The 239,516-nt window shown below is 39.3% G+C and overlaps 7 protein-coding genes and 1 non-coding gene across 11 annotated transcripts; 2 read left to right on the top strand and 6 right to left on the bottom strand.

The window, feature by feature from the left end:
* The first annotated feature begins 310 nt into the window (after nt 1-310).
* loxl2a (lysyl oxidase-like 2a) lies at nt 311-81,217 on the top strand. 2 transcript variants are annotated; one of them, XM_057846525.1, is made up of 15 exons: nt 311-460; nt 8,361-8,650; nt 16,174-16,349; nt 60,604-60,812; nt 63,584-63,800; nt 63,895-64,078; nt 68,925-69,076; nt 69,156-69,323; nt 70,217-70,270; nt 73,140-73,305; nt 74,201-74,441; nt 74,517-74,632; nt 77,901-78,037; nt 78,188-78,299; nt 80,283-81,217. In XM_057846525.1, exons 2-15 carry the CDS (start codon nt 8,368-8,370, stop codon nt 80,351-80,353), a joined length of 2,286 nt encoding a protein of 761 aa, XP_057702508.1. In that variant the 5' UTR covers nt 311-460; nt 8,361-8,367; the 3' UTR covers nt 80,354-81,217. The 2 variants fall into 2 exon arrangements, with proteins under 2 accessions (XP_057702508.1, XP_057702509.1); XM_057846526.1 differs by lacking the exon at nt 70,217-70,270.
* Nucleotides 79,432-91,875, bottom strand: r3hcc1 (R3H domain and coiled-coil containing 1; the record flags this gene model as incomplete). Its single annotated transcript, XM_057846527.1, has 7 exons — nt 79,432-82,145; nt 82,265-82,360; nt 85,902-85,972; nt 86,061-86,236; nt 86,303-86,762; nt 91,222-91,359; nt 91,544-91,875. Coding segments are annotated over 7 exons (1,428 nt in total), but the record flags the coding sequence as incomplete, so codon positions are not given.
* Nucleotides 91,876-95,681: 3,806 nt separating this feature from the next.
* Nucleotides 95,682-103,730, bottom strand: LOC130921810 (golgin subfamily A member 7-like). Its single transcript, XM_057846105.1, has 6 exons — nt 103,578-103,730; nt 103,079-103,201; nt 102,854-103,006; nt 100,350-100,451; nt 100,101-100,155; nt 95,682-96,477 (listed from the first exon to the last, which is right to left on the bottom strand). Exons 1-5 carry the CDS (start codon nt 103,584-103,586, stop codon nt 100,108-100,110), a joined length of 435 nt encoding a protein of 144 aa, XP_057702088.1. The 5' UTR covers nt 103,587-103,730; the 3' UTR covers nt 95,682-96,477; nt 100,101-100,107.
* A 3,290-nt stretch (nt 103,731-107,020) lies between these two features.
* rplp0 (ribosomal protein, large, P0) lies at nt 107,021-113,323 on the bottom strand. The gene is made up of 8 exons (XM_057847189.1): nt 113,273-113,323; nt 108,834-108,942; nt 108,568-108,743; nt 108,218-108,305; nt 107,760-107,906; nt 107,503-107,688; nt 107,297-107,437; nt 107,021-107,229 (listed from the first exon to the last, which is right to left on the bottom strand). The coding sequence occupies exons 2-8, from the start codon at nt 108,885-108,887 to the stop codon at nt 107,074-107,076; spliced, it is 948 nt and encodes a 315-aa protein (XP_057703172.1). The 5' UTR covers nt 108,888-108,942; nt 113,273-113,323; the 3' UTR covers nt 107,021-107,073.
* Nucleotides 107,984-108,113, bottom strand: LOC130922465 (small nucleolar RNA SNORA63). The gene has a single exon (XR_009064512.1). It is a non-coding gene; the product is annotated as a small nucleolar RNA SNORA63 (small nucleolar RNA).
* A 315-nt stretch (nt 113,324-113,638) lies between the features above and the next one.
* LOC130922047 (uncharacterized) lies at nt 113,639-115,384 on the top strand. The gene is made up of 2 exons (XM_057846538.1): nt 113,639-115,093; nt 115,172-115,384. Exon 1 carries the CDS (start codon nt 113,763-113,765, stop codon nt 115,056-115,058), a length of 1,296 nt encoding a protein of 431 aa, XP_057702521.1. The 5' UTR covers nt 113,639-113,762; the 3' UTR covers nt 115,059-115,093; nt 115,172-115,384.
* Nucleotides 115,385-117,565: 2,181 nt separating this feature from the next.
* LOC130921440 (paxillin-like) lies at nt 117,566-215,296 on the bottom strand. Of its 3 annotated transcripts, XM_057845328.1 has the most exons (11): nt 215,086-215,286; nt 143,816-143,997; nt 143,667-143,722; nt 143,376-143,512; nt 143,115-143,304; nt 142,906-143,041; nt 132,770-132,928; nt 129,970-130,143; nt 125,248-125,329; nt 125,001-125,149; nt 117,566-122,878 (listed from the first exon to the last, which is right to left on the bottom strand). In XM_057845328.1, the coding sequence occupies exons 1-11, from the start codon at nt 215,096-215,098 to the stop codon at nt 122,612-122,614; spliced, it is 1,545 nt and encodes a 514-aa protein (XP_057701311.1). In that variant the 5' UTR covers nt 215,099-215,286; the 3' UTR covers nt 117,566-122,611. The 3 variants fall into 3 exon arrangements, 2 of the variants coding, with proteins under 2 accessions (XP_057701311.1, XP_057701310.1); XR_009064353.1 differs by lacking the exons at nt 117,566-122,878; nt 125,001-125,149; nt 125,248-125,329; nt 129,970-130,143; nt 132,770-132,928 and adding exons at nt 132,936-136,800; nt 137,028-140,881 and having other exon boundaries at nt 215,086-215,296; XM_057845327.1 differs by lacking the exons at nt 117,566-122,878; nt 125,001-125,149; nt 125,248-125,329; nt 129,970-130,143; nt 132,770-132,928 and adding an exon at nt 132,936-140,881 and having other exon boundaries at nt 215,086-215,296.
* A 2,638-nt stretch (nt 215,297-217,934) lies between these two features.
* Nucleotides 217,935-227,699, bottom strand: myl2a (myosin, light chain 2a, regulatory, cardiac, slow). The gene is made up of 7 exons (XM_057845863.1): nt 227,402-227,699; nt 226,906-226,998; nt 226,228-226,303; nt 221,586-221,690; nt 221,431-221,509; nt 218,590-218,638; nt 217,935-218,525 (listed from the first exon to the last, which is right to left on the bottom strand). The coding sequence occupies exons 1-7, from the start codon at nt 227,402-227,404 to the stop codon at nt 218,421-218,423; spliced, it is 510 nt and encodes a 169-aa protein (XP_057701846.1). The 5' UTR covers nt 227,405-227,699; the 3' UTR covers nt 217,935-218,420.
* Between the last annotated feature and the right edge of the window lie 11,817 nt (nt 227,700-239,516).

Here is a 239,516-nt window from a genome sequence, read left to right as displayed (position 1 = left end):
TTTTGGGATGTGGTCTGCTTGTGGCTACTCCAACTTCCACAAATTTTCAAACCCACAGACTCCATACTTTAGAAAAATAAATGAAACAGAACATTAAATTTAGCAAATCAGAAACACTAAAACATGAGCCATACATTTACATGAAGAATGGAATGTTAAGTACATGATAGGTTTCCTATAATGGATCCAGGTCCATGTTATGCTGTGTTTGTATAACCCGGGTGCTTGTGTCGGAGGTGGGGGCGAGGGGCGGGGTCAGGATGCTGAGGCCACCACTGATTCGCCACTGTGAGCGTGAGGAGTGGGACGGGAGCTAGCTGCCAGCTGTGAGGGGAGCTGCGAGAAGGGCCAGCTAAAGTACAAAAAGGAACAAAGAAGCAACACCTAACAACTCAAACTCTTACACAGGTTGAACCCATCAAGTCTACCTTTTGCAAAGGACTCTTCGTCATCTGAAAAGGTATGATCTATCGTTATTTTCAAATTCTAGGCTTGAGGTGAAATTGTATGTCTCATGTGTCACTCGAAAATTTCGATTACACAAGATTTTTTTTCCCAGTTTCAGTGCTCAGCTGATTTTTATCTTACCTCGTCAATCAATGCATTTATTTGACATAACTATATACTCTATAATGCAAGTTGAGGCCAATAAGACCCACTTCATTGTATTACTAGGTGAAAGTGGACTTATTTTTGTGAAGATAGATTACTTATTGATTGGCATTGCATGGACAGCACTGTTAACTTTCCAAATTTACTTAGAGGCTAAAAAGACATCAACAAATAGGCCTAAATTCAATGCATAATACAATTATACAAGTTTGTTGTTGTCACAAAGTGTGATTATTTCAGCAGTGGAGTTGAGCATTTCTTAGAGATGCAATTTGAATACCCCAAGTACATACTCCAATGAGATTTAATACAAAGTTGTATCACAAAAGGTCATAGTTTTTGTCGGCAGGTACACATTTTAATGTTTATTATTGAAAGTGTAGTATACGGTGGTGCATCAGAAATTGATCATTTACGTTTGTTTTTGTCGGGAGGTACACATTTGAATGTTTATTATTGAAGGTGTAGTATACGGTGGTGTATCAGAAACTGATAATTTACTATTGTGTCACCTGCATGTAGATAAAATAGCAATACTTTTAAAAAAGTAAGGTTCTAGAGCTCTGTAAACAATTTACATACAACAACAAAAAGTCTGTTAAGACAAGGCATGTGTAGGTATGAGATTCTGACGATATGGTAACTTTAAGCCAAAATATTAAGGTTTCATGGTATTGCAATTACACCTCTAAAATGTGTGAGAGAAATCAGGGTTTAAAAAACACAAAAACTTTTTTCCATTTACCAGGATTTTTATTTTTCAAAACATATTAGAAAATTAGACAATAAGTATCATGTTAAGTTAGAATAAATACAAAAAAACCCCCCAAAAAACTGAAAAGTTCAGAATGAAAATAAATGCAGTCCTCTAGGTGAGCCTAAACCCACAGCCACAGCTCAACATTATTACCATCAGAACAAAAATAAATGAATTATTTTTTTAATAAAAAGCACGTGTGTATGACTCGTATCATGTTTGTAATACACACACTCTCTTTCTCAACACAGACAGCTGCCAGAGAGAAAAAAAAACACATGTTGTACCACTGCTAGACACACTAAACATGCTGGAGTTAACTCTTGTAGTTGGTGGGAAACATTCATGAAAGTGCTTACTAAAGGTGGGAATCTTGGGTTACCTAACGATTTGATTACGATAACCATTCAGAGGACCCCTCTCGAGGTATTAGCGGCTTTTAATGTTTCGTACATTAGTTACAAAAATCCTCTAAGGCTTAAATAAACTACTATTTCAGTATCAAGTTAACAGTTCAACACAGTAAATAAAACACTCAAGTCCCCATTCTGTATCAGTAGCTTTAAACTACAATCGATTCATTTAATGTTGTGAATCAACCGTTGAAGTTGTTAAAATTGCTCCCGTTATTTCATAATTTCCCTTCTAATTTCGACGTGAAAGTTTTAAAACTTTCATCATTTAAAGATAGATGCACGTCAAGATTTTGACGATTTAGGAGTGTTTTAGATAAAAAGTTTATTAGGTTCGCTAGGAAGGTTCGCTACAACAGCCTTCCAGAGAAGTCTACTGCTTTAAGATGGCGGCTGTTTACTAACGCCGGCGAGTCTGTCATTTCGCATCTAGTTTTTGATATATGTGCTAACGCTGCCGAGTCTGTCATTTCGCATCTAGTTCTTTATTCATATGATATCTACCGTAGCATCATTTGGGCGTAGTTTGTAGCGACTGTCAGCCGCATTCAGGTATTATTGTTTTTTTATCTAGCGGCATGAGTTAAGCCAGAGCCGTGAGTTAAGCATGATGTTTACTCTCAGTCCGTTCCTCATTGCGTCCCGAAGACCGCGCTGACTGTTTTAGTTCTGCTTTACTTGGCATATTTCAATAATCAGAATTTGGATGTTTGAGAATCGTTCTCAAATCTTCCACGGCCGAATCGCGAATAATCCAAGAATCGGTAATTTCGCACACCTCTAGTGCTTACTAACCTTTAATTTTGTATAAATGCGAAATCATATTGGAGGTACTACCTCCTCGGCAGCCACCCTCCGCAAACATGTTTTACATGTCAGTTAGCCCTTCTCCTCTAAGTCACGGCTATCTGTAACTGTTCTGTAGGCGAAGTATTCCCATACCAGCGATTTCATTTTCTTCGATGGGGGAAAAAGTTGAGGAGTTTCACCTCCTCCAGCCATCGTGCAGCACAGCTGACTCACTGACACTGAGCAACAACCGGTGGGGGAGGGTTGAGCCTTGCTGCTGCAAGCGAGGGATTTCTCCCAACATATTTGGGACATAAAAATAGCTAATACCGTAGGAACTGTATGAATGGAAAATTTTTGCAGTTTTGAAACTGACATTTTCATATCACGGGATACCTTGAAACCAGTAATCGGCACATGTCTAGTTGAGACAATATTTGATTATCCTCTTTCTTAAAGTCGAATTTTCTATTCAGCTCTTCCTATCATCATAAATCATCTTTGGGTCTTACACTAAATTATTAGTGAGGAACAGCTTTCCCATTAAGGGCCATTTTAACGTTTAACCTACAAGAAAAAAATCATGAAATATGATGAATTGCTTACGAAGTCGATATATGGCAGAAAGAAGTATCAGTATTAGAGCAGATGGTGAAACCTCAGGAAGTAGAGCTCTTCCACAGGTTTATGATTTACTTGACGGCTCTTCCTGCTTACTCTCTCATGCGTGCTCCTGCTGCAGTTTGTTTGCCAGTTGCTATGATGTCAGCCCTAAAACTATCTCCTCCCCATTGGTCATCGTCTTCCTCTGCGCCTCCTACTTTCACTGTCTCCGTTCCTTCTATCGAGTCCTGAAACATTCCTCCCAAAGGGCATCTGGTTCCCTCGGCCAACAATCCCATGGTTGGTCGTGAAATATCGAAGTGAAGTAGAATTTCCCTGAACTTCAGCAGTAGTACCTCCGGGCGTAGTTGAGATAAACGACAGGGGAGGCACTTTTCATGCCGGAGCTAACATTTGCTCTTCATTAGGCTGTCACAGAGAGTGAGAGGGAGAAAGTGGTCTCAAATTATAACTTTCTGTCTCAGCTAAGACTAAATTCTGTATATCACTGTTTGGCAGTCACATTCGTTTTTTAAATGTAATCTGATCAAATCTGCTAGTGATTCCTGAAGTGCTGCTGAGGCCAGAAGAGGAGGCAACTCACGACCAAACACAACTGTTGCAAAACTGTTCTCTCCCTTCAAAGTAAAGTAACACACACCACAAATTGCTCATCTCATCATCCCTGTCCGCGAATCTGTTCCAGACTTCACTATAACTCTTCGGCGATATGGAAAAGCATTAATATTCAAACATCCCAAAACACCAACCAACCACTGAAGTCATACAAAGTTTGAACTACTAGCAACCAGAATCAGATTCAGTGGAGTGATGTAAACTGAAAGTCACGTCAGTGCACATCAAAGTTTGAGCATGATGGTTTGCTATTTCTCTTGCTTTTGTGCATCTTTTTTCTTCATAAAAAACAGATTAGCTTTAAAGAGCATACGACAGGAGAAAAAAAGTCTTAAATAGCATTATTATGTGAATTAGAATCATATTTTGAGACGATTCGACTATATACAACAATTTAGCAAAGCGCAGATGACGAGAAATTAGCTTTTTAATCTGCCGGTTAGCCACGCCTACCATTATAGGGCTCTAGCGTCCCCAACAGGTGGATGACGTCAGCGGGAGACTGGGCTCATCGATTTTACTATTCAGCCCATTGAGGGGGAATTATTCAGAACGAGGAAAACGCGACGAAGAGAGTCGCAAAATGTCATTGTTTCAGTCTCTCTACTCCAATATTTTTACAGGATATTCTTTTTATCCAAGTATTTTTCCCCAATAGCTAAATAAATGGCTTGAGAAGGACCAGTCAGCCCGTCGAGGGGGAACTATTCACAACGAGGAAAACGCGACGAAGAGAGCTGCAAAATGTCATTGTTTCTGTCTCTTTACTTCAATATTTTTACAGGATATTCTTTTTATCCAAGTATTTTCCCCAATTGCTAAATAAATGGCATGGTCATGACAAATAACAGTCTTGTGCTAAATGTAATATGAAATAATAAAAATGCACTTATTCACGACGACATGGCAAAATTACTCCATAATGGTCAAAACTGTCGACTTCACCTTTATTGTCGCACCTCCCGAACGATATTTTATGACACCTAAATTGGACATGTTATTTCCCTTCCCCGACTTCGGAGAATGTAAACAAACCAAGAGGCGTGACAGCTAGCCGACATGCTAACCCGAACCGAGTGATGTTTCAAAGTCTTCGAAGCGGAAAATCACACATAACTAGCCCGGATTATTTGACATGACAACTGGGTTGTCAATTGTCGTTGCGGATCGGCAAACCGCCCGGCGGAGAGCAATTTACAGTTCGTTCCCCGGAGGAGGGCGGCTGCAGTTGTTGTGCAGCTAACGTGCAGCTAATTTGCATGAGGAGAGCTTTTTATATGCCTATCGGTGATCAAACGTAAGTAGTCCTTTATTTAAATAAAGTTTGTAGTAAGTAAGTCCAATGGTCTCACAGTAGTAGGGCTTGTTTTGGCCAATATCCACGGTGAATGGGAACCTTTTGAAACTCCAAAAAGGCGCACATGCCTCTCCCTCATGAAGCAAGATTTTTCTGCAGCCGTTTGGCTGGCGTGATGCGAAAAATCAACGTATTAATCCGCAAAATCAGCTGAAGCCTTAGTCCTCACACACAACAGTACGGCTGTTTAGTGAAGAGGACGCCTTCACCCGTACATGTCACAGCGCCCTCCTCCTCAATGCAAGACCAAAGCCGGAAGTCACTGATTTTCATGGCGCGGGATTCAAAAAACTAAATAAATATAGCGATCGCTTCTACACACATCCAAGCAGTCCATATCATTTAGGAGCATAAATATCGCGAGTATTATGAAATAAACATGCTTTTTCGTGTCACATGCACTTTAAGAGGAGGTGGGAGAGCAACAGAAAAGGGAAAACAATGAGAAAAGAAAACAGAGGAGGTCCTCATATTACAAAATGTAAACTAAAACAAAGTATCTAAAAATAATTTGTGCAGTGGCGCAAAACTTAGTTACCCCAGTACCCGTTTTCCATTTGATTGTTTTATATTTATAGCCCATAAAGGCTATTTATCCAAAAGTGCTGTGTATACTGTAGCGATAGAACAATTATCTGCGCCTATTTTTGGAAATTTGACGTACATTGATCGCTCGTTTTTCGCGGTTAATGGGGACCAGAACCCGCTGCGATAAGTAAAAACTTTTGTTTTACTTCATAAAAGCAGCATGTGTGCAGATTCTGGATCCCATTTATATACAGCAAGCTGGATTAAACAGCATTACATAAATTAGGGATGTCCACCATCCGATCCCGTGATCGGAAATGGGGCCGATCGCGCCATTTTTCAGAGAAGAAAAATAAAGTAGAAAAATGCTTGTTTTTATTAAATGCTTCATTGAGTGAGTCCGCTCAGGCTGCTCAATCCTACACAATGAGTTGCCACAGCAACTGCTTAACAAGTTAAACGATGATTGACGCATGCAGCGCTTTGAAATTTCGGCTTCCAAGCGTCTCTAGCTAGATCAAACCTTAATGTCTGTCAATCATCGTGAACTTTAATAAGTGAGTAGTACCATGGGATCACTGTGTAGAGCAGGGGTGGGCAAACTATTCCACAAAGGGCCGCAGTGTGTGCGGGTTTCTATTCCAACTCATCAAGAGGAAAACTTTTCACCAATCTGGTGTCTTGTAAGCGCAATCAGTTGATCATAGTCAGGTGTTTCTTGTTCAGGCAGAAACCTCATTGGTTAAACTGTCTGTGGTGGATCAATTGGAACGAAGACCAGGACCCACTACGGCCCTTGAGGACCGATTTGCCCACCCCTGGTATAGTGGTATTGCCCTTTTTTTTTTTTTTTTTTTTTTAAATCCGACCTGCCAATATGAAAAAAAATCAATTTATTTCGTCTCAGATGCAGCCACGCCTCTTTCTCCTGCCTGCTGTCTCCTTCACTACTATTTACCCCGTCCTCTGAATAGTTAAATGGTAATGGTAAATTGAGTTACACTTGTATTGCGCCTTTCCATCTTTTTAAGGCCCTCAAAGCGCTTCACACTGTATCCTCATCTACTCATCTACCCACTGATGACATGGGGTTTAGTATCTTGCGCAAGGATACTTAGACGGGGTCATCAAGGCTTTCTTTTCCGTAGAAAAAATTCAGAGAGCTATTTATTTAACCTTTTATTCAACATTATAAGAGATTTTTTTGAGTCTAGGAAATTCAAGCTCTTCTGGAGCTATTATTTTCTATTTGTGTGATTCAATAAGCATGCTTTAGGCATTTGAATGAAGTTCAATGTTTGCATTACTAAAAAATTTTACGCCAATTTTTACAACAAATGAATATAGGCTCCACAAATCGGTTATCAGCCCTTCTAACTAAGGTATGAGGTTTGAAGTATCGGGCCTAAAAAACCCATATCGGTCGATCTTTAGCAGAGGTGGGTAGAATAGCCAAAAATTTTACTCAAGTAAGAGCAGCTTTACTTAGAAATATTATTATTCAGGTAAAAGTAGTCATTCAAAAAATGTACTCAAGTACAAGTAAAAAAATATTTGGTGAAAAGAATACTCAAGTAATGAGTAACATTGTGAGTAACTGCTTAAGATGTTTAATTTTTTTAATGCTATTTTTTTTTCTCAGCACAAAGTTATCAATATGAACAGTTATTATTATACTGAACTATAACATATTACATAAGCACATTAAGACAAAGAAATACAACAACAACAAAAACATGGAAATCCCAGCGAGAGAAAAAAAATCTACAGAAATTAAGCATTATTCGTCCAAAGAACACGAGTGCTCTCTAGTGGGGAAAACATATTTCCTATTATGTTACTAAAAGGATCATATATCTGGTTTTCCATGGTCAGTCGGTGCCAAATAAAAACTAGGAGAGCGATGAAAAATCTGCGCTTTCGAGTCATGTTGACAGGGGCGCTCAGTGTCAAATACTTAATTTTTTACGGCGCTTTAAAGACGCCACGTGATTAAAAAGGCCGGCGTGATCGTAGAACGGCAAGCTTGAGTCTGATTGGTGTAATGGAGTCATGTGCTTATTATTGTGACATCTCATTGGTGAAACTGGTTGAGCCAATTTTAGCGACTCTGGCAAAAAAAAGGAGTAAAATCTAATATTTAGAATAAAGAGGAAAAATGTTGCGACTAGTGTAGCCCATAGTAGCGGAGTAAGAGTAGCGGTAATTCTTCACAAATCTACTCGAGTAAAAGTAAAAAGTATTGCCTAGTAAAACTACTTTTAGAAGTACATTTTTCTCAAAAAGTTGCTCAAGTAAATATAACGGAGTAAATGTAACGCGTTACTACCCACCTCTGATCTCTAGTATACTGTAGTTAAGACATTTGTAATTACACAACAGTACAAATTACTGACAGACCGGTGCAATCCAACATGATGTATTTGACTGTAGGTTACATCACCAGAACACATTCCGTGTACAAAGGAAGCTGACTATAATTCATAGCAGTGAGCTATATGCCAATCAATTCCGTCAGGGGTGGAGTGAATAGAGAAAGAATTAAACATTCGCTGTGGAAAGATGAGCGGAAATCCAAACAGAACTCCTCTATGACAATTCAATATGAATCTGAATAGTTGTTTCAAATCTCCTTGCTAATGTTCATTTTTTTTGCTTCCATCAGCTGCATCATGTTGCGCCTAACAATGACTCAATGCCTTATAAGCACCATGCTCTACACGTGGCTGCTGTGCAATGCCCAAGGCGAGTCCGGCATTCCGGCAATCCAGCTACGTCTGGTTGGAGAAAAGCGAAAGAAACATGAGGGCCGAGTGGAAGTTCTCTACAAAGGCGAGTGGGGGACAGTCTGCGATGATGACTTTTCCATCTACGCCGCCCAGGTGGTTTGCAGGGAGCTCGGCTTTGTGGATGCTGTGTCATGGTCGCCCTCGGCCAAGTACGGCAGGGGACATGGTAAGAAAAATGACTGTGACTCATTTCACAAGATTTTCATTGAATGTTACCCAATCAAAAGGATGGAGGAGGATACTTAAAAACCAAGAGCCAGCATGTCGTAAGCTCCGGGGTTGCATATTTTGTCTGATATTCTTATGTCCAATCAGTGCAGTCAAGGTCTGATTTATTGTACCGTTTTTAATATTAGAGAGGCCAAGGGAAACATGGCAATCAGCAATGATTATTGTGAGTTTCTGTGCACGTGTTTGAGGCCTTGGGGGAATTCCTGTATTTGCGTAAAAAACACTGATCACATTGCCACCTCGAGACCAGCTGCTGCTGAATGCCTCAAAGCAGCCATGATCAAATGTTTAAATTAACATTCTGGAAGTCAAACACTCAATAGATGTTATGCTACATGATAAATACTTTACATACTGTAAGCTAAACAAGAAGAGGCCTCATTATAAACAATGGAATCTCTATGACGTACTTGCTTACACGTTGGGTAATTGATTGTAATATATCAACGAAAGACTTGTGTATTAGATGGAAGTAACAAACCAAATTTTTAAAAGGACAGGTTGTTAATTGGGATGTTTGCATTTTTCAATCTTCACATTTTCAGTCATTAAATTAGTCAAATGGTACATGAAGCAGATACCGTATTGCTCAACAAAAAGGCCACCAGTAGTTCTTATAATGCCCTTCCAAGCAGTCATTCTGAAGGTAACATCATAAGCGGATTCTAAGGGGGGGGGGGGGGCAGGGCCCCCCAGGTGGCCGAAAGTGTCATTGCATGAAATTGACTTTCCTATATATAAGTTTTAAAGCAATAAAACAGCACAAAAAAAAAAAGAAAAAATATATATATATAATGGGTCAAAATTATTTTTCGAACAGATTATGTGACTAGCACCTTCCGGTCATTTGCTTTGCATATAATTTTCCCCAGAAAAAATAAAAAATAAAAAAATTAGGGGAGGGCAATTTTATTTTTCAAATATTTGTTTTTCTTTGATTAAAAATATTTTTTGATTATCAAAGCAACTTTTTTGGGAATTGAATGATTTAGACACAAATGTCCTACCCATAATATGGCCCGACACAAAAAGGATTGCTTCAATCAAAGAAAACGTTTTCAATGAAAAATTAAGTGTTCAAATGGAAATTTTTCAATCTCAAATACTTTTTCGCATTCAAAAACGTTTTCTATGATTAAAGTTTTTCTTTTTTTGATTGAAGTGATTTTTCTTTTTGAAAATATATATTTTTTGAAGCAACTTATTTTTTGATTGAATAGTAAAGACAAAAACGTCCTAGCCAAAATGTGGCCCAAACACAAATCAAAATTACTTAAATCAAAAAAGTTGCTTCAATCCCCCCCAAAAATTCAAAGAAAAATAGCTTTCACATGCATTTTTTTTTTTTTGTTTAAAATTTATTTTTGCATTCAAACACATTTTTTTTTCATTGGATAATAAAGACACAAATCTAACTCCATATGGCTCCGCCCACGGGATACAATTTTTGACTGGGGTAACTATATTGGCACGACACCGGCGGGCATACTATATCTAATGGTTGACGATCTTAGCAAAAAGTATTGCCTAAGCAGCCTGATTTAGAATTCCCCCTCAAGAATGATGGGAAACAAAAAACGCTCATTGTCAACTTACTATTATAAATATTCTTGTAAGTTAATTTTATAGCTGACACTGCGTTTCGGGATCATCAACATGTTGTGCCCCCCTGCCCCAAAAGTCAAACTCTGCCTATGGGTAAAATGGTAACTAGTTGGACAGCAATAATATTACACTGAGTTCTGCTCCATTCAAATATAAAAGAGGCAAATGCTTGTTTTCGTCAGATAAGTAAAAAAAAAATATGCCAGTCAACTAAAGGCCTTGTAATAATAAAAAAAACATAGTTCTTGTAAATATAATACACCAAGGTGTTGTTAACATAAACTCTGCATAATTAAATATAATAATGCAAGTGCATAAAAAGCTTCAAAAATAATGAAAAGTCAAGCCCTTTTTTCCCATTCTAAAATGACGCGCTGAAACTATGTTGTTTTCTTCAACAATGAGGACAACGAAAATATTTTGCCAACGAACACTTTTTTTCATGATGATGACAAAATGACAGAGTTTAAAAAAGTGTTTTGGGAGACTAAAAGATAACGAGATGAATGCCAGTTTTCGTCTGACGAGAACGAGACGAAAATGTGCCATAGTTTCTGTCACATGTTCACAATGTGTGACATTTTATGTGTAGTTAGCATGCGTCCTAGCAGTGTCTGTGTCATTTGTGACGTACTGCACCCCCAACCACCTTTCCAGACTCACCAGTGTGTTGTCTCCATGCAGGCTTGCACACATGGTAAGATTTGTTTTTCTTGGCCAGAGATAATATGCAACGTTGCTTTAGCCTTTAAAGGCCTGTGCTGAGAGATCATCACACAACTCGCAGCAATAGTATAGCATTTGCGCGGTGAGCGTCCTCAAACTCTCTGACAACCTTTTTTACTTACAGTTCTGGGCATCTACTGTAGGTGGGTATAATTCATTGAAAAAATGTGCTGTTTTCCTGCTGAGTGTGTATTATCACCAAGTTGGCATTACAGACGAAAACATTTTTAGAAAACGTCGGCTAAAATTAAACAAAATTTGTCTACAGTTTTTGTCAAGAAAAACTAGACGACAAACACATTTTTAGATAAACACATTTTTGGATGACTAAAATATGACTATGACTAATAAGTATTGTTGTCCAAAAGATTAAGACTGAGAGGAAAATTAAAAAGGCTGCTAAAAATAACACTGCACTGACAACACTCCACTCAACAATTAAGTGTCAATCACAAACCATCAATAATAACGATAGCAGCGCATGCATGTACAAATACAGTGCCCTCCATAATTATTGGCACCGCTGAAAAAGATGTGTTTTTTAGCTTCTAATATTTTTTTAAAATTCAAATTATATGGGACCTTAATGGAAAAAAAGAGAAAAATCCAACCTTCAATACAAGTGCATTCATTCAGTGGGGACAAAATCCCACATAAAGAAAAAAATATTTGACATCAAATAAGGTGTGTCACAATTATTAGCACCCCTGGTGTTTATACTTTGTACAACCCCCTTTTGCCAACAAAACAAGGTCTGGGACTGAGATGGCCATGGGAGGAGCTTGATTTTGTGTCTGGTGAACCATTTCTGTGTAGATTTGGCCATATGTTTAGGGTCATTGTCTTGCTGAAAGACCCAGTGACGATCTTCCCATCTTCAGCTTTCGGGCAGAGGGCAACAGATTTTGATTTAAAATGTCCTGGTATTTCAAAGCATTTATGATGCAATGCACCCTGACAAGGTTCCCAGGGCCTTTGGAAGCAAAACAGCCCCACAGCATCACTGACCCACCCCCATACTTCACAGTGGGTATAAGGTGCTTTTCAGCATGAGCATCTTTCGTGGCACGCCAGACCCACTTAGAGTGTTTGTTGCCAAAAAGCTCAATCTTGGTCTCACACAAAAATACACACGGTCCCAGGCTTCAACTGGGACTGTGTGCTTTGGTCAGATGAGATTATTTATGTTGCCTTCCACCCTGCAGATCTCTCGCACACCCCCATAGCGGATGTAACCCCAGATCATGATTTTGCCACCACCAAATTCACTGTTTTGTGGAAAAAGGTGGATTTTCGGATGAATCTCCCATTGAATTACACCACAGTCGCCGCAAATATTGCAGGAGACCTACTGGAGCCCGCATGGATCCGAGATTCACTCAAAAAAACAGTGGAAGTGGGTGGGTTTAAGGCAACATAAATAGTCTGAAGTTTTTATACAGAGCAGTAAGGGATAATTCACACCTGTGGACAGGTTAGAGCCTTCAATTCATCTAACATGTTTTTGTAATTTGATATTATCACAAAAATCACATCATGAAGATCTCAAGTGATAATTCTAACCACTAATCCAACATGATGGCCTCATTACATACTAGATTGTGTCGTAATAACTCATCTCACACTACATTCCGAGTTCAGTTTCAAAAGGAAACGAGAGGGAAGCTCTTACCATCTGAGCCAAACAATTTTTAATCACTGCCAAGTTATAAAACAATACATCATAAGGTTTGCGAGTAGGCTAATTGGAACAAGAAAAATAATATCAATAAAAACATTGGAGGTACATTCTGTCCCTCGTTGCCTGCTTGAGTTAACTACAAATATTAATTAATTGCCTCCTGTCAATTTTTTTAGTTAGTGTTTGTAAGTGTCAGATGCAGTAAAGGTAATCCTAGAATTTTGGAGGGATTCAGGAAGACTACAAATACTGGGTATCAAAATGTCAATCAACCCCATTCCAACTGCCTTCCAAATTTCGTCTTAAATAAACATGGAAGGGTGTTACAAATTAAGGTGTGTAGACGAGTATACTGTATGTGTGCATGAAAACCACCACACAAGCTGTTTGCATGGAAACAATTCGTCTGTTTTTTTTTTTGTTTTTCTTGGTGTAGACACAAGGTCATAAAAGTAATTAAGGGGATTTTCCATATCCTCTCAGTATAAATAATGCATCAGGGAACTAAGGAGAAGGAACAAGATGCTTTAAAGTAAATGAAGTATAAACGTAGACAATTGGTAATCCTGACTATGTGTTATTCGTATCCCATTTAGAAATGTTTACAAGCATCTTAGCTGCCAACATTAGATTTGCAGCCCTAACATGATAAACGAATGGACATGTCTTTGGTAAAGCCATTTAAGGTCCCGACTTACTAAACTCCTACTGCACAATTTCAAATTCATATATTTCTGGGAACACTTAGAATAGCAATAAAAGCTCACTGCTCCCTGAATTCAATCCCCATAAGTCTAGCAAATACAATTTAACAGAGTAATATAGTTTTATCACAACTGGCAGTGCCGTTATTGATTGAAAAGTTACACTGGGTCCAGACTGGGAAAACGACATATTTTGAGACACAATGAAAGATGTTCCAGACAGCTCAGTGACAGATCGGTTTAAGTTCAGTTGTGTTTTTCGCATGTTCAGGATGCTCTTTGCAATCATATTGGCTCAAAATGACCAGCAGCTGGTGATTTGCTTGGTTACAATTGTGTGGTTCATTCAGCTGAATACAAATGATGCATTTGACCACTTTAATTAACTGGGTTTGCTCTGCAAGTATAGTCAGGTGACCAAACATCCTGCGTCAATTGCTATTCCTGTCAATTTAAAGTGGTATGAAAAGTATCTGAACCTTTTGGAATTTCTCACATTTCTGCATAAAATCACCATCAAATGTGATCTGATCTTTGTCACAATCACACAGATGAAAAAACAGTGTTTGCTTTAACTAAAACCACCCAAACATTTATAGGTTTTCATATTTTAATGAGGATAGTATGCAAACAATGACAGAAGGGGGAAAAATAAGTCAGTGAACCATCACATTTCAATATTTTGTGGCCCCTTTTGGAAGTATTAACTTCAACCAGACGTTTCCTGTAGCTGCAGATCAGTCTGGCACATCGATCGGGACTAATCTTGGCCCATTCCTCTCTACAAAACTACTGTAGTTCAGTCTGAATCCTGTGATGTCTGGCATGAATCGCTGTTGCCACTCCAGAACGTGTATTTGGTTCTTCTGAAACAACTCTGAAGTTGATTTACTTCTGTATTTTGGATTATTGTCTTGTTGCGGCATCCATCCTCTTTTTAGCTTCAACTGTCTGACAGACGGCCTCAGGTTTTTCTTCCAAACGTCCTGATAAACTTTTGAATTCTTTCTTCTATTAATGATTGCAAGTTGTCCAGGCCCTGAGGTAGCAAAACAACCCCAAATCATGATGCTCTCTTCACCCTGCTTCACGGTGGGGATGAGGTGTTGATGTTGGTAAGATGTTCAATTTTTCCTCCACACCTGACGTTGTGTGTTACTCTCAAACAATTCAATTTTGGTTTCATCAGTTTACAAAATATTTTGCCAAAATGTCTGTGGAGTGTTCAAGTGCCTTTTTGCGAACATTAAACGAGCAACAAAGTTTTTTTTTTAGACAGCAGTGGCTTCCTCCGTGGAGTCCTCCCATGAACACCATTCTTGGCCATAGTTTTACATATTGTTGATGTGTGTACAGAGATACTGGACTGTGCCAGTGATTTCTGTAAGTCTTTGGCAGACACTCTAGGGTTCTTTTTTACCTCTCTGAGTATTCCGCGCTGAACTCTTGGCATCATCTTTGGTGGACGGCCACTCCTTGGGAGAGAAGCAACGGTGCCAAACTTTCTCCATTTGTAGACAACTTTTCTGACTGTCGTTTGATGAACATCCACACTTTTAGAGATGTTTTTGTATTCTTTCCCAGCTTTATACAAATCAACAATCCTTGATCACAGGTCTTCAGACAGCTCTTTTGACCGAGCCATGATGCACATAAGACAATGCTTCTCATCAAGACATTTCTTACTAGGTGTGTGTTGCATAGTGGGCAGGGCAGCTTTAAACCACTCATCAGTGATTGGGCACACACCTGACTTAGGGGCCGTTTACACGGTGACTCTACAAGAATACGAAAAATTTCAAATTTGCATTTGCGTCTCCATTTGAACAATGTCGCAATTCTGCATGAAAACGACATAGTATTCATGCCACGCCCTAGGGGGCAGTGCAGGTTTACAGAGAATGATGCACTGTGACCCCACCAAGCTCCCTCAGCCCAGAAAAAAATATGCCCGCCCACTCGAAGCCATGTCATTTTTCTTTTGTTCAAAAAAGCACAAAAAATGAAACATTCAACATAGTTAAAAATATAATTAAAACAGTAAATTCAAGCCGACATTCCGCCATTTGCTGTTTTGAATGTTTAGTAGAACCACTACGCACGCCCAATGTCACGTGTACGAGTGCTGACGTTAATGGCGCGGTCTCGCGCTGCAGGAGCCTTTGATATGCATGCCGAGGAAGCCCCCCTCTACCCCCCGCATTCGGATTCTTCCACTTTGGAGGCAGGATTCAGACTTTTTCGTCTTCGCCGACACCATATGCACGCGAGGCGACTCTGCAAACTCAGTCATTGCGTCTTTGTGTCGCAGAGTCGCCATGTAAACTGCCCCTTAAAATGTTTGGTAAAAATTGGTTTCAATTGGTCTTTAAGTCTCCATAGGCAGAGGAGTCACTTAACCCCCCCCCCGTCCTTTTTTGCATACTATGCTCATTAAAATATGAAAACCTATAGTTGTTAGGGGTGGTTTTAGTTAAAGCAGACACTTTTTTCCATCTGTGTGATTTTGACAAAGATACGATCACATTTGATGGTGATTTTATGCAGAAATGTGAGAAATTCCAAAAGGTTCAGAAACTTTTTCATACCACTGTAGATAAGAAAATGACCTTTTTTTTAACCAGATGATTGAGTTATGCAACTTTTAAACAATTTGATTCAAGTGCCAAAAAATGAAGGATGGATGGTTACTTATTTTCATATACTATATCTACATAATTTCTTTGCTTTCTTCTACTGTAGGCCGCATCTGGCTAGACAATGTGGATTGTAACGGGAGAGAGAAGAGCCTCGCCGAGTGTCGGTCCAACGGCTTCGGAGTGACCGATTGCAAACATTCAGAAGACGTTGGAGTGGTGTGCTCCCAACAACGCATTCCAGGCTTCAAGTTTATGCGGACTCCGGCCAACGGCGAGGAGGTAAGATCCCGCGGAGAACCGCATACCAAAAATGCAGAAAAAACATCAACTACCCAGAAACAAATAAATGATGGTCCTTATACAGTAAAATAACATACTGTGAATGTAAACAACAGTATGAGATCATTTGACTACAGAACAAAATTTAAGTTGCAGCCAAGAATAGCTGCAAATGCCGACGTGCTGGATATACAGAGGGGGAAAAAAACACACATACTTATAGTGTAATCCCTTCAAAACTAGAAACTGCAATTTCTGAAGAAATTGCGATGGGGCTTTGCTGTGGTAGATACAGATCTAAGACCCGCCCAGTTGATTTGGGGACATTTTAGGGACACGTCCTGTTGACATCAGGTCACTTGCTGTTGATTTGGGAACATTTTGGGGACACGTCCTGTTGATATTAGGTCATTTCTTGTTTATTTGGGGACGTTACGGGGACACATCATGTTGATATCAGATCATCTCCTGTTCATTTGGGGACATTTCGGGGACACATCCTGTTGCATGACTGTCAGTTGCATCAACTTACTGTATTGGCCGAATATACGACGGTGTTTTTTGCATTGAAATAAGACTGAAAAAGTGGGAGTCGTCTTATATTCGCGGTCTAGACATTATACCCATTCACGACTCTAGATGGCGCCAGATATCATTGAAGCAATGTTCTGTCATGACAGATCTCAGCTACTCTCAAGTTTAACCAGTTTGCATTATTTTATTGCAGTGTTTTTCCTTATTTAGATTTGTTTCAAGACTACAGTTACAGTTAGACTTCACTTTGATGGTTAATGCAGTTATTGCAATTTTGTTATTTTATCACAATAGATTACTTTATTTACATTTCAAAAACCAGAAGCCATTAATTTATGAATGTGATTGCACTTTAGTTTACATATTTAAATGTTCAGATATTAACATTTGAATGAGGCAAAATAACATGCTTTTTCTCTCAAATATATTGTTATAATCATTTGCTTCAGATGTACTGTAATTATTTTCTGTATATAAAAATTAATTCGGTTTTCAAAAAGTCTTTTTTCAAACTTGAGTTTTAATAAAGAGGGGGTCGTCTTATAATCAAGGCCGTCTTATATTCGGCCTAATATGGTACTTGGGCGCCAGTTGAATGTCAATGGGCTGTAATGGTAGTTTTTTGGTAAAAAAATGACAACCACACAGGTTTTTCTGCCATTGAAAGTGAATGGTAAATTTGGACGTACATGGTTTGCCAATGGCATCCCATTGAAAATGAGTGGGACAGTTTTTGGTGAATTTTTTGGGTAAGTTTTTTCAACTTTTATGCCCCTTACCATCCTGGAATTTCTTATGTGTCAATTATGCAATTTGGTCAAAATTGTAGGACTAGATATATTTAGTTTTTTCTTTTTCAAAAAAACCCACATTTACGGGCGAACGGAAAATTTGGGGGGGGGGGGGGGGCATTCGAAAAATTCACTGTTCACTGTGTCACGCGAAAATTTTGGTCATTTTGACATTGAACAGTAATGGTCGGTCAAACGGTTTGGGCTGTGTGGCGCGCCGAAAAAACGCCATTCAAAAAAACAACAACAAAAAAAAAGGAATTTTACTATCTGGGCCTTTGCCTTGCAAAGCCCCATCTAATGAATCTGACAAACGTCAAAAGATATACTGTTTAAAGTGATCCTTCGTATGTTAATTCAAGACATTTAAAGTTAACAGTTTCTGTTATCGATATACTTTGAGCTCTTCTGCGCTTTTAAAAAGAGGCTAAGGATACTGTACGCATCATACAACCAGTTGTTTTTTTCAGATATAGTAACCAAATATACAAATAAAACCGTATGAAAACCTTGAGACATCTTGCACGTGCCGGTCAGACATTTTGCACAAGTGAAGTAATGACTTTGTCAGGCTTTTTGTCTGCTCAGCACTCATCTCCTCTCACCCCCCTTGGACATTTTGGAAAGGTTTACCCCCCCTAACCCCCATGAGCAAGGGAAGATGAACATGTCCAGCTGCAGTCAACACCTCCAGAACAGATGGAAATTCAATGTAGGTGTGATACAAGACAGAGTAAATGTCTGAAAACCCCACTGACGCAGGGGGTTCCCATTTCAACCAGACTAATGGGGATGAAGCAAGACTTGTTTTAGTGGGAGATATTCAGTGATCTAACAGGCATTCATACCAGAGTAGACGTCATTGAGGAGAATGAAACGCCTGTCTAGAAATACAATTTTTCAGTTAAAAGAAGCAATTCTGTGTGCATTCTGTCAGAAGGGACATATTTAAAGGCTTACTAATGCTACCAGTGCCTCTAATTACCTAATTCTTTACAGGAGGTGTATTTATGCAGCACCCTCAGTTCGTTATTTGTTGTGTGTTTACAGTTCCAGGGGAGTTGCTGCTGTTTAGTCCCCCACCCTGTAAATATTTCCTCAGTCTGGGTAAGGCCTTTCAAGTGGAAGGAGAAAGGAATGGGCCAAGTGTAGCTGGTACAGCTGTACCTCTTTGACCCTGATGGAGCAAAGGCCTGCAACAGGCCATGGTCCATCAGCATGTTTATTCACGGAATGAATTGCCGCTTTGTGCTTAGTCCGGGAAGTGGACACAACGTGTACATTAAAGTTAAAGGGAAAACGGAGGTCACTCCACCAGGTGCATATGCTCTATAAACTATCTAAAGTGGCCTAGTACAAAAGATAATCAATTGCCCAATTCTTGTCAGAGCATGCTGCTTTTTGCATAAATTGATACTTTTTTGAAAACAGCAACAATACAAGTTTTGAGTGGTACAGTGAATAATTTTTACTTTATTCATCATTAGGCATGTGCCGGTATGAGATTCTGACGGTATGATAACCTTAACCCAAAATATCAGTTTCATGGTATCACAGTATTCCAATTACAGCTCCAAAATGTGTTACTTTGAGATTTGAGAGCATAAGTATAATGTTAAGTTAAAATAAATTTTAAAAATAACAACAAATAACTGAAAAAAAATAAAAAAAATAAATGCAGTCCTTTACGTGAGCCTAAACCCACAGCCACAGCTCAACATTATTACCATCAGAACAAAAATAATTGAATTACTTTCAATAAAAAGCACGTGTGTATGACTTGTATAATTTTTACTTTATACACACAATCTTTCTTACGGAGCTCCCCGGGTGCCAGGGTAGAAAAAAAAAAAAAAATCATAGCTTATCTGTACCCACAGTTTATCATACGGGGGGTACAGTTTACTAATCTGTACCCACAGTTTACTAATCTGTGGGTACAGTTTAGTTTAGTAATCTGTACCCACAGATTACTAAACTGTGCCCACAGTTTAGCAAATTGTACACACAGATTACTAAACTGTACACACAGTTTAGCAATCTTTGGGTAAATTTTAGTAATTTGTACCCACAGTTTACTAATCTGTACCCACAGATTACTAAACTGTACCCACAGTTTACTAATCTGTACCCACAGTTTAGCAATGACCCGGAAACAGTAGTCACTAATGTTTGCCGGGGACTTTCTCAACACAGACAGTTGCCAGAGAAAAAAAAACACATTTTACCATCGCTAGACACTCTAAACACGCTGGAGTTAACTCTCGTAGCTGGTGGGAAGCGTACTCGACAGTGTTTTACTAACCTTTAATTTTGTATAAATGCGAAATCATATTGGAGGTAGGGCTGCAGCTATGGATAATTTTAGTAGTAGATTAATCGATGAACTAGTTAGTTCTAATAATCGAGTAATCGGATAAGGAACATGAAAAAATTAAAATACCTGAGCTGAACCTCAAACAATATAAAAAAATAAATAAATGAGGATGTATGTACAACAAAAGAACAATTGACTAATTTACATAGCAAGTCTGCTAGCTTAAGTGCTATAAAATGCTAACTTTTTTTTTTACGTTAACAAATGGTTCAGACACATATTCCCACAAAAAAACGGCTAAATATATCTATAAACTAATTTACGAATTTATTAAAAAACATGAGCGCAAAAAAAAACTTTTCTTACGTTGGTCTTAACATGGAGAAGTTCGATTCAGCCATGTGAAATGAGGCGGACCAGAGGGCAGTGTATCCACCTTAATCAATAAAACGAAATGCAAACACTTTCAAAATAAACCATTACAACGCCACTTTAATTAAACGAATATTCGAAGCAACAAAATTTAATTCGAATATTTTTTTCTAATCGAATACTCGAGTTAATCGACTAATCATTGCAGCACTAATTGGAGATATTGCCTCCTCTGCAGCCACCCTCCGCAAACATGTTTTACATGTTGGTTGGCGCTTCTCCTCTAAGCCGCGGCCATCTGTAACGTTTCTGTAGCCAGTATATTCCCATACCAACAAATTTTTTTTTTTTTTTTGATGGGGGAAAAAAGTTGAGTTTCACCTTCTCCAGCCATTGTGTAGCACAGCTGACTCACTAACACCGAGCAACAACCGGTGGAGGAGGGTTGAGCCTTGCAGCTGCAAGCAAGGGATTTCTCCCTGCATTTTTGGGACATAAAGCTAATGCCTTAAGGACGGTAGGATGGATTTTTTTTGCGGTTTTGAAACCGTGACATTTTCATACCACGGTACACCTTGAATACGGTAATCGGCACACGTTTATTCAACACAAAGTCTGGATTTGTGATAGTTTTTGCCATGTGGTTTATTACATTTCGCGGAAAAGTTGTCACTGTTTGCACTTTGCCGCTATGGCAATCCGCTGAAACATCCAGTAAAGTGGCTTTTTAATGTATGCTGTTCATGTGTGGTGGGTTTCATCGGTTTATCTAATAGCACGAATATATTTCCAGAAAGCTCTACGTGCCGATTTAGTATTAGATCATATTTTGAGAGTACCACATGAGCATTATAATTCATTAGAATATGAGAGACTGACTGGTGAAAGAAGCCTTACCCACAAATAAGACACTTCATTGGTTGGTTTCCATTAATGGAAACAGATTTGTTACTAAAACAACATTTCAACCCTGACTTTTCAGGCAGGCAATTCTCAGAAACATAACGTTACCAAGAAAAAGAATCACAGCCAACGATTTTGAGATGAAAAGGACAATGTACAATGCTAGTTTTTAAACACATTGGTTTCCAGATGTTGGATTTTAGAACAGACGAAGTCTTTCAGTCAAACTCTGAGAATGGTTAAGCAAACTAATGTTTGCTTGTCCAAGTGGTGCTAATGGCACAGCTCAAAAATCAATCACACTATTGTGACTATTACATTTCCAGGGATGTCATTTGAGGAAAGTTATTTCCAGATTGACGTTCCGATGAGCTCATCTTTAGATAAGATGAAGTCTGGTTTAGAGAAATAAACATCCAAAGTGATTTGCAATTTCCCACGACATCACTCAGTACATATACCCCTACTAAACAGACACCCACAGCGAACATAAACACATTTGAAGCCCCGTGAAAATAATAGAAAGTGAGGAAAAAGCCTTGCGTTAAAGAGGTTAAAGGTTGTATGCCCCTATCAGCTGCAATGGTGTCAGCTTACAAGAATTCCCAATCCTTGCATTCTCTACCATTCAAAAAACAAAGATGAAATCTGAGTCAAAGCTTAACTTGCCTTCAACAAGTCCGATAGATGTATGCGCCAGGATTGTAAGGAGGAGCATAACCGAAGGGAGAAAAGGTTGTTTCTTGTCAACTTTCTTATGGATTGAAAAACAGAAGGAACAAGCACATGTTCAACAGATGTTTCCCCATCATGGCCGAAACTATGAGACAAGCCAGAGTCCGGTTTCTTGCCATGCATAGTGCATACCTGCACTTTATGATTTGTTGAAACATTAAGAGCCTTATAGACAAATGTAATCATGCAGTGAACAGTCAAGTCAGAATAGTGCAGTAGTCATAATGGTTGTAAATGTTGTAGAATTGGATTTGAATTGGGATACAAACAAATGTTTCTATTTGAAAACAATATTACTACTATAAACAATACTGTTCATATTTATTTAGGAGTTATTATATGACTTAAAGAATACGTAAGACTTTGGCCTAATCTTTTAAAGTACAACATTTTGGCCATTTAAGTTTCATGATCTGTTTCGTTTACACTAGGGGTATCAAGTAGTTAGTTCAAATAATCGAGTACTCGGATTAGGGACATTTAATGCGTTGCAGAATATGTTTAAGGAGATGTAAAACAAAGGCTTGCGAAAAACAACTTTCAAAAGAGCATGAAATGTGAATACAAAATAAAATTCCACAGAGTTTCTTCAAACTATGTAGAATTGCACCTTCATTTAAAAATAAATTTAAAAACCTTTGTTTAGCCTCAAATGGTATAAAAAAAAATAATAAATGAGTATCTAAGCACAGTACAGCAAAAGAACAACTGGCTAACTTGCATAGCAAAACTTCGCAAGCTTAAATGCTATAAAATGCTAACGATTTTTTACAATGCTCTTAACAAATTGTTCAAACAGATTTTCCCACAAAAAAATGGCAAAATATACCTAATAAACTAAATTACGAATGTATCAAAAAACATATTTGCTCAAACAAAAACTTTGATTATGTTGGTCTTAACAGGGAGCAGCTGGATTCAGCCATGTTAACTCATTCACTCCCAGCCATTTTCACCGGAGCAACCCCCTTCGCTCCTGGCCGTTTTACTGGATTTTGACTGATTTTGCAAGGCCCACAGAAAATTCTGTTCTATTGCTATATAAACATGGAACCCACCAAAACAAAGGTCGACTCTCTTCTGTCAGCAGGAAAAAAATTTAGTTCACATCTTTTTCCATTCTTTAGAAATCAGCATTAGACAATAACTTAGTTTGAGCAATTTTCGAATTTCTGATGAAAAAACAGAGAAATTGAGCTTTTTGTAAAAGCATACATTTCAAACATTAACACAGCTAATTGACACAGCTATTTTTTGCTTTTGTGACATCCCAAACATCTGAATAATGTTTTCATTCTACAAAATAACATAAACAACAAGACAAATAGAGCTTTTGATAGCAAGGTAGCAATTTATCTACGCATAACTAAACTATTTAACTGAGAGATGACGCTGTTGTGGCTGCGACAGCTGGGGTAAACTTTTTTCCTCATCATCGCCTGTCTCATCAAGATAGATTTTTTAAAATCTTTCTTTTGTAGTGACCACTTCATGATAACATCATGAAGCAAACTTGTGTGGGGCATGTGCCTTGGTTTTTACATCGTTCTCCACATTTTTCTCACGCTTCTTACTTCTTCCAACTTCCGTTTCCTGACTATTTCTCTTCATTCATTTCCTATCATGGTCCGATATGAGTTCTTACCAAATGCGCTACTGCCCTCCAGTGGCCAGTTTTATTGCTTTAAAATGGATTTTGTGTGTTGTGCTTTGGAGCAAAGTTGCATCAGAACCTAGAGATGTCTCTTATGAAAAAAAAAAAAGTAAAACAAACTGAAACAATTAAAAATAGAAAGTATTTATACGTTTTTGGGAGCAAATGAGTTAAATGGGACATGTCATATTCACTGTTACCACGAGAGTGCAGTGTATCCACTCAAATCAATTAAACAACATGCAAACACTTTCAAAACAAACCATCACAACGCAACTCTTAATTATACGAATACTCAAAGCAGCAAAATTTGATTCGAAGCTTTTTTTCTAATCGAATTACTCGAGTTAATCGATTAATCGTTGCAGCACTAGTTTACACGACGGTTATGCAAGTGATATGGTGGAATACATGGACACATTTTTGCTACACGCACAGATGCAAACATACAGTATGTACACTTGTCCAAGCAAGCCTCAGCCCAGAGAGGCAGTACAGATGTGAAAGTCTTCTCAAAGAGCTTTTCAGCAGCACAGTAGCATATGATAATGATTCATTCACCATGTTTAAGTAAGGTGGGCTAGTGGCTAAGTCAGGGGCGAGACAGGCGGGTGGAGTAGGTGTTTGTGTGTGTTGGAGGCTGGGGGGTTCTCACGTGCAGATAAACGTGAGGTTTGGTCTTGTGGCTGAATAAAGCGAAAGAAATGCACAGTAGTGGAAGTATTGGTGAAATGCTGGCGAGACCACTGTCTCACATTCGCACATCGACTTGCTGGGCACCTTGTGGGGGGTCAAGTGTGAAACGTGTGGAAGCAGTTAAAAAAACAAGTCTGCTCTACAGTTTGAGTACATTTCAGTAATGGTTGCATCCAGCAGCGCTGGCTGGCACTAGTATAAGCACGTGTCCAAACTGGCAGTGTGTTGAAGGGAAAATGGATATTTTTGGAATGAATGGTCCATAAACACAGTCAGCAAGCTACAAATACTATATGACTTGATACGGATGATAACATCACATCACATTGGTAATTTTTGCACTGATTGTTTCTATTAGCCAACGTTAAATAGTTCCACAATGATGTCATGAGATTATTTTTCTTTGAAGAATGACTTGCCGGTACTGGTACTCCTACTAGTCCCAAACAATGGCCGATATGGCCTCCCCCCCGGAAAACCCAGACGTGGTAAAAATGACCCAAGTGCTTTTGAATTGGCAAGTCGTTGTCGGACAGACAACAGCCGTTCCCATGGAAATGCAACCACTAGACATACATTAACTTCAGACACAATGACCACAATCCATACTCCATGCCCCTGATTCAGTCCTTCCTTCTAAACCAGGGGTGGGCAAACTATTCCACGAAGGGCCGCTGTGGGTGCGGGTTTTTGCTGCAACCCATCAAGAGGACACCTTTTTACCAATCTGGTATGTTATAAGTGCAATCAGCTGATTGGAGTCAGGTGCTTCTTGTTAGGGCCCGAGCACTCTCAGCGTGCGAGGCCCTATTGTTCTTCGAAGGATTATTATTAGGGCCCGAGCACTAGGCGTGCGAAGGCCCTATTGTAATGCAAAGGATTATTATTATTATTAGGGCCCGAGCACTAGGCGTGCGAAGGCCCTATTGTAATGCAAAGGATTATTATTATTATTCTTCTTTTTTCATGGCAAATGAAAATGGCCAATTTGGAGGCCTGAACATGCACGAAAAGTCACCAAAATTTGCACATACGTGCAGATTCGCGTAAATTTCGATAATCTTGCGTCGTTTTGAAAAAATGTCAAAAAATGGCTCAGTGGCGCCCCCTTGACCCTTAAAATTTTCAAAAAGGCCTCTCCTCTCAGGTTTTCAACGTAGAGCAATGAAATTTGGGGAGTAGATACCTTATGCCTAACTGCTCAAAAAAGCCTCTTGCACCCATATTCCAAATCCAACAGGAAATCGGTTATTTTGGATCGAATCTGAAATTTTTTCGGCTCACAGTTTGAGTTCACATTTGGAGGCTTGAACATGCACGAAAACTCACCAAATTGTGCACATATGTTCAACTTTGCGTAAATTTTGATAATCTTTGAAAAAAATTAACAAAAAGGCTCAGTGGCGCCCCCTTGAAATTTTCAAAAAGGCCTGTCCTATTAGGTTTTTTCAACGTAGAATGATGAAATTTGGTGAGTCGATACATTGTGTAAAACTGCTCCAAAAAGTCTCTTGCACCTACATTCCAAATCCAACAGGAAGTCGGAAATTTTGGATCAAATGCGAAATTTTATCGATTTACATTTGAGACCTTGTCGCTGAAGAAAATAGTTGGATCGTCTTCAAAATTGGTCAGACTATTCAGGAGACATATGAGATCTTAAGTTTTCAAAATGGTGAGTTTTCATCCAAGGGTCTGGCCTGGGCGTAGTCCCAAAGTTGGCCATTTTTAGGCAAAATACCAAATTCAGAAAATGATTAAAAACTCCGTGATACAACGTTCAATCTTTTTCATTTCTAGCATGTATATGAGATATCCCAGCCTGAACACGACTGCATTGAAATATTACTCATTAGGCCTGGCGCCCCCTAGTGGGAACAGGAAATGGCATTCTTTACGAGAGAGGATCCTCCTCCAAGGGAAAAAAATCTATTGACCTCAAACCTGTTTCAGGGGAGCCTCAAGACATGTGTTCAGGTCCCTGATGAAAAATATTGAGGTTTCGTTGAAGCGGAGAGGTCCAAACTGGAAGTGAAAATGACCGTCAACAATTTGTCTCGCCAAAAATTTTGAACAGTCATAACTCGGCAGATATGCAACATATCTGCGCCAAACTTTCCGTGTTTGTTGAGAGTCATACCCTGAAGGTTCTTGTAGGGGTCATTTGCATCAACTCTACAGTGCCAACTAGTGGCGACAGAAAGAAGTTTTAAAAAAGGCCTTTCCTATTGGGTTTTTTCAACATAGAGCAAGGAAATTTGGGGAGTAGATACCTTATGCAAAACTGCTCCAAAAAGTCTCTTGCACCCATATTCCAAATCCAACAGGAAATCGGGTATTTTGGATCGAATGTGAAATTTTCATGGGTTCACAGTAAGAGTTTACATTTGGAGGCTTGAATATGCATAAAAACTCACCAAAATTTGCACATACATGCGGCTTTGGATAACGTTCGATAATCTTGCAACGTTACGAAACAATTTAACAAAATGGCTCAGTGGCGCCCCCTTGAAATTTTCAAAAAGGCCTCTCCATTTAGGTTTTTCTAACATAGAGTGATGAAATTTGGAGAGTCAAAACTTTGTGCAAAACTGCTCCAAAAAGTCTCTTGCACACACATTCCAAATCCTACAGGAAATCGGGTATTTTGGATTGAATGTGAACTTTTTATCGATTTACAGTGTGCACATTTTACACCTTGGCACCTAGGGAATTAGTTTGATCATTCTCAAAATTGGTGAGACTGTTCATGAGGCATATGAAATCTTAAGTTATAAAAATGGTGGGTTTTCATTCACGGGCCTGACCTGGGCGGGGCGCCAAATTCTTCCATTTTTTCGCCAAAACACCGAATTCGGAAAATGACTGATAACACCCTCATACAACGTTCAATCTATTTTAAATCTGGCATGTGTGTGAGGTATACCAGCCTGAGCAGGACTGGATTGAAAATTTACCATTTGTGCCTGGCGCCTCCTAGTGGGAACAGGAAATGCCCTTTTTTACGGGACACACTCCTCCTCTAAAGGGAAAAAAATCAATCTACCTCAAACATGCTTAAGGGAAGCCTTAAGACCTGTCTTCAGGTGCCTGATGAAAAATATTGAAGTTTCGTTGAAGCGGAGGGGTCCAAACAGGAAAGTGAAAATGACTGTCAACAATTTTTCTCTCCAAAAACTTTGAACAGTCATAACTCGGCAGATATACAAGATATCTGCGCCAAACTTCCCGTGCTTGTTGAGAGTCATACCCTGAAGGTTCTTGTAGGGGTCATTTGCATCAACCCTACAGCGCCAACTAGTGGCAATAGAAAGTCACTCGTTTTTCCAACACATGTCCAGTTCTTTTCAGGTTGGTCATTGTAGTTTCAAGACCTATTAAAATACTTATTTACGGCCCATGTCCACGTGTCTCTGTCTGTTGCCGTGACGACCCTTTATTCGCCATTGAAAGGAAATATTTTTTTTCAGAGACTCAGGCAGCTTATAGAGCCACAATATTTGGCACACTTGGTCGAATTGGCCCAGTTAGAAGATTAATTTTGGTTTTTAATAAGGGCTTGGCTGCACAGCTCAGTAGTACCTCCTTTTTTGTAGTACTCTCTCCAATCGGTTTTTTTTTACCTGTTAGGTGTGTGAATGTAAAGAGGCGACTTTCGAGCTTGTTAGGTTCTAATGAGATGATTAGAGAGGAGGATCTGCCACCACCCTGACCTGCACACAGTCCGAGTTGCGTGACGTCCGAGTTGCGCTAGATTGCGAGGGCCCGTTCAGTCCTGCTTGCAGGCCTAGTTATTATTAGGGCCCGAGCACTAGGCGTGCGAAGGCCCTATTGTAATGCAAAGGATTATTATTATTATTATTATTATTATTCTTCTTTCTTCATGGCAAATGAAAATGGCCAATTTGGAGGCCTGAACATGCACGAAAAGTCACCAAAATTTGCACATACGTGCAGATTCGCGTAAATTTCGATAATCTTGCGTCGTTTTGAAAAAATGTCAAAAAATGGCTCAGTGGCGCCCCCTTGACCCTTAAAATTTTCAAAAAGGCCTCTCCTCTCAGGTTTTCAACGTAGAGCAATGAAATTTGGGGAGTAGATACCTTATGCCTAACTGCTCAAAAAAGCCTCTTGCACCCATATTCCAAATCCAACAGGAAATCGGTTATTTTGGATCGAATCTGAAATTTTTTCGGTTCACAGTTGGAGTTCACATTTGGAGGCCTGAACATGCACGAAAACTCACCAAAATGTGCACATATGTTCAACTTTGCGTAAATTTTGATAATCTTTGAAAAAAATTAACAAAAAGGCTCAGTGGCGCCCCCTTGAAATTTTCAAAAAGGCCTGTCCTATTAGGTTTTTTCAACGTAGAATGATGAAATTTGGTGAGTCGATACATTGTGTAAAACTGCTCCAAAAAGTCTCTTGCACCTATATTCCAAATCCAACAGGAAGTCGGAAATTTTGGATCAAATGCGAAATTTTATTGATTTACATTTGAGACCTTGTCGCTGAAGAAAATAGTTGGATCGTCTTCAAAATTGGTCAGACTATTCAGGAGACATATGAGATCTTAAGTTTTCAAAATGGTGAGTTTTCATCCAAGGGTCTGGCCTGGGCGTAGTCCCAAAGTTGGCCATTTTTAGGCAAAATACCAAATTCAGAAAATGATTAAAAACTCCGTGATACAACGTTCAATCTTTTTCATTTCTAGCATGTATATGAGATATCCCAGCCTGAACACGACTGCATTGAAATATTACTCATTAGGCCTGGCGCCCCCTAGTGGGAACAGGAAATGGCATTCTTTACGAGAGAGGATCCTCCTCCAAGGGAAAAAAATCTATTGACCTCAAACCTGTTTCAGGGGAGCCTCAAGACATGTGTTCAGGTGCCTGATGAAAAATATTTAGGTTTCGTTGAAGCGGAGAGGTCCAAACTGGAAGTGAAAATGACCGTCAACAATTTGTCTCGCCAAAAACTTTGAACAGTCATAACTCGGCAGATATGCAACATATCTGCGCCAAACTTTCCGTGTTTGTTGAGAGTCATACCCTGAAGGTTCTTGTAGGGGTCATTTGCATCAACTCTACAGTGCCAACTAGTGGCGACAGAAAGAAGTTTTAAAAAAGGCCTTTCCTATTGGGTTTTTTCAACATAGAGCGAGGAAATTTGGGGAGTAGATACCTTATGCAAAACTGCTCCAAAAAGTCTCTTGCACCCGTATTCCAAATCCAACAGGAAATCGGGTATTTTGGATCAAATGTGAAATTTTTATCGGTTCACAGTAGGAGTTTACATTTGGAGGCTTGAACATGCACGAAAACTCACAAAAATTTCGACATACATGCGGCTTTGCATAACGTTCAATAATCTTGCAACGTTACGAAAACATGTAACAAAATGGCTCACTGGCGCCCCCTTGAAATTTTCAAAAAGGCCTCTCCATTTAGGTTTTTCTAACATAGAGTGATGAAATTTGGAGAGTCAAAACTTTGTGCAAAACTGCTCCAAAAAGTCTCTTGCACACACATTCCAAATCCTACAGGAAATCGGGTATTTTGGATTGAATGTGAACTTTTTATCGATTTACAGTGTGCACATTTTACACCTTGGCACCTAGGGAATTAGTTTGATCATTCTCAAAATTGGTGAGACTGTTCATGAGGCATATGAAATCTTAAGTTATAAAAATGGTGTGTTTTCATTCACGGGCCTGACCTGGGCGGGCGGCCAAAGTCGGCCATTTTTTCGCCAAAACACCGAATTCGGAAAATGACTGATAACTCCCTCATACAACGTTCAATCTATTTTAAATCTGGCATGTGTGTGAGGTATACCAGCCTGAGCAGGACTGGATTGAAAATTTACCATTTGTGCCTGGCGCCTCCTAGTGGGAACAGGAAATGCCCTTTTTTACGGGACACACTCCTCCTCTAAAGGGAAAAAATCAATCTACCTCAAACCTGCATAAGGGAAAACTTAAGACCTGTCTTCAGGTGCCTGATGAAAAATATTGAAGTTTCGTTGAAGCGGAGGGGTCCAAACAGGAAAGTGAAAATGACTGTCAACAATTTTTCTCTCCAAAAACTTTGAACAGTCATAACTCGGCAGATATACAAGATATCTGCGCCAAACTTCCCGTGCTTGTTGAGAGTCATACCCTGAAGGGCCTTGTAGGGGTCATTTGCATCAACCCTACAGCGCCAACTAGTGGCGATAGAAAGTCACTCGTTTTTCCAAAACATGTCCAGTTCTTTTCATGTTGGTCATTGTAGTTTCAAGACCTATTAAAATACTTTTTTACGGCCCATGTCCACGTGTCTCTGTCTGTTGCCGTGACGACCCTTTGTTCGCCATTTAAAGGAAATATTTTTTTTCAGAGACTCAGGGAGGTTATAGAGCCACAATAGTTGGCACACTTGGTCGAATTGGCCCAGTTAGAAGATTAATTTTGGTTTTGAATAAGGGCTTGGCTGCACAGCTCAGTAGTGGCTCCTTTTTTGTAGTACTCTCTCCAATAGGGGTTTTTATCTCTTGGGTGTGGGAATGTAAATAGGCGACTTTCGAGCATGTTAGGTTCTAATGAGATGATTAGAGAGGAGGATCTCCCACCACCCTGACCTGCACACAGTCCGAGTTGCGTGACGTCCGAGTTGCGCTAGATTGCGAGGGCCCGTTCAGTCCTGCTTGCAGGCCTAGTTATTATTCTTCTTTCTTCATGGCAAATGAAAATGGCCAATTTGGAGGCCTGAACATGCACGAAAAGTCACCAAAATTTGCACATACGTGCAGATTCGCGTAAAATTTGATAATCTTGCGTCGTTTTGAAAAAATTTCAAAAAATGGCTCAGTGGCGCCCCCTTGACCCTTAAAATTTTCAAAAAGGCCTCTCCTCTCAGGTTTTCAACGTAGAGCGATGAAATTTGGGGAGTAGATACCTTATGCCTAACTGTTCAAAAAAGCCTCTTGCACCCATATTCCAAATCCGACAGGAAATCGGATATTTTGGATCAAATGTGAAATTTTTTCGGTTCACAGTTGGAGTTTACGTTTGGAGGCCTGAACATGCACGAAAACTCACCAAAATTTGCACATACATGCAACTTTGCGTAAATTTTGATAATCTACAAAAAAATTTAACAAAATCGCTCAGTGGCGCCCCCTTGAAATTTTCAAAAAGGCCTTTCCTATTAGGTTTTTTCAACGTAGAATGATGAAATTTGGTGAGTCGATACATTGCGTAAAACTGCTCCAAAAAGTCTCTTGCACCTATATTCCAAATCCAACAGGAAGTCGGAAATTTTGGATCAAATGCGAAATTTTATCGATTTACATTTGAGACCTTGTCGCTGAAGAAAATAGTTGGATCGTCTTCAAAATTGGTCAGACTATACAGGAGACATATGAGATCTTAAGTTTTCAAAATGGTGAGTTTTCATCCAAGGGTCTGGCCTGGGCGTAGTCCCAAAGTTGGCCATTTTTGGGCAAAACACCAAATTCAGAAAATGATTAAAAACTCCGTGATACAACGTTCAATCTTTTTCATTTCTAGCAAGTATATGAGATATCCCAGCCTGAACACGACTGCATTTAAATTTTACCCATTAGGCTTGGCGCCCCCTAGTGGGAACAGGAAATGGCCTTCTTTACGAGACAGGCTCCTCCTCCAAGGGAAAAAAATCTATTGACCTCAAACCTGTTTCAGGGGAGCCTCAAGACATGTGTTCAGGTGCCTAATGAAAAATATTGAGGTTTTGTAGAAGCGGAGAGGTACAAACTGGAAGTGAAAATAACCGTCAACAATTTGTCTCGCCAAAAACTTTGAACAGTCATAACTCGGCAGATATACAACATATCTGCGCCAAACTTCCCGTGTTTGTTGAGAGTCATACCCTGAAGGTTCGTGTAGGGGTCATTTGCATCAACTCTACAGTGCCAACTAGTGGCGACAGAAAGAAGTTTTAAAAAAGGCCTTTCCTATTGGGTTTTTTCAACATAGAGCAAGGAAATTTGGGGAGTAGATACCTTATGCAAAACTGCTCCAAAAAGTCTCTTGCACCCATATTCCAAATCCAACAGGAAATCGGGTATTTTGGATCGAATGTGAAATTTTCATGGGTTCACAGTAAGAGTTTACATTTGGAGGCTTGAATATGCATAAAAACTCACCAAAATTTGCACATACATGCGGCTTTGGATAACGTTCGATAATCTTGCAACGTTACGAAACAATTTAACAAAATGGCTCAGTGGCGCCCCCTTGAATTTTTCAAAAAGGCCTCTCCATTTAGGTTTTTCTCACATAGAGTGATGAAATTTGGAGAGTCAAAACTTTGTGCAAAACTGCTCCAAAAAGTCTCTTGCACACACATTCCAAATCCTACAGGAAATCGGGTATTTTGGATTGAATGTGAACTTTTTATCGATTTACAGTGTGCACATTTTACACCTTGGCACCTAGGGAATTAGTTTGATCATTCTCAAAATTGGTGAGACTGTTCATGAGGCATATGAAATCTTAAGTTATAAAAATGGTGTGTTTTCATTCACGGGCCTGACCTGGGCGGGGCGCCAAATTCTTCCATTTTTTCGCCAAAACACCGAATTCGGAAAATGACTGATAACTCCCTCATACAACGTTCAATCTATTTTAAATCTGGCATGTGTGTGAGGTATACCAGCCTGAGCAGGACTGGATTGAAAATTTACCATTTGTGCCTGGCGCCTCCTAGTGGGAACAGGAAATGCCCTTTTTTACGGGACACACTCCTCCTCTAAAGGAAAAAATCAATCTACCTCAAACCTGCATAAGGGAAACCTTAAGACCTGTCTTCAGGTGCCTGATGAAAAATATTGAAGTTTCGTTGAAGCGGAGGGGTCCAAACAGGAAAGTGAAAATGACTGTCAACAATTTTTCTCTCCAAAAACTTTGAACAGTCATAACTCGGCAGATATACAAGATATCTGCGCCAAACTTCCCGTGCTTGTTGAGAGTCATACCCTGAAGGGCCTTGTAGGGGTCATTTGCATCAACCCTACAGCGCCAACTAGTGGCGATAGAAAGTCACTCGTTTTTCCAAAACATGTCCAGTTCTTTTCATGTTGGTCATTGTAGTTTCAAGACCTATTAAAATACTTTTTTACGGCCCATGTCCACGTGTCTCTGTCTGTTGCCGTGACGACCCTTTGTTCGCCATTTCAAGGAAATATTTTTTTTCAGAGATTCAGGGAGCTTATAGAGCCACAATAGTTGGCACACTTGGTCGAATTGGCCCAGTTAGAAGATTAATTTTGGTTTTGAATAAGGGCTTGGCTGCACAGCTCAGTAGTGGCTCCTTTTTTGTAGTACTCTCTCCAATAGGGGTTTTTATCTCTTGGGTGTGGGAATGTAAATAGGCGACTTTCGAGCATGTTAGGTTCTAATGAGATGATTAGAGAGGAGGATCTGCCACCACCCTGACCTGCACACAGTCCGAGTTGCGTGACGTCCGAGTTGCGCTAGATTGCGAGGGCCCGTTCAGTCCTGCTTGCAGGCCTAGTTATTATTATTATTATTATTAGGGCCCGAGCACTAGGCGTGCGAAGGCCCTATTGTAATGCAAAGGATTATTATTATTATTATTATTATTATTATTCTTCTTTCTTCATGGCAAATGAAAATGGCCAATTTGGAGGCCTGAACATGCACGAAAAGTCACCAAAATTTGCACATACGTGCAGATTCGCGTAAATTTCAATAATCTTGCGTCGTTTTGAAAAAATGTCAAAAAATGGCTCAGTGGCGCCCCCTTGACCCTTAAAATTTTCAAAAAGGCCTCTCCTCTCAGGTTTTCAACGTAGAGCAATGAAATTTGGGGAGTAGATACCTTATGCCTAACTGCTCAAAAAAGCCTCTTGCACCCATATTCCAAATCCAACAGGAAATCGGTTATTTTGGATCGAATCTGAAATTTTTTCGGTTCACAGTTGGAGTTCACATTTGGAGGCTTGAACATGCACGAAAACTCACCAAAATGTGCACATATGTTCAACTTTGCGTAAATTTTGATAATCTTTGAAAAAAATTAACAAAAAGGCTCAGTGGCGCCCCCTTGAAATTTTCAAAAAGGCCTGTCCTATTAGGTTTTTTCAACGTAGAATGATGAAATTTGGTGAGTCGATACATTGTGTAAAACTGCTCCAAAAAGTCTCTTGCACCTATATTCCAAATCCAACAGGAAGTCGGAAATTTTGGATCAAATGCGAAATTTTATCGATTTACATTTGAGACCTTGTCGCTGAAGAAAATAGTTGGATCGTCTTCAAAATTGGTCAGACTATTCAGGAGACATATGAGATCTTAAGTTTTCAAAATGGTGAGTTTTCATCCAAGGGTCTGACCTGGGCGTGGTCCCAAAGTCGGCCATTTTTGGGCAAAATACCAAATTCAGAAAATGATTAAAAACTCCGTGATACAACGTTCAATCTTTTTCATTTCTAGCATGTATATGAGATATCCCAGCCTGAACACGACTGCATTGAAATATTACTCATTAGGCCTGGCGCCCCCTAGTGGGAACAGGAAATGGCCTTCTTTACGAGACAGGCTCCTCCTCCAAGGGAAAAAAATCTATTGACTTCAAACCTGTTTCAGGGGAGCCTCAAGACATGTGTTCAGGTGCCTGATGAAAAATATTGAGGTTTCGTTGAAGCGGAGAGGTCCAAACTGGAAGTGAAAATGACCGTCAACAATTTGTCTCGCCAAAAACTTTGAACAGTCATAACTCGGCAGATATGCAACATATCTGCGCCAAACTTTCCGTGTTTGTTGAGAGTCATACCCTGAAGGTTCTTGTAGGGGTCATTTGCATCAACTCTACAGTGCCAACTAGTGGCGACAGAAAGAAGTTTTAAAAAAGGCCTTTCCTATTGGGTTTTTTCAACATAGAGCGAGGAAATTTGGGGAGTAGATACCTTATGCAAAACTGCTCCAAAAAGTCTCTTGCACCCGTATTCCAAATCCAACAGGAAATCGGGTATTTTGGATCAAATGTGAAATTTTTATCGGTTCACAGTAGGAGTTTACATTTGGAGGCTTGAACATGCACGAAAACTCACAAAAATTTCGACATACATGCGGCTTTGCATAACGTTCAATAATCTTGCAACGTTACGAAAACATGTAAAAAAATGGCTCACTGGCGCCCCCTTGAAATTTTCAAAAAGGCCTCTCCATTTAGGTTTTTCTAACATAGAGTGATGAAATTTGGAGAGTCAAAACTTTGTGCAAAACTGCTCCAAAAAGTCTCTTGCACACACATTCCAAATCCTACAGGAAATCGGGTATTTTGGATTGAATGTGAACTTTTTATCGATTTACAGTGTGCACATTTTACACCTTGGCACCTAGGGAATTAGTTTGATCATTCTCAAAATTAGTGAGACTGTTCATGAGGCATATGAAATCTTAAGTTATAAAAATGGTGTGTTTTCATTCATGGGCCTGACCTGGGCGGGGCGCCAAATTCTTCCATTTTTTCGCCAAAAACCGAATTCGGAAAATGACTGATAACTCCCTCATACAACGTTCAATCTATTTTAAATCTGGCATGTGTGTGAGGTATACCAGCCTGAGCAGGACTGGATTGAAAATTTACCATTTGTGCCTGGCGCCTCCTAGTGGGAACAGGAAATGCCCTTTTTTACGGGACACACTCCTCCTCTAAAGGGAAAAAAATCAATCTACCTCAAACCTGCATAAGGGAAACCTTAAGACCTGTCTTCAGGTGCCTGATGAAAAATATTGAAGTTTCGTTGAAGCGGAGGGGTCCAAACAGGAAAGTGAAAATGACTGTCAACAATTTTTCTCTCCAAAAACTTTGAACAGTCATAACTCGGCAGATATACAAGATATCTGCGCCAAACTTCCCGTGCTTGTTGAGAGTCATACCCTGAAGGGCCTTGTAGGGGTCATTTGCATCAACCCTACAGCGCCAACTAGTGGCGATAGAAAGTCACTCGTTTTTCCAAAACATGTCCAGTTCTTTTCATGTTGGTCATTGTAGTTTCAAGACCTATTAAAATACTTTTTTACGGCCCATGTCCACGTGTCTCTGTCTGTTGCCGTGACGACCCTTTGTTCGCCATTTAAAGGAAATATTTTTTTTCAGAGACTCAGGGAGCTTATAGAGCCACAATAGTTGGCACACTTGGTCGAATTGGCCGAGTTAGAAGATTAATTTTGGTTTTGAATAAGGGCTTGGCTGCACAGCTCAGTAGTGGCTCCTTTTTTGTAGTACTCTCTCCAATAGGGGTTTTTATCTCTTGGGTGTGGGAATGTAAATAGGCGACTTTCGAGCATGTTAGGTTCTAATGAGATGATTAAAGAGGAGGATCTGCCACCACCCTGACCTGCACACAGTCCGAGTTGCGTGACGTCCGAGTTGCGCTAGATTGCGAGGGCCCGTTCAGTCCTGCTTGCAGGCCTAGTTATTATTATTATTATTATTATTATTATTATTATTATTCTTTTTTCAGGGCAAATGAAAATGGCCAATTTGGAGGCCTGAACATGCACGAAAAGTCACCAAAATTTGCACAAACGTGCGGCTTTGCGTAAATTTCGATAATCTTGTGTCGTTTTGAAAAAATGTCAAAAAATGGCTCAGTGGCGCCCCCTTGACCCTTAAAATTTTCAAAAAGGCCTCTCCTCTCAGGTTTTCAACGTAGAGCAATGAAATTTGGGGAGTAGATACCTTATGCCTAACTGTTCAAAAAAGCCTCTTGCACCCATATTCCAAATCCAACAGGAAATCGGATATTTTGGATCAAATGTGAAATTTTTATCGGTTCACAGTTTGAGTTTACATTTGGAGGCCTGAACATGCACGAAAACTCACCAAAATTTGCACATACATGCAACTTTGCGTAAATTTTGATAATCTACAAAAAAATTTAACAAAATGGCTCAGTGGCGCCCCCTTGAAATTTTCAAAAAGGCCTTTCCTATTGGGTTTTTTCAACGTAGAACGATGAAATTTGGCAAGTCGATACATTGTGCAAAACTGCTCCAAAAAGTCTCTTGCACCCATATTCCAAACCCAACAGGAAGCCGGAAATTTTGGATCAAATGTGAAATTTTATCGATTTACATTTGAGACCTTGTCGCTGAAGAAAATAGTTGGATAGTCTTCAAAATTGGTCAGACTATTCAGGAGACATATGAGATCTTAAGTTTTCAAAATGGGGAGTTTTCACTCAAGGGTCTGACCTGGGCGTGGTCCCAAAGTCGGCCATTTTTGGGCAAAATACCAAATTCAGAAAATGATTAAAAACTCCGTGATACAACGTTCAATCTTTTTCATTTCTAGCATGTATATGAGATATCCCAGCCTGAACACGACTGCATTGAAATATTACCCATTAGGCCTGGCGCCCCCTAGTGGGAACAGGAAATGGCCTTCTTTACGAGACAGGCTCCTCCTCCAAGGGAAAAAAATCTATTGACCTCAAACCTGTTTCAGGGGAGCCTCAAGACATGTGTTCAGGTCCCTGATGAAAAATATTGAGGTTTCGTTGAAGCGGAGAGGTCCAAACTGGAAGTGAAAATGACCGTCAACAATTTGTCTCGCCAAAAATTTTGAACAGTCATAACTCGGCAGATATGCAACATATCTGCGCCAAACTTTCCGTGTTTGTTGAGAGTCATACCCTGAAGGTTCTTGTAGGGGTCATTTGCATCAACTCTACAGTGCCAACTAGTGGCGACAGAAAGAAGTTTTAAAAAAGGCCTTTCCTATTGGGTTTTTTCAACATAGAGCAAGGAAATTTGGGGAGTAGATACCTTATGCAAAACTGCTCCAAAAAGTCTCTTGCACCCATATTCCAAATCCAACAGGAAATCGGGTATTTTGGATCGAATGTGAAATTTTCATGGGTTCACAGTAAGAGTTTACATTTGGAGGCTTGAATATGCATAAAAACTCACCAAAATTTGCACATACATGCGGCTTTGGATAACGTTCGATAATCTTGCAACGTTACGAAACAATTTAAGAAAATGGCTCAGTGGCGCCCCCTTGAAATTTTCAAAAAGGCCTCTCCATTTAGGTTTTTCTAACATAGAGTGATGAAATTTGGAGAGTCAAAACTTTGTGCAAAACTGCTCCAAAAAGTCTCTTGCACACACATTCCAAATCCTACAGGAAATCGGGTATTTTGGATTGAATGTGAACTTTTTATCGATTTACAGTGTGCACATTTTACACCTTGGCACCTAGGGAATTAGTTTGATCATTCTCAAAATTGGCGAGACTGTTCATGAGGCATATGAAATCTTAAGTTATAAAAATGGTGTGTTTTCATTCACGGGCCTGACCTGGGCGGGGCGCCAAATTCTTCCATTTTTTCGCCAAAACACCAAATTCGGAAAATGACTGATAACACCCTCATACAATGTTAAATCTATTTTAAATCTGGCATGTGTGTGAGGTATACCAGCCTGAGCAGGACTGGATTGAAAATTTACCATTTGTGCCTGGCGCCTCCTAGTGGAAACAGGAAATGCCCTTTTTTACGGGACACACTCCTCCTCTAAAGGGAAAAAACCAATCTACCTCAAACCTGCATAAGGGAAGCCTTAAGACCTGTCTTCAGGTGCCTGATGAAAAATATTGAAGTTTCGTTGAAGCGGAGGGGTCCAAACAGGAAAGTGAAAATGACTGTCAACAATTTTTCTCTCCAAAAACTTTGAACAATCATAACTCGGCAGATATAGAACATATCTGCGCCAAACTTCCCGTGCTTGTTGAGAGTCATACCCTGAAGGAACTTGTAGGGGTCATTTGCATCAACCCTACAGCGCCAACTAGTGGCGATAGGAAGTCACTCGTTTTTCCAAAACATGTCCAGTTCTTTTCATGTTGGTCATTGTAGTTTCAAGACCTATTAAAATACTTTTTTACGGCCCATGTCCACGTGTCTCTGTCTGTTGCCATGACGACCCTTTGTTCGCCATTTAAAGGAAATATTTTTTTTCAGAGACTCAGGCAGCTTATAGAGCCACAATATTTGGCACACTTGGTCGAATTGGCCAAGTTAGAAGATTAATTTTGGTTTTGAATAAGGGCTTGGCTGCACAGCTCAGTAGTGGCTCCTTTTTTGTAGTACTCTCTCCAATAGGGGTTTTTATCTCTTGGGTGTGGGAATGTAATTAGGCGACTTTCGAGCATGTTAGGTTCTAATGAGATGATTAGAGAGGAGGATCTGCCACCACCCTGACCTGCACACAGTCCGAGTTGCGTGACGTCCGAGTTGCGCTAGATTGCGAGGGCCCGTTCAGTCCTGCTTGCAGGCCTAGTTATTATTATTCTTTTTTCAGGGCAAATGAAAATGGCCAATTTGGAGGCCTGAACATGCACGAAAAGTCACCAAAATTTGCACATACGTGCCGCTTCGCGTAAATTTCGATAATCTTGTGTCGTTTTGAAAAAATGTCAAAAAATGGCTCAGTGGCGCCCCCTTTACCCTTAAAATTTTCAAAAAGGCCTCTCCTCTCAGGTTTTCAACGTAGAGCAATGAAATTTGGGGAGTAGATACCTTATGCCTAACTGTTCAAAAAAGCCTCTTGCACCCATATTCCAAATCCAACAGGAAATCGGATATTTTGGATCAAATGTGAAATTTTTATCGGTTCACAGTTGGGGTTTACATTTGGAGGCCTGAACATGCACGAAAACTCACCAAAATTTGCACATACATGCAACTTTGCGTAAATTTTGATAATCTACAAAAAAATTTAACAAAATCGCTCAGTGGCGCCCCCTTGAAATTTTCAAAAAGGCCTTTCCTATTAGGTTTTTTCAACGTAGAACGATGAAATTTGGCGAGTCGATACATTGTGCAAACCTGCTCCAAAAAGTCTCTTGCACCCATATTCCAAATCCAACAGGAAGTCGGAAATTTTGGATCAAATGTGAAATTTTATCGATTTACATTTGAGACCTTGTCGCTGAAGAAAATAGTTGGATCGTCTTCAAAATTGGTCAGAGTATTCAGGAGACATATGAGATCTTAAGTTTTCAAAATGGTGTGTTTTCACTCAAGGGTCGGGCCTGGGCGTGGTCCCAAAGTCGACCATTTTTGGGCAAAATACCAAATTCAGAAAATGATTAAAAACTCCGTGATACAACGTTCAATCTTTTTCATTTCTAGCATGTATATGAGATATCCCAGCCTGAACACGACTGCATTGAAATATTACCCATTAGGCCTGGCGCCCCCTAGTGGAAACAGGAAATGGCCTTCTTTACGAGACAGGCTCCTCCTCCAAGGGAAAAAAATCTATTGACCTCAAACCTGTTTCAGGGGAGCCTCAAGACATGTGTTCAGGTCCCTGATAAAAAATATTGAGGTTTCGTTGAAGCGGAGAGGTCCAAACTGGAAGTGAAAATGACCGTCAACAATTTGTCTCGCCAAAAATTTTGAACAGTCATAACTCGGCAGATATGCAACATATCTGCGCCAAACTTTCCGTGTTTGTTGAGAGTCATACCCTGAAGGTTCTTGTAGGGGTCATTTGCATCAACTCTACAGTGCCAACTAGTGGCGAAAGAAAGAAGTTTTAAAAAAGGCCTTTCCTATTGGGTTTTTTCAACATAGAGCAAGGAAATTTGGGGAGTAGATACCTTATGCAAAACTGCTCCAAAAAGTCTCTTGCACCCATATTCCAAATCCAACAGGAAATTGGGTATTTTGGATCGAATGTGAAATTTTCATGGGTTCACAGTAAGAGTTTACATTTGGAGGCTTGAATATGCATAAAAACTCACCAAAATTTGCACATACATGCGGCTTTGGATAACGTTCGATAATCTTGCAACGTTACGAAAAAATTTAACAAAATGGCTCAGTGGCGCCCCCTTGAAATTTTCAAAAAGGCCTCTCCATTTAGGTTTTTCTAACATAGAGTGATGAAATTTGGAGAGTCAAAACTTTGTGCAAAACTGCTCCAAAAAGTCTCTTGCACACACATTCCAAATCCTACAGGAAATCGGGTATTTTGGATTGAATGTGAAATTTTTATCGATTTACAGTGTGCACATTTTACACCTTGGCACCTAGGGAATTAGTTTGATCATTCTCAAAATTGGCGAGCCTGTTCATGAGGCATATGAAATCTTAAGTTATAAAAATGGTGTGTTTTCATTCACGGGCCTGACCTGGGCGGGGTGCCAAAGTCGGCCATTTTTTCGCCAAAACACCGAATTCGGAAAATGACTGATAACTCCCTCATACAACGTTCAATCTATTTTAAATCTGGCATGTGTGTGAGGTATACTAGCCTGAGCAGGACTGGATTGAAAATTTACCATTTGTGCCTGGCGCCTCCTAGTGGGAACAGGAAATGCCCTTTTTTACGGGACACACTCCTCCTCTAAAGGGAAAAAATCAATCTACCTCAAACCTGCAAAAGGGAAGCCTTAAGACCTGTGTTCAGGTGCCTGATGAAAAATATTGAAGTTTCGTTGAAGCGGAGGGGTCCAAACAGGAAAGTGAAAATGACTGTCAACAATTTTTCTCTCCAAAAACTTTGAACAGTCATAACTCGGCAGATATACAACATATCTGCGCCAAACTTCCCGTGCTTGTTGAGAGTCATACCCTGAAGGGCCTTGTAGGGGTCATTTGCATCAACCCTACAGCGCCAACTAGTGGCAATAGAAAGTCACTCGTTTTTCCAATACATGTCCAGTTCTTTTCAGGTTGGTCATTGTAGTTTCAAGACCTATTAAAATACTTATTTACGGCCCATGTCCACGTGTCTCTGTCTGTTGCCGTGACGACCCTTTGTTCGCCATTTAAAGGAAATATTTTTTTTCAGAGACTCAGGCAGCTTATAGAGCCACAATAGTTGGCACACTTGGTCGAATTGGCCCAGTTAGAAGATTAATTTTAGTTTTGAATAAGGGCTTGGCTGCACAGCTCAGTAGTGGCTCCTTTTTTGTAGTACTTTCTCCAATAGGGGTTTTTATCTCTTGGGTGTGGGAATGTAAATAGGCGACTTTCGAGCATGTTAGGTTCTAATGAGATGATTAGAGAGGAGGATCTGCCACCGCCCTGACCTGCACACAGTCCGAGTTGCGTGACGTCCGAGTTGCGCTAGTTATTATTATTCTTCTTTTTTCAGGGCAAATGAAAATGGCCAATTTGGAGGCCTGAACATGCACGAAAAGTCACCAAAATTTGCACATACGTGCAGATTCGCGTAAAATTTGATAATCTTGCGTCGTTTTGAAAAAATTTCAAAAAATGGCTCAGTGGCGCCCCCTTGACCCTTAAAATTTTCAAAAAGGCCTCTCCTCTCAGGTTTTCAACGTAGAGCGATGAAATTTGGGGAGTAGATACCTTATGCCTAACTGTTCAAAAAAGCCTCTTGCACCCATATTCCAAATCTGACAGGAAATCGGATATTTTGGATCAAATGTGAAATTTTTTCGGTTCACAGTTGGAGTTTACGTTTGGAGGCCTGAACATGCACGAAAACTCACCAAAATTTGCACATACATGCAACTTTGCGTAAATTTTGATAATCTACAAAAAAATGTAACAAAATCGCTCAGTGGCGCCCCCTTGAAATTTTCAAAAAGGCCTTTCCTATTAGGTTTTTTCAACGTAGAACGATGAAATTTGGTGAGTCGATACATTGCGTAAAACTGCTCCAAAAAGTCTCTTGCACCTATATTCCAAATCCAACAGGAAGTCGGAAATTTTGGATCAAATGTGAAATTTTATCGATTTACATTTGAGACCTTGTCGCTGAAGAAAATAGTTGGATCGTCTTCAAAATTGGTCAGACTATACAGGAGACATATGAGATCTTAAGTTTTCAAAATGGTGAGTTTTCATCCAAGGGTCTGGCCTGGGCGTAGTCCCAAAGTTGGCCATTTTTGGGCAAAACACCAAATTCAGAAAATGATTAAAAACTCCGTGATCCAACGTTCAATCTTTTTCATTTTTACCATGTTTATGAGATATCCCAGCCTGAACATGACTGCATTGAAATATTACCCATTAGGCCTAGCGCCCCTAGTGGAAACAGGAAATGGCCTTCTTTACGAGACAGGCTCCTCCTCCAAGGGAAAAAAATCTATTGACCTCAAACCTGTTTCAGGGGAGCCTCAAGACATGTGTTCAGGTGCCTGATGAAAAATATTGAGGTTTCGTTGAAGCGGAGAGGTCCAAACTGGAAGTGAAAATGACCGTCAACAATTTGTCTCGCCAAAAACTTTGAACAGTCATAACTCGGCAGATATGCAACATATCTGCGCCAAACTTTCCGTGTTTGTTGAGAGTCATACCCTGAAGGTTCTTGTAGGGGTCATTTGCATCAACTCTACAGTGCCAACTAGTGGCGACAGAAAGAAGTTTTAAAAAAGGCCTTTCCTACTGGGTTTTTTCAACATAGAGCGAGGAAATTTGGGGAGTAGATACCTTATGCAAAACTGCTCCAAAAAGTCTCTTGCACCCATATTCCAAATCCAACAGGAAATCGGGTATTTTGGATCGAATGTGAAATTTTCATGGGTTCACAGTAAGAGTTTACATTTTGAGGCTTGAATATGCATAAAAACTCACCAAAATTTGCACATACATGCGGCTTTGCATAACGTTCAATAATCTTGCAACGTTACGAACACATGTAACAAAATGGCTCAGTGGCGCCCCCTTGAAATTTTCAAAAAGGCCTCTCCTTTTAGGTTTTTTCAACGTAGAGGGATGAAATTCGGAGAGTCGATACCTTGTACAAAACTGCTCCAAAAAGTCTCTTGCATTTATATTCCAAACCCAACAGGAAATCGGGTATTTTGGATTGAATGTGAAATTTTTATCGATTTACAGTGTGCACATTTTACACCTTGGCACCTAGGGAATTAGTTTGATCATTCTCAAAATTGGCGAGCCTGTTCATGAGGCATATGAAATCTTAAGTTATCAAAATGGTGTGTTTTCATTCACGGGCCTGACCTGGGCGGGGTGCCAAAGTCGGCCATTTTTTCGCCAAAACACCAAATTCGGAAAATGACTGATAACTCCCTCATACAACGTTCAATCTATTTTAAATCTGGCATGTGTGTGAGGTATACCAGCCTGAGCAGGACTGGATTGAACATTTACCATTTGTGCCTGGCGCCTCCTAGTGGGAACAGGAAATGCCCTTTTTTACGGGACACACTCCTCCTCTAAAAGAAAAAATCAATCTACCTCAAACCTGCATAAGGGAAGCCTTAAGACCTGTCTTCAGCTGCCTGATGAAAAATATTGAAGTTTCGTTGAAGCGGAAGGGTCCAAACAGGAAAGTGAAAATGACTGTTAACAATTTTTCTCTCCAAAAACTTTGAACAGTCATAACTCGGCAGATATACAAGATATCTGCGCCAAACTTCCCGTGCTTGTTGAGAGTCATACCCTGAAGGGCCTTGTAGGGGTCATTTGCATCAACCCTACAGCGCCAACTAGTGGCGATAGAAAGTCACTCGTTTTTCCAAAACATGTCCAGTTCTTTTCAGGTTGGTCATTGTAGTTTCAAGACCTATTAAAATACTTATTTACGGCCAATGTCCACGTGTCTTTGTCTGTTGCCGTGACGACCCTTTGTTCGCCATTTAAAGGAAATCTTTTTTTTCAGAGACTCAGGCAGCTTATAGAGCCACAATATTTGGCACACTTGGTCGAATTGGCCCAGTTAGAAGATTAATTTTGGTTTTGAATAAGGGCTTGGCTGCACAGCTCAGTAGTGGCTCCTTTTTTGTAGTACTCTCTCCAATAGGAGTTTTTATCTCTTGGGTGTGGGAATGTAAATAGGCGATTTTCGAGCATGTTAGGTTCTAATGAGATGATTAGAGAGGAGGATCTGCCACCACCCTGACCTGCACACAGTCCGAGTTGCGTGACGTCCGAGTTGCGCTAGATTGCGAGGGCCCGTTCAGTCCTGCTTGTTATTATTATTCTTTCTTCATGGCAAATGAAAATGGCCAATTTGGAGGCCTGAACATGCACGAAAAGTCACCAAAATTTGCACATACGTGCAGATTCGCGTAAATTTCGATAATCTTGCGTCGTTTTGAAAAAATGTCAAAAAATGGCTCAGTGGCGCCCCCTTGACCCTTAAAATTTTCAAAAAGGCCTCTCCTCTCAGGTTTTCAACGTAGAGCAATGAAATTTGGGGAGTAGATACCTTATGCCTAACTGTTCAAAAAAGCCTCTTGCACCCATATTCCAAATCCAACAGGAAATCGGGTATTTTGGATCGAATGTGAAATTTTTTCGGTTCACAGTTGGAGTTTACGTTTGGAGGCTTGAACATGCACGAAAACTCACCAAAATTTGCACATACATTCAACTTTGCGTAAATTTTGATAATCTACAAAAAAATTTAACAAAATGGCTCAGTGGCGCCCCCTTGAAATTTTCAAAAAGGCCTCTCCTATTAGGTTTTTTCAACGTAGAACAATGAAATTTAGTGAGTCGATACATTGTACAAAACTGCTCCAAAAAGTCTCTTGCACCCATATTCCAAACCCAACAGGAAGCTGGAAATTTTGGGTCAAATGCGAAATTTTATCGATTTACATTTGAGACCTTGTCGCTGAAGGATAAAGTTGGATCGTCTTCAAAATTGGTCAGACTATTCAGGAGACCTATGAGATCTTAAGTTTTCAAAATGGTGTGTTTTCATTCAAGGGTCTGGCCTGGGCGTGGTCCCAAAGTCGGCCATTTTTAGGCAAAATACCAAATTCAGAAAATGATTAAAAACTCCGTGATCCAACGTTCAATCTTTTTCATTTTTAGCATGTTTATGAGATATCCCAGCCTGAACACGACTGCATTGAAATATTACCCATTAGGCCTGGCGCCCCTAGTGGAAACAGGAAATGGCCTTCTTTACGAGACAGGCTCCTCCTCCAAGGGAAAAAAATCTATTGACCTCAAACCTGTTTCAGGGGAGCCTCAAGACATGTGTTCAGGTGCCTGATGAAAAATATTGAGGTTTCGTTGAAGCGGAGAGGTCCAAACTGGAAGTGAAAATGACCGTCAACAATTTGTCTCGCCAAAAACTTTGAACAGTCATAACTCGGCAGATATGCAACATATCTGCGCCAAACTTTCCGTGTTTGTTGAGAGTCATACCCTGAAGGTTCTTGTAGGGGTCATTTGCATCAACTCTACAGTGCCAACTAGTGGCGACAGAAAGAAGTTTTAAAAAAGGCCTTTCCTGTTGGGTTTTTTCAACGTAGAGCAATGAAATTTGGGAAGTAGATACCTTATGCCTAACTGCTCAAAAAAGCCTCTTGCACCCATATTCCAAATCCAACAGAAAATCGGGTATTTTGGATCAAATGTGAAATTTCTGTCCATTTCTAGTACAGTTTACATTTGGAGGCCTGGACATGCACGAAAACTCACCAAATTTTGCACATACATGCGGCTTTGTGTGGATTTCGATAATCTTGCAACGTTACAAAAAAATGTAACAAAATGGCTCAGTGGCGCCCCCTTGAATTTTTCAAAAAGGCGTTTCCTATTAGGTTTTTTTAACGTAGAGCAATGAAATTTGGGGAGTCGATACCTTGTGCAAAACTGCTCCAAAAAGTCTCTTGCACCCATATTCCAAACCCAACAGGAAATCGGGTATTTTGGATCGAATGTGAAATTTTTATCAATTAACAGGGTGCACATTTGAGACCTTGTCACAGAGGGAATCAATTGGATCATCTTCAAAATTGGTTAGACAATTCAGGAGACCTATGAAATCTAAACTTTTCAAAATGGTGTGTTTTCATTCATGGGTCTGACCTGGGCGTGGTGCCAAAGTCGGCCATTTTTTCGGCAAAATGACAAATTCAGTAAAGGACTAATAGCTCCTTGAAACAACGTTCAATCTTTTTCATATCTGGCATGTATGTGCGGGATCCCACCCTGAACACGAGTGCATTGAAATATTACTCATTAGGCCTAGCGCCCCCTAGTGGGAACAGGAAATGCCTTTTTTACGAAACAGGCTCCTCCTCCAAGGAAAAAAAAATCTATTCACCTCAAACCTGCATCAGGGGAGCCTGAAGACATGTGTTCAGGTGCCTGATGAAAAATACTGAGGTTTGGTTGAAGCAGAAGGGTCCAACAGGAGAAGTAAAAATGACTGAAGCCATTTCGTCTCACCACAAGTTTTGAACAGTCATAACTTCTACAACATATCTGCGCCAAACATATCGTGCTTGTTGAGTCATAGTCTGAAGGGTCCTGTAGGGGTCATTTGCATCAACCCTACAGCGCCAACTAGTGGCAATAGAAAGTCACTCATTTTTTTAAATATATGTCCAGTTCTTTTCAGGTTGGTCATTGTAGTTTCAAGACCTTTTAAAATACTTATTTTACGGCCCATGTCCACATGTCTCTGTCTGTTGCTGTGATGACCCTTTATTCGCTCCTTTTTTGTAGTCCTCTGTCCAATAGGGGTTTTTATCTCTTAGGTGTGTGAATGTAAAGAGGCAACTTTCGCGCATGTTAGGTTCTAATGAGATGATTAGAGAGGACGATCTGCCACCACCCTGACCTGCACACTGTCCGAGTTGCATGACGTCCGAGTTGCGCTAGATTGCGAGGGCCCGTTCAGTCCTGCTTGCAGGCCTAGTTATTATTATTATTATTATTATTATTATTATTTTTTCATGGCAAATGAAAATGGCCAATTTGAAGGCCTGAACATGCTCAAAAACTCACCAAAATTTGCATATACATCCGGCTTCGCGAAAATTTCGAAAATTTAGCAACGTTTTTTAAAAAAATCAAAAAATGGCTCAGTGGCGCCCCCTTGAAATTTTACAAATGCCCTTTGCTTTGATGTTTTTCAACGTAGAGCGATGAAATTTGGGGAGTGGATACGTTGTCCAGAGACGCTTCAAAAAGTCTGCAGCACCCATATTCCAAACCCAACAGGAAATCGGATATTTTGGATTGAATGTTGAAAAACATAGCATTTTGGGCGAAAACCAGCATGCACGTTTCAGACCATTGCGCCGAGCCAGTACGTTGGATCTTCCTCAAAATTGGTGTACGTCTTCATGAGACATATGAGATATTAAGTTGTGAAAATGGTGAGTTTTCGTCCACGGGCCTAACCTGGGCGGGGTACCAAAGTCGGGTGTTTTTTTGGCAACGCGCCAATTTCAGTAAATGATTAATAACTTCCTGATACAAGGTCCAATCTTTTTCATATTTGGCATGCGTGTAAGGTGTCTTAACCTGAACACGACTGCATTGAAATATTTTCCATTAGGCCTGGCGCCCCCTTGTGGGAAGAGGAAACACCCATTTTTACGAGAAAGGCTCCTCCTCCTGGTGAAAAACATCAATTGACCTCAAACCTGCATCAGGGGAGCCTTAAGACATGTCTTTAGGTATATGATGAAAAATATTGAGTTTTCGTTGATGTAGCAGTACCCAAACAGGAAAGTGAAAAGACCCTCGGCATTTTGTCACAAAATGGCCAATTTCGAGGTCTGAACATGCTCGAAAACTCACCTACATTTGCACATACATGCGGCTTCATGTAAATTTCATGAATTTAGCAACATTGCCAAAAGATGTAATAAAATGGCTCAGTGGCGCCCCCTTCAATTTTTAAAAAAGGCCTGTCCTATTAGTTTTTTTCGACGTAGAGTGATGAAATTTGGGGAGTGGATACGTTGTGCAAAACTGCTCCAAAAAGTCTCTTGCACCCATATTCCAAACCCAACAGGAAATCGGGTATTAGGGATTGAATCTTGCACAACATGGCATTTTTGTCTAAAACCAGCATGCACGTTTGACACCATTACGCCGAGGCAGTAAGTTGAATGCTCCTCAAAATTGGTCAGACTATTCATGACACATATGAGATGTTAGGTTATCAAAATGGTGACATTTCATTCACGGCCCTTTCCTGGCCAGGGGAGCAAATGTGTCTTATTTTTGACAATACAATTCAGTCAATGACTATAAGTCGCGTTTTTTTTCATATTTTGCTTTGGGGTGCGACTTATACTCAGCAGCGACTTATGTGTGAAATTATTAACACATTATGATAAAATTTCCCATTTTATTTTGGTGTTTTGGACTAATGGTTTTGTGAACTTGTTAGCATGCTATAGTTATCTGAATAACTCTTAATAGCTATGGCCACGTTCGCGTTCTGCCTTTGGCAATGTATGTTCAAATGTATAATTGACTTTTTTTATATTGAAATGGATGCATTTAGTTTGTGGCGCTTTCACGCCCACCTGGGAGCGCACTCGCACTTGTTTACGTGAAGAAGAGCGCTCGCACACCAGAAGAAGACAGACAGCTACGTAGCTCTGAGTGAGTGAGTGAGTGAGTGAGTGAGTGAGTGAGTGAGTGAGTGAGTGAGTGAGTGAGTGAGTGAGTGAGTGAGTGAGTGAGTGAGTGGGCGAGTTAGCGAGAGGGAAAGACGGCTGCGAACCTACGTTCATTGTTTATGCTTTTAAAATATCTCTACAGAGGCAACGCCTGCGTGTATCATCTTTTCTGTTGTTGTTGTGTGTTTTCCACCCGCGAGCGGACACTTACAGCCAGTTGTGTGGTTGTTTGAATGGTGTGCTAATGCTAGCGAACGCATGCTAATCTGTCACGTTATTGCTGCAATAGTACCTAATTATCATTTATTTACGTTGATGTGAACCTGTTTGCTATCGAGGACCAAATTGATTCAACAAATTATGCGGACGTCCAGCATTGTCTTTTTGGAGTTCGCTGTATATAGCCAGGACCGAGCGGTAGCGTCCTGGTGAGGACAGTATATTCGCATTTCGTTGTTTATGCACTGTACACTGTACATTTATTCAGCATGTTGTTCTCTATTGTATTTTTATATTAAACTGCCTTTCAAGATGACATATCTGTTCTATGTGTTGGATTTTATCAAGTAAATTTTCCCCAAAATTGCGACTTATACTCCGGTAAGACTTATATATGTTTTTTTTCTCTTTGTTGGGCATTTTCTGGCTTGTGCGACTTATACTCAGGTGCGACTTGTAGTCCGAAAAATACGGTAATAACTTCCTGATTGAAGGTGCAATCTTTTTCATATTTGGCATGAATGTGAAGTATTTCAGCCTGCACATGACTTTATTGAAATATTACTCATTACGCCTGGCGCCCCCTAGTGGGAACAGGAAACACACTTTTAGTTAAAGAGAAAGGCTCCTGCTTCTCAGGGACAAAAATCAATTGACCTCAAACCTGAATCAGGGGAGCCTTAAGACATGTGTTCAGGTGCCTGATCAACAATTTTGTTTCGTTAAAGCAGAGGGGTCCAAAAGGAAAGTCATAATGACCGTGTTCAGGTGCCTAATAAACAATTTTGTTTTGTTAAAGCAGAGGGGTCCCATAGGAAAGTCATAATGACCGTCGCCATTTTCTCTCCCCACTAATTCTGAACATTCAGACATGCAATATATCTGCCTGGATATCTGTCTGTTGTCGACTGCCACTGCCCCGACCTGCCTGCCCTTCGACTTTGTTTGACGTCCGAGTTGCGCCATACGCGAGGGCCCGTTCAGTCCTGCTTGCAGGGCTAGTTTCCATTGAAACCTCATTGGTTAAAAGCTCTGTGCTGGATCAGTTGGACCAAAGACCCACTGCGGCCCTCGAGGACCGGTTTGCCCGCCCCTGTTCTAAACGATACACACAATTCCTGCTTTACACTCAAATTGCAGTTCTAAAACGCTTTTTTTCAGCTTCAAAACAATGTACACATTTGGGCCATTCTTTCTGTCCCTTATGTGTGGAGTATAGGAGAAGTGAATTAAAAAATGCGTAAAAAGTGTCAAACTTCATAAATAAATGTAATTAAATAAATGTAGCTTGATTTGAACTGACACAAACCATCACGAGTCACGGAGGAGAGGCCAAATCGGCCATTACTAGGGAATATTAGGAGTGTTTGTCTCAGGAAAGGCCTAGTCGGCCTCTGCTGGGTTTTCTAGTGTTAAGGGAACACTCAGCATGAACATCAGCTTGATTGGGTGCTGAGTCAGCAATAAAATGTTCCACAAGAACATGCACAAGATTACATCCTTGCTTGTGCGTGTAAAATTTTTGAGCAAATCACTAACTTGTGGAAAATGTGCTATCATTAGAATCTATGTTTTGGTCTATTTGTTTTTGGCGGAGCAACAATTTTACAATATTCGGTGATTATTCTGGAAAAAAATAAAAGTAAGAAAACAAGGCATTGTTTATGACAAAGCAGTCACCAGAAAGCAGAGGAATACAACTCATAGGGGTCATGAGTAGTATAAATATGGCATTTTTTCTGGGGGTGTTGAGAATGAGTGGTGTCATTGCTGCATCACTGCTATCCATGAATTCATTTTTGAGTGAAAAGTGACAAATATATAAGTACCGTATTGGCCCGAATATAAGACGGCCCTGATTATAAGACGACCCCATCTTTTTCAAGACTCAAGTTTGAAAAAAAAAGACTTTTTGAACACCAAATTAATTTTTATACAGAAAATAATTACAGTACATCCGAAACAAATGATTATAACAATATATCAGAGAAAAAACATGTTATTTTGCCTCATTCAAATCTTAATATCTGAACATTTAAATATGTAAACTAAAGTGCAATCACATTCGTAAATGAATGGCTTCTGGTTTTTGAAATGTAAATAAACCAATCTATTGTGATAAAACAACAAAATTGCAATAACTGCATTCCATCAGTACACCATCAAAGTGAAGTCTAACTGTAACTGTAGTCTTGAAACAAATCTGAATAAGGAAAAAAATTGCAATAAAATAATGCAAACTGGTTAAACTTAAGAGTAGCTGAGATCTGTCATGACAGAACATCGCTTCAATGATATCTGGTGCCATCTAGCGTCGTGAATGGGGAGAGTAGCTGAGATCTGTCATGACAGAACATCGCTTCAATGATATCTGGCACCATGAATGGGTATAATGTCTAGAACGCGAATATAAGACGACACCCTGTTTTTCAGTGTTATTTCAATCCAAAAAACATTGTCTTATATTTGGGCCAATTTGGTAATAGATTCTGGCTTCCCAATAGCATTAGTATGAAGGCTGGTCTCTCAGCATTCATGCAGTGAACACTGAAAATGAGCCGTGTGAAGATTTGGGCATCTTCCAAACAGGATTACGCTGAGTTTATGTCTGCTGTTCTAGACTTTTTTTTTTGAGAGGGGCACTGAACTGAATCCAGCTGCGGCTATCTGTTCCCCATTCTTCCTCTCTCCACATTCATGCTTCAAACAACCAGTTTCCCCTTCTCCTGAGCCAAAACTAACACTGGAAGCAGCCGTCTCTGAGAACCTCATACTTGCACATTTTGGACAGGACTTAAGCCCTCACACCTAGATCCCGTGCACAATAAAACAGCTTTGATGCGTATGCAGAAGGATTTTCATGATGTTGCAACAAACAAATTTGCTATCCCTATCAATCATTGGAAATATGTCAAACGTGACGTAAATGGCTGAAACCAAAAGACGAATTAGTAGAACTTTTAATGATTCCCTTGGTACTAAATGCAAATGACAGGGTTTGTTGGCTTTTTCAATAAAAAATGTCTGTTCAGTCTGTGTCTGAGAGCTAATATACTTCACATTCATGTGAACCAGCCAACTTCATTCTGGTTAAGTAATAAGTATTAAGTAGTATTGTTACAGTACTGTATGTAAAAGCAACCTTGTGCACGGCAAAAAATTCTTCTTAAATTCAGAAGATAAGTTATATAAGGGCTGTTCGGTCCCTGTACGACAGGTGTCAAAGTTTGGTCCGAGTTGCCGGTCGTAAGTTGGATTCGTTCCCAGTGAGGGTTGGACTCCGCCAATGTTGCCCTTTATCACCGATTCTGTTTATAACTTTTATGGACAGAATTTCTAGGCACAGCCGAAGCGTTGAGTGTGTCCGGTTTGGTGGCCTCAGCATTGCATCGCTGCTTTTTGCAGATGATGTGGTGCTGCTGGCTTCATCAAGCCATGACCGCCAACTCTCACTGGAACGGTTTGCAGAAGAGTGTGAAGCGGTTGGGATGAGGATCAGCACTTCCAAATCCAAGACCACCGTCGTCAGTCAGAAAAGGGTGGCGTGCCCTCTCCAGGTCGGGGATGAGATCCTGCCCCAAGTGGAGGAGTTCAAGTATCTTGGGGTCTTGTTCGCGAGTTATGGTGGGAGGGAGCAAGAAATCGACAGGCGGATCGGTGCAGCGTCTGCAGTGATGCGGACTCTGCACCGGTCCGTAGTGGTGAAGAAGGAACTGAGCCAAAAGGCGAAGCTCTCGATTTAACAGTCGATTTATGTCCCTACCCTCACCAATGGTCACGAGCTGTGGGTCGTGACCGAAAGAACAAGATCGCAGATACAAGCAGGCGAAATGAGTTTCCTCCACAGGGTGTCCAGGCTCTCCCTTAGAGATAAAGTGAGAAGCTTGGTCATCCAGGAGGGACTTGGTGTCGAGCCGTTACTCCTCCGCGTTGAGAAGAGGCAGTTGAGGTGGCTCGGGCATCTGGTTCGAATGCCTCCTAGACGCCTCCCTGGAGAGGTGTTCCGGGCATGTCCCACTGGCTGGAGGCCCCGCGGACGACCAAGGACACGCTGGAGAGACTATGTCTCTCGGCCTTGCATGGGGACACCTTGGGATCCCGCTGGAGGAGCTGGTTGAAACGGCTGTGGAGAGGGAAGTCTGGGCTTCCCTGCTAAAGCTGCTGCCCCCAACGACCCGACCCCTGATTAAACGGTAGATGATGGATGGAAGATAAGTTATGGTAGAAAACTTTACATCCATTTCTTTACCAATTATTCTTATTCACAGGGAGCCTATTACAGTTGATTTTGAACCGAGACGTGGTACACTCTGTACTGGTTCTTAGTCGGTCCCATGAAAACAAACAGTCATTACACTCACATTCATTTTCTTGGACAATTACACATCCAACCCTGTTTTGAAAATGTCAAAGGAAGCCACAGCACCCAGACAAATGTAAGTACTATATATGTGGAGAACATGCAAACAGCCTGTGTTTAGATTCAAACCTAGGGCCTCTTGACTTTGAAGATAGGCTTTCTAATTTGCTACCATGCAAAAAGCTAGGCAGTCAGAATTAGATGTGCCAATTAGGAGTGTCAATCACCAATTTGATGATGATACAATATCCATTCTTTGGACAATACATTTGTCATCATTACAGTCTGCCATGATTTGATTAAATCAAGGGATTTTGATGGTTTTATTATATTTATGCACAATCAATGACATTTCAACTGAAGAAATAAAAACAGTCTGACAATTTAGTTGCTGAAACATTTCAGACATTTGAATGAGAACTTTTTAACGTTTCGACCCAATTGTTGCTTAACCAGTCGATATAAGATCCAGATCAGATTACACTTTTAGTGCCAATGAAGTAGACGTGAACTTTGTTTTTACTACACATTTGTTGATCCATCAAGGGCAGCATGCTTTGTGATCAGTAAATAATGTTGATTTCTAATAAAAACAACAAGAGTGATGATTTATAATGATAAAGTCCTATCTGAGATCATGTCTTTACCTTTTCGTCCAGACATGGGATGGAAAATCTTACATCATGCTATGGCCAGCAGGAAACCCCTCATGAATGAACGGTTTCTCCCACTCAAACCACAGCAGTCAGGAGGGTCGAAGTCACAGTCTGACTTAATTGGCCCCTCCTCATCCCCACTCACTGGGGGTTTGCAGAACATTCCCGGAGGCTGACGCTATCCCAGGAAACCACCCTGCGGGCAAAACTTCTGGGAGACATGCCTAAAGACATGCTGAAGGGTTGCGAAAGCTCAACTGGCTCATATTTGAATAAGATCAGTTGTCAGATTGGCAAAACAATCTGCAGCCCCTATTTAGCGCCTATAGGTCAAACTAGTGCACGTGCCCCACTGCTAGCGCTTGCTCAAGAAAGGAAATGAACAATGGCAGTGTGATTAGGCTGTTGCCTTTTTCCCAATAGGCTTAGAGGTCAAAGGTTATAGCTTGAGTTAGAAGGGTTTAAGACACTTGGGACTCATCTTAGCAACTGGCGCTGCAGCTTTTTCACGACTCAAAGACCACACACAGATAGTCTCTTAACCTGAAATCTGACAGCAGTTACTTCTTCTCCCAGTCCATCTGGATGAACTACAACCACTTCATGGAGCATTTATTTTAACACGCTGGGTGAAGCATGTTTGAATTACTCGAGGGAAGATTATGTCTTTTTAAAAAAGCCTGTGGTAAATGTTGAACTAGTAGCAGGTCGAATGGGTTAATCAATCATTTGATCATTAAAAATGTATCATCTGTGAAATTAATTGATTAATCCTGACATGAATCAACTGAGGCAAAATAGATTTGATGAACTGGTTGGAATCACTTTTGCAACATAAAGAACAGCAAAAACTTGACATTAGCAATGAGAAGTTGATCAATATCTCCACAGACCTCTGCAGTGGCTCTCAAATCATTGTTCCCCTTTATCTTTACATTTGTGCTATGATAGAGATGGAAGAAATTTACAGACATTCCTGGAGTAGTTATGGTGACATAAATTTAAACAATGATTTTATCTTCATAGTTTTCGACTTTGTGATATAGTGAGGTGCAAAGGGTTAGAGTGAACACTCACAGTGGCATCCCTGGAATTGCATTCTTTCTCTACTTTATCATTTAGGAAGTTCAGTACTGTATTTGAAGGACTGCAAGATTAGGGCCAGAGCACCAAAATTCTGGTAAAATCTGCCAGTTAAATTGAGTTTTTTATTTAAGTATAAACATTTCCTTTGTTAAATGTAAAGGCCCAAGTACACCGCATGCGTGATCGTTGCGTTTCCGGTCCGACTCCGGTAAAAAATAGCGCCGGAGTCGATCCGTTCCCATTATATCCTATTGTTCAACGTATACCAGCCGCGTCAGTGCTCCGGCTTGACTGCGAACCACCTCCGGTGTGCCGCATGCCCGCCGGATGGTATAGGCTATTTTCTATTTTTGCCGGACACGCATCCGGCAAAATGGGCGGAGCTGGGCCTGGACGTAACAAACCAGGTGCCTAATCACGCTTTAAACACGAGCGAAGATGGATGATGAGCGCTTCATCATGGAGGTGGAAACCCACAAAATCATTTATGATGCAGCAGATCGTTACTATAAGGACACCATTAAAAGCGAAACTGCAAAGTGTCCTATTATGTGTGTTTTTCTGGCAATGATATCAAACACGACGTGCTAAGCAAAAAAAAAAAAAAAAAAAAAAAAAGAGCGTATCTGGAAGTGGTTCCACTGCAGAAATTCTTGTGCCCCCGCGCACAAACAATCTCGGTTTGTATACAGAGTCGAGGGGGAAAAGTACGAAAGAGAAAAAAGAGACGAAAGAAAAAAGAGACACCCACAAGTTTCGACCTGGTGGTCTATTCAAGACATTTCTCTTTCTTTCCTACATTTCACTTGACTCTTCATAGAAAAAACAACAGTTTGCGCTGGCTACATGAATCTGCAGTGTTGAGACACCAATTCCAAGTACGCTGTTTTTTAGTTCGTGTCGAATATAATTCGCTATCCATTTTATAAATATGACAGATTATTTATCAGTTGTTTATAACAGCTCTATGAGATGTTATGTGCCATAAATTTTAAATGTGCACAAAGATATAAACGCACCGACACAACCAAGGGCATAATAGCCTAATATTGTAGCGTTGCCGGGGCTGTCATCGGTGGGTTAATTTATTTACCAAAGCGGGGCTGTCATTGGTGTGCTGGTGCACCAGCGCGACGCTCCGATTGGTGGACTAGATAGCGTCAGTGTAAATACAGAGGGGAGAACAAGTATTTGATACACTGACAATGGGAAAACCCATTGGCAGTGTATCAAATACTTGTTCTCCCCACTGTAGTTGTTGTTTTTGCATTGGTGAGGTGGCGGGAAGTTAATAAAGAAAAAGAGGAAAAAGGCGTTGAAGCTCGTGTGTTGTTTTCGCGGCCAAACTTCCGCTTAGCAAACGTTACATTATCAATATGCAAGGAAAAAAATGTGCTCTCTCTCTGCTTCTCTGATGAGTACATACTACAGACTCCGTGTGTTTGTCGTTGATTTAAATGGCAGTTTATCGCGCGCGATCACGCGAGAGCTCACGAGGGGACGGAGTTGGCGGACCGCAGCCGTGCAGCAGCCGGTATGATTTGCCTGTTTTTGACGGACTGCGTGACACGCAGGCAACACTGAACCGGACCGGAACCGCAACGATCACGCATGCAGTGTACTTGGGCCTTTATACTTTGAAAAGTAATGATGTTGCATATTTACAGTTAGGAGCAGAAGTATTTGCACTCCTTGCAAGTTCACTCACTTAGAAAATAGGTAGAGGTCTGAAATTTCAATCATAGATGCATTTCCACTTACCGTATTTTTCAGACTAAGTCGCACCAGCCATCAAATGCCCAACGAAGAGGAAAAAAAGATATATAAGTCGCACCGGAGTATAAGTCGCATTTTTGGGGGAAATTTAATTGATAAAATCCATCACATATAACAGATATTTCATCTTGAAAGGCAATTTAAAATAAAAATACAATAGAGAACAACATGCTGAATAAGTGTACAGTATGATAATGTTACATGATGCATGAACAACAAAATGCGAATGTGGCCGGTATGTTAATGTAACATAGCTATTAATACTTATTCAGATAACTAGCATAAAGAACATGCTAACAAGTTTACCAAACTATCAGTGTCACTCCAAAACACCAAAATAACATCTGAATTTATATAACAACGTGTTAATAATTTCACACATAAGTCGCTCCAGAGTATAAGTCGCACCCCCAACCAAACTATGGAAAAAAAACTGCGACTTATAGTCCGAAAAATACAGTATAAAGACATAATTTAAAAAAAAAAATTAAAAAAAATCCAGAACTCACATTGTATGATTTAAAAAAAAAAAAAAAATTCATTTGTAATTTACTGTGGTTCATAAGTATTTGTACCCCCTGAGAAATTCAGTGCTAATAGCAGAAGCCTTTATTTGCAATTACAGAGGTCAGATGCTTTCTGTAGTTCTTCACCAGGTTTTCACATATGGAAACAGGCATTATGGCCCATTCCTCCATACAAATCTTCTCTAGATCTGCCAGGTTGTTGCTGAGAACCACGAAGTTTCAGCTCCATCCAATGATTTTCTATTGAATTGAAGTCTGGAGACTGGCAAGGCCACTCTAGAACCTTGATATGCTTTTTACGGAGCCACTCACTCCTTGGTGAGCTTGGCTGTGTGCTTCGGATCATTGTCATGTTGGAAGATCCAGCCTCAACTCATCTTCAAGTCTCTGACTGAGGGAAGGAGGTTGTGGCTCAAAAAATGACGATACATTTCACCATTCGTCCTCTGCTTTATACAGTACAGTCGTCCTATCCCCGTTGACAAAAAACAGCCCCAAAGCATGAGGTTTCCACCGCCGTACCTCCCAGTGGGGATGATGTTCTTGGGATTGTACTCATCCTTCTTTTTCCTCCACACACGACAAGTGAAGTTTGCACCAAAAAGTTCTACTTTGGTCTCATCTGACCACATGACTTTCTCCCATGACCCCTCTGCATCATTCAGATGGTCCCTGACAAACTTCAGACGGGCCTTCACATGTACTGGCTTCAACAGGGGAACCTTCTGAGCAAGGCATGATTTTAAACCATTGACCCGTAGTGTTCTACTGACAGTAGCCTTTAAAACTGTGCATCCAGCTCTCTTCAGGTCACTGACCTGCTCCAGCCGTGTAGTTCTAGGCTGAGCCCTCACTTTTCTCATCATGAGTGATGCCCCACGAGGAGAGATTTAAATGGAGCCCCAGTGCGAGGTAGATTTTCAGTCATGTTTAGCCTTTTGCATTTTCTAACAATTGCTTCAACTGTTGGTTTAGGGGCAGTTTACATGGCGACTCTGCGACACAAAGACGCAATGACTGAGTAGCGGACTCGCCTCGCGTGCATATGGTGTCGGCAAAGACGGAAGGCAAAAAATTCTGAATCCTGCCTCCAAAGTGGAAGAATCCGATTGCGGGGGGTTGAGGGGGGCTTCCTCGGCATGCATATCAAAGGCTCCTGCAGCGCGAGACCGCGCCGTTAACGTCAGCACTCGTACAAGTCACATTGGGCGTGCGCAGCGGTGCAACTAAACATTAAAAACAGCAAATATGGCGGCATGTCGGCTTTATTTTACTGTTTTAATAATATTTTTAAATCAAATATGTTGAATGTTTCAGTTTTTGTGCCTTTTTGAACAAAACAAAAATGGCATTGCTTCGAGTGGGCGGGCATATTTTTTTGAGGGAGCTTGGTGGGGTCAAAGTGCATCATTCTCCGTCGCCCTGTAAATCTGCACTGCTCCCTAGGGCCTGGCATTAATACTACATCGTTTTCATGCTGAATTGCGACATTGTTCAAATGGAGACGCAAATGCAAATGTAAATTTGAAAATTTTCCTATTCTCGGACAGTCACCATTTTAAACGGTTATTCTCACCAGGCTGCTTTTGAAAGGTCCCATAGCCTTTTCCAGCTTTGTGGGGCTCTACAATTTTTTTCTCTGGTGTCTTTCGAAATCTCTGTGGTCTTGCCTATGGTAACAGTAGGATTATGACTGACTGTGGGGTCCACTGGTGACAATAATGAGCTCAAATGGGGGGATTACCCATGGAGTAAAGGTGGACTTCTTTTAAGGTAGACTGACAAATCTTTGAGTGTCATAATTATTACTGATTCACAGAGGTACAACACTTATGAACAGTAAATGACAATTAAAAAAAAAAAAATCATACAATGTGACTTCTGCATTTTTTTAGATTATGTCTCTATAAGTGGAAACGCATCTATGATTGAAATTTCAGACCTTTACCTATTTTCTAAGTAGGTGAACTTGCAAAATCACAATGGGTGCAAATACTTCTGCTCTTCACTGTAATTTGCCACAAAAGCCTTTTCGCAATACTTTATTGTTTCACTTCATTTAAATTGGAAAGCAAGAACAGCTTAATGTCAGGGACAGCATGAGCACACCTGGGTAGAGCCTTACCTGACTCAAACGAATCATCAGAATCTTGATACCAGTGTGTTTCCAACAATTTTCCAACATATCAATATTTCCTTTGACTAACATAAACATCTCTTTGGCTTATCAGGGTTTGCCAGTTAATGTGGAGGATGTTCGGATAAGGGCCACATATTCTCACAGAAAAAGAGTACCCATCACCGAGGGATTTTTGGAAGTGAAAGACAATGGCAAGTGGAGACAGATTTGCAACACAGCCTGGACGGAAATGAACAGTAGAGTCATCTGTGGCATGTACGGCTTTCCTGCGGACAAGCGCTTCAACAACAAGCCCTACAAGTGAGTCTTCGTGAGCCAATATAACTGAATTTAGAACGTTATCTTTAGGGGCTTCAAATGTTACCACATAGACAGATTTAAGTCTGTGTTGCATAACCACTTTATTTCCTGCTCGTCATCATTTAACCCTTTAACTGCTTTCCTCAGTGAGATAAAGCAGACTTAAGTCTGAAGATTTTTGATACAAAGCCAAAAACAATTTCTAACGGATGGAAGCTTGTCTGGGTGGGAAACGTTTGCGCAACTCTGTGAAAGAGCAGTGGAGCGACTTTTTTTTTACTGCCTTTGAGCATGAGAGTGACCATGCTGGCAGTCTGAAATACCACCACAATCACAGGCCGTACTCCGCACTGACTCACAAACAACTTATTTCCTGCCAGATGTGTTTAATCATTTGAAATGTTCCGAAAAAAAGTTAAAATTGCTATGACAGTTCCTGTTTATACACATAGAAATTTAAAAGGGTATTAGAGTATTCAATAGTGTTCCTCTATACATTTACCAATGTGTTACATTGTAGGTTAACAATATTTTGTTTGCAATTTATAATAATATATATTGGCCCAAAAATATATGGCGGAAAACACTCAGGTGACTCAAGTTCCACTCTGAGACCCCCATTTTGGCCAAATTTCAAAATCGTCCAATTTCCATGTGTGATACATCATTGGAGAGCTTAAAATCTCAATTTTCTGGGGGAAGAAAAATATTGAACCGGAGGGCACTTAAAAAAAAAAAAAAAAAAGTATATTATACAGCAAAACCCTATCTGGAGGTGAGAGCACGCTAGAGCAGAATTACAGACGCCATTTCTTTAACGAGATATTATCGCGTACTTACCATGTTTGGATCCAAAAACTCCATGTAGCATGTATCGCAAGTGTCAAGACACAGCTGTGAATGGCCACAGCTGGATTTTTGGGGGATTTTATGGGTGAAACATGGTAATATAACAAAGGTCGCAATGCAAAACCGCAGACATCAAGGAGTGGTTAAGATTTCCTTTTTCATATATTTACCCTTTTAAACGTTTCTTTTCAATTTTTCTTTGTTTGGATCAATTATTTATCATCTAACATATGGGAGAAAATGCGACAGTAACAAAAAAAAAATACAATTAAGGGATAGTTATGAGGTAGATATCCGTGACTTTTTTTTACAGACACCATTTTTTTCATTGTGACGTAATTTGTTTAAAAGTTTAAAATATGTGAGTGGATAATTATTTAAAGTTTTTTTTTTTTTAAACGAAATATTAGACACCAATTAATTATTCTAAGCTAAAAATAACTATAAATAATAAATAAAATTAATTACCTTCGTTTTATGGGTGGGTTGAAACAAAAGCAGTTGCGCGACCTCTGTAAAAGGGGGTTTTCAGGGTAAAACGGACAAATTAAAAATAGTTCGGAGGCTTAATGCGCCATGAATGGGCTATGGCAGCATATAGACAACAGTTGTTCTGGCTTAAAATACAGCAGTTTCTTTTAAAGAGTGCAAAAGCAGAAACTGCTTTTTCAGTCTTGTGTTTTCCGCCATATGTATGTATAATTAAATTTGAGAGAAGCCAATGTCAAACTTCCAAATATTTTTGTCAGAAATTCATTTATTTTTCAAGGAAAAAAACAAAGCATCAATGCTCAATGTTTTTGTTACTTCAAACAATGTATGTAGCAATTGTGGGTGGCTTTTGGACATAAAATGGGTGACAAAAAACATATTTTCCAAATATCACACATAGACTGAAAAGACATTCTGTAAACATTTTGCAACAAGTTAAAATTAAACTTCGAGGTATACCACAGTTGGTTTTCTTCGAATCGAGTCTGTTTTCTTACTTTTGGCCAAGGTGTAATGGGAATGTTCAGATGTTTTCAACAAAACTGTTTTATTGTGCACCCCAGTCTGAGGACACCGCTGTTGCCAGACATGTCTTCTTCTGAATCAGAAAGAATAGCATATTAACTAGCCAATTATAATACAATGCAAAAAGGCACTAGTCACTAAAACAACATGATGACAGCGATCCCCTAATTTTAACAGATTCCATTAATTATCCGTTTTTCCCACCCAATAGCGGTTTTTGTGCTCAGGCTATAAACTGCGCCAAATTAATTATGCGACTTACTTTATTTACTAGCAAAATGGCATTTCTCTTAAAACCTTGTCTAATATTAAAGAATTTCTTTGGCACCATCTTGTGGTATCTTGGTGCCGAAGAACTATGTTAACATAAGAGAGAATATTTCTGATGTCGTTGTTAATGCAGTGTGCATGCAGTCTCTGATGTAATTGTTAGTATAGTGTGCGCAGTCTTATCCATAGTAGAGTGCTGTAGATTGACATCAAATCTAAACATAAACATGTTTTTTACAAATGTTAATTATCTTACAGGGACTGTAAAGGGACTATAAAATACTGCATTGATTTTTTATTTCCTCTTTTGATTGGAAAAAAAAAAATCACGATGGACTTAGAGCGCAAAGTTTGAAGCGCAAAGTAGCGAGGGATCACTGTACTGCATTGTTGCTTTTTCTGGTGCTCTTTGAGTGCCAGTCTTCCAAGAATACTACATCACACCAAAAGATGTGTTCCATAGTTATGTTTACAGTTATGTTTAGTTATGTTTACAGGTTGTTACATGAATTGAGACAAGAAACATTGTGACAAAAATGTGTCTAAAAATGCTTTAGAATAAATTGCTTCATGAATATTTTCTATCCATGCGCCCAACTCCAAGAAAAATTATTTATCACTCTTGTTCCTCTCAGATTGCTAGCAAAGCGACGCAAGAAGAACTACTGGGGTTTCTCCGTGAATTGCACTGGCAATGAGGCCGACTTGTCTGATTGCAAACTGGGTGGGGAGATCGAGTTGCAGGGTAATGACACGTGTGAGCAAGGCATGCCCGTTGTGGTCAGCTGTGTTCCTGGACGTACCTTCGCTCCCAGCCTCAGCACAGGCTTCAGCAAGGCATACAGAATGGAGGTATGTGACAGTATTGTCAAGTGGTCTGAATTTCCAGAACTCAGGCTCTGAGCCGAAATTCCAATTTTTCTATTTTCTTGATATACCTCCATAGCAACCCCTCGTGCGATTAAGAGGTGGAGCCATGACAGGAGAGGGCCGTGTGGAAGTGTTGAGAAACGGCGAGTGGGGCACAGTGTGTGACGACAACTGGAACATTCAAGCTGCCACCGTGGTTTGTCGAGAACTGGGCTTCGGCAGCGCCAAAGAGGCCTTGACCAGTGCCAGTATGGGACAAGGTACACACAAACGCACAGCGGCAATGCGACTGAGTGGATGATTCTTTGTCCTTTAACATGACTGATGAGGAACATGAAAACATTTTCCACCTGACCAAAAGCTTACCAAAATCACGTCTGAATGGATGATGAAAGATTTTAACTGGTCATGGTCTTACAAAGCTAGTGGAAATATGTAAAAGTGTAAATCAAATGAATCTTTTATCTCTGCCTTAAACAGACAAAACAAGAAAAAAAATCAAATATTACATGCGGCCACTATTGGTAATCTATAGAAAGTTAGATTTTATTATTATTATTATTATAATCAATATGTTTTTAGACTTGGGGTTGAGATAAACAGTTTTTTTTTTTTTTTTCTTTTTAGAAAATCAACATTTTCAAAGCAACATGCTTCAAATTTTCTCCTATATCATACTGATTCCAACTAGCATGCCTTGACATATCAGGTCTGATGCAGGACATGATTGAGTTTCACGTACAGTAATTGGTCAGAAAATTATGGGGCTGCAGCTCTCGATTATTTAAATAATCGATTAATCTATCCATTAGTTAGCTTGAATAATCGAGTAACTTGAATGGGAACATTTAATGCATTGCAAAATAAATTTAAGAGATGTAAAACATGCTAAGATTCCACTTTGAAAAAATTCATTAAATCCAAATACAAAATAAAATTCCCAAGTGTTTTTTCAAACTATGTAGAATTGCACTTTCATTTCACAAGATCAATTAATGCATTTAACAAATGACGAACTTGCATAGCAAACGTACGCTAGCTTAAATGCTATAAAATGCTAATGTTTTTTTTTTTCAATGCTTTTAATAAATCGTCCACATATTCCTACAAAAGAAACTGCTAAATATACCTCTAAACTAAATTACAAATGGATAAACAATCAAATTAGCTCAAGATAAAACTTGCTAACAACCTTAAACTAACAACCTTAAATTAGTCTTAACAGGGAGCAGCTGCATCCAGCCATGTTAGATGAGTTATGTCACATTCACCATTGCCACTTGAGGGTAGTGTATCCACCCAAATCAATGAAACTAAATGCAAACACTTTCAAAACAAACCATTGCTACTCCACCCTAATTAAACGAATCCTCGAAGCAGCAAAATTTGACTCAATGTTTTTTGTAATTGAATTACTCGAGTTAATCGATTAATTGTTGCAGCACTAAAAAATGATATATTTACTCTTGGTATATGTCAGTCGTGTACAGTCAAAATAACAATTAAATGCTTTTCCACCAGTTGGCAGAGACTAAATAAAATGTGCATCCACTTTTTATATTAAAAAAAATGGTGGCGTGATTTAAGAACCTCATTTGATTATGTAAAATATGTGCTTTGGCTCAAGCACATTTTGAAGAACCTGATTTGACAAAATGTGACAATAACCACAAACGTTTGGCTGAACCTTATTCCAGTTCTTAAAATTGAAACATCTGGACAAAAAAATACCTCCACCTGCTGTTTTCATCAAATTTCAGTCAGTCTAGACCTGAAGTCAGCATAACTTGCCAACACACGGTTGTATGGACAATGCATGATTGTGCTTCCGAATCTGATTCTGAGAAATGCAATATACTGTAAAGTACATCACGTTTGATGAAGCAGTTAGTCATCCACATGTTCTCAGGTTAAACGGGGAGATGAGTGTACAAAATGTTCCTACAAAGAAAACCAGCTGTTATGCGTTCCAGAGAAGGAATTCTATCTGGACAGTGCAGAACATTTTTTTTCACAAGTTAGCCACACATAGACTCAAAATATGCAATGATATTTGTTTTTGTGAATCAGTAGGTAAAAAAACAACCAGATTATATTTGCAGATCTTTCAAACAAAAACAACCGTAACATTAGGAAAAAAATACTTTTATAAATTATACAGTATGTCCATAAATCATAGATATTAGTTTCTTGGTGGGTACTATTTTGCCATCAAGCACTAACATGTTTAACCTTTACAATAACATCTTCAGCTGATACTTTCAATGTTGGAAAAATATAGGCAGTAGTGACAAAGTTGCTCACTTTTCAAATTCTTATATTTTAACGCTGTTTCCCTACTTTAACAGGACCAAACATGAGCAAGTCAATTGTTGTACAACTTCGGGGGAACATTAAGGATTTGGAGTGTCCTATTAAGTTCAGACATGAATCCAATTGAAGCGCTGTAACATGACACTATACAGTAAAGGGAGTTCATGCTTGAAAACCATCCAGCGTTGCGAAAATTAAAACAATTATGCAAAGTGGAGCAGGTAAACGTTTCTATTAAGAGATGTGGAACTCGTTTGCAGCCACAGAAAATGCTTGATTTCAGTCGTTGCTGCTGAGTATTGTCCAATCAGTTTAATGCTGCAACGATTAATCGATTAACTTGAGTAATTCGATTAGAAAAAAGCTTTGAATCAAATTTTGCTGCTTTGAGTATTTGCTTATTTAGAGTGGCGTTGTAATGTTTAGTTTTAAAAGTGTTTGCATTTAATTTTATTGATTTGTGTGGGTACACAGCCCTCTAGTGGCAAGAGTGAATATGACATAACTCATCTAACATTGCTGAATCCAGCTGCTCCCTGTTAAGACCAACATAAAACACGTTTTTGTGGGAATATGTGTTTCAACGATTTGTTAAGAGCAGTGTGTTAAAAAAAAAAAAAAAAAAAGTTAGAATTTTATACCATTTAAGCCAGGGGTGTCCAAACTTTTTGCAAAAGGCGCCAGATTTGGTGTGGTAAAACTGTGGGGGGGGCCGACCTTGGCTGATGTCCTTTACGTAGAACAATATATTTAAGCAAATTTTAGCAAACCATTCTGTGTGTCACATTTGCTTTATAATTTTTCTTTAATTAATAATTTCAACAATCTCTCAACTAGCCTTTGTGGCGTTCTCTTACGACTCTCGAGCTCTTGTGAAATACTGCTGCTGTGAAATTAAACTAGCTTCAAGTTCCTTCAATTTCTCGCTGCGTATCTTTCCTGTAATCTTGTCGAACATGTCAGCGTGTCTTGTTTGGTAATATCGCCTCACATTGAACTCTTTAAAAACAGCAACTGTCTCTGCAAATGAGGCAGACACAGTTGTTGCGTATTTTAGTGAAGAAATAGTCCAATTTCCCCCTATCATTGAAGCGTCGGCCGTCGCAGTCAACTTTTTTTTGTTGATTGTCGCCATTTTAGAAAATTGGAAGTGCGGGGTAATGTTGCTTAGAGTGCTGCTGCCTTTTAGTGGGTAAATGAGGAGCAGCATTTAGTGTGTAAGCTACTTCATATGCTGGTAGCAGTACTGCTGACCAATTTATTAAATCTGTGTGTGGGCCAGATGTTATTGATTTCATGACAGGGGCTGGGGGCCGGATGAAGTTTGACCACGGGCCCCATTTGGCCCCTGGGCCGGAGTTTGGATATGTCTGATTTAAGCTAGCGAACTTTAGCTAATTGTTCTTTTGTTGTACTCAGAGGCTTTTTTTATTATTTTTTTTATCCCATTTGAAACTAAGCGCAGGTATGTTAATTTACTGTTGTATGTTAATTTAATTTATTCAAGTTTTTGTTTGAGCTGTTTTTTTCTGCATTCGTAATTTAGTTTATAGGATTTGTTGAGAGCATTGTACAAAAAAAAAAGTTAGCATTTTATAGCATTTAAGCTAGCAGACTTTAGCCTAATGTTCTTTTGTTGTACTAATTAGAGCCTTTTTTTAAAATCCTGTTTGAAACTAAGCGCAGGTATGTTAAATAAAATGAAATTAAGGTAACATAGCCATTTTTTGTGGAAATAAGTATTCGAACGATTTGTTGAGAGCATTGTCAAAAAATAGCATTTTATAGCATTTAAGCTAGCAGACTTTTGCTATGCAAGTTAGCCAGTTGTTCTTTTGTTGTACATAGATCCTTATTTTTTTTTTATACCATTTGAGGCTAAGCTCAGGTATTTTATTTTTAAATGAAAGTGCAATTCTGCATAGTTTGAAGAAACACTCGGGAGTTTTATTTTGTATTTGTATTTAATGCGCTGTTGAAAGTGCAATCTTTACAAGCTTTTGTTTTACATCCCTAAAATTTATTCTGCAACACATTCAATGATCCCAGTCCGATTACTCGATTATTCGAACTAACTAGTTGATAGATTAATCGACTACTAAAATAATTGATAGCTGGAGCCCTAAACCAGTTATTATGTTAAGGAGATAATTACTTTTTCACAAAAGGCCAAGAAACTTTGAATAGCCCCCCCAGTTATAAAATACAATAATTTAAAAACTACTTGATGTTTGATTGGGTTATCGCTGTCTAAAATACAAAACACTTGTTAAACTGATTATCACGTTTTAGGCAACCTGATTGTTTTGTTTTGAAATCTTAATAAAATGTCATGACAGGAGGGAATTTAATGGGTAACTACTACAGTTTCAGCTGCAGAGTTCTGCTCATTGTTGATTTATTTCCTCCGGTGGTTCGCACATTTCTGGCTTCCTCTTCAGAGCAGACATCACCAAGGACATTCCTCCCTAGTCACATTGGAAGAAAGCCAGCATGGTGGGAAGTACTCACACATGCTCTTGTGGAATACGTGCTTCACTGGTCTTGAAATAAGAGTAGTTTACTTTCAACCATTTTTCTATTGGAAAACTGAGTGACTAAGAGTACAACCATTTGTCTTTTAGTTGATTATGACTAAAGTCAGTATGCCAAGAGTGCAGCTTAATTGTCAGTGTAGGATTTTGTGTAACCCAAAGATCATGTTTCTTTTTTTCCAGTAATGCTATTACAATTGTAATTATAATACAGACATGTGTTTGAATAATAATGTTCTTTGTGCGGTTGCCTTTGTAGGCATCGGGCCAGTGCACATGAACGAAGTGGAATGTTCTGGTTTTGAGAAATCTCTGACGGAGTGTCACTTCAACCGGGATTCACTAGGCTGCAGCCACGAGGAAGACGTTGCTGTCAAGTGTAACGTTCCTGCTATGGGCTTTAAGAACCGAGTAAGTGGCCCCTCCAACAGTGGCAGTTACTTTAACATATCTGAAATTGTATTATTTATTCTATTTGTTCTCATCATAGCTTCGGTTGTCCGGCGGACGTAATCCCCATGAGGGTCGCGTGGAGGTTCTTACTGAGAAGAACGGCTCTCTGGTTTGGGGAGCAGTGTGCAGTGACAGCTGGGGCACGATGGAGGCCATGGTGGTGTGCAGACAGCTGGGATTGGGATTTGCCAGTCACGCTTTCCAGGTAACACTAACTTCGGTTCTAAATCATTCTTGACAAGGCAAAGTTTATATTGTGCGCATGGGTATTGCGTGACTTTTCAATCCGGCTTTTAGTGAGCAACAGCAACCTCTACTGACACTAATCAATATAACATTTGATTGGAGCATTTCATTTTGGTTTCAATGACACATTCACTCCGTGCACGTGCCCAACTGAAAGAAATCCAGTATGTGAGCTGTGCTGAATATTCTTCCTTTCTAAAGGTAGTAACTCTCATGTTTTGGCGAACACAGTTAAAGAAATGTTCATTTAACACTATTTAAATTTTAGTGGATATCGTTTGCAGTGGGGGAGAAGTGCACTGTATTGTACTTTTAACTAGAGTCTTCCGATAATGACTTTTAAACCGATATCCATATATTGTCCGACTCCAAAAATCCGACACCGACATATGCGGTCGTGGACTTAACATTTTACGGCTAATTCATGAGTTTGTAATTCATTATTTTTAAATCATTTATTGTTCATTTAATTTTCGCGCCATGATTGCAAATGGTCTGCTCACATAACAAATCCCAAGCATCTTAATTTGGAGACATCTAATGGTCAATAAGCATCACTGCTGTGCTAAGATGTGACCAGCCCTTATATAAAGGCAGAAGGCTTCTACATTCACTTTGAAGGACACATGCTTAAGGGCCCAAAACCAATGATGAAAAGTCGATGTCGATATTATCCGATATCATTTTAAAATGCTTTAATCGGCTCATATTATCGGCTACCCAAGAATATTGGCCACTCCTACTTTAAACTAAAGAAGATAACTAAACTAAAACCAGCTCACACTAACAACCAGCTAACCACGTCAACCAACTTTAAGCCTTGACACAGATGCTTGTTTGATCCTTCAGTAGGAGCGTCAGGGTTGCCACAACATCTTGAAGTTCAGGAGGGCCTCTACCTCCAGTGTACGTATGTAGCACGCTGAACAGCATACTAGGGAATAGGGATGTTCCAAGACCCATTTAAGTTGTTAATCAACAGTACCATGTGTAATGTTAAAGATGCTCACACACATCCTAAAGTATGTATGAATGAAGTGGTACGATAAAAGCAACAACTTCTATTAGGCATTTTATTAAAGATGAGGTGCACAATTCTAATGAAAAGCATTCAGCCAAGGCATTTTGTGATTCTTTTTTCCACTGAATGCTATTGGACAGCTCTCTGATTCCGGAATGAGCGAGTACATCATTTAAGGATTAGAGGGGTTTGGATGGGCAGTTACAATAGGGATGAGGAGAAAATACATTTCCGGAAAGACTAAACGCTACCATTTGCATTCGATGTTCAGATGGTAAATTCAAAGTAACTCGAATGCATGTATCCCCAGTTCCAAATCTTAAATCCAAATCATCAGGAATATGTAATGATTTCTTAAGTCTTTCAGTGACATTGACGATGATGCATGTCCAGTCATTTGACTTTTCATTCTTCTGTAAATTTTAATCAGTTTGTCACTAGATGTCAAATCCATCGGAATTTAGAAGGGCTGGTAGCAAATAAAAATTGCCGTCAATGGCAGCCAATGAGTGAAATAGTTAAGAATCCACTCCAGTAGGGCTGCAACTAACATTTTTTTTAAATTAATTAATCGAACGATTAATCAATTCATCGTATAAATGTCACTTTTTTTCAATTACCTGCGCAATTTAACTTGTTTTAGGCATCTTGTACGTAACAATGAAGACAAAATGGACGGCTATTTCCTTCAAAATAATATTTTATTACAGCTTCCTGACTTAACTGTTCTCTACGACTGTACTGTTTTAAGTACATAAAACCTTTTAATAAAGATTCTGAGTATATAACACAAAAATAATTTCTCATTACACAAATCAGACTAAAGTCCTGTTCATTCAAAAAAAGTGCTGCTGATTGACATTTTTTTTTCTTGTGGGCAAAGTGCTGATATAATTTAAGTTAATGAATCATTTATTGTCTTTAAACAGACCAAACAAAATCGAGGAAGGAGGCAGCCTGTAATGAATCATTTTTCTTTACCAAACAGTTCTTTATAAATACAATCCAAATTCCATTTCAAAGCACACTCTCTTGCATGACAGTTTAGTTTGAATGGGAGTTTATGTTGAAAGGAGACTACGCTGAGATTATGTGTGTGGTTTCTTTATAAAAAGAAATGTGACTACTGACTATTTAGTGCTAATATGCTCTCCAAAATACAATACAAACGGACACTTAAGACACTGATTAGCATAATCACTAACTAGCTTAGCACCCCATGCTAAGTAGTAACGTTTCATCAACAAGAAATATAAACAAAACAATTGGCTTCGTTTACTCACCTCTAACAGAGGCACACTGGATCTAACAATACAAAAGACAATCTAACTCTCGACACTTCGTAATATTACTGATTCAGCAACCCAACCCGAGTGTAGCAGTGGACTCTCTCGCTCTTGCTCTAATCACTGGCGCGCACGCAGCCTCACATTGCACACAAACAAGGACCCAAACAGGACTGCTCATAGCTGCCGACAAAATTCGATTATCAAATGGGTTGGAAACTAATGTATTAATTGCTTTTATCGATTAGTTGTTGCAGTCTTACACTCAAGTATTTAGCAGCAAGAAACTTCTGCCTATTTTTTTGATCTACTGTGACAGTCAATATAAAACATTTTCAAATTGTCCAACTGCTACTGATTGTAAGCCAGTGGAACGTCAACTGATCAGTGTGAGGGCCTCACTTGTTGATGCGGAATTTCTATTAAGTCTTTTCACGTGCATTTAGATTTAAAGGGAAACTTGCAACGTTTACTCTGGTTGACAAACAAAGCAATTCCACTTGCCTTAAGGATGCAATCTTGCTCAATTTTGGCTGTCTGGATTTTAAATGCAACAGCGTGTGCACACCTTTAACAGATGGAATAAATGACATCAAATTGCCACTGAGACATACAGCTTGCCTGTCCCTATCCCTTAACTCACGTGCAAACGAAGATTTCTTTTCCGTCAGACTTTCTGTTGTAAATCTCCCACATCAGTCATGTTGGAAAGTTTGACTTGTTTAAAGGGCTTTCCATGTGGTCGAGAAATAGGCTGAGTCAGCACTTTGGGGACAACAGATACCCTCGTTACGCCTATCCTATACTTTGCGATTAGCATTGCCTCATGGCAGAACATTTAGCAGTGAGATAATGGTAAGGCTTAAAACGTTTCCGCACTTATCATGTCTGACTTCAGGTGAGTCATGCTTTTCTGCACATTAGCTCAACATTTAACAGATAAACTATTGCACAGATGTTTAGTTATTTAACAAAAACTCAATGATTAACACAGCTAAAGCTACTTCACAGTGTGTATCAAGGACGGATTTGGATCAAGGCTTCAAATAATCTAATCATATAATTGCTTGTCATTTATAACCATTTCAACAGAAACAAGTCTTAGCAGGTACATTTATATTTTCTATTGACATTAACAAAGTCAAGTCAAATTGAATGTTAAATGCTATTAGACTATGTTAAATGTGTTCCTCCTGGTTTTGAGGGGCCATCGAAATTCCAAAAGGAACGCAAGTAGTCGTTTAATTTGCTTATGCCTCAAGTCACCACTAATCAGGAAGTAAGCTAAATTGTGTTTTTCATCCATGCCATTATTAGTGTGTGCCAATGAAAAATGCAGTGGCTCATGTCAGGCTAGGTTATTAAAAATGTAGCTGTAAATGTCATGTATCGTAAAATGATATTGCTGTCTCAGGCTTGAAGTCTTCTGTCAACTTATGTAAAGTGTGCTGTGCTTCTTTGTTATCAGGAAACGTGGTACTGGCAAAGCGATGCAACAGCTGATACTATTGTGATGAGTGGAGTTAGATGTTCAGGAACTGAGCTGACTCTGGATCAGTGCCTACATCATGGGAAACACATTCAATGCCCTAAAGGGGGTGGACGTTTTGCTGCTGGAGTTGCCTGCACTCTGAGTAAGGAAGGGTCTATTTAACAACTATACAGTGATCCCTCGCTATTTCACACTTCGCGCCCTCAGTCCACTGCGATTTTTTTTTCAAAAAAAAAAAAAAAAAAAAAAAAAGAATAAATACAGATGAGCTGTCCTGATCCGGTCACGTATTGTCTCTTTCCCTCCTGCTTCTTTTCTTGGTCTGGCAGTGCCCTGGAGTTGCTTATTAAAGTTTACGATGATTGACAGACGTTAAGCCTGACTTTGCCATAGATGCTTCGAAGCCGAAACTTCACAGCACTGCATGCGTCAATCATCGTTTAGCTTGTTAAACAGTTGCTGTGGAAACATTGTAAGTGAACAGCTTGAGTGGATTTGAGTGGACTCACTCAATGAAGCATTTAATGAAGAAAAGCATTTATCTCCTTATTCTTGTTTAAAAATAATTCGGTGGGAGTAACATATTTAAAACCTATCAGAATTATTACATTTGAATTGCTTAAAAAACATTTTTAAATATATACAGTGGGGAGAACAAGTATTAGATACACTTTCAATGGGTTTTCCCATTGGCAGTGTATCAAATACTTGTTCTCCCCACTGTATATATATACATACATTTTGTTTTAATTATACTTTGGGGGGAAAAAAGTGGGAAAAAACATGTCTTATATGTATCGCTTTCCAATGCTAAATCTGAATAAATACATTAAACAAACACACACCAAAAAAAACGTTACTTTGCTGTTTTTCACTTATCGCAGCGGGTTTTGGTCCCCATTATCCATTAACCGCCAAAAACGAGGGATCACTGTATTTGCAGCATTATGTTAATCTAGCACGGCTAAATGTGTCGAATTTCTTAAATGCACATGGTTCGCGAACACATGTTAATGGTGTTACTGTTTCCCATCTAGCGGCCCCTGACCTGGTCCTTAACGCCCAAGCAGTGGAGCAGACTGCATACCTAGAAGACAGACCTATGTACGCCTTGCAGTGTGCCCAGGAGGAGAAGTGTCTGTCCAGCAGTGCCGACAACGCTGACCCAAATTCTTACCGCCGACTGCTGCGCTTCTCCTCCCAGATACATAACAATGGCCAGTCAGACTTTAGGCCAAAGGCTGGGCATCAATCCTGGACCTGGCATGAATGCCACAGGTAAGAGCTGTAACACGAACTGCTGTTCCGTTCTGAATCAAGGGTCTTTTACACAATTTTTTTCTATCTATATAGGCATTTCCACAGTATGGAGGTGTTCACCCACTATGACTTGATGAATTTGAATGGAACCAAAGTGGCAGAGGGTCACAAAGCCAGCTTCTGTCTGGAGGACACTCGTTGCGAAGAAGGTACAGTAATCTAGTCTTCATTAAAGATGAGCTAAAACATAAAGTCTTATTTCCTGAATTATAGTCATAGGCAACAATGACATTTATTAAACTAGCTCAAAGGACAATAAATGTCCAAAAAGTTTCAAGCTGTCAAATATACTGGTACATAACTTTGTTGATTTCAATCCATTAAACTCATACATATTAGTGATTTCTCGATACGGCTATTGTTGGAGTATCAGACAGTATCGGATTTGGTCACAAGATAGGATCCGATCCATGAGTCGTGCGTTTTCAGTAATGTGCTTTTTGGCTACTGTAAATCAAACCACTAGGCAAATATGTCCACTGATTGAGACTATTGCTCTTTAGAAACTAATGATTGTAACAGAGCATCGTGGGATATTTGTAAACAGAGCACTTTCTGAGGAGGTACCAGCAGGGCTCTTTTTAATAAAAAAAAAAAAAAATCACTGGTTGCATTATTTATACTGGGGTATATATATCGCTACCAGATCAGAATTGGCAAAACAAATTGGAAAAAACTTGAAAAGTCAATAAAATCAGTATACATATTGTCAAAAATATGCAGCCCCTCTAAAAATGTTGCAATGCCACATCACAAAAGGTTAGATATTTCCTAGTTGAAGTGGTTAAAATGAGTCTTTTTAGAATGTAATTACAGTCCTTAAAGTATGAAACTGGTATTCTCTTACCTAACAGATAAATTGTACTGTATTTGTTACATAGCCCCATAGCTAGCAAACTCATTTACGCCAATAAACTAATTGCGACTCCCCAATAAAAACAAAAAGACTGTCAGGAAGGAAGAAGTAATGATGACATATGACATGCCACACTGGTTAAAGCACAGAAAAAAGTCTGCAGCCAAGCAGAGCTGGATTTCAGCCACACCACAGAACTGAAAATATGTTCGTCAGAAGGATTACGCAGCCAAATAATCAGTTCTGGTATAACTAGATTTCAGGTGCCACATTTGACATATCTGATCATAACACCCCTTAGTGAGTCAAAGAATTGACTATAAAATTTTACTGCTACAAGTAGTAATAGTAGTCCAGAACATACTTAATGGCCTTGAACTAAAATACATGCTGGATTTGCTTGATCCCTCTGAAACATTGAGACCAGTGGTTCTTAACCAGGGTTCGACAAACCTGAGGGGTTCGGCAAATGTAAGAAACGCAGAACCCCATTTTCATACGCTGAATATATCTAGGCAAAGTGGCTTTTTAAGACCATGTTTTGTACTGGTTTGCTCCCAATTTACAGGCTTAATCCATTTCTTTTAACTGCTATTCCGCGATCTGATGGGAGAAGGAACTGGTTTGCTCAGTGGAAGGTTGACTCGCACTTGCTATATGGCAGTACTTCTCAAATTTTTTGCCATACTGGAATAAAGTGTACTTGCACATCCACTCAGTGGGTGGCAGTGGCGCTCTCATTTTCAGAGTGCGCGCAGTATTTTTTAACTAAGGAAGAGCACTCAACACACACAGAAATCAGATATGAAGAGCAGTGTGCCGCCGCCGTTTTCGAAAGCCGTTTTCCGACCGGACTCACTCACGCAGCAACCCACTTTATTGTCCGGTTTTCACGTCGCCGCCCGAGAAGTGCCATTTTCGGCTTGGGATCGTCACGACGACCGCCCTCACCTACGGTTCTACCTCGGCTGCCGAGAATGCGCTTTTTTCGTGCCGTTTGCCTTTTAGCTTGGACTTTTAATACAGTGGGTAATGAGGAAAGACCACTGTTTACTGTGTCTAAAAATAATTATAGCGGACAGCCAGAAGCCAAATCAATTAAGACGCCACTTAAAGACATTAGACCCCAATCTCATTGATAAGCAGCTCGATTGTTTTTCAGTGAAAACGTGCCGAATATTGCCAACAATCGTCCTGCTTTGTCAGTGTTATATCAGTAAACCAGTGAGCATTGTTAGCATGCTCATTGCAAAATAACTCCACACCACAAGGAAGTAAATACTGTGAGCAGCAAAAATAAAAACTGTCCTTCTGTCCAAGGACACTCTTTTTTTCTTTTATTCAGTTTTGTTTTTTCGGTCAGATTTTTTGGCATATTGTCCTCATGAGTGAATGTTTCTAATCAATTTTAATTTGTTATTATTTACTGATTTTATTACATTTACATTTTATTTTTCTGTATCAAATGGTAAAAAATGTACCTTGAGTGTATTTTTTACAGTTTGGATGTGACTTTTTTTTTTAATTCAGGCAAATTGATGCGCGTCAAGTCTTCTCTGTTACAAAGAAAACAATGTTAATAAAGTTATACTTTATTATAAGTTGATCTATGTTACTTTTTTTCTTTATTAGAAAAAAAGGACAATGTTAGGCAGATGCGTATTTATAATAGTAATTTTATAGACAAATGATACTATTTACAGTGGCGGCAGAGTTTAGGGGGGCGCGAAACATTTACGTCTTCCTTGGGGGGGCGTAACAGAAAATAATTGAGAAGCACTGCTATATGGGAATACAACGGACCAATGGGTAGCGTGGTGTCAAATTTTGAACGGAAATTTGCTAATTTATTAGCCTGCTAGGTTAGATATATCGGTTTTGAATTTGAAAAAAAAATGCTTGGGTGAATCGACATGTGAAACTTGTGGGGTTCGCTACAATTAGCTGGGTTAAGACCCACTGATTTAGACACATTAGGTCATCTAGAACCAGTTTGTTGTGTGTTCCAAGAACAAGAACCAAGAAGGATTAGAAGGCATTCAGTTATAATGCTCCGCAACAATGGACCGAATTACCTGAAGATCTGAGGTGTGCTCAAATGCCATTACTCTCCAAATCTGTAATGTACAACTTGCGCCGTTACCTATTTTAATAGCTTTTGTTTTTAACAGTCTGGCTGATTTTTACTGTGATTTTCAGATATCCTTTTGCGTTTCCATTTCCATTTCTCAATCTCTCTGAATTACCTTGTGTTGAATTGTGCGATACACAAATTTGCCTTGCTTTGCCTTATGGCACAAGTAACAACTGTCGTTCAAATACAATCTGGTAACAACAGAGACTGATTTATTACAATCAAACACAGTCATATTAAAAAAACAACAACTGTTCAACTCCGTACTGGACTACTAGTCCGTAAAAATACTTTAGTAGTAGCCATTTGAATTAACACCCCTTAATGAGCCAAGAACTTCAACCAATAAACCACTGATGAAAACTATCATCACCACGACTTTAGAACTCTTACAAATGATGGCTAACATCGATTTTAATTCTGACAGGCATTGAGAAGAAATATGAATGTGCCAACTTTGGCGCTCAGGGCATCACAGTGGGCTGTTCAGATACCTACAGACATGACATTGACTGCCAGTGGATCGACATCACAGATGTTCCTCCTGGCGACTACATCCTCCAGGTAATACAAAACATGCTGGTCCTTGATGTAGTCTTGCGGGCACTACAATGCTGATAAAACGGTTTATAATTAGTTGTCTAAGCCCATACCTATATGGCATGATTGCTGGCACAAATACTGAACAATAAATGAGATTGGGTGCTTTTTCAGGTTGTGATAAACCCAAACTATGAGGTTGCAGAATCCGACTACACCAACAACATAATGAAGTGCCGCAGCCGCTTTGATGGAAATCGTGTCTGGATGTACAACTGTCAAATAGGTGAGCTCTTTGCTACATCAAATCAAACGTGATTAAGACAATACAAACCTTACTTCACCAGTAAAAACACGGTTTATTGGAAATTCGCATATTACTTAATGTGAGGGGGAAAAATGCTTTTTCATTTGCACAGAACTGATCCTTATAGTAAAATCTGGCTATGATTGGTGAAAGCCAAGCTTACCGTCAAATCCCACTAGTTACAACTTCAAGTTTTGAATACTATACTAGCTGATCGCACACGTGTACTTCATCTTTTCAAAATGCCCCACTTGTCGAGATTACAGCCAGTTGAATTTTTGCCTGTAGAAAAAGTTGAATAGGAACACTCTCTCACATTTACACCAACAAACACTGAATAAGACCAGTCTAAATACAGATATGAATAGAATACAGTGTTAACTCGACATACGATCGCTTCGACACACGATCTTTTCGACATCCGACGTAAAATTTGACTCGCCATTTTTTTCTACATCCGACGACATGCTCGAGATGCAATGATTTATGACAGCACCGCAGTTTCTTTGTTTTAATGCAAGATGGACGCACGGAGAATTTTCTTGTAAGAGAAATCAACATGTGTACCAAGAATGTTAGTGCAGCTGGTGAAAAAAGGAAAAAATGTGCCTTCACATTGAAATGAAGATGGAAATGACAGAAAAATATGAGCTTGGTGGGCGCGTCCGTAAACTGGCTTGACAATACAGCCGTAGAATGTCTACAATCTCGACGGTTCTCCTCCGACCTCCGTTCTCCAGTCTTTTTAAGGTGACAATTATTAGTATTGTAACATCGCCAAAAAAATCGCCAGCTCCGTCAGGTTTTTAATCATTTATTTCAGAAGTTGTGCAACACAACACGCCTACTGTCCACCACGGCTGAACAAAGTGAAAATAAAAAGTCCCTCTCTCACTGTCAAGTTAGCCACGCGGTGCGTTCAGGTACACCACGCAAAACACATCCTCCACATTAGAACCCGATTCATTACATTATCGTAGGTATTTTGTTGTATTATTATTCAGATTCCTATTCATAATTTATTTGTTTTGCTCTGTGTAATTGCTATTTGCAATAGTACCAGGAGTATATATTAAGTCTTTCGTGTAGGTTTTCAGGCTGTGGAAAGAATTAATGGAATTATAATGTATTTTTATGAGAAAATTCTGCTCGACATACGACCATTTCAATTTTCAAACAAGGTCCTGGAACAAATTAACTTCGTAGGTACAGGTGCCACTGTACAAAATAAACCAGCGCACTGGAGCACCCTGGCTAAGTGATGTGACTACATGGCGGCCTTATTTGTGGGTAAAAAGGCTATCAAAGGCAATTTATACACCGTAACTTTCAGACTATAAGCCACTACTGTTCATTTTCCCCTCATTTTGAATGCTGCTGCTTATAGTCCAGTGCGGCTTATTTGTATATTTATTTGGGTTATTAGGTAACACTTTATTTGACAGTGGCGTGATAAGACAGTCATAATTATGACATGACATCATCATGAGCATTAATGAATGCTTATGACAGATGTCACTAAGTGTCACCGGCAAATTATCTCACTTTTGAATGGATGTAAAAGATCTGAGCTGTACATAAATGGAGTTAGTGACAAAATTTTATGTCTTATGATGCCACTGTCGAATAAAGTGTTACCGGTTAATATCTTTTGGTGGACATATCCCAAAAAAACAGTGAGGACAGCTGCGACTTATAGTTCGGTGTGGCTTATGTATGAACAAATTCCATTTTTGAGTCAAATTTAGTGGGTGGCGGCTTATAGTGAGGTGCACATTTCAGTACGAAAATTACGCAACTAGACCTGTAGATTGAAAATAAGTCAAAACTTGCCCATTTCTTTCTTAAGAAATCAGCAAAACGTTTTTAGTGTCTGTTAATTTTCTTTACAAATGTCATTTTGTGCACAATGAACTACTATGTATACTGGTGTGCTAATTTTCGGCGTTTCTGAAACCACAGGTGGCTCGCGCAGCTCAGAAACAGACGACTCATTTCCTGGATTGCTGACCAATCAACTTTCGCACAGGTAGACAGACTTATGGAAGGATGCAAATGAAGCACAGAGGAGTGTCTCACAACCACTAAAGGAGAAGAGGGATGCTATAGCTAAGAACGTGGGACTTAGAGTACAAGTGCAAATGGATAAATGGCACATTTAATGACATTTGAGTGTGCATAATGTAGTATTAAATTCTTAAATTCACAGAAAGTCTCTTTTACAGCATGCGTTGTATAGACGTAAATGTCTACAAAATCTTATTTTATTGTTGATAAGCTGACAAAGAGGTAAAAAGCAGACATATTTTTTTCAAAGTGACTGTGAGGAAAATGATCCCGTAAATTATTCAATCTATACACCACATGCAGTAGAGCTCTTATTTTGTGGTGCTTTTGTAAAAATGTATATTTTAAAAATGGTGCTTTTTGATGAACATTTCAGGGAAAAATTGTTGCCAAATATGTTTGTGAATGTTGTGCTAACAGTTACCTTTGAGTGGTCAGTACAAGAAACCTTCACCTGTTTAGTACAAGAAAAAAACATTTTGTTGCAACATTATGTTTAGATGTTCCCTAATGTCAGTAGAAGCCAAATGAACATCATACTGCTCCTACTGTTTCCAACATTTGAGGGGTTTTAATTAACATTCTACATGAACAGCTTTCAGATAATCGAACACAATTCCATTATTTTGTTATAGGAATTTCATGAAACGCAATTTACTCAAATCAAAGTATTTGTGTCTTCTACCAAGGACTCTGAATCTCAAATACTTGACTTTCAAAATGTTTTATTTATTGACTGTTTGTTTTCAGTTTACAAATGCTGTCCATCATCTGTGTATAATCCCCTCATCTTCCATTAAATTATTGCTGTCAGGAACTGTGGCAAAGCCTCAAAAGTGTCTGAGTGAAAATTATTTTGTTGCCGTCTTGTTAATGTGAAAAAATCCCTTTTTATAAGGGTGTGAGTTATTCCTTGCTCATTTGCTTTTAACTGATTTTACTGAAATGACAGACATCTTGTCTAATACAGTAAAAGCACAGCAGTTTCTGTGATTACAGATACAGCGTTGAACGTTTAAAAAATATATACTGCATATATAAAGAACCCAAGACAACATGAAATGCTTTCTTTTTTACAGTGCAAGGTACTGACGGCACATTTCTCATAAGGCAAACTTAAAAAAAACGCGTATCAGTACTCTAAAACAGGTCATTTGTCTACGACATTTAGTAAAAAACAAAACAAAACAAAAAAACAAGGAACTTAACAGTAAAAAAGCAAGTCACACACAAAAAATACTTTAGTTATTACCCTGTTTCTACTGTTGCTGTGTTGAACCCCCGGCGTTGCAGTATTATTCTTGAAAGGCTTCATATTACAGGAGTCTTGCTGTATACCCTTTTCTTGTAACAAAATTATGTTTCTCAAAAAGCAATTGACAATATTTTGGGGAAATGTATCCTCTTCTTAGGACAGTGATGTGTACAGTATTTAAGTTACGGTAATATGTGACATATACTGTATATTTTTTACGCCAATGTAAAACATATTGTTAATTTTTATGAATAAGCATTTAGGACACTCAGTTTAAGTCAATTCAATCAAAAATAACACTTTTGAACTTTGATTAATGAATAAAATACCATACTTATTTATCACATGTCACTTCGTACTTTTTGTAGTTTGTTCACCTGTATTTGCCAACTCTTTTTCTTTGAACCACTGCCTTCGTCCATTCAGGCCCAGGGCACGGGTGACCATTCGCCTAGCAACAGCACTGTCCGTCTTCGGACGCTCCTTCACCGGCTGGATGAACTCTGCACAACACAATCAATGCTGATTCATTAATTCTACACCCTTTTAATGAAAGAGCGGAAAACTTAAAAGATGAATATACTGTGTAATCTGTATTTATTATTAGAAAGGAAAGTCCCACCTAATCGTCTAACGGCCTTCGCTTTGGCCTTTTTACTCCCTTCGGCTAGTGTTCGGGCCTTCATCAGTGGGTGGCAGATGGAGAGGGCATGGATGGCTGTATCATATAAATCAGCAACTTTTATAACGTTACAATATTTTTTAGACATGTAAACTGATTCAAATAAACAATATTCTTTTTTTCTCATAGTGAATGTAAGTTGAATGAGCAAACTCATTCATATAGCAATGCAAGAGATGTAATACAGTGGTACCTCGAGATACGAAAGTTTCACTACGCGAAAAATTAATTTTATGAAAGGTTTTCCGACACCTTTTCGCTTTATATTAGAGGTGCACCTATTGATTATTTTGTAAGTCGATTAACCTATCAACTAGTTAGTACGAATAATCGAGTAATAGGATTAGGAACATTTAATACGTTACAGAATAAATTTTAGGAGATGTAAAACAAAGGCTTGCTAAGATGGCACTTTCAAAAGAGCATTAAATGTGAATACAAAAACTTTCATTTAAAAAAATAAATTAAAATACTTTAGCTTAAGTTAAATAAATGAAAGTACAACAAGAGAACAATTGGCTAACTTGCATAGCAAGTCCACTAGCTTAAATGCTATAAAATGTTTTTTTTTTTTTCTTACAATGCTCTTAGCAACTGCTAACCGTTTAAACTCATATTCCCACAAAAATGGCTAAGTATACCCATAAATTAAATTACGAATGCATTAAAAAAAATAGCTCAAATAAAAACTTACCATATGTTGGTCTTAACTTGGAGCAGCTGGATTCAGCCATGTTAAATGAGTTATTTCATATTCACTCTTGCCACTAAAAGGCAGTGTATCCACCCAAATCAATAAAACTAAATGCAAACCATTGACTTTATAATTGGTTATTAAGTCCATGTCAAAACACTTTAAAAAAAAGCAAAACAAAAAAAACAAAAAAAAAAACATTACACCGCCACTCTAATTAAACATACTCGAAGCAGCAAAATTTGATTCGAAGCTTTTTTCTAATCATATTACTCGAGTTAATCAATTAATAGTTGCAGCACAACTATATATTACCCAAAAATTATTCAGGTTAGGAAAAATAATACATACTATAAAAGATACGTAAATTACGCTTATAGAAAATTTTTAAATTCCTCGCTAAGACGCTCAGTCTAAGTTAGTCCGTGAGCTAGGATGGTGCCAGAAGTCGGTTTGTTTTGCTGCCTTTATTGAGCTGTTCCTGACATGAACGATTTACAGAGTGAAAAATGAAAATGAAATAAATCGTCTCGTCCTCAATGACAGATTCACAGCAATGTAAATCTGCTATTTTAATTAGCAGCTAATAAAGAAGTAACACCTATGCAAACAGTTAGCATGCATTAGCCAACATCTGCACATCATCCAAAAGAATTACAGAGGCTTGGAGTGGCATTTTTCCCTTTTTCTCATTAACTTGGGTCCGTGAGTTCTTCGCAGGCCTAAATGTGTTCTTCATTGCCTTCGTAAATGCGTCCTTCTTCAGGTGCGCAAGTCTAAAGCACTACGTGCTCTAAACTGCTAGCGCCAAAATAAAAACACCTTACTCAAAAGGCAACGTTCCACATTTTCGTATAATCTTTTTTTTGGCATTGTGTTCTATTATCTACTGTACTTGATTACAGGTATAAATGGTTAGGTTGGGCAGATTTAAAGTGCATATGACACAAGAAAGCATGTTTATTTCATATTACACGCGGTATTTTATGCTCCTGAATGAAATGGAATGCTTGGATATGTGTGGAAGCGATCGATACATTCAACTTTTTTAATCCCGCGCCATGAAAATGAGTAACTTCCGGCCAGAGTCTACAGTTGAGGAAGAAGGAAAATGTGATGTCAGAGAATGAGACCATCTTCACTATACAGTCACATTATTGTATTGATAAGGACTGCGGATTCAGCCGATTTAGTGGATTAATTTGTTTTTTTTTTTCGCAACACGCCAGCCCAATGTGCTGCAGGCTTTTGTTGCTACACCAGGGAGAGTGGTGTAAGCCTTTTTGGCTTTCCAAACGATCCTGTTCATCGCGAAGAATGGGCAAAAAAAGTCCCAACAATCGAGGGACCATTGGACGGCTACATGTTTTATATTATGTCACATACTGGGATCATGGCACATTTTTTAATAAGGAGGTGACTTGTATTTTGTGGGTGACGACGCTTGCCATCGGCTAGTGAAGAAGGGCATGCATGCATTTATCGGCCGGCGATCATGGCGTGCGACAAGCCGCCGGTTCTCGGCCAGTGAAGCAGGGTGTGCTTGCCTTCATCAGGCGGCAACCGTGGCGTGTGACAAGCCGTCAGATGTCAGCCGGTTTGTCCGCCGAGAATGAGCCATTTTCAGCCCTCATTCCCCTGCTGTGTCCTCGGCGATGAGCAATCCCACAGGACTGCTTGCCGGGGCCGCAGCAGGGGAATGACAAGCTGTAATAGTCCACTGAAAGTTGCATGCCGCTGGAGGCTGGCCGATTGGTGAAGGCAATCACTCCCGCCGCCGTGTGTGTGACATGAGTCGGGGTAGTTTTGTGTGATTTGCCATGTTCGAAAGGCGAGGAAGAGACTTGGAACAGCCTCTCGGTTCAGGTTAGCATGTAGCCTAGCTCTCATGCCTCCTGTTTAGTTTACGCTTTTTCCTCAGTCTCCGAAGCCGGGTCAGGGAAATGACAAACGCCGGACTAACTCCGGTGGCATAAAATACCTTTAGGGAGGTTTAAGAAGTCTGCAGTTTTGACCATTATGCAGGAATTTAGCCCTGTCGTACTGAATATTTTTTCTAAATATTTCATCTTCCATTTAGCACAAGACTTATTTGTCATGACCATTCCATTTATTTACCAATTGGGGAAAAATACAGTAGATACAACAAATGTCCAGTGGAAATATTGTAGTAGAGAGATTTTTAAAAATTATGACATTTTGTGTTGCCCAGGCATTCTGCTCTATTCACCAGCCTCGTCTTTGTTGTCTTTGTCGCCTTTTCCTCATTCTAAATCTTTCTCAACCTCCAAATACGACTCAAACATATATGGCTGTATGTCACATACTTCCACTGGATCAACAATATCGTCCGAAAAATCCACACTTGAACCAGAATCACTTAAAAACGCTTCTTCCTCCATTGGGCTCAATGCTAAATCCGCTGAAATCGCTCATTGTCTGAGATCATCACCAAGATGGAGGCGGCAGAGCGCTAAAATAACAGGAGAAGCTAAACAGACGCATTTCTTGTCATAGGCGCTTAGCCAAATTGTTGTATATAGTTGAATAGTCTCAAAATATGATTTTAATTCCAAAAATAATGCTACTTAAGATTTTTTGTCATGTCATATGCACTTTAATTATTCAAAATTTTAGCATATTATAAATTATAACATTTAATGCTGGTTTTTTAGTCGTGCTTGGAATGAATTAGGCGATTTACATGTCAAACGCGATTCATTATACAAAAAAAAAAAAAAAAATCATCAAAAGAAAGCCATTCCAGGACGAAATAATTTTGTATCTTGAGGTACCACTGTATTGTTCAATTGTAAATAGCCATTTTTCTGTTGTCTGTCAGTCATCTTGCAAATTATTTTCCTGTTAAAATATTCATCTCACCTGCTGTCTCAGTGGCAAAAATGCCCAAAGCGTGTGTGTTGTCCACCCACATGATCTTCATTCCACCATCACTGATATAATGAGGAAAGTACTGCTTTAAATTCTTTGATCCATAATCACTGTTACATTTCTAGGATTGACAAGAGAAGAATGTCCCACCTGTATTCGGCAAAGGCATCCAAGAGGTCCTCTGTTTTAAGCAAAGCAGGGAAATCGTAGATCTCGATAACGTGGTCATAACCATCAGGGTTGAAGAGCACATTCTCATACGTGGAGTAATCCTCCACGACATGCTGCACGTTGAAAGTCACAGTTTCTTTCAGGTGTGTCTTGATCTGAGGGTGTGAATGCATTAAACATAAGCAAAGGAACGTCTCTAAAAGCACCAAAAGTAGTCCGACCTCTTCCATCAGGTTGCATCTGACACCTTCGTTCTCAGTGGCATCGTCCTCCAAGCTCATTTCACTCAGGGAGCAAAGTGTGAAGTCTTCCTTTTGTACACTCAATGACAACTTTGCTTCCCCTTCTATAAATGTGTTGTTTGCAAGGGGGCCATCTGTTGTAGGAGGTAGGGACTCGCTGTTTAATACAAGTGATGACTTTTTGTCAGAGGAGGAACAGGCGTTCGAGAGACTAGTGATGGAGGCTGAAGTGGTTGGCTGCTGGACATCTACGGATACTTCAGAGTCTTGGCTCAACTGACTCTGACGAGCAGCTCTTGGGGTGTAAAGTGCCTTGTCTGGCCTCCTGGGTGCTCTGATTCGAGACTGGCTAGAAGATTTACGTTCACTACTTCTTACAGCTTCTTCATCCAAGTTGGAGTTGCTCTCTGTGTCAATGTCTTCTTCTTGAGCCTCGCCTCTGTGAGACAAAAGTCCTTACAAATACTGTGTTAAAAAAAGAAAAAAAAAACCCTACTAACATTACTCATACTTGTCTATATTTTTAGTCTGAAAAAATGTTCACAATTCAAGAACACAATAGAACTTTTAAAATAAATTCAATTGACCGGCAAAATGAGACTCATTCAAGAAAAATGTAAAACATAATATTAACTATGTATGGATTACAAACATTTGGATCGGATGAAGAAACGAAAATGATGAGCAACCTACTTTACCATAATGTTACAAACCCCAAAATCCTCAGTATAATCCATCCACCTGCATACATCTATAACAGATATTTTGCATTGGGAAACGTTACAGCCGCTGACAAAATAATTTCCTAATGTCGCATATGCGATCCCATGTTTAAGTATGGAAACTGTACACCTTCAAAAGCATTTTGCTGCCGTTTCTTGTCTAGGCCCCTTTTTCTTGCTTGTATTCACTAGCCCAGATTTGTTCCAAATTAAAGAACACAGGGGAAAGACAATGTTAATGACGGTTATTTTAAAACACCTTGACATTTCTACATTTGAGGCAAGTTCTCTGTCAAAGACAGATGCTGGTGTTCTCCCTTTCTGCAGTTATCGTCACTGCTTCACAAAGCTACACCATTTCAAACTGCATGTCCAACTTTTGAATACACGGGGAACCAAAATGGCGCTTTTGCTACTTCCGATTGGCTGCAAGAAATTATGGACAAAGTTTTTAAAATGACAAAGTAAACTGTAAGCAGCGGGACTCAAACCCATAACGCAAATACTGTATGTAGTATATGCACTGTATATAATAGCCCACTAGAATAAATACAAGGTGACTATATAACCTGCTCAATGTGTCCAACGAGATAGACAATCTAAAGGTCTGTCTGGGATTATTATCAATGTGCTTACTAATGAATTTATGCAGCTAAGTGAAGAGGTTTATGATTAAGAGCTTGTTTTATGGGCTCTAACCAGATATCCTGAAGACTTCTTATGTCTAACCTTTGGGACGAATAGCAAGCACCAGTTTTTTAATAAACACGCAACTATAGAAATATTAAATATATACTATGAAAAGTACAACACAATGTAGGCTGAATTTAAGATACACGTGTTGACCATATTTAATGATACTTTCATAATCTGTTCGGTTCAATAAAAACTGGGCAGTGGGCTGTAGTTTGGACACTACTGTCTTACAGGCCCTCTCTAAATTGTTGATGTGTGCTGGAGGTTTTACAAAAAAAATGTAGGACTATGTTGGTTAGTTTAAGTAAGTCCTGTAAACAAAGAACATACAGTGCCCTCCATAATTATTGGCACCCCTGAAAAAGATGTGCTTTTTAGCTTCTAATATTTTTTTTTAATTCAAATAATATGGGACCTTAATGGAAAAAAAAGAAAAATCCAACCTTCAATAGAAGTGCGTTCATTCAATGGGAAAAAAAATCCCACATAAAGAAACAATTATTTGACATCAAATAATGTGTGTCACAATTATTAGCACCCCTGGTGTTAATACTTTGTACAACCCACTTTTGCCAACAAAACAAGGTCTGGGGACTGAGATGGCCATGGGAGGAGCTTGATTTTGTGTCTGGTGAACCATTTCTGTGTAGATTTGGCCATATGTTTGGGGTCATTATCTTGTTGAAAGACCCAGTGACGACCCATCTTCAGCTTTCGGGCAGAGGGCATCAGATTTTGATTTAAAATGTCCTGGTATTTCAAAGCATTCATGATGCCATGCACCCTAACAAGGTTCCCAGAGCCTTTGGAAGCGAAACAGCCCCACAGCATCACTGACCAACCCCCATACTTCACAGTGGGTATGAGGTGCTTTTCAGCATGCACATCTTTCATGGCACGCCAGATCCACTTAGAGTGTTTGTTGCCAAAAAGCTCAATCTTGGTCTCACACAAAAATACACACGGTCCCAGGCTTCAACTGGGACTGTGTGCTTTGGTCAGATGAGTGGTCAGATGACACTCCTTTTTATTATTTTTTTGTTTGGCATATTGTGCTCTGAGTTAATGTTGTTAATCAATTTGAATTTATGATCAATGATTGATTTTATGAAATTTAATTTTTACAGTATCAAATAGTCAAAAAATTGGCCTTTTTTTTTTTTTTTTTAAATTGATTCAGGCCAATTGATGCGTTTTATCATAGGCTTCATTACCTATTGACGTGACACTTCGTCATTCTTTGCGTCATGCCTTATCAGAGGGGGCCCCGAGTTTCATTTAGTATTGTCAGGCGAAGACGGCACACGCTCATGTCTAAGCTGGATTCAAGCTTGGATTTTTTAAGAACTACAGAAACTGTAATGCATATAAAAAGGATGGATTGTCTCAGGAGTGATTTGTTCGAGGATTCAAGGTAAATATTATATTTTTCGAACCATGCATGCATTTTGAAACGTTGTGAAAAAAATCAATGGGAGAATGGAAACCGCTACGGCATTGGCGTCATTCTTCGACATACTGTATATGCGTAAAATAGATGCTTAACTGCCCATTTTTTTTGCTCTTTTAACAAAGAATCGAGACAGTTTTATGTCCATAACTACAAAGAATTCAGTGATTGAAGCATTTATTCGCAGGAATTTTCTTCTTTGTTTACACATGGAGGCGGCTAATTTTCGTAACTGACTACCATCATAGTTGGCAATATTTACGCAAAATAAATGCTACCTGCACGTTTTTTTTTTGCTTTTAACCAAGAATCGAGACTGTTTTACGTCCATATCTATAAAGAATTCAGGGATTTAGGCATTTATTCACAAGAATTTTCGCCAGAAAAGCTCTGTTTACGTCAGGCAGCTGCTAGCCTCATTCGCTAACAGAGTAAGATTGTACTTCGACATATACTGGACTGTCTCAGGAAATTAGAATACACAATATTCTAATTTTTTGAGACAGTCCTGTGTATATATACAGGACTGTCTCAGGAAATTAGAATACACAATATTCTAATTTCCTGAGACAGTCAGGAAATTAGAATATTGTGTATTCTAATTTCCTGAGACAGTCCAGTATACGTAAAATAAAAGCTAACTGCACGGTTTCTTTGCTTTTAACCAAGAATCGAGACTGTCCATATCTTTGAAGAATTCGGGGATTTAAGCATTTATTCACAAGAATTTTCGCCAAAAAAGCTCTGTTTACATCAGGCGGCCACTAGCCTCATTCGCTAACAGAGTAGCATTGTACTTCGACATATACTAGTATACGTAAAATAATCGCTAACTGCATGATTTCTTTGCTTTTAACCAAGAATCGAGATTGTTTTACGTCCATATCTACGAAGAATTCGGGGATTTAAGCATTTATTCACAAGACGTTTCGCCAGAAAAGCCCTGTTTACATCAGGTGCCCGCTAGCCTCATTCGCTAACAGAGTAGCATTGTACTTCGACACGTATATGTAAATTAATGCTAGCTGCACGTTTTCTTTGCTTTTAACCAAGAATCGAGACTGTTTTACATCCATATCAATGAAGAATTCCGGGATTTAAGCATTTATTCACAAGAATTTTCGCCAGAAAAGCTCTGTTTTTATGTCAGGTGGCCACTAGCCTCTTTCGCTAACAGTATATAGTGTATAATGATAATAAAGGGCTATTCTTTTGGATAATAAGATGTGATTGTATATAGAATTTATTCATAATCTATTTACATATTATTTATAATTGATTCTGCATGTTTTCCTCAAGTATTAAGTTTCTGATGTTAAATTGAGTGAGTTATTATCTGTTGAAAACTTGCAGTAAATAAAAAAAAAAAAAAAATATATATATATATATATATATTGCTATTTTGGTCAAAAACTTATATGTTGAATACTGCTATTGATCCTGAAAATATAGGTGATTATCTCTGCATTTGGTGATTTTTGTGCATCTAGTGTAAAATCTGACTTTTATAGTCATTTTAACTTGTGTTATACTTATATAAAAAATAATTAATCGGGATTTTATACGGGAACGACTTTGACATTTTTGATGCCGCTGCTCATGGAGAGTCATATATAGCTAAAGTAAGGTGCCTGTTTTGGTTTTAGGTCGGTAGCAGCTTTGGTTTTGAAAATGTTTGAATTTGAAGTTTTTGAAAATAGGCCCCCTACGAATCGGCCCCGTTTCCCGTGTCATGTCAATAGGTTATGAAGTCCGTGGTTATATTTTTTGTTACAAACAAAAACAATGTTAATAAAGTCAGACTTTATTGTAAGTTGATCAATATTTTTTTCTTTAATGTTAACAAGGAAACAATGTTTTGCAGAGATGTGCTTATAATAATTTTATAGACAAACGATAGCATTTACAGTGGCGGTAGAAAGTTGGGGGTGGGGGTGGGGGCAAAACATTTAGTTATTCCATGCGTAATAGAAAATAATTGAGAAGCACTAATCTAATGTGACATACTGTATACTGTACTTGTGTTGTACCTCAGCTCTGAAGGGCAAACGACCACCTTACGACAATTGCTCTCACCCACTGAGAACGTGGTAAGCTCAGGCAGGTCCTCAATTGTCTTGTGGATCAGGTATCGTAGTCTGCTGGGTAAAGGTGGGAAAAGGAGTACACTACAGGGGGCACAGAGTTCAAACCAATGGAACATCATGAGTCATTTTGATTAGAAGACGCCAAACACAGATTTAAAAAAAAAAATTGGGTTGTTTGGGGTTTTTTTTCTTTGCAAATTAATTCGTTACATTTAATGATTTATTTCTTCACACATACATTAGAAAACATCAATGTCTTACTTACCTTTGGGGGCACCTCTTTTGGTATGTTTCGAGCTCATCCAAAACCTGGTGAATAAATTCATTTTCTTGCTTTGGGAGAAAAACTCCATCGTAGGAGGGGAACGCCAGTGTGGCCAACGAAATGAAATTATTTAATGAGCCGGCTAAATTGAAAGCGAGCCAACAACAGCTGAGAGCGCTGAGAGCGAGGTAAGCTAGGAAATGTTTGGCAAACACTACAGTAATATGTTGAAAAGCAAGTAATGACAAACGTAGCTCTCGAAATTTATCCAAAAGAAAACACTTGACAAATTTCAAAAGTGTAAGCGGACGACTGAGTCTGAGGAGCACTTTTTAGTCGAAATTCACCGGCTGTAATGCTGGTAGCGTATTTACCTCCATTTACAGTACGGACTACAGAACGGAACACGAGAAGCGTCAAAATTAATACAACCACGAAACGATTATTCATTCATTTTCCATGCCGCTTCAACTACACTGTCTTAATTTGTCCAGTACACATTTTACAACAATAAAGAGTGGGTACGGAAAGTAGTCGGACTCACTTCAGGTTTTCATTTGTTATATTTTGGCCATTTGCCAAAATCATTCAAATTACCTTCAGCCAATGTTGAGATTAGAGCTGCAGCCATCGATTATTTTAGTAGTTGATTAATCGATGAACTAGTTAGTTCGAATATTCAAGAAATCGGATAAGGAACATAAAAAATACCTGACCTGAGCCTCAGGTCAGGTATTTTTTATGTTCCTTATCCGATTTCTTGAATATTCGAACTAACTAGTAACTAGTTAGTTCCTCAGGCTGAGGCTCAAACGGTATAGAAAAATAAATAACTGAGGACATATGTGCAACAAAAGAACAGTTGGCTAACTCACATGGCAAAAGTCCACTAGTTTAAATGCTATAAAATGCCAACACTTTTTTACAGCCTCAAACGGTATTAAAAAAAAAAAAAAAAAAAAGAATAAACAAATGAGGATCTAAGTACAACAAAAGGACAATTGGCAAACTTGTGCTGCAAAAGTCTGCTATTTTAAATGCTATAAGACTTTTTACAATATTCTTAACAAATAGTTCAACCACATATTCCCACAAAAAATGACTAAATATACCTTTAAACTAAATTACAAAGGCATTAAAAAAAAAAAAAAAAAATATATATATATATATATATATATATATATATATATATATATATATATATATATATATGTATATATTAGCTCAAACAAAAACTTACCTTATGTTGTTGGTCTTAACAGGGAGCAGTTAAAGCCTTTTGTGAAAAAGTATCTCAACATAATAAATGGTTCAGGGCTGCAGCTATCAATTATTTTACTTGTTGATTAATCTATCAATTCGTTAGTTCGAATAATCGAGTAATCTGATTAGGAACAATGAATGTGTGGCAGAATAAATTTTAGGGATGTAAAACAAAAGCTTGCAAAGATTGCACTTTCAAAAGAGCATTAAATACAATTACAAAATAAAACTCCCAAATGGTTCTTCAAACTATGCAGAATTGCACTTTAATTTAAAAATAAATTAAAATACCTGTGCTTAGCTTCAAACGGTATAAGAAAAATAATAATAATAATGAATGAGGATCTAAGTACAACAAAAGAACTGGTTAACTTGCATCGCAAAAGTCTGCTGGCTTAAATGCTATAATATGCCTTTTTTTTTTTTTTTTATATTGACAATGCTATCAACAAATCGTTCAAACATATTTTCCCACAAAAGACTAACACTAAATATAACTAAATTACGAAAGCATAAAAAAAATATTAGCTCAAACTTCAATAAAATTATATTAACATAAAACAGCAAATTAACATACCTGTGCTTTGTTTACAATGGGATACCAAAAAAATGAGGCTCTAAGTCAAGCAAAAGAACAATTGGCTAAAGTCCGCTAGCTTAAATGCTAACGTTTTTTTAACAATGCAAACAAATCGTTCAAACACATTTTCCCACAAAAAAAAAACTGCTAAACATACCTATAAAATAAACATATTAGCTCAAACAGAAACTTGTCTTACGTTGGTCTTAACAGGAAGCAGGTGTATCCACCCAAATCAATAAAACTAAAAGCAAACACTTTCAAAACAAACCATTACAACGCCACTTTAATTAAACGAATACTCGAAGCAGCAAAATTTAATTTGAACATTATTTTTGTAATCGAATACTCGAGTTAATCTTATAATCGTTTCAGCACTAGTTGAGATCCTGCGTTTTCTGGAGCAGTGGTCACCAACCTGGTCCTCAAAGGCCCACGGTGGGTCGTGGTTTTTGTTCCTGCCGATCCAGCACAGATAGTCCAACGAATGAGGTTTCTGCTAAAACAAGCAGCACCTGACTGCAATCAACTGATTGCACTTGTAAAACACCAGATTGGTGAAAAAGTAGTAAAGTGGTGTCATTTGTCTGGTTGACATGAAATCCTGCACCCACAGCGAACTTTTGAGGACCGGGTTGGAGACCACTGCTCTGGAGGTTAAAAATGTGAGTGTCACAGCAAAGGGTCTAAATGAGTGGTTTTTAACTGGGGTTGGGTCAAGGTTCAGAAACGCAGAGCCCTATTTTGTACGCTGACTAAATCTAGGTAGTGGCGTTTTAGTCCAGGTTTTGGACTGGTTTGCCCTCAATTTACAGGCTTTATTCCATTTCTTTCAAACGTTAGCTCTCTATCTAACCGGAGGAGGGATTGGTTTGCTCAGTGGAAGGTTGACTGACACTTGGTATGAGGAAGTATAACATACCTACAGACGGCGTGAACTGTGTCAATAATTTAAAAAAAAAAAAAAACATTTGCGTCACTTTACTCTATGAAAATAGTATGTGATGCAAGGATGCGACAATAAAATGAGAATGTAGACATGAAAACAAAAAAAGGAACAGTGTAAAATGAGTTTCATTTCATTTTCCAATGTAAAAAACAACAGCAAAAGGCAAAATAATTTGTAGTAAATTTGGAATCTGGAAGACAAATGAACAGGAATTCACTTAGATGTTCGCTTGATAAGTTTTGAATTCGTAAAAAAATAAAATAAAATAAATAAATAAAAATGCTTTATTGTGAAATTCCGAAGGGTTTGGTGAATGCGCCTGTGAAAACCGGGGGGTTTGGTATGGTTAAGAACTGGTCTAAATGTTTATGACTAGGTCTGGAGCTATCGATTATTTTAGTAATAGGTTCATCTATCACCAAGTCAGTTTGAATAATCAAGTCATCCGATTAGGAACATTTATTGCGTTGCAGAACAAATTTTAGGAGATGTAAAACAAAAGCTTGCTAAGATTGCACTTTCAAAAGAGCATTAAATGCGAATACAAAATAAATTTCCCTAGTGTTTCTTCAAACGATGCAGAATTGCACTTTCATTTAAAACTAAATTAAAATACCTGAGTTTAGCCTCAAACAGTATAAAAATAAATGAGGATCTAAGTACAACAAAAGAACAGTTGGCAAACTTGCTTTACAAAAGTCTGCTAGCTTAAATGCTATAAAACTTTTTACAATGCTCTAAACAAATCGTTCACATATTCCCACAAAAAAACTGCTAAACATACCTATAAACTATATTACGAATGCATTTAAAAAATGTTTGCCCAAACAAAAACTTACCTTATGTTGGTCTTAACAGGGAGCAGTTAAAACATGTTAAGTCAGTTATGCCATATTCACTGTTGCTACGAGAGGGCAGTGTATCCACACAAATAAAACTAAATGCAAACACTTTAAAAACAAACCATGACAATGCAACTCTAATTAAATGAATCCTTGAAGCAGCAAAATTTCATTCAAAGCTATTTCCTAATCAAGTGAATCGATTAATCGTTGCATCACTACTAATGACCATCTAGCATTTCTTCCTTTTTTAAAACAAATATGAAAAAATGTCAACAATTCGGTTTTTCAATCAACATGAGTTATGTGTACATTAATGAGGGGAAAAAAGTATTTTAGGAAATTGCTGCAATAAAACAGAGGAAAACTTAAAGGGTCTGAATACTTTCCAAGTTTCCATACCTACTTTAGCTTCCTTGTGCCATTGAAAATACTGTAATTTGAATATTTGTTAATGATGGATTGCAGCAACAAAAGAAATACACATGGAATCCACAAGTCAAATTTCAATGTGTTCAATTTATATTATTTATTCAATGAATATTCAATAAATGGTTACTTGACCATTAAAGTGAGACACAAGAGTTAACAGGAGAGGCTATTTACTAAGATAAATCATTCCCAAACTAAACTACTGTTGATCCTCCATGTTTATTGAGTACTACAAGTGATTATCTACTATTTGTGTAGTTTGCAGTTTTATTAGTTTACATATACAGTATGCTGAATTTTATGACAGTCTGTGTAAGAGCTTTGATTCATATTTTAGGTAAAACCAGAGTTAAATAAATGAGGTTCACAAGAAAAGTGCTCCCTCACGATAGCAAGCACGTGTGGAATGTGAAGTGGTTCTGTGGTGATCATACAAAACAAACATTCACAATAAAGGCATAAATTGGCCACACACAATTTAAGAGTCACACTTCCATGATGGTCTTTCTATAAAACTGTAAAAAAATACCAATTAAGGATTCACAATTAAAACTCCAGTTTAAAACCGTAAAACTAGTGATTCACACATATAATTTTAAGGTAACAATAACCAACTTGATTAGACACCAAACATGGCCTAACCTACTTGAGGAATTGCACAGTTATTTTAAACAATGGCAGTATTTTAAAGGCCCATTTACACATTTCATTACGTATACCAAGACAATCACTATACATAGAAAGAGAGGCAGTCAGTGGACTATACAGTATATAAATAAAAACAAAGCAGGAAATTATTATATACACTGATTTAGAAGAAGCAGACATCTGTCCGCCTGTTTGGACATTTGATCAGTCGGTCACCAGTCTGCACACAAAAAGTAAGTGATTCTGTGAGCACAACGAATAAGCAATGTTAATTGTTTAATTTGCAGCACTTATTTAATCACTTTGGACAACTTTACATGCACTTAATAACCCTTTCATATTCAGTTTTTTTGCAGTCAACCAGTTGTGCATGGCCCTTTAAAAGGTTCAAAAACCTGAACATGATCGTATTCCAATTTAACGATTACACTCACTGAGGTAACTGTTTTATAAACCAATTACACCATGTAACACATTTTGTTCCCAGGTTCCAAGTGGTATTTCCTAGTTTGTTTTGTCACATTGACATATAAAGACACTTTTGTTTCCCAAAAAGTTTGGGTTTGTGGTCACGAATTTGATATTGTATTTTCCATTTTTCTTTACTGTTGTACTTTCTAATGCTTTTATATACATGTACTGTACATTTTCCTCCTTATTTTATAGACCGAGTGTGACCTGAAACACAGAGAAATGAAATTTATCAAATATTTTCTACATAACTAGGACGTCAAATGGGAAATTTGAATATAGCCTCTAATTTTAGCTAAATCAAACTTTTACCTTTTAGTGGCAAATTTTCATCTAGTTTGGACTCAAGGCCATAAACAGAAATAAATAGCTTGGCTAATCAAGAGATTAAATGTAGTGTTCTGTCAGACTAGCATACTTGTATGATTATATTTGGCTTTTCCATGCATTGCATGTTGCTCAAAGAGCTTTATAATAAATATGTACAGATACCGATACTAGTATCGGCAGGGGGCGCCGATCCGGCCCGAAATGGTGGTATCGGTGAGTACCAACAAAGACGTCGCCGATACCATTTACCGGTCCATTATTATAACATTTGACCGCAGCCTTTTTTTTTTCTCCTGGTGCTCACTACACTCTGTCTCTGTGTTGTGTGATGACACGTGAACACCAAGCAGCTATCACTATTGGCCTGCTCCACACCAATGAGAACGGGCCAATAGCCACTCCTGACCAATGACAAGGCCGCTTTTTCATATGAAGGAAAAATAAACCAGCGGTCGGGAAATATTTCAAAATAGAAATCCCGTCGATTAAAATCAATGGCTGCATGCAAGATTTGCGGCCTTAAAGTTTCGAGATGTGGAGTTAAATCGGCCAGTTTCAATACCTTGAACCTGATAAAACATTTGAAGACGAAACGTGAAAGAACACAACGAGTTTGGGCCTGCAAGAGCAGGACTGCTATCCAGAGGAAGGGTGCTGGACCGGTGCAACAATCTCTGGTCAGTTCACTACGTCAACTTTACTTTGTCTTTCACTTAAAGAAATGCTGCAGTAATTTGGGAACTGTTTCCAAATTAGGGTTGCCACCTTTCAGAAATAGAAATAAGGGACTCCCTCCCTCCCACCCTCCCTCCCGAAAAAAGGAGGCTAATAGAGAGACGGGATGCTGTGGGCAATTATTATTACTTATAATTGTTAGCGTTCGCAAATGCGGAAACAAGGTTGGACCTTGAAGCGGACAACAAGCAGGGGATACGTACAAGGGTTTAATGATTGCAGACAAAAAATAACATGCAATCGCGGGATAGTAGAAATAACAAAATTATATAGGTATATATATATATATAACGGGGTGGTATCGGTATCGGGGCCAAAAAATGGTATCGGTGCAACACTACTTTATAATGATTATATTTGGCTTTTCCATGCATTGCATGTTGCTCAAAGCGCTTTATAATACATTGGTACCTCTACATACAAAGTTAATTCGTTCCAGGACCTTGTTTGTAAGTCGAAATAGTCATATGTCGAGCAAGATTTTCCCATAAGAATACATTATAATGCCATTAATTCGTTCCACCGCCCGGAACCCTACGCTAAATCCTAAATAAATACTGCTGGTACTATTGCAAATAGCAATTACACAGAGCAAAACTAATACAGTGGTACCTCTACATATGAAGTTAATTAGTTCCAGGACCTTGTTTGTAAGTCGAAATGGTCATATGTCGGCAAGAATGTCCCATAAGAATACATTATAATTCCATTAATTCGTTCCACAGCCCAAAAACCTACACTAAATCCTTAATAAATACTGCTGTTACGATTGCAAATAGCGATTACAAAGAGCAAAACAAATTAATTATGAATATAAATCAGAATAAAAATATTATAATAATACTAATACAAATAATAATACCTGTAATAATGTAATGAACCGGGTTCTTATTTGGCGGACTTGTTTTGCTGTACCTTGAACGCACTGCAGGGCTGACGTGACGGTGGGCGATGTTCTATTTTACTTTGTTTTGATCCTGGCGTCAAGCGGACACTAGGTGAGTTGATGGAATAAATGATTAGAAACCTAATGAAGGTGGCGATTTCTTTGGCGATGTTACCACAATAAGAATTGTCACCTTAACTTACAAAGACTGGCAAACGGAGGACGCCCGCCGACCGAAATCTACGGCCCTATTGTCGACAAAGTTCATGGATGCACACACCATGCTTATATTTTGCTATCATTCACATCTTCATTTCAATGGTATGCGTCACCTTTTCTTTTTTTTTCTCCACCTGCACTAACCTTTTTGATTCAGTGTTGATTTCTCTCACAAGAATATCAGTCGTGCGTCCATCTTCCGGCAAAACAAAGAAACTGCGGCGCTGTCAAAAATCGTCGTATATCGAGCATGTCGTCGGATGTAGAAACAAATGGCGAGTCAACTTTCACTTCGGATGTCGAAAAGATCGTGTCGAAGCGATCGTATGTCAAGGTACCACTGTGCATTGTAAATAAAAATAGGAAGAATAATATTAGTAGTAATAATAATACCTGTAATAATTTAATAATAATTATGGCTGACGTGACTGAGTAAAAGAGGTGCATTAGTTTTTACTTTCACTTTTTATGTTCTGTTGTTGGCGTCAGCTGCAGCGGACAGTAAGCGTGTTGTTTTGCACAATTTCTGAAATAAATGATTAAAAACCTGACGAAGCTGGCGATTTCTTTGGCGATGTTACAATACTAACTAATTGTCACCTTAACTTATATAAGACTGGCGAACGGAGGTGGGAGGACCGTCAAGATCGTAGATATTCTACAGCCGTATTCTCGAGCCAGTTGAAGGACACGCACACCAAGCTCATGTTTTTCTATCATTTCCATCGTCATTTCAATGGTAAGTGTCACCTATTCCTTTTTTTACCACCTGCACTAACATTCTTTGAACCCGTGTTGATTTCTCTCACAAGAAAATCCGCCATGCGTCCGTGTCTTGTGGGAAAGCAAAGAAACTGCGGTGATGTCATAAATCATCCTATTTTGAGCATGTCGTCGGATGTACAAACAAATGACGAGTCAAATTTCACGTCGGATGTCAAAAAGATGCTGTGTCGAAGCAATTGTATGAGGAGGTGCCACTGTACTTGTTCATTGACAGATATAATTGTGGACTAACCACATTTGGCGTACACTACATTTTGTCAACAGTTTTCTGTTCAAACCCAACGATCAACAATGATTAGAACCCTCTTGACTCTTATGACACCTGAACAGGTTAAATTAATTTGAAAATCTGTTCGGTTAGAGGTTCCATTGTATTTACACATAAAATACACTGCAGTATATAAAATAAAGCATACCCTGGTCTTATCTTGTAGGGACAAAACTTCTGTCTTCAAAGATCGTAATTTCAACCTGAAAAATCTCAGTTAAGGTCAACATTTTGAAGCTAAACGTTACTTATGCTTGTTGGTGAAACCAAAATTTACCAGCATAATCATTTCAAACCACCTCTATCTGGTCCTAACCACAAAGAACAGGCTTTGCCGCATAATGCAAAAAGTCGGGCTGATTTGACATGAATAATAAGACCATTTGGTAAAGGATACGACTCTGAGGCCTCTCTCAATAGGGTCAGTCAGCAGTAGCCCCCTGGGATTGTAGACCTTCTCATTCTGGTCTTTAATGTATCTGGCGACCTTCCTTAACACCTGCACACACACAACATAGTCATTTATATCAAACATTGCTTAGCACCTAGCAAATTAAAGTACTTTGTTTTATTTACAGAGGGGGGTAGTAACAAATTAGATGTACTCTGTTACATTAACTTGAGTAACTTTTTGAGAAAAATGTACATCGTAGTTTTACTAAGCCATATTTTTTTTACTTGTACTTGAGTAGATTTGTGAAGGAAAAACGCTTCTCTTATTCCGCGACTTTGGGCTGCACAAGACTTGTTACATTTTTCCACATTATTCTACATATTTGATTATTTTTTTGCTAGCAATACCAAGAGTAGTTGTACCAATTTCACCAATAAGACATTGCAACAATAATCACGACTCCATTACACTAATTTGACGCAAGCTTGCCGTTGTATGATCACGCCAGCCTGTTCAATCACGAGGCGTCGTTAAAGCACCGTAACGAATGAAGCATTTGACATAGTTAACTGCCCTCAATATGACTCGAAAGCGCAGATTTAAACCTCTATCCCAGTTTTTATTTGTCACCGACTGACCACGGAAAACTGGAGGTATGATCCTTTTAATTTTATAATAGTAACTATGAAGGCACTATTCACTATTCAAACTACTATTTGCTTGACTAGAGGGCACTCATGCTATTTGGACGAATAATGCTCAATTTCTGTCTTTTTTTTTTTCTTTGTTGCCAGAATTCAATGTTTTTTCCCCCCTTTGGCTTAAAGTGTCTGTGACACCATAAAAAAATAAATAGCATTATTATGTGAATTAAAATCATATTTTGAGATGATATGACATGACTATATACAACAATTTGGCAAAGCACAGATGACAAGAAATTAAGTCTTTCAATCTGCCATTTAGCTACTCCTGTCATTATCGTGCTCTGGCGCTGCCATTTGGGTGATGACGTCGGTAGAGTAACGATTTCAGCTGATTTAGAATCCAGCCCAACGGAGGAGGAAGATTCAGAACGAGGAAAATGCGACAGCGAGCGACAAAAATGACATCATTGGTTTTATCTCTCTTCTCCAATATTTTTACAGGACATTCTTTTCATCTAAGCATTTTCCCCAATTGCTTAATAAATTGTATAGTCATGACAAATAACAGTCTTGTGCCAAATGGAATATGAAACATTAAAAATGCATTTATTCAGTAAGACAGGGCAAAATTACTGCATAATGGTCAAAACTTGCAGATTTCTTAAACCTCCCAAACGGTATTTTATGCCACCGGCGTAAATCCGGCTTTTGTCATTTCCCTGCCCCAGCTTCAGAGACGGAGGAAAGAGCGTAGACAAAACAGGAGGCGTGAGACCGAGGCGACATGCTAACCCAAACGTGGCTTTTCCAAGTGTTTTCCTCGCCATTCGAAAATGAAAAATCACACTGAACTACCCCGACACATGTCACACATGGCGGCGGGGGTGACTGTCTTCATCGATCAGCCAGCCCCAGGTGGCGAGCAAGTTTCGACTTTCGGTTATGTATTGGGTTATTGTATGGTATCATTATAACAACAGTTCATATAAATATGTTTGTGCTGAGAAATTAAAATACCATAGTTTAAAATAAAATAAAATAAGCAGTTACTCACAAAGTTACTCAATACTTGAGTATTTTTTTTCACTGGATACTTTATTACTTGTACTTGAGTACATTTTTTGGATGACTTTTACTTGAGTAATATTACCGTATTGGCCCGGATATAAGACTGTGTTTTTTGCATTGAAATAAGACTGAAAAAGAGGGGGTCGTCTTATATTCGCGGTCTAGACATTATACCCATTCACGACGCTAAATGGCACCAGATATCATTGAAGCGATGTTCTGTCATGACAGATCTCAGCTACTCTCAACTTTAACCAGTTTGCATTATTTTATTACATTTTTTTTTCTTATTCAGATTTGTTTCAAGACTACAGTTACAGTTAGACTTCACTTTGATGGTTAACGCAGTTATTGCAGTTTTGTTGTTTTATCACAATGGATTGGTTTATTTACATTTCAAAAACCAGAAGCCATTCAGTTACGAATGTGATTGCACTTTAGTTTACATATTTAAATGTTCAGATGTTAAGATTTGAATGAGGCAAACTAACATGCTTTTTCTCTCAAATATATTGTTATAATCATTTGTTTCGGATGTACTATAATTATTTTCTGTATAAAAATTAATGTGGTGTTCAAAAAGTGTTTTTCAAACTTGAGTCTTGAAAAAGAGGGGGTCGTCTTATAATCAGGGCCGTCTTATATTCGGGCCAATACGGTATTTTAAAGTAACACAATTTTTTTTTTTTTTTTTTAACTCGAGTAAAAATTTTGGCTACTCTACCCACCTCTGGATATTTATAAAACAGCATATCCAAGTATCCCACCTGCAGTATGTGGAACCAACCTCACCTTTTCATACTGAGTCTCCATGCAAAGGAATATGGTGTAGGCAGTGAGGCAGGCCAGGCAGCCCTCTAAGTAGGATTTCCCCCCAAGCTTCTCTGCCTCAGCATACAAGTTGTTTAAAGTCTGAATGGTCTCCTCAAAATGTTGCCTTTCCATCTAAAAAGGAACCATAACAAGTTAGCACTCAATTGATCAGGATTCAACCCTAATCAAAAGTCCTTTCTGTACCCTGGATTCGAGTTCAGCAGGGAACTTGTTCTGGAACTTGCAGAGAGTTCCTGAACTATAGTCTCTATGGACAAACACCTTGGCGCTGACAGCAGGCTGCTGGAGTTCCTGTAAACTGTGAGTCTACACATACAAATAACAATTACATTACCACCCCATATAAGCAGGAAAACCAACATTAGCTTTCTCATAAACATCGTCAGTTTTTATTAATAGTTTCATATGTGAGTAACTTGTTCACTTCGTTTACAATGATCGTAATTTGTACTTAATGCCAATCGTAGGTTCAATTAATGAAAAATGACACCTCACAATTGCTACTAACACTTAGCATACATTTACTGTATTAACTTCATCGCTGAGCAATACACGACAGTTATTGTCCGATGTTGCTGTTTCCATCACATATAAAAGGCTACTGTATTACGATACTCATTTGTAAATAACACAAGACCACTCAGGTATTGCTAAACAGGAAAAAAATACCAAAACGTCGTACCTCAGCCATAGTAGACGTTTCCACCTTTGTTGCTGCGCATTTGTACTGCGCAATCACAGCCCTGTAAGCAAATACGTCAACTCCGGATTGTGTTTTTCACAATAAAAGACTAGTTTCATTTATAATTGAATAAAATAATATTGAAGTCTTTTCCGTCATTGGGCATTTCATAGTTACGTCGAAACAAAACATGTTATAGTCCTTGCAACACCTCTTGCAGATTTTAAATGAATTTATACTCGCGCGGGCACAGTGGATGAAAACAATGGTCTAAACTGCGGCCCGCAGCAAATTATGAAAATATCATTGAATATGGCCCGTAAAAGACTCTTGGTTTCAGCCTTCATTCTGATGCACTTCTAATCTTTAACACTAGAACACAATTTATATAGCATCCTAAATTTTCGGAATCCGGTTTGTAATTAACTTTAACCACAGGTGGTAATAACGTATTTACTCTGTTACATTTACTTGATTAACTTTGAGAAAAATGTACTTTAAGAGTAGTTTTACTAAGGTATACTTTTACTTGAGTAGATTTGTGAAGAATAAACTCTGCTACTTTCGGCTACATTAATCGTTACATTTTTCCTCTTTATTGTATGTATTAGATTTTACTTTTGCCAGCGATGCCAACCGTAGTTTTACCAGTTTCACCAATGAAAGGTCGCAACAATAATCCCATGACTCCATTATACCAATCAGACTCAAACTTGCCGTTCTTGAGTGCTGCTGTCAACATAACTTAAAAGCGCAGATTTTAACCTCTTTCAGTTTTTATTTGGAACCGATTGACCAGGGAAAACCAGGGATATGATCCTTTTAATTTCATAACAAGAACTATTTCTCCACTAGAGGGCACTCGTGCGCTCTGGACAAGTGATCCTTCATTTCTGTATTTTTTTCTCTCGCGTAAATTCATTTTTTTCCCTTTGGTAATGTAATAAGTTATAGTATAGTACAATAACAGTTAATATACATTTATGCTGAGAAAAATACCAGTTAAAAAGTCAAACATCATTAGCAGGTACAATGTAACTCATTACTTTTTTTGGATGACTTTTACTTGAGTAATATTTTGAAGTAAGATACTTAAAATTTTGGCTACTCTACCCACCCGTGCTCAAGGGTCAAAACCTTATATGTCGAAATCAATGTAGAAACTAGAATGTCAGTATTTGGGTTTACATTAATCAACATCTAAACATGATCCAATGTAATTTGAGTTATTGGTTGCGACTTTTTGGTGTCGCTGGACCTTTTCTCTCTCTTTTCCCTAACCCTGTTCTGCAAATTTTCGGCAAGTATATTAAAAGGATGGTATATCATTAAAACCTTTCTAAACCACCTTTAATTCATTCACTGCCTCTTCAACTAGGAAGGCTGGCATTGAGTGATCATGTTTAACTGTAATTGACGGTAATAGACATCCAAGTCATTTGAGTAATATAGTAGTCTAGTAATCAATCCAGTTTAAAAAAAAATCCCATCACACAGTGAGCGCAGGCAACATTTACATTTGGATGTCAAATGGAGCCCCACAGGATATTTCTTCCAGTGAGGCTACAAGTGGCCCCTGGGCCATTTCACACAAACAAAACTGATGTGCAAGGCTTAAAACGAGACCGAAGGGCCTGTTCAAGTTTGAGAAAATAGGCAGCAAGTACATTAGCCCATGATTCAACTTGCACACGTCAACTACCTTCAATGCCAATCACAGACCCCAGATAATATGCAGATGTTTCACTCCCACATTACCAAATACATGTGATGTGATTGCGTTGTGTGCAAATATGGTCTGTTCAATTTCCCATGGAAATAAAAAAATGTTCTTTACAAACAATGAATTCTTAAAGAGTATGTCATGCCCTGGGAAAATATTAATATTCCATCATTTATCCATAAACGTATGCCTTTTGTATTCATATCATGCCACTTCGTGTAATTACACAGAAGAAAATGAGAGAAATTTGGCTCGATTGTCAAGCTAAAACGACCGGCGCCCGAGATCTGGCAGATTGTGTGCGTGACGTCACTACAAGTGAAGCGAGTGCCACCGGCCACTAGGAGGGCAGCGCCTGTCTGCATCAATATAATTCCTTCTAGTGAGGTTAGAATTAGGGGTGTTTTGAGCTGTTTATGCTGATGCATTGTGTTCGTCCTGCACATATTCCAGGTTCCCTCATGAAGAAACACCCTTCGTTGTCAATAAAAGAGAATTCAGAATTGACAGTGAGGGGTGTTTCTTCAACAAGAAACAGGCTCAGTGCTTTAATACTGAATGGCAGCGATGATGGCAGACAATTTCGTTTCTAGTTTCAGCGACGAATCAGACGTAGAAGGACGTAACGAATGTTCATCTAATGGTGACGAGGAGAGTTACGAAGCTTTAATCGGTGTTTTAGGTTACCAATTTGAGCCCAAATGAACGCCAATGCAGCGTAATGAAACTGTCGAGGGGAGCAATGACACTGATGAAACATCGGCAGCAGATCGTGTGGGAAACACCAATGATTTGTTTTGCATTTCTTTTTGTGAAGCTGATACACCGTGACTGCAAAATAAAGGAATGCATAGAATAATTCTCATTTATTGCGCTATCATAGCTTTTCGCTCTGCCAACAGACACAAATATGAATGGGATCAGAGGATTTGTTCTATATATTTTACGAGCGATAATTTTTACGTGTCCAGTCCTGTATCCAATGCGTGATATTTTATTATAAAGAGTACTCACTCTGGCCATTTCGAGCTTGGCTGCTCCCCTCCTTTGCTCAGCCTTAGCCTCCTTTGCCAGTCATCGTCCTCTTTCTTGATATCTCGGGAAATTTAGGTGGCTGCGCGTGTATGGTCGGCACCGCATCTCCTTTGAGCAGCAATCTTTTAGCAAAACCCGATTTCACTTGTCCATAGTTCGAGAAGCTTTCAGGTGGAAAATGCGTACCATAGAAAACAGTGCCGGAGGCTGAGTCTAGAAAATTAGCCCTCTTTGCACGGACGAACTTTACCCATTGTCTGCGTAGTCCAGCTTTTTTTTTCGCGTTCAGGAACTCATGGATACTACATTCCGATAAATAGCTATTTGTACACCACATAGCACAGCAGTTTTGAACCACTCTAGTGATGTTTTGGTCAAACAAACCCGAACGCTACTCTCTCGTCGATTAAAAAAAAAAAAAAAAAAAAAAACAATGGCACCTGGCTTCGCTTCGACTTTTCACTTGTGACGTCCCTGCCCCATTCGGCTGTTCCCGGAACACTTTCGGAAATGTTCGTCATTTTCGATCTATTTTCGATAATTGCTCATTAATGTGATTTTTTTTTTGTTAACTTTATATTTGTTATCTTGGCACATAATGGTTCTATTGATGTCTCACACCCCCTTTGCCGTTACATATCCTTTAAGTGAACCTTTGGGCAGCCACGAATGACAACAATTAAAATCCTCTGTTTGACATTTTATTGAAAGATGGTGCCGATTTATCATGGTTTGGTCTTAGTCAAAAAGCCCGAAGCCCATATCGTCATCAGATTCCTCAGACTCCTCCTTGGCAGCCTCCTCCTTCGCAGGGGCTGGAGCTGCAGCAGTTTCAGCTGCAACAGGGGATGCCACTGCAGCAAAGGCAGATGGGTCGGCAAGGAAGGCTTTAACCTGTGCGAGGAAAAAGGACACCATGAGAATTTCCACCTTAAAACATTCAATGCTTTTCAATACAAACCTTGTCTGCCAGGGGGAAGGAGTAGTCAGTCTCCACAGCAATGGCAAGGAGTCTCTTGTAGCCATTGATGACAGTGTGGGGCACAGAGGCAAGAGTGGGATAACCAATCTCAAGAGAAACGCTGGCAATGTTCCTCACACCCTACAGCACATAGGAGATATTCCACACTATACAATCCATCCAATACTTTAACCATTCATCTTTACCTCCAGGAATCTGGCATGCAGGGAAGCCTCAGTGATGTCAAGCACATCAGGGCTGTAGACACTGCCGTTGTCATACACTTGTTGGATGATGAGTCCGAAGGAGAAGGGAGAGATGTTCAGCATGTTGAGCAGTGTGGCCTCACTGGCACCAACCTTGTCTCCAGTCTTAATCAGACCGACATCACTCTGAGGAAAATAAAACAGTGAGGACAACCATGTACCAACACTTTGCTCAGTCAATTTACTTGTAATCTTACCAAGATTTCAATGGTTCCCCTGGAAATCTTTGTGGTAATACCCAGAGCCTGAAAGAAAGAAGTCTTCTCGGGACCCAGGCCAGTATTCTGTGCAGGCACAGTCACGTCACATGGGGCAATTGCTCCAGCACGGGCAGCAGCTGGCACCTAATACATTCCAGAAAAGTTGCATAAATTCATTTCGCCCAAATAAGAATTTAATCCAAAATCAACACCATTTCATAATGTCTGAAACCTTGCGTCCCTTGGCTGCTAGTAGTTTTAGGCAGACAGGGATAGCTGGAAACAAGTTATTGTTTGCAGGGGGAACGACAACACAGCACGAAACAAGCTGCACTGTAACTTATCCTGCATACTGAACCCGGAAGTCTTTTGGCGATTTTTTACCTCTTCAGAAACACCGCATCAATTTTGAGTAGTGGAATTAAGCAGGAAGTGAATGCAGCTAAGTGCATTACCTTGTTGTCCACCAGCAAGTCCCTGACTTCAGCCAGATCTTCCTTGGTGAAGACAAAACCCACATTTCCTTTAATGTGGGGCAGGAGCCTGTTAAAAAGAAGACTTTGCAGTCACTGGTCATAATTGTATTTTTGTACATTGCAATACGGTCGGTATTTATACATTGAGGAAGCAAAAAAACAAAAGCTGTCTGGAACCTTGCGTACCTGGTTGCCCGTTGTTATGGACAAACAGGGATAGCTGGAAGCAAGTTATTTTTTGCAGGGGGAACGACAAGACAGCACCACACAAGCTGTACTGTAACTATCCTGCAACTGTTCCTTCAAATATGTCACAGTGGTTAACTCACTTCTCCAAAGCAGGGTTGTTCTCAAGGTGGCCACGAATAGCTTTGCGCATCATGGTGTTTTTGCCCATCAGCACCACAGCTTTGCCACGCAGAGAACAACGGATGGTCTGCATCTGCTTGGAGCCCACATTGTCAGCTCCGACAATGAAGCATTTTGGATAGTCATCCAGGAGTTGCTGGAAAAAACAAAAGCATTTAATAAAGGTTTTTTTTTCTTTTTTTTCCCCCCAAATTAAAAATAGGAATGCCTATTTGTAGATACCTACGATGATTTTCAGAAAATAGTTGGACTTCCACGTGGCCCTGTCTTCCCTGGGCATCTTTGCAGTGCTTCCAAGGATTCGCTTAAGAGCTGTTTTAAAGACAAGGTAGTACCTGCAACCAAAGAAATCAGACAAGTGATTAAAATTAATTTCACTAAATTTTTGGGGCAATTAAAGCACTCTACATTTGTCATATTCTTGCTTATTAACTTGTACATACAAAGTATAAATGCTCCTGAACATTCGGACATTGCATGATTCAAGAGTCTTATACAAAGTTGTACAGTGGTACCTCTACTTAAATTGGTTCGGAAAGTAGCTTAACTTGAAAATTCTGTAAGTAGAACAGTGTTTTGCATGTAAATGCCCTAATCTGTTCCATAAATATTTTAAAATGCATCAAAACATGTAACAAATGCATGTTACAATTAGCGGTGCAACGGTTTGCGGTTCAAAGCCGAACCGTACGGTTCGCCCTGTACGGTTCAATACGCCTTTATGAACCGCGCCTTTTCGGTTTTGCAATTAATGTATTCTGAACGCTTGTGGAATAAATTGATCGAGCTCTGTGTGCCTGTGTGTGACGTGAAGCACCGCTGGAGAAATTCCCGCCCCGCAAGTACATGTCGGATCGCTGTCAAGCACCTGTGTAATAGAAGCCAAGTAACGCTGTAAGTATCGCACTATGCAATAATTCCATTTATCGGGCGATAAATAAAAATGAGGGCGGTAATTTTTCTGCTGCGATTTATCGCCTCGCGTGCACACGCGCGTTCGGCATACGTGCTATTAAAAGTTCAGATTCCTCGTTACCAACTGCGCAAAATGCATCTTTGTTCCAGGTCCGGCAAAAACTAGCGCCGGAGCCAATCGTTCCCATTATGTCCGATTGTTCAACGTATACCGGCCGCGTCAGTGCTCCTGAGTGACTGTGAACCATCTATGGCGCGCCGGTGTTGTTGACGTGTGGGCGCTCCCGTCAGGTGTGACATTTCATGCGGGGCGGCTATGTTTTGGCACAACGCCGGATATCTACAACGAAGTCCGCCAAAACATTGTTACCAACTTGGCTTGTACGAACAACCTCGCTTTGACAACGAACAGCTGAATGAAATTAAGAGCGCTGTGCTTCAAATTCGTCCTGTTTATGAAAGTCGATTGTCATACACTGGTGTTGTTTAGTAATGAGCAGACGTGACTTCAGCGGCGCTTGCTAACTTTTTTAATGCGCACGCACACTAGATATCATGAAATGGCAAACTAGATGTGCTACGTCCCATGCTTGACTGTCATGACTGAATAAGTTAAAAAGGCCAAATCAAGCCATACCAGTGACTATAGATAATGTTGCAAATATTGTTAATTCAGTACGTGACCCAGATGGATTCGGACCATAAATAGGATGTCTTGCTCATGTAGCAAACCTAGCTGCTAAGAGAGCTGTAGCAATCAACAGTGCCTCACTTTACTAACAGTAAATATTGTTCTCAGCACTTTTATACATTTTTTCAGATCAGTAAGAAGTAAGCACATAAATATTATGCACTAAAATGCATGTTTATATGATGGCAATTTAATTTTTGCTCGTTAGCATAAAAAATAAAAAAAAAATAAACAAAAAATACAACTGTTATTTTTTACAGAGCATTAAAAGTATTGAATCGGATCGAAAATCGTGTCCCCCGTATCAAAAATCGTATCGAACCATGACTTAACTGTATTGTTGCATCCCTATGGAACACGATTGCAGAAGCTATGACGGGAAAAGTTTTCATTTGCCTAAATGCTTAAGTTTTTTTTTAAAAACACATTTTATTTATTCTGTGTTTCTGTGCAGTATCAATATTGTTGTTTTTTACTTAAGAGGCATGGTCTATTGTTTTTATTCGTGATTTCTTAAGTATTTTTGAATTAAGTGTTAATATTTATCGCGTTTAAATGGGTGTACTTGATCTATTTATACTGTATTCGCACTTTGTTATTGTAAATTGGTTAAAAAAAATTGGAGGGGGCGCAATAATATCGCATATCGCAATAATTTATGAGAATAATTATCGCACACTAAAATTTGTTATCGCGACAGGCCTACTTACGAGCGAAGTGAAAGTGAAACGAGAAAGAAAAATAGCTATGGCGAGCGGAGAGACTGAATTTTGAGGAAGCACCGGCTTCTTTCAAATCTGTGGTGTGGCAACATTTTGGTTTCCCTGTGGAATACAATGCGGATGGAGAGAAAATATTGAGAAAAAAAAAAATTGCAAGCATTGCTCAACGCTCTTGTTCCCCATACTAATGGCAACACTTTTATAACATGACTCCGGCACCTCAGCATCACCCACAGATATCACTTTCTCAGGGTAGGACAACCCCGAAGATGACACCAGTGAAAACACACGGCGGGCTTCGTTAATTTATTTGCAACGCTTGACCCGCGTTACATTGTTCCCTCGCGAACATATTCCTCCAACAACGTAATCCCCGACATTTATGAAATGGCACGCAAAGCCATCGAAGATGATTTCGCTAAAGCACATAGTTTCGCCCTGACCACTGATAGTTGGAAGTTGGACGTCCCGTGCTACAGAGTGCTACTACCTAACTGTGACGGTGCACTATATTTCATACCTGTTAAGTTGTACGGTCTGGTCGTAATTTGTACAAGTGAGCACTCATTTTTAAATGTGTACGCCGTAAGTTACGTTCAAAATCTGCACGTTTTTCGTGCATTACGTTTTTCTTCCCATCGTTCGGATTTGGTCACCGTTTCTGCAACGAGACAATGTTCGTTAATACGTTGGTTGAAAAGTCAGACACGCAGAGGGAAGAGTGTTTGTTGAGACGCTGTAGCAAACGCCATGCTAGGCTAGGTGGCTCCAATATTTCCTGACTTAGCCGACAGCATACAATCTACGCCTAGATATCTCATGCATATAGAACTACATGTGAAATGACACTCTGTAGCGTTAGTAAACAGCCGCCATTTTAGAGCAGTAAACCTCTCAGAAAGGCTCTGTTGTAGTAAACCTTACGAGCAAACCTAAGCAACTTTTTATTTAAAATACTCCTAAATCGGCAAAATCTTGACTTGAGTCTATCTTTAAAGGATGAAAGAGTTAAAATTTTCACATGTCGAAAGTAGACAGAAGGGAATTAATGCAAAAACGGGAGCAATTTTATCAACTTTAACTGTTGATTTACAACATTAAATGCCCTCCAAACATAGCAAAGGTTACCATGTTTTTGGGTTTGTTTTTTTTTAATGAAAAACAAACAAACATGAAAGGTATCACCAGTTACTTTGCCTAGTAACTTTTTGTGTGTGTATTTCAGTAGTCAGTCACTACACTAGCCAAAGAGCTAAGAGGCATTTTAACAGTCGAAAATGTTTACATTTTAAGTGTTTATTTCATTTTTTTAAAAGCAAAACAAAGGCAGTTTAAAAAAAAAAAAAAAAAAAAGCAAAACGCAAACCGAACCGTGATCCCAAAACCGAGGTTCAAACCGAACCGTGGGCTAACTGAACCGTTGCACCCCTGGTTACAATTAGATTGCACAATGAACACAAAATCTGAGTTATGCATAATGTAAAAAAAAAAAACAACTAATAATCAAACTCGATACTCTCATGTAAAGCTGTCAGAACATGAGGGGTGAATGAAGAGGACGCAGGGATACACAAATATACATACAGTAGAGGTCCCTCTTACCCAATTGGATGCCAGGAATGCTAGGTAATAGAGCAGCTATAATACGTTACCTTCAGTGAACTCTGGGACCTGCGAGTACTAGCCATACTGGATTTTTTGCCTTTCTTAGCCTGAAATTTCTAAACAAGAGGCAATACTTTCCAACTGAAGTGTGTCCGAAATCAAAAATTCTGTATGTAGAGTGGATCTTCAGTACCACTGTTATTAAGTTGGTACAAAGTTGGAACTTAACAGTATAGCTAACTGAAACAACGCAATGCTTAAAATTCTTTTCAAACGATACTTTATTAAACTGCAACATTTCAATTGTATTTACGAGGCTAAAAGGCATCAAGTCATTGGCTACCATTGACGGAGATATACGTCCAATTCATCTGAAACGGCACCCAATTCAAATTATTTGGACGTCGGTGGAAGTCAAATCTTGCATATCAGGATTCTATCGAGAGCATTACAAATAAATACTTGTAACAATCATAGAGTTGGTATGTTATAGAACCGGCATGACACGTGCTAAACTGCTAGCGCTAGCTAACTGCGGCTAAAACGAGAGCAGTAGGCCAAGCTACGCAGGGCCGTAAAAATACACAAGTAGTGTGCGAGTAACACATAACGGCGTTTAGGTTGCTTTAAAATGGGCGCTTAGTTCTGCCTGCTTGTATACTGCCAGAATATTTATTTAACTTTTCAGAGGGCTTCAGTGAGAAGCGCTTCAGTGAGGAAGCTAACTCTTACCGCTTCTGAGGGTCGCGTGAAAGAAAGAGGAAGCGGAAAAACAAAAAGCAGATCTTATAGAAAACAGCGGGACCAATCACGTTGGACTTGAGGGTGTAACGTCAATATTATTGGCCCTTGCAAGTGTCAATCATTTTTAGGCAGCCAGTCGGGAAAACTGAGCAACGAAGAAACCAGGGATTTTTTCCCCCAAAATAAAAAAAAAACATATATTTTTTTTGTTTTTGTTTTTCTAGTTTTTTTTTCTAGACGTCTCAACGAAGTGCCAATAAAATTAATCAGAACGGCCTGCCTTGTTACTCTTCCAAAATGTCCAATAGATGGCGGTAATGCACCGTAATGTGCGTATAATAACCGCCGAATAAACCACGTGAAGAAGAAAAATCAGCACAGCAGTAACTTCCTGGCTGTCGCGGAGATCATTGAAGAATAAGCAGCACGTGGCTAACAAAAACTCGGTTGTTTGTGTTTGTGACTCACCCTCTCAATAATGCCGCTACATCAACTTCCAGGAGAAATCTTGCTCCAAATCTTTGGATACTTAAGCGTGGCTGACAAGCACAGAGTCCGGGCCACTTGCATTCACCTCAAAGAATTTGTTGACTGCGGACTGCTGTGGAAGGACTGGACTCCAGTGCTGAACAGCTTCAAACGTTACAATTGTGACTTCTGGAAGTTACTGCGCCGAAGAAAAATCAGTCAAGTGGTGATGAGAAGCCGCACGGCGAAGGACTGGCAGTTGTTGGCTTGGTATCTCCCTTCTCTGACCACCTTGGTTATGGATGAAACCTCTAACGAAATTTTTGACTCTCTGAAGAACTTCTGCCAACTCAAGCATTTGGCTGTGAGGGGCAGTTGCAGCTATGTTTCGCTTAACGGTTTCACACTTCCACAAGCAGAGAGGTTGACACACCTCAGCATCTGTAATGTCTTTTTTAACACTGGATCCGAACATCTTATTTCTGCTCTCGCAGTCTTCAGAAATCTGAAATCGTTAGTGTGTCATAGCATTGATAAGAATGCTGATTTGTCAAAGGTCATTTACTCAATACTTTGCTGCTTTCCTCAACTGAAGCATCTGTCTTGGAGTTGTAGCCCTACGAAAGGCGCGTTCAGAGTCCCATCACCTTTACCACTAGAGAACCCACACCCACTATCCAGTTTGGAACTAGATGAGTTTCATGATTCACTCTCCCCTGATGTGATGAAACTAATGCCAAACCTGGACTCATTGGTTCTCCGATGTAACAACGATCTGTGCCCAGATTTTTTCAGCAAGAGCCTGCTAATATGGCTGCGCGGCCTCCATCGACTGTCATCCTTGGCCATTAGCTCGGGTCCCCGCGTTTACATATATGCGGACGCCATTCCATCTTCAGTCAGAACTCTTACATTTTGTCATGAAGTAATTAGTTTATTGGATATTGTGTCATTTGCAAGACGACTAACGAATCTCGTCCATCTCCATGTTGACACCCGTTCCTCATATTTGGATGAACTCCCTGCTCATGTCCCCCAACTCTTTCCAAATCTTCAAATTATCAGTATCCGTGGTGAGAATGTGCTGGAAGAGGATTTTTTAGACCTTCACAACATGGCAGACCTGAAGTACGTGGAGATGCTGGATAGCTGGCCTGAATTACCTGAGTTGGCTGCAAAATTCCATGAGCTCACAGACAGCCGGATCCTAATCAGAACCTCACAACAAATAGACAATTTGGACTGTCAGTGTTATAGAAACGGCCTCACATTTCACCGTTTAACATCAAAAAACATCTTTGAATGAACAAATGTGGCGTTATGTGCTTGAAAAAAATAAAGGTGAAATAAGTGAAAACATGTTTTATGTGCTAGTTTCTTCAAATAGTAACTATTTGCTCTGATTACTGCTTTGCACAGTCATAGACTTCGCTATCAGTTGATGAGACGGCTCCTACAGACCTTGCACCACGGCTTCCCGTAGGGGGCCGGGCCAGGCATGAAGAGCGTCGTGAAGCGTCGTTCTAACGCCGGATTTAGGTGGAAACGGAAAAAGGACGAAGGTTTTAGTGCATACAAGCAAGTAGGAGTATCTTAAAAGTGATTTTGTCGAGGATTAAAGGTAATTATAAAATAAAATGGAACCATGCATGCACGTTGAAACATGAAACCGACTAAATGAATAGGAAAAAAAAAGCCAACTTTTTTTTATATTAACGTAAAATGAATGATAACCATGGGTGGGTAGAGTAGCCAAAAATCTTATTTAGGTATGAGTAGCGTTCCTTTAAAATATTACTCAAAAGTAGTCATCAAAAAATGTGCTCAAGTACAAGTAAAGTATTTTGTCAGAATACTCAAGTAATGAGTAACATTGTGAGTACCTGCTGATTTTGATTTAAGCAAAGGGTTTTTTTTCTCAGCATTTTTTAATATGGATTGTTATTATACTGTCCTGTTATTATTATACTGAATTATAACCTATTAAATAACCAGAATTGGTTATAAGCGGAGTTAAAGGGGGGGTGCAGGCCCCTCCTGGTGGCCAAAAAGTGACAGTGCATGTGACTTTTTTTATATATAAAAGTCGTAAAGCAATAAAGCAATCAACAAAAATGAATGAAATGAACAAAGATATTTATATAATGGGTCAAAATTATTTTTTGAAAAGATCACGTGACTAGCACCTTAGACGGTCATTTGCTTTGCATATTATTTAAAAAAAAAAAATAGGGCAATTTTATTTTTCAAAATTTTTTTTCTGTTTGAAAAAAATTTTTTGTATTGCCATCTAGTGTATTTGTTGAGCTTTCAGTAAATGATACTGTAGCCATGCCCAAAGGCATGATGGGAAGTGGAACCATGACTGTGCGTAGTGCTACCAATTGATATATCTTCTCTGTGTTTGGAAATAACATAAGGTGTTAAGAAAAAGATCAATTGCTACCTTGCTTCCTCACATTCCTTCCCATGATATTTGTAATCGTAGGGAGAGGGATTGCAAGGCGTTAGCCAATTAAAATAAGGCTGCAAAAATTCACTGTACTCATTTTACGCTGCCATTTTACGCTACGGCGCCATTACAGATTGAGCGCGACAATGCGTGAGTGGGTCGTGCAGCGCATGCATTAAATGCGTTAAATATTGTAACGTGATACATTTTTTAAAAAATTAATTACCGCCATTATCGGTATAAATTTGATAACCCTACCTTAAGCCTAAACTAAAGACTTTGGATGAGTGTAACATATTATGTCTGTAACGTTAAATACAATTAGAAAACAATTTAATTAAAAGTATATATATATATATATATATATATATATTAAAAAAAGGCATGGCCGATATTTTTTTGCCGATTCCGATACTTTGAAAATGACGTGATCGGACCCAATCGATCGGCATCCTGATCGATCGGGACATCTCTAATGACAATATATCACCATTTCGATATTTTGTCACTCCCCTAGTAAATATGTTGATTGAAACAGCATTGGATACACAAGTGCAATAACATTCATGTGATGTACAGCAGGACACTTTAATTATGTATGAATGGCCGTATTTTTTTGTAGATTGTATAATCCTTGACAGTGATGTCAAATTAAAATATACTGTAAAATGATAAGGTAAAAATGACAAAAGTCACATAACTGTAAATAAAGAGATTTTTTTATTCATATTGTTTGGATCAATCAATCTGTAGTCAGAACCACATAAGCTTACATAGCACCCAAGCAAGCCAAAGCTCTGGAAAAGAAATTGCTAAAAGATCACAACATGTTCTCTTACTCGTTTTACATAATCTCACATAAAAGTAAAATGCTCATCTTCCTTGACAGGCAGAAACTAAATATTTAACTGTAATAAGAAGACTACATGGAGAATTTAAAAAATGTTTGCAAACAATCTTACTGTGCATGTAATGTAAAAGATTGTGGACAATCACTATCAGCTCAAATGCTCATCTGGGAATATTTCCATGTTTTCCTCTACCCACATCCTACAGTGTACTTGCAAACATTTAAAAACAAGATGCAGCACAGCAGACAAATCTCCCTGAATTGAGACCAGAGAGGCTAAAATCACAGGAAGGACTACACAGTGTATTTGACCTTATTGCACTGACAAGATTGGCACATTGCATCCCCTTCCTTACAACTATAAATGTAGATTAAACACCTTGCATACTCACGGATGAAAAATCAGAATGTGAAAAAGAGTCAAAGAAGGTGTGATTAAAAACGTAGACCTCCACCACCTCCTACTATTTGGCACTTGAAGCATCCTGTAGATTTGACTTAGTAAGGTAAGGGGATTCTTTTTTTTTTTTTTTTTTAAATCACAAGTGTTTGTGCATGACACAGACCAGGCTGAATTACCATCAGCCTTCATGCCAGTAGAGCCAGCTCTCTCCACAGCAATTTGAGTTACAAATATATATATTCATAAAAACGGCGACAAAACACAGTTCTGTCACATGTTGAGAGTATCACACAGATATAAATTTCCTGTAGATTGGATTGCGACGTTAGCCGGTGATTCGTGCTCATAAAACGGTAAATCACATTAGCATGCACTAGCATAAAACCAGTTTTTGTATTCAAACAGCGATAAAATCACAATTGTGTAAACACAAATGTGAGAAACTCAACTGAGGCATCACAAAGAATTGTAATTCTAGAACTTGTGCATGAATACAGATGTAAAATATCTGCATTTTAAAAAACTTTTAACTTTTTTTAAAAAAATGCACCAAGTTAAAAATGTGTAAATGTGCCCATTTCTAATTGAATGGCTAATGTATATTACACTTTGATTGACAGTAAATAGGTATCTAACCTAGCAAACACCTAGACATGTGCCGATTACCGGTTTCAAGGTATACTGTGGTATGAAAACGTCACCGCAAAAAATTTCTGTCATACCGTCCCTACGGGATTAGCTGTTTCTTAGATCCCAAAAATGCAGGGAGATATCTCTTGCTTGCAGCCGCAAGGCTGAACCCCCTCACCCATCGGTTGTTGCTCAGTGTCAGAGAGCCAGCTGTGCTACACGATGGCTAGAGGAGGTGAAACTCCTAAACTTTTCCCCCCCCATTGAAGAAAACGTAATCACTGATATGGGAATACTTCGGGTACAGAAAAGTTACAGAAAGCAGCGGCTTAGAGGAGGAGAGCCAACCGACATGTAAAACATTTTTGCGGAAGGTGGCTGCTGAGGAGGCAATACCTCCAATATGAGTTCGCATTTATACAAAATTAAAGGTTAGTAAGTTGGTAAGGGCTGTTCTGTCCCTGTACGACCGGTGTCAGAGTTTGGTCCGCATTGCCGGCAGTAATTTGAATTCGTTCCCAGTGGGGGTTAGATTCCCTCAAGGCTGCCCTTTGACACCGATTCTGTTCATAATTTTTATGGACAGACTTTCTAGGCGCAGCTGAAGCATTGAAGGGGTCTGGTTTGATGGCCTCAGTGTTGCATCTCTGCTTTTTGCACATGATGTGGTGCTGTTGGCTTTATTAAGCCGTGACCTCCAACTCTCACTGGAGCGGTTCGCAGCAGAGTGTGAAGCAGTTGGGATTAAGATCAGCACCTCCATATCCGAGACCATGGTCCTCAGCCGTAAAAGGGTGGCGTGCCCTCTCCGGGTAAGGGATGAGATCGTGCCCCAGGTGGAGGAGTTCAAGTATCTTGGGCTCTTGTTCACGACTGAGGGTAGGAGGGACCGGGAGATCGACAGGCGGATCGGTGGAGTGTTTGCACTGATGCGGACTATGCACTGGTCCGTAGTGGTGAAGAAGGAGCTGAGCCAAAAGGTGAAGCTCTTAATTTATCAGTCGATCTATGTTCCTACCCTCACCTATGGTCTAGAGCTGTGGGTCATGACCGAAAGGACAAGATTCCGGATACAAGCGGCCGGAATGAGTTTCTTCCGCAGGGTGTCCGGGTCTCCCTTAGAGATAGGATGAGAAGCTCCATCATTTGGGATGGACTCTATGTCGAGCCGTTACTCCTCCACATTGAGAGGAGCCAGTTCAGGTGGCTCTGGCATCTGGTTCGGATGCCTCCTGGACGCCTCCACGGAGTGGTGTTCCTGGCATATCCCATCAGCGGGAGGCCCCGGAGACGACCCACGACACGCTGGCGAGATCATGTCTCTAAGCTGGCCTGGGAACACCTTGGGGAAGTGGCTGGGGAGAGGGAAGTTTGGGCTTCCCTGCAAAGCTGCTCCCACTGCTACTCGATCCCAGATTAAGCGGCAGATGATGGATGGATGGATATAGGTTAGTAAACATTATCATGACGGTTTCTCACCAGCTACCAGCGCTAACTCCAGCGTGTTTAGTGTGTCTAGCAGTGGTAAAACGTGTTTTTTTTTCTCTTCGGCAACTGTCTGTGTTGAGACAGAGAGTATGTGTATAATGTAGACATGATACGAGTCATACGCACATGCTTTTTATGGAAAATAATTCAATTATTTTTGTTCAGATGGTAATAATGTTGAGCAGTGGCTGTGGGTTTATGTTCAACTAATAGACTGCATTTATTTGAATTTTATTTAGAATATTTCAGTCATTTTTTCTAAAAATTATGTTGGAAAATGAATTTAAAATTTTTTTTAAACCCAGATATCTTAAAGTAACACATTTTAGAGCTGTACTTACTGTGAAACCGTGATATTTTTGCTTAAGGATATCATTCCATCAGAATCTCATACCGGCACATGCCTACAAACACCTTATCCTTTTTTGTGGGATTTACAGTAATTATAGAGTAGAAAAATAAAAGACACTAAAAACCACCATAATTATGACACTCATCAAGATATCTGCGTTTTGAGAGTGCAACGACAAAAACTGTTGAATAATTGTTCGTGGATTAATCACACAGATTGGCCACTCAATTGCCAAATCTGCTCTCCACGCTCCATGCCGTCAAGCTATTTTGACAAGTGAGAACATTTTGGTAAAAAAAAAAAAAAAATCCCACATTCTATACATGGAATTTGTTATTACATAGACCATAGACTCCATCATCAGTTGACAAGACAACTCCCACAGACATTGAGCCACACCTTCCCATAGGGGCCCGACCCAGGCAGAACGTTGAGTTGGCTTTCACTGTGATAAACTCAAACACACACTGTGTTCTAACGCCAGATTAAGGTGGAAATAGGACGAAGGTTTTACTGCATACAAGCAGGCAGGAGTGTCTCAAGAGTGATTTGGTTGAGAATTCAATGTAATTGCGATATTAAAATAGCAATATGCATGCACTTTGAAAGCTTGTGAAAAGAGCAATGGATAAAATTAATGTAACTGGCTTGAAATATTTACGTAAAATAACTGCCCGCTTTTTGCTTTTAACCAAGAATCTAGACTGTTTTACGTTCATATCTATAGAAATTCCGCGATTTAAGCATTTATTTACAAGAATTTTCAACTTAAAAAGCTCTTTGTTTCGTGACGGCCGCCATGTTGGATTACACAATACCGTAACTTTTGCGTGAAATATTTACGTAAAATGAACGATAACTGCCCGCTTTTTCCTTTTAACCAAGAATCTTGACTGTTTTACATTCATATCTATGGAAATTTTGTGATTTAAGCATTTATTTGAAATTTTTAAGAATTTTCAACTTAAAAATGTATTTGTTTTGTGACGGCCACCATGTTGGATTTTGTATCTCTACACAGTAGCGGAATTCAACCTAAAGCATATAGAAAAATGCAAATTTAGCCTTTGTTGAGTAAAATTAAGAGGATTCTGCATGATTTCCTCAAGTATTAAATTTCTGATGTGAAAATTGAGTAATTTATTTGCTGTTGAATTTTTATTAATTAATTTATTTTTCTTAATTTACCCTAATTTTCGCACTATAAGGCGCACCTGACTATAAGTCGCCCCCCCACCAAATTTGGCAGGAAAACGGCATTTGTTCATAGATAAGCCGCACTGGACTATAAGCCGCAGCTGTCCTGTAGTATGTATGTATGTATGTATGTATTATGGGATATTTACACGAAAAGGATATTAACCAGTAATACTTTATTTGACATCAGCGTCATACCAATTACTTTGAACCAATTGGCTGCAAAGCTTCATTGCTTCAAGAAGCTTAATTTGGCCATCACTGTCAAACAGTCAACCTCTGCTGCCACCTGCTGTCGACACTGTTGTTGTCCAACATGCCTCCGAGCATGCATTGCAGCGCTACAGATGTAAATAACAATCAAAATTCATGTCCTGTGCTAATAATTTCTTCAGTTACTGTTCCAGTTGTTTCATTAATAGGTAGTTATGGTATTTGGTAACACTTTATTAGACAGTGGTGCCATAAGACTGTCATAATTATGACATGACACTGTCATGAGTATTTATGAATGCTTATAACAGATGTCATTTAGTGGTATCCGGCAAATTATCTCACTTTTGAATGGATGTAAAAGATCCAAGCTGGACATAAATGGAGTTATTGACATAATTTGCCGAATGTCACTTCACAACTTAAGCATTCAGTAATGCCCATGATACTGTCATAAGTATGAATGACGGTCTTATGACAATGTTATGATGGCGCTTTGTAATAAATTGTTACCTATTAACCCAAATAAATCTTCAAATAAGCCGCACTGGACTATAAGCCGTAGAATTCAAAATGAAGGAAAAAAGTAGCGCCTTATAGTCCGAAAATTACAGTATTTAAGTTGCCATTTTGGGGAAAAACTTACATGCTATGTTAAATATTGCTATTGATCCTGAAAATATAGGTTATTATCTCTGCATTTGGTGATTGTTGTGCATCTAGCGTAAAATTTGAGAATTTTATAGCCATTTCAAGTTTTGTTATAGTTGTATAAAAAAATAATTAATCGGGATTTTATTAGGAAAGACTTTGAATTTTTTAATGTCATTGCTCATGGAGACTCATATATGCCTAAGAGTGGTGCCTGTTGTAGTTTTAGGTCGCTAGCAGCATTGGTTTTGAAAATATTTGAATTTTAAGTTTTCGAAAATAGGCCCCATACGGATCAGCCCCGAGCCCCGTGTCCTGTCAACTCATAGTGAAGTCTATGCCTAGACAAAAAACACCATCGCATACATTTATAATCACACAAACAAGAGGGAGAATTGTATTATTTTGTTGCTTGACAAGATTAAAACTCTAACTAAAAAATATCTCTCTGGATTGATTAAACGCCTTTAGCAAAAAGCCTGAGAGTTTGGACAGGCAAGAAAATCCCTTCAGAAGTAGCAAAAATGTATCTGTAATTATGTGACCACCCAATCCGAGGCTCATGCATGTGGTAGAAAAACACCCATTGTGTGCATTTAGTTGAGCAAGAAAAGGTGTTCAGTCTAACTGAAGAGTTTAATAAAGCAACCGTGGCAGTAGGGCTTGTCATTCTGCTCTTTGAATGTGCCCTTGTTGAGCTGTTTGAGACAGAAAGCGCACACAAAGTGTTCCGGATGAAATTTCTTGCCCATTGCTGTGATGCAGCGGCCTGTGATGGCCTTCTGGCAGCCCGAGCACAGCGAGCCACGCCGTTCGTGGTAGTGGGCCTCGCAGTACGGCTGACCCTCGTGGTCGAAAAAGCTGCCGTTTATGAACGGTGTGAAGCACTCCTATAAAAGAGAAAATTGTACAATGAGGCATAAGCGGATTTTAAGGGGGGGGGCAGGGCCCTCCCTGGTGGCCGAAAAGTGTCATTGCATGAAATTGACTTTCCTATATATATGAAAGTTCTAAAACAATAAAACTGCCACAAAAATGAATGAAATGAACAAAAAAAAAAAAAACATTTTTTTTTATAATGGGTCAAAATTATTTTTCGAACAGATCATGTGACTAGCACCTTAGACGGTCATTTGCTTTGCATATAATTTCCCCAAGGGTGTAGGTTTAGTCTTTATATTAGTAGGGACGATATAACAGCAAAACCTGCATGTACACTTTTTGCTGGGAACGGGACATTAATAAGACCAAACATATTTGGTGAATGGGGGTCAGGGCTACATTTCTCACCAATATGAACCTAATTAATTGATAGGCTAAGTGATGAATGCAAAATAATTCTGTATTGACCTATACTAACTTTCACACTGCAAATTTATAATGTCTTAATCTGATATTTAAAAAAAAAAAAAAAATCTAGTCAAATAATTTTCTCCATCTTTTTTTGAGTGTTAAAAGCTAGTTAACAGATTAATGCGTCAGATTCTTCCACTTACTTTAAGTAAATATTACTATTTGTCCGGATTGAGCCCATACATCAAAAAGTCTGATTTTTCACATAAATCAAGAAAAAAAATCTTTCAAATAATGTTTTGAACAATTTTCTTGAATTAAGAACATTTCTGACAAACAAGTTTTTCTTTTAAGATTAATTATACAAACTTTTTGCTTATAATAAATCTGTTAAGCTTATTTTTCAAATAGCTGTTTTTCTTATTTCAAGAAATCTCAGTAAAATCGACTTGAAGCACTGTAGCAGTAGCAAAATTAGTGGAGTGTTCCACACCGCCACAACATTGACGTCTTTTTACATTACTTAAAGTGGCTGCTGCTGACGGGAAAAAGACTTCTAATATCCCCCCTTTGAAGGGGGCGGGGGAGGCGGCATATTGTATTTCTGTCGGGCTGTGAATGTGTGTGTGTGTGTGTGTGGGGGGGGGGTTTCAAGTCATCAGCCAATCAAACGTGCGTTTGAGGGGAAAAAAATGGACTGGCACATTCAGCGAGTGAAAAGGGTTCAGTGTAAGTCTGAAGATAATGAAAGTACTGTAATCCACTTAATATTGGGAGGGTCATTTACAACATACGGATAGACAATCTAAAAGACCTATATAACTGAAGTCATTATATAATGTAAATAAGGTTTTGGATTGAATGATTTACACACAAATGTCCGATCCATAAATGGCCCCAACACAAAAGGATTGCTTCAATCAAAGAAAACTTTTACAATGAAAAATTAAGTGTTAAAATGCAAATTTTTCAATCTCAAATATTTTTTCGCATTCAAAAACGTTTTCTATGATTTAAATTTTTCTTTTTTTTTGATTGAAGTGATTTTTCTTTTTGAAAATATATATATATTTTTAAGCAACTTATTTTTTTTTGATTGAATAATAAAGACAAGAACGTCCTAGCCAAAATGTGGCCTAAACACAAATCAACATTACTTCAATTAAAAAAGTTGCTTCAATCAAAAAATCTTGACTCCAATAAAAAAAAAAAAAATTTTTTTTTTTTTTAGTTTCAAATTCATTTTTGCATTCAAACACATTTTTTTTTTTTTTTTTTGATTGAAGCGACTTTTTTTGGATTGAAAATATATATTTTGATTGAAGCAACTTTTTTTTTTTTTCTTGAAGCAATTTTTTTTGTGATTGAATAATAAAGACACAAATCTACCTCCATATGGCTCCGCCCAGGGGATACAATTTTTGACTGGAGTAACTACATTGGCACGACACCGGCAGGCGTACCATATTCAATGGTTGATGATCTTGGCGAAAAGTATTGCCTAAGCAGCCTGATTCAGAATTCCCCACAAGAATGATGGGAAACAAAAAACGCTCATTGTCAACTTATTATTATAAATATTCTTGTAAGTTAATTTTATTGCTGACACTGCGTTTCTGGGTCATCAACATGTTGTGCCCCCCCTACCCCAAAAGTCAAACTCCGCCTATGCAATGAGGCGCTGCCATCTGATTATAATTTCATTACAGACAGTCTCACCCTGCAGACGAAGCATTCAGGGTGCCAGAGTGAGTTGAGTGCAGAGATGTAGTTGTCCAGAATGGCCCGGGCACAGCCTCCGCACTTAGGAGCAAACATGTCAAAATAGTCCTTCCTGCAGAACGCCTTTCCATCCTTCTCATGAAACCCTGCACGGAAGCAGTGATTCATGATGACACTTTCATGTTTTTTTAATAACTCCAACCTTAATCTACCCATGCGAGGTATTCGGGGAGTGCTCTCATACCTTCCGGTCCAAAGAAAGCTCCGCACTGGGCACAGAAGAAGTGCTCGGGGTGCCAGGTTTTGTCCAAAGCAGTCACCACTTTCTGTGAGATGACATGAAGCATATAAGGAATTTGCATCCTACAGCCTCACCACTAGAGGGGAGCAAGGTCAAAAAAAGAATAACTACTGTATTCTTTTAGCAAATCAGTGCAAATCCAATTAAACACAATGCAAATTAGATTTGTGTGTATAGACCCGCTAGCCATAACGTAATACACCTTGATAATGGCCACAACATTAAGTATACGTCCACAACTTAACAAGTTCCAATAAAAGAGCTGGGATACTCTAAAATAGTTCCTTTTAAAAGAGAATCCTCAGTTTATATCGACAGTGTCTGAGACAGTACTAGCACTTTATTCACTAATACTACTACTGTGTAATTGGCAATTTGGTTAGTGTGAGTATATATGTACACAAGCACATGCACGCACGCACGGACCCCCAGCCCCCCCTCACACACACATCCTGCACTAATACTACTACTGTGTAATTAGCAACTTGGGAAGTGTGAGTTTATATAGACCCCAATAACATGACGTCACAACTCCGCCCCCCTGACTGGTGTCGCCATATTGTCAGTCAGCTCATCGTGTTTACATATTACCGCTACGTACATTCCTCTTATTACTGCCTGTTTTTCTGCTTGTCTAAGGAATCACCGCCTAGTAAACGAACCCAAAAACCTTCCTGACAATCGTTAACATTAATCAAAATGGTGAAGGCATGTGTGGCGGTTGGTTGAGGTTACAGAGAAGATAAACGGTCATTTTAGTAGTTGCTGCGTGCCCATTGTTAAAAGGGCAAATCTCTAAAGCAGCACGGTTTGTTTATCTCGGTCCATGATGCGTTTGTGTCAACAGCCGTTAGACAGCGGCGAAAACATCAATATGATGCCAACACGATCGCAGACATCATCAGACGGAGACTACAAAGCTCGTCGCCACGGTCTCGCAGCAAGAAGGTGAGCGCAACAACAGGTGTTGTGCCGAAAAATAGCCGCCCTGCGTGAAATGTCCCTCCTGACGAGAGCGCCCACACGGAAACGACTTTCTTGTACCGTGAATATGTATTATTTTACTCTGCTTGAACTAATAAATGTAGTATCTGTGTGATTGTCATTGGGATATGGTCGTGACAACCTGTAGACTAATACATTTCTGTTCAAAGATGGTTATGTGGCCCAGTCCGCGATTTGTTACTAAAATACAGTACTAATATTTTGTGTAATTTAATTATTTAAAACTGATCTTACAGTCGTGAATCCATTACTGTAATGCGTCCATGAAAATATTTAATGTTTTCACGTCAATAAAGCGTTATAAATAAGCGTTCCCGTCAGGGGGGACATTTCACGCGGGGCAGCTATTTTTCGGCACAACAACACCAGCCCGTTGTCGATCAAGTTTCATTTTACAATCGTGACAACGGTGACGCTCAGCTGACCAAATGTCGCTTTATATTCGGGCCCGTGCCAATTTTGGGTACCCGACTCCTCATCGTGACATAAACTGGAGTATGATTGGAAATTTTGTGGTCTCAGGACGAGATCTGACACACCGGACGGGAGGAAACACCGGTTCGAGCATCAAATATGGATCTGGCGACTGGATCGACCGAAGCTTTTCCAAATAACGGCTTTTATGCAACTCATCCAATGAGTTTACAGCTTCTGAAAGCACCGGGGCTTCCATAATTTGCAAGTGAATCCACCTTTAGAAACTACGATCATTGACAATACGGACACACAATGACGGACAACATGGCGGCACAATACAGCCATCACGTGATTGTGTGACGTTGGTGATTGGGGTCTATATGGCGGAAAACACTCAGGTGACTTGAAGTTCCATTCTGAGACCCCCAATTTGGCCAAATTAAAAAATTGTCCTATATGCATGTGTGATACATCATTGGAAAGCTTAAAATCTATTTTCTGCGGGACGAAAAATTTTGAAAAGGAGGGCATTTAAACCCTAACTGGAGGCGAGAGCACGCGAGAGCAGAATTAAAGACGCCTTGATTTTTACGAGATATTATAGTGTACTTACCTTTTTTCTATCCAAAAACTCCATGTAGCATGTATCATCCAGTTTCAAGACTAGGGCTGCAGCTATCGATTATTTTAGTAGTCGATTAATCGATGAACTAGTTTGTCGAATCATCGAGTAATCGGATAAGGAACAATTAAAATTAAACAAGAAACAAGAAAAATTAAAATACCTGAGCTGAGCCTCAAACGGTATAAAAAAAATATTTAAATAAGAATTTATGTACAACAAAAGAACAATTCGCTAGTCCACTAGCTTAAATGCTATAAAACGCAAACTTTTTTTTTTTTTTTTTTTTTTTACAATGCTCTTAACAAATGGTTCAGACACATATTCCCACAAAAACGGCTAAATATATCCATGAACTAAATTACGAATGCATTAAAAACAAAAACATTAGCTCAAACAAAAACTTATGTTGGTTTTAACACGGAGCAGCTGGATTCAGCCATGTGAAATGGGGCCGACCAGAGGGCAGTCTATCCACTCAAATCAATAGACCTGAATGGAAACAATTTCAAAATAAACCATTACAACGCCACAATAATTAAACGAATACTCGAAGCAGCAAAATTGAATTCAAATCTTTTTTTGATCGAATACTCGAGTTACTTGATTAATCATTGCAGCATTAGTCAAGACACAGATGTGCCACAGCCGGACTTTTTGGTGATTTTACGGGTGAAAAACGGTAATGTAACAAGGGTCGTGATGCAGAAATCGCAGACATCAAGGAGTGGTTGAGATGTTCTTTTTCATATATTTACCCTTTTAAACTTTTTTTTTTCTCTATTTTTCTTTGTTTGGATCGATTATTTATCATCTAACATATCGGGGAAAATGCAATACAATTAAGGGATAATTATGAGGTAGATATCCGTGAGCTTTTTACAGACACCATTTTTTTCATTGTGACGTAATTTGTTTAAAAGTTATAAATATATAATACGGCCCTGATTATAAGACGATCCTTTTTCAAGTTTGAAAAAAAGACTTCTTGAATACCAAATTAATTTTTATGAAAATAATTACAGTACATCCGAAACAAATGATTATAACAATATATTTGAGAGAAAAAGCATGTTATTTTGCCTCATTCGAATCTTAATATCTGAACATTTAAATATTTAAACTAAAGTGCAATCACATTCATAAATGAATGGCTTCTGGTTTTTGAAATGTAAATAAACCAATCTATTGTGATAAAACAACAAAATTGCAATAACTGCATTAACCATCAAAGTGAAGTCTAACTGTAACTGTAGTCTTGAAAGAAATCTGAATAAGGAAAAACATTGCAATAAAACAATGCAAACTGGTTAAACTTGAGAGTGGCTGAGAGGTGTCATGACAGAACATCGCTTCAATGATATCTGGTGCCATTTAGCGTCGTGTATGGGTATAATGTCTAGACCGCGAATATGAGACGACCCCCTCTTTTTCAGTCTTATTTCAATCCCAAACTGGTATTTTTAAAAAACTAAATATTAGACATCAATTAATGATTCTAAGCTAAAAATGACAGACAAAGCAATTTCTGCTCTTGCACCCCTCTTTACACCCCCAAACTATTATTATTCCATTTTACCCTGGAGACCCCCTTTTACAGACAACGCGCAACCGCTTTTGTTTCAACCCAGCCATAAAAAGGTAAGTAATTAAATTTATTATTCAAAAAGTCTATCATTTTTAGCTTAGAATCATTAATTGATTTCTAATGTTTGGTTAAAAAAAAAAAAAAAAAATTATAAAATTATTCACGCGCATATTTTAACTACATCACAATGAAAAAATAGTGTCTGTAAATAAGTCACGGATATTTACCTCTTAACTATCGCTTAATTATATATTTTTTTATACTGTCGCATTTTCCCCGACACTTTAGATGATAATTGATCCAAACAAAGAAAAATAGAAAGAAAAAAAAACATTTAAAAGGTTAAATATTTGAACCACAAAATCTCGACTACCCCTTGATGTCTGCGATTTCTGCATCGCGACCCTTGTTACATTACCGTTTTTCACCCGTAAAATCCCCAAAAAGCCCGGCTGTGGCCATTCACAGCTGTGTTTTGACACTCGGTGAGACATGCTACACAGAGTTTTTGGATTGAACTAAGGTAAGTATGCGATAATATCAAGTTAAAATCATGGTGTCTTTAATTATGCTCAGCCCCTCACTACTTGAAATAGCTCCGGGAAGCAATTGTCTTTGAAATTTCTGGACTGACCATGAACACCTAACTGGCTGTGCGCTTTGTTCCATCCTATATCGATTTATTGTACATTCCTAAAGTTCACGCCAGTTGCTCTTGACAGAAGTCAGCTGTAGATGTGTCAAACAACCTCTTAGGCAATGGTGGAAAAATCTCGGGGGTGACTAATGTTGGACATTCCCGGGTTAGAGTCTACAGTACTTCCCCCTCTAGGGACACTGGAACTACAGTATGTGTGTGCATGTGTTATTAATGGAAATAAAGATATGAGTGTGTCTGTCTATACCACACAAGAAGATGCTCATTCAACAAAGGCCATGTTCCATTAGGCTATGAATAAATAACTAAACACTATCCACCCATCTATGGAGTATACTAAGAGATGGTGTGTGTGTTCGCATATGCATTACTAACATCCAGAATGGGTCCATTGCAGTAGTGGCATCGAGGTGAGAAGAGACTGTGATAATCTTTCTCACAATATGGTTGTCCCTCACGCTCAAAGAAGTTCCTGGAGCCTATCTCGTCCTGGCAGTGGGTGCACACAAAATGCTCAGGGTGCCACGTTCTTCCCATGGCAGTCACTACCTGGGGGATTAAACACACAAGGGATTAAATACAAACAAGATTCAAGGGAAAATGCCTGATAAAAAGAAAACATCCATTTAAAAACCAAACAGTGTACAAAATAGGAGTGGGAACCTCTTGATACCTCACGATACGATACGATTTGCGATACACAGCTTACGAAAAACGATCTCATGATATGCCGATACAACGATTATTGATAAATTGGTCAGGCAATCATCCGAAGAAATTCTACAAAACAACTAATAATCCGAAAAACAAACTTCTGTTGTGATTTGGAATGAGTTTATCACTAGTAGACATTCAATCTGTTTGAACTGGGAGGGTGGCAGCGAATGAACATTCGTTCATTTGCTGCCATCCCTCCCACTTCAAACAGATTGAACGTCTATGGGCATCAGTGGCAGCCAATGCCAGGCAACGAGGTCATTTTGGGGCATTTCAGATTATAACCGTGTTGATTTTCAGTCAATTCCTGTTCATTTTGGGAATTTTGAACAATTTTGGGTTACAGAACAGGAAATGACCCAGGAATCTCCCAAATGAATAGGCAGTGACTCAAACTCAACAGTGACCTGTAAATGCCCTATAATGAATGGAAAGTGACCTGTAAATGGCCTGAAAATCGCAAACAGTGACTGTGAATGTTCTGGTTTCGAATGAATGAACGTTTATTCGACCCTCCCAGTCTAAATGGATTGGGCATCGATCGCCATCAATGGTTAGCCTGGTACACCAGACTCAACGCTGTTCCAGCTATTGAGTCTGGCCACCATTCCCACGGAAACAATTTCCAGGGCGGAGCAAGCCACAGCAAACAGACAGCGGAGTGGACCAATCAGCGACGGGCAGACGTGACGTTAGAAAAATGGCGACGGCAGGACGAGGGACTTTGGCGCGGAAGTAAACATACGAAGAGAGCGGAGTTTATTCGACATGGCTAGCGCGAGACAGACTGTTGTCAATGACTCGTTTCGATGTGTTTTTGGTCATTTAAAACTGATTTTACCGTGGATTGGAACATATTCTCGGCTCTGCCGTTCACCATCTGTGTTGCTGAAGAGACGACTTTCGACGCGCAAGAGTGACGTTGCTCGTGAAGAACACGTCACGCAAATAAACGAATCTGATTTGTCGGTTGATTTCATATCTGCTCGAAAAGGCCGTTAATGGGATGGTTCCCAGACTATTTCTCTCAGTGTTTGAAAAATACAGGGAGAATAGTCTGGCAGAGCCAGGCTAATCAATGGTAGCCATAGAGTTAACGAAGACACTATTATTATGGAGGATTTTGGTTGGTTCCTTTTTTTTTTAAACATTGATACCTTTTTAAAACGATTTCTCGATTCTTGGCAGGAGCATATCGATAACCTTATGAGATACAGAGTATCACGATTAGGGTTGTTCCGATCATGTTTTTTTGCTCCCGATCCGATCGTTTTAGTTTGAGTATCTGCCGATCCCGATATTTCCTGATCCGATTGCTTTTTTTTGCTCCCGATTCAATTCCAATTATTCCCGATAATTTTTCCCGATCATATATACATTTTGGCAATGCATTGAGAAAAAAATGAATAAAACTCGGACGAATATATACATTCAACATACAGTACATAAGTACTGTATTTGTTTATTATGACAATAAATCCTCAAGATGGCTTTTACATTATTAACATTCTTTCTGTGAGAGGGATCCACGGATAGAAAGACTTGTGACTTTGTATATTGTAACTAAATATTGCCATCTAGTGTATTTGTTGAGCTTTCAGTAAATGATACTGTAGCCATGCCCAAATGCATGATGGGAAGTGGAACCACGACTGTGCGTAGTGCTACCAATTGATATATCTTCTCTGCGTTGGGAAATAACATAAGGTGTTAAGAAAAAGATCAATTGCTACCTTGCTTCCCCATATTGCTTCCCATGATATTTCTAATCGAAGGGAGAGGGATTGTAAGGCTTTAGCCAATTAAAAAAAGGCTCCAGAGACTGCCAAAATTCACTCTACTCATTTTACGCTGCCTTTTATCTCTCTATATAGGTAAAACGGCGCCATTACAGATTGAGCGCGACAATGCGTGAGTGGGTCGTGCAGTGCATGCATTAATTGCGTTAAATATTTTAACGTGATACATTTTTAAAAAAATTAATTACTGCCGTTATCGGGATAAATTTGATAACCCTACCTTAAGCCTAAACTAAAGACTCTGGATGAGTGTAACATATTATGTCTGTAACGTTAAATACAATTAGAAAACGATTTAATTAAAAAATATATATATATTATAAAAGGCATGGCCGGGACATCTCTAATCACGATACATCACCATTTCGATATTTTGTCACACCCCTAGTACAGTATGTATATTTTTTAAAGACTTCTTAGTGAATAGTGAAGTGTCACAATTTAAAATTCCTTGTTCCCATCCTCAAGGGTTTTATGATTATTACTTAATAAAGGTTAACAGGGAAAATTCATGTTCAACTTGGTTATTGTTGTTTTGTTATCAATAAGAGTGCTTACACAACATAACGTATGCGAACATACTGTACATGCTATTACATCAAAATGGTTCGTATCGACTATGTACAAGTTCTACACGGTATTAGATTTTATAGAATCACCTGTCCAACTATGGGTTTCTTGCAGGCTCCACAGACGCCTTTAGCCACTGTCTGGACTCCGAGTCTGTTCAGGTCAGATTGCAGGCTCCCCAGCATGTTGTCCAGTTTATTGGCTTGCTTTGGTGGTCCAGTCGGAGATGTCTTTCCCTGTGACTGGATCTGACAGAGATGTAGAGGTTTAGTATGAGAGGAAAAAGGCAACAAATAGACTCACCTTTTTTTTTTTTTTTTTTAAAATTCTCGGCCACGGTCAAATACTGAAGTTCAGTACCAAGCACATCTCCTACTACAGGCTGACAGTTGCCCTCTACTGGCTAATTTGTCACCTACAGGCAACACAGGCACCAATAAGACCATGTGCTGTGCGCGGAAGCTCTCTATTGACAAATTCCTAACCTACAGAAGGCTGACCTCTATTGTTTAACTCCTAACTTGAATTTTGTAATTAATTAAACAGGCCTGAAACAAAAAATAAAATAAAAATCAATGTGATGATCGATAGATACTGGCCCGTGCTACATAGCTACCTAGTTTCAAGACAATTGGTTCACAAATGATGGAGGAGCACAACTTCAAAATTGGTGTCCACAAGAACAACATCTCTAAGGCTCAATTATACAGTGGTACCTCGACATACGATCGCTTCGACATCCGATGTAAAATTTGACTCGCCGTTTGTTTCTACATCCGACGACATGCTCCAAATACGACGATTTGTGACAGCGCCGCAGTTTCTTTGTTTTCCCGCAAGACAGACACACAGATTTTCTTGTGAGAGAACTCAACACGGGTTCCAAGAAGGTTAGTGCAGGTGATAAAAAAGGAAAAAGGTGACGCTTACCATGTAAATGAAGATGGAGAAGATGAAATATGAGCTTGGTGTGTGCATCTGTGAAGTGGTATTGCACTATCATTGTAGTAACATCGCCAAAGAAATCGCCAGCTTAGTCAGGTTTTTAATCATTTATTTTAGAACTTGTGCAACACAACACGCCTGCTGTCAGCCACAGTTGACGCCAACAACAAAACATTGAAAGAAAAAGTAAAATTTCCTATTGCACCTTTCTCACTCTGTCACATCAGCCACGCGGTGTACTCAGGAACAGCACGCAAAACACATCCACCACATTAGAACCCAATTCGTTACATATATTCCAGGAATTATTATTTTATTATTCTGATTTTGATTTAGAATTTATGTTGCTATGTGTAATTGCCATTTGTAATGGCACCAGCAGTATTTACCGTATTGGCCCGAATATAAGACTGTGTTTTTTGCATTGAAATAAGACTGAAAAAGTGGGAGTCATCTTATATTCGGGGTCTAGACATTATACCCATTCACGACGCTAGATGGCGCCAGATATCAATTAAGCGAATGCTGAACTTGAGGAGTAATGTTCTGTCATGATAGATCTCAGCTACTCTCCAGTTTAACCAGTTTGCATTATTTTATTGCAATGTTTTTCCTTATTCAGATTTGTTTCAAGACTACAGTTACAGTTAGACCTCACTTTGATGGTTAATGCAGTTATTGCAATGTTGTTGTTTTATCACAATAGATTGGTTTATTTACTTTTCAAAAACCAGAATCCATTCATTTACGAATGTGATTGCCCTTTAGTTTATATGAGGGCTGCAGCTATCGATTATTTTAGTGGTCGATTAATCGATGAACTAGTTAGTTCGAATAATTCGATAAGGAACAGAAAAAATTTAAAATACCTGAGCTGAGCCTCAAACGGTATAAAAAAATTAATAAATAAGGATCTAAGTACAACTAAAGAACAATTGGCTAACTTGCATAACGCAAGTCCGCTAGCTTAAATGCTATAAAATGCAAACTTTTTTTTTTCCTTTAATTGTTCAGGCAATACACCTATAAACTAAATTACGAATGCATTAAAAAACATTCGCTCAAACAAAAACTTAGCTTACGTTGGTCTTAGCAGGGAGCTGCTGGATTCATTTATGTGAAATGAGGCAGACCTTTGGGCAGTGTATCCCCCCTAATCAATAAAACAAAATGCAAACACTTTTAAAATAAACCATTACAATGCCACTTTAAACGAATACTCGAAGCAACAAAATTTAATTTGAATATTTTTTTCTAATCCGAGTACTCGAGTTAATCGATTAATTGTTGCAGCACTAGTTTAAATATTTAAATGTTCAGATATTAAGATTTGAATGAGGCAAAATAACATGCTTTTTCTCTCAAATATACTGTTATAATCATTTGTTTCAGATGTACTGCTATTATTTTCTGTATAAAAATTAATTTTGTATTCATAAAGTCTTTTTTCAAACTTGAGTCTTGAAAAAGAGGGCGTCGTCTTATAATCAGGGCCGTTTTATGTATATTCTGGCCAATACGGCATTAAGGATTTGGTGTAGGTTTTTGGGCTGTGGAACCAATTAATGGAATTATAATGTATTGTTATGGGAAAATCCTGCTCAACATACGACCATTTTGATTTACAAACAAGGTCCTGGAACGAATCAACTTCATATGTAGAGGTACCACTGTATACTCATGATGTGTCTAGTTGTTGGTCCAGCACAGAGTACTGCAAGTATGAACACAGCTTAATGCTGTATGTGTTCACCCTGCGTTTTTAGCATCAGACCAAGTTGCCCGGTAAAGATGATATTTCTAGTCACAACCTGATAGGAGAGCATTTCAAATGCATTGTGTCATGAAACTTGAACTTTCAACAAAGCAGAGTTACATGTGCTCCAGTATTTAATAGGTATTATTCTTAGTGGCCGAGATATCTAAAATATTAAAAAGCTTTAAGAGTTTCCTGGTGAGTGTGCACATCAATTATTACTTCTCAAAGTAAAAGTAAAAGTGATTTCTGTGTCTTTATTCCATGGATTGTTCTTGTTTAGGCTCTAGTTAACTAACTGGGGCTGGGATGATATTGTTGGAACGGGACCAATTAAACCATGGAGCAATCACACCAGAGTTGGTTTGAACCAAACCAAAGTTACACAACCTCAGTCTATCATTAGCAATCCTCTTGAAAACTTTGCATTTACAATACCTACCTTTTGGATTTGCAATTTCACAATCAAAAACATGACGTTTTGTTTAGTGTGTGGCATTGTTTGAAACAAGCTATTACAGCTAAAAACTTTTAAAATACACCTTTCAAAGGGTCATGAATGATGATACACTGCTATACTATTCTCTGAGCTATGGCACCAGTTAATGGGTGTCCAGTGGGAAAAGGCTATAAGTGTAGTGGTAAATGTGCTGTCATATGGCAGATAAGGTTTCAGCTGCAATGCAAGCTAACCATTCCTGCATATGGCCAGGGGGCATGACGTACAACCTGCCTTAATCTCTTAAACTCCACTCAGAACTCAAATTTCTGGGCACTGTCAGACATCAGAATTAGAAAAAGGGTCTCACTATCTCTAGCCTGGATGTCAGCACCACTCATAACCTGGACTGACTGGGTTTCAGCCGATGCTGAAAGAGGTGATCTGTTTTCAGTTTGCTGCCAAAAGCAGACCTAAGGCCTATACAGCCCTGTGACTGCCATAAATACAGTAGGTATGAACTGCAGGTTCAAGTTGCAATCGTCAAACTAATTAGACATGGCTCTAGTGGTTGTCACCAAAGGTCACCAAATGGAGAGATTTTAAAGTGAAAAATAACGAGTAAGGTGAAGAGATGTGATCCATGCCTGCATAGGTGGGAAGAGGGCGTCATACTCAGTCTGACAGGACACTGATACAAAGACCTTGGGAGGCGGAGGTGGTGTGATAGGTTTGGGTGGGGGGCTTGGTGATGGAGGAGGCTGTACAGGGGGCGGCGTGGGCTCCCTTGGGGGAGGAGTAGGCTCCTTTGGAGGTGGTGGGGTAGGTTCCCGAGGTGGGGGAGGTGTTGGAGGGGGTGGCGGTAGTGGTAGTGGCGGTGGTGTCTGTTTCACTGGGGGTAGCTTTTTGGGGGCTGGAGGGGACTTCAAAGGGGAGAGGACTTTTCTTTGGGGGACAGGAGACTCAGGAGGGATGATTATCTAGAGGAGGAGTTAGAAAGTAAAAGGCAAAGAAGAGCAAATGAAGTAAAGCACATTGGGAGAGAAGACGAAGAAATGGTAGAAAATAGAATTGACAAAGTAAAACCTGGCTACTGCGTTAAACGATGCAAAACATTTTACATCTACTTCTTAGATAATTCATAAAACTAAATCTGAATTTAACATTTGAACTGGATGTTATACTGCTAAAAATCTCTGATGTCTACCTTATCCACAGCCCTTTCTTCACGGATTCGTTGTGGGTTTGACATGACAATGACTCCTTCCGTCAGCCAGTCATCTGGCTGTTGTTTGCGACGGCGTTCCACGCGGCCAATTCCCAGTTTACCCTGCAGCTCCTCAATGAGCCGATCTTGTGAATTACTCTTATTCACTATAACTGGTCCCATTTTACGGCGCACAGCTCCATCCTTGTACATTGGATGCACATTGGAGGTATCTTTTGTCCGACGTATAACAGACTTGAGCTGGAGAGGAGATGATAGTGCAGGTTGTGCCAAATTCCATTTTGCGTTAAACACAGGAAGAATAACACTGCCAAAATGCTCTGCATTTGCACCACACAAACCCATATCCAATTGAATTTCTTGCAGCAGAAAATAAAATCACTCTCTTCTGTCAATGCAACTCAAAGCCATTTGCTGTACGTAAGTGAGGCATGGCATGCCAGAGACTCATCCATCACAAAGCGCTTGCAAATCAGCCAGCACGAGCCAAAGCCAGGTTAAGGATCAAAATAGAAAAATATGTACAGTATTTTACCTAAAGTGGGGAAAATAAATATTTAGTCAACCAACAATTGTGCAAGTTCTCCTACTTAAAAAGATTTGAGAGGCCTGTAATTGTCAACATGGGTTAACCTCAACCATGAGAGACAGAATGTAAAAAAAAATAGAAAATCACATTGTTTGATTTTTAAAGAATTTATTTCCAAATGATAGTGGAAAATAAGTATTTGGTCACCTACAAACAAGCAACATTTCTGGCTGTCAAAGAGGTCTAACTTCTTCTAACGAGGCTCCACTCGTTACCTGTATTAATGGCACCTGTTTTAACTCATTATCGATATAAAAGACACCTGTCCACAACCTCAGTCAGTCACACTCCAAACTCCACTATGGCCAAGACCAAAGAGTTGTCGAAGGACACCAGAGACAAAATTGTAGACCTGCACCAGGCCGGGAAGACTGAATCTGAAATAGGTAAAGCGCTTGGTGTACAGAAATCAATTGTGGGAGCAAATATTAGAAAATGGAATACATACAAGACCACTGATAATCTCCCTCGATCTGGGGCTCCATGCAAGATCTCACCCCGTGGCGTCAAAATGATGACAAAAACGGTGATTAAAAATCCCAGAACCACACAGGGGGACCAAGTGAATGACCTACAAAGAGCTGGGACCACAATAACAAAGTAGCACAATGTGCCGCCAGGGACTCAAATACTCCACTGCCAGACGTGTCCCCCTGCTGAAGAAAGTACACGTCCAGGACCGTCCGTGGTTCGCTAGAGAGCATTTGGATGATCCAGAAGAGGACTGGAAGAATGTGTTATGGTCAGATGAAACCAAAATAGAACTTTTTGGTAGAAACACAGGTTCTCGTGTTTGGAGGAGAAAGAATACTGTCCGAAGAGCACCATACCCACTGTGAAGCATGGGGGTGGAAACATCATGCTTTGGGGCTGTTTTTCTGCAAAGGGACCAGGACGACTGATCTGTGTAAAGGAAAGAATGAATGGGGCCATGTATCGAGAGATTTTGAGTGAAAATCTCCTTCCATCAGCAAGGGCATTGAAGATGAGACGTGGCTGGGTCTTTCAGCATGACAATGATCCCAAACACAAACCCAGGGCAACAAAGGAGTGGCTTTGTAAGAAGCATTTCAAGGTCCTGGAGTGGCCTAGCCAGTCTCCAGATCTCAACAACATAGAAAATCTGTGGAGGGAGTTGAAAGTCTGTGTTGCCCAACGACAGCCACAAAACATCTCTGCTCTACAGGAGAACTGCATGGAGAATTGAGCCAAAATACCAGCAACAGTGTGTGAAAAGCTTGTGAAGAGTTACAGAAAACATTTGACCTCTGTTATTGCCAACAAAGGGTACATAACAAAGTATTGAGATGAACTTTTGGTATTGACCAAATACTTATTTTCCACTCTAATTTGGAAATAAATTCTTTAAAAATAAATCAATGTGATTTTCAGTTTTTTTTTTCCACATTCTGTCTCTCATGGTTGAGGTTTACCCATGTCGACAATTACAGGCCTCTAATTTTTTCAAGTGAGAGAACTTGCACAATTAGTGGTTGATTAAATACTTATTTGCCCCACTGTATACCGAATAGATAGTGTTTGCACAGAAAAGTAGTCCGGCAAAAGTGTAACTCTTGATGATTGCATCATTGCTGATTGCACAAACATCCCAGGCGCGGCCCAATGACGACCATAATTCTTGACTCAGGCAAGTAGGGGCATGCAGTCATCCTATTAGCAATTCTTTCGACATCAGCCTCAAGAAACTTCCACAAAGAAACCAATCCCTTAAGAAGCTTTAGCAATTCTTATGCAAAGACACTCCATGCATCACATCACACTGACTATGTTCAAACAGACTTTTCCACAGCTTGAGTAAAATTGGAGGAACTTCTCTCCCAAAATAAGCTGTTTGAGATATTTTCTGCTTTTACACTGACTTCATACTATCTTATTTTGGGAGTTGATTTGATGTGTCTCCTACTTGGCCAGAAGCAGATATACGCTCGATGGCAGATGGCTGCAGTGTAGGCAGATCCAGCGTTGCATCTGGTGTCCCTGGGCAGGTGGAGGGGGTGAAACACTCATCAATCCAACTGGCTTCAGTCATGGGTGTCAGGGTACCCTCTCGGCTCACGTCTGGGTACATGCCATCCTCTTCATCCCATGGTCTGTTCTCATCCCCAGTCATATAAGAAGTAGGTGGATGGCTCTCATCTAATTGAGTTAATTCAGGTGCTAAAAGTTTATCTAAGGCATTCTCCAGTACAGGCTCCCGACATGGCCATGTTAAGTCCATTATTTCACTTTGCTGATTTTTGATAGGAGGCGAAGACGGGCTAGTTGATTGTATAGCGGCAGGAGTAACTGGTGACTCTCTAGGACTAGTACTAGTTGCTGCGACCATGTAGGTTTTTTTCATGACTACAGTAGGACTCTTTGGGGCTGGATTTTCACTTTTTCGAACTGGAGCTGGACTTGAAATTTTTGCACGTACTGGTTGTGCAATCATAGAGACTGGCTCTGGACTACAACTTTTTGAGGCAGTTTCTGAACTAGTGACACTGTGGACAGTCACATCACTTTCTAGCTTTGGAACTGGACTTGCGAGTCTTGGGATTAACACCGGACTCTTAGGAACACTACTTGAAACTTGACCTGATAGTTTTGGAACGGTTAATGGGCTAGCAGACAATGGTTCTGCAGTTGTTGGTGTTACAGGACATTCATTCTTTTCAAGTATATCTAAGCCAGGTTCAAGTGCTGGGTTGCCATCTTTAGAAATGGGGCTCGGGCTCTGAGTTAGACTAGGCTGTTTGGACAAACTAGGTGGACTTGAGTTGGACTCTTCTACTAAACAGAGATTATGAGTAGCAGTGTCAGAACTAGAATTATTTGAATCGTCTTCCTGTGAACTTGAGGCTTTATTATTAGAGACTTCAGTGACTGATTGACTGATTGTGCTAATAACGTCAGTTTGAACGGGTTCCTTTTGAACACTAGAAACACTGAAGCTCTCAAAATGAGAGATCTCTGAAGTGACAATGCTACAACCTTCTTTTTTGGATGTTGTCAACATAACAGTGGAATTAGTAGGAGAAGTAGGGGTCGAACAACCGTCTTCATCTATGTGGAGTTCCAGGGGATGAGGGGTACAGGAGGGTGTAGTGTAACTAGATAATGGATCAAGATCCACAGATGAGTCAATATGGGTAATTGATGGAGTATCATGGGTGACAATAGGTGAACCAGCAGCATAGGGGGGGTCTACGACTTCCTGTTTCAATGACAGTTGAGAGCCAGACTACCAGTAACACACACATACATATAAACAAAGACATAGACAGTGATAGAGAAAAGAGAAACATATGAAGAAAAATGCATTGAGATGCAAGGAATGGAAGGTGAAGTCTTATAAACAGAAGTAAAACAGGGTTAACATAGACTCCACCATCAGTTGATAAAACAACTTCCACAGACTTTGCGCCATGCCTTCCTGTAGGGCGCCGACCCATAGAGTGTTGAGGTGGCTTTGACTATTCACTGTGATAAACTCAAATACCCGCTGCGTTCTAACGCCAGATTTAGGTGGAAATAGGACAAAGGTATTACTGCATACAAGCAGGCAGGAAGGTCTCAAGAGTGATTTGGTCAAGGTTTCAAGGTAATTATTATATTTGTCGCACCGTGCATGCACTTTAAAATGTGAATACAATGAAATTAATGGAAAAAAATTGCCTAACTTTAGCTTGAAATATTTACGTAAAATGAATTAAAACTGTCCTTTTTTTTTTGTTCTTTTAACCAAAAGTCTAGAATGTTTTACGTTCATATCTACAGAAATTCTGCGATTTAAGCAATTATTTGCAAGAAGTTTCAACTTAAAAACCTCTTTGTTCCGTGACGGCTGCCATTTTGGATTAAACAATAACGTAATTTTGGCTTGGAATATTTATGTGAAATGAACGATTACTGCCCGTTTTTTGCTTTTAACCAAGAATCTAGACTGTTTTACGTTCATATCTATAGAAATTCCGCGATTTAAGCATTTATTTGCAATAATCTACTTAAAAAGCTCTTTGTTTCGTGACGGCCGCCATGTTGGATTAAACAATACCGTAAATTTGACTCGAAATATTTACGTAAAAGACTGATAACTGCCTGTTTTTTGCTTTTAACCAAGAATCTAGACTGTTTTTTGTTCATATCAATAGAATGTCTGTGATTTAAGCATTTATTTACTAGAGTCTTGTACTTGAAAAGCTCTTTGTTTCGTGATGGCCGCCATGTTGGATTAAACAATACCGTAACTTTGGCTTGAAATATTTACCTAAAATGAACGATAACTGCCCGTTTTTTGCTTTTTAACCAAGAATCTAGACTGTTTTATGTTCATGTCTATAGAAATTCTGTGATTTAAGCATTTATTTACAATAGTCTTGTACTTGAAAAGCTCTTTGTTTTGTGACAGCCGCCATGTTAGATTAAACAATACCGTAACTTTGGCTTGAAATATTTACGTACAATGAATGATAAATGCCCGATTTTTGCTTTTAACCAATAATATACACTGTTTTTTGTTCACATCTATGGAAATTTTGTGATTTAAGCATTTATTTACAAGAATATTCAACTTAAAAATCTATTTGTTTTGTGACGGCCGCCATGTTGGATTTTGTATCTCTACACAATAGCAATAGAAATCAACCTAAATAAATTGAGATTACATATAGAAAAAAGCAAATTTTGCTTTTGTTGAGCAAAAACTTATATGATATGTTAAATATTGCTATTGATTCTGAATACATAGGTGATTATCTCTGCATTTGGTGATTTTTCTGCATTCAGCATAAAATTTTAGAATTTTATACCAATTTTAAGTTTTGTTATACTTGTATAAAAAAAGAATCGGGATTTTATTCGGGAACGATTTTGAATTTTTTTATATCGCTGCTCATGGAGACTCATACATGCCTAAGGGAGGTCTCTGTCTAGGTTATAGGTCGCTAGCGGCTTCGGATTTGAAAATAATTTAATTTTAGGTTTGTGACCCGTCAACTGATAGTGAAGTCTATGGCGTTGAAATAAGGAAGTCTCTTAGGATTTCTTGGGTCTCTTAGGAAAGAGGAACAGAATTTTCTATTTTTACTCAAAGCAATTAGACTCAGATATACTGTACTGTATCTATGCATTTTCAGACTTTTCAAATGAGTGTCCATTAATATGGGTGCAGTGAATTGTATTTTCAATCTGTAGACAAACAGAAAGTTCTTAAAAAAAAAACATTGTATATAACGATAATATTTTTTAAAAATCTGAAATTCTTACATTGCTTTGCACTTTAAAATCCGACAAGGAGGCCATCAGTTCATCGAGCTCTCGTGTAGCAGAGGAGGCAGACATTCGTGCTTGTTGCTGTGCTTGTGTTTCCTCTTGCCCATCCGACACCACCAAGGGAGCAGGACTAAAAGACGAAGGGTTCAAATTTTAACTTGTCAAAACAATACTTCATTTTATAACAGATGAATCTCACATACATAAGTGAGGGTACAGAGCTCTCCAGCTCATCCAAGAGGCTCTCTACACTTGGTCGTACATCTTCTATTCCTCGGACCGTGACACTGCGCTTTTCCAACGCAGGTGGCGAGACCTGGGGTGGAATGGACACTCCATTCTCCTGAGTACTGTGGACCACAATGCTGGCAGGGAGGGGTGGAGCTGCCTCCTCTATTCATAAAACAAAGGCATTAGTATGGAAATAACTCATTTTACAACATGACACCATGTAATAGCCGAACCTTCAGTAGGGAAGGCGGGTGTGCTTTGCTGCACAGAGTTGAGTTCCAGCAGCAGGCGGTCCAGCTCTGACAGGTTACTGCCAAAGGACTGGTTAAATGCAGGTGAAGACTCACTACTCTTATGCTTATTCGGAAAACTGCATAAAAAGCAGAAACATTCGACATGTATTAATGAACAGAGAAAGAAAAATACATTTTGGGTCTAATGGTCAGAATATCATTATTATTAGTTCTAGTTTACACATCACATGTTTCTTGTGGTTATGTTTGGTCCTCAATAGGATGTTCTACCTGTATACATGGTCCTCTTCTCCAGGTGCTTGAAGTGGACTGCTACGATCTCTTGACTAAGGAGAGGAAGTCACATGTTTATTAGTTCATTGTCCGAGGTCCATTAAATGAAAGTTCATCTTGATTATTATATGTCCAACAGTATTTACATCTGTTTCCTGTCCTCCATTGAGGGTTTTCTCAGTCGGAATGGATAGGCCTTGGGGTGAAAAGGAGATATCTTGCTGGTTATGACCCCCAACAGGAAGAGAGTAGGCCGTCTCATCAGATAGGAAGAGTGGTCGTTTTGAAATGTGAGATGTTGTGGACTCAAGGTCCGCCAACAATGCATCTAAGGAAATACAGAAAAAAGACTTTACATTACATTACATATGTTGATTTGGTAAATACAACAAAATACTGTTTTTCAGTCAGTGTGTCCATCTAGAGTTTTGCTCGTACAAAACTAAATACAGTCAATTTTAATTATTCTTACATTCAACTACAACATTCGTGAAAATTCTAGTACCATAATTTTTGGACAATAAGGCGCACCTGACTATAAGCCGCCAACCAACAAATTTGACACGGAAACAGCATTTGTTCATAGATAAGCCGCACTTGACTCTAAACCGCAGCTATCCTCACTGTATTATGGGATATTGACACCAAAAGATATTAACCGGTAACACTTTATTTGACAGCGGCATCATAAGACTGTCATACGACCAAATGAACCACCATGGAGCTTTGAACCAATTGGCTTCAAAGCTTCAATGCTTCAAGGAGCTTCATTTGGCCATCACGGCTCTCTTGGTGGATACAGTCAACCTCTGCTGCCACCTGCTGTCAACACTGTTGTCGTACAACCTGCCTCCTAGCATTCATTGCAGCGCTGCAGATGTAAATAACAATCAAAATTCATGTTCTGTGCTAATTATTTCTTTAGTTACTGCTCCAGTTTCATTAATTGCAAGTTATGGTATTTGGTAAGACTTTATTTGACAGTAGCTTTATAAGACTGTCATAAGACCATCATAATTTTGAAATGACACTGCCATGAGTATTAACAAATGCTTATGACAGATGTCATTATGAGTCATTCAGCAAATTATCCCTGTTTGGATGGATGCAAAAGATCCGAGCTGGACATAAATGGAGTTAGTGACCTAATTTGCTGGATGATACTTAATGACATCTGTCATAAGCATTCTGTAATGCCCATGATAGTTATATATCATTATTATGACTGTCTTATAGCAGACTTATGACGCCGCCGTCAAAAAAAGTGTTATACATATTATCCCCCAAAAAATCAACAAATAAACCACAGAAGCCACAGAATTCAAAATGAGGGAAAAAAGTAGCAGCTTTAAACTGATAATTAAGGTAATACCAAATCCAGGGCAAGTACAATCTTAATTTACATGTAATATGCTATGTGCAATATATTAACATGCAATATTCAATGTCTTCACTGTTAACTGCTGCTACTTCACTCGATTATTTGCACACTGCCTGAACATAGGACTTATACACATTTTATATTATGTATTTTTTTAGATTTTATACTCCCAAGCCACTTTGGCTTTATCAATAATTTACCGACTGACACTTGATGACATCTGTCATAAGTAGGCCTGTCGCGATAACAAATTTTAGTGTGCGATAATTTATCTCATAAATTATTGCGATATGCGATATTATTGCACCCCATTTTTTTTTCTAAACCAATTTAATATAACACAGTGAGAATACAGTATATATTAATAAATCGAGTACACCCATTTAAACGCGATAAATGTTTACTCTTAAATTCAAAAATACTTTTTAAGAAATCACAACTAAAAACAATAGACCATGTGTCTTAAGTAAAAGACAACAATATTAATACCGCACAGAAACAGAATAAATGAAATGTGATTTTCAAGAAAAAAAATAAAATTGCACTTAATAACTTAAGCATTTAGGCAAATGAAAACTTTCCCCCTCATAGCTTCTGCTATGGTGTTCAATACGGATGCAACGATAGTTAAGTCACGGTTCGGTACGATTTTCGATAAGGGTGACACGATTTTCGATTCAATAATTTAATGCTCTAAAAAAAAAGAAGTCATTTTTGTTTCGTTTTTTTTCTCTTTTTTTTTTTTGCAAACGAGCACAAATTAAATTGCCATTGTATAAACATGCATTTTAGTGCATAATTTTTATGTGCTTACTTCTTACTGATCTGAAGAAATTCTGTATGAAAGTGCTGAGAACAATCTTGACTGTTTGTAAAGTGGTGTGGGGCACACTGTTGACTGCTACAGCTCTCTTAGCAGCTAGGTTTACCACATGAGCAAAACATCCTATTTGTGGTCCGAATCCATGTGTGACCCGGCCAGTATAGGTTGAACAATAGGATATAATGGGAACGGATTTGCTCCGGTGCTTTTTTTTTTTTTTTTGTCAGACATGGAACGAAGATGCATTTTGCGTAGTTGTTAACAAGGAATTCGAACTTTTAACAGCATGTCTGCTGCACGTGCGCATGCACGTGCACGCGAGGCGATAAATCGGAGCAGAAAAATGACCGCCTTCATTTTTATTTATCGTGCGATAAATGGAATTATTGCATATTGCGACAGTCATAAGCATTCATTAATGCCCATGATAGTGTCATAATTATGATGGTTTTATGGTAGTCTTATAATGCCGCTCTCAAATAAAGTCTTACTTATTAACCCAAATAAATCAACAAAGAAGCCGCAGAATTCAAGATGAGAGAAAAAAGTAGCGTCCTTTAGTCTGAAAATTATGGTAAGTTGTAAATGTTGAATCGTTCAGTGTCATGCAACAAAAGTTATTAATTGACCCAGCTCATCTGGCGTCTGTTCATGCACAGCTAAGTGACAGCACGTGCTGCAGTGGATACATGGAGGCGTAATGGTAGGTGCAAAGAAAAAGCAACCATGTAATGTAAATCATCAGTTGATGATACGCAAACAATTAATTGTATAACTATTCTAGCATATCCACAACATACAGTATTGTCAGAGCAGTGTTTCACATGCAGAGTTGTAAAATCCCCCCAAAAGTTAAACACTAAATGTTTAAACTCAAAATTTAACACTGGCCACATCACAAATATGGTTTCCAGTCAGTGACCCATTATGACCGTGAACTCATATAAATGTATGCTTGCCCTATATTATTACAAATACCCCTGAATATAGGTTCTGCCTTTTGTAGTTTTGTTTGTTATATAGGCCCTACATACCAAATTAAACAATACCTAACCTGAAGCTAGTACAAACTTTTGTTGAAAAAGTATTCATTTTGAAAGACAGATTGATAAAAAGAAATGGCTTCAATTTTTTTTTTAATGTTTTTAAATGTGACGTCAATCTGCAATCAGGGTATTTTAGCAAGAAATATAAAGTTGATTTACGGTATATAATTTGTTTTCGCAAGCCACACTCAGTGACATGCGTGGCCAGATCTGGACCCGCGCCTCGAGTTTGACACCTGTGATCTAATGTTTGAGGTCAGGGGGTTTCACCTTTAAAACAGAAACGTCAATAAAACATTGGAGGGAGGAGGAGGAAAGGGGTGTGTGCAAAACAGCAACAATGGGATTAAGGGGCGGGGGGTGCAAAATTTAATGGCTGGGCATCCTGAGTTGTCACCTCACGGCAGTGGCATGCCAGTAACAACGTACTGAGGCTTCAAGCCTCAAGTGAGCAAGCCAAGCATGCAAATGACGACTGACAGGAGTCTGAGAGGAGCTTCCAAACTTGGCACATTACCCAGGGTAGAGATGAAGAGGGAAATTTAAAAGAGAAGAGGAGTCCACAATTTGTTTAGCTGAGTTGGGTCACATAAAAAGAGTTAGTTTTTTAATCTGTCTGTGCATTTCCTGTATGCATACACATTAGTTACTACTTGCTTCTACTAAACTGTACTACAACAAATCATCAAATACTGTTGGCTGATTGAGGAGTTGAGGGGTTTTTCCAACAGCCCTAAACAAAGGTAAATGCCTAGGGTTAACCTTCGTAATGGGAAAATGAGTCCGCAGAATTGTGGTAAAACCCTACAGTACTGGAAATTGTCACTAGAGGCAGTCATAAAAATTTTGTTTGAAAGTCATGTAAATATGTTTGATTTTGGCATCATAAACCACCTCATAGTCTGGTACAAAATTTGAATTGGGTCTGTATAGAGACATAACTGCTTCATGACAATTGTATGGGGGTTGGAATTTTTTGTACGAGGAAAACTTCAAGTTGTTTTCCATATTTACTTAACATAAAGAATTTAACTCAACTTCAATAAAACCTATGCAAACTCGAATTCTGATTGCTGCCGTTGTTGTTGTTGTTTGTTCACTGTTGACTTTGCGAATGTTGGCGCATTCAGCCAAGAATACAAGCGTTCAGCTCTCTCACGTACCGTCCAAATACCTCATATAAGGGCTTTATAATGCGAATGGAAAATGTGAGTACTGGTAAGCATAGAGGACGCTTAACGCTACGGGTGAGGTCACCAAGGGTTTGTCCACTTCTTTTCTATACTATAGGGTAAATTCTCTGTCATGATGGCTGTGTTCAAATATCATTCCAAAAAGTTTCAACAATTTCTCTCTGGCCTTCTACGGCACAGGTGTCAAACCCATTCCAGAAGGGGCCAACTGGGTGCAGGTTTGCTTTTCAACCAATGAAGAGGACACCTTTTCACCAATTAGATCTTTTACATTTGTAACCAATTAACCTTTGTCAGGTGCTGCTTGTTTCAGCAGCAAGTTCATTGGTTAAACTCTGCGCGTTATCGGTTGGAACAAAATCCAGCACCCACTTGGCCCTTTCTGGAATCGGTTTGACACCTGTGTTCTACGGGATCAGCATCATATTTGCTCTTTAAATACGAGAGGAAGCTCACAACTGTAACATTAGGAACATCTGACAACCTGGAAACCATCGCTTAGAATAGCAGTGTATCATCAGTTAAAGTCCCCAGACAGCAAGGAGGCACAGCAGGACCAGAGCCATAGCAGATCTACTTGGACTGAGTTAACATTATCATGTATAGCATGGTTTACATGCCAGTAGACTAGGTTAGGCGGGAATGCAACTGTGGACAGTCCCAGTGTCTTGTGTTACACAAAACTGTACACTGCAAGTCAGTGATAAGTAGTAGAATACAAAGTAACAAAGTAGAAAAAGAAAATGTAACTGGAAACTGCAATTTCTGGAGAAATGACCGTACTCTGGGTCTTTGCTCTGTGGTGATACAGATCTTAACCCCGTCTAGGTTGTCTTGGGGACATTTCGGGGACAATATCAAGTAACTTCCTGTTGATTTGGGGACATTTTTTTTTTTTTTGCCATTGAAAATGAATGGGAAAAAATTTGGACATCCATGGACGTCAATGGCAGCACCCTCCAAAAACGTCAATGGAATTGGGGACATTTGTGGGACACGTCGTATTGATATCTGGTCATTTCCTATTGATCTGTGGAAATGAATATATATATTTTTTGCCTTTGAAAATGAATGGGAACATTTTTGGACGTCCATGGACGTCAATGGTATCAATTTACATAGGTGTCAATAGAATACATGTACATTAGCATCAATAGAATGAAAAAACATGATTAATTGCCATTGGAAATGAATGGGAAGTTTGGACGTCCATGGACGTCAATAGCAGCACCCTCCATAAGTGTCAATGGATTTGGGGAGATTTGGGGGACACGTCCTATGGATATCTGATCATTTCCTGTTGATTTGGGGATTTTTTTTTTTTTTTATCCATTGAAAATGAATGGGAAAAAATTTGGACGTCCATGGACGTCAATGGCAGCACCCTCACATAAGCATCAATGGATTCCCTCACATAAGCATCAATGGATTCGGCGACAATTGGGGGACACGTCCTATTAATATCTGGTCATTTCCTCTTGATTTGGGGACATTGTTTTTACCCATTGAAAATGAATGGGAAACAATTTGGACGTCCATGGACATCAATGGCATCGACTCACAGATGCATCAATGGAATCCAAGTACATTAGCATCAACAGATTTGACATACATGGGCGTCAATGGCAACAATGCAATGTAAATTCTATTGGAAATCCCATTGAAAGTGAATGGGACATTTCCCTACGGCGGATTCAGCTGATTTGAAGGATTAATTTGTTTATTTTTCGCATCATGCCAGCCAAATGTGCTGCAGGCTTTTGTTGCTGCACCAGAGAGAGGCATGTGTGCCTTTTTGGGTTTCAAAAAGATCCTGTTCATCGCGAAGAATGGGCAAAACAAATCCAACAACCGTGGGACTGTTGGACGGATGAGGAAGTGAGTAAGGTACGTGTTTTATATTATGTCAAATACTGGGATCATGGGACACGTTTTAATAAGGAAGTGGCTTGCATTTTGTGACCTGCGGCTTGTCCAACACAATGGTCGCCGGCCGATGAGCACCAGTGCTCGGACACCCACGCACTCTCGTCTGCAGTTCTCGATTGTGTAGAGACTTCCACCCCTCTTGGTCCTCTTCGTGTGCCCGTTGAGAGAGCGCTACCATCAGCTTGGGCTCGGGGAGCTCCCTACTCCAAAGTTGGCCGGTTCCTCCACAGGGAATGCGCCATTTTCGGCGTTCACGGGGGCTGGCCGATCGGTGAAGGCTATCACCCCCGCCACCGTGTGTGACATGTGTCGGGATAGTTTTGTGTGATTTTTCGTTTTCGAAAGGCGAGGAAGAGACTTGGAAGAGCCGCTAGGTTTGGGTGAGTATGTGGCATAGCTCTCACACGCCTCTTTTGTTTATATTCTTTCCTTGTCTCAGAGTCCCTGCTGGGAAATGACAAGAGCCGGACTAACTCCGATGGCATAAAATACCGTTCGTGATGTTTAAGAAGTCTGCAGTTTTGACCATTAGGCAGTAATTTAGCCCTGTCGTACCGAATAAATGCATTTTTAATATTTCAAATTCCATATAGCACAAGACTTATTTGTCATGACCATACAATTTATTTAGCAATCGGGGAAAAATACTTAGATACAAAGAATATCCTGTAAAAATATTGGAGTAGAGAGAAAAAACAATGATGACATTTTACAGCATGCTCTAGGCCAGGGGTGTCCAAACGTTTTGCAAAGAGGGCCAGATTTGGTGCGGTAAAAATGTGGGGGGCCGACCTTGGCTGATGTCCTTTACGTAGAACAATATATTTAAGCAAATTTTAGCAAGCCATTCTGTGTGTCACATCTGCTTTATAATTTTTTTAAATAACAATTTCAACAATCTCGCAACTAGCCTTTGTTGCGTTCTCTTTCGACTCTCAGGCTCTTGCGAAATACTACTGCTGTGAAATTAAACTAGCTTCAAGTTGCTTCAATTCGCTCCGCTGCGTATCTCCCCTGTAAATTTGTCGTACATGTCACTGAGTCTTGTTTGGTAATATCGCCTCACATTGAACTCTTTAAAAACAGTGACTGTCTCTGCAAATGAGGCAGACACAGTTGTTGCGTATTTTAGCGAAGAAATAGTCCAATTTCCACCTATCCTTGAAGCGTAGGCCGTCGCAGTCAATTTTCTTTTTTTTTGTGGATTGTCACCATTTTAGAAAATTGGAAGTAAAGGGTACACAGGATAATGTTGCTTAGAGTGCTGCTGCTTTTTAGTGGGTAAATTTAGTGTGTAAGCTAGTTCATAGGCTGGTAGCAGTACTGCTGACCAATTTATAAAGTCTATGTGCGGCCCGCACGTTATTGATTTTTTGACAGGTGCTGGGGGCCTGATGAAATTTGACCACGGGCCGCATTTGGCCCCCGGGCCGGACTTTGGACATGTCTGCTCTAGGCATTAGCCTCGTGTTTGTTGTCGTTCGGAATCTTCCCCCTCCTCCAAATACGTCTGAAATAGGGCTGTCAACCGATAATTTTTTTTAATCGAGTTACTCACAGCTTACAAATTAATTAATCGTAATTAAACGCAATTCAAACCATCTATAAAATATGCCATATTTTTCTGTAAAATATTGTTGGAATGGAAAGATAAGACACAAGACGGATATATACATTCAACATACTGTACATAAGTACTGTATTTGTTTATTATAACAATAAATCAACAAGTGGCATTAACATTAACATTCTGTTAAAGCAATCAGTGGATAGAAAGACTTGCAGTTCTTAAAAGATAAATATTAAGTACACGTTATAGAACTTTTATATTAAAACCCCTCTTAATGTTTTCGTTTGAATAAAATTTGTAAAATTTTCAATCAAGAAATAAATTAGTAGCTCGCCATTGTTGATGTCAATAATTACACAATGCTCATTGTGCTGAAACCCATAAAATCAGTCGCACCCAAGCGCCAGCAGAGGGCGACCAAACACCAAAAAACACAAGTAACAAGTGGACATGACACTGTGCTGTCATTTTAATCTGTTTGAGCGGGGAATGTGCGTTAACTGCATCAAATATTTTAACGAGATTATTAAAAAAACATTATTACCGCCCGTTAAGGCAATAATTTTGACAGCTCTAGTCTCAAACAAATATGGCTGCATGCCACAGGCTTTCTCTGGATCGACAACATCACTTGAAAGACCCACACTTGAAAAAGAATCGCTGAAAAACGCTTCCTCCTCCAGTAGGCTGAATTCTGAAATCAGTACCTCTCCGACGTCATCACCCAGATGGACGCGCCAGAGCGCTATACAGATAAGAGTGGCTAAACAGCAGATAAAAAGACTAATTTCTTGTCATCTGCGCTTTTCCAAATTGTTATATATCGTCGAATCATCTCAAAATATGATTTTCCTTCCAATAATAATGCCATGTAAGAGTTTTTTAAAGGCGTCACAGGCACTTTAACATCATTGTAATACTACAGCTTTGGGACTGGTCTTGCTCGTGCAGAACTAGCTTAAACTGGATTGCTTAGCAGGGTCAAATCCAGCAAGGTTTGTTGTGTTTTGGTATTAGTTTTGCTGGTATAGACACCAGCATTTGTTGGATTCCTTGGCAGGGTCATTATGTTTACTGGAAAACTCCTCGGTGTAATTTGGCCTTTTCCTTCTGTCCTTGGAACAAAAACTGTACTGCAGCTGCTGAAGACCTCGGTCAACAGATGTTAGTCCAGATGGTTTCCACAAGGGATGCTAATCAAATTAGCGGTGCATCTGAACAGGCTTTACACATAATTAAAAACAATTTGCAGTTCCAAAATAAGTTAGCGCTAAAACATTAACCCTCAGGCTACACACAACTTTAATTGTCCAAAATGACAATCAGGTGTAGCATGTTTACCAAGTGGCACAAATAATGTTGTAAACAAAGCTAATGGAGTAGTTTGGAAGTAGTGATGAGGATGTTTTGAAGCGTATCTTTTCGCTGAACAGCATGTGCTCGGCGTGCTCTGGCCTATCCACAAACTGCACAAATATACAGAGGTGTGTCAGCTTCCTCTGCCAAGAGGACATACCACAAACACAAGCATTGTGCTGTGTCCAAAAAAATAATCTCCAATGAGTGAGAAAAATGATAAGAGCCCTCTGAAACCATCAGTTTCCCAAACCTTATAAGGTAATTTCCAGTTTTTTAAAATGCAAGATTGGGATGGTATTGCTTGTAATGATAGGGAGGGTAGACAAAATTTATTTTGAAAGTTAGCATGTCATTTCAGTCATAAAAGTAGTCGAGATAGTAGGAGACCCACGCTACTTTGAAATCTTGTGCCTTAACGCCCATGAATACTCAAACTAAGCGCTCGTGCAAAATTATTTACCATTTTATTTGGCTTGACTTCAGCTACAGAAAAGTTACAGACAGCCGCGGCTTAGAAGAGGAGAGCCAACCGACATGTAAAACATGTTCGGGAAGGGTGGCTGCTGAGGAGGCAATACCTCCAATATGATTTTGCATTTATACAAAATTAAAGCTTAGTAAACACTGTCATTAACATTTCCCACCAGCTACGAGAGTTAACTCCAGCATGTTTAGCGTGTCTAGCGGTGGTCTGTGTTGAGAAAGAGTGTATGTAATGTAGTGCGGCAACGAATAATCAACTGACTCGAGTATTTGATTAGAAAAAAAGCTTTGAATTAAATTTTGCTGTTTCGAGTATTTGTTTCATTAAAGTGGCGATGTAATGGTTTGTTTTGAAAGTGTTTGCATTTAGTTTAATTGATTTGGGTGGATACACTGCCCTCTAGTCTGCCTCCTTTCACGTGGCTGAATCCAGCCCCTCCCTGTTTAGACCAATATAAGCTAAGTTTTTGTTTGAGCTAATGTTTTTTTAATGCATTCGTGAAGTAGTTCCTAGGTATGTTTAGCCGTTTTTTGTGGGAATATGTGTCTGAACCATTTGTTCAGAGCATTGTTAACAAAACAAAAAAAAATTTTTTTTTAAATGTTAGCGTTTTATAGCATTTAAGCTAGCGGACTTTTGCTAAGTTAGCCAATTGTTCTTTTGTTGTACACACAGCCTAGTTTTTTAAAATTTGTTATATCGTTTGAGGCTCAGCTTAGTTATTTTAATTTTTTATGTACCTTATCTGATTACTCGATTATTCGAACTGACCAGTTCTTCGATTAATCGACTACTAAAATAATCGATAGCTGGAGCCCTGATATAATAAACATGATACGAGTCATACACACACGCTTTTTAAGGTAAACAATAATTCAATTTTTTATTCTGGTGGTAATAATGTTGAGCTGATACTGTGGGTTTAGGCTCACCTAAAGGGCTGCATTTATTTTAATTTTATTTAGAATATTTCAGTTATGTTTTATTTATTTATTTCAAATTAACATTATACATAAAAATTCTGTTCAATGGAAAAAAGTCTTAATTTTTTTTTTTTTAACACAGATATTTCAAAGTAACACATTTTCGAGCTGTAATTGGAATACCGTGAAACCGTGATATTTTGGCTTAAGGATATCATACAGGCACATGCCTACCTGTCACCCAAATACCGTAATTTCCCGAATATAACGCGCACTTTTTTTCCCCAAAATCAACTTGTAAAATCATGGTGTGCATTATAAACGGGTACATGGATGGAGACAGAAATATATATATATTACATATATGTATAAACCGATTTTTTTTTTTATTGACACAGCCACGTTGTGTTGAAGAAACGTATGCGGCGAACCGTTGCCGACCATTACGGTACGTGACGTCACCATTTTGTTTCGGTAATACTTCACTCTATTCAGCCGAATGATTTCGTCTGTGCTAAATTCTGCTTTTTTCACTCTTCATAAAGCACAGAATTTAGTTTCTTGAACTCATTTCAGTCAACGTTTATTGCAGCTCCGCAACTCGGACCATAACAAACGTAAGCACACAGATTTCCTGTGTCCGTCAACTATATCTGTCCCTCGGGAAACTCAAACCCAAATAACAATAGTTCCTATTGTTACTGTCGTGTTGACAGCGATGAGCTCTCACCGTACCAATCCATGGAAGAAACATTTATTCATCATGATGAAACGACCAAGTTATACAGCAGCCTTTAAAAGAAAAGTCACATCTGTTTTGTTTTCTCCTAGATTCTGGTAAATTGGAGAAGTTATCAAATCATATTATTACTGTAAATATTGTCAGTTTATGGTAATGTTTTTAACTACAAATGTGCTATGCTTGTGCTGGGTTTCACCAGTCAGTAAAATGACATTTCTCTATCTGTACACGAGCTCTGTTTTCTTGTATTCTTCTATTCATTGGTGCTAAAATTAGGATGCGCATTATAAACGGGTACAATAATTTTCCCTAGATTTTAAAAGTAAATTTGGGGTGCGCATTATACACGGGTGCGCCTTATATTCGGGAAATTACGGTAAACGGCATGACTGGGTATTGCTTATACTTTGTGTTTAAATGAGTTATATTGTAATATTTGTGCTTGCTATTATTTGCCTGTATATGTACACCTAAAAATTCCACTATTATGAAATTAGCAATGCTATTGCCAACCTGGTGCATGCCCATCTTTCAAGACTAAAATGTGGGTTGATGCAGATTGAGTAGACTTCCTTCCTCCCAGATGAATGGTATGCATTTTAATTACACGGACATTGCTTCATGCAGGGGTTCATTACAGGAAAGCGAAAGAGGAAGTGAGAGGAAGATAAAAAGGGACTGGAGAGATCTAGGTAGCAGGACAGCGGATGAAAGGAACAGGATTTAAAAAGAGGGAGGGGGATCTGCAGGAAAGGGGTATGAAAAGAGCCATATAAGGAGTACATTTTCAACAATGCTGTGCCAGACTACAGTAAAAGCAGCTCCAAACTTGGAATATGAAGGGTAATTGGACATATTACCAGTGAGTCCCACACTAGTTTACAAGGACATCAGAAGCAGGACACCCTGTCTTCTTGACATAGTACACACATCTCAGCTAATGGGAGCATGTACAAATCAATACACTGAATTGATTTGATAAAGTCAAGATTACTCTGAGACATTGTGACTGATAGGTTTTTTTAGAGGGGGAAAAAAAACGCAGCATTTCTCCTTTTAAATGTCAAATGCTGGTTTATAATTATTTTTGTTTATATACGTACAGTAAGTCTAGCGCGGCCTGTTCATTAAATGGAAATACAAGCATCAAGGGTTTAAATTGCACAAGGTGATGTTCAGTTTCAGAGCAAAACTTGTGCGGGGCTGCCATTCTTTCTCAAGGCAAACACGAAAAACAATTTCTTTCCTGCTGAATTTTCGAAATGTCATGACATTTTAAGTAAAATGTATCAAATACTTTCTCCATTTGTGCTCTCCTTCTATCCAGCAACTCCTTTCTTCCTCTGACTCTTTTGGCTCTTCCTCTGTTTTTGATGCAGCTGGTATGAATTCCTGACATGCCGCAGCTCGTTGTTCATACGAGAACACACGAGTGGTGAACAACTGAACAAGATAGCTTCAAGAGGCAACGCTTTCCGCGTGTTGAGCCAGAGCGACTGAGTGTATAATGCGATACGACAGCCTTTCATGTTGTGTTGTGAGCGAGACGGCCTGTCGCTGCACTGCCTGTTAGCGCACAATGAATACCCATGCTTAGGTCAAAACGAGACACTCACTAGTGAATCGTACACTTGCTCTTGTTGCCCCCCCAAGGGCCACTCTGAGGACAGCAGACAAATTGAACACTTTTTCATCCAAGAAACCCACTAGCAGGTGCAACATAAGAAAACAACACATTACACAGGAGCCTTGCTGCTTATACAGTGAAGAAAAAAAAGTATTTGAACACTAGGAGTGTGAACCTCTTGGTACCTCACGATACGATACGATTTGCGATACAAAGCTCATGATAACGATGATCTGACGATATGGCGATACAACGATTGTCGATACATTAGTCAGAAAATCATTCTATGATATTCTACAAACGACTACCGTAATAAACAGAAAAACAAGGTTCTGCTGTGAATTGGAATGAGTTTATCAATAGTGGACGTCCAATCCATTTGAACTGGGAACCTTTAGGTACCTCACAGTACGAAACGATTTGCGATACAAAGCTCACGATAACGATGATCTGACGATATGGCGATACAACGATTATCGATACATTGGTCAGGAAATCATTCTAGGATATTCTACAAACAACTAAAAAAACAGAAAAAACTGTTTATCACTAGTAGACAAATTACGGTAGTTAGTATTGTAACATCACCAAAGAAATCGCCAGCTTCGTCAGGTTTTTTAATCATTTATTTCAGAAATTGTGCAAAACAACATTCTTACTGTCCACCGCAGCTGACGCCAACAACAGAACATGAAAAGTGAAAGTAAAAACTCTAATGCACCTCTTTTACTCTGTCACGTCAGCCACGCGGTGCATTCATGTACACCAAGCAAAACACATGAAAACAAGATTCGTTACATTATTGCAGGTATTATTATTATTACTATTAGAGATGTCCTGATCGATCGGGTCCGATCACGTCATTTTCAAAGTATCGGAATCGGCAAAAAAATATCGGCCATGCCTATTTTAATATATATATATTTTTTAATTAAATCGTTTTCTAATCGTATTTAACGTTACAAAACATAATATGTTACACTCATTCAGAGTCTTTACTTTAGGCATAAAGTAGGGTTATCAAATTTATCCCGATAACGGCGGTAATTAAGTAAATTTAACGCAATTAATGCATGCGCTGCACGACCCACTCACGCATTGGCGCGCTCAATCTGTAATGGCGCCGTTTTACCTATATAGAGCTAAAGGCAGCGTAAAATGAGTAAATATCATGGGAAGCAATGTGGGGAAACAAGGTAACAATTGATCTTTTTTTTAACACCTTATATTATTTCCCAACGCAGAAAAGATATATCCATTGGTAGCACTACGCACAGTCATGGTTCCACTTGGGCATGCTTACAGTATAATTTACTGAAAGCTCAACAAATACACTAGATGGCAATATTTAGTCACAATATACAAAGTCACAAGTCTTTCTATCCATGGATCCCTCTCACAGAAAGAATGTTAAGAATGTAAATGCCATCTTGAGGATTTATTGTCATAACAAACAAATACAGTACTGTATATTGAATGTATTGTATGTTGAATGTATATATTCGTCCGAGTTTTATTCATTTTTTTCTTAATGCATTGCCAAAATGTATATGATCGGGAAAAATTATCAGGAATGATTGGAATTGAATCAGGAGCAAAAAAAAAAAAAAAAAAAGCAATCGAATCGGGAAATATCGGGATCGGCAGATACTCAAACTAAAACGATCGGGATCGGATCAGGAGCAAAAAATCGGAACAACCCAAATTACTACTATTAAATTTTTCTTACTATTTTTATTTATAATGTATTAGTTTTGCTCTGTGTAATTGCTATTTGCAGTAGTACCAGCAGTATTTATTTAGGATTTAGTGTAGGGTTCCGGGCGGTGGAACGAATTAATGGCATTATAATAGGAGTGGGAACCCCTTGTTACCTCATGATACGATACGATTTGCGATACAAAGCTCACGATAACGATGATCTGACAGTGTGGCGATACAACGATTATCGATACAATGGTCAGGAAATCATCCTTCATTCAATCATAAACAGAAAAACAAGCTTCTGCTGTGAATTGGAATGAGTTTATCACGAATAGACGTCCAATCCATTTGACGTGGGAGAGTGGCAGCGAATGAACGAATGTTCCATCCCTCCCAGTTCAAACGGATTGAACGTCTATGGCCGTCTGTGGCAGCCAATGCTAGGCAATGAGGTAATTTGGGGCCATTTAAGTCCATTTACCTGTTGATTTTCAGTTACTTCCTGTTGATTTTGGGTTATTTTATGGATCACTTCCTGTTTATTTTTAGTTAAATAACAGGAATTGACCTGGGAATCACCCAAATGAATAGGCAGTGACTCAAACTCAACAGGAAATGACCCTATAAATGCCCTAAAATGAACAGCAAGTGACCTGTATATGCCCTAAAAATCGGACAGAATGACTGTGAGTGCTCTGGTTTCGAATAAATGAACATTTCTAGTCTAAATGGATTGGGCATCGAGCACCGTCAAAGGCAGCCTTAGAGACACTATTATGGTCAGGGGGGCACATAATTTTCTTGCCCAGGTTCTCAGAGGAGGACCTGGAGATGTGACTTGGTCCTCATTGAGCTTGAGAGCCGACCCGCCTGATGCGATAAATTTATGACAAGCTTTACTTAGAGCCAATTAACTTTAATTAATTAACAATTAATGCTTGATTAACATCAACTGGCACAACAAATTGCCATTACTTTGAAGTGAAATGTAAAGAAATAAGAAGCACCAATTCAAAATAAAGAGCATTATGCGGCTCCCACATTAACTCCAAGCCTTTTTAAAAGTGGGATATCCTCCTCATAAGACCTCATTGAACGTGCATATTTAGCTTTGTAAAATACGAGCAAAAACACGTTTGTCAGTGCATGTCGCTGTTCATTACCTTTATTCCGCCACTTGTCCATAGGGCGAGTGGGGTCCTGTTTGACATCGATAGTTTGCTTAATTGCCACACGCTCTCTGTTTTTTTCGTGCTTTTCAAAGTTTGGATGGCTGAAATTCTTTGACCCTACATAAAATGCGCTGCTCTTATCGCGAAATTGGGATTCTCACGGCACATTTTGTACCGCATTTCCGTGCGAGCATCATTTGCTTCTAGCCATGGTACCTCCTGTAGCCACTTTTCAGCAAAAGTCCTTTTTTTCGGTAGCTCCGGTGACGTCTCTGTCGTCTGTCTGTCTTTTGACGGGGGTGGGGGAACACGGAAGTAATTTAGTGATGGCCAAATGAAGCCTCATGAAGCAATGAAGCTTTGCAGCCAATTGGTTTGCACATGTAGCAAAGCTTCATGGTGCTTCATTTACCCTATGGCGCCATCAAGTGGTCTAGAAGCCCAAGAGGTCAACATTGTTAAGAATTCAATGGCTATTTGCTTAAGACAAAGATATGAATGTGCTTGTGTTAGTAATTTAGTATGTGAACAAAATACAACAAGTGCTAAGGGTAATTTGTTATTCATTTTTATTTAGAAATAATAGCTTTCCCACAGTGGCTGGCTTTAAACAGTTTCTTTTTTTTTGGAAAATATTTCACCAGCTTTAGAAAATATTCTTTCACAAGGCACAGATGAAGCTGGGGTGCAGAGAAATGTGAGTGCCAGTTTATATAAATTTGGGTAGGTATTCTTTTGTGCCTCCCAGTACACTAATGGATTGTTCATTCTGTTGATGTTTGGTTCAGATAAGTACACACACACACTCACATTTATATTAAAGTAGTTTTTCTCCCTTACCTTATTGAAAGCAATCAAATCAAAATGTTCCCATACAGGGGAGGATCGCTCTTTTCGCGCAGGTTCCATCGCAAGCAAAGGACAAGGCTCGAAAAAAGATTGCACTGGTTGCACTGTTGCGCACAGATGTAACAAGTACAGGAGCCCGAAATCCACAAAATGTGAGATAACAGGCGATCGCCATTGCGTTTTGCAACCAATTTATACCGTAGTCTGTCCTGTTTTTGCAATGTGCGCCAGACGTTGGATCACTTCCGAAGCACTCACGAGATTCAGCCGGCCGCCGGCGAGGCTTCCCACGTCATCATATCCGGGTTTTGCCGAAATGAAGCGCGCCTCGCTACAAGCTTCGTGGAACCCCCCCCCCATTACTCGACACAAGCTTCGGAACCTCGGCTCATTTCGTCCCATCACTAAAGTAATTACTCAGTGTGGTCTGCCTCTTCAAAATTTTGAGAAGTTATTTTCTCGTGTCCGCCGCAAATACAGTGGTCAGCCATCGGTACGCAAAAGCGTTTGGAAGTCGTTGAGGGCCAGCGCATTTGTCTACGTCCAGTACGCATGCGCGCATGCGGACCACTTATGTGCACCCCTGATTATGGTGGAAGATTTTGGTAGCAACTTGTTGGGCCCTTTTTTATTCATTTATTTATTTTTTTTAGACATTGACAAAAACGATATCTCGATTCTTGCCATGAGCATATTGATAACCTTTAGGGATACAAAGTCTCACGATATATCACCATTTCGAGATTTTGTCACACCCCTATTGAACACCCTGCTATTTTGTCAGTTCTCCCACTTGGAAATCATGGAGGAGTGTGAAATTTTCCTCCTAGGTGGTTGTCCACTGTGAGAGAGATAATCTAAAAAGAAATATCCAGAAATGACAATGCATGATTTTGTTTTTTAACAATTTGTGTGATACAGCTGCAAATAAGTATTTGAACACCTATCATCTACAATTCTGACCCTGAAAGAACTGTTAGTACGCTTATTAACTCATTTGCTCCCAAAAATGTATAAATATGTTCTACTTTTAATTGTTTCAATGTCCCCAAGACGTATTTATACATCTTTTCTCTGGGTCGTGATTCAATTTAGCTCCAAAGCACAAAGCTGAAAATCCATTTTAAAGCAATAAAGCTGGCAACTGGAGGGCAGTAGCACATTTGGTAAGACCCGCAACCCGATTCGACTGCAATGAGCGGCCAAGCTGCACGGCCGGGGCGCCGGCGGAAGACGACCGAATGGATGCCAGGCGGCGGACGACCGAGCAGATCAAGTAGAGTGTAATCTTTCTTTTGGTGGGTTACATGTTTATATGGCAATAGAACAGAATTTTCTGTGGGCCTTGCAAAATCAGTCAAAATCCAGTAAAACGGCCGGGAGCGAAGGGCCTTGCTCTGGTGAAAATGGCTGGGAGTGAATGAGTTAAAAGTCCACCTCCACTCCATGTATTATATTAAATCAGATGCACTTGTTTGAGGTTGATAGCTGCATAAAAACACCTGTCCAACCAATACAATCAGTAAGACTCAAACTTGTAATATGGCCAGATCAAAGAACTGTCCAAAGACACCGGAGACAAAATTGTACACCTCCACAAGGCTGGAAAGGACTACGGAGCAATTACCAAAAAGCTTGGTGACAAAAAGTCCATTGTTGAAACAATCATTAGAAAATGGAAGAAGCTATACATGATAGTCAATCTAAATCGGAGTGGAGCCTTATGTAAGATATTACCCCGTGGGGTCTCAATGATCCTAAGAAAGGTGAGAAATCAGCCCAGAACTACACGACAGGAGTTGGTCAATGACCTAAAAAGAGCTGGGACCACCGTTTCCAAGGTTACTGTTGGTAATACACTAAGATGTCATGGTTTGAAATCATACATAGCACGCAAGGTTCCCCTGCTTAAACCAGCAAAAGTCTTAAATTTGCCTATGACCATTTGGATTATGCAGATGAGTCATGGGAGCAAGTTTTGTGGTCAGACGAGAGTAAAATAGAAGTTTTTGGTCAAAATTCCACTAACTGTGTTTGGAAGAAGAAGAATGATGAGTACTATCCCAAGAACACCATCCCTACTGTGAAGCACGGGGGTGGTAGCATCATGCATTGGGGGTGTTTTTCTGCACATTGGACAGGACGAGCGCACTGTATGAAAGAGAGGATGACTGGGGCCCTGTATTGTGAGATTTTGGGAAACATTTCCCCCCATTTTTTCAAAAAACAAAACAAAACAAAAACATAGTAACCTTTTCTATGTTTGGAGGTCATTTAATGTTGTGAATCAACCTTTAACGTTGTTAAAATTGCGCCCGTTATTCCATAATTTCCCTCATGTCTACTTTCGACATGTGAAAGTTTTAAAACTGTTTCATCATTTAAAGATAGATTCAAGTCAAGATTTTGCCGATTTAAGGGTATTTTAGATAAAAAGTAATTAGGTTCGTTACAACAGAGCCTTCTAGAGAAGTCTGCTGCTTTCAGATGGCGCCTATTTACTAGCGCGGGAAAGTCTGTCATTTCACATCTAGTCTAGATTTATCTGATATCTACCATAGCCCTATGTTGCCGTATGTTTGTAGCAAATAGCAACTGAGCGCTGTTTGTAGCGCCTGATGGCCGCAGTCATGTGTTATTGCTTTATTTTTACCTAGCGGCATGAGCTGCACATGATATTTACTCTCCGTCCGTTCCTCATTGCGTCCCGAAGACTGTGCTGACTGCGTTTTATTTCCGCTTTACCTGGTATAATTCAATAATCGGAATTTGGATGTTTGTGTATCGTTCTCCAATCTTCCACGGCCAAATCGCGAATAATCTAAGAATCGGAAATTTTGGACGCCTCTAGTTATACTGTATAGTCGCATTTTTAGGTTTCCCCACACTGAAAATTTACCATATTTGCAGCGGTGACCATCCAACTGATGTCCCGATAACATACTGTATTTTTGCATGCAAATTCACGTCACCTGACTGTCGTTAACAAGTCCCGATCCGATACCTCGGTATTAAGCAGGGCTAAAAAAAGCATATTCAGATGTCATATTATTCCAATTTGAACAAAGCTATCCCAACATTATAGTATTTAGAGACATTTGTTCCTACACAATTGCTCATTGTACGTGATACATTCAATTTTTTCATTTTGTACTGGATGAAATTTGCAGCTTTCAGCTTCTTCTCTGAAGCAAGGTCACAAGCAGATAACAGCGGCCTAGTTAAATTCCACTTTCCACGTCATGGGTTAACATGGGGGCCTGCCTATTTGCATTGGAAATAACAAAAAGTGTATGCATTGAGAGTTCTTGGGCAGACCTTCTCGAAGGTGTCTGGGTGGGGCTCTCGGGGATATTTGTCCTGGCCAGCCAGCTGTTAATTATTCTTTCCTTAATAAATGTATTTAATATTTATCTTAGATGATTATTGCTTTCTTTTTGGTCCTGAATAGTGCGTCGTCATCTCCTGTTCATTAGGAGAAAAAAGAACCTGTAAAAACAGAAAATCGTCTTTTTTCTTTTTCATACCATATAAAGCAGACATGTCCAAAGTCTGGCCCGGGGGCCAAATGCGGCCCTAGGTCAAATTTCATCCGGCCCGCAGCCTCTGTCATAAAATCAATAACGTCTAGCCCGCCCACAGACTTAATAAATTGGTCAGCAGTACTAGTAATACCAGCATATGAAGTCGCGTACACACTAAATTTACCCACTAAAAGTCAGCAGCACTCCAAGCAACATTACCCCTTGTGACCCTTTACTTCCAATTTTCTAAATTGGCGACAATAAACCAAAAAACAACAACTGAGCAACAACTTTGTCTGACTCATTTGCAAAGAGACAGTCGCTGTTTTTAAGGAGTTCGCTGCGAGGTGATATTACCAAACAAGACACGCTGACATGTCCGACTAGATTACAGGGAAGATGCGCAGCGAGAAGATGAAGCAACTTGAAAGTAGTTTAATTTCACACCAGCATTATTTCGCAAAAGCCGAGAGTCGAAAGAGAACGCCACAAAGGCTAGTTGAAATTATGAATTAAAAAAAAAAAAACAGAATGGCTTCCTAAAATTTGCTTAAATATATTGTTCTACGTAAAGGACGTCAGCCAAGGTCGGCCCCCCACATTTTTACCACACCAAATCTGGCCCCCTTTGCAAAAAGTTTGGACACCCCTGATATAAAGGGTTATTAGTCCAGTATTGTTTTCAGCGAAGCGGGAAAAAATTCACTGTGCAATGTGCAGCGTAAAATAAGGTTGCATACAAACTGCATTTAAATATTTTGTTTTAATCTAATGTGATAATTGGAGATTTTTTTGGTTGGTTGTGGTTTTCTTTTTTGCTGTTACTGGACATTTGCTGTTTGTTCTGCAAAGTTCGTACAATCGCTACCAAGTCTCCCAGTCAAAATGGATTGGATGTCTATTGCTGTAAATGGAAGCCCATTATGTCACACTCAAATATAAAAATAAATACATTTTAAAACACAGTCCTTTTTACCTGATTCTGATCCTCTGAAAATGACGTGATTGAGCCCGATTTCCAAACATGTGATCGGATCTGGGATATCTATAGTCCTAACTTTTCATAGAGCATAGAGGTTCTGGGCAATGCTAATTTGCTAAGGGGAGGGAACTGTTTTTGTGGGTGGATGAAGTTTGTTGACTTGCCATCAAACGCAAAACTCAAATAATTCACTGAGACAAAGTCAGAGCAAGTGTTAAGGCCCACCTTTCAGACTTATAAATACTCCCTAGATGCAATAAGTCAGTTTCTGACACTTTAATATCCTTTAAACTTGCATTGTCTGTCTGACGCAGCGCCCAACGACAGGCATGAGGTTGTCCAAAGACCCTTTTCACGATGCTAAGTAAACAGGAGGTTTTAAATCACTGATACGGTCTTGCCGATAAACTACATCATCTTGTGGAAGGCAAATAAATCATATAGATTAGACTTTTCATAAGAGTGGCATTTAAAAGAACTATTGTCACTAAACAGAGTTACTCCCAACTAATTCCCACGTTGTATTTAGCAATATAAATTTAAAAGTTATTCACAAAATAAGAGATCTGTGCTGCAAAAAGTTTGTACTAGATATTAATTAATAAATGCACTTTATGTTTAATAAGTATTTACTCTTCAATTTGCTCACATAAATAATTCAGTCTGAACGTTTTGGTTTGCAATTTAACCACAAATTACATATCGAAATGAAAGTTTCACTGCTCTTAGTATGTTTAGTAAGACTATGAAATATTTCAACACATAATGTAAAAGATAGTCAAAGTAAAAAAAATTTTTTTTTTGGCTTCGTGTTTTTGCATTCACAAAATGCATCATCGGTAAGTGGGCTTACACGTGTATAGCGCTTTTCTACCTTAAAATACTCAATGTACTTTGACACAGACTATTTTGTCATTCACCTACTGATGATGCAACATCAGGACCAACATGGGGTTCATTATCTTGCTCAAAGACACTTCGACAACCTTTGAGTTGGGAGACGACTACTCTACCACTTAGCCATGCCGCCCCATCAGTAAACAAGACTACAGTATATAAAACAATTGGATGGAAAAAGAGGCCTGGCATTTTCTTCCTCTATCCAATCAGTTTGGTCTGGTTGTGTATTTCCTCCAGCAAAGTAGGTCAGAGGCTCAGAAAAAAGCTGCTCTCTGTCCCCTCCAGGAGGACAAGGACACTGGGAAGTGAACTGAGAGGACAGTTACTGCAAAGCAGAAGCAAATCACTCCACTGGAAAATTGTAAGCCTGTATTTGTCAGTCCATGTGGATTAGTAATCTTCACCATGCATTGGTAACACTTGTTTTAAAGCCTAGATGGTTTATGGCAGGTGTCGGCAACCAATGTCTCGCAAGCCACATCTGGCTCTTTTGACGGCTACATCTGGCTCGCAGACAAATCTTTAATCATTAAAAAAAAAAAAAAAAAGTTTTGTTATACTCCTTTGTGCATCGCGCGAAACGGCGACGGTCACCGCTGGTGTTGTGCAGCAATGAACAGACGTGACTTCTGCGGCGTATGTTAACTTTTTTGATGCTCCGACAACACTTGCGTACTTCGTACTAGATATCATCAAACAGCAACCAAGATGTGCTACGTTAAGATCCCCCCAAGTCCCTTTCCCGTGGCTGCGTGAGCCCAGGGTGATCATGGGACACGTAGTCTATATACTACAACCGGCGACTAGAAAGCCGGTTCGCAGTAATTTCAGTGGTAAAGTGGCATACGTCCGTCCGTCCGTCTGTCCGTCTATCTAACCGCACAGGCAATGCAGATGAGGCAGAGACACTGTTCAAGTGGGGTTGCCGTATTTTGCTGTCGAAAATAGCATGTGTGTGAGATTCAGTTTTGTTTTCCGCATTGTAAGTCAATTGTAGAAACCCTTTTGATAAGATGGCTAAAAGAAAAAAAGACGAGGAATATCATACTTTTCAGCAGGAATGGACAGAGGAATTTGCCTTTGTGGAGAGTTTTTGAGGACTTTTCGGATAAAGATAGATTATTAAATGGATAAAAGACATGCCTCTGTCGGCAAGAGAGCATTTGGATGATCCAGAAGAGGACTGGGAGAATGTGTTATGGTCAGATGAAACCAAAATAGAACTTTTTGATAGAAACATGGGTTCTCTTGTTTGGAGGAAAAAGAATACTGAATTGCACCATACCCACTGTGAAGCATGGGGGTGGAAACATGCTTTGGGGCCGTTTTTCTGCAAAGGGACCAGGACGACTGATCTGTGTAAAGGAAAGAATGAATGGGGCCATGTATCAAGAGATTTTGAGTGAAAATCTCCTTCCATCAGCAAGGGCATTGAAGATGAGACGTGGCTGGGTCTTTCAGCATGACAATGATCCCAAACACACAGCCAGAGCAACAAAGGAGTGGCTTCGTAAGAAGCATTTCAAGGTCCTGGAGTTGCCTAGCCAGTCTCCAGGTCTCAACCCCATAGAAAATCTGCGGATGGAGTTGAAAGTCTGTGTTGCCCGACGACAGCCACAAAACATCACTGCTCTAGAGGAGATCTGCATGGAGGAATGGGCCAAAATACCAGCAAAAGTGTGTGAAAAGCTTCTGAAGAGTTACAGAAAACATCTGGCCTCCGTTATTGCCAACAAAGGGTACATAACAAAGTACTGAGATGAACTTTTGGTATTGACCAAATACTTATTTTCCACCATGATTTGCAAATAAATTCTTTAAAAATCAAACAATGTGATTTTCTGTTTTTTTTTCCACATTCTGTCTCTCATGGTTTAGGTTCAACCATGTTGACAATTACATGCCTCTCTAATATTTTCAAGTGGGAGAACTTGCACAATTAGTGGTTGACTAAATACTTATTTGCCCCACTGTATTGTTTATAGTTAATTTAGAATGCTAAAGAATGCCCAATTCAAAGTTTGTACCAGGCGTTTAACAGGCTCAATTCAATGGTGAAATTTGTAAGCTGAGAATGGAGGGCCATTGTAAACTGCTCCTTTCTGAAGCAAGAGGAGCCAGACCCAGTGAACAAATGTAATTTTGAAAGAGGTTGGGCTTTTGGTACAAAACAGATGACACATTTTTCCGCCTCTTGCCAACGTGCGCAATCATTAGTAAACATCATTTTGAAAAGAACACAATAAAATGCTATACAATAGGTGTGAAAACAACAGCTCTTGTCTCATGTTTGCCCTATCCCACTTGGCAGAGGTAACCCTTTATCTTTCCCCATTAATCAAATCGCTTCATGGCTGTTCATTTATTAAACCTATGCCAGCATTTTCTCACATTTAAGAGCAGTGTGTTATCTCACCCTGTACACACATCCTGCACACCACAGATTTTTTTTTTCTTCAAAAAGGTAATTCAAAGGGCTTATCCCACAGGTTTAATCAAGTTTGTTCATTCATTTTCCGAGCCGCTTCTCGTCGCGAGGGTTGCAGGGGTGTTTGAGCCTCTCTCGGGTAACTATGGGCAGTAGACGCGGTACACCCACCCGGCCAATCGCAGTGCACAATGTGAAAAACAACCATTCGTGCACACACACCTAGGGAGAATTTAGAGTATTCAGTCCGTTTAAGATGCATGTTTTTGGGACGTTGGAGGAAACCGGAGTACCCGGAGATAGCCCACGCAGGCATGGGGAGAACATGTAAACTCCACACAAGAAGGCCGGAGCCAGGACTGAAACTGTGACGCGGACGTGTTAACCATTCAAAGACCATCCTGCCAGTTTACTCAAGTTAAATTATTAATATTTTTTATTACAGTGATCCCTCATTTTTCGTGGTTTCACTTCGCGATAAGTGAAAAACCGTGAAGTAGCGCCCCTCGCCCCCCAAAATTATGTTTTTTAGTTTTGTGTGTTCAATGTATTTATTCAGACTTCACATTGGAATGAGATACATATAAGACATATTTTTTCACTTTTTATTTTCTACAAACTAAAATAAAATAAATAATAAAAATAATAAATGCTTTTTAACCACTTCAAATGTAATAATTATGATAAATTTTACACATGTTACTGTCCCACCGAATTATTTCTAAACAAGAATAAAGTTGAGAAAACGCTTGTCTTTATTAAATGCTTCATTGAGCGAGTCCACTCAAATCCGCTAACGCTGCTAAATTACACACAATGAGTTCCTACGTCTAATGTTTAAAAAGTTAAACTATGATTGACACATGCGGCACCTTGAAGTTTCGGCTTTCAAGCTTCCATGGCAAGATCAAACCTTAACACCTGTCAATCATCACTAATTTTAACAAGCAACTCCAGTGCACTGCCTGACCAAGAAAAACAGCAGGAGGAAGAGAGAGGGACTACGTGATCGGATCAGGACTGCTCTAAAATACTGCATTTATTTATTTTTTTTTTATTGAAAAAAAAATCTGCGATGGACTGAGGGCACGAAGTTTGAAGCGCGAAGTAGCGAGGGATCACTGTATTATCATTTAATCCATTTAGAAAAAAAAGTTCATTCTCATTCTGGGGGCAACTTTCATAACAAATCTTGCAAAAAATCAGTAACTCCTAGAATTCCCAAATAAAATTCTGATACAATTTCATGCAACGCAGTGCAATTTAACATGTCATGAAGTTAAGACCTACCAGAAGAAATTCAATCCCTTGTTTTAAGCAGTGTTGCTTTCGTCGACAATGACGATAACGAAAATATTTCGTCAACCAATACTTTTTTTCATGACGATGATGCGACGATCTCGAGCTAAAACATGTTTTGGGAGACTAAAACATGATCTGGGCAGTGTCTGGTTGTTACGGGTGGGGAGTAATTTATCCTTTTGTTCAGGTATGTTTGTTTTCCCTTTCACTTTGTACTGGTTTATGTTGGTTTTCACCTGTATTTTTCCTTTGCAGTAGTTTCCCACTGTGTGATCACAGAGGGCCTCCACAGCTGGAACCACTTCATCATTAGCCAATCATCTGTTCGTCCTGCCACTATATAGGTTGAATTGTTTGCTCAGTTCAGGAGAAGCGGTGGTAGCACTCAATTTGGTTGTCTTGGTTTGTTGGTTGTTTTGACTTTGATTCTGTTTGTGAAGTTTGCTTTCTGCCACTTGTTTATTAATGATCTCATTTGTCTTTTTCTTTAGGTTGGCGCAGAACACAGAGGTAGGGACTTTAGCTATACACCTGCAGGTATACATCGTGTCTCCCGATGGTAGGTAACCCTCTGTATTAGTCCATTAGATAGAGCGGCAACACCACCCATGTATTTTGGGGCACAATAGGTGCCTGCCACGGTAGTGATTTAGTTTGGGGGTTTGGGTTCTAGGTTTTGTTGGGGTTTTTGGAACTGTTTATTTGTTGTTTGCTGCATAGTGCAGGGGGTTGGGTAAATGTTTGTGTGCTCTGTGACCATTGTTTCTTTTGTTAAATGAACTCTTTTAATTTGCAATTTAGATTTGTCACTGCCTCCTCCTTTCACACCTGCCGTCTTATGTTACGCTCGCGGCCCCTGACCACCAGGGGTACTCGTAACACTGGTTGTGTCACTCATGTGGCATGCTGCACCCCCCAACTCGACCACTACTGTCCACTCCAGTCTCTCCATTGCTTGTTTTGAGACACACAGTAAAATTTGTCTACTAATCTTGGTAAAAAAGAATATTTAATATTGCTTAAGGTCTGTGCTGAGTAATAATCATACACTATATGCAACTTGTAGCATTAACATAGCATTCGCGTTAGCATTAGGTTAATGCTAAACCTAGGTTAGGTTAATGCTAACGGGGAGTGTACTTTTTTTTCTTTTTTCTTCACATACAGTTCGTGTCGTCCAGGTGGGTATAATTAATTAAAAATAATGTATTGTCGTCCTGCTGAGTGTGTATTATCACCAAGTTAGCATTGTCCTTGTAGATGCTAAAATATGTTCTCGTCTGTCAATGTTCATTTGAAATACTTTGTTTCTTAAAAACTTATTTTACAGACGAAAACATTATTAGTAAACGTTGACTAAAAGTTTCCGTCAACAAAAACAAGATGAAGACAAACACAATTTGAGATGACTCAAATATGACTATTAAGTATTATCATCCAAAAGACTAGGACTAAGACAAAGGGCTGCCAAAAACAACACTGGTTCTTAGTAAATCCAAGACTACAAAGACATTTAAAAGCCAGCGTAGATAGCATTTCTTTACACAGCTAAGGTACCCAAAGTGCTTTACAGGTTCACATTCACTCATTCACATACCAATAGAGCATGTGTTGCCATGCAAGGCACTACCTTCAAGCAACTTCAATAAAAATACCATGAATTTGTAATCTACATCAGTTCAGTAGGAACTTGACATTTGAAGATTGATGGTAAATGAACAGTACTTATATAGTGCATTTATCTGCATGGTTACCATGCCCAAAGCGCTTTCCATTAGCACACGTTTACCCTTTCACGCACACATTCACACACCAATGGGTCTGCTGCCATGCAAGGCGCTGTCAACCCATTGAAGGCAAATCAGGGTTCAGTAAGCCTGTCGCAATATGCAATAATTCCATTTATCGCACAATAAATAAAAATGAAGGCGGTAATTTTTCCGCTGCGATTTATCGCCTCGCGTGCACGTGAGTGCGCGCGAGGGGAAAAGCTTTCATTTGCCTAAAGCTTAAGTTATTAAGTGCAATTTTATTTTTTTCTTGAAAACACATATTATTTATTCTGTGTTTCTGTGCGGTGGTAATATTGTTGTCTTTTACGTAAGAGGCATGGTCTATTGTTTTTAGTTGTGATTTCTTAAAAAGTATTTTTGAAGTTAAGAGTAAACATTTATCACATTTAAATGGGTGTAGTTGATCTATTAATGTATACTGTATTCTCACTGTTATTGTAAATTGGTTTTAAAAAAATGGGAGGGGTGCAATAATATCGCATATCGCAATAATTTATGAGATAAATTATCACACAATAACATTTGTTATCGCGACAGGCCTAGGGTTCAGTGCCTTGCCCAAGGGCACTTCGACAGTGGGCAGTCGTAGCCGGGAATCGAACCACTGACCCCTCAGTCCAAGGACAACCCCAGCTACCAACGGCCACCCAAAAAAGGAGCATTGATAAAGTTAACAAAAGTCAATTTTGATTCAAAAAGGAACTAATTGTTGGTAAACACAGCTTCTGCGGCTGCCTTCTCTTCCCCCTCGCTCAGTGGCAAGTGTTCGCCACAGCGGGTTACTTACTTCTAAGCGTCCAAGACAATGAAAGCATTTTTGTGGTGGAATGGACACATTGTCAAACCCAAACATAAGAAAAGTGCCCTTTGAAAGTTTTTTTTACCCTCACAGAAACTCAGTGCGGGGGAAGGGTGTCGTTTTCTTTTTGTTATGAAGCCTCCTCACTTTTGGATAACAGCAAAAGAGACAAACAACTTTCTCACAGACATATTCCCAGGAATAAGTACATTACAAAATTACAAAATCAAAATAACAACAAACAAACAAAAAAAGGTTTTAAATTACAAAAATAGCACACTCTGTTGGATGTCAAGACTGTGACCTTTATCATAAGGCGGCTTTTATTGAGTCTTGACATTTAAAGTTAGCTTCCAAAACTTGGTTTCCTGTGGGTACATGAGGAAGCAGAGCACACAACTAAAGATATTGGAGGACATTGTAGGGGATTTGCCCCTTTCGGCTCGGCCGTCTAACTGAAAAAGTCCAAGAAAGAGGCTGTCAGTGACTAACAGTGTTTATGACCTGCAGTGTTAGTTAGTGGCACACAGTGCACTTGAGTGCAGTCCACAACAGCGCAGAGGTCTGTTAGGGCACTTCCTGTCACATTTCATGCACTAAGCAAATAGAGGAGTGACCACAACAAAGAACAGCTTACTAAACTCTGCCATGTACACCGACAATGCAGCTGCCAACCTAAGACAAACATAAGTGGCAGAATATTGTTATTTTTATTTTCAAATAATAGGGTTGATTTGGCATGAATCCAGTTGGTACTGAGGTGTCGCATCAAGACCTAGCGCAGATGACATGATGGTTGGCTGGCTGTCTGCGGAGCTGTCACTGCTCAGTAAGATTGCTTGTCAAAGCGCCTGTCCACACCAGCAGACTGTGATCTGAAGACAGTATGCATGTGTGTGCCCTTGCATGTGCCTACCAACATATGGTTCAAAGCCCTTCAGCAAGTTCACTTCAAAGTTAAACAGATGGACAAAACCCTGCAGGGAAGAATGAAGGATTCCTGCACAAATTTACAAGTTACATTTACCAAGTGTGGGCTTTTTCCTGGAAGACTAACACGACTAAAGGTTCAACTTTTACTAAAGTTATTTGCTGAAGCTTTACAAACTAGGTGACAGAGATGACAGAATATGGCTTTTAAGCATTCAACAGTGGTGGATACCTGTGTAATACAGTAGTGTTCAAAATAATAGCAGTCCAATGTGATTAACCACATTAATTCAGGTTTTTAGTATACATTTTTTACTGCTACATGGCAAACAAGTTACCTGTAGTAGCAGTAGATTCTCAGAAAACCAACAAGACCCAGTATTCATGATAAACATGCTTAAAGGCATCCTCGGACTTAAAGACTTGTAGGCTCTGATAAGTCACAATTGTTCTCTTTTACTAAAATATGTTATTAGAAACACATACTGTATATTATTGCCATTAATTTAAAAATGTATAATATCTAGTACATGTTTTGACCGACAGAGCGCCATGGGTTACGCGTGCAATGCACGCTGGGGGTGATTACGCGGATGGCTTAGACTGGGAGAAAAGCTGTGCTAGCTAGCAAGCGAAGCTAGTATGACGACTGGCATGATTTTGTCACATTCTGCTGCTGGTCATACTGTTTTGTTACAAAGATGTTGGATGAGTTCCCAACGTCATGCCTGCATCAAATTCCAGCTCATCAGTGTCTTTAAACCGATCCTAGGCGGCTTGTATTGACTTGCTGCCATTTGACAGTTTGTATATCCCTTCGTTGTTAGTGGCATCTTTGCCTTGTTTTTTCCATTTGTCTCCCTCTCACCGTGGTTTTCCCTTGTTATTATTAATATTTTTTAAATTGATCCCAACCTACTGTCATGAACCTTTTTTGTGTCTTCTCCCTTTTCACGATTACATGTTTTTTTGTGTGCTCAATAACCGTTTTACGCAAGTCCTATGCTCTTGTTGTCTGCTTTCCATGGTCTTCCGTGTGAAATAGACAGTGTGGTCCTGCTCATCACGTTCCCGCTCAGGTTCAAATTGGAAAGGCAGAACTGACGACATGTTTATGTTGTTAATGAGTGACACTGTGGAAGTACGGCAGCACTGCCCAGTGACGTCATAGCATTGCGTCGTCAACAACAATGGCGACTTACTAGTAGTGTTGTATCGGTCGCGAACGATTCGTTCTTTTTGAACGAATTGTTTGGGTGAACGAGACCGAACTAATCACCATCTGCACTGATTCGTTCTATGAAGTTGGTGCTTGTTCACTGCGTGGGAGGGCGTTGAGCAAGCGGCAGCGTCTTCTGACATCGCACACGACCAATCAGACGCCAGCCTCATCGCGGGCAGGGGAGGGACCGGAAGCAGAATCAGCGCGTATGTCACTCACTTCCACGTGTGGCCAATAAGCAGCCAGCGTGCAGGCAGGGGGGCAAGACTGAGTTTTGTCACTTCCCGTTCAGTGACTCGGTCCTCCGGCTCCTGACCTAGCTTGCTGCTAACTTGACTTTCCAGTAATGACTATGCGGTGAACGAATCAAATAATGAAAGGACTTTGTCACATATTTGTTAACGTGGAGCCTATCAAATGCAGCTCTAAAAGACAAAAACACCACACAAATCTAGCGAGCATGGTTTAGTGTACTACTTTTCTCAACAGACTCGGGACTACCTATTACGACATACTATCAAATTTACAGTAATTTAAAACACGGGTAGCTACGAGGCAAGCAAAAGCTGAGCTGCGGTCGCGTGACGGCAATGAAGGAGGCAAAGAACTGTCACTATATGGAGGCTTCATGGCAGCGATATTTACCTCATATGTGCACAGAAAAAAAGAATATATTGTATGATCACCATAATACTGATTTGCAATTAAACGGTGTATACATGTCCATTTTTTCCAAGTGTTTTATTTTTTTTTTCGTGTCAGATGTTGGTTGGTTTGACAAATTATGTCAATCCGTCCATCATGTGCTACACAAGCGCCCCAAAACAACGCACATGGACACGGGAGATGTCGCAATGTGTCTACATTTTTCTTATCAGACTAATGAGAGTAGAAAGGCGATATCGTAAAGAGCAAACAATTTTCTCGTCAGCATTTGACGATCTGAGATGCGGGGACGACAGGGGAGCTGACCGGATTATTTTATTTATTAATACCAGTGCAAAAATTCAATACGATCACCATAATACTGATTTGCAATGAAACTATATACATGTCAATTTTTTCCGAGTGTTTTTTTTTTTCTTTTCGTGCCAGAGCGTGTCGGTTGGTTTGACAAATTATGTCAATCCGTCCATCATGCGCTACTCAAGCGCCCCAAAACAACGCACGCGGACACGGGAGATGTCGCTATATGTCTACATTTTTCTTAACAGACTAATGAGGGTAGAAAGGCGACATCGTAAAGAGCAAGCAATCATTTCTCGTCAGCATTTGACGATCTGAGATGCGGGGACGACAGGGGAGTTGACCGGATTATTTTATTTATTAATACCAGTGCAAAAATTCAATACGATCATCTTAATACTGATTTGCAATTAAACTGGCAAATATCAAAATGTAGTATTGTCTTTATTTCAGAGCAGCACATTCGACAACTAGCTATTTACACTTATATTTTTAACAATAGTGACTAAAAATAATAGTGATAATAGTGATGAGCATAAAAACAAAAATACAACAGAGCGAGATGTAAATATGATGTGTTGGTCGTTCCATATTCAGAAATTAAACTTTCGATTTATTTTTATTTTCGTGACAGCAAGCATGCTGCGTTGGCTGGTAGCAAGCAGCATTGTAAATGTGATCAAGAACATGCTAATGAAAGTCCATGCGCCCCCGACCCCAACCCCCCGCTCCCCCCACAAAAGGAAAATGTTTAACCGTGTCCTCAATCGAAATGCAAGCACGAGCCATGACTTTGAGCCCATAGAACTAGGACAGACGACGCGGAAGTTCTCCCTCGCTTTAGCAGCAGCGGGAGGGCGACGAGGCTGTCTGTGAAAGCAGAATGATATCGCCTGTCACTCATTTCTGAAACTACGACAAGTGGTCAATGTGCAAGAGAGGGAGGGACCAAGCAATGTCACTTCCCGTTCAGTTATACTGCGAAGCGGTCTTTGGTGATTCGTTCGGCAACGTCACTTCCCGTTCACTAACCGAACGATTCATTTGGGCGGGGAGGGAGATGAGGGGGGCGAACGATTCGTTGAACGATTCGTTTGAACGAATCTTTTTACTGAACGATCCGGAATGGATTCGTTTACTCAAGTGAACGACAGATCCCGTCACTACTTACTAGTGGAACTAATTTTTCGAGTTTTATAAACACGAAAACATTAAGAGGGGTTTGAATATCAAATTATTATAACTCATACTAACAATTATCTTTTAAGACCTACAAGTCTTTCTGTCCGTGGTTCCCTTTGAGGCTGTGCAACTGGGCAATTAGTTGGAGGGGGTGTGTTAAAAAATAGCAGTGTCTGCCATTGGGTTTACAAACGTAAAACTATTTTTTGCAAACTTTTTTGTTTCAAGGATTTAGCAATCCTTTGAATCACTAAACTAAAATTTAGTTGTGTGACCACCGTATTGTATAACTGCTTGACATCTGTGTAGCATTTAGTCAATCAACTTGTGGCACCTATCAGCCGTATTCCACTCCAAGATTCCTTAACGACATTCCACAACTCATTTACATTTCTTGATTTTGCTTCAGAAACAGCATTTTTGATGTCACCCCGCAAATTCTCGATTGGATTAGGGTCCGGGGATTGGGATGGCCACTCCATGACGTTCATTTTGTTGGTTTGCAACCAAGATTTTGCATGTTTACTAGTGTGTTTGGAGTTATGGTTGAAACACCCATTTCAAGGGCATGTCCTCTTCAGGTATTTTGACATACGCAAACCAATCCATGATCTACCGCACCTAATGGTAATTTGTTTGCCATTTAGCAATAACAAAATATAGTGGCACCTCTACATACGAAGTTAATTTGTTCCAGGACCTTGTTTGTAAGTCCAAATGGTCGTATGTTGAGCAGGATTTTCCCATAAGAATACATTATAATTGCATTAATGCGTTCCACAGCCCGATAACCGACAGTAAATCCTTAATAAATTCTGCTACTATTGCAAATAGCAATTACACAGAGCAAAACAAATAAATTATGAATAAAGATTGGAATTATAATATAATAATTAGGAGAGGGAACCTCTTGGTACCTCACAATACGATACGATTTGCGAAACAAAGCTCACGATAACGATGATCTGACGATATGGCGATACAACGATTATCGATACATTGGTCAGGAAATCATTCTAGGATATTCTACAAACAACTAATAAACAGAAAAACAAGCTACTGCTGTGAATTGGAATGAGTTTATCATTAGTAGACGTCCAATCCATTTGAACTGGGAGGGTGGCAGCAAATGAACGAATGTTCATTCGCTGCCACCCTCCCAGTTCAGCTGCGATCCCTCCCACTTCAAACGGATTGAATGTCTATAGCCGGTAGCGGCAGCCAATGCCAGGCAATGAGGTAGTTTTGGCCCATTTAAGGTCATTTATGTACCTGTTCATTTTCAGTTACTTCCTGTTGATTTTGGGGTATTTTATGGGTCTCTTCCTGTTCATTTTGAATTACAGAACAGGAAATGACCTGGGAATCACCCAAATGAATAGGCAATGACTCAAACTCAACAGAAAATGACCTGTAAATACCCAAAAATGAACAGCAAGTGACCTGTAAATGCCTGAAAATTGGACAGAATGACTGTGAATGCTCTGGTTTTGAATGAACGAACGTTCCCAGTCTAAATGGATTGGGCGTTGAGCACAGTCAATGTAGCCTTAGAGTTAACTGAGACACTATAATGGTGGAAGATTTTGGTAGCAATTTGTTGGTTCATTTCTATTTTTTTTTTTTTTTTTTTTTTTTTTAGACAATGACACGTTTTTCAAAAAGATATCTCGTTTCTTGGCAGGAGTATATTGATAACCTTTTGGGATACAAAGTATTACGATATATCACCACTTCGATATTTTGTCACACCCCTAATAATAACAGTAATAACAATAATAATAATAACTAGGCCTGCAAGCAGGACTGAACGGGCCCTCGCAATCTAGCGCAACTCGGACGTCACGCAACTCGGACTGTGTGCAGGTCAGGGTGGTGGCAGATCCTCCTCTCTAATCATCTCATTAGAACCTAACATGCTCGAAAGTCGCCTAATTACATTCCCACACCCAAGAGATAAAAACCCCTATTGGAGAGAGTACTACAAAAAAGGAGCCACTACTGAGCTGTGCAGCCAAGCCCTTATTCAAAACCAAAATTAATCTTCTAACTTGGCCAATTCGACCAAGTGTGCCAAATATTGTGGCTCTATAAGCTGCCTGAGTCTCTGAAAAAAAATATTTCCTTTAAATGGCGAACAAAGGGTCGTCATGGCAACAGACAGAGACACGTGGACATGGGCCGTAAAAAAGTATTTTAATAGGTCTTGAAACTACAATGACCAACATGAAAAGAACTGGACATGTTTTGGAAAAACGAGTGACTTCCTATCGCCACTAGTTGGCGCTGTAGGGTTGATGCAAATGACCCCTACAAGTTCCTTCAGGGTATGACTCTCAACAAGCACGGGAAGTTTGGCGCAGATATGTTCTATATCTGCCGAGTTATGATTGTTCAAAGTTTTTGGAGAGAAAAATTGTTGACAGTCATTTTCACTTTCCTGTTTGGACCCCTCCGCTTCAACGAAACTTCAATATTTTTCATCAGGCACCTGAAGACAGGTCTTAAGGCTTCCCTTATGCAGGTTTGAGGTAGATTGGTTTTTTCCCTTTAGAGGAGGAGTGTGTCCCGTAAAAAAGGGCATTTCCTGTTTCCACTAGGAGGCGCCAGGCACAAATGGTAAATTTTCAATCCAGTCCTGCTCAGGCTGGTATACCTCACACACATGCCAGATTTAAAATAGATTTAACATTGTATGAGGGTGTTATCAGTCATTTTCCGAATTTGGTGTTTTGGCGAAAAAATGGAAGAATTTGGCGCCCCGCCCAGGTCAGGCCCGTGAATGAAAACACACCATTTTTATAACTTAAGATTTCATATGCCTCATGAACAGTCTCGCCAATTTTGAGAATGATCAAACTAATTCCCTAGGTGCCAAGGTGTAAAATGTGCACACTGTAAATCGATAAAAAGTTCACATTCAATCCAAAATACCCGATTTCCTGTAGGATTTGGAATGTGTGTGCAAGAGACTTTTTGGAGCAGTTTTGCACAAAGTTTTGACTCTCCAAATTTCATCACTCTATGTTAGAAAAACCTAAATGGAGAGGCCTTTTTGAAAATTTCAAGGGGGCGCCACTGAGCCATTTTCTTAAATTGTTTCGTAACGTTGCAAGATTATCGAACGTTATCCAAAGCCGCATGTATGTGCAAATTTTGGTGAGTTTTTATGCATATTCAAGCCTCCAAATGTAAACTCTTACTGTGAACCCATGAAAATTTCACATTCGATCCAAAATACCCGATTTCCTGTTGGATTTGGAATATGGGTGCAAGAGACTTTTTGGAGCAGTTTTGCATAAGGTATCTACTCCCCAAATTTCCTTGCTCTATGTTGAAAAAACCCAATAGGAAAGGCCTTTTTTAAAACTTCTTTCTGTCGCCACTAGTTGGCACTGTAGAGTTGATGCAAATGACCCCTACAAGAACCTTCAGGGTATGACTCTCAACAAACACGGAAAGTTTGGCGCAGATATGTTGCATATCTGCCGAGTTATGACTGTTCAAAATTTTTGGCGAGACAAATTGTTGACGGTCATTTTCACTTCCAGTTTGGACCTCTCCGCTTCAACGAAACCTCAATATTTTTCATCAGGGACCTGAACACATGTCTTGAGGCTCCCCTGAAACAGGTTTGAGGTCAATAGATTTTTTTCCCTTGGAGGAGGAGCCTGTCTCGTAAAGAAGGCCATTTCCTGTTCCCACTAGGGGGCGCCAGGCCTAATGGGTAATATTTCAATGCAGTCGTGTTCAGGCTGGGATATCTCATATACATGCTAGAAATGAAAAAGATTGAACGTTGTATCACGGAGTTTTTAATCATTTTCTGAATTTGGTATTTTGCCCAAAAATGGCCGACTTTGGGACCACGCCCAGGTCAGACCCTTGAGTGAAAACTCCCCATTTTGAAAACTTAAGATCTCATATGTCTCCTGAATAGTCTGACCAATTTTGAAGACTATCCAACTATTTTCTTCAGCGACAAGGTCTCAAATGTAAATCGATAAAATTTCACATTTGATCCAAAATTTCCGGCTTCCTGTTGGGTTTGGAATATGGGTGCAAGAGACTTTTTGGAGCAGTTTTGCACAATGTATCGACTTGCCAAATTTCATCGTTCTACGTTGAAAAAACCTAATAGGAAAGGCCTTTTTGAAAATTTCAAGGGGGCGCCACTGAGCCATTTTGTTAAATTTTTTTGTAGATTATCAAAATTTACGCAAAGTTGCATGTATGTGCAAATTTTGGTGAGTTTTCGTGCATGTTCAGGCCTCCAAATGTAAACTCAAACTGTGAACCGATAAAAATTTCACATTTGATCCAAAATATCCGATTTCCTGTTGGATTTGGAATATGGGTGCAAGAGGCTTTTTTGAACAGTTAGGCATAAGGTATCTACTCCCCAAATTTCATTGCTCTACGTTGAAAACCTGAGAGGAGAGGCCTTTTTGAAAATTTTAAGGGTCAAGGGGGCGCCACTGAGCCATTTTTTGACATTTTTTCAAAACGACACAAGATTATCGAAATTTACGCAAAGCCGCACGTTTGTGCAAATTTTGGTGACTTTTCGTGCATGTTCAGGCCTCCAAATTGGCCATTTTCATTTGCCCTGAAAAAAGAATAATAATAACTAGGCCTGCAAGCAGGACTGAACGGGCCCTCGCAATCTAGCGCAACTCGGACGTCATGCAACTCGGACAGTGTGCAGGTCAGGGTGGTGGCAGATCGTCCTCTCTAATCATCTCATTAGAACCTAACATGCGCGAAAGTTGCCTCTTTACATTCACACACCTAAGAGATAAAAACCCCTATTGGACAGAGGACTACAAAAAAGGAGCGAATAAAGGGTCATCACAGCAACAGACAGAGACATGTGGACATGGGCCGTAAAATAAGTATTTTAAAAGGTCTTGAAACTACAATGACCAACCTGAAAAGAACTGGACATATATTTAAAAAAATGAGTGACTTTCTATTGCCACTAGTTGGCGCTGTAGGGTTGATGCAAATGACCCCTACAGGACCCTTCAGACTATGACTCAACAAGCACGATATGTTTGGCGCAGATATGTTGTAGAAGTTATGACTGTTCAAAACTTGTGGTGAGACGAAATGGCTTCAGTCATTTTTACTTCTCCTGTTGGACCCTTCTGCTTCAACCAAACCTCAGTATTTTTCATCAGGCACCTGAACACATGTCTTCAGGCTCCCCTGATGCAGGTTTGAGGTGAATAGATTTTTTTTTCCTTGGAGGAGGAGCCTGTTTCGTAAAAAAGGCATTTCCTGTTCCCACTAGGGGGCGCTAGGCCTAATGAGTAATATTTCAATGCACTCGTGTTCAGGGTGGGATCCCGCACATACATGCCAGATATGAAAAAGATTGAACGTTGTTTCAAGGAGCTATTAGTCCTTTACTGAATTTGTCATTTTGCCGAAAAAATGGCCGACTTTGGCACCACGCCCAGGTCAGACCCATGAATGAAAACACACCATTTTGAAAAGTTTAGATTTCATAGGTCTCCTGAATTGTCTAACCAATTTTGAAGATGATCCAATTGATTCCCTCTGTGACAAGGTCTCAAATGTGCACCCTGTTAATTGATAAAAATTTCACATTCGATCCAAAATACCCGATTTCCTGTTGGGTTTGGAATATGGGTGCAAGAGACTTTTTGGAGCAGTTTTGCACAAGGTATCGACTCCCCAAATTTCATTGCTCTACGTTAAAAAAACCTAATAGGAAACGCCTTTTTGAAAAATTCAAGGGGGCGCCACTGAGCCATTTTGTTACATTTTTTTGTAACGTTGCAAGATTATCGAAATCCACACAAAGCCGCATGTATGTGCAAAATTTGGTGAGTTTTTGTGCATGTCCAGGCCTCCAAATGTAAACTGTACTAGAAATGGACAGAAATTTCACATTTGATCCAAAATACCCGATTGTCTGTTGGATTTGGAATATGGGTGCAAGAGGCTTTTTTGAGCAGTTAGGCATAAGGTATCTACTCCCCAAATTTCATTGCTCTACGTTGAAAAAACCCAACAGGAAGGGCCTTTTTTAAAACTTCTTTCTGTCGCCACTAGTTGGCACTGTAGAGTTGATGCAAATGACCCCTACAAGAACCTTCAGGGTATGACTCTCAACAAACACGGAAAGTTTGGCGCAGATATGTTGCATATCTGCCGAGTTATGACTGTTCAAAGTTTTTGGCGAGACAAATTGTTGACGGTCATTTTCACTTCCAGTTTGGACCTCTCCGCTTCAACGAAACCTCAATATTTTTCATCAGGCACCTGAACACATGTCTTGAGGCTCCCCTGAAACAGGTTTGAGGTCAATAGATTTTTTTCCCTTGGAGGAGGAGCCTGTCTCCTAAAGAAGGCCATTTCCTGTTTCCACTAGGGGCGCCAGGCCTAATGGGTAATATTTCAATGCAGTCGTGTTCAGGCTGGGATATCTCATAAACATGCTAAAAATGAAAAAGATTGAACGTTGGATCACGGAGTTTTTAATCATTTTCTGAATTTGGTATTTTGCCTAAAAATGGCCGACTTTGGGACCACGCCCAGGCCAGACCCTTGAATGAAAACACACCATTTTGAAAACTTAAGATCTCATAGGTCTCCTGAATAGTCTGACCAATTTTGAAGACGATCCAACTTTATCCTTCAGCGACAAGGTCTCAAATGTAAATCGATAAAATTTCGCATTTGACCCAAAATTTCCAGCTTCCTGTTGGGTTTGGAATATGGGTGCAAGAGACTTTTTGGAGCAGTTTTGTACAATGTATCGACTCACTAAATTTCATTGTTCTACGTTGAAAAAACCTAATAGGAGAGGCCTTTTTGAAAATTTCAAGGGGGCGCCACTGAGCCATTTTGTTAAATTTTTTTGTAGATTATCAAAATTTACGCAAAGTTGAATGTATGTGCAAATTTTGGTGAGTTTTCGTGCATGTTCAAGCCTCCAAACGTAAACTCCAACTGTGAACCGAAAAAATTTCACATTCGATCCAAAATACCCGATTTCCTGTTGGATTTGGAATATGGGTGCAAGAGGCTTTTTTGAACAGTTAGGCATAAGGTATCTACTCCCCAAATTTCATTGCTCTACGTTGAAAACCTGAGAGGAGAGGCCTTTTTGAAAATTTTAAGGGTCAAGGGGGCGCCACTGAGCCATTTTTTGACATTTTTTCAAAACGACGCAAGATTATCGAAATTTACGCGAATCTGCACGTATGTGCAAATTTTGGTGACTTTTCGTGCATGTTCAGGCCTCCAAATTGGCCATTTTCATTTGCCATGAAGAAAGAAGAATAATAATAATAATAATAATAATAATCCTTTGCATTACAATAGGGCCTTCGCACGTCTAGTGCTCGGGCCCTAACTAGGCCTGCAAGCAGGACTGAACGGGCCCTCGCAATCTAGCGCAACTCGGACGTCACGCAACTCGGACTGTGTGCAGGTCAGGGTGGTGGCAGATCCTCCTCTCTAATCATCTCATTAGAACCTAACAAGCTCGAAAGTCGCCTCTTTACATTCCCACACCCAAGAGATAAAAACCCCTATTGGAGAGAGTACTACAAAAAAGGAGCCACTACTGAGCTGTGCAGCCAAGCCCTTATTCAAAACCAAATTAATCTTCTAACTGGGCCAATTCGACCAAGTGTGCCAACTATTGTGGCTCTATAAGCTCCCTGAGTCTCTGAAAAAAATATATTTCCTTTAAATGGCGAACAAAGGGTCGTCACGGCAACAGACAGAGACACGTGGACATGGGCCGTAAAAAAGTATTTTAATAGGTCTTGAAACTACAATGACCAACATGAAAAGAACTGGACATGTTTTGGAAAAACGAGTGACTTTCTATCGCCACTAGTTGGCGCTGTAGGGTTGATGCAAATGACCCCTACAAGGCCCTTCAGGGTATGACTCTCAACAAGCACGGGAAGTTTGGCGCAGATATCTTGTATATCTGCCGTGTTATGACTGTTCAAAGTTTTTGGAGAGAAAAATTGTTGACAGTCATTTTCACTTTCCTGTTTGGACCCCTCCGCTTCAACGAAACTTCAATATTTTTCATCAGGCACCTGAAGACAGGTCTTAAGGTTTCCCTTATGCAGGTTTGAGGTAGATTGATTTTTTCCCTTTAGAGGAGGAGTGTGTCCCGTAAAAAAGGGCATTTCCTGTTCCCACTAGGAGGCGCCAGGCACAAATGGTAAATTTTCAATCCAGTCCTGCTCAGGCTGTTATACCTCACACACATGCCAGATTTAAAATAGATTGAAGGTTGTATGAGGGAGTTATCAGTCATTTTCCGAATTCGGTGTTTTGGCGAAAAAATGGAAGAATTTGGCGCCCCGCCCAGGTCAGGCCCGTGAATGAAAACACACCATTTTTATAACTTAAGATTTCATATGCCTCATGAACAGTCTCACCAATTTTGAGAATGATCAAACTAATTCCCTAGGTGCCAAGGTGTAAAATGTGCACACTGTAAATCGATAAAAAGTTCACATTCAATCCAAAATACCCGATTTCCTGTAGGATTTGGAATGTGTGTGCAAGAGACTTTTTGGAGCAGTTTTGCACAAAGTTTTGACTCTCCAAATTTCATCACTCTATGTTAGAAAAACCTAAATGGAGAGGCCTTTTTGAAAATTTCAAGGGGGCGCCACTGAGCCATTTTGTTAAATTGTTTCGTAACGTTGCAAGATTATCGAACGTTATCCAAAGCCGCATGTATGTGCAAATTTTGGTGAGTTTTTATGCATATTCAAGCCTCCAAATGTAAACTCTTACTGTGAACCCATGAAAATTTCACATTCGATCCAAAATACCCGATTTCCTGTTGGATTTGGAATATGGGTGCAAGAGACTTTTTGGAGCAGTTTTGCATAATGTATCTACTCCCCAAATTTCCTTGCTCTATGTTGAAAAAACCCAATAGGAAAGGCCTTTTTTAAAACTTCTTTCTGTCGCCACTAGTTGGCACTGTAGAGTTGATGCAAATGACCCCTACAAGAACCTTCAGGGTATGACTCTCAACAAACACGGAAAGTTTGGCGCAGATATGTTGCATATCTGCCGAGTTATGACTGTTCAAAATTTTTGGCGAGACAAATTGTTGACGGTCATTTTCACTTCCAGTTTGGACCTCTCCGCTTCAACGAAACCTCAATATTTTTCATCAGGGACCTGAACACATGTCTTGAGGCTCCCCTGAAACAGGTTTGAGGTCAATAGATTTTTTTCCCTTGGAGGAGGAGCCTGTCTCGTAAAGAAGGCCATTTCCTGTTCCCACTAGGGGGCGCCAGGCCTAATGGGTAATATTTCAATGCAGTCGTGTTCAGGCTGGGATATCTCATATACATGCTAGAAATGAAAAAGATTGAACGTTGTATCACGGAGTTTTTAATCATTTTCTGAATTTGGTATTTTGCCCAAAAATGGCCGACTTTGGGACCACGCCCAGGTCAGACCCTTGAGTGAAAACTCACCATTTTCAAAACTTAAGATCTCATATGTCTCCTGAATAGTCTGACCAATTTTGAAGACGATCCAACTATTTTCTTCAGCGACAAGGTCTCAAATGTAAATCGATAAAATTTCACATTTGATCCAAAATTTCCGGCTTCCTGTTGGGTTTGGAATATGGGTGCAAGAGACTTTTTGGAGCAGTTTTGCACAATGTATCGACTCGCCAAATTTCATCGTTCTACGTTGAAAAAACCTAATAGGAAAGGCCTTTTTGAAAATTTCAAGGGGGCGCCACTGAGCCATTTTGTTAATTTTTTTTGTAGATTATCAAAATTTACGTAAAGTTGCATGTATGTGCAAATTTTGGTGAGTTTTCGTGCATGTTCAGGCCTCCAAATGTAAACTCCAACTGTGAACCGATAAAAATTTCACATTTGATCCAAAATATCCGATTTCCTGTTGGATTTGGAATATGGGTGCAAGAGGCTTTTTTGAACAGTTAGGCATAAGGTATCTACTCCCCAAATTTCATTGCTCTACGTTGAAAACCTGAGAGGAGAGGCCTTTTTGAAAATTTTAAGGGTAAAGGGGGCGCCACTGAGCCATTTTTTGACATTTTTTCAAAACGACACAAGATTATCGAAATTTACGCAAAGCCGCACGTATGTGCAAATTTTGGTGACTTTTCGTGCATGTTCAGGCCTCCAAATTGGCCATTTTCATTTGCCCTGAAAAAAGAATAATAATAATAATAATAATAATAACTAGGCCTGCAAGCAGGACTAAACGGGCCCTCGCAATCTAGCGCAACTCGGACGTCACGCAACTCGGACTGTGTGCAGGTCAGGCTGGTGGCAGATCCTCCTCTCTAATTATCTCATTAGAACCTAACATGCTCGAAAGTCGCCTATTTACATTCCCACACCCAAGAGATAAAAACCCCTATTGGAGAGAGTACCACAAAAAAGGAGCCACTACTGAGCTGTGCAGCCAAGCCCTTATTCAAAACCCAAAATTAATCTTCTAACTCGGCCAATTCGACCAAGTGTGCCAAATACTGTGGCTCTATAAGCTGCCTGAGTCTCTGAAAAAAAATATTTCCTTTAAATGGCGAACAAAGGGTCGTCACGGCAACAGACAGAGACACGTGGACATGGGCCGTAAATAAGTATTTTAATAGGTCTTGAAACTACAATGACCAACCTGAAAAGAACTGAACATGTATTGGAAAAACGAGTGACTTTCTATTGCCACTAGTTGGCGCTGTAGGTTTGATGCAAATGACCCCTACAAGGCCCTTCAGGGTATGACTCTCAACATGCACGGGAAGTTTGCCGCAGATATGTTGTATATCTGCCGAGTTATGACTGTTCAAAATTTTTGGAGAGAAAAATTATTGACAGTCATTTTCACTTTCCTGTTTGGACCCCTCCGCTTCAACGAAACTTCAATATTTTTCATCAGGCACCTGAAGACAGGTCTTAAGGCTTCCCTTATGCAGGTTTGAGGTCGATTAATTTTTTCCCTTGGAGGAGGAGTGTGTCACCGTAAAAAAGGGCATTTCCTGTTCCCACTAGGAGGCGCCAGGCACAAATGGTAAATTTTCAATCCAGTCGTGCTCAGGCTGGTATACCTCACACACATGGCAGATTTAAAATAGATTGAACGTTGTATGAGGGAGTTATCAGTCATTTTCCGAATTCGGTGTTTTGGCGAAAAAATGGCCGACTTTGGCACCCCGCCCAGGTCAGGCCCGTGAATGAAAACACACCATTTTGATAACTTAAGATTTCATATGCCTCATGAACAGTCTCGCCAATTTTGAGAATGATCAAACTAATTCCCTAGGTGCCAAGGTGTAAAATGTGCACACTGTAAATCGATAAAAAATTCACATTCAATCCAAAATACCCGATTTCCTGTTGGGTTTGGAATACGCATGCAAGAGACTTTTTGGAGCAGTTTTGTACAAGGTATTGACTCTCCGAATTTCATCCATCTACGTTGAAAAAACCTAAATGGAGAGGCCTTTTTGAAAATTTCAAGGGGGCGCCACTGAGCCATTTTGTTACATTTTTTCGTAACGTTGCAAGATTATTGAACGTTATGCAAAGCCGCATGTATGTCGAAATTTTTGTGAGTTTTCGTGCATGTTCAAGCCTCCAAATGTAAACTCCTACTGTTAACCGATAAAAATTTCACATTTGATCCAAAATACCCGATTTCCTGTTGGATTTGGAAAATGGGTGCAAGAGACTTTTTGGAGCAGTTTTGCACAAGGTATCAACTCCCCAAATTTCCTCACTCTATGTTGGAAAAACCCAATAGGAAAGGCCTTTTTTAAAACTTCTTTCTGTCGCCACTAGTTGGCACTGTAGAGTTGATGCAAATGACCCCTACACAAACCTTCAGGGTATGACTCTCAACAAACACGGGAAGTTTGGCGCAGATATGTTGTATATCTGCCGAGTTATGACTGTTCAAAGTTTTTGGCGAGACAAATTGTTGACAGTCATTTTCACTTCCAGTTTGTACCTCTCCGCTTCTACAAAACCTCAATATTTTTCATTAGGCACCTGAACACATGTCTTGAGGCTCCCCTGAAACAGGTTTGAGGTCAATAGATTTTTTTCCCTTGGAGGAGGAGCCTGTCTCGTAAAGAAGGCCATTTCCTGTTCCCACTAGGGGGCGCCAAGCCTAATGGGTAAAATTTAAATGCAGTCGTGTTCAGGCTGGGATATCTCATATACTTGCTAGAAATGAAAAAGATTGAACGTTGTATCACGGAGTTTTTAATCATTTTCTGAATTTGGTGTTTTGCCCAAAAATGGCCAACTTTGGGACTACGCCCAGGCCAGACCCTTGGATGAAAACTCACCATTTTGAAAACTTAAGATCTCATATGTCTCCTGTATAGTCTGACCAATTTTGAAGACGATCCAACTATTTTCTTCAGCGACAAGGTCTCAAATGTAAATCGATAAAATTTCGCATTTGATCCAAAATTTCCGACTTCCTGTTGGATTTGGAATATAGGTGCAAGAGACTTTTTGGAGCAGTTTTACGCAATGTATCGACTCACCAAATTTCATCATTCTACGTTGAAAAAACCTAATAGGAAAGGCCTTTTTGAAAATTTCAAGGGGGCGCCACTGAGCGATTTTGTTAAATTTTTTTGTAGATTATCAAAATTTACGCAAAGTTGCATGTATGTGCAAATTTTGGTGAGTTTTCGTGCATGTTCAGGCCTCCAAACGTAAACTCCAACTGTGAACCGAAAAAATTTCACATTTGATCCAAAATATCCGATTTCCTGTCGGATTTGGAATATGGGTGCAAGAGGCTTTTTAGAACAGTTAGGCATAAGGTATCTACTCCCCAAATTTCATCGCTCTACGTTGAAAACCTGAGAGGAGAGGCCTTTTTGAAAATTTTAAGGGTCAAGGGGGCGCCACTGAGCCATTTTTAAAAAATTTTTCAAAACGACGCAAGATTATCAAATTTTACGCGAATCTGCACGTATGTGCAAATTTTGGTGACTTTTCGTGCATGTTCAGGCCTCCAAATTGGCCATTTTCATTTGCCATGAAGAAAGAAGAATAATAATAACTAGGCCTGCAAGCAGGACTGAACGGGCCCTCGCAATCTAGCGCAACTCGGACGTCACGCAACTCGGACTGTGTGCAGGTCAGGGTGTTGGCAGATGCTCCTCTCTAATCATCTCATTAGAACATAACATGCTCGAAAGTCGCCTATTTACATTCCCACACCCAAGAGATAAAAACCCCTATTGGAGAGAGTACTACAAAAAAGGAGCCACTACTGAGCTGTGCAGCCAAGCCCTTATTCAAAACCAAAATTAATCTTCTAACTGGGCCAATTCGACGAAGTGTGCCAAATATTGTGGCTATATAAGCTGCCTGAGTCTTTGAAAAAAAATATTTCCTTTAAATGGCGAATAAAGGGTCGTCACGGCAACAGACAGAGACACGTGGACATGGGCTGTAAATAAGTATTACAATAGGTCTTCAAATTACAATGACCAACCTGAAAAGAACTGGACATGTATTGGAAAAACGAGTGACTTTCTATTGCCACTAGTTGGCGCTGTAGGGTTGATGCAAATGATCTCTACAAGGCCCTTCAGGGTATGACTCTCAACAAGCACGGGAAGTTTGGCGCAGATATGTTGTATATCTGCCGAGTTATGACTGTTCAAAGTTTTTGGAGAGAAAAATTGTTGACAGTCATTTTCACTTTCCTGTTTGGACCCCTCCGCTTCAACGAAACTTCAATATTTTTCATCAGGCACCTGAAGACAGGTCTTAAGCCTTCCCTTATGCAGGTTTGAGGTCAACAGATTTTTTTTCCTTGGAGGAGGAACCTGTCTCGTAAAAAAAGGCATTTCCTGTTCTCACTAGGGGGCGCTAGGCCTAATGGGTAATATTTCAATGCACTCGTGTTAAGGGTGGGATGTCGCACATACATGCCAGATATGAAAAAGATGGAACGTTGTGTGAAGGAACTATTAGTCATTTACTGAATTTGTCATTTTGCCGAAAAAATGGCCGACTTTGGCACCCCGCCCAGGTCAGGCCCGTGAATGAAAACACACCATTTTGATAACTTAAGATTTCATATGCCTCATGAACAGTCTCGCCAATTTTGAGAATGATCAAACTAATTCCCTAGGTGCCAAGGTGTAAAATGTGCACACTGTAAATCGATAAAAATTTCACATTCAATCCAAAATACCCGATTTCCTGTTGGGTTTGGAATATGCATGCAAGAGACTTTTTGGAGCAGTTTTGTACAAGGTATCGACTCTCCGAATTTCATCCCTCTACGTTGAAAAAACCTAAATGGAGAGGCCTTTTTGAAAATTTCAAGGGGGCGCCACTGAGCCATTTTGTTACATGTTTTCGTAACGTTGCAAGATTATTGAACGTTATGCAAAGCCACATGTATGTCCAAATTTTTGTGAGTTTTCGTGCATGTTCAAGCCTCCAAATGTAAACTCCTACTGTGAACCGATAAAAATTTCACATTCGATCCAAAATACCCGATTTCCTGTTGGATTTGGAATACGGGTGCAAGAGACTTTTTGGAGCAGTTTTGCACAAGGTATCGACTCCCCAAATTTCATCACTCTCTGTTAAAAAAACCTAATAGGAAACGCCTTTTTGAAAAATTCAAGGGGGCGCCACTGAGCCATTTTGCTACATGTTTTCGTAACATTGCAAGATTATCGAACGTTATCTAAAGCCGCATGTATGTGCAAATTTGTACAAGTTTTTGTGCATATTCAAGCCTCCAAATGTAAACTCCTACTGTGAACCCATGAAAATTTCACATTCGATCCAAAATACCCGATTTCCTGTTGGATTTGGAATATGGGTGCAAGAGACTTTTTGGATCAGTTTTGCATAAGGTATCTACTCCCCAAATTTCCTTGCTCTATGTTGAAAAAACCCAATAGGAAAGGCCTTTTTTAAAACTTCTTTCTGTCGCCACTAGTTGGCACTGTAGAGTTGATGCAAATGACCCCTACAAGAACCTTCAGGGTATGACTCTCAACAAACACGGGAAGTTTGGCGCAGATATGTTGTATATCTGCCGAGTTATGACTGTTCAAAGTTTTTTGCGTGACAAATTGTTGACGTTCATTTTCACTTTCCTGTTTGGACCCCTCCGCCTCAACGAAACCTCAATATTTTTCATCAGGCACCTGAACACAGGTCTTAAGGCTCCCCTGATGCAGGTTTGAGGTCAACAGATTTTTTTCCCTTGGAGGAGGAACCTGTCTCGTAAAAAAAGGCATTTCCTGTTCTCACTAGGGGGCGCTAGACCTAATGGGTAATATTTCAATGCACTCGTGTTAAGGGTGGGATACCACACATACATGCCAAATATGAAAAAGATTGAACGTTGTGTCAAGGAACTATAAGTCATTTACTGAATTTGTCATTTTGCCGAAAAAATGGTCGACTTTGGCACCACGCCCAGGTCAGACCCGTGAATGAAAACGCACCATTTTCAAAACTTAAGATTTCATATGTCTCCTGAACAGTCTCACCAATTTTGAAGATGATCCAACTAACTCCCTCGGCGAAAAGGTCTCAAATGTGCACCCTGTAAATCGATAAAAATTTCATATTTGATCCAAAATAACCGATTTCCTGTTGGGTTTGGAATATGCGTGTAAATGCTTTTTTGGAGCGGTTTTGGACAAGGTATAGACCCCCCAAATTTCATTGCTCTACGCTGACAGACCCTAATGTTATAGGCCAATTTTAAAATTTCAAGGGGGCGCCACTGAGCCATTTTGTTATATTTTTTTGCAACGTTGCAAAATTATCGAAATTTACAATTTTCCGGACGTATGTGCAAATTTTGGTGACTTTTCGTGCATGTTCAGGCCTCCAAATTGGCCGTTTTCATTTGCCCTGAAAAAAAAAAAAAAAATAAAAAATAAAAAAAAAAATAATCCTTTGCAAAACAATAGGGCCTTCGCACGCTTAGTGCTCGGGCCCTAATAATAACTAGGCCTGCAAGCAGGACTGAACGGGCCCTCGCAATCTAGCGCAACTCGGACGTCACGCAACTCGGACTGTGTGCAGGTCAGGGTGGTGGCAGATCCTCCTCTCTAATCATCTCATTAGAACCTAACATGCTCGAAAGTCGCCTATTTACATTCCCACACCCAAGAGATAAAAACCCCTATTGGAGAGAGTACTACAAAAAAGGAGCCACTACTGAGCTGTGCAGCCAAGCCCTTATTCAAAACCCAAAATTAATCTTCTAACTCGGCCAATTCGACCAAGTGTGCCAAATACTGTGGCTCTATAAGCTGCCTGAGTCTCTGAAAAAAAATATTTCCTTTAAATGGCGAACAAAGGGTCGTCACGGCAACAGACAGAGACACGTGGACATGGGCCGTAAAAAAGTATTTTAATAGGTCTTGAAACTACAATGACCAACCTGAAAAGAACTGAACATGTATTGGAAAAACGAGTGACTTTCTATTGCCACTAGTTGGCGCTGTAGGTTTGATGCAAATGACCCCTACAAGGCCCTTCAGGGTATGACTCTCAACAAGCACGGGAAGTTTGCCGCAGATATGTTGTATATCTGCCGAGTTATGACTGTTCAAAATTTTTGGAGAGAAAAATTATTGACAGTCATTTTCACTTTCCTGTTTGGACCCCTCCGCTTCAACGAAACTTCAATATTTTTCATCAGGCACCTGAAGACAGGTCTTAAGGCTTCCCTTATGCAGGTTTGAGGTCGATTAATTTTTTCCCTTGGAGGAGGAGTGTGTCACCGTAAAAAAGGGCATTTCCTGTTTCCACTAGGAGGCGCCAGGCACAAATGGTAAATTTTCAATCCAGTCCTGCTCAGGCTGGTATACCTCACACACATGGCAGATTTAAAATAGATTGAACGTTGTATGAGGGAGTTATCAGTCATTTTCCGAATTCGGTGTTTTGGCGAAAAAATGGCCGACTTTGGCACCCCGCCCAGGTCAGGCCCGTGAATGAAAACACACCATTTTGATAACTTAAGATTTCATATGCCTCATGAACAGTCTCGCCAATTTTGAGAATGATCAAACTAATTCCCTAGGTGCCAAGGTGTAAAATGTGCACACTGTAAATCGATAAAAAATTCACATTCAATCCAAAATACCCGATTTCCTGTTGGGTTTGGAATACGCATGCAAGAGACTTTTTGGAGCAGTTTTGTACAAGGTATTGACTCTCCGAATTTCATCCATCTACGTTGAAAAAACCTAAATGGAGAGGCCTTTTTGAAAACTTCAAGGGGGCGCCACTGAGCCATTTTGTTACATTTTTTCGTAACGTTGCAAGATTATTGAACGTTATGCAAAGCCGCAGGTATGTCGAAATTTTTGTGAGTTTTCGTGCATGTTCAAGCCTCCAAATGTAAACTCCTACTGTTAACCGATAAAAATTTCACATTTGATCCAAAATACCCGATTTCCTGTTGGATTTGGAAAATGGGTGCAAGAGACTTTTTGGAGCAGTTTTGCACAAGGTATCAACTCCCCAAATTTCCTCACTCTATGTTGGAAAACCCAATAGGAAAGGCCTTTTTTAAAACTTCTTTCTGTCGCCACTAGTTGGCACTGTAGAGTTGATGCAAATGACCCCTACACGAACCTTCAGGGTATGACTCTCAACAAACACGGGAAGTTTGGCGCAGATATGTTGTATATCTGCCGAGTTATGACTGTTCAAAGTTTTTGGCGAGACAAATTGTTGACGGTCATTTTCACTTCCAGTTTGTACCTCTCCGCTTCTACAAAACCTCAATATTTTTCATTAGGCACCTGAACACATGTCTTGAGGCTCCCCTGAAACAGGTTTGAGGTCAATAGATTTTTTTCCCTTGGAGGAGGAGCCTGTCTCGTAAAGAAGGCCATTTCCTGTTCCCACTAGGGGGCGCCAAGCCTAATGGGTAAAATTTAAATGCAGTCGTGTTCAGGCTGGGATATCTCATATACTTGCTAGAAATGAAAAAGATTGAACGTTGTATCACGGAGTTTTTAATCATTTTCTGAATTTGGTGTTTTGCCCAAAAATGGCCAACTTTGGGACTACGCCCAGGCCAGACCCTTGGATGAAAACTCACCATTTTGAAAACTTAAGATCTCATATGTCTCCTGTATAGTCTGACCAATTTTGAAGACGATCCAACTATTTTCTTCAGCGACAAGGTCTCAAATGTAAATCGATAAAGTTTCGCATTTGATCCAAAATTTCCGACTTCCTGTTGGATTTGGAATATAGGTGCAAGAGACTTTTTGGAGCAGTTTTACGCAATGTATCGACTCACCAAATTTCATCATTCTACGTTGAAAAAACCTAATAGGAAAGGCCTTTTTGAAAATTTCAAGGGGGCGCCACTGAGCGATTTTGTTAAATTTTTTTGTAGATTATCAAAATTTACGCAAAGTTGCATGTATGTGCAAATTTTGGTGAGTTTTCGTGCATGTTCAGGCCTCCAAACGTAAACTCCAACTGTGAACCGAAAAAATTTCACATTTGATCCAAAATATCCGATTTCCTGTCGGATTTGGAATATGGGTGCAAGAGGCTTTTTTGAACAGTTAGGCATAAGGTATCTACTCCCCAAATTTCATCGCTCTACGTTGAAAACCTGAGAGGAGAGGCCTTTTTGAAAATTTTAAGGGTCAAGGGGGCGCCACTGAGCCATTTTTTGAAATTTTTTCAAAACGACGCAAGATTATCAAATTTTACGCGAATCTGCACGTATGTGCAAATTTTGGTGACTTTTCGTGCATGTTCAGGCCTCCAAATTGGCCATTTTCATTTGCCATGAAGAAAGAAGAATAATAATAATAACTAGGCCTGCAAGCAGGACTAAACGGGCCCTCGCAATCTAGCGCAACTCGGACGTCACGCAACTCGGACTGTGTGCAGGTCAGGCTGGTGGCAGATCCTCCTCTCTAATTATCTCATTAGAACCTAACATGCTCGAAAGTCGCCTATTTACATTCCCACACCCAAGAGATAAAAACCCCTATTGGAGAGAGTACTACAAAAAAGGAGCCACTACTGAGCTGTGCAGCCAAGCCCTTATTCAAAACCCAAAATTAATCTTCTAACTCGGCCAATTCGACCAAGTGTGCCAAATACTGTGGCTCTATAAGCTGCCTGAGTCTCTGAAAAAAAATATTTCCTTTAAATGGCGAACAAAGGGTCGTCACGGCAACAGACAGAGACACGTGGACATGGGCCGTAAATAAGTATTTTAATAGGTCTTGAAACTACAATGACCAACCTGAAAAGAACTGAACATGTATTGGAAAAACGAGTGACTTTCTATTGCCACTAGTTGGCGCTGTAGGTTTGATGCAAATGACCCCTACAAGGCCCTTCAGGGTATGACTCTCAACAAGCACGGGAAGTTTGCCGCAGATATGTTGTATATCTGCCGAGTTATGACTGTTCAAAATTTTTGGAGAGAAAAATTATTGACAGTCATTTTCACTTTCCTGTTTGGACCCCTCCGCTTCAACGAAACTTCAATATTTTTCATCAGGCACCTGAAGACAGGTCTTAAGGCTTCCCTTATGCAGGTTTGAGGTCGATTAATTTTTTCCCTTGGAGGAGGAGTGTGTCACCGTAAAAAAGGGCATTTCCTGTTCCCACTAGGAGGCGCCAGGCACAAATGGTAAATTTTCAATCCAGTCGTGCTCAGGCTGGTATACCTCACACACATGGCAGATTTAAAATAGATTGAACGTTGTATGAGGGAGTTATCAGTCATTTTCCGAATTCGGTGTTTTGGCGAAAAAATGGCCGACTTTGGCACCCCGCCCAGGTCAGGCCCGTGAATGAAAACACACCATTTTGATAACTTAAGATTTCATATGCCTCATGAACAGTCTCGCCAATTTTGAGAATGATCAAACTAATTCCCTAGGTGCCAAGGTGTAAAATGTGCACACTGTAAATCGATAAAAAATTCACATTCAATCCAAAATACCCGATTTCCTGTTGGGTTTGGAATACGCATGCAAGAGACTTTTTGGAGCAGTTTTGTACAAGGTATTGACTCTCCGAATTTCATCCATCTACGTTGAAAAAACCTAAATGGAGAGGCCTTTTTGAAAATTTCAAGGGGGCGCCACTGAGCCATTTTGTTACATTTTTTCGTAACGTTGCAAGATTATTGAACGTTATGCAAAGCCGCATGTATGTCGAAATTTTTGTGAGTTTTCGTGCATGTTCAAGCCTCCAAATGTAAACTCCTACTGTTAACCGATAAAAATTTCACATTTGATCCAAAATACCCGATTTCCTGTTGGATTTGGAAAATGGGTGCAAGAGACTTTTTGGAGCAGTTTTGCACAAGGTATCAACTCCCCAAATTTCCTCACTCTATGTTGGAAAAACCCAATAGGAAAGGCCTTTTTTAAAACTTCTTTCTGTCGCCACTAGTTGGCACTGTAGAGTTGATGCAAATGACCCCTACACGAACCTTCAGGGTATGACTCTCAACAAACACGGGAAGTTTGGCGCAGATATGTTGTATATCTGCCGAGTTATGACTGTTCAAAGTTTTTGGCGAGACAAATTGTTGACGGTCATTTTCACTTCCAGTTTGTACCTCTCCGCTTCTACAAAACCTCAATATTTTTCATTAGGCACCTGAACACATGTCTTGAGGCTCCCCTGAAACAGGTTTGAGGTCAATAGATTTTTTTCCCTTGGAGGAGGAGCCTGTCTCGTAAAGAAGGCCATTTCCTGTTCCCACTAGGGGGCGCCAAGCCTAATGGGTAAAATTTAAATGCAGTCGTGTTCAGGCTGGGATATCTCATATACTTGCTAGAAATGAAAAAGATTGAACGTTGTATCACGGAGTTTTTAATCATTTTCTGAATTTGGTGTTTTGCCCAAAAATGGCCAACTTTGGGACTACGCCCAGGCCAGACCCTTGGATGAAAACTCACCATTTTGAAAACTTAAGATCTCATATGTCTCCTGTATAGTCTGACCAATTTTGAAGACGATCCAACTATTTTCTTCAGCGACAAGGTCTCAAATGTAAATCGATAAAATTTCGCATTTGATCCAAAATTTCCGACTTCCTGTTGGATTTGGAATATAGGTGCAAGAGACTTTTTGGAGCAGTTTTACGCAATGTATCGACTCACCAAATTTCATCATTCTACGTTGAAAAAACCTAATAGGAAAGGCCTTTTTGAAAATTTCAAGGGGGCGCCACTGAGCGATTTTGTTAAATTTTTTTGTAGATTATCAAAATTTACGCAAAGTTGCATGTATGTGCAAATTTTGGTGAGTTTTCGTGCATGTTCAGGCCTCCAAACGTAAACTCCAACTGTGAACCGAAAAAATTTCACATTTGATCCAAAATATCCGATTTCCTGTCGGATTTGGAATATGGGTGCAAGAGGCTTTTTTGAACAGTTAGGCATAAGGTATCTACTCCCCAAATTTCATCGCTCTACGTTGAAAACCTGAGAGGAGAGGCCTTTTTGAAAATTTTAAGGGTCAAGGGGGCGCCACTGAGCCATTTTTTGAAATTTTTTCAAAATGACGCAAGATTATCAAATTTTACGCGAATCTGCACGTATGTGCAAATTTTGGTGACTTTTCGTGCATGTTCAGGCCTCCAAATTGGCCATTTTCATTTGCCATGAAGAAAGAAGAATAATAATAATAATAATAATAATAATCCTTTGCATTACAATAGGGCCTTCGCACGCCTAGTGCTCGGGCCCTAATAATAATAATAATCCTTTGCATTACAATAGGGCCTTCGCACGCCTAGTGCTCGGGCCCTAATAATAATAATAATCCTTTGCATTACAATAGGGCCTTCGCACGCCTAGTGCTCGGGCCCTAATAATAATAACTAGGCCTGCAAGCAGGACTGAACGGGCCCTCGCAATCTAGCGCAACTCGGACGTCACGCAAGTCGGACTGTGTGCAGGTCAGGGTGGTGGCAGATCCTCCTCTCTAATCATCTCATTAGAACCTAACATGCTCGAAAGTCGCCTAATTACATTCCCACACCCAAGAGATAAAAACCCCTATTGGAGAGAGTACTACAAAAAAGGAGCCACTACTGAGCTGTGCAGCCAAGCCCTTATTCAAAACCAAAATTAATCTTCTAACTTGGCCAATTCGACCAAGTGTGCCAAATATTGTGGCTCTATAAGCTGCCTGAGTCTCTGAAAAAAAATATTTCCTTTAAATGGCGAACAAAGGGTCGTCACGGCAACAGACAGAGACACGTGGACATGGGCCGTAAAAAAGTATTTTAATAGGTCTTGAAACTACAATGACCAACATGAAAAGAACTGGACATGTTTTGGAAAAACGAGTGACTTCCTATCGCCACTAGTTGGCGCTGTAGGGTTGATGCAAATGACCCCTACAAGTTCCTTCAGGGTATGACTCTCAACAAGCACGGGAAGTTTGGCGCAGATATGTTCTATATCTGCCGAGTTATGATTGTTCAAAGTTTTTGGAGAGAAAAATTGTTGACAGTCATTTTCACTTTCCTGTTTGGACCCCTCCGCTTCAACGAAACTTCAATATTTTTCATCAGGCACCTGAAGACAGGTCTTAAGGCTTCCCTTATGCAGGTTTGAGGTAGATTGGTTTTTTCCCTTTAGAGGAGGAGTGTGTCCCGTAAAAAAGGGCATTTCCTGTTTCCACTAGGAGGCGCCAGGCACAAATGGTAAATTTTCAATCCAGTCCTGCTCAGGCTGGTATACCTCACACACATGCCAGATTTAAAATAGATTTAACATTGTATGAGGGTGTTATCAGTCATTTTCCGAATTTGGTGTTTTGGCGAAAAAATGGAAGAATTTGGCGCCCCGCCCAGGTCAGGCCCGTGAATGAAAACACACCATTTTTATAACTTAAGATTTCATATGCCTCATGAACAGTCTCGCCAATTTTGAGAATGATCAAACTAATTCCCTAGGTGTCAAGGTGTAAAATGTGCACACTGTAAATCGATAAAAAGTTCACATTCAATCCAAAATACCCGATTTCCTGTAGGATTTGGAATGTGTGTGCAAGAGACTTTTTGGAGCAGTTTTGCACAAAGTTTTGACTCTCCAAATTTCATCACTCTATGTTAGAAAAACCTAAATGGAGAGGCCTTTTTGAAAATTTCAAGGGGGCGCCACTGAGCCATTTTCTTAAATTGTTTCGTAACGTTGCAAGATTATCGAACGTTATCCAAAGCCGCATGTATGTGCAAATTTTGGTGAGTTTTTATGCATATTCAAGCCTCCAAATGTAAACTCTTACTGTGAACCCATGAAAATTTCACATTCGATCCAAAATACCCGATTTCCTGTTGGATCTGGAATATGGGTGCAAGAGACTTTTTGGAGCAGTTTTGCATAAGGTATCTACTCCCCAAATTTCCTTGCTCTATGTTGAAAAAACCCAATAGGAAAGGCCTTTTTTAAAACTTCTTTCTGTCGCCACTAGTTGGCACTGTAGAGTTGATGCAAATGACCCCTACAAGAACCTTCAGGGTATGACTCTCAACAAACACGGAAAGTTTGGCGCAGATATGTTGCATATCTGCCGAGTTATGACTGTTCAAAATTTTTGGCGAGACAAATTGTTGACGGTCATTTTCACTTCCAGTTTGGACCTCTCCGCTTCAACGAAACCTCAATATTTTTCATCAGGGACCTGAACACATGTCTTGAGGCTCCCCTGAAACAGGTTTGAGGTCAATAGATTTTTTTCCCTTGGAGGAGGAGCCTGTCTCGTAAAGAAGGCCATTTCCTGTTCCCACTAGGGGGCGCCAGGCCTAATGGGTAATATTTCAATGCAGTCGTGTTCAGGCTGGGATATCTCATATACATGCTAGAAATGAAAAAGATTGAACGTTGTATCACGGAGTTTTTAATCATTTTCTGAATTTGGTATTTTGCCCAAAAATGGCCGACTTTGGGACCACGCCCAGGTCAGACCCTTGAGTGAAAACTCACCATTTTGAAAACTTAAGATCTCATATGTCTCCTGAATAGTCTGACCAATTTTGAAGACTATCCAACTATTTTCTTCAGCGACAAGGTCTCAAATGTAAATCGATAAAATTTCACATTTGATCCAAAATTTCCGGCTTCCTGTTGGGTTTGGAATATGGGTGCAAGAGACTTTTTGGAGCAGTTTTGCACAATGTATCGACTTGCCAAATTTCATCGTTCTACGTTGAAAAAACCTAATAGGAAAGGCCTTTTTGAAAATTTCAAGGGGGCGCCACTGAGCCATTTTGTTAAATTTTTTTGTAGATTATCAAAATTTACGCAAATTTGCATGTATGTGCAAATTTTGGTGAGTTTTCGTGCATGTTCAGGCCTCCAAATGTAAACTCAAACTGTGAACCGATAAAAATTTCACATTTGATCCAAAATATCCGATTTCCTGTTGGATTTGGAATATGGGTGCAAGAGGCTTTTTTGAACAGTTAGGCATAAGGTATCTACTCCCCAAATTTCATTGCTCTACGTTGAAAACCTGAGAGGAGAGGCCTTTTTGAAAATTTTAAGGGTCAAGGGGGCGCCACTGAGCCATTTTTTGACATTTTTTCAAAACGACACAAGATTATCGAAATTTACGCAAAGCCGCACGTTTGTGCAAATTTTGGTGACTTTTCGTGCATGTTCAGGCCTCCAAATTGGCCATTTTCATTTGCCCTGAAAAAAGAATAATAATAATAATAATAATAATAATAATAATAATAATCCTTTGCAAAACAATAGGGCCTTCGCACGCTTAGTGCTCGGGCCCTAATAATAAGAATGTAGCGAATCGGGTTCTAATTTGGCAGATGTTTTGCGTGGTATACCTGAACGCACTGCGTTGCTGACTTGACAGAGTGAGAGAGGACATTTTACTTTGTATTTGCAATTCGGCTGTGGAAGATTTGAGAACGATTCACAAACATCCAAATTCCGATTATTGAATTATACCAGGTAAAGCGGAAATAAAACACAGCGCGGTCTTCAGAACGCTATAATATAATATATAATATTAATTCTGAAGTATGTGGGATTAACTCCAGAAATCAGTATTGATACGACGAACATGACGTGCTTTTGCCGTTAACCAGCTGTTGAGTGTTATTGTATGACTGATTGGAACTGTACTACATTGTTTCGCCACAGGGTGTGCTGTCGTGAATTTTATGTTCGGTGTGAAGAAGAAGAAAGTTAAAAGAGGTATTAGAGGCCTGTTCTCAACTTCTCCCTCACTGCACTTTGGCTCTCATGGAGAGCACGTTCGCTCAAGTGTTCGAAATAAACGATAGCCGACGTGCAAAGTAGCAAGTGAGCTGTAAAAATAGCGAGTTTAGTGGCGTGAAAACCGCTGGAGAGCTAAGTGAAGCTAAGCGATTGATACTCAGTCCGTCGTCGTGGAACAGTCCATTGTAGTGCGTGTGTGTGTGTGTGTGTGTGGGGGGGGGGGGGGATTAAATATAGCATTCAAATGGCTTTTTTTTTTTGTTTTGTTATTTGTTTGTTTGGCATGCTGACATAATTATACATGACGAATAGTTGGGGGTGCTGCTGGCTCCGGTGGCCCAAGCCGTTGCTCGTTGGGGCAAGGGCAGCTGGTTGGGGGCCCCCTACTGGTTGGGGGCCTAAGGCGATCGTCTACTTCGCCTTAATAGAAGATCCGCCTATGATCACCCCATATACCCTGAGGTGCACGACAGTATTTGTAGTATGACTAGTGGATGAGTAACCCTTTCCCGTTTTACAGGGGAAGACATTGTAAAATGGGAACTAGAATGAACAAAGTCTTTTAAGGCACTTCCTGAAGTAGAAGAAAAAAATGCAGTGTGTGGTTTACATTTTGTTAGATATAAATGGCAGGGGACTGTTGTTTTGACATTTTGTTTTCACGACACAGTCTTGACAATTAAAAATGAAAATGTTCAAAGAGGGGGCTCAAAGTGAAGTTTTAAAAAACTAATGTGTTATTACTCCCATACGGTTTCATTTCCTTTGTTCTGGGGTTATAACCTAAGATGGTGGGCCTTGACCATTACATGTGGAACGTGGGCGTCATGACTCACCCGTCAAAAAGTGGAGAAAATAAATCTTCAGAATAAAGTGTACTTGTGTGTAAATAATAATGTATATGTGTTTTGTTAGTGAACAAGTTTGGTTATGCTTCATTACAATAATTCATATTGCATGTTTCAACACAATCTTGCTAGCAGCCTTAAAAGACAATAACTGTTGCCTTCCTTTTTACACTTGTACGATGTAATAAGAATTTTGTTAAAGGGATTCACGGACAGAAAGGGTTGTAGTTCTTAAAAGAAGAACGTTATTATGAGTAAAAGTTAATTTGATATTGAAACCCCTCTTGAAGTTTTCATTTTTATACAATATGTAAAATTAGTTTAACTAGTAAGTCGCCATTGTTGTTGTCGCAGGACGGTGACATCACATGGTTACGCTGCCAGGCTTCCAGAGTATGACTCTTGCGACGTAAACATGTCATCTGTTCAACCTTTTCAATTTGTACCCGAGAGGAACATTAATGAGCATGACAGCACTGTCGATATTTCACAAAAGGAGCAGCAAACGCAAAATGAACAGGAAAGACTGGATGAGATGGGACATGAGTAGGGGGACAGTGTTCTGCCAAAATATGCTACACCGGCAAAACATCCAACAAGATAAGAATTTGACACCCAGAGTACTACTGTGCCCTTTCAGCTTGTTTTTTTTTAGATGCATACAGACAGAAGATGCTAAAGATGCCTTAAGAAAATACTTCAACATAGTAATATCAAAAATGGGTGGTCTAAATATGCTATGTGACTAATGTGGTCACTTGATCAACAATCTGCTTTAAAGCTATCACAAGAAAACAATGCTTAAACGTATGGTAGGGAAACACATGCAAAAAGTATTTTGAGGCAATGAAAAGGTAATAAAAGACTAAAAAAAACAAATAGTAAGTACTCGCCACTTTTAACTGATGTGTGCATGTGCTGCACGTCTCACTGCATCTAAGGAATTGCAGTAACCCAGTAGTGACAGTGACAAACTACATCATCACCCCGAGCGTCCATTGCGCGCATAAAACATGGTGCCTTTCGTGGGTTAAAACATGTACTAAATATTATAGATTTTTAAATCAATGACAATATGTGTTTCTAATAAGATAGTTTAGTAAACATAACCAATTGTGGCTTATTAGGGTCTACAAGTCTTTAAAGCGGAAATGTGAAGTAAGGTTGGCCAACCATGTTTTTGAATAATATCAATGGCTAAACAGTTATAAGCATACAGTATTTTCGTTATTTTTTTTAACTCAACCCTTCCAGATTCTTTGTTTGACCCATAGCAACGCCCTTGACAACGAAAATGCTTTTCTTCGGCAATCTTCGGAAATTACGTCACACAGGGTAGTGCGAGGGAAGTCCGCGATAGAACAGTATTGTTTGTTGCATTGCTTCTCGGTAAGATGCCACGGCTGTGTGTGGCGATGTTTTGTTCTCACTCAAACGAAAAGTTGTATGAGTGACCAAAGGATAGCAGGGCACGTAAATGGACATCTTTCGTTCGCACGAAGCGAATGAATTTCACGCCATCATCGAGTAGTGTTCTCTGCTGCAAACACTTCCAAGATGCCTGCTTCCTTAACCGGTCTGCTTATGATCAAGGATTTGCCAAAAGTAAGTGTGATTTTTGGATAGATGACTGATGACTCTGTCAAAGCAGAGCTGCCAACTGTTGTGGAATGAACAGTATAAGCTAGCGAAGTTAGCCGAAAGTTAACTCGTGGCAATCCCCGATCATAGTTGTTGTTGCGTTGGCTAGGTTAAGCGTGTTTAAATTGTGCGTCATCTACGATCTTGTCCGAAAGGGTTGATCCACTGTCAATCGGGAAAGGGGTGTGGATGTGCATATAAGCGGGTCGGCGTCGCGGTGATTCACGGTCACATTGCCGTAAGAGACACACACCGCCGCTGAGTTTGTGCACATTTATTTGTATTTGTATTATGTATTTCCACCTTCATGCTTCAAGCATTGCATTGCATTTGTACGGTTCGGCGTTTCTTTCACGGTGATCGCTTGATAGCCTTCTAGTTTGTGTTTTACGTACGAGAGCCGCTGACAGGTGACAACAACAAGCATGTTGCTTTTAATGTCTGGCAGTGAATCAGCGAGCGCGCAGGTCACGCAGTGAAACATGGGAAATGTCTCGGGACAACACTGAAGTGGTCCTTTGCAATCTGTTCGCTTGTGTGAAAAAACTACATTTCCTCACGCCATTAAACACCACTTCCTGTCGAGAGCCCCGAGCTGTGTTCGGACTGTTAGCTCCATGTGTTAATAAAGAAACACAGTTGTCAGCACGTCGTGTGTTCGATACATTTGTAAACAAAAAGCTCATAACAAGACACTATGCACGATCCGTTTAAGAGATGCTGGAGTAGTAGGAGGCGAGGCGGAGATGAGCGAGAAGCAAAACTTCGCGGTCGAATGTGGCGGCAGTCCGCTATTATTTTGTTTTCTTATTGTTGCCACAATAAAGTGGAGAAAGCCATCAACGACTCATCTCCTTCTCTCCCCCCGTTTTTATATTACTATTTTATATGCACGAGAGCTGCCGGTTCTGCCAAAATGAAAATGAAGTCTGATTTTTTTTTTTTTTAACAATGTAATCAGATAGACAAAAACATAAAATTATGTGCAAATGCCTGCATCTTCAAATCATGAAAATAATAACAGCCTATATCTTACCAATGTTGTAATCTCGATGGGTCTTGTATCCATTCCATGTCAGGTAGTCTAGGCACATTGTTTGCATCCTGATTAGCGTCTGGCTAATACATGTTAGGTCCAACATAAAATTCCAACCTCCTCTTTTTCCTCCAACTCTTCAAAAACTTGGATCTCCTCCCTTGCGCTCGATCTATCGCTTATATTGCTGTTTGAATCATTGTTTGAAGGGCTTTGTATGGCGGCCGTATGTATGGAGCTGCCATCGCTGTTCCCGGTGTGACGTATCACTTCCGGGTTCGTCCCCTTTCAGACTCGAACTTCGGAAACGCGATTATTTTGTCAAATATACAACATATAAATTATTTTTTTCATGCTCTACTTGTTGGACAAAGTTTAATTACTTTAATTGTGACCTTATTTGGCATGTTATGAAATTACTTCACATTTTAAGTCCGAGGTTTCCTTTAAAGAGAGTAAAGCTAATCACAAGTAGCCACGTCTCTTCTTCAGCTTTTCTATTGGTCTAGACAATTTGCCAACCTAAATTTAGACTTAAGCATATCTAGGCTACATCAGTTCTCATTTAAGAAGTACGACGCCCACCCCCACTCCGTGAGTGACATTTCCAACGCTGCGGCGGCTGAGCTGACAACGCACTGGGGAGTCACCTAACTTCAAAACGCTGCCGCTAAAATGACAGTGTGGCAAATCAAAACAAGAACCAACAAAACTGAGAGGTAGTGCTCATCGGCATTAGAGAAAGGAGGCTAACTTGGAAGTTGTTTGACAGCCATGTCTGGCTTGTGCAAGATGTGAATTCAACTTTGGAGGGAAAAAGTGGGGAGGCGAGGTCAATCCAAGTTTGCCTTGAGAAATGTCACGGCATCACGAGAAGATTAAACACATCTGTGTCAACAACAAAGCAAATCAAATCATCACTTCGCCTCATGTTTTCAGTTCCTGACTAAATAAAAAGCGGGTTACCAAAATTTACAATCTGCATTGATCTCCTCAGCCAGCTTTTAAACTGTCAATAGACAGTGGCTTGTGTGGTTGGCCACTGGGATGGTTGCGTGAGGAGAGAGTGGGTGGAGCAAGAATTCTGGCTGTGGCTTTTCATGTGTCCTGACCCCTTGCTCCCACGGCTACATTTCACAATCTGTCGTGTGCTCCTGTATAGACCAAAGTGAAAGAGGGAAGAGAGGTGTCTGAAGGCCAATCGAAGGTTTCAGGTTGCCGCTGGCTCATCACTTGAGAAGAGCACTCTTCTTCTCTGCTAAAAATACATGAAGGGGTCCTCGTCCGGGTGGTAGATAAACATTTTAATATTCGTAATAGCTGTTTGAAGAATCATAAACAGATCGGAGACAAAACACCAGGCCTGATGCACACTTCTGCATGTGAAACGAGAAGTTTACAAACCGCAGCTAAAACCATGCTATTATTTACAACTATGTGACGTTAGACTGGGTTGTGTGACACTCTTTTTTTAAAGCAGCCACTTCAGAGAGCGCCATGAAAACCAATGAGTTAGTATCCATAAATATTGACTGGATATCGAGTGACTAATATTCTTCGTGAAGTGACATCCCCACCACGTTAGCAACTACAGGCGTAGTCTTAACTGGATTTTCAAAGGGCTACGATTCTTGGACAGGAGCGTCCATATTTTAGAGCATGACAGTAGGGTGACCCTATTTTGATTTCCAAAAAAAGAGGACACTCCGCCCGGCCTCGAGATATTTGAATTTTACTCGAAGTTCACTCAAAGGTGCCAATATACATAACTTTAATACATTCTGGATAGAAAAAAAAAAGTTTTATTTAAAAAAAGAACTGTTGTGTTTGATAGAACAATATGCCTATAAGCTGGCATAGAAGATTCATGGCGCAAAAAGCCCACGAACTATTTTTAATTTGTTCGTTTTACCCTGGTAACCCCTGTTTACAGATGTCGTGCAACCACTTTTGTTTCAACCCAGCCATAAAATGAAGGTACTTATATTTATTATTCCAAATGTGTCATTTTTAGCTTAGAATCATTAATTGATGTCTAATATTTCGCTTAAACGAAAAAAAAAAAAAGACTTTTTCACTATTTCAGTATCAAGTTAACAGTTCAAAACAGTAAATAAAATACTCAAGTCCCTATTCTGTATTAGCAGCTTTAAACTACTAGTACAGTCTATTAATTTAATGTTGTGAATCAACCGTTAAAGTTGTTAAAATTGCTCCCGTTATTCCATAATTTTCCTTCTGTCTACATTTGACATGTGATAGTTTTAAAACTGTTTTGAAGAGAGATTTTAAGTCAAGATTTTGCCGATTTAAGAGTATTTTAGATAAAAAGTTAATTAGGTTCGCTCGGAAGGTTCGCTACAACAGCCTTCCAGGGAAGTCTGCTGCTTTAAGATGGCGGCTGTTTACTAACGCCGGCAAATCTGTCATTTTGCATCTAGTTTCCTATACACGTGCTGCTAACGCTGCCAAGTCTGTCATTTCGCATCTAGTTCTTTATAAATTTGATATCTACCGTAGCATGATGTTGACGTAGTTTGTAGCGGCTGTCGGCAGCAGTCAGGTATTATTGTTGTTTTTTTTTTTTTTTTTTATCTAGCGGCATGAGTTGAGCATTGTCATTACCCGGGTAATGACAAGCATGATGTTTACTCTTGGTCCGTTCCTCATTGTGTCCTGAAGACCGCGCTGACAGTGTTAGTTTAGTGTTAGTGACAATTTTAGTTCCGTTTTACTTGACATATTTCAATATCGGAATTTGGATGTTTGTGAAACGTTCTTGAATCTTCCACGGCTGAATCGCGACTAATCTAAGAATCGGAAATTTCGCACACCTCTAATCAGCAGAGCAACGATGCGACACCAAACGGGATTTGGCCAGTACAAAGCTCTGACAGAAGTCAACAGTTGCCAAAAAGTAAGTTTAGCAAGTATACCTGTAGCCAGTGAGCTCCTGTCGTGACGAAGGTTTGTTTGGGATTGAGAATAGCGTACCGCAAGAATGCTATTTTTAGACCGTGACGTCGCATCCTAAAGCGGAAGTGGGACGTTACAGACCCGCCCTCGCAGAGAAGTTATGTAATTTCTGCTACTTTTCTCCGGTAATCTTTCAAAAACGAACAAGTCGATCACTCATTGCTTTTTTGGAACTTGTAGAAATGACTCTAGACATTACGACATATGAAGGATGTTTTCTTCATACGTTTCCCGAAACCAAAAAAATGTGAAGAATGAATCAACTTGCGCGGACTTTTAACGCCAGCTTGCTGAATCCATTCACATTTCATATGCAGTAAACATTTTGTTGGGTTGGCATGGTCTTTCAGAGGACAAAGAGGTAAGCCATTTTGATATTTTTAACTTATTTTTTAGCGTGACGTTGTGCCGTACTGCTTCTGTCTGACAATAAATGACCTGAAAAGATTTTAAATGGTATCTGACTGCCACTGTTACCTTTTCTGTTGAAAAAAAAACCCCAAAAAAACAACAACTTTAGTAAGGGGAAGTGTAAATAAATTATAGAATATCTGTTATTAATGAAAAAATGAAAAGTTCGTTGGCTGTCACTGAGTAGGATTTGCGATTGCTACACAAAACTAACAATATAAATTACCCCCAAGAACGGTCAGAGACTTAGGACAACCAGAGGATTTAATAGAGAAGAAAGACAGGGCTGGTGGTAAAGGATAGCTTGTTGAAACAGGAGAATGTCAGTGTCAGTCGCGTAAAAAAAAAGGTGTCGATATAAAAGCCACGGCTTTGCTTAGGTTGGCTCGTTTTTTTTCGTCTTTTTCAGCCCTTGACACTTAAGCTATCTCTTGAACTGAACATTTTTATGTTATTCCACATCTTTACCAGTGAATTCGGCACCAGGGATATTATTTTCAGACATAATTGGTAGGTTTCGCTCTGTAAACATTTTCGTACACGATTTCCATTCATTTCCTATTGGAGACAAATGGTGGCGTGTCCCCCCCCCCCCTTAGCAACAGTAGCTAACGTCATGAATATTAATGAGCGGAAGTGACGTGGTGCTTGCGGTACGCCATTGACAGTTAACGCCATGATAAAGGCAGTCTGTGACTGCGCAGGCATGCGCAAATTTGTATCCATAGTAGAATAAAAGCATTTTCGACTTAATTACTATTTTGGGTACATGAGCATTTGATTACCATATTTCTCGGACTACAAGTCGCACCTGAGCATAAGTCGCACCAGCCATAAAATGCCCAACGAAGAGAAAAAAAACATATATAAGTCGCACTGGAGTTAGAGCAGGGCGGTAAACCGAAAATTTACCGTCACCGAAATTCTTAACGATGACCGACATAATTTTGACCATGTCGGTAAATTCGGTAAATTAATAAAACAAGAAAATATAGTCTTTTCATCCCGCTTTGATTCTGTTGTTCGTCTATGTTCATTCCCCTTTAAGAAAGCAGTGAATGTGCTGACGTAGGGAGTCACGTGATCATCAGGAAGCCAATCAAACAAGCCCGGTAAGCTAACGCTAGCAGCTAACGCTACAAGCAAAACGTGATGGAGTGTGGCTTAAGGGAGGTTCACCAAACTTTCAACCGACATTTAGTAGACTCTTGGTGACATCCAGACGGGCTTTCACCCGATGTCCTCCTTTGTTCTCACGATTTCCGGAGATGGTGCTTTCAGTGCTTTCTACTGATAGCCAGGCTAACGCTAGCTAGCGGCTAACGCTACAAATGAACGTTATGGAGTCGGATAGAGGCTCTAACCTTGTCGAAACGGCTGAACTTAATGAGTGGATTGGGCACGGACTGCATCTAGCAATTACTATGTGGCGTTATTTTGTATCTGTCTGTGTGCGATTCCTCTGATAGCTTTTGTGATGGTAAAGAATTCCGCATAAAGTACAATCCAACGGCGAAACTTATAATGACCGAGAAATGGCCCCAGCTATTTTTATTGTGCGTGCATTTATTAAAAAATGCACTGGGGGAAAAAAAAAACCTTAAACCATAAAGTAAACACTTGTATTTAATAATTATATCACAGCAGCCATTAACAATAAGTTGTCTTTTCGAAGTGTACTGCTCAAGCTGCAAGTCATTTGTGTTACAATTACATGTTTGCGCAGGCATATTGATTTTGACAATGTACATTGTTCAAGTCATACACGCTGTTATAAATGTTCATACTTGAATTCTTATTGCTTACAATACATTTTTATAAACTTAATGTTTAGACTGCATGTACAATTGTTAAATACAGTATATCAAATTGAATGCTGGTAAATCAACAAGAAATAGTTAATCTGTATTTCATGCATTGATTCAGATTTTCAAATTACCGTATTTTTCGGACTACAAGTCGCTCCTGAGTATAAGTCAGCCATAAAATGCCCAACGAAGAGAAAAAAAACATATACAAGTCGCACCGGAGTATAAGTCGAATTTTGGGGGGAAATTTACTTGATAAAATCCAACACATAGAACAGACATGTCATCTTGAAAGGCAATTTAATATAAAAATACAATAGAGAACAACATGCTAAATAAATATACAGTGTACAGTGCATGAACAACGAAATGTGAATATACTGTCCTACGCTACAGCTCGGTCCTGGCTGTACAGCGAACTCCCAAAAGACAATGCAGGACGTCCGTATAATTTGCTGAATCAATTTGGTCCTCGATAGAAAACAGGTTCGGATCAACGTAAATAAATGATAATTAGGTACTATTAGTAATAAGTAACAGGTTAGCATGCGTTCGCTATCATTAGCACATCGTTCAAACAACCACACAACTGGCTCTAAGTGTCCGATCGCGGGTGGAAAACACACAACAACAACAGAAAAGATGATACACGCAGGCGTTGCCTCTGTAGAGATGATTTTAAAGCATAAACAATGAAAGTAGGCTCGCAGCCGTCTATTCTCTCTCGCTGTAACTCGCCCACTCACTCAGAGCTACGTAGCTGTCCGTCTTCTTCTGGCGTGTGAGCACTCTTTTCCACGTAAACAAGTGCGAGTGCGCCCTCACGTGGGCATGAAAGCGCCACAAACTAAATGCATCCATTTCAAGATAAAAAAGTCAATAATACAATTGAGCATACACTGCCAAAGGCAGAACGCGAACGTGGCCATAGCTATAAAGAGTTATTCAGATAACTATAGCATAAGAACATGCTAACAACTTTACAAAACCATCAGTGTCACTGCAAAACACCAAAATAACATGTGAAATTATATCATAATGTGTTAATAATTCCACACATAAGTCGCTCCTGAGTATAAGTCGCACCCCCAGCCAAAATATGAAAAAAACCGCGACTTATAGTCCGAAAAATACGGTATATAACAGTCCGCTTGGGCGAATTTATCGTCATTTATCGTTATCGAGATAAATCTGCTCAATTTATCGTGATACATGTTTAAGGCCATATCGCCCAGCCCTAACTGGAGTAGAAGTCGCATTTTTGGGGGAAATTTACTTGATAAAATCCAACACATAGAACAGATATGTCATCTTGAAAGGCAAATTAATATAAAAATACAATAGAGAACAACATGTTGAATAAGTGTACAGTGCATGAACAACGAAATGCAAATATACTGTCCTCACCAGGACGCTACGGCTCGGTCCTGGCTATACAGCGAGCTAAACTCCCAAATGACGATGCTGGAAGTCCGTATAATTTGCTGAATCAATTTCGTCCTCGATATCAAACAGGTTCGCGTCAACGTAAATAAATGATAATTAGGTGCTATTGCAGCAATGACACAAACAGTTAGCATGCGTTCGCTAGCATTAGCAAATCGTTCAAACAACCACACAACTGGCTCTAAGTGTCCGATTGCGGGTGGAAAACACACAACAACAACAGAAAAGATGATACACACTGGCGTTGCCTCTGTAGAGATATTTTACAAGCATAAACAATGAACGTAGGTTCGCAGCCGTGTTTCTCTCTCGCTAACTTGCCCACTCACTCAGAGCTGCGTAGCTGTCCGTCTTCTTCTGGCCTGTGAGCGCTATTCTTCACGTAAACAAGTGCGAGTGCGCCTCCACATGGGCGTGAAAGCGCCACAAACTAAAAGCATGCATTTCAATATAAAAAAAGTCAATAATACAATTGAACACACATTGCCAAAGGCAGAACGGGAACGTGGCCATAGCTATTATGAGTTACCATCACTGTCACTCCAAAACACCAAAATAACATTTGAAATGATATCATAACGTGTTAATAATTACACACATAAGTCCCTCCTGAGTATAAGTCGCACCCCCAGCCAAACTATGAAAAAAACTGCGACTTATAGTCCCAAAAAATACGGTGTATATGTATTCATCGTAAAAATACTCTTAACAACTGGACAGGCTCTCTGCAAACAATTTACAGGCAGCACAGTACCGTAGTATTCTGTGCAAAGTGTCAGTCAAATTCATCACACGCTAATTGGTCCTGTTAAAAATAATGAAAACTGGACATTTTCATGAATTTATAAAACCCGGGCCGGTGTTCTGCCAAAATCTCCTACATTGGTGAAACGTCTACATTAGTCGAATTTGATACCCAAAGTACTACCGTGCGCTCTAAACTTGTTTTGATTAGATGCATACAGGAATAACGTACTAAAAAATGCCTGCAGAAAACACTTAAATGTAGTTATATCAAATAAGGACGGTTTAAATATGCTACGTGACTAATATGGTCAAATACTTCAAAGCTAACACAAAAAACACAATGGTTAAAAGTAGAGATGTCCCGATCACGTCATTTTCAAAGTATCGGAATCGGCAAAAAAATATCGGCCTTGCTTTTTTAAAATATATATATATATATTTTAATTAAATCGTTTTCTAATTGTATTTAACGTTACAGACATAATATGTTACACTCATCCAGAGTCTTTAGTTTAGGCTTAAGGTAGGGTTATCAAATTTATCCCGATATCGATTATTTGTAAGAAATGTATCCTGTTAAAATATTTAACGCAATTAATGCATGCGCTGCACAACCCACTCACGCATTGTCGCGTTCAATCTGTAATGGCACCGTTTTACCTATGTAGAGAGATAAAAGGCAGCATAAAATGAGTGGAGTGAATTTTAGCAGCCTTTGGAGCCTTTTTTTAATTGGCTAAGGCCTTACAATCCCTCTCCCTACGATTAGAAATATCATGGGAAGCAATGTGGGGAAGCAAGGTAGCAATTGTTCTTTTTCTTAACACCTTATATGAGAAGATATATCAAATGGTAGCACTACGCACAGTCATGGTTCCACTTCCCATCATGCATTTGGGCATGGCTACAGTATCATTTACTGAAAGCTCAACAAATACACTAGATGGCAATATTTAGTCAGAATATAAGAAGTCACAAGTCTTTCTATCCGTAGGATTCCTCTCACAGAAAGAATGTTAATAATGTAAATGCCATCTTGAGGATTTATTGTCATAATAAACAAATACAGTACTTATGTACTGTATGTTGAATGTATATATTTGTCCGAGTTTTATTCATTTTTTTCTTAATGCATTGCCAAAATGTATACGATTGGGAAAAATTATCGGGAATGATTGGAATTGAATCGGGAGCAAAAAAAAAAAGCAATCGGATCGGGAAATATTGGGATCGGCAGATACTCAAACTAAAACGATCGGGATCGGATCGGGAGCAAAAAAACCTGATCGGAACAACCCTATTTAAAAGTATGAGAGGGTAATACATGCAAAAAGTATCTTTGAGGGAGTGAAAACGTTCTAAATAACTAAATAAAAACAAAAATAGTGAGTACTCGCCGCTAACCCATGTGCGAATGCGTGTGGATGCATGCGCAAGCGCGCTGAGCATTGTGTAGAACGTTTCGCCGCGTAGTAAGGAATGGCCGATCACCAGTCGCCATGGACAGGACATGAAAAGTGGACATGTCCGGGCGCCCTACATGACAGCAAAGACCTGAGGTGCATCAATTCCTTACATGCAATATGGAAAATGTAGATTTCCCAAATGCACTCCGATTCAAGCTTCATGAATCCTTTCTAAAATTAACTTTACAACTCAGACCTGTGACAAATACACATGACCACAGTAAGCAGTGGAGTCCCAACATACTGTCATGGCTTAATTAGCCTACTTCTGAGGTTTCCCTCTCCTTTTTAATTACAGGACGCATTTTTTTTTTTCAAACACAAGGGGGGATTTAACTTGAAATATTTACACTTGAGAAGGATCACACAAGTTGCTGGCTGATCTTAAATAGAAATGACTTTCTAACGTGTGGTGGTGTAGATGACTAAAAAGGAAATGTGGAAGGCGTCAAGCATTCACTTCCAGCTGGGATTGAACATAAACCACTGCTGTGACAGTATAGTTAATCATTGACTATAAAATGCCCGGCTGTTTTCGTAGCTTTTAAATGCCAGTGTTGCCATCCCGAAGCTAATATAATGATTGGCCGTTAGTATTAAAAGTTAGAGGGCCGTAAAACGGCGAGTCAAGCTGCTGAGGGGGAAAAAAGGTACGAGTCTCGACTGCCTAGGTGTCCAGAAGCATTTCCATATCAAAAATATAAACCCGGAAATTAAAAGGACTTTTCGTAATGTACCTGAAGGCATCATTTCGTTAAATATCCACAGGGGGGCTTTCACAGATTGTACTCTGGTGTGCTGTTTTCACCCAAACTTGGGCGCATTGACGTTTTTTCCAACCCAAAACAAGCCACTAACACGCTAAGGATACCCGCACACGAACACATACTCCTGAAATGTTGCGCTAAAGGCGGGCTATATTTACCTAAATCATCCATGTTGGCTGGAAATCAATGCTGTTGAGATCCTACAACGTTCCCGCTCCGTCGAGCCCCGTTTTTGGACTGGTCGCACCTACGATGTAGCGTCCGCTTGCTAAAATGTGCTGGATAAACGCAGCGAAGTTTTCAAGTTCCTCTCTAACACACTCACCAAACACTGTCATCGTCACATAGCCCCCGACAGGAGAGAGACTCTCGAGCAGGAGCCAGCCCCCTGCCAGCCCCATTACCGCCCTGCAACCCACTAGCAAAACACATAGGAGTTTGCGCCATCTAGTGGCAAAAAAGGGCTTAATCATAAAACAGCACCGAAAGAGGAGAGAGCGAGAACTAAAAGTGGTATTTGCCATGTGGCAAAATGGATTTTCCATGTGGCCTTCTTTTGTCAAGTGGCATTATTTTTTGCCATGTGGCATTTTTTTTGCCATGTGACAAAATTGATTTCGCCATATAGCATTTCTTTTTGCCATGTGGCACATAAGCGGATTTTAAGGGGGGACAGCTCCCCCCGGTGGCCGAAAAGTGTCATTGCATGTAATTCACTTTCCTATATAGACCCTACCCACCGACGTCACAAAACCACGTGCTCGCTGTATGGTTCCGCCCACTTGTCCGTCATTTTGTCTCTGTATTAGCATTGGTTTCAATTGATCGAGGAATTTAAAATGCATTTCATGGAAGACCCGGTGCTTTCTGATGCCGTAAACTCACTGGATGTGTTGCATAAAAGGCGTTATGTGGAAAAGCTTCGTTCTATACAGTCGCCAGATCCATATTTGATGCCCAAATCGATGTTTTTCAACCCACTGTCTTCTCCCTGTCTGCCTGACATCTGCTACGCTGATATTTACAATTATCTTGTCCACACAAAATCAACCTATTCTCACGAAAATTTGAAAAACTTCAAGAGCTTGGAGGCTTATAAATACTTCGTTGCTGGTTGGGTGAAACAGGTCCTCGTCCACGAAAATTCGGCAGGAATCTATCTTGTGCTTGGAAAGGTGAGTTACGAAATTTTCAATTCAAAATCTTTTGTTATTGCTAACATCCACTGTCAAGTCTAATGTATTTCATGTCGTTTGTCAATGGAGTTAAGGCTTTTAATGTTTATATGGTTTAGCGATAGCACTCTCACTACATACGTACGTGTATGTTGTCGGCGATTAGCCTAGCAATGATCTTAATTGTGGTTATTTGTCAGCCCCGTAGACGAGGCCAGTTTCTTTCACTTGGTACCAGCTAAATATTATTCAAAAAATAACGATGGTGGAAGAAAGGGAAGTCACAAACATCTTGAATTTGAAACTATGTCGTACTACGTCGTATGTTGTCGGCGATTAGCCTCGCAATGATCTTAATTGTGGTTATTTGTCAGCCCCGTAGACGAGGCCAGTTTCTTTCACTTGGTACCAGCTAAATATTATTCCAAAAATAACGATGGAGGAAGAAAGGGAAGTCACAAACATCTTGAATTTGAAACTATGTCGTACTACGTCGTATGTTGTCGGCGATTAGCCTCGCAATGATCTTAATTGTGGTTATTTGTCAGCCCCGTAGACGAGGCCAGTTTCTTTCACTTGGTACCAGCTAAATATTATTCCAAAAATAACGATGGTGGAAGAAAGGGAAGTCACAAACATCTTGAATTTGAAACTATGTCGTACTACGTCGTATGTTGTTGGCGATTAGCCTCGCAATGATCTTAATTGTGGTTATTTGTCAGCTCAAAACCCTCTAAGTATATCTTAAATGCATCTTACCGGATATAAAATGACTACTACATAGTCTGTGGTGATTTTTTGGTGCCCAGTTTTCACTTCGAATTGCAGCCGTCCATTTCGCTCTCCTCTTTGGATCCCTCGGAATACGGTAAAACTTCAAGTCTCTCCTTCCATCTTCTCTGTTAGTGCAACCAACAGCCACACACGCCTTCATCATTTTGATTATTAATGTTGAGGAGCAGAAAAACACGCCGTAAATAGGAGAAATGTACGTAGCCGTAACAGGTTAACACTATGTTTTGACGGACAAGTGGGCGGTACCATTCAGGAGAGCGGAGTTGTGACGTCACGTGGGTAGGGTCTATAAATAACAATTAAAATTCATGTTCTGTGCCAATTATTTCTTCATTTACTGTTCCAGTTGTTTCATTAATTGCTAGTCATGGTATTTGGTAACACTTTATTTGACAGCGGCATCATAAGACTGTCATAAGACCATCATAATTATGACATGACACATGGCAGATGTAAGTTTGTGTCATCCGGCAAATTACGTCATTTTTGAATGGATGTAAAAGATCTGAGCTAAACATGAAGGGAGTTAGTCACATAATTTCACGTATGACACTAAAATGACATCGGTCACAAGCATTCATTATTGGCCATGATAGTGACGTGTCATAATTATGACGGTCTTATGGCAGTTTTATGACGCCAATGTCAAATAAAGTGTTACCTATTAACCTAATAAACCAACAAATAAGCCACAATTGAGGGAAAAAAGTAGCGGCTTATAGTCCGAAAATTAGGGTAGTCAGTTTTATATTATCCATGAAAACATCTACAGTATCGCCGTCAATGCCAGTCACTGTATTAATATTCTAGGTAAGCGCGAAAAATGATCCTTTTTAAGCTTTGCACCAATGCCCTTAGTATACATTACCCTCCTCACATCATCACTGCACTAAAATAACAATCTTTTGTTTTGCCAAAGCCTCTCTCCACCAGGAGACAAACATTTTTATGTCAGCATGCAACACACGCACACACACGATCAATGAGGGCATGAAGCTTTCTTCTTAATCTCTGTGGAATTTCATACAACCCCACATTCGTTCACTACCTAACAAAGCGTTAAACTGCTGGCAGGAATACCCTTCTGTTCCAGAATACAGTATATCCCCAATTCGTTTTTAATACTGCTTACTTCCCACTAGACAGGTCGCCAATCAATCACAAGGCACATAAAGAGACAGACAACCATATTTGGGTGTATAATCCTAGAGAATTACTATAGAAACGGGGATGTCAGCATAATATTTTCCATATTTCATGAAACATGATTTCTCTGAAAACCTTTATTTGACAAACAAGCATAGGCCGAATGGATATTTTCATCGAAAATAGTAAAAACAACTAGGAGAAATGGACACATCTAATCAGAAATGCATACTGAAGGCAGTTGTTTGGGGAGCTGTCTGTTTTTTTTGAGTGGGACTGATGTCCATCCCATCACTTGATCTCTCAGCACTGAAACCATGACACGAGCATGGAAGCCATATGAATAAATCAGTCTGTTTACGTCCCCTTTGAGACGTTCACTCCTGGTCCTTCTCCTCTCCGTGGGTGATGATGTGCACCAGGTTCTTGTAGTCTAGGTTGCCTGCCACATCCGGTGGGAAGGCAGCAAACATCTGCTCCATCTATAAAACACGCAGACAACACGTTTGCATCACATTCACGTGGATATGAAAGTAAGCGCCTTACCTCTTCAGGGGTGAACCGGTCGGCTTGTGTTGTCAGCATCTGTGTTACACTGTGGACGGCAGACACGTGACAAAATGATCTTTTCATATTGGGGTTCATATGTGCTCGAAACTTTGTCATTACTTTATGTATGTGCCGGTATAAGATTCTGACGGTATGATAAACTTAAGCCCAAATATCACGGTATCGCAATTACAGCTCTAAAATGTGTTACTTTGAGATATCTGGGTTTAAAAAAAATTTTCATTGAAAATTTTTGGAGTGTGACTGACTGAAGTTGTGGACAGGTGTCTTTTATACCGATAATGAGTTAAAACAGGTGCCATTAATACAGGTAACAAGTGGAGCCTCGTTAGACCTCGTTAGAAGAAGTTAGACCTCTTTGGCAGCCAGAAATCTTGCTTGTTTGTAGGTGACCAAATACTTATTTTCCACTCTAATTTGGAAATAAATTCTTTAAAAATCAAACAATGTGATTTTCTGTGTTTTTCCCACATTCTGTCTCTCATGGTTGAGGTTTACCCATGTTGACAATTACAGGCCATTTTTAATATTTTCAAGTGGGAGAACTTGCACAATTAGTGTTTGACTAAATATTTATTTGCCCCACTGTATAATGTTAAGTTAAAAAAAAAATCTAAATAAAATTAAAATAAATACAGTCCGATAGGTGAGCCTAAACCCACAGCCACAGCTCAACATTATTACCATCAGGACAAAAATAATTGAATTATTTTCCATAAAAAGCATGTGTGTATGACTCGTATCATGTTTACATTTTACACACGCTCTCTTTCTCAACACAGACAGTTGCCAGAGAGAAAAAAACACGTTTTACCACCGCTAGACACACTAAACACGCTGGAGTTAACTCTCGTAGCTGGTGGGAAACGTTCATCATGTTGTTTACTAACCTTTAATGTATAAATGCGAAATCCTATTGGAGGTATTGCCTCCTCGGCAGCCACCCTCCACAAACATGTTTAACATGTTGACCTGCCCTCTTCCTCTAAGCCGCGGCCGTCTGTAACTTTTCTGTAGCCAAAGTATTCCCATAGCAGTGATATGGTTTTCTTCGAAGGGGGAAAAAAACCATTGTATAGCACAGCTGATTCACTGACACTGAGCAACAACCGGTGGAGGAGGGTTGAGCCTTGCAGATGCAAGCGAGGGATTTCTCCATGCATTTTTGGGACATAAAAAAATAACTAATATGGGTGGGATGGTATGATGGAAAATTTTTGCGGTTTTGAAACCATGACGTTTTAATCCCACGGTATACATAGAAACCGGTAATCGGCACATGTCTTCTACCGTATTTTTCGGACTATAAATCAGTTTTTTTTCATAGTTTGGCTGGGGGTGCGACTTATACTCAGGAACGACTTATGTGTTCAATTGTATTTAGAGGCGCACAATAATTATCGGTCCGATAATAGGAATTATGACGTCATCCCAATAAATCCAATAACAATATATGTTATCTGTCCTTTTAATAATATTTTTGGTGTCGGATTGGGATGTGTGTGTTTGTTTCCACTCCTGTTTTGCCAGTATGCAAAGTTTTGTTACTGTTCTAGAGGCCGTATTTTTCCTTCACAGAGTTACGTATAAACCTTTCTATGGGAATTAGCAAATGTTTGCATTTTACAGTGTTATGTTTACAAGTTATTGAGAGGCCTTTTGGTTATTGATAGGCTTGCTGTTCTATAATTGCCAGGCTAAGAAAGTTGTTTCATGGACCAAGACCACAAAAGCCTCTTCTCCCATTGCACCAAATGTTTTATCTGCTGACAAAGCACAATACCTGTTGGGTTTATGTTTGTTTTAAATCAGTGCTCATTGTTCAGGGGAACACATCGTCAGCGATATTGACTGATTGATATACATTAAAAAATGATATATACTATCGGTTATCATATCGGTATCGACTTTGAGAAGCAGGAAGTTATCGATATCGGTTTCCAAAAATGGATATCTTGCATCCCTAATTGTATTATTGACTTTTTTATATCGAAATGCATGCTTTTAGTTTGTGGCGCTTTTACCCCCAAGTGGGGGCACACTTGCACATCTTTACGCGAAGAAGAGCGCTCACATGCCAGAAGAAGATGGACAGCTACGCAGCTCTGAGCGAGTGGGCGAGAGAGAGAGAGAGAAACACAGCTGCGACCCTACGTTCATTGTTTATGCTTGTAAAATATCTCTACAGAGGCAACACCTGTGTGTATCATCTTTTCTGTTGTTGTTGTGTGTTTTCCACCCGAGATCGGACTCTTAGAGCCAGTTGTGTGGTTTTTTTAAACGATGTGTTAATGCTAGCGAACGCATGCTAACCGTTTGTTTCATTGCTGTAATAGCGGCTAATTATCATTTATTTAAGTTGATGTGAACCTGTTTAGTATCAAGGACGAAACTGATTTGTTTTATTTCAATTTTTAGTTTCACTCTTCAAATGGTGCGTGTGTTTAATGATGGTGTCATAACGACAGCCAAAATAAAGTCAGCAAATTATACGGACGTCCAGTCATTTAGGAGTTTAGCTCGCTGTATAGCCAGGACCGAGCCGTAGGGTCATAGTAAGGACAGTATATTGGCATTTCGTTGTTCATGCATCATGTAACATTATCGTACTGTACACTTATTCAGCATGTTGTTCTCTATTGCCTTTCAAGATGACACATCTGTTGTATGTGTTGGATTTTATCAAGTAAATTTCCCCCAAAAATGCAACTTATACTCCGGTGCGACTTATATATTTTTTCCTCTTCGTTGGCATGTTATGGCTGGTGCGACTTATACTCAGGTGCGACTTATAGTCCGAAGAATACGGGTACTTACTAGTCCTTCTTCAGCACTCCTTTGCCTTCGGGGTCAAACACTTTGAACGCATTGAGGATTGTCTCTTCTGGATCAGCACCTTCACACGAATGCAGATATTAGTCAATTTAACATGTAAAAATAGTGCTAATTTTATTTATGCGTTTTATCACTACCTTTCAGTTTCTCCCCAAACATTGTAAGAAAGACAGTAAAGTTGATTGGGCCTGGAGCTTCTTTGAGCATCTCATCAATCTCTTCCTGTTTTACATTCAGGCGTCCTATAGTAGCATACACAAGTACATTGAGTAGACATTATTCATTCAGGTGATGGAACTGACAAATAGAATAAAACAGTGATTGTTAGTGTGGTAAAAGTTTTTTTTTTAATGTACAAATGTAGTTTTTGTTTACCGTTTACCTCCAGAGCCACATGCTCTGATGAGGCTCAGTTTCATATTGAACAAATGAATATTATCTTCCCTCTCATCTAGTAGGTGGATCAAGTCAGGCTCACTGTTTTCAATGTTAGTTAACAGAACACTCAATCAGGTCATGCCATTCACAGGCGAAAAGACTTGTAGGTATGCCTTCCAAGTGGCAACCGTGACTTTACATACAGTGGTATGAAAAAGTATCTGAACCTTTTGGAATTTCTCACATTTCTGCATAAAACCACCATCAAATGTGATCTGATCTTTGTCAAAATCACACAGATTTAAAAACAGTGACTGCTTTAACTAAAACCACCCAAACATTTATACGTTAATGAGGATAGCATGAAAACAATGACAGAAGGATTATAAGATTATAAGACGACCCCTTCTTTTTCAAATTCGAAAAAAGACTTTTTGAACACCAAATTAATTTTTATACAGAAAATAATTACAGTACATCTGAAACAAATGATCATAATAATATATTCGAGAGAAAAAGCATGTTATTTTGCCTCATTCAAATCTTAATATCTGAACATTTAAATATGTAAACTAAAGTGCAGTCACATTCGTAAATGAATGGCTTCTGGTTTTTGAAATGTAAATAAACCAATCTATTGTGATAGAAAACCAAATTGCAATAACTGCATTAACCATCAGAGTGAGGTCTAACTGTAACTGTAGTCTTGAAACAACTCTGAATATGGAAAAACATTGCAATAAAATAATGCAAACTGGTTAAACTTGAGAGTAGCTGAGATCTGTCATGACAGAACATTACTCCTGAAGTTCAGCATTCGCTTCAATGATATCTGGCGCCATCTAGCGTCGTGAATGGGTACAATGTCTAGACACCAAATATAAGACAACTCCCACTTTTCCAGTCTTATTTCAATGCAAAAAACACTGTCTTACAGTATATTCGGGCCAAATTCTGTAAGAGAACCCTCTGCCTAAGGAGATTTAAAGAGCAACTGAGACCATTTTTTTACCAAACAATTTAAGTCAGGTGAGTGCCCAATCACTGATGAGTGGTTTAAAGCTGCCCTGCCCACTATAAAACACACACCTGGTAAGAATTGTCTTAATGAGAAGCATTGTCTGATGTGCATCATGGTTCGGTCAAAAGAGCTGCCTGAAGACCTGCAATCAAGGATTGTTGATTTGTATAAAGCTGGGAAAAGTCTGGATGTTCATCAATCGACAGTCAGAGAAGTTGTCTACAAATGGAGAGTTTGGCACTGTCTCTCTCAAGGAGTGTCCGTCCACCAAAGATGAGTTCCGCCAAGAGTTCAGTGCCGAATACCCAGAGAGGTAAAAAGAAACCCTAGAGTGTCTGCTCAAGACTTACAGAAATCACTGGCACATTCCAATATTTTTGTGCACACAGAAACTGCACAACTGTTCTGAAAACTCTTTGCAAAAAGGCACTTGGACACTCCACAGAAGTTTTGGCAAAATATTTTGTGGACCGATAAAACCAAAGTTGAAATGTTTGTGAGTAACACACAATGTCATGTGTGGAGGAAAAATGGAACAGCTCACCAACATCAACACCTCATCCCCACCGTGAAGCATGGTGGAGGGAGCATCATGATTTGGGGCTGTTTGTCTGCCTCAGGGCCTAGACAACTTGCAATCATTAATAGAAGAATGAATTCAAAAGTTTATCAGAATGCTTTGCAGGAAAACCTGAGACAGTCTGTCAGACAGTTGAAGCTAAAAAGAGGATGGATGCTGCAACAAGACAATGATCCAAAACACAAAAGTATATCAACTTCAGAATGGTATCAGAAGAACAAAATACACATTCTGGAGTGGCCAAGACAAAGTCCAGACTTCAAATGGTAAATGGTCAGTACTTATATAGCGCATTTATCTGCATGGTAACCATGCCCAAAGCGCTTTACATTGGCACACATTTACTCGTTCACGCACACATTCACACACCAATGGGGCTGCTGCCATGCAAGGCGCTGTCAACCCATTGGAGGATAATTAGGGTTCAGTGCCTTTCCCAAGGGCACTTCGACAGTGGGCAGTCGTAGCCGGGAATTGAACCACTGACCTTTCGGTCCAAGTACAACTCCAGCTACCAACTGCACCACGGCCGCACTATTGAACCCCATTGGGATGCTGTGGCATGACCTAAAGACAGCAATTCATGCCAGACATCTCAGCAATCTGACTGAACTACAGCAGTTTTGTAAAGAATGGGGGCCAAGATTAGTCATGATCGATGTGCCAGACTGATCTGCAGCTACAGAAAGCGTCTGGTTGAAGTTATTGCTGCCAAAGGTGCAAATGTGATGGTTCACTTACTTATTTGCCCCCCTTCAGTCATTGTTTTCATACTATCCTCATTAAAATATGAAAACCTATAAAAGTTTGTTTTGTTTTAGTTAAAGCAGAAAGTTTTTTCATCTATGTGATTTTGACAAAGATCAGATCACATTTGATGGTGATTTTATGCAGAAATGTGAGAAATTCCAAAAGGTTCAGATACTTTTTCATACCACTGTAGTTGGTGAATTCATGACCTGTGAGTGTGTTCTGTGAATAAAAGTGAACACTCATTCTGCTTACTAAAAGGAGGCAAAACTCCTTTGTTAAGTGAAATATGGACCACAGAGTGTATGTATGTACTGTATGTGTGTGTGTGTATATATATATATATATATATATATATATATATATATATATTAGGGCTGTCAAACGATTAAAATTTTTAATCGAGTTAATTACAGCTTAAAAATTAATCGTAATTAATCGCAATTAATCGCAATTCAAACCATCTATAAAATATGCCATATTTTTCTGTAAATTATATATATATTCTGTAAAATAAATTGTTGGAATGGAAAGATAAGACACAAGATGGATATATACATTCAACATACAGTACATAAGGACTGTAGTGGGCATTTCACTCTACTGTCATTTAAATCTGTCTATGCTGTCCTTACTCCGAACTGTCCGAAGCGTCTACTTTTTCCAAAGCTAGTGAACGACGCCTTAATAATCAGACTTCTTCCTTTTTCATCTGATTTATTAATAAAATGGCCTCAAACCATTGTCCTCTTTAGACCGTAGTAAAACTAAAAAAAAAAAAAAAAGTACACAAGCATTGCATTAGCAACAACGTTAGCTTAGCACGCTATACAGGTTCACTAAACATAAACAAAAAGCGTCTCATACAAAAAATATAACATTTCGCTTACTAACATAATATGTACATTCTTTACAACAACCATACTTACGGACAAATCCTGTCCAAGGATCATATAAGCACAACATTACCACGTAGGCATCAGCCCGAGACGTCGTGCAGCCATATTGAACTGGCAAGAAAGCAATAAACCATGTCGCAAAGCGACCACAAGAGTTTGCTGTTAGACAGCACAAAAAACCTTGCTGTAAAACTTACCAAAAGGCAGAATACTGTCTGAGTGGGACATGTGCGTTAATTGCGTCAAATATTTTAACGTGATTAATTTAAAAAATTAATTACCGCGCGTTAACGCGATAATTTTGACAGCCCTAATATATATATGTGTGTGTGTGTGTGTATATGTTTATATATATATTCAAGCTGACGCAATCATTTGAAGTGTCAATATGTTTGTGCGGCTCCCAGTGTTGCTTTTTCTGTACTAACATGGTCAAAATGGGTCTTTGAGTGTTTGAGGTAGTCATCACCTGCTCTAAAATATAATTTTCTCATATTTTAACTTTATTATATCAGAATACATGCTTTGATTATTGTCGTTTTTTGGGGATCCTTTTTATATTTTTTTGTAGTATTTGATCAGATTTTTTTTTTTTTTTTGGGGGGTATCACGATCACTTAAATCACCAGAATGTGTCATTTGAAGTATTTCTTTCATTCTTTCTTTCTTTCATTTAAAATTTGAACTTTGAGGACACTCATTATTTTCTTGATTTCCATATTTTTCTTGTGCTAATCTGAAAAACCTGTTTAACTCGAATCCCTTAATAAATGAAATGTAAGTATTTGCCTGATCACAAATGTTGTCTAAAGGGTATTTAAACATAGGTGAGTATTAACTGAATATTTCAAGATTTTATACGGTGTATATTTATCCAGTAATTTATATATATTCGCAGTGAAAAAAGAAATAAAAAATATTGTAAATTATGCATACTTTTTGTGTGAGTATAAAACATAGTATTTATTACAATTTGATTTTAATAATATCTGTAATGTGCACGTGTATTATCATCAAAATCATTCTGCTGTCTTGAGATGTAACATCCTTTTTCATTTACAGTAAATAACCAAATTTGCCTTCTTACACTATGATAGCTATCACATTTCCTTCCATCTTATCAAACGTCCTATTATTTGCTGTAAACACACCAAGAGCTGCAAAAGTGTCCCTTAGGTCGTTCTTGTCGATGAAGCCATCTCTGTTCTGGTCCATGATGGTAAATGCCTGAGGTCATACACACACAGAAGGTTGACAAAAACTAAAGCGAACAAAAAGGACATGATGATCTACATGTTGGCCCATGCCCGTTGGCGTCTGTAAAGCCCTCGGGGGACATGGTTTAAGCTTGGCATGCGGCACATGAGGAGTATTTCATGAGCAACCTAATCGTTGATGACATGCGTCTGGCTATTTGGTCAAGCAGCATACCAGCAGGGAGTTGTTGTTAAGGCTGGGATGGACTAAAATGCGGACAGGTGTTTGTGTTCTAACCTCAGACTTGAACGGACATGACCAAGAGGGAGCGACAAATGTGGACATCCAACTTGGGGACTAAAGGGGTCCTAGTTGTTTTCTAAAATATTTGCTTCCCACCATTTCTATTTCAAAATCAGTTTGTAGATAAAGACAATTAAATGCAGGGGCAAATGCGTACATAGTATGAAAGAATATAATCATTAAAAAATGTCCTAGTCTGAGATATTAGTATCTCAAATTGCTGATATGGTGTTATGTAGAAAAGTTGTGCCCCAAGTACCTGCCATCGCCACGGTTCCCTTCATTATCTTATGAAATTCACGAATATAGATAGAGCAGTTTGAACTCACCTCTTTGAATTCCTGAATCTGGGCCTGCTCAAACATGGAAAACACATTGGAATTGGCTCCCTCTCCTGTTCTCTTCTTGGCTTTTTTGGGTGACTATGGACCAAAGGAAATAAGCGAGGATTAGGGGAATGATCGTTGCAAACCCTGCCAGTTAAAATGGACTTTTCATAGATGTACGCCAATGCTATTGAATTATCGTCATTCACATCAAGCCTTTGAAGTTTAAATGGATCACTGTCATCAGATCAGCAGCCAATGAGTTAATGTCATATTAGTATTTAATTATCGTTACAAAATAGGTTCATAATAAACATTACAGAAAGTAGTAAAATGGTCATATTTACTGTGGACAACCACATGCAGGTAAAAGGTAGAATAATAATAACCCAAACAGGATTACTTAAAAAGATGATGAAAATACAAGTTTTTAAATAATTTACAATGTAAGCGCAGTTAGCATCTTTTGTCTTCCCCTCACACCCGCAGGGTGACTTACCATGGCTGAGCAGCTGGGAGGCGAGACCAACAATGATGCCAGTGAACAATGGAGAGAAGCTGGGTGGCCTTTTGTAGCCCCCTGATTCTCAGTTCCACTGGATGATATTTATAAACGATGTCCTGTTTAGGAAGTGACAGGTAAATGATGCTTTGACACGCTTTGTCTGCCACATACTGTATTTAATGCTCTCTCTTTCTCTCATACACATTTTTTTTTTACTGGCATAGCTAAATAACAAGATTAAAGTATTACCTTCGTTGTCCGCAGAACCTCAAATTAAGTATGTGAACATTATGCATGGATTTATTTCCAGTATTATTTGCTGTGCATGGAATCTACTCAAATTAGGTATTCATCAAAACACTATTTATGTAAATATACTTGCAAGTTTTTTTTTTGATGATGGTTATTACAATTCCAGTACAATTGTAAGTAAAGTAAAAATAGTTGAAATGGATATATAATACTAGATAGTCCTAAATGGAAAACGAATTATATTATTCAACCTCATAGTTTTAACATGAGTTGTGTGTATATCTAACAAACCCACAAGCTTGAGTGAGTGGTTGGTGATTTTGTTGTCTTCCGTGATCCTTCCCAATAAATATTTATCATATTGGAAAGCCTGTTTGTTTCCATTTTAAGCGATGCTCCATTTTTAGACTACTGGTTGAGAAGTGGAATGGCATCCCAAAGCAGTATTTGTGTATGTGAGCAGGCTACTGAAAAGCTAGAGGAAGAGGTGCCAGCGCTAGCGTGTAAGATTCTCACACACCAAACTTAAGCCCACCATTTGGTTAAAGCATTGAACTTAAGTCACTTCATCATAGAAGACCAACTCAGCAGTCAACAGCAACACCCAAATAAGCTGCTTAAGAACAGGAAGATTTTGCATATTTTACATTTGCTCATTTCATGAATAAATATTTCTTTTGAAGTTTGTTTCTATTAAAAACTAAGAAAAATAGGGTTGTAATTGGTAGTCATCATTTGAACATGAGCAACTTACAACCCAAACCTATAGATCTTGTCATTGATTTGTAATATATATGGCGGGAAAAAAAAACAGACAAGGCTGAAAAAGCAGTTTCTGCTTTTGTGCCCCTCTTTAGAATAAACTGCTGTATTTTAAGCCAAAAGAACTGTTGTGTTTGATAGAATATGTCTATATGCTGCCACAGCAGATTCATGGCACATTAAGCCAGCAAACTATTTTTAATTTGTCCGTTTTACCCTGGAGACCCCCGTTTACAGACGTCGCGCAACCGCTTTTGTTTCAACCCACCCATAAAAGGAAGTAATTAATATTTATTAATTGAAATGTATGTTATTTTTAGCTTAGAATCATTAATTGATGTCTAATATTTAGTTTAAAAAAAAAAAAAAAAACTTAAAAAAATTATTTACTCGCATATTTTAAACTTCGTCACAATGAAAAAAATAGCGTCTGTAAATAAGTCACGGATATCCACCTCACAACTATCGCTTGATTGTATTTTTTTTTCTTACCGTCGCATTTTCCCCAATATTTTAGATGATGAATATTCAATGCAAACAAAACAAAAAAAAAAACAAAAAAACAAACAAAAAAAAAACTTTAAAAAATTATTTACTCGCATATTTTAAACTTCGTCACAATGAAAAAAATAGTCTCTGTAAATAAGTCACGGATATCCACCTCATAACTATCGCTTGATTGTATTTTTTTTCTTCCTGTCGCATTTTCCCCAATATTTTAGAATTTTAGATGATGAATATTCAGTCCAAACAAAACAAAACAAAAAAAAAAACAAAACAAAAAAAAAAAAAAAAAAAAAAGGAAAAAGAAAAATGTTTAAAAGGGTAAATATATAAAAAGAAAATTTTGACCACTCGATGTCTGCAATTTCTGCATCGCGACCCTTGTTATATTACCGCGTTTCACCCATAAAATCCCCAATAAGTCAGGGTGTGGCCATTCACAGCTGTGTGTTGACACTCATTGAGACACGCTACATGGAGTTTTTGGATCGAAAACAGGTAAGTATGCGATAATATCTCGTTAAAATCATAGCGTCTTTATGCTCGCTCATGCTCTCACCTCCAGTTAGGGTTTTGCTGGTTAAATTTATTATTATTTTCTTTTTAAAATGCCCTCCGGTTCAAAATTTTTCTTCCCCCTCCCACATGCATATAGGACAATTTTAAAATTTGGCCAGATTGGGGGTCTCAGAGCGAAATTTAGAGTCACCTGAGTGTTGTCTGCCATCTATTTATTGTCGTTTTCGGACGATAAAGTGCTACTCCCCCCCTCATTTTGAATCCTGTGGCTTATAGTCCAGTGCGGCTTATTTGTTGATTTATTTGGGTTAATAGGTAACACTTTATTTGACAGCTGCGTCATAAGACTTGCCATAAGACCGCCATAATTATGTCATGACCATAAGCGGATTTTAAGGGGGGGGCGGGGGCGAAGCAGGCCCTCTGGTGGCCGAAAAGTGTCATTGCATGTAATTGACTTTCCTATATATATACTGTAAAAGTTGTAAAGCAATAAAGGAAAAAACAAAAAAGAATGAAATGAACTAAAAATATATACATTTGTAATGGGTCAAAATTATTTTTTGAGCACCTTAGACAGCCATTTGCTTTGCATATAATTAAAAAAAAAAAAAAAAAAAAAAAATTTTTTTCTTTGTGAATATATATTTTAATTGAAGCAACTTTTTTTGGGGATTGAATGATTTAGATACAAATGTCCTAATCATAATATGGCCCAAACACAAAAATCAAATCAAATCAAATCAATCAATCAATCAATCATTCAATCAAATCAATCAAACTTTTTCAATGAAAAATTAAGTGTTCAAATGCAAAATTTTCAATCTCAAATATTTTTTTCACATTCAAAAACTTTTTCTATGATTGAAATTTTTTTATTGACTTGATTTTCTTTTTGAAAATCTATTTTTTTTTTAAAGCAACTTATTTTTAGCCAAAATGTAGCCCAAACACAAATCAACATTACGTCAATCAAAAAAGTTGCTTCATTCAAAAAAAACAAAACACAAAAAAATCAAAAGAAAAATAGCTTTCACATGCATTTTTTGTTTGTTTTTAAATTTCAAATTTGTTTTTCGATTAAAAAACATTTTATTGAAGCAACATTTTTTTGTTTGAAAATATATATTTTGATTGAAGCAACTTTTTTTGGATTGAATAATAAAGACACAAATCTACCTCCCTAATTGTCAACTTATTATTATAGATATTCTTGAAAGTTAATTTTATTGCTGACACTGCGTTTCGGGGTCATCAACATGCTGTGCCCCCCCTGCCCCAAAAGTCAAACTCTGCCGATGGTCATGACAATGTCATGGGCATTAATGAATGTTTAAAACAGATGTCATTAAGTGTCACCTGGAAAATTTTGTCACTAACTCCATTTATGTCCAGCTAGGATCTTTTACATCTATTCAAAAGTGAGATAATTTGCCAGATGACACAAAATGGCATCTTTCATATACATTCTTTAATGCTCATGGCAGTGTCATGTCATAATTGTGATAGTCTTATGGCACCACTGTCAAATAAAGTGTTACCAAATACAATAATTAGCAGTTAATGAAACAACTGGGACAGTAACTGAAGAAGTAGTTGGCATGAATTTTGATTGTTATTTATATCTGAAGTGCTGCAATGCATGCTAGGAGGCCTGTTGGAGGACAACAGTGTTGACAGCAGGTGGAGCAGTGCTGGCCAAATGAAGCGTGCCAGCCAATTGGTTCAAAGCTTCGTGGTGGTTCATTCAGTCTTACGATGCCGCTGTGAAATAAAGTGTTACCGGTTAATATTTTTCGGTGAAAATATCCCATTATACAGTGAGGACAGCTGCAGATTATATTCAAGTACGGCTTATCTTTGAACAAATGCCATTTTCGTGTCAAATTTGGTGGGTGGCCGCTGATAGTCCGAAAATGACTGTAGGTATATATACACATATACACCCCCCTACACACATATGTGTGTATAGGATGTTTCCCCAAAATTGTATACACTCTTTAACAGTTGGTAACCAAATTGTCAATGGATTTGTTTGTAGATTAAACCCATTGAATCAACGATGGCAGCCAGACTAAACTTTGAAGGAAGAAAATTCATTCTCAAATGCTACTGGAAGTATGAAAATGCAGTTCAAATGTTAAGATATCAACTGCAAAAGGGTGTAAACATTATTTTAAGACACCCTCTATTTTAGCATCTACTGTAGGCAACCCAATCATTTCGAGAGGACCCCGACGAATCTTGGCTCAGACAAAAGCTTTGCACGGTCACCCCTTTCTTCTGTGTATAAAAAGATTTCCATAGGTGTGAATGTTTGCCTTTTTCAGTACTGTATAAACCCTGCAATTGGCTGGCCACCACTCAGTATCTCACCACTCACCCAAACTCAGCTGGGATTGTCTCTTAGGATAAGCTGTGCAGAAAATAGATGGCTGGAAATGCAACAATAGAAATTGAAAAGGTCAACACAGAGATCTTGTTCAATAAAAAAAAATCAATGTGTGATATGCTACATCCAATTACTATTGCAATTCATAGACCAGCAGGTAGTGCTTCCACTCAAATAATCCTCATTAGTCGCATGATTGACACTGGTGCAATTCCGTATGACAGCATTGTGATTCATAGCTGCACATATGAACACTATTTTTATCCCTCCTTTGAATGTATTCACGGAAAAGACTTTCTATAAGAAAAGTTACTATAGCCCAGCAGCAGAATGTAATTACTAGACCTGCGATTCTCAAGTTGTGTTAGATGTACAAATAGTGGTATGTAGGCTCCCTCAAGTGGTACACAAAAGAATCACTGCACAGTTTTGTTGCATTAATTAAACACTTACCGTAGTTATATTTGCATTTAAATCAATAGGAACTACAGATTGTTTTAAAAAATGTATGTACAACATTGATTTTGGATTGAAGCAATAGCCTCAATCATGTGCATCCTAGCAAAATTTAATTTTGTATGATGAGGTAAAAGACAGAACGCCTCGCCTCATCTGTAATAGTGGAAAAACACATCAACAAAAGCCAATATTTCCCAGAAGTAAGGGAAATCACCGTTGTCAGACGTTTGTTCCGCAAAAGCTGCGCTTCTGAGCAGTGTCATTTTCTTGTGTTCAAAGAATATTTTCTCCCTTTTCAGTGGTCTTAAAAATGTGCAATTTATCTACTTTGGTATTTTCTGCTTTGGTACTTTGGTCTACAACACAAATGTAAAAGGTATGACAACCACTGTTACTGAAGATAATAAGGAAGTACCGTATAAAAGAACAACTCGACAATGGAAAATATCGAAATGGTGATACAGTATATCGTGGTACTTTGCATCCTAAAAGGTTATCGATATGCTCTTGCCAAGAACCGAGATAATGTTTTAAAAAGGTGTCAATGTTTAAAAAAGAAAAATAGGAAACCAAAAGTTGCTACCAAAATCTTCCATAAGAATACTAGCTACGTTAGCTCACTGGCTGACAGTGACAGCGCTAAACGCCCAATCCATTAAGGCTAGGTCTTAATGCACTAATCCGATTTTTGGTGTTTTTTTCCAGCATTAACTTGATGGTCTGAACAGAAAAAGTTGCATAAAAGTGGACCATTTCAAATCCGCTCTAGGTCACTATGTATGTGATTAAAATCAGATCTGGACCACATTTTTCCAGAATGTGGCTGCGGTCTGAACTGTCAAGTCCCCCAAATCAGAATTCATGCAGCAAATACGTCAGCAAAGAGCAAGAGAGACAGGGCACTACAGTACCAGTGCAGCTGTGCATTAGCGTAAGCGCCTAGCTTGAATGCGGCTTTTGGGTAAGGGGCGGGCTTAACAACAGTCATAAAACAAAATGGGTTAAGGATAAGCCTGAGAATGCTCGGTTTTCACTCTGCTCCAAATGAGCAGTATTTCAAGATTGCTACACGGCGGGGAGTCGGGGCAAACTGTCCGTATGTGTGTGTGTGCGTCATGTGTAGTCATTTGTTTTGATGCTCTGAGCATGCAGGTCAGTTTGCTCAGCGCATCTCAGATTGCGAATTAGTGTGCATGCATGATACTTGAACAGGCTCAATGGACAGAGGCAGTCTGAAAGGGAACGGCAAAAAAAAACAAATATGACCAAAAAAAAATCGGAATTGTGCATTAAGACCTGTGATATGAACCTAGCCTTAGAGAGGGGTGAATGAACATTCGTTCATTCGAAACGATTGCATTTGCAGTCAGTCTTTTCGATTTTTGGGGCATTTACAGGTCACTTTCTGTTGAGTTTGAGTCTTTACCTATTCTTTCCCAGGTAACTCCCTGTTCTGTAACCCAAAATCAACAGGAAGTGACCCATAAAATGCCCAAAACTCAAAAGGAAGTGACTGAAAATCAACCGGTAATCACCTGAAACAACCCAAAATGACCTTGTCTGGCAATGGCTGCCACTGACGGCCATAGATGTGGGAGGGGTTCATGTGCTGCCACCCTCTCAGTTGAAATGGATTGGACGTCTACTAGAGAAAGTTACAGCAGAAGGATGAAGGTAGCTAGTTTTTCTGTTAATTAGTTGTTTTGTAGCATATTCTGAAATTATTTCCCGACCGATATATGGATAATTTTTATTGCCATAGGGCTTACTGACACTAGTCTTCAGTGGTTCACATCCTATTTACATGATAGGGATTTCTTTGTGTCAATCGGAAACTATCAGTCAGAACGAACCAAATTCACGTGTGGAGTCCCTCAAGGGTCAATTCTTGGACCACTCTTATTTAACATCTATATGCTTCTGTATATGCTCAGATAATGGAACAGTATGACATCTCCTATCACGCCTATGCAGATGACACACAACTGTACATTTCTGTGTCCCCACATGATTATAGTCCTTTAGTCTCCCTGAGTAAATGCATTCATCAAATCAATGAATGGATGTGCCAGAATTTTCTCCAGTTAAATGTGGAGAAGACAGAGGTGATCATTTTTGGGCCAAAAAAGGAAAGGTCAAAGATAAGCAGGCAACTTAGCACAATGTCACTTACAGCTACAAATCAAGTCAGAAACCTTGGCGTAATTATTGACTCAGACCTAAAATTTGATAGCCATCTAAAGTCCGTCACTAAATCCGCTTATTACCACCTAAAAAATATAACCAGAATTAAGGGGCTTCTGACTTAACAAGACATGGAAAAACTTATACATGCATTCATTTTCAGCAGATTGGACTATTGCAACGGTATATTTACGGGTCTTGATAAAAAATCAGTCAGGAAGCTGCAGCTAGTACAGAATGCTGCAGCCAGAGTCCTCACAAATACAAGGAAGCTGGACCACATTACACCGGTTTTGAAATCGCTACACTGGCTTCCAGTGAGTCAAAGGATAGACTATAAAATAATACTGCTCGTCTACAAAACACTTAATGGCCTTGGACCAAAATACAGGCTTGACTTGTTAAGATTCCTATGAGACATCTAGACCCCTAAGGTCATCTGGAACCGGTCTTCTGCATATTCCAAGAACAAGAACCAAGCAGGGTGAGGCAGCATTTAGTTATTATGCTCCTCACCTCTGGAACAAGTTACCTGAACGTCTGAAGTATGCTCAAACTGTTAGCTCTTTTAAATCAGGACTAAAAACGCTTTTGTTTAGCACTGCATATCCATAACTGGCTTAATATTTCAATCTACCTGCTTTCTATTCCTCTTGTGCTTATCTCCATTGCTGATTTCAATTACAGTGGTACCTCTACATACGATCGCTTCGACACACGAACTTTTCGACATCCGACGTAAAATTTGAGTCGCCATTTGTTTCTACATCCGACGACATGCTCGAAATACGACGACAATGGCAGCACCGCAGACGAATGCACGGCGGATTTTCTTGTGTGACAAATCAACACTGATTTCAGAAAAGGTTGGTACAGGTGGTGAAACAAGGAAAAAGTTGACGCTTACCTTCTAAATGAAGATGCAAATGACAGAAAAATATGAGCGTAGGGTGGGCATCCGTGAAATGGCTCAAAAATACATCTCCACGGTCCTCCTCCGACCATCGTTCGCCAGTCTTTATAAGTTAAGCTGACAATTCCTTTTGTGGTAACATCTCCAGAGAAATCGCCAACTTCGCCACGTTTTTATCATTTATTTCACAACTTATTCAAAACAAAAACACCTTCTGTCTGCCGCAATTGAGGCGTTCTCAAGAAAACATTCAAAGTGAAAGTGAAACTCAAGCTCACCGGTCTGTCTCTGGCACGTGAGCCCCGCGGTGCGTTCAGGGTCAGCAAAAAACGTCCGCCACATTAGAACCCGATTCGTTACATTAATACAGGAATTATTATTATTATTATTATAATAATAATTATTATTATTCCGATTTTGATTTATAATTTATTTGTTTTGCTATGTGTAATTGCCATTTGTAATAGTACCAGCAGTATTTTTTAAGGATTTAGTGAAGGTTTTTGGGCTGTGGAACGAATTAATGGAATTATAATGTATTCCTATGGGAAAATCCTGCTCGACATACGACCATTTCGACTTACAAACAAGGTCCTGGAACGGATTAACTTCGTATGTAGAGGTACCACTGTATTATTATTATTATTAGTTTTTGTTATATTTTTATTCATTTATTTATTTATTTTTATTCAATTTGTGATTAAATGCGATCTTTTGTCTTGGTTTTTACGTTGTATTGATTTAAATGTGATTTTTATGATCTTCATGTGATGTAAAGCACTTTGAATTGCCTTGTGTTGAATTGTGCTATATAAATGAATTTGCCTTGCCTTGCCATATAGTGAGATTATCGTTATTATGAGCTTTTTAATGTATCCTATCGTGAAGTACCAAGAGGTTACCACCTCTATTGGAGACATGAGTCACATGCTTGCAGTCACAATCGAGCTCTACGACATCACCGGTAGCTGTTCAAGTATGTGCTCCCAAATAAACACGTCCTTACAATGTGAGTGCGCTCATTAACAGGTCCTCTCAGATTGACTCAAGGTTCCTAGGTCAAGAAAAGTGACAGTGTGTGAGAATGGGCCACGGTGGGTGGTGACATCGGGAGCGTGAGCTATATTGAGAGGCGCTCCCAGCAGTCGCTGTCAAATAAAAGGCAGTTGATGGCCTAGCGGCAGATGTCAGGGGTGTCATGTCACAAGCATTAAAGTGAACAGCCAGGTCACAGTTATTGTTACCCAGAGGGCCGCATGCTATTGTTAAAAGCAGCTCCTCCATTTGTGATGTATGAGTACTCAAAGCAGCTACTGTGGCTGGAATGACGAGCCAGTGTCTCCCTAGAGGCTAAGCACTGGGATGTACGTACGGGCTTAAATATAGAACGACCCCTTCAAACACAATAGACGTGGACAAATGGTCACATCGCTGCTGGCCGATAAAGCATCGAGGTGATTAAGAAAGGCCAAGCAAGCGGATAAAGGAAATACGCAAACAAAAGTTCAAAGTTAATGGATATATTTAATATTCCGTGATCAAATCTCTACAGGGAACTGGAATAAAACATTTGTTGTTAGCAGACATTGATAACATATCCTGCATCAAAGCAATTATGATTACTTGAATCGTGAAATGTACAACTCAAAAGTATAAAAATAAAAAATGATGGCTAAACAACCTATTCTAAACAGTGAACCCCCGAACTGAATTTGAATTCCTGCAGATTTTTCCCAACTATATTGTCTGAAAAGCTGATTCATTTGCTATTTGTCTAGCCAGACAAAGTAACAGGACTGATGAAAAACAGTATTGTTTGGCACCGTCATGATTACTGTTTTGCTGCCATATTTTGCCTTAAAGAGAACCACGGAAAGACATGTAGTGCGTAAAAAAATAAATGTAAGTACGAGTTATAATAATTTGATATTAAATCCCCTCTTAATGTTTTCATTTGGTAAAATTTGTAAAATTTTAAGCCAAAAAATTAACTAGTAGGTCGCTATTGTTGATGACGTTGCAGGGCGGTGACGTCACATGGCCACGCTGCTGTACTTCCACGGTGTCACTCTTTAACTATGTAAGGTAGTGATTTAAATACATCACAAGGTGTCAATTGCGAGTTTTAAATAATTAGAAATCAAGCCAATGGGTGTGTTTTGTCCCTTGACTGACGCCATACTTTTCCTTTTATTCAACAGTGGGGTGTAAGGCAGAGAGAAAGGCGAGTGGACACGGGCGTCAGATTCGTAGCTCGGACCGCGCCGTTTATTGGCATAAGCTTTGACAACTCTTCCTTCACAACATACAATTAAACATAAGGATCATATTGTGAAAATAAAAGAAAAATCATTCATTTTATTCCCCAGTGCGGCAGTGGCGCCACCACGGGGTGGCCAGGGGTGGCCACGGCCCCCCCTTTAAATTTGTTGGCCACCCCACTGGCCACCCCGCTTGCCAGTATATCGTTAGATTGTTGTAGCATCAGTTACTGTCACATTAACATTGTGTTGAGAAATATCCAGCACCTGCTTTTCCCCATTAATCATTTTGTTTTGTTAAATGTACACCTTATGCCTAATTTATACATAACACAATAAAACAGAACTCAAAATGTTGACTGGACAGTTATGGACTATGCACATTAAATCATTAGTAATATCAAATATTACACAATACACCAAAGTATATCAGTAGCCGTGTCGTTAAGTCTTTCTGATAGTTTTCCCCTGACCTTTTTACTAACATAATATAATTAAAACCTGAAATTATGGCTTTTAGTTTTGGTGTGCCACCCCAAGATTTTAAGTGGCCCCATCTGGCCACCCCTATGAAAAATTTCTGGAGGCGCCACTGCAGTGCGGGGTACTGTGGGCGCCATTGTGCCTTATGTTCAATTGTATGTTGCGAAGGTAAAACACCTGATAATGGCTCCCAGCATCATAGTTTGTATATTGTGACTAAATATTGCCATCCAGTGCATTTGCTGAGCTAAACGAGTTACTAAAATGTTTAAAGTGACCAATGTCTGAGTAAGTTTTATGTGTATTTTGCATATCTATTTTGATTGTGAATGCTAATTGTTAAATTTGTGAGAATAGGGCTTTATTAAGACAGATTGAAACACTTTTGTTTTTGCGAACATTATTTTTGTTGTATTTTCACTATATGATACTTATGATGAAGTGTATGTTGTCAAGGTGGACTTGCCAAAACATATGCCAATAAATGGCGCGGTCTGAGCTACGAATCTGAATGCCTGTGTCCACTCGCCTTTCTCTCTGCCAACTGTGGAATAAAATGAAAAGTACGGCGTCAGTCAAGGGACAAAACACACTCATTGGCTTGATAACGAATTAATTTAAAACTCGCAATTGACACCTTGTGGCTTATTTAAATCACTACCCATAGACTTCATAATAATATTGACGGGTCAGATTCGACCTTCACTGCGCCATGCCTCAAGTAGGGGGCAATCCCACAATCCGCTTCAGTTATTCGCAGGCAATCCCAACCACACATGCAGTGATCCAATGTCGGATTTATTATTGAAAAAGTAAGAAAGCTGTACTGCATACAAACAGGAAGGATCGTCTTAGGAGTGATTTGTTCGAGGATTCAAGGTAATAATTATATTTTTCGTTTTTTCACAAGAATTTTCAACGTAAAAAAATCTTTGTTGTAAGGCTGCCGCCACATTGTCTAACAGACTAGCATCATTCTTTGACATATTTATGTAAAATAAATGCTAACTGCTTTTTTTTTTTTTTTTTTTGCTTTGAAACAAGAATCGAGACTGTTTTACATCTGTATCTATAAAGAATTCAGGGATTTAAGCATTTATTCACAAGAATTTTCACCGCAAAAGCTCTGTTTACATATGGTGGCCGCCACATTGACTGACAGACTAGCATCGTACTTCAAAATATTTACGTAAAATAAATGCTAAACCCACGTTATTTTTGCTTTTAACCAAGAATCGAGACTGTTTTATGTACATCTATCTATAAATAATTCAGGGATTCAAGCATTTATTCACAAGGAAAAATCGAGACTTTTTAACGTCCATATCTATAAAGAATTCAGGGATTCAAGCATTTATTCACAAAAATTTTCAACAAAAA

This window comes from Corythoichthys intestinalis, chromosome 9 (genome assembly GCF_030265065.1).
Source record: "Corythoichthys intestinalis isolate RoL2023-P3 chromosome 9, ASM3026506v1, whole genome shotgun sequence".
NCBI classification, from domain to species: domain Eukaryota; kingdom Metazoa; phylum Chordata; class Actinopteri; order Syngnathiformes; family Syngnathidae; genus Corythoichthys; species Corythoichthys intestinalis.
This window is presented reverse-complemented; position numbering and strand designations above follow the sequence as displayed.

Coding starts and splice junctions, on each gene's coding strand:
- loxl2a (XM_057846525.1), top strand. CDS start 8,368: ATGTTGCGCCTAACAATGACTCAATGCCTTATAAGCACCATGCTCTAC. Junction 63,801..63,894: donor GCAAGGCATACAGAATGGAG/GTATGTGACAGT, acceptor ATACCTCCATAG/CAACCCCTCGTGCGATTAAG. Junction 69,324..70,216: donor TTGCCAGTCACGCTTTCCAG/GTAACACTAACT, acceptor ATCCTTCAGTAG/GAGCGTCAGGGTTGCCACAA.
- LOC130921810 (XM_057846105.1), bottom strand. Junction 100,452..102,853: donor TGGAGACTCAGTATGAAAAG/GTGAGGTTGGTT, acceptor GTGTGTGTGCAG/GTGTTAAGGAAGGTCGCCAG. Junction 100,156..100,349: donor TTGAGAGAGGCCTCAGAGTC/GTATCCTTTACC, acceptor GAGATTTTTCAG/GTTGAAATTACGATCTTTGA.
- rplp0 (XM_057847189.1), bottom strand. CDS start 108,887: ATGCCCAGGGAAGACAGGGCCACGTGGAAGTCCAACTATTTTCTGAAA. Junction 108,744..108,833: donor ACTATTTTCTGAAAATCATC/GTAGGTATCTAC, acceptor TGTTTTTTCCAG/CAACTCCTGGATGACTATCC. Junction 107,438..107,502: donor TGCATGCCAGATTCCTGGAG/GTAAAGATGAAT, acceptor TATGTGCTGTAG/GGTGTGAGGAACATTGCCAG.
- LOC130922047 (XM_057846538.1), top strand. CDS start 113,763: ATGCCGCTACATCAACTTCCAGGAGAAATCTTGCTCCAAATCTTTGGA.
- LOC130921440 (XM_057845327.1), bottom strand. Junction 143,042..143,114: donor AGCTCTGTACCCTCACTTAT/GTATGTGAGATT, acceptor TTCGTCTTTTAG/TCCTGCTCCCTTGGTGGTGT. Junction 140,882..142,905: donor ATTTTAAAGTGCAAAGCAAT/GTAAGAATTTCA, acceptor TGTTACTGGTAG/TCTGGCTCTCAACTGTCATT.
- myl2a (XM_057845863.1), bottom strand. Junction 221,510..221,585: donor GTTTGGGGAGAAACTGAAAG/GTAGTGATAAAA, acceptor ATTCGTGTGAAG/GTGCTGATCCAGAAGAGACA. Junction 218,639..221,430: donor GGAGTGCTGAAGAAGGACTA/GTAAGTACCCGT, acceptor TGCCGTCCACAG/TGTAACACAGATGCTGACAA.